This window comes from Bos grunniens, chromosome 20, assembly GCF_055505025.1.
Source record: "Bos grunniens cultivar Pamir isolate PY7600 chromosome 20, Bosgru_T2T1.0, whole genome shotgun sequence".
In the NCBI taxonomy this organism is placed as follows: Eukaryota; Metazoa; Chordata; class Mammalia; order Artiodactyla; family Bovidae; genus Bos; species Bos grunniens.
In genome coordinates, this window is record NC_141184.1 from 43,349,154 (window position 1) to 43,637,511 (window position 288,358).

Genomic DNA, 288,358 nt, shown 5'->3' on the forward strand with positions numbered 1-288,358 from the left:
AGAGAAAAGATGATAATACAAATTTGCTAAAAAATATTAACATTAGAGTAAAGTGCATGTGGGTATTATGGGTGCTGCTGTGTTTTTAGTTTATTTAATTTCAAACTTGTTTGAAATTGTTTTCAAACAAAAGATCTTTAAGTTAAAATCAGAGAGATACTTTAGGGTAACATTTTCACACCTAGGCTTTTCAGATACAGGTAGTACTCAAGCTCTGAGCAAACGTCTTAAAAATAAATGCATAGCTACATATACCACTGCAAGGAGATCCAACCAGTCCATGCTAAAGGAAATCAGTCCTGAAAATTCATTGGAAGGACTGATGCTGAAGCTGAAACTCCAATACTTTGGCCACCTGATGCAAAGAACCAACTCATTAGAAAAGACCCTGATGCTGGGAAAGATTGAAGCCGGGAGGAGAAGGGGACGACAGAGGATGAGATGGTTGGATGCATCAGTGACGTGATGGACATGAGTTTGAGTAGGCTCTGGGAGTTGGTGATGGACAGGGAAGCCTGGTGTGCTGCAGTCCACAGGGTTGCAAAGAGTTGGACATGACTGAGCGACTGAACATATACCACAGTGAAATTGCAAGGGATTGGTGGCAAGAGGAGAAGAGGATGACAGAGGATGAGATGGCTGGATGGCATCACTGACTTGATGGACGTGAGTCTGAGTGAACTCCGGGAGTTGGTGATGGACAGAGAGGCCTGGCGTGCTGCGATTCATGGGGTCGCAAAGAGTCAGACACGACTGAGTGACTGAACTGATCTGAACTGAACTGAAAGATTCTCTGGAATGTAACAGGGGTGAAAGCAGATAACCTGCAATGAGAGACAGGTAGGTTATTGCAGACTTTTCTTCATCTGCAATGAGAACAGGCAATAGAGAAATAATATATTCCAATTTGAGTCATCAAACTAGAATTCTATAACCAAATAATCCATCATTCCATGGACTGGGATTACAGATGTTACCAGATGTATATAAGAGAGATTTACCTCACAGATGTCACTGTAAGTTTGCTTGCTAAGATAGTGGTAAATGGATATCTGATAAGCTTACTGGGAATTAATGAAGAGTTCAAAGCTTCCATCATGTGTCCCCACTGAACACACGGAGTTTTGCACTTGCTGTGGAAGGTGCTTCCACTACAAAGAAACTGCTGCAACTTCACCACCTCAAGTGTAAGAATCTCTCTTTCACTTTGATTCTTGGTCTCTAGTCCCTGCTCATGTGTACACATGTTTGTGTGACACAAGTCCTTCTCTTTTGGTTGTTTAATTCTAGACACTGTCTCTTTCAAAATTCTTTCTATTCACCTCAACCATAAACAGAAGAGCTGTACTAAGTGATCCTGGTTAACTGCATTGACTGCATGGCTTGTATTTGGTTAGCACATTTCTTTATAAAATATTTTATGCTTAGATGGAGAACTCCATATAAACTCAACTAGGAGAATATTTTCTGTTGTAGTTATTGGACTCTTGGAGATGTACTGTTAATTTCTCTTCAGCAAACAAACAAGCCCAAATAAAAGTATTCAAAATATAGATGTTTTGATCATGCTTTGAAATGGTATATGAAGTAGCAAAAGGCAAATAATATTCAGGGGGAAAATGATTACTTCTTAAAAATTGGTGCTGAAGAAAGGGAAATGTATGAAGTGTGAGGAAGTATGTAAGAAAAGGTATGTAAGTATGTAAGAAAAGTTTGAACATAGTTGCATCTTATATTAAAACCTATCTGCTAAGAATTTCTGATTGGATAATGGCTAGGATGTCATAAGAATATGTCATATTCTTTCTTGCAGAGTGTCTGACACAGTTGCAATAATTTATTATGTGTGAGTTTGAGGTATGAAGCAGGGCACCCAAAGCTGATGTTCTGGGAAAACCTGGGTGGGGAGGGAGATGGAAGGAGGGATTTAGGATGGAGGGAACACATGTATACCTATGGCTGATTCATATTGATGTATGGCAAAACCCATCACAATATTATAATTATCCTCCAATTAAAATAGTTAAAAAGCCAAAAAAAAATCAATTTAGATTTTTCTAGAAGAAGAAAGCAATATGCTGTCTTTTAAAAACTAATACAGAAAAATAATAATTATGAGAGGATCAGATCAGATCAGATCAGTTGCTCAGTTGTGTCCAACTCTTTGCGACCCCATGAATCGCAGCACGCCAGGCCTCCCTGTTCATCACCAACTCCCGGAGTTCACTGAGACTCACGTCCATTGAGTCAGTGATGCCATCCAGCCATCTCACCCTCTGTCGCCCCTTCTCCTCCTGCCCCCAATCCCTCCCAGCATCAGAGTCTTTTCCAATGAGTCAACTCTTCACATGAAGTGGCCAAAGTACTGGAGTTTCAGCTTTAGCATCATTCCTTCCAAAGAAATCCCAGGGCTGATCTCCTTCAGAATGGACTGGTTGAATCTCCTTGCAGTCCAAGGGACTCTCAAGCATCTTCTCCAACACCACAGTTCAAAAGCATCAATTCTTCGGTGCTCAGCCTTCTTCACAGTCCAACTCTCACATCCATACATGATCACAGGAAAAACCATAGCCTTGACTAGACGGACCTTTGTTGGCAAAGTAATGTCTCTGCTTTTGAATATGCTCTCTAGGTTGGTCATAACTTTCCTTCCAAGGAGTAAGCGTCTTTTAATTTCATGGCTGCAGTCACCATCTGCAGTGATTTTGGAGCCCAGAAAAATAAAGTCTGACACTGTTTCCACTGTTTCCCCATCTGTTTCCCATGAAGTGATGGGACCAGATGCCATGATCTTCGTTTTCTGAATGTTGAGCTTTAAGCCAACTTTTTCACTCTCCTCTTTCACTTTCATCAAGAGGCTTTTTAGTTCCTCTTCACTTTCTGCCATAAGGGTGGTGTCACAGGCCCATTAATTTATTAAGTACAGAGCGATAGCTCTATCTCCCTCTCTCTTGCCCTATTACTTTTACTTCTTTTCTCTCTATTTCACTTACTTTTCAGACCTCTGTGTGCCCACTGACTCTAGAGAGGGATGTGAAAAGGCAAAGCAAAGGAAAATGTTTTTCAGGCTTTGGTTTCTAAGGTTCTAAGCCTTAAGGAAATACAGAGGGTTCTAGACTTACCAAGGTATTTAGAGGCAGAGAAGAATTTTTTCCCACCTTCTCCTTAAACCAAAATGAAAAAAAATTAAAAATACTTCAGGTTCAAATTAGAAGAGAGAGAAGGGAGGATAATGAACTTGGGAAGAAGTAAGACCTGGAGAGAGGGCACCCTTAGGGTCACCCTAACAGGAAGGAGGAAAGTCGAAACAAGCAACGAGGACCTGCAGCCACAGGTGTCGTTGAGGGTCCAAGGAGCTGGACCTGAGTGAGCTGAGCAGCCTGCACTTGTGTAAGCAGAATGTGCTGCCTCACCACAGGGGTAATGCTAGCTGAACTTCCCCTCTCTGACCTTTTGCAGATTCTTTCTCTGGAACATCGTGCTGGAGGATCACAAGTGACCCCTATTAGTGTCCACGGGGGTGAAAATGACATCCCTAAAATGCCATTGGATGAAAGGGGATGGATGCATTTTATATGGATGAGAAAATCCTTGTTCCTGAGACCTGGTAATATTACCAAGCCAAATACAGATCTCATCACCTGACTCACAGCAAAGCCAATTTATTGATGCTAGGTTATGGTGAAGGAAAGTACAGTGTTTATTGTAGGGCCAAGCAGGGAGAACGGGCAACTCTTGCTCAAAAGACCAGAACTCCCTGATGAATTTCAGAGAAGGGTTTCAGGAAAGGAAAAAAGAGGAAGAGGGTGGCCTGGTACCTGATCAACCTGTAGACATTCTTCTGATTGGTTGGTGGTGAGGTAGCCAGGTGGTATTTTGGGAATCAACATCAACTTTCCGGTTCCAACCAGTCTGGAGTCTACATACTGGAGGTCAGCAGTTGACTTCTTCCACCTAATGCGGGCTTTTGTATCTGCAAAACAATGTAAAGATATGGTTCAGGATTTTATTTATTGCCCCTGAGGAGGAACTAAAGATTCTTGACTTTAGTTTATGACTGAACTATTATTATTTTGTCTTGTTTGACTGCTTTCCTTTATTTTGGCATTTTCTCACTTTTCTAATTAAGCCTGCTCTATAGAACTCAGGGAAGGCTTAGGAGGCTAAAACATTTCTATAAATGATAGGTGGGGGATATGGGGGGAGTTGGTCCCTGTTAAGGCCCCAAAGGGTCCTGCTCAGTTCAGTAAGACATATCCCTACTACAGAGCCTACCACCAATGTCAGATAAGCAATATCTAAATGGCGCCTAGAAGTAAGATTTTACTGAAGACATTCATTTAAAAAAGAAGTCCTCTCTTTTATTTAGAGTTGAGAAAAATAGAGTAAAAGTAAAATAAACACCTCAGTTATGGAAGAGCCACAGTGTTCATTTTCTATCTTTTTGTTATTGTTAGTTCTGAATTAACTAAATCTATAATTTGAAAATCAAGGTAAATTTGTTTAAAATAAGTGAAAACATTTGAAAATCATGCCAATAATCTGAATAACCATTAAAAATTTTTAAATAAGGATAAAAATTAAAGCATTCATAATACCAATATTCAGAGACAAATACTTTTAACATTTTAATGTGATTTTCAAGCACATTGTGAGAGATGACCATTCAGATGTAAAGACGTTTACTTTGTAAAAGTTTAATTCCATACTGTCTTTTCGTCCTAGAAGGCACGTGTTGAACATGACAATACGGAGCCACCTGCTGTACAGCAGAAACCAACACAACTTTGTTAACCAATTATCCTTCCATTATTTTTTTTTTAAGTGGAAAAAAATGGGAACCACCATGAGGGCACGAAGGTGTCTTTGTAGGTAAAAAGTTGGTTACTTCTATATTAAATTTTCTTTGCAAGAAACTCATAGTTTTCTAGTGCATACCAGCAATGGTCTGGTAGACTGTTTACATTGTTTTTATTGATTTATTTTGTTTTTACTCTTTATGTCAGTCAACAATTACTACAACAATGCTGAGTAATAAATCCACTCCAAACTTCGTGGCTTAAAATAGCAATCGTTCATTCTTATTTATGTGTCTGTTCGTCATTTAGGTTGGAGTAGACAGGACTTGGCTCCAAGTTGCAAGTTGAATCCAGATCTGCCCTACATGTTTGTCTGGGAACCAACAGATTCTTTGAGTTATGTTCTCCCTCTGGTGATGACACAGGTGCAAGAGAGCAAGTCCAACCACACTTGCACATTTCAAGCTTCTGTTTGCTTCACACCTGTGAACAGCCTATTAGCCATGACAAGTTGATGGACCAGTTCAAAGCCGAAGGCAGCAATGTGCACTATACCTCACAGGAGACCAAGAAGAATCACATTTCCAGCAACAGTTAGAAGTAGACTTTGCTCGTGCAGATTGGAGGGCAGGAGAATTACTGAGTAGTAATAGAATCTATTGCATTAAATTTCAGTACAAACATTGGATATCGTAAATTTGCTTTGTCAATTCTTGAAGTGATTCTGTTCTGTTACGGTCAATGGTACTTACATTTTTGATTTATAAGGATTTTCCCTATGACAACTTTTCATGGATGACCCACTTTCATAAGATAGAAGAAGTACACATTTTTACTGAATTGGTCCTCACTAGGGTCTTCTGTAACCACTTTTCTATGACAGTAACTAGTGACAGCAATATTAATTCTAACTCCTGATTCTATTTTAAATTTCTCTTGTAAACTATAAGAAGTTTACACAGGTAGAACAATCATTTTACACACAAAATATTCCCTAAACAGGGCAGTAGAAAGGCCAGAGACCCCAAGAAAAGAAAAAGCCAGATTCAGGAACTAAGACCCTGAAACTGCTTTTAGGGATCAGAAACTAAGGGAAAGGGAAGAAGGCTCTTGGACTGCTATGAAGTCAAGTAAGAAATTTTCAAGAACTGGTCCACTGAGTTTTCAAGAACCTGTCCTCTTGCCTTCATAAAAGCAAAACACTAAATAAAAACCAACAAAGTGACTCTGAAAAGAGTGCTCCAAGGTAGCTGCTTGTTTCAAATCACATTGCTTTCACTATGTGTTTTCATCTCAACAGTCCTGGAAAGAATCTATTACTCTTTCTTCCTTTCTTCCTGCCATCTTTCCTCCCTCCCTCCCTCCCCTCCTTTCTTCCCTTCCTCTCTCTCTCAATCTCTTCCTCTCTTAAATAAGCTTTTTTTCTATATATATTCATAAATTTGAAACAATGTGAAAGCCCATTTAAGGTTATACCTCTGCTATTAGACTGAACCACACCTAAAATAACCTAGACAGAAAAGAAAAAAAAAATATGGCAAGAGTTGGCAAAACTTCAGTTGGAAGTTTGCTAATGTCAACATTTCGGGAGGCTGGTATGCCAGGTGGCAGGAGGAAATAGACTTGCATTATATGGGATGCATGAGCTCCTGGCACTGACTTGAAGCAGTGCTGCTATTGTGGCTATGCTTGGTCTTGATGAAATCAAGCTTAGGTTGAGCCTGGCATAGCTCTATGCTAAGCTGTTGGTTAAGATTGATTTGCCGGGACAGGCAATAACTTCCCTAGAACTGCAAGCATTTAATATAGTGTGACTATTTACGTCACCTCCTGCCAAGTTTGCCATACAAAGCTGTTGTTGAAGAGCTCCAGCCAGCAGATATTGAGCAAGTCATGTCATGTGTTCCCCCTTTCCAAATCTTTCAGTGGCTAAGAAATTCAGATGCCTGTGCTTCGCACATAAGTTCCTTCATAATTTGACTTGTGAGTAGCTTGCTAGCTTCGTCTGTAGTAATATTCTGTCCTCCTCATGCTTCATGCAGTGGCATAGTAAATGTTTCACTGTCAGCTCTCTGGAGAAGAACGTTGAGTGCCTGCTTTGCAGTGACTCTGAGTTCTGTGGTAAATATCCCTGTTCCAGCTGATTTTAAGCTACCAGTGTGAAATCACTGAACGTAAAGTGAGGAGGAGGTGCATACAATTGATCTTGCAAGCTTACAGGAGCCAGCTCAGGCACACCACTGACTCCAGACCTTCCCACAGCCTAGAATGTTCTTCACTTTCTTTACTTCTACTCTGCCTTCCACACTCAGCATCACTGATACCTGTCCCCCAACCCCCAGCTCATCTGAGTTATACGCCTGATGTCTGTGTTTCTATTTCGCACTGTGCAAGGGTTCTCTTTTTTCTTCTTTTAATGGGTATTTATTGAGTGTTTTCTTTGTTTCACACATTAGCTTAGGCATAAGAGAAATTCTGTTGAACAGAGCAGATTACTCAGAATCAGGGCACATTTGCTTAGCCTTGTAAGAAAGAAAGACAAACAATATGTGTGGTAAGTGCAATGGAGCAGCACCAGCGTGGAGCACAGTCTGCAAGCATTTTCAGTATTTCACGGTAAGAATAAGATGAGAAGAAACCCAAACTGGGAGGAATAAAATACTACATTTTTGAGATATTTCACCTCCCAAAATATTATTGAACATCTCAGACCTAGTCTAGAGAAATGCAGTAAACTGGTATAGTAAATGAGACCAGTAAGAGATACTGTCTTCGTTCTTTCCCACATCTGCCCCTAAATGTGGAATAAGTAACAGACCTGGGTTTAACAAATCAGAATACTTCATCTACTTGACAGCAGCGATTATCTAAAAGATAGACCTTTGACCCAAAGCGGTTAACTATATTATCTTTAACCTGGGATTCATGTAGAGTTTTGGGGAAAAGAAGCCATCTTTCACCTCTACCCAGGCTTAATAAGCTGGAATGTTATAGGACTGAGATTACCAGAGGGCCATTTTCCCTATTTGGAAACATGAAAATGCCAAGCAGAAATGGAAATGAGAAGGGAGAGAAAATGGGTTGAATGAAGCTCCAGTTCAATTCCCTGAGCTGCCAGGTCTGCCAGCCCTTGCTCTGGTCCACTATACTACCCAAATGTATTTCTCCGTTGTCTGAGCCAGCATATCAAGTCTTGCTTTTGCTGGTGTGAGTGAGAGTTCTGTGATATAACCAAACGTTTCCCAACAAATATAGTAACCATGGATGTGAGCTGGAGGAGGTTAAGACTGGCTTATAAAAGCTGCACCTTCATTGAGGCGCTTGTTTCATGTTCCTCCAGTTCCTTCCACTACCTAGAGTCTATGTGGGCTTCCAGATGGCATGGAGCACACAGACAAGGTACAAACATGAAGAAGAGGAAGTCCCTATGCAGGGACTTACCACTTACAACAAATACATCCAGACAATATGACAGACGACTACCAGGTAAATTGGGGAAGCCAACAAGAAACTAGTCAACTGTAGATAGGGGTGAGGAATAGAAGTTTTAAAAGCAGCTCTTTAATAATAGTTAATTTTTACTAAGCTACTCCTATATTTCTCTCTGTGTTTCCCAGGTGGTGCAATGGTAAAAAAATCCACCTGCTAATGCAAGAGATGCTGATTTGATCCCTGGGTCAGGAAGATTCCCTGGAGAAGGGAATGGAAACCCACTCCAGTATTATTGCCTGGAGAATTCCATGGACAGAGGAGACTGGCGGGTTACGGTCCATGGGGTCGCAGAAAGTAGGACATAACTGAGCACAGCACAATATTTCTCTTTACATGGGCTTATCTCATTTAAACGCCTTCAACTGTTAATGGCTATGGGCCATTGTTGTCCCCATCTTTCAGATAAGAAAACTAATTGAGATTGCATATATTGCCCAAGTTTCCAATTCTAGTAAGTTAGAGAGCCAGGATTTGATCCTGTTTTACTCTAAAGTCCAGTGGGATGAGTGTTAAAGTTGTTCCACAGTTGATATCACAAAGAAGAGAAAGAACGTATAAGGGAAGTTTTTAGTTGAATTAAGAAAATATTGTAATTACACAGAACCCAGTTCACTGCCAACAAACAAACACAAACCCCAAATGTTCAGTCATCTAAAACTACTTGGAAATGCCATGTATTCCTCTTAGTTAGGTGTATTACAGACTCAACATTAATTAGAGAAAAACCTAATTAACTTTATGTAATCCACTTTCCCTCAAATTTACTGGAATCTGGAGCCATCTTGGGGGGAAATCTCATTATATAATATAAAGTTAATATCCCATGGGATGCTTTTGAGGAAATGCTTCTCTTTTTCAGAAGAAAGCATGAAATGTTGAAGGTCATAACAAAGTGAAATCAGTTAATCAATACATCTGTACTGAGCAGCTTCAATACATTCAGCACTGTGCCAGGAGCTATTTATGAGCAACAGAAACAGCGTAAGTAACAGGGGCAATCTAAATTTCAAAGAGCTTAAAGCAAAGCAATAAAAGACAATAATTAAAGCTTCAAGTCAATCCAATAATTATCCATTGAGTTACTGTGCATTAAATTTAAACAGTCTCTTTTGTAAGCTCTGCAGTGGTTACTGAATTGAGTAAAACTAGTTTCTGCCTTCAAGGAACTTACAATCTAGAAATGCGGAGTTAGAGCAGAGGAAATATTAGTGAGTTGGAGAAATCAGAACAGACGTTTTTGAAGAAAAGAGTATGTGGTCTGAAGGAGTTAGCTTAAATCTGTATTATTTTTAATAAATAAAGACCTAAAATTACTAACTAAACAGTGCCTATAAAAGAAAAGGTGTTGCTGTCCACAAGACATAAAAACTCTTAGGAAAAAAGGAATAAAAATCCAGAAAAACCAATAGGAAAATAGAGAAAGACTACAACAGGCAGTCATACTCAATTATACTTATATACTCAAAAGACTATAAATTGCCAATAAGCATTTGAAAAAATGCCCAACCTCACTAATAATCAAGGAAATACAAATAAAAACAAGGTGAATATTTTTCATCCAACCAATTAGAAGAAGATTTAAAGATTGATAGTGCCTATTGTTGGAAACGTTGCAGAGAATTAGGTATTTGCAAAAAGAGTTGGCAGAGTATAAAACAAGATAGTTTAAGAGCAATTTGCTTGTACCTACCAAATAAAACACCAGTTCCCTATGATTCAATCAATCCACTTCTAACAATCTATCCCAAAGAGATCGTGGAAAATTTGCATAAAGATGTGCATTTATTGCAAATTATTTTAATCACAGAACATTTTGAAAAGACCATCATGACTGCAGAGGCATGGTTAAAATATAAGACAGTGCATCCATTCGATAAAATTCTCTGCAGTAGCTAAAAAAAATGCGCTAGATCTCTTTGCACTGACTAAGTTCTCCAAGCCAGCGGAAGAATCAAGCTGCAAAACAATGTGGATTGTGTGGTTCCTTTTAAATTAGAATATACATGTATAAATCGATGAATAGATGTACATTTGTGTGTGGCTAGATGAATACAAGAATGGGAGGATTATTTTACAACTATTAATGCCAGTTACCTTTGGAATGAGGAGTAGACTTACAGGTTATGATAGATAGGAATTTTCAGACTTAATATGTCTTAAATGGTTTGCACTGAGAATATGTTCATGCAGTATTTATGCAGTCTAAAAAATAAACAAAGAAGAGGCATTTAAAGAAAGTAGAATTAAGACGGGGCGTACCTGGTGGCTCGGCTGTAAAAAATCTGCCTGCCAATGCAGGAGACACAGGTTTGATCCCTGGGCCAGGAAGATACCCCTGGAGAAGGAAATGGCAACCCACTCCAGTATTCTTGCCTAGGAAATCCCATGGACAGAGGAGTTGGTGGAATATAGTCTATGGGGTCACGAAAAAGTAGGACATAACTTAGCTACCAAACAACATCAAAGAATTAAGATAAAGATTGAGTGGAAGCTGAGAAGGATGAGTTTGCATGGGATGGTGATGAATCTAATCTAACTAGGGCTGTGGATGCATCTATAGTAGAAACAGGAATTAAAGTTTAATGAAAGACAATTGGGACTAAGTTAAAGAGACCCTTGGAACTAGAAAGAGCAGTGCAGGTTTCATGCTATAGTCTCAGTATTTGTTAAATTCACTAGGATTTTGAGGAAGGACCATAAAACCTCCACATGACCACTGTGCTGCTCTATTTGACCTTAGGTTAGAGAGTGTGGTGGCTCAGAGGTTAAAGCGTCTGCCTGCAATGTGGGAGACCCAGCTTCAATCCCTGGGTCGGGAAGAACCCCTGGAGAAGGAAATGGCAACCCACTCCAGTATTCTTGCCTGGAGAATCCCATGGACGGAGGACCCTGGTAGGCTACAGTCCACGGGGTCGCAAAGAGTCAGACATGACTGAGCAACTTCACTTCACTTAGGGAATGTGGTAAGGATCAAATTCAGGTGAATTTCATATCATACCACCTAAAATTCTCCATTTTCAAGGTCAAATTTGGTTTGCCCCTACTTTGGTTGTTAGATCAATAAGATGAAGTTAAGATAGCATGATTAGTTTCTCTCAAAGCAAAACTACCAGCTGCTTTATAAAGAAGTGTCCAAATCCCCTCATTTTAGAAGAGGCCAGTTGGGGCTAGCTAGCAGGAATTTGAATTGTATGGATTTGTTTCCATTATAGAACTATTGCAAGAAGAACCTATATAAACCTAAAAATTGGCAAGAGCTTTGAGGTTGCCTTCCTTCCAGTAGCTTCCCATTTCTCTCAGATAAAATCTCACCTCCTCACTCTAGCTTAAGGTTCTTGGTGACCCCTTCCCATAGCAACCCCTCAGACTCAACCTCTGCCTTTTTGACTCTGATTCTACCACAAAGGCAAGTTATCACACTGCTGTTTCCATGGTTGACCAAGTCTGCTGGGCATTCCCATGGGCATTTGCTACTGATAACACCATTTGGGAAAGGGGACTGTTGTCTTTGACAATCCTGCCCTCAACCTCTTTTCTTAATCCCCATGGAATAGCAGAGCTCACGCTTTTACTTTAGACTTTACTGAGGGCTGGGATTCATTTGAGAAAGGAAGTTCACTGCAGGAAAGAGAAATATAACTGCCACTAGAAGAGGCTATTTTGAGAAGCCATAGGCTCCAGGCGGCCCTCAGAATCCATTATAGGACTTCTTGTTGGCCTAACTCCTGGCCTGATGCCATTAGTGGGGCCAGTTTACTCAGCAGTGAGACTTCTGAACGTTTATTTTCCTTAAAGTTCAGTTCAACTGCTGAAAGATTTGGATAGAGGAAAAGGTTCATTGCCCATCAGGTCCCACCTTAGCTAATGAACCCTTTTGTGCCTCAGTCTCCTCTTTTCTCAAATATGAAGAATAACAGTATAGCGTCCCTAGAGGGTTATTGTGAATTAAATGTTAACATAAGTAAAACTTTTAGAGCAGTATCAGGCTGGGCTACTAAGTTCTGAATAAGTGCGAGTTATAAATAGCTACATCACACCGTTGAACTTGCTGCCACATTTCCATTATGTTACACTTCTGCAGTTGAATATTTTAGCATAGGTGAGGAATTTACATTTTTTTTTCTAGTAAATTCTATCGGTTGGCTTGGGATCATTTTTATAAACCAGTGGAACATTTTTGGCTAGACTCTATCATCTAACACATAGATTATTACGTCCAATTACTATAGCATGTCACAGAAATTGTCTCTCATTGTGAAAAAATGATTCCTTTTTAAAGCATAGTGATTGAGGGTCTGCTATTTACTATGTTCCTGAAGGCATGTGTGTGTGTGTGTGTGTGTGTGTGCGCGCGCGCGCGCGCGCACAGTGTTTAAGGTAGAGATATAACCTCCTCATCTCAAAGGTGAATATAGTTTTTAATAAGACCACAAATAATCTAAATGTTTAAATAAGAGTCTGAGATGAGGTGGGGTAAGCAGGACACTGGCTTGTGAGCTGAGTTTGAAAGCACCATGTCATAAAGATCTAGCTTAGCAACATTGATGGCTTGGAAGTTTTTATTAGAGAAACTTATCTTGTAGAAATGCAGATAGAAAAGTTTTTTTTCCCTTATCCCTTAAAATTTAAAAATATTTAAATATACTGCACCTTCAGGGCATGAACAGAGTGAGGTTAGCTTTGTTTAACCAAAACACGGCAGCCTGTAAAGCCTGAAAAAAAAAAAAAATGCAGGGCAAATCACAAGAAGGCCTATTTTATGGAGTGAGTAGTAAACCAGGAGGTGATCCAGGGCAAAACATTCCATGCCTTTAAAACGATTTCAAATTTATTTGTGGAAAGAGTACTACTTTGGGAACACAAGCTTGATGGATAGACAACTATAAAATTATCTCTTGTGAGCTCATAGATTTTAAGTTTTTCGGGAATTTAGAGCACAGGACGGCAGGAGGAAGTGTTCATGATACCCAGTGTTAGGAGAAAGAGAAGAAAGTGCTTTGGGCAGCCAAGGGGCCTGTACAAAGCAACATGACCAGGAAAGACTTGAACCTGTCCTGCCCTAGTCAAGAAGCATTTCAGGAAGGGTGAGCAGCAGATGAGCCTCTACTCGAAGACTGCAGTGGTCCAAGTAATGCAGATGAACGTTTCCTCTTATAATTCACAATGAATGTGATGTATTCCAGGCTGTACAACAAATCATTTTGTGTTTTCTTTCTGCAAGACAGAGGAGTTGGGGCATATGATCTCTGGATGCTTTTCTCTCTAGAATCTAAAGACTCCATAAGGGATCACAGCCATTCCTAATTCTCCTAAAGAGCACATAGTCACTGTCAGCATCAGAACTGAACTGATTAAGGGTCTGAGCCAGTTTGACAACTCTTGGGTACTCATAGTGATAAGGAAGCACATTGAAGCTGGACTATCTATAAAGAGGCTGAACTCATTCATGCATTCAGACAGCAAGCATTTTCCCCTCCCCGTTATATTCCAGGCACTGCACCAGGCACTGGGGATGCAGAACCAGGCGAGACATGCACTGCTCAGGGAAGCCGTCCCAGCGGAGAAAAGATTAACAAGCCCGTCCTAGGGCACATGGCAGTACAGAGGCAGGGCAGCTACCTCGGCCCAAGTTGTCCTCAGGCAGAACAGAAAGTGAGGCTCAGAGCACTATCTCAGTTCTAGGCAAGACAACAGGATTGTAGCAGCTTTCTCTTGACTGACTGGCAAAAGGGTGGCATTAAACAACAAGCCAAACAGATATCCATCCTTGACGGAGACCCTGGCACGTGCCAGTTGATTCTGCCAATTTTTCATGGACGGAAAGACCGAGCAGAGCAGAACGGGTGAGTCTCTGCAAGTGGAAGAAGTCTCTCAAAAGGGGTTGTGTTTCCTAAAGGGCGCTCCAGAAGGGCTGTACTACTTTTATCCGGGAGAAAACACTCTGGCAGTGTAGGCACGGGAGGGTGTACGTCTGGAGTCATTTCAAGGCTTTTTCCATCTTGCCTGATGTGACAACAAGGAAGGGTTTGTTCGTTTTATTTATTTATTTCCCATTTTGAACGATTTCGCTTTGCCCCTCTTCCCCCCTTCCAGCCACTCGGGTTTGGGTTTTCCATATGACTCATAATTCCTTCCGAAAGTGGAGTCGAATTCATAAAAGTGGTGGAAGCGCGAAGAGGGGGGCGGGGGACGGGCTAGGAGCCCCAGGGAGTCTTCACTACCGACATTCCCACTCAGCCCCCGGCGCGAGCGGCGGCTGGCCTGGGGAATCCAGCCTGCGCTCTGCCGGCGGGGATACTAGCGAAGCCCGGGCGGCCGGGACCGGGTGACTGGGCGGCGGGCGCGGGAGGGTCGGCGGCCGGCGGCGCTGCAGCAGCTTCGGCACGGCCGCCGCCGCCCGCGGGCGCGAGTGTGCGCGGGTGTGGAAGGCCGGCGTGCGGGCCGCGAGGGGTGTGCGCGCGTGAGGCGGAGCGGGGCTCGCCCCTCGCCGGCGCCCGCCGCCCGGCCGGTGATCGCTCTCCGGCCGTCTCCAGCACCCTCGGCCCCCCCACGGCCGTTGGTCTTGGCGGGGGGAGGGAGAAAGTGAGAGTCGGTGTCATCACCATCCATTGTCAGGAGGGGAAGAAATTGGAATCCAGCAGCGGCGAGCAGCAGCTGGGCGGTCACATCTGGGAATGCAAAGCCGACCTCCCCCGCCTCCTCCTCCGCCACCACCGCCTCCTCTCTCACCCGGGATCACTTCCGAAACCACTTCGCCTTCAGCCCCTGCCTCGGCCAGAGGTTTCATTTTTAACTGAATATTTACGAAAGCTGGAAGCGTGCGAGGGGGTGGGGTGGGGTGGAAAATAGCGGCTGCTTCTTTTCCAGGGATTTATTTAATGGGGATGTGTTCAAGGCAAGAGCGAATTCAGAAGGATATCGACGTCGTGATCCAGAAGTCCAGAGCCGAGAAGGACTGCCTGTTTGCAGGTGAGTTCTCGCCTTTCCAGAGCCTCGGACCCAGCGCCAGCTTCCTCTGTCCGCCCGTCACCCCCTTGCCCAGTTTTCTGGCCGCGAGGTGTGTGGCTGGGGATGGGGGGTGGGTTGCACATCCCCATTCTGGGGTTCATTTGGCAACAGCTGCTGCAGCGGGAGCGGGAGCCAAAAGGGGGAGGGGGCAACAGCCTCTCTCCTTCTCCCCTCCCCCCGGTCTGGGGCGGTCACCAGCTTTGGGGACAGAACCCTGGTGGCCCCGAGCAGGGGTCTAGGCAAGGAGCCGTGCATGGTATTTTTAGTCCCCTGTGGACGCCTGGAGCGTCCGATCCCGCCTCCGGGGTTTCAGCAGCAGCGACCCAGGCGGCTGATAGGACCCGCCGGGTTTGCGCAATGGGCTGAGCGGCGGCAGCCAGGAATGGAGCCCGCTGCGCTGCGCGGCGCTGGCTGGCTGCGCCGGGCGCCGAGGCCCCCCCACGGTGGGCAGCGTTGGGCCGATCTCCGGTCGCTTCGGCTCCCTCTAGTACCTTCGACTGGCAATGTCATGCCCCGGAAAAAGGAGAGATGCCCTAGGTCCCTAAGGCGCCCCGAGCCTCTGCTTGGGGGTCGTCTTTCGTCCATTTTGCTCCCCCTGGAGGGGGACAGGATTTTGCTCCCCGAGCCGACAGCTCAGCGGGGGCCGCTTCCGGCAGCCCGGACCGGGAAATTCCCGCCGTTGCCATGGCACCCGGCACTTGTTGCGGGGGGCGGCCACGCGCGGCACCCGGCTCGGGGTGCGCAGCATCCCCTCCGGCACCGCTCGGAGAGGGGAACTCGGGGTTCTCCAGCTCTCGCCTCCCGCCCAGCCAGGCCTCCCCTTGGCTCTATCAAATAAATAAGGGGTCCGAGTCAGGACTAGGGTTAAAAATCCATTCCAGGAGGTAGCTTTTAACAAGACTTTTCGTTTCAGATTTCAGATACTCAGACTCCACCTTTACTTTCACCTACGTTGGCGGCCCCAAAAGGTATTTATGTGTATAGAGTTGCTTCATTTCCTGTTCACAAGCTGGTGTTTCCTTTGTTCTTAGCGTGTTCCGTGTTCGGGTGTTTTTTTCTTCTTCTCTTTTTGTTGTCGTTTAGCCACGTCCCAAGCCTGAGGTCTCTCGATTTTAAATAGCAGAGGGGAAATAAATAGGTTTGATTCATGTGTTTCTAAGATCACGCCACGGGCCAACAACAGAGCTCTCACACTCTTCGTGCTAAAGATGTTCTACAGTAGTACCTAGCTCTTGAGCCTTTAGGGTTTGACATAGGCGAATGCAAAACCAGAATATTGGGCATAAAAGACATAAGATGTCACAGAATAGTTTGGTCACATGTGATTTTTCTGGTGAGCTAGGGCTGCACATTTCTATGTTTTTTTGTAGGTTACCATAAACATGTAGTCTGCCAATTCTCCATCTTTTTTTATTTTTTTTTTAAAGGAGTCCTATTTTGGTTTTCATAGAAAGAATTTGGAAGTTATATGTAGCTGGAATGTGTAAACTTCTTTCTTGAGGAGGAAGAATGAGAGATGCATATGTTAATACTAAGTTGTTAGCAGTGTGAAGTAAGCCCAAATCCAATTTTGTGTTTACCACTTAGAGATGAAATTAAACCATTAAATATGCCATGCTGTCTTCACTTGTTAAGGTAGAATTTTTACCCTGTTAGACCTTTGGGGACACAGTGGTTTAAAGCAGTGGCCACATCTGAGAACTGTCAGAGATTTAGCTTTGCTGTTAGAACCTGATATTCAATACTGTTTGATCATATTCCAAAATATCTTTTAGCTAATGGAAACATTTAGGAACATATAAATTGCAAAAGAAGCTTTCTTCTGTAAATACATTTTTAAAAAGCTTGGAATTAATGTGAATCTTAAAAATGCTTAGGATTTGTGTTGCAGTGTACATTTCAAAAAAGCTTGCATTGAAATAGTTATCACATTTCCCATAGGCACAATGTACCTAAGTGTCAGGATTGGTATATTGATTTGATTTACTAGTTGAAAATATAGCATATGTAGTATGGACTTTATTAAAATGACAATATTTCTAAATTTTCCATTGTACTGTTGCTTTTGAATAAAAAGAATATATTAGAAGAGATTCAGGCAAATTAGCACTGTTCCTACACTTACTATCTGAAGGATGCTGGTGTATAACTAATAATCGCTTGAATTGTTTTAATAGTTAAAATTATGCTATGCGGCCCACTGAAAACATTTCCTATGCTTCTGGGTTGATACCTGCTTGAGTTGTCTGTTTCACAATTGTGGTTCTCATGAGAGGTGTGGACTGGGAAAGCCCTGGGTAGGCTTTTCGATTAATTAGCTTTATTATTAACAGTAAGATACTTGTTTTGGCCTCAGTTTACTTATCTGTACAAGAAGGGGATGAACCTTACAGTTAATCAGTAAGATCTGTTTGCACTAAGATTCTTTATCAGGAAACTACTGAACTAGTGTTAACACAGTAAGAGGTGGAGAAGTTATAACTGCCTCCAGGAGCAAGGCCTGGAGATTGGGATGGATAATTGCGATAACATCAGTTTTCAGTGTAGGAACAAACACCATGGCTGCTCGTAAAGTAAGAAAACACCATGGCTGCTCGTAAAGTAAGAGATGTTTCCTCATCTATGTTATCCTCCTAAAGGATAGTTTTTTCCTTGCTTCCTGATTTAAATAACAGTTCACTTGCATTTGTAATGTGGAATAGTCTGCTTTTTAAAGACTGTTGTGAATTGTTGCTGTGATTGCTTTGTCCTTCCAAAAGCTTGCTCTATAAACCAACGTATAAAAGATTGTTTTAGTACTGTAATAATAATACCTTTAATATTACCCCTTTATGGGTTTGTAGCTAATGGCAGAAAATAAATTTTCTGAAAGAAAAAAAATTGTTTGCATGAACTACATTGTCTATATTAGAATTTGATACTTGTTAGTATTTCTCATTGCTGTGTGTCATCAGGTATTTAAAAATGAAATAATCCTTTGCTTTGATTTAAAATGCTTATCGACTTACTATATTCAGTTGATAGTGTCATTTTGGATTGTTGTTGTTCAGTTCCCAAGTCGTGTCCAATTCTTTGCGACCCCATGGATTGCAGCTTGCCAGGCTTCCCTGTCCTTCACTATCAAACTCATGTTGGTTAAGTTGGTGATGCCATCCAGCCATCTCATCCTCTGTCACCCCTGTCTCCTGCCTTCACTATTTCCCAGCATCAAGGTTTTTTTCCAATGAGTTGGCTCTTCACATTAGGTGGCCAGAGTATTAGAGCTCCAACTTCAGCATAAATCCTTCCAATGAGTATTCAGAGTTGATTCCCTTTGGACTGACTGGGTTTGATCTCCTTGCTGTCCAAGAGACTCTCAAGAGTCTTTTCCAGCACCACAATGTGAAAGCATCAGTTCCTTGGTGCTCAGTCATTTCCTGTAAACTAGACTTATTTTCCTGATTAAAGGAAGGTGGAGATCTTCTGGAGAGATAGTCCATGTTTATCTTGAATTATACTGTGCTATCATTTCATCTAAACCATTGAAAACATTTATGTTCAAGAAATGATTTCAAAAATAATTTTCAGTTTCAGGTTATATATAAAACTTAATCTGCTGTTTCCTCTCTGACACTGTCCAAGAATAGTTACACTTTGTTCTGAGGCAGAAGTTGATTTTATATGTTACTCTTCAAAAAAGAAATAATACTGAAAATTTTTTTCATATAATTTTGTGTGTGTGTGTGTTTCTGTGGATAAGAGGACATGCCAAGAGGCCAGCGTGTCAGGGCTGGCCATCGGCCTAGTAGGTTGGCCTTTCATTTAGAGGTTGTGAGAGGGGCAGAGTGCCTTTTACATTTGCCCTTCTATCTGCGTGGACTTCAGGTGAGGTTTGAAGGGGAGCAGATAGTCAGCTAGAAGACTTTGTTCACTTGCTTTTCCCTCGTGGGAAGATTCATGGAATTATTATCCCCAGCTTTGTATTTGGAAACTTGAGGCTCAGAGAGTTTAGAGAACCGGTTCAGATTTGCTCAGTTAATGACGGAGCTTCCACGTAAAGCCAGTTCTGTCACACTTCTGAGACCTGGCCTCTTTTCTATACACTAGTGTTCCCAGCCTCTTTGAACAATCTCTTGAGACTCTTGAACATCAAAAAAATGATGCAGCCGTTTACCTGAGAGTTGTAGTTTTTGCATCATTTGATTGAGAAACAATGAGAAAAGAAGTGTTAAATGTTAAGAATTGATTATTAATGCAATCTACATATGCTTGAAAACTTGGGGTATACATATATCGGGCAAGGTTAATTCATTGTAGCACTGATCCTTACAATGCTTCTGATTCCTGGCCTCCTGGGAAGAACTCCACAGTCGTCGGTAGTCCTGGGCCTGCTGTGGGCTCCTCCCGAATGCTGCCTCGCTATTTCACGGGTGTGCTAAAAACTATAAACCAGGAGCCTCTATTGTATACAGTTTGTAAGCTGATGCAAATTCACTCCTTCCCTATACTTTGTCATGCTGTTTGTTTACTTTTTTCTTTCTCCCTTATGGTTGGTAGTAAACTTAAGACCAGAGATTTGGGGCTCCTGTCCTTCACCTCACTTGCAGTTAGTTGTACAGTCAGTGGTAGAAGAAACAGAAGGGGCCAAATGAGTGGGGACAGCTGCTGAGAGGCTGGGGAAGCAGGCTGAGTACTTGGGGCCAGAGGTTAAAGATAGAGAGTAGGGGGAGCCCTGAAGGAGCCTGGTCATGGACCCTGGTAGGATTCCCTGACTGAGCTTTTAGCAAGGAAGGTATTGTGAAGATATACCTGAGGTTTTAAATGTTGATTGTTTAAGAAAAGAAAATGGAAAAAGAGATGTCAAAAATAAAATTAAATTAAAAACCACATGATTTCTCCGTCTTCTATTAACATTAGCATTTATTCTCTCAGAATTTTTCTGTGTCTGTCTGCATATAAAATGTACACATCCAAAGACTGTTGTTATCCTCTCGAGACCTCACTGTTTTTCACCCAAGAATATAACATTAATGTCTTTCTTTTAGAAAGGATATGAGAGTAAAGAAATACTTAATTAGGAATTTTCCAGTCAAGGAGTGTGCATGATAAGAAATCTAATATTTATTTTACAAATTATTAATAAATTAGAAATTTAATGTTCGGTGGAATGTTCAGAGTTGCCTGTGAGTTTACACCCTTTATTGTGTGTCCGCAGCTTTACTTTTTTGAAGTAAGTAATTTTATTTTTGGCTGTGCCGGGTGTACATTCCTTTGCCTAGACTTTGTCTAGTTGCAGTGAGCGTGGGGCCACGCGTCCTTGAGGTGCACAGGTTTCTCACTGCGTGGCTTGTCTTGTCCTGAACAGGCTCTAGGTGCACAGACTTCAGTAGTTGCAGCGTGCAGCCTCAGGAGTTGGGGCTCCTGGGCTCTAGAGTGCACTGGGCTTAGTTGCTCTGCAGCATGTGGGAACTTCCTGGGCCAGGGATCACACGGGTGACCCCTTCATTGGCAGGTGGATTCTTATCCACTGCCCCATCAGGGAAGTAAGTCCCAGATTGACAGGTCTTCTGGCTGGTGGAAAGCAATTTCCTAACCCAAGTGACCAGGTATAGGGATACTCAGATAGTTCAAAAAGCCCCCAATCTGGTGATATCACTCAGGAATGGAATTTCTTATGAATCCAGAAGTTGCTTACTCAAGTTATAAGCCCTATTCTCTGACCTGTTCAAATATTTCCAGAAGACAGATAATGCAGTTTATTAGGATAATAGAGAGTTATGGGGGCTGTGGTACACTGGAGAGTTTGTTTTTTTCAGAGTATTTATTTCAGTTACAAAAATCAACACCACTCTGGTGGTCGACCACATCTTCTGGGGATCCTAGTCTGCTGGGGCTCCCATTGCCCAGTCCTTTACTGATGGGATGCTATGGAAAGAGGCAATCCAGTTGACTGCTAAAGTGCATTTGTTTTCTTTTGAGTTTCCTAGAAAGGAGGTGTGTACATGTGTGCAGGAGTTGGGGAACTGGGAGGGTGGAGAAGTAATTCCAGCATCTCAAAAAAGACTCATCAATTTTCACTATGCAAAAAGTACACTAAAATTTTGGAATATGTAATTATTTTGAAACCTTCAAGAGCTCCTGAAGGTGTCAGAATGAAAAGAATGATCATTTTTTTAAAAAATTAAAAAAATTAGAATGCTTTCCTTACCAATGGGGACCTGTTTTCCATAATTTTTGATTATATCAATTATTACCCAAAATGATATTTTTTTTAAAAGTGTGTTTGCTGGAGCCCTGGGAACCTGCCTTGGAGGTTTGGGGTGACTGGTGGAAGGGAGTGTGAAGGAAGCTGAATGAGTGAGAGCCAGGCTTTCACATCCCTTTGTAAATTACAGCTGCTCTATCTAGCTTTTTCTGTTCCGGTATAACATTTTCTTTGAAAAATGTTTCATTGGTAAATGAGTTTTAAAACCATTGACCTAAAGTAACCACCAATTTAACACAAGTTTATTGTACCTTATATATTAAAAAAAATTAAACTCCATTTATTTCATGGATTAAAATAATACTGCTAATGATATTTATTGGGCATGGTCTCACCTACCTTACATCCTGTATTTGCAACAAAGAAGACCAATAGGTATTTTGTCAGCTGTTGTACATTTTATAGCTAAAGAAACTGTTGGGTAGTTTAAATAGTTTATGGTTAGTAAGAAGCTGAGTAGGGATATACTGCAGTATAAGTCAGTGTTTTTGTGAGGTTTTAAGGGGCATGGGTTGAACTGGCCTGACTAGAATAGCTGGGAATGTTTGGGCCTGGGCAGGGATTGCTTTTGCTGGTAGAATGTCTGCCAGGGGCAGTACTGAAAATCTATTGCTTGACAGGGCAAGTGCCCGAGCCCAACGCTAAGCAGTAATGGTAGGAAACTTATCTACATAGACTGTGGAATTCTTGTGCAAATATTGGGCCCATCCAATTTAAATTCCCCATCATCTCTTTCTGCAGCATTGGGGAAAAAAGAAAAAAAAAAGGCATAAAAGTGAAATTTCATCAGTCTGAAAAATATTTTGTAATTCTCTGCACACATTTGCTTTTGGATGGGTTGTGCTGTAATAGATAAGTATTGCTCTAGGACAGCTGTCACTGACTTAGTAGGGAATTTTAATCAAGTTATTGATACGTAACCTTTCTTTTTTTCATTCTCTAAATTTCTGCAATCCTGTCTCCCATGTGCCCCCAGGAAAGACTAATCAAAATATGTTTTTATTAATAAGACTTGTCATTCTTGTCTTATTGTGATCATACTTCAGGTTTTCTGTTCAGTTATCTCACTTCATTGCTGGGCAGTTCAACCCAACACATGGAAACATTTCCTCCTTTGAAGAAGCTTCTCTTCCCAGCCTTTCCCCTAGTCAGCTTGACATCATTTGAGCCTGGTGTGGGGAACCTCAGTCTCAGGTTTCATGTATCCCACCTTCTTCACCTTCTAAGCTCCACCAGCTCTTACTTTGAAATCATTGTTGGCACCTTCATCGCTCCCCATGTCTACACTTGGTCTGGGTCCTGATAACCCTGACTTAGGTCAGTCACTTTGAACCAAGTGACTTAAAATACTCGATTAACAGCTACTCACCCATCCAGTTCATTTATACCTGAACTCTTTAACTATGTATTTAATCAAAGCACTTACCTGCTCAGAAGCTTTCAAATGCAACCAAGATTTTCTCCAGATTAAATTTAATTCCCATTCTTGACTCTCAAAAGTGACCTTTCCCATCCATTCATATATGTTTCTCAGCCTTCCAAATGCTAACTCACTGCTGTTTATTTATTGACCTCATCTCTCTAATTAGCAACAGTTTGTATGAACTCAGTGCATTAAGCATATACGGCTCTTCAAGGTTTATTGATAGATAACATCTGTGTTGCATAATATTCTTGGTTTGGCTATCAAGATCATGGTTTTTATTATCACAAAGACTGATTGATTTCATCTTTCCTTTGACCACAAGTGGCATGTCTGTGAAAATATGTAATGTGTTCACACAGAAGAGGATAGAGGGAGACCCCGAGTGGAACAAGTTGAGATTGAGAAGACAAAAATGAAACCTGAGGAGGGTGGGTGGGATGAGAAAATAAACAGGTCAGTCCCTATACTGAATAACAACAGCTGGTCTCATTTGTAGTTTATTTGCATCTTGGTGACATCCGGTTTGTGGCTGACACCTTCTTGGTATTAAATGGAGGATGCAAATGATTCAGTGTTAAATTTAAAAGGAAGACATTCACATAAGCCTTTGAGCAGTCAGATCATTTTTCCTTATACTGAAATTAGCAACCAAGATAGCTTCTTTCTGAACATTTTGAAATGTAGGTTGGAAAGACCTTCCCAATGGCCTGAAAGTATTCTTAGGATTTGTTAACCAACTCTGAAGTGCTGTAGTTATTTGCATTTTCATCACTGTTTTGTTTAAAAAACAAATACAGGTTGTTATTAGCCAAGATTTAGTTGTAAAATATTTCCTGTGTTTGAAGTAGAGAATTGAGCCAGAGACTAATATAACTAGTTTACATTTGCTAGACTTTCATATCTATGCAGAAAAAAAAATCAGGCAAAATTGGAAAACAACAGACCAAAATACTATTAAGGATAGAGCTGTATAAAAGAAATAATAATAAGTTGAATAAAATAAGTCACACAAATAAAATCAGTACTTTGTTTAAGAACTAGAACTCGTTTTAGCATAGTGTCCAGAGTATAGTATTTCCTAATATTTCTTAAATGATAATAATATTTTTCCTATGTGGTAGCATTTCCCAAACTGTTTAATTAGCTGTTAGATATGTAGCCAAATATGTCTGGGAAATGCTTAGTTAAACAATATTAAAAAATTTTAATGGTTGTCTTCTTAGAGGCTTTTATATATTAGTGTGCATTATGCATACCCAAGAGGTGAATTAACTATTCAGGGTTTTTCAGACTTATTTGATTACAGATCTGGAACATCTCAAGAGAGCTGTTTTGTGGAAAACACTTTGGCAAACTCTGAGTCCTATTCATTAAAAAGTTTTTGAGTAAACAACAGTATAATATAAATGGAAATTGCCGATTCACACTGAGCCCCAAAGAATTTATTTGCAGTCATTTTTACAGAATTTGCTTTATGACAGGGAAAGTCTTAGTTAAAGGCACTTGGCATTTCATGCCACCAACATTTCTACATGAGGACTTCTTTTTCTGGGCTGCTCACTCTCTCCTTGGTTGTATTGAAGTCATTTATAATGAGAGCTCTCATCTATTCTTCTTTATGAAAGCACTGAAGTTAGCAGGGCCCTCTCTGGCACATGATTAGAAGTCAGCCTTTTAAGGACACGTTAGAGGTAGATAATGATCCTGTGCAGCAGAAGGACTCGTTATGTCCTCTTAGATTCTGCCACTCTGACTGCAGTAGAGCTTCTTAGTGAGCCATCTTTGATGGAATATATATTTTGGGAGAAGTTGGTGGTGAGAGAAGACTAGAATTTATCTAAATGTTTCATTTCTTTGACAAATTACATTTAATAAATCAATGAAGGTATCTATTTTGTAAAATCATTTTCCTCCCAGTGACTATATGAGAAAATTACTTGAAGGAGTTTTCAAACATTTCTCAGAATTTTTTCAACACTAGCCTGGAAATAAACTCTCTCTTCTTTAAAGAGCATTAGTCGTTAAACTTCAGGCAGCCACACATTACTTTGGGCTTCCCAGGTGGTGCTTGTGGTAAAGAATCCACCTGCCAATTTAGGAGATGCCTGAGACAAGGATTCAATCCCTGGGTCAGGACAATCTCCTGGAGGAGGGCATGGCAGCCCACTCCAGTATTCTTGCTTATAGAATCCCATGGATACAGGAGCCTGGCAAGCTACAGTCCATAGGGTCGTGAAGACTTGGACACAATTGAAATGACTTAGCATGCACACATGTTACTTGTGCTAACATATGTGTGGAGAATGAATTGTCTGCTTTAAAGTGCACTCCTGGGGACAGAGGGTCAGAGTATTCAGAGTGTTCTGTATTCAGAGTGATTCATGTTAACATTTGATGTTTTTTTCTGTACTAACTACTGTTGTGATTCAGTGGAACCTCACACATACTGAGAATCTAGTTCTAGGTTTCTCACTTGGAAGTTAGTGTGTAAAATGTTAACATTGAATTTGTAACTGTGACAATACATTTATTCACCTACATGTATTTGTATCAGTGATCTTCTTCAGAACAAAGTCATCCATATTAGCATGTGGGAGACCTAAGCAGAAGGCTAAAATCTGCTTCCTGGATAAAAGCTGGTGCAGTCATCCTTTCTCATTAAAATGCACCACAGCTAGATATGCAGCAGGAAAAATACAGGCCCTCCAGCTGAAAAGCAGTCATCGCTTTATTATTACTACAGAATTTGATATGATGTCTATAGTGATTGGTGGTGGTGGTTTAGTTGCTTTGTCCTGTCTGACGCTTGCTACCCCATGGACTATAGCCCGCCAGGCTCCTCTATCCGTGGGATTTCCTAGGCAGGAATACTGGAGTGGGTTGCCATTTCATTTTTAGCTAACGAAGAAAGATGTTTGAATAGTTCACTGCGAGCCACATTCTTTCTTGATTCTTCTTGGATCAGCCGATCCTTCTGGGAAAACTAGCCTAGAACAGTAAATTCAGTGAGTTTCAATTAAATGATTTCAATCAGAATTGCATATTCTTCACTGAGTTTATCCCCCCACTGATGAAACTTTGGCCAAGAAAGCTTTTAAACTTAATTTTTTGAAATCATACTAGTTTGATTTCATTTGTGCTTTCTATGTTGACTTCCTATGTCATTAATTTAAAATTTCCAGTATCAATTCTCGATGTCCAATATATACAAAATTCTTTCTAGCTGTAAGTAATTGATAGGGAAAAATCTACTTAGGGCAATAGTTTCATAAAAAAGTTTTTTAAAAGAAATGTTGACATTTTTCAGTCTTTGGATTATTCTGGGAAATGTTACATTTCAAATGTACTTTGAAATCAGAATTCAGGTGCTTAATACTTCACAGCTATTAGAACGGCCAAAATCCAGATCACTGAAAGCACCAAATGCTGTTGGAGATGTGGAGCGATAGGAACTGCTGGTGGGAAAGCCAAGTGTATGTTAACCACTTTGGAAGACTGCTTACATAGATAGTTTCTTGTAAAACTAAACCTACTCTGACCTGTGATTCAGCAGTCACACTCGTTGGTAGTTACCCAAAAGATTTGAAAAATGAATGTCCACATGAAAATCTGCACATGATGTTTGCAGCAATTTTACTCAAAATGGTCAAATCCTGGATATAACCAACATGTCCTTCAGATGGTGGATGGATAAGTAAACAGTGGTATATCCAGACATGGATTGTTTTTTAGTGCTAAAAAGAAATGAGCTATCAGGCCATAAAAAGACATGAAGTGAAGTTGCTCAGTCATGTCCTACTCTTTGTGACCCCATAGACTGTAGCCTACCAGGCTCCTCCGTCTATGGGATTTTCCAGGCGAGAATACTGGAGTGGTTTGCCATTTCCTTCTCCAGGAGATCTTTCCGACCTGGGGACTGAACCCAGGTCTCCTGCATTATAGGCAGATGCTTTACCGTCTGAACCACCAGAGAGGTCCAAAACAAAAAGACGTGGAGGAAACTTAAGTGCATTCTGCTAAGTAAAAAAGCCGATCTGAAGGGCTGTGTACTATGTGGTTCCAACTACATGACGTTCTGGAAGAGACAAAACTATGGAGATAGTAAAAGGATCAGTGGTTGCCGGGAGTTAAAGGAGAAGGAATGGCGAAATACGTAGAACAGAGAATTTTTAGGATATTGAAACTGTTCCATGTGATACTGTATGAGTGCATATATGTCACTGTGCATTTTTGTAAATCCATAAAATGTACAACATGCAGAGTGAACTCTAAAAATAAACTGTAGATTCTGGATAATATTGATGTGTAGTATACGTTCCTCGTTAGTGATAAATATACTGCTCTGGTGGGGAATGTTGGTGATGGGAGAGGCAGTGCTTGTGTTGAGTGTCAAGGGTCTTTGGACTTCCCTGGTGGCTCGCATGGTAAAGAATCCATCTGCGACGCAGGAGACTCAGGTTTGATTCCCCGGTCAGAAAGATCCTCTGGAGAAGGGGATGGCTACCCACTCCAGTATTCTTGCCTGGAGAATCCCATAGACAGAGGAGCCTGGTGGGCTACAGTCCATGGGGTTGCAAAGAGTCAGGTAGTGACTGAGTGACTAACACTTTCACACACTTTTCATGAGGAATCTCTATATTCTGCTCAGTTTTGCTGTGAATCTAAAACAGCTCTAAAACAAAAAGTCTGTTTAAAAAAATTGCCAGAGGTGAAAAAAGTAGGTACTTGCCAAAACTTTTCCAACTTATGATTCAGATCTATAGAAAGTTTAAGGATTTCTTTCTGTATTATACAGATATATAAATTTAAATCAGGAAAGTATAAAATTAGCTATTTAGTTTTACTAAATAAAAGTGTCTTGGCACAAAACTGAAATGGGTAACCTGTGTTATGGTTTTAGCATTTAGCTAATTTTGTAAAAGGAAATCAGTTTTAAATTAGAGATCAGTTTTATTCAAATAGAAATTATAAAACTATACTAAATAATAAGTATTTTGTATTCCAGGAGATATCAGTAACTATTACAGATTTTCTTTGCCTCCAGAATTTTAGTCACCATGTGCTGTATTGTGTTTAGTCGCTCAGTCGTGTTCGACTCTTTGCGACACTATGGACTGTAGCCCGCCAGGCTCCTCTGGGGATTCTCCGGGCAAGAATTATCGGAGTGGGTTGCCATGCCCTCTTTCAGGGGATCTTCCACCCTAGGGATTGAACCTAGGTCTCCCTCATTGGAGGCGGATTCTTTACCATCAGAGCCTCCAGAAAAGCCCTTAGTCACCATAGAAATCCAATATTGATAATGCCAGCGTATTTCTCAAAACCAAGTAGAACTTGGTGCTATCAGGTATTTCTGTGGCTGAATACTGAACTTAAACATAACATATGTTTGAAACATTTCTCTCTTGCACACACATGCACATATGCACAAACCTGCAAAACCCTGAAATGACAGTGCATTTTAAGCTTTCCCCCTCAACATATAAAGATAACATTCTGAAGTACATTTGCAGACATTAAGAAAATAAGCTGCCTATTTCATTCTCTCACATACACACGTCCGCATATGGTTCTCAAAGATTGGAGGCACAGAGAATTGAATTACTTTGAAAAATTTTTTTTAGTGGGGAGGGATAGGTAAGCAAGGAGTCTCATAAAATCTTTAAAAGTTTTGGTACCACATTATAGCTTTTAGAACCACCACAAACATACATAAAGTTCTTAATGATTATAAGTTTTACTGTGTTTACAAATTAATTTTAGTCTAAATATTCAGAGAGTATGAAATTGTATTTTATATTTTTTGAAGAAAATACTGCAAATGTAGGTTAACTGATAGTTATTTCACAATTCTTTATAACCTGTAACATTACAGCATGGTATAGCACAATTAATTTGGATTATTTTAATCAACCAGTTAAATGAATTAACTTCTCAAAGTCTGGATTTTATCATCTATGAAATGGCAGTAGTTATACTGCAGGGTTTGGAGGACTGAACTACATAATAGGTTTGGAAAAGTGTGTTGTTAGTTGTTCAGTCGTGTCTGATTTTTTGCGACCCCGACCCCTTGGACTGTAGCTTGCCAGGCTCCTCTGTCCATGGGATATCGCGGGCGAGAATACTGGAGTGGGTTACCATTTCCTTTTCCAGGGGGTTTTCATGACCTGGGGCTCCAAACTTGGGTCTGCGGCATTGGCAGGCAGATTCTTTACCATCTGAACCAGCAGGGAAGCCCAGTAAGTTTGATAGGGAGACCTGAAGACTGTTCTTCGGCTTTGTGGTTTCCTAGAAGGAATAATAGGACTCAAAAGCTGTTAAACTCACTGTTATATTTTATTCTAACAAAAGGATACAGATTAAAATCAACAAAGGGCCCAGGCTCTCTGGGCAAAGTCTAAGAGAAACCAGCACAAGTTCCCAAGTGTCTGGTCAGTAGCGTCACATGGACACGTTTGCTCTTCCCCACCATGATGTGTGATAACACATGCAGGGTATCGCCAACCAGTGAAATTCCCCTGAGTCTTGGTGTCCAGAGCTTTTATTAGGGGTCAGTCACAGGCATGATGGGGAAGTCATGGCAACCCACTCCAGTATTTTTGCCACAGACAGAGGAGCCTGGGGTCTCAAAAGAGTTGGACACGACTAAGCAACTAAGCACACAGGCATGATGCCCCTTTGTGACTGACCTCAGCTATTTAAATTCCAGCCACAAAGCAAAAAAACATTTGTTGGCATAACTGTCTGAGCAAATCCAAGACCACAGGCCTACAGGAACATCTTTGTCAGGTAGAAGATTCATTCCAAGGGCTCCAAGCTCATTTCCTAGGAACTGGCCAAGGGCCAGTCCTAAAGACAGACTTTTCCTGGGAATGTGCAGGGTTTGAACGGCCAGGGCCCGAGTTAACCCTTTCCTGCTGTGTCCAACACAAGACTTGAAAGAGAAGGCAATACTTGTAATTATTCATAGCACTAGCCCTGATTCTGCTTCCCTAGTGGCTCAGTGGTACAGAATTCTTTGCCTGACAGTGCAGGAGACAATCGTTCGATCCCTGGGTCAGAAAGATCTCCTGGAGAAGGAAATGGCAACCCACTCCCACTCCAGTATTCTTGCCTGAAGAATTCCATGGACCGAGGAACCTGGCAGGCTATATAGTCCGTGGGGTTGTAAAGAGTCAGACATGACTTAGTGACTGAAACAACAACAGCAACAAACCCGATGCTAATTCCTAGAGTCTAGACCCCAGGAGCAGGCAGAATAAGGGGAGAAATGCCCTATTTGGGGTAGGACAGTTGCCCTGATTGATTTGGAAATACAAAATTTTCTCAGTTTAGAAAGGCATTAATTTGCAAGGTGTACTATCATTGAATAACAACTTCTAATGAAAACTGTATTAAGTATACACCAAAGTTAAAAAGATAGCCACAGCATACGTTCACTTATATAACTGCATGCTATTCTTTTTTTTTTTCCAGTGTCTCAAAATTAAAGTGTAGACCTTTGTCATTTTTAGAGTCTGAAGATTCTCTGGAATCACTGGCTGTTGTCATGTCACTGCAGTATTCCAGTGATATTGACTTGCTTTCCCCAAGTTCTGGGTTCCTCATCTTCACCTATAACTTTAGAATAGTTAGGCCTCCTTTTCTTTTAATTTGAAAAATGACAGGTTTTTGTCTACGTTTCTTATTTGCTTTACCTTGTATTTTTTCCCTTTCTCTCATCGAGTCGTGTAATTGTGAAAATTACACAACTCTGGAAAATTAGTTAAAGTATGTTTTAGAGTCACTACCAGAGCCCTCCTCTTGGCAGGTCCCTCCTACTGTCCTAGCCTCCCCCATCCGTAGAATGTCTTCATATATTCTGATACATTTGGCACTTTCCCCTGACTTTTCTGGCAGTGTCTGACCTGTAGTGTGACTGTCTCCATAGGGGGAAAAAATTATTTTAAGGCTGTGTCATAGCTTTATGCAACAGGCACATGGTGATTCTAACACAAGTGACCCAGGGGTGACAATCAAATGAGGTGAAATGTTCTGTTGAGGTCTGAGTTCTCTCTTGCTAACATTGGCAGGTAAATGTCGCAACTACTTCCTGCATAGTAGTTAAGAAGTTTATCCTTTGATATATTAGTGATAATAAGTTAGAAACATGAATCTTATAATCAGGGAAATCCAATAAAAAAAACAAAGACTTACTGAGCCAGTAATTTGAGATAGGCAAATAATTCCTAATTTCTGCTTCTGAATTGCCTCTTACATTTTGGTCCCAAGCAGATTTCTCATTCATATCATGTCCTTTACATGCTGGAGAAGCTGTTTGAAGAAACAGGTGACTGGAATAACTTTATGCATTCTGATAGCCTAGACATTAACATGCTTAATTGAAGTATCTGTTTGATAATTTAAATTAATTTGAAGCAATGTAATGAAGGGATTTTTCAGATTTTGTAGAGAGGCTAATTTAGGGACCAAATATTCATCACTAGGCTGACTGCCTCTGTCTCCTCCATTACCCTGCATCATTGCCCCTTGTTCTTATTTTTCACAGCACCCTCCCGCCTGCTTCCCACACGCTATGCGCTGTTTTTTAATTTTATTTTTGGACAATGACTCTCTAGGCTGTTAGGGCTTCCTGGATGGCTCAGCCATAAAGAATCCACCAGCAGTGCAGGAGACGCAGGTGTGATCCCTGGGCCGGGAAGATCCCCCGCAGGAGGAAATGGCAACCCACACCTGAATTCTTGCCTGGAAAATCCCATGGACAGAGGAGCTTGGCGGGCTCCAGTCCAAAATGTTGCAAAACATTGAACACAACTGAATGACTGAGTATACATGTATGCACTCGAGACTCTGGGAGCTGATACGCCAGGCAAAGTGGGAAATGGGAAGGGTGAATAATCATAGAGGTCATTAGTAAACCATCTGTATTCTTGCTGCTCCTCCATTCACTCTGTCCGCTTCTCTCTGTGTGCATGTCTATTTCAATATACATTTTACATGCAGAAATCTACAGTTTTTTAAGAGCAACTGTTATCACAGTTAAAACCTGGGGAAATTGATTTTCTTAAGGGAAATACCAATTGGCAAATAAAATTAGTTGATTTTTTTCCCCTCTTGAAACTTACTTAAGTGTATTGATCAAATACACTCTGAAGAAAAACATCGCTGTCTCATAAAATATGTTTCACTTTCATATGCGTTCCATATTCCCCTAACTCAAGCTTCCTCTTTCTAAGGGTTATTTCCTAAGTGATGTTGAAAGCCATGTATGTGGTAAGAGGGCAGAATTGCAAAATCAGATATAAATAAAAATAAAATCTTGATATATTTGGTACAAATCCATCTGTCCCATGTCCTTTGTTAGGACCTGAGGGCATGCCTGATTTTCATAAAAGCCATGCGTCGCCATTTAAAGAAGCAAGCAAAAATTATTTTTGGTACCCTACTGAAAAACACATGGATTACTTAATTGTATTAGAAATTTTGCAGATGGTTGAAATTTTATGAAATGCTGAGTTTTATCTTTTTTGTGAATTCAAAAGATAGACCCTAGTTTTCTTTTTTAAATTATTTATTTTTGGCTGTGCTTGGTGTTTACTGCTGCACAGGCTGTTCTCTAGTTGTGCTGCGCATGCTTCTCATTGCAGGGGCTTCTTTTGTTTCAGAGCACAGGGTCTCAGGTGCATGGACTTCAGTAGCTGTGGCACACGGTCTCCGTAGTTGAGGCTCCTGGGCTTTAGAGCACAGACTCCACACTTGTGGTACGTGGGATCGTCCTGAATCAGGAATCAAGGATCAATATCTCGGATCCTCAGTGATCCAGGATCGTCCTGGATCAGTGTCTCTTACATTGGTAGGCGTATTCTTTACCACTGAGACACCGGGGAAGCCCAATCCTAGTTTTTCTTAAAAATTAATTTACATAGGTAGTTTCCCTAATAATAGGGTATGAGTGAGTTTTTGTTCCAACTTCAAAGAATGTATATTACCAGAGACAATAAGAATCAAATGTGTCCTGTCCTGTTAGAAAATGCTACTTTCTCTTGACATTTTAAATGACAAGAATTTAATGACATAGCTAAGTGTTCTTTTGGTTCATTTAAAAAAATAGCTTCAGTAAAATACAATTAAGCATTGAGATTTGTTCTTTCAATATCTTAATTTTTTTTTCAGCTAAAAATTAAGTGAGTTTAGCTTTGAATCCAGTTATTCATTCTTGAAGAGCTGTTGGGTTGCTGATCCATGAGGCAAAAGTCATGTTACCATCCTGGATGTGGGCAGTCACTTATAAGCATCTGCTAGATCCTGTTTACTTAAAATCAGAGGGATTAGCATTGGGTGGCTGAAAAGGAGGTTGAATATTCCTTTTTGATATCTAGAGCAGCAAATTTACAGATTCATTATTCTTACAGCTCAAATTGTCTAAGAGCCTCATATTATGAAATTTAATTTCAGTTTCAGTTACTTGTGAAGCAGTTTATTGAAAATAGAATTAAAGTCCTCATTTTGAAGTTATGGAGGAGACTCAAGAATCACAAGAGAGTTTCTTTCAACCTGAAGTTGAAAGTCTGTGAGTTCAAGGACTAATAAGTAAAAAAGTAAATGATACAGTGTGATTATTAAGGGGGAGCTATTCCTGTAGATACTGTGACCTGGTTGAGGAACATTCAAATCCTGAATCTCCCACTTTCTGTGTTCTGTCTTCCCACACCCCATTCTTCTTTTTCAGTTTCTTTTTGAATATGATGTGATTGGAAACCAAATAACCACGCTTGTTAGAATCCCGTCTAAAATGGCACAGACTTCGTTCAGGGACCAGAGGGAACATAAGGACAAATTTTATGACATATTTTTTGATAGTTTAAAATGGTTTTGTATGTTTTGTTTTCTTCTGTGTTGAATTTCATGGTTACCACTGTTTCGTTGCTCACACTTACAGCTTTTGCTACAAAGCAGAGGATGAGTTGGTTAGATAGCATCACCGACTCAATGGACATGAATTTGAGCAAACTCCGGGTGGTAGTGGAGGACAGAGAAGCCTGGCGTGCTGCAGTCCATGGGGTCTCAAAGAGTTGGACACGACTTAGTGACTGCGCAACAACAATACAAAGCAGTGTAAATGTTGCACCTATTATCGTTGTCATGTTGACAGATGGCAGTGTAGGGATAGATGGTTGGAATTTTGTTGTTTGAGTTAGACTGTGCCATTAGAAATTTGTTTTCCCAAGTAACAGTATATTCTGTACTTCTCCTGAATGGAGAAATCCACGTCTGAACTAAGCATAATTGAATGCATAACAAGGGGAGGTGGTATAGGGAATAACATTTGATGGCTACTTCCTTTCCTTATAATTTGTTCATTGTATTTTAATGTGAATAAGAAGTTTTTCTACCAAGAATTTGAAAGTAACATTTTGCGAAGGTAAATTTTGATAAAATCATTTGGGCTTATTTGTAGTCACTTAACATTTTCAGTCCATGTGTTAAAAATGGTATTCAGTGTGATAATCACCTTATTACTGCAGACACGTAGAAGTTTGGCATTTTTAATATCAGATGTTTTAAGTTAAGAGAACTTGCCAGTGTCCCACAGCAGACAATCTCTGCTTGCTTGTGTGTCTTTAATCTTTCTGTGATAAAATTAAGCCTAAAGGCCTTATGCTATTTTAAATTTTCAAAATGAGGTCACGTAAATGTTGTGTCAGACTTTTAATTCATGAGTAGTATCCTCATGAATAGTGAAGATAAGTTATATTTATATCCTACTACTTGCTTAGCTGTGGATCAGCAGAGGTGAACAGAGAGCAGTAATATTACTTTCAAATGTTGGTAAACTATTTTTCTTGATCTCATATGAGTATGATGACTTTTTTTTCTTTCTGAATGTCGAAACGTAAGTGAGAGTACATTTGGTGACGGCAGGATGAAATGCTTCAAATTAGGGTTGACCTGGAAATTTTATGGATTTGGAGGGGGAGGGAGTGAAAAGGAACTTTAAAGGCAAGAGAATGAATAGTAGAGAGGATGGATTAGCAGCAGAGCTCAGGGATCCCAGGGGTTTATCTTGAAGAGATTGAGGAGAATTCCTGTGGTTTATGCTGCAGGGAATCAAATTGAAAGCCTTCTACCTAGGAAATGATTTAAATACCCTGGTGCTATACAGAGTGTGAATGCTTTATTTACTTTGAGGAAGAGGTTTAACCCTCCTCATAGATTCCATCAATTTCAGATGTAATGCAAGTACACTTCCCCTTTGGCTATTTTACAAGGACATTGAGGATTAATTAAATTTAAAAGAAAGTAGTGTATTGAACCCCAGGAGGCAGAGGAGCTATGTATTATTTTTCTCATCATTCATTCCTTATTCATTCATTTTGCAAATATTTGTTGAATATCAATTACAATGAAGACACTATAGCAAGGTGCTCTAACTAGGAATATAAAGATGAATGATGAGGGTGGCTTCTGCCCTCATTACGTACGTATTGTGTTCATAGTTTATTTTAAACATTTCCATTCTAATATGAGTAATTGTGCAGGGACATAACATTGCCAGTCTCAGCAATAATTAATCTTTGACTAACTTCACTGATACATATTTTTACTTTGTAAATTCACTTTTCTGAATTTAGAACTGCTCTACCTTCTACTGTAAGAGAGGCACAACATACACATTTTTGTATATTATAATCACTGCTCTATGGTTGCCTTTTTCTTACAGAAAAACACAAATTATAATAGTAAATCAAAATAGACCCCTCATATAATACCTTTTCCGTTAAAATATATAGGTCATATTTAGATGGCACATGGAGAAGAATTTTAACCACATACTCATATTTGTGAAAATATTGCTAAGTAGAATTTAAAAAAAGAAAGTCTCTAATATTCATGTTCTTTAATTAGCATTAAAGAAGCATAAATTAATCTACAGTTTGAATTAAAATTATATGCTAATTATTGAAGACAAAAATTTAGACATTTCCAATAAACATTTGTAATTTATTTTAGTAGAAGAATGCACACTATTTTCCAAAACGGCTGGTGAAGGTTTCCTAGCTTAGATGACTTTTATAGCTAATTGGTTCTTGAAGTTCACTGAATAATGAGTGAACAATTTTGACTACCAGCCTGAAAGTGTTAGTTGTTCATTTCAGTCTGAGCAAGAGAAAGTAGATAAATTTGTAATATGTGCCTGGTTCTCTCCTTTGGGTTTGAAAAGAAATAAAGACTCTTCTTCCTGAATGAGTAGAGAAGAGAAGGGAATTTCTCTCCTTGATTATTTCTCAATTTAGGTTTGTGTTTTTGGAGAAGGAAAATAGTGCTGGAATCAGTAGCCTTTGTCACTGCCAAATAACGGAGCTGTGACGATGTCCTGGGCTGGGATGAAAAAATACTGGATGAAGAATAACGATAAGTGACAACTAAAGTTTTATATATATTCATATATTCTATTTCTCTTCATCTTACGTAATGTTATAAAAATGATAAAATGCCTAAATGTAGTCTTGACAGAGCACCAGCATCCAACTTCTGCTTCAATTACATGAGCCTATCAGAAACCTTATAAGGATATTTTGGGGCTAACCTAATGTTATTTGGAGCCAGTGTCAGGAGTGATTTCCAGGACTCACTTGACTTCCATATTTATAGCTTGGGTTTTTAAAAATGGTTTTTTCACTTTGGCTACTTTGAAAGCAAGGAGTTTAGTAAATGTAACAAATGACATATTTTTCTATTTCTGCCTCCTGTTCCTTTCCCAGAAGCAGGAGGTGGGTGAAGTCTCTCTGTGGGTGGTGTGCTTGCAGGGCACTCAGGGGTCCTGTGGTTCTGCTGCAGCTCCATTCCCATGAAGATCAAATCATTCAACATCTCTGTGGCTTCTGCTGTCCCGCTTATAACCTATAAGATAAACCTAGACTATAGGCTCCTTTACAGAAAATTCAGATTTTATGACATTTCTTTTTTTTGCACATAAAGTGTTATTTGATTAGAGAATAGGGATAAGCACGCCAGGATTTCTGGAATGTGCAGATCATTCTCAGAGCATGGAACACACACAAGCTGTGTGTCTTGACATTTGTATCTGTCAAGATGCCTTCATTTGCTAATAATGGAATATTCAACTCAGTTGGCTGAAATAAAAGATTTTTCTTCGTTATTTCACTCTGGAATCAGTGAAAAATTGAGTTTATGGGTTGATTTATCAGAGTTTATCAATGTCTTCAACTACTTGGGTTTTTTCCCAAAATTGACTCTTGTCTTCCATGTCAGCTGGTATGTGTCTCTTTCTTCAGGGATTGCAAGACAGCTGCAGACCACTCCAGTGGTTTTTCCTTTCCTGTATCAAACAGGGGAGATGCTTTCAGACGCTGATTATTTGGGGCCTGCATTCCATGTCTCAGTGCTAGAGTTGGGTATCAAATTAGCTGTCCTCAAATTAGCTACCCTGAGAAAGATACAATACAGTCATGGACAGTAGGAACATTTCTGGAAAAAAAAGAAAACAAATAGATGTTGTTGGTGTGACAACCACAAAGTTCACCAGAGAGAGTTTTTTCATTTTGTGATGTATTTTCCTGTTTGGCCTTGGAAAAGCTACAGAACAATTGGATTTATCTTCCACAAATAGATGTACTATGCTATGTGAGAGTAGTTCATTCTCACACACAACTCTTACAAACAAAAGACTCCGCTTGGTTTGAGTGTGCTTGGGGCAGGCTTCTGGAGTCACTAACTGTAGTTTTGCAACAAACCTCAGAGATCCCTGGTGAGCAGGCATTGCAGAAGAAGAGACTTCACAGGAAATACTCATTGGGAAACAGGTCAGAGTATGTCATAATGAACCAGGGCTTTCCAGTGCAGAGGGTGGCAATGATGATTGGTAAATATTTTATTCTTTTAGATAATATTCTACAGTTCAGTTGATTTTATATTATTGATGTGATTTCAAACTCACATGTATGGCTTAAATATTTATTAATACTTTAAAACTAATAATGATGGAAATTAAAACTCAATTCTCATCTCTTATTAAATTGTAATTATGAAAGTCCTGAATTAATATTTATATAATGCCTAGAAGTTAATTCTAGCTTGACTCTTCAAGTAGCATTTAAATTCTTTACTGAAAGAAAACCACTTATGTATGATGAGTTGTTAGGTTATTTTATTCCTTTTATTATATAGCTTTGTCAGTTCAGAAAATTAAGAATGTCTTGATATATTATTGGTTGAGCTGTGGCTCAAGGCACTCAAACAAGAAAATGATTGCTTTGGTGATCTTGGACAAATTTCATCATTCAGAATGACTTCCTTGTTTGTGCCGAAGGAATGGGGTGCGATGTGGCAAGATGTTTACATATGAAGACTATTTCCTGCTGAGTTTTTCAGGGGGTGCTCCATTTTTTCCTGGGGATTGTTAAGCTGTTGTTTGACCCTCTGGCCTTCTGAGGAAGAGACTAGTCCACCAGTTAGCAGAGTTGTGATTTTTCTAGGAAGCTGGGGGGCCTGAACCTTTAAATTGGCTAGTCTGTCCTTTTTTCCACCCCATTCACTCTTACCATCTATCACAGCTTTTGGTTTTCTTGGCCAGCATGAGCACGGTCAGTAAGTTTAGGTTAGCTATGCTGCTGTTTGAACCACTTCATTCTGCTAAGGTTTATTCTGGTCTTACTGTCTACGTCCACCTTTAGAGGGTAGGAGCTCCATACAGTCACTCAAGGAATAGGATTGAAGAGCCTCTATCTTGCCTGTGTATTATCTGGAAACACACCTTGCTCAGTTTCTATTTCAGGGAAAGAAAGAAGCTAGAGAATTCTACATGGACCTCTCGTTACCCTAGACCAGGCGTGACACGCAGCACTTCGTCTGCTGTATCACAGGCTCACATCAGTCATGTAGACCTGCCCAGCTATAAGGGTTATAGTGAGAGGGGGCAAGAAGAATGTCAGCAGTATTAAGCCTGCTGTATTTCTCTGTCCTGGGAAAGTTTACAATTTCTGAACATTTGGTGAGGTTCCTAGAGATTAAGTCATTCCCCTACCTACCTTACTTGGTACAGTGGTCTCTTGAAATTCATAGATCTTGATAATTCCTAAATGAGGCATATGTCTCACCATGTACCTGGATTATTGCAGGTATTTTCTCTTGGAAACTCGTTTTGGATCTCTTGGAAACTCGTTTTGGAAACACTGTCTACCATTCTGGCTGCTAACACAGTGAGGCTTGTCAGTTTCTGTCCTTAGCTGGAGGTTGAGCCTTCCCTGAGGTCATCTCCCTGCAACCCTCTCAAGAAAGCTGCTCTTAGGCTTAGACCGTTTTGCTTTACAATTAGGAGATAGGACCTGTGAGTTATGTGAGATGGCAGTAAGATAACAAAGATTCCCACTTGATGATTTCCATTTCTTTTTTAAGGAAGGTAGAGGAATGGAGGGATTAAGGAAGTTGGAATGGTCACTGTGAAGAGATGTGAAGTGGGGAGGAGAGATCCTCAGTGCATTCTTTGCCATACTCTGCAAAACCCTCTGCTGTTGTAAAGCCCATGTTTTTACTGTACCTCCTTCCCTTCCGTCTTGCTGCTGCTGCTGTTGTTTGGTTGCTCAGTCATGTGGCAGTCTTTTTCAACCCCATGGACTGTAGCCCTCCAGGCTCCTGTATCCCTCCAGGCTCCATGGATACACCATGGGATTTGCCAAGCAAGAATACTGGAGTGGGTTGCAATATCCTTCTCCGGGGGATCTTTCTAACTCAGTGATTAAACCTGTATTTCCTGCCTTGACACGTGGATTCCTTACTATTGAGCCACCAGGGAAGCCTATATACAAATATACAGACACGCAAATACAGCTACTGTTTTTCAAATAAAATTGGTTTTTTATTGTATGTGTCAGCGTATGATGAATATTTTCTTATATCAATAAATATCTTTAAAACGTGATTTTTAGTGTCTATAAATTTCATATTAGGATAGATTATCATTAATTTGAACATTTATTTTTGTTCTTTTATTACTTTTAATCTTTTGTCTGCACCATTCTCCCTCACGATTGAGGACTTTGACACCCGATTTGCAGTTTTCCAGTCAATTTTCCAATCAACCCTAAATCCAGGCAACACACCAGTGACTTCAGGATCCACACTGATGCTCTGCTTAATATACAAAGGCCTTTCATTCTTTGGATATCGCAACACAAGTATTTTCCCATTGTAGCCATTTTAGCCACCCATGTCATAGCCACTCTCTGGAACTTAGCATCTCCTGGAACTGCTTAACTTCTGGTGTATTTAGCCCACACATCTTACTCTCTGATATCGTCAGCTTGCCGTCTTTCCAGCTCTCACGTTGTTGCTACATTTCAATGAGACCTTTGATCTTCTTGCCCATTTACTTTCTTTATTAACTTCTAATTTTATTCCTTCCCCTTGTAGCCCGTTCCACCATTTGAAAGACCCGTTTGGAAATGTCCTCTCAACTTCTTTGTCCTTTTAGCTATCTGTTGCGTCCATCTAGTTAAACTGCATCTAAAATTTGTCTACCTAGTGACTGTCCTAGACTGACTCACATTTCTGCAGGCAGAAACTCGGGAGTGACCATTAATGTTCTTAAATGTGTGATCTCCAACCTCGACTGGTCCCTCACGTATCAGTTACTGCAGCAGTTGTTGAAAGGACACTGAAGAGTGAGACACACCAACGCTGTCTGCTTCCCTGTTCAGCTCGCTCTCTGTTTTCTGTAGTAATTTCTCTGTCTACCTCCTAAGACCTCGTATTCCTCCACCTTCTTCTGAATGACATTCCATCAAAATTGTTGTTAAAATCAGTAACCAAAAGGTAGCAACTCTTTCCCCTCTTTGCCAGGTACCTACAGCCTTGTTTTCCTCCATCATCTTTGCTTCCATCATTCAGTCGCATTGGAAAGGAGCCCATGGCTAATGTTAACACATCTATTCCCCAATTTATTCCCCTTTCACATACCTCCTTCTTGCTAGTTTCTTTGTCTCAAAAAAAGCAAACAAGCTTACAAATAAAAACTCCCTGTTTCCTCATTCTTCTCTTGTTCCTGCTTTCCTTCCCTCCAAAGCCAGATTCTCTGACAGAAGTGTTTGTGTTGTTTTCTTTACATCCTCAGCCTTTCTTTCAGCTGAACAGCAATGCTAATAGTTGGCTCTCGCGCTCAATTGACACAGCTCTTACTTTGCTTGACTTGCTTGAATGTAGCCTTTGACAGGGTTAATCAGTCCTCCCTTTGGAAATGCTCTTCTCCCTTGGCCTCCATGATGGGCTCCTGGTTCTGCCCCACGTCTTAGACTCCCACATCCTTTTATGGCCTCCATTCCCTATTCCAATCTAGCAAATGTCAGGGTAACTTAACATTCCCTTCTCTTCCCTGATCTTTACCTACACCAAAGTGAGAGTGAAAGTGTTAATCACTCAGTCGTGTTTGACTCTTTGCAACCCCATCGACTGTAGCCTGCCAGACTCCTTTGTCCATGGAATTCTCCAAATATCCGGGGAAATCTCCATCAACTCCCATCTTCAGTTCAGTTCAGTCGCTTAGTTGTGTCCGACTCTTTGCGACCTCATGAATCACAGCACGCCAGGCCTCCCTGTCCATCACCAACTTCCGGAGTCTGCTCAAACTCATGTCCATTGAGTCGGTGATGCCATCCAGCCATCGCATCCTCCGTTGTCCCCTTCTCCTCCTGCCCCCAGTCCCTCCCAGCATCAGATCATACCTTAGGTCTCCCCAATTCCTGATGCTTTGTGTTTTTAGCCCATATCAATGTTCTTTATATCTCCTGGTCTACTAGGCATGACCACTTGGACGTTTTAAGAATATTCAAACTAAATATGTCAAAAATGAAACTTATCTTCTGCCCCCTTCCAAGTTCCTGTGCCATTGAATGATTCCACTGTTCACACACATTTATACATGTGACAGACTTGGCTGATATCCAGGATGACTTAGTTTCCTACACTCCCTACTTAAAATTGATCATCACATTGCTGTTTATATTTTAACTCCTTCAGTTCAGTTCAGTCGCTCAGTTGTGTCCGACTCTTTGCGACCCATGAATCACAGCACACCAGGCCTCCCTGTCCATCACCAACTCCCGGAGTTCACTCAGACTCACATCCATCGAGTCAGTGATGCCATCCAGCCATCTCATCCTCTGTCGTCCCCTTCTCCTCCTGCCCCCAATCCCTCCCAGCATCAGAGTCTTTTCCAGTGAGTCAACTCTTCGCATGAGGTGGCCAAAGTACTGGAGTTTCAGCTTTAGCATCATTCCTTCTAAAGAACTCCCAGGGCTGATCTCCTTCAGAATGGACTGGTTGGATCTCCTTTCAGTCCAAGGGACTCTCAAGAGTCTTCTCCAACACCACAGTTCAAAAGCATCAATTCTTCGGTGCTCAGCCTTCTTCACAGTCCAACTCTCACATCCATACATGATCACAGGAAAAACCATAGCCTTGACTAGATGGACCTTTGTTGGCAAAGTAATGTCTCTGCTTTTGAACATGCTATCTAGGTTGGTCATAACTTTCCTTCCAAGGAGTAAGCGTCTTTTAATTTCATGGCTGCAGTCACCATCTGCAGTGATTTTGGAGCCCCCCAAAATAAAGTCTGACTCCTTGATATCAGTCAAATGACTGATACTGAATGGCGGCAGTTACTTTCCATCCCAACTTCCTCTGTCTGTCTTCTGACCACCACCACCACCATTTCTTTCTTTGATTGTTCTAATTTTCCAGATTAGTCTCTCTTCTTCCTGTCTTGCTTCATTCCATTCCATTCTACCCTAGCAAAATCGTCTTAAATCTGATCAGATTACTTCCTCCTCTTAAAACCCCATCTAGTTTATCCACTGACCACAGAATGAATCTAAAAATCTTCATGATGTCATTCAAAAGCTGCCTTGTGATCAGGCATCTCTTGATCTTCCTGCCTAATCATTGATCTTTGCCATTTTGTCTTCTTTTGATATTTTATTTTTATTTTGCATTTCACTTTACTCCTGTGTGTTATGCTTCCAGTTTAGATGTCATTTCTTCTAAGTTTTCCATGAAACTGTGGCCCCTAATACTTAGCTGTATGTATAGTGACTTCATGATTAAAACTCCCTGTTTATGACTCTGTGTTTTATATTCCCTCAAAGCAAAAATCCATTTCTTTTTCGATTAGCACAGTACCCAAGTTAAAGCAGAGAATCAGAACTTTTGAATGAAGGAGTGAATGCTGTCGGGACCTAATTAGGCAGGCCTATTAATGAGAAATTCTCTGTTCCCATGGTTGCTTTTTCTTACTTCCATAAGATGGTAAGAATTAAAACCCTTTACTTCTCTAATCCCTTTGACTAAATCTTACCATCAATATCTAAGATTCAATTTAAGTAGTCACACTTGGTCAGTCATTACCTTGTCTTAGAGGCACTTAATTTGCACCTCTATGGCACCTCATGCTTATTTGTTATAGTGCTTAAAACGATTTATAATCATTGGCTTTCCTGCCTGTATTTACTTCTTGACTTTAAATTACTCAAAGCAAGAATATATACTGTTCTTAACTGTGTCTCTAGATGATTGACCCAGGAAATGAGGAGCTCTTAAAATTTTCAATATAAGAATGTTGGGGACTGCCCTTAGCAATTCTTCATATAAGTAAAACAGGAGTTCTCCACAGGATTATCAAGCTCAAATGCCATTGGTAGATTTTAAGCAAAATTATCAGTTGACAGTAAATGAAAGGAATATTTTAAATACTGCTTTCCTTTACTGTTCAATAATTGTTACAACTGACCATAGCTTTTCCCCCACTGATTTTTAAATGGTTTGTCTCAAATAAAACTTGAATAAGCATGGGAAGTAGCTATTATGGCCTGGTGTTTTCTTACTCTTTATTCATTCATTCGAGACTAGGGTTGAAAGCATCCTTGGGCATAGGATGAATTACATTTAGCCAGCATTTTGAATCTGAGCCATGCTCTGCAGCCATTAGAAAATTAAGCCTGTCCAGGTGTTGCTGATTGTGTTGATTTTCTTAGGAGGTCAGAACCTACTTCAGGATAGAACTTAACTGCATTCATAGAAGAACATGTTCAGAGTCTAGGGTAATAGAATTCTAAGCTTTTTTGGTTATACTCACATTTACATTGCCTGTAACTTTAGAGTTGTGCATAATTGTTCTTATATTCCTGACAGTGCAGAGGAAAGAAAATTGCGTATAATTTCAGCACCCAAAATTAATGGATTAACAGTCTGATATCTTCAGTGTATTCTTCTGTCCAAATACACACACATATTTGCATGTTTTCTCTCTCCCTCATATTTTTATGTTATGTATAAAGAAAGAGTATGCTAAATTTCCAAATGGTGTTTTGTAAATAGCCTTTTCTTTCCACATAACAATAACGATAAATGTCTACAACCCCTTTCTGTATGACACTTTATGCTTGAAGCAACTACTTGTGAATATTTTTGTTGCTTTTAGTGTCCTGCAGTGAACAAGGATCCTTGTCCTTATGTTTTTTTGTACTTGTCTATTAACTCATAATATATTCCTAGAATGAAAATTCTGAGTCTTTTGACACATGTTGCGAAATTGCCCTTAGGAAAGTGACACCAATTTACACCCCTGCCAACACTCTTATGACTTAGCTCGAGCAGGGTGTTAAAATTCTTTAAAATTTTTGCCAAGTCCATGCACACAAAGTAGGATCTCATTATAGTTTTAATTTGCATTTATTTAATTGGTAGTCAGTTTGAATATGCTTCATGTTTAGTTTATTCTACTAGATTTGGTCAAAATCCCATTAGAGGATCTTGATACCTGCAGAGCAGGTTTCATCTCTGCTTACATAAATTTAGTGTCCTCAAGGCATTTTTTAGGGTGGCTTCAAGAACCTTGGTTTTAACTATGAGCCTGTCCGTACAGCTTCTCCATGGGGCTGTGTGTACCTGGCTGTGTGTTCTCTATGGAATAATCTGTTCTCAAGTATGGAAGTGGAGAGAGAATAATATGTGTGACAGGTGCCTTAGCAGTCACTCTGAATTGTTGGTGCTCAGGTAGCAGTGAGCTCTAGGTGGGATCCTGACTTCATGCAACACCCCAGGTTCAATGAATGATACTGGATGCTTGGGGCTAGTGCACTAGGAGGACCCGGAGGGATGGTATGGGGAGGGAGGAGGGAGGAGGGTTCAGGATGGGGAACACATGTATACCTGTGGCGGATTCATTTTGATATTTAGCAAAACTAATACAATTTTGTAACGTTTAAAAATAAAATAAAATTGTAGTTGGAAAAAAAAAAAAGAAAATGAAAAAAGTAACAACCTAATCCTGGTTCCTGCTTAGTCACCCAGCAGTGAACTAGGTTGCTAATGATTGTTGGAGTCTGACCAGTTTTGCCCACTGAATATTTATTAGACATACTTCATAAAAGCCAATGGCCAGGTTCTGTAATCTGTATTAATAATGTGTACTAATTAATGATCATTATTGTCAATAAAAGAGCAAAATATTTAATTAATCTTTCTTTAATGGCTTTAAAAAAATAAATGTGAATCACTTTTATGAGTTATTGTTCAGTTTGCTTCTTTTTAATTTAAATCTTTACTTCAGTATATAGTACAGTAGTGGATTATTTCTAAATTTTTCCCCCAACAGTACATTATTTTGATTTAAAAATAACTCAGTAGATAAGGAATTGCTACTTCCAGAAGCACTACAAGTTGATATACTTTTGAATGTGCAAAATTTAAGCTTTAGTGTACTTGAACAATATTTTTGTGATTTAGAGTTGCTCTGGGATTTATGTTTCAAAAATTTTCGCCTCGGTGAATTAAAAATTATCCCTCACTATGGCATCTTGATATGTTTCAGTTTAAATTACTGTTTATTTTTGGAAAAAAGCATGATTTAGATGAAAGAAACACTTGTCCTTTATTGTTATGAATTATGTAAATCTTATAAATTAAATCTGTACATCTGTACATAAATTAAATCTAAGTACATCTGTACTTAGAGGACATCATTTTTTTTCTTTATATATTTTGGCCACATGTGTGGGATCTTACTTCCCTGACCAGAGATGGAACCCAAGCCCCCCTGCATTGAAAGCCTGAAGTCTTAACCTCTGGATCATCAGGGAAGTTCCTAGAGGGCATAATTTAATGCTTCTACAGGAGAGATAAAAGATTTTGTTTTAAATGAGGAAAAGAAAAATAATTACTTCAGATTAATTTCAAATAGGTTGGTTGCTTGGTTGTTTAATTGCTAAGTTGTGTCCAGCTCTTTTGTGACCCCATGGAGTGTAGCTCAGCAGGGTTCTCTGTCCATGGAATTTCTGACCCAAAAATACTATTGTGGGTTGCCATTTGTTTCTCAGGGGATCTTCCTGACCTCGGGATTGAACCCTCATCTCCTGCATTGAGTGCGGATTTTTTACCAGTGAGCCACCAGGGAAGCCTGTAATTTTGAATAGACATTATAGCGAAGGATTGAGGAGAATCAGACTATACCTTGACTCCTCCTGTGGTTGAATTTGTTTCAACTAGTTTGGCTACCGAGGGGGCTTCCCTGGTGGCTCAGAAGGTAAAGCGTCTGCTTGCAATATGGGAGACCTGGGTTTGATTCCTGGATTGGATCCCCTGGAGAAGGAAATGGCAATCCACTCCAGCATTCTTGCCTGGAAAATCCTATGGATGGAGGAGCCTGATAGGCTAAAGTCCATGGGGTTGCAAAGAGTTGGACACGACTGAGTGACTTCACTTTCACTTTTCACTTTGAATTAGGCTACTGTACAGAAATAATGTTTTGTAATTAGAGGTTTTAAAAACTTTACCTGGATGAACGCTAAAAGTTTTAAAATTGTCCCAAATTTTAAATTAAATTTGGACATCCAAAGTACCATATTTGTATGTAGAAAATGTTCACTAAATTTTTTCCCTTTGGCAATGCCACACGACATGTGGAATCTTAACTCCCCGACCAGGGATCGAACCTGCATCCCCTTCAGTGGAAGTGTGAAATATTCACCACTGCTGCTGCTGCTGCTGCTGAGTCACATCAGTCATGTCCAACTCTGTGTGACCCCATAGACGGCAGCCCACCAGGCTCCCCGGTCTCTGGGATTCTCCAGGCAAGAACACTGGAGTGGGTTGCCATTTCCTTCTCCAATGCATGAAAGTGAAGAGTGAAAGTGAAGCCGCTCTGGACTGCCATTAAATTTCTGGTCCCTCTGTTAAATTTCTTGAATGATTAACCTATAATCTTCAATATGAAAGGATAAAAACTGTAAGGCAGACAGGATTTTATTACCTAAAAACAAAGTATCCTGTTTTCCCATCAGCTCTTTCTCTTTCTCTTTCCTGCTGCAGTAGTAGTCTGTACTCTTTATTTTCCATTTACTCATTACCCGGTGTCTGCCCTCTGACCTTGCCATTCTAATTGGTCACCTTCTACTTTGTGTCTTCTTTCTGCAAAGTCTTTTTCCTTTTGACTTTACTAACATCTCACCTAGTTTTGTTTGTTTGTTTCCCTTTCTCTGATCGCTTCTCAGGCTTTGACACTTTGACATTTCCACGTTTCTACTTTGTCTGCTTGCTTGCCCCCTTAATCTCCTTGCGCCTTTCTTAATTGATGCTGTAGCTTTTGGAATTTCTTATGCTTTTGCAAATTTGGTTGTGGCTGTCAGGCCCTGGGGACTCAACCTTCTTATCTCTCTCTGCACTCTTGGACTTACTGCTCTTGCCTTGGGTGTTCTTATTCTCACTTAGGGTAGTGAGGCCAGGCTTGCCGCCACATCTGTTACTCAGGACATTAAAAAGAATGGGTCTGAAAACATTCTCATATCCTGCTGAGTCCAAAACTAGGGTTTTGGAAAGTTATTAAACAGGCTGCCAGAATCTTTTCTGGAAATCCTGTTTCTTTTGTTTGAAATCCTGGCCAACAGTGTTTGAAAGAAGAAAATCAGTACTTCAATCAAGACATAAATTAAAAAGACATCAGTTCTAGAAAAAATAAAAAACAATTATCTGCATCATTTTTTTGATAAATGTATTGGTGGTGATAGATGTTGACAAAGCTGTATCTTTTAAGTAAATCATATTCTCATTTGTCTCCCATGATAAAATTTAACATGTGGCTTATAAACTCTTGTTTACTGTAACTAGTAATGAAAATAATCAGTGTGTTGGGTCAGTAACACCTCTTTCCTTTTTTACCTTCTTTGCAGCTTTCACTGATGAAGTGTCATAGGAAAGCCTCCCCTCTTTCACTGGGTTAAAATAAATAAATTAAAAAAAAAGGGGGGGAAGCAAAAAAAAAAAAGAATTGTCAAATTCACTGGAAATTTCTCCTAGCATTGCAACTGAACTTTTACACATTTGTAAATGATTACTCGATCAGAGTTTACTTTATTTCTCTGGACTGTGAACTTTGCAAGGGCTTTTGGTGTTATGTTGCCTTGGGCCCAGCACAATGCCTGGTACACAGTAGGTGCTCAATGACTGTTTCTCAGTTGAGTGCCTAATAAATGAATGAGTATAAAGTTAAAGATAAGAAAACCTCTGAAAACAGAATTTGTTTTGTGAGATGTTTACTAACTGGTCTACTCATCCATCATTCCAGCAGCCATAGGCTCTAGGGAGACAAAGATGAATTCAGTGTGACCCCTTGCACTGTAGGTGTTCATGTTAATCTAAAGCTTCCTCTATTTCCAGAGTTTCCTGAAATCCTAGAACATCAGTGAATGTTGTAACTGAAATACTCTCAAATGAATTACCTTCTTTTGAAGCATGTTCTTCTTATCCCCCTCTCATTCCTTAGCATCTTTTCACTTCTTATCACTTTGTCAAATGACCCTTTTCCTTATATGAAGCTTGAAATTATACCTAAGAGTTTAATGTGCAGCAGAATCTCAATGGAAATGAGATTCCCCCTGCCCTTCCCCTTCCACAGCACCCTGAAGAGCAAAAGGAAGGCCAGAGACCATTAGTCAGTCAAAGAATAATCAGTCCGTAAAGCGTCTGTCTGTAATGCTGGAGCCCTGGGTTCGATCCTGGGGTCGGGAAGATCCCCTGGAGAAGGAAATGGCAGCCCACTCCAGTACTCTTGCTTGGAAAATCCCATGGACAGAGGAGCGTGGTAGGCTACAGTTGACGGGGTCACGAAGAGTCAGACATGACTGAGCGACTTTACTTTTACTTTATCCTGATGAGATTTTTGCTTTACCCTCTCTCTGAATGGAAGGAGAAACCATTGGAAGAAATAAATGGAAAACAAACAAAAGTCTGAAAAGAAACTCTGGGGCCAGGGGTTCCTTGGAAAGGGTTCAGGGAAGGAAAAGGATTAGAAGACTGGGTGTTATGTAAGATGTGCTGGCCAAGATGATCTGTAGCTTCTAACTGGTAAGTTAAAAATGTACCAAGTGAATCTATTCAAGACATGTCATCCCCCGCTGGGAAGACTTAGAACAGGATTTTACTTAGTTTCACAGGAAAAAAAAATTCTTTGGAAAAATTTCCAACTTTGCTTCCTTGGAACTGTAGCGGAACAAGACTTTTCCACACATCTCTCTGCTCAGGAAATGAGTCCACTGTGGTGTCGTTGGATCTTGTGTGTCTGGCTGGAAGAGTGTGACAACCTGTCCTAGACCCATGATAGCATTGGTCCCATACAGATAGAGTCGTGTCTGTTTTACTCTCCCAGTGACTGTAATTCTTATCCTTCACGTTGTGGGACACAGGTAGTGTTGAGTAAGTGTGTGATAACTGACTGGCCAAGTGAATGAAAGATCGCGGAGGGCCTTCCATACTGGAACATGGGAAGAGTTGCTGGGTTTCTTGATTCTTTAAATTCCTCCCTTGCCAAGTTCACAACCCAAAGAACATGGATCTTTCACAGAATTGGGATCTTTAGGAAAAACTCACAGTACCAAGTTATTTAAGACCTCTCCATTTACAGAATGCTTGTGCATACATTTCCATGTGATCTCATTTTCAGAACGGCTTCAGTTTCCCAGTCATCTTGAGAGCATAGCACTGGGTAGAGGTAGTCAGATCAGCTAGGTTCAATAAGCCAGTATTACCTGCTTAGAATTCCTCTCAAAATGTTCCTGGAGAGACTGTTGTGAATCAGCCAAATTATTTATAGTACCATCTCTGTTATTCAATATGATGATAAAGCAAGTGTGCTGAATATCAGCCTTGAATGTCATAGGGATCACTCGAACATCTACTGAAACACAGGTTCAGATTCAGTAGGTCTGAGATGGGCCAAGTTGCGATGTTTCTAATAAGCTTCTACGTGAGTTGATGCTGCTGAACTGTGAGCCATACTGCAAGTAGTAGCAAGTTGCTAGGACATTAGAAAGTCTTTGGGTGCAGCTAAGCTCTCCCATTGTTTTTCTCTGGCTGATCCATATTTGATAGGATTATGTCACCCTTTGTCCCATTAAAACATAGAAGGACAGACAACATGACTCATGGAACCTGTCTTCACTGAAAATTAGTGAATTAAGCCAGATTAAATACATATCCATTTCTAAAAGTCCAACTGTAGGCATTCTGGTGAGAAAAAGGAGGCTTTCAGATAGTAATACTAGTTTAAGATCAAGAAAATATCAGACTTAAATCTTCAGTAATCAACATTTGTCCTCTTCCTGCTATCCCAAGGGCCAGATGTGCCAGAATCAACTTCTAAAAAAAAGAACTGCACTAGTTTAGGGGTGAAAAGAGCTGGTGTTTTTAATCTGTTGTCACTATGCTGAAAAAAAAACATGTCTTTTTATGATTTTTTCTCTTTAAAATTCTCTGACAGCATACAACTCTGCAGAGAAAACCAAATCGCAGCTCACTATTGATTATTCTGTAGATATCTTCATTCACAGTTGGGAGACAAGATAATAAGTTTGCTCATAAAAACTTCTTTCCTTAAGTAGCCTATGGTTTGCAAACATAAATTTTTGTTTTGCTTTTCTGTAATGCAGTGAAATTGAAACTTAATTTGATCAACTACGAAAAGCTAAACATAATGTGATCCAAATTTACTAAACAATGCTTTAAGGCAAATATTTAAATTAGTAAGAATTGGAATATATGTTTGATTTTAACTGCTTTCTTTTGGTCTCTTTAGAATTATTTTAGTCTCTTGACTATTGCTTATACTTAATAAGTGAATATTGTGTCAGGCATCATTTTTCAAAATTGTATTTTCCTCCCACAAATGCAGTATTATATTAATGTGGTAATGTGGTCATGCTAATTCAGCTACTATTCCATAAACTTCCATGTCTTTTTTTTTTAACCTGGCAAAAGCTTTCTCTCAAGATGATCATTGTACTTAGTAATATTCACTCTCATACTTGAAATAATTACTAGATAATCCTCCAAGTCTCTGAGACAGTGGAAATTCCCCAGGTTATACTATGGAGAATTTTTTGTATTAGAATTTATATTTAAATCTTACATTATTTGAATTCTGATTTTAGATGTGTTTATATTTAATGACTGACATGAATTCAATCAATTAAGTCAATGAATTAAATCAATACAGATTTTAATTTTGGGAGTTCAGTTAACCTAATACAGATTAAAAGACCACAGTCTAAGTCATTGTTCCCCTTCTCACTCATTTTTTCTTGCTGCTGCTGCTGCTAAGTCGCTTCAGTCGTGTCCGACTCTGTGCGACCCCATAGACGGCAGCCCACGAGGCTCCCCCGTCCCTGGGACTCTCCAGGCAAGAACACTGGAGTGGGCTGCCATTGCCTTCTCCAGTGCAGGAAAGTGAAAAGTGAAAGTGAAGTCGCTGAGTCTTGTCCGACTCTTAGCGACCCCATGGACTGAAGCCCACCAGGCTCCTCCATCCATGGGATTTTCCAGGCAAGAGTACTGGAGTGGTGCCATTGCCTTCTCCGAATAATTTTTCTTAGTAGAGTGATAAAACAAAAGGGTTTTATATAATCTTTAAAAGGAGGAGACTGTTGTAGTAGTGGCCATAAGGCTGAGCATAAGTGGATGAATTTATGTTAAGTGGCAGGATTTGGTGTTGATTTGGATGTGTAGGGTAAGCTGTATCGATTTCATATATGGGATGGGAATTTGGGGACTTCATTAAAACAAAGTCTCAGTTCAGTTCAGTCCCTCAGTCACGTCCGACTCTTTGCGACCCCATCGATTGCAGCATAGTGAATTTGGTTTACTGAGTATAAAGCCTTTATTTAATTCTTCTTTTACCTGAATCCTTTTTGTAAATATCAATTTGCTCTCTTTCCCGTAATTTTATAATACATATGACATTCAAATTAAGTAATTAGATTTCCAGTTTGAGTAATCATGTTTGAAGTAATTTTGGTTAACAAGATCAGGTCTTTTGAGATCTGGAAAATGTTTAAGTTGTTAAAGAGTTAAAGTTTGCTTGAGAAGACCGTTTAAAGTAGGTATTGATTCATGATTCCAAAATAAATCATTTACTCTTTTGCTTTGATACTAACCACATCCAGGGAAGAGCTTGTCTTGCTCAAGGGGCTACAGAGAGGGTAGGCTTTGAGAAATTTGTTTTGGTTTTTGTTCAGCAACACGGTGATACATAGCATTTAGAACTTCTTCCTTTATTATTTAGAGACTTGGAATCTTTTATGTCATAATTTTGTTTTAAAAAAATTCAAGAATTTGACCTTGTTCCTCCAGCTCTGACTCATGAAAATAATGGGTGTAATTGTGGTGTTGTGACTGTTGTATCTTGTAAATATAAATGAATACTTTTTTCTTGTTTTGACAACTGACCTTTTAAATAAAACAGCATCTGGTTTTCCTGCTTTTGCAGACTAATTTGCAGAGTATATGATTTGAAACCTGAAAAAAGATTCATTTTCAATTGTACAATTTACATAAGTGTTCCTAAGTCTGGTCCTTTTAGAAATAAAAGAAGGATCTTATTTAAACTTCTAATTAAATCTTACTTATTTTCCCTAAATAAGAATATTGTTTTTTTAAAGGTAGATATTAAACTATCCTTAATCATACAATTGCCATAATTAGACCTAGTCTTTCTGATCATAAATAACTTGACCTATGATCACTGATAAAGCATGAAAGTAAAATTTTATCTTTTAAGTAGATAAACCAATTTATACTTTATTGGTGGCCTCTAGAACAATACCAACTTAAAAATTCATACCTTCCTGTCAAAGTGAAAGCATTCTGAAATGATAATTTTCAAGGCTTGTCAATGTTATATGATTTCCTAACACATTTTTTATTTTCTGCAAAGTATTTTAAATTCATTCTAAGTTAAAAAAAAAAAAAGCCCTAGTTCATCCTGAACTAAGAATCTAGTAGATGACACCCTTGCTTTTGACTTCTCACTCTTATCTCTATTTTAAAAACATATAAAATTTCAAATCCTACTGCTACAGCCTTTTTCCTCCACCCAATTCCTCTCTCCACTCTATTCAATGAAAATAGTGGGTGTTGGTTGTTTTTATTAATGTATGTCTTTAATCCTCCTGTCGAAGTAATTGAGGATCCAGTAATGCTAAGTGCAAAATCAAGGATTAGGTGAATCCATCCATTACCCAGAAGAGGAAACAATAAGGAAAATATATGCCTTTTGTCCGTGTCATTGTTCACGTGCTTCCTTTCTCTGTGCTAGGCACAGTGGATATAGTAGTGATGACTTGACTGGGACCCTGACCTCGTAGGGCAGACAGACACATGGTCATATAAATAAACCCGATAATTGCAGATGGTAGGAAGTTTTTCGAAAGCAAATTGAGTGGATGATGAGATAATCCCTGAGAAATGCTATTTCTGATTAAGGAAATGGTTTCTTTTTTTTTCATTATTTACTCTATGTAGAGTGTAGGGTTATAGAGTGTAGAGTAGAGGGTCTTTCCTGTAGCTCAAACGCTAAAGAATCTTCCCGCATTGCAGGAGACCCAGGTTCAATCCCTGGGTCAGGAAGGTCCTCTGGAGAAGGGAATGGCAGTCCACTCCAGTATTCTTGCCTGGAGAATCCCATGGACAGAGGAGCCTGCCAGGCTACAGTCCATGGGATAGCAAAGAGTCGGACACGACTGAACGACTAACAATACTCCATATAGAGACAAGGTGTGATACTTGAACTGTCCAACCAGGTCAATTCATTTCTTAGGAGGTTTACTAGGGGTTTTGTTTTGGCCTTTGAAGGAGTCATGATATTATTACTGCCACTGTTTATTCATCAGGCCAGCAGTACTGATTGAGTGTCTGTTGTACTGAGTTGGTCAAAAAGTGTTTGCTCTGGTTTTTCATATAGAAAAACCTGAATGAACTTTTTGGGCAGCCCAGTGGCAATCTGCTCCAGTATTCTTGCCTGGAAAATCCCATGCACAGAGGGGGGCCTGGAGGGCTATAGTCCCTGGGGTTGCAAAGAGTCAGATACGACTGAGTGACTAACAAATACAGAAATAAAAATAAAGATATTTTAGGCCCTCTTCTGTTTGTGGAGAGCAAAATTTAAATCCCCTGATCTCAGAGAATGTGCCATTTGTTCTCTGAGACTTTAATAAAGCCCACCTTGAGAACAACTGTCTGGAGGTCTCTTTCTTCTCAGAAGAAAGCTTCAAGGGGAAGATGTACCAGAGAACTTGGTTTTTTGTTCGTACCCTCCATTAGGCTTGGGAAAGTGAAGCAGAGATAAAATCGGGGTTAGATTTTGCAATTAGTCATGCTTGTCTTACCTCTTTCCTTTTACTGATAGTTCTTTGCCTAGAACCTTGCGCACTGCTCTTCACAGGTGAGATGCTGGTGAATATTAATGACTGACAACCTGTGTGTTCAGACCACTGATCTAGCCGCATATGTATTACTGACTTTGAGGGCCTTTATCTGTGTGTCAGAAACTAGGGTTTGAACAATAGAGCCTTCTTCAGCTAGTGGAATACTGTCTCATTAAGGAGAGACTCATCTGGAGACCTTGTGAAGTGTTGTTTTGAAGATTTTATGTCAAATACAGGAGGCCAGTAATAAATTTCTTGTTTCTACATTTGCTTAATAATTTATATTTGCCTTGAGACTTTTTCATTGTTTTAAAATGTGCTGTTATTTATGTTTAATCTTAAGAACTTGAACTTTCAAAATATTCTTAAAATGTAGAGACTGAGGTTTATTTTAAATTTACTTTTTAGGTAAGAAAAATGTCATTTTGGGGAGCTTGCTAGAAAAGAATAATGTACTGCATGTATTATTGATTCTATAAGTTTTTATTAGTATCGACTATGTGACAGGCACTTTGCTGGCAGCTGGGAATATGACGACAAGCATGGTGAATGTGCTTGATTTCATTATGCAATCAGGCAAAAAGTACTTAATGAAATATTTCCAGTACTCTTGTAGAAAATGTGATGTGATAATTGTTCAGCAAGATCCCTGTTTTCAAGAAAACTGTAATGGGGCAGAGTTCATAAAATTTAATTTAGTGAAGAAATTTTATTAAAGATGAATGTCATATGATACTGACTACATATATGGTTATAATTCAAAAGAAAGGAGAAACTGCATTGCCTTGGGTGAGGCACTGGGTTCGTAAATGTAAATGTAATTCAGAAAAGTATCTAGAAAGCTTCTTTGTCTGAATCTTTGTGACCCGCCAGGCTGTACAGGACTGTACAAGCTGTACAGGCTCTACAGGACTGTAGCCCGCCAGGCTCCTCTGTCCATGGGGATTCTCCAGGCAAGAATACTGGAATGGATTGCCATGCCCTCGTCCAGGAGATCTTCCCAACCGAGGGATCAAACCCAGGTCTCCTGCATTGTAGGCGGATTCTTTACCATCTGAGTCACCAGGAAAGCCCGTGAATACTGGAGTGGGCAGCCTATCCCTTCTCCAGAGGAACTTCCCAACCCAGGAGTAGAACTGAGGTCTTCTGCCTTGCAGGTGGATTCTTTACCAGCTGAGCTACATGTGACACCCCAGGAAGATAACAGTGACATTAAAATTAGTTCACACTTATTGGGCACTTACATGCTCCAGTTTTACACACATACATGCACACAATCTGTCATTTACTTGGAGCTGACAGTTTCTGTTTTTGAACTTTAACTGCTTTAAATAAATTATTATTATTTAAGTACTAAAAACTTTGTCGGGGGTATTTTCTTCCTTTATCTTATCATCTGTTACATCAGAAATGTAATGAAAATGAGATCGTAGGAAAATACATGATGTAAATATAACAAAGCCCTGTTGTAGGATATACTTATGTAGTTAATGTAATGTAAGGGCATTCCAATTTAATAGCAGTAAATAGAAAATGACTTCAAAAGAATAAACTTAAAAAAAAAAAACTTTTGGTAGTTATTTTAAGATCATTGACTTTTCACAATTAGCCCCTCAATTGTTAATTGTTTCAAGTGCTGCTTCAACTTTTTTTGTTTCTCCTTGAAAGTTTGCAAGGCTAAGGAAGTGAGGCATTTGTTGAATTTACATTTCAATGTTTGTTCTTAAGGAGAACGCAGAAATCTCAACGATTCAGCGTTTAACTGGTGCAGTCTTCTGTGTCAGATGGTGAGGCACCTCACAGCCACAGCGGACCCAGAGAGGCCTGACAGCCACACCTCCTTTCTCACTTCAGAACTTCTTCCACAACACAGGACTGTTTTTGGTGGAGGAAACAAACCTAAGAAATGAATTATTCCCTCCCTTCTTTCAAGTTTAGAAACCAAATAGTTTGCTTATTGTAAAAAGCAGTTCTAAATACACAGATTTAGGTCTCACAATCTCTCGTTTTGGAAACCATTAAAAAATGGGAGTTAACTAAAATCATAGTCATATTGGTGGACTTAATGAAGACCAAACTATAAGTGTGGCAAGATAACACAGAGGGCTTGTGTGTGTGTGTGAGTGTGCTCAGTCTTGTCCAACTCTTTGCGACCCCAAAGACTGTAGCCCACCAGGCTCCTCTGTTCATGGGATTCTCCAGGCAAGAATACTGGAATGGTGTGCCATTTCCTTTGCCAGGGGATCTTCCCAACCCAGGGATTAAACCTAGGTCTCCTGTATCTCCTGCATTGGCAGGCAGGTTCTTTACCACTGAGCCACCTGGGAAGCCCCACAGAGGGCTTAGACTTTGCTTAATTACCATTAATTAATTACCAATAAGTGGCAATGGATGAATTATCAAGTAACATAAGGAAAAGGTTATTTGGCTTGCATTTCAGCACTGAAATTTTCTTCCCAGTTAATACTGTGCTTGGTTATAGCTTCCTCCGATCTTATCTTGAAGTTCAAAGCCTGTGAACTGCCCAAGCTTATATTTATAACTTCTTTTCCACGGCCTTCCCAGTCACACATGCTGTTACCTTTGACATAATCTTTGGAATTCTGTGTTTTTCAGCATCAGTTGTCTATTTAGATAATCTGACCTTGTCCATGGCATTGTCTTAATTCTGCCTGCATACATACTCCCCATTTTTTTTTTATTAGAAGTTTTACTACAGTTCTTACATTTCTCTCCATATCTTACTCAGACCTATTAAAATACTAACATTTGAGAAAAATCTAGGTCTACCCTATGAATTAGTTTAGTTTTGAGTAAAATGAGAGTACTGAAGTAATGGAAGGAAGTTATAATATCCACTGGTACTCAGATTAAAAGGGTCACAAGTGCAATGTTCTCCAGCAGTGGGTATGTTTACTTCTAGGTACTTGGCCTGTTGGTTGGATGGATATTTCCAGGTACATTTACAGTGCTTGCTATGATGATGTATACTTGGAAGTGGGCATGGTGAACACACTTTAAGTTTTCCAGTCCCTGACTCAATGAAAGGGATGTAGCTCTGTGAGAAATAAGAGTACATTAGCAATAAATAACAACTTTGCTGTGTGTTTGTTGATGTCCATGGGTTAACGCCTCAATATTTCACAACTTAAGCTTTTCTTACATAAAAGGTTTTATGAGTGTTACTTGCTCAATTATATCCGACTTGTTGCAACCCATGGACTCTAGCCTGGCAGGCTGCTCTGTTCATGGAATTCTCCAGGCAAGAATACTGGAATGGGTTGTCATTCCCATTAGATACTTAAGGGTCTTCCTAGGTACTTCCCTGGTGGTTCAGAGGGTAAAGAATCTGCCTGTGATGAGGGAGACCTGGCTTTGATCGGGAAGATCCCCTGGAGCAGGAAATGGTAACCCACTCCAGTATTCTTGGATGGTGGAGCTTGGCAGGCTACAGCCCACGGGGTCTCAAACAGTCAGACACAACTGAGCGACTTCACTTTGCAACAACTTTTTTTTGGGTCCTCCAGGCCTGTCAATTTTGTATGTCTGAACATTCATTCTTTGAACATTAATTTTCCATATTTAGATGTGAATTACAGGGGAAGGTACCTGCTGCATAAAGCAAAATTTAAGATCTAATTGGTAATATACTGAAATGATTGATTTTACTATTGTTTTTGAGCTGAATTTAACATTGTGTTTGTCTTGCCCTTGCTGAAATCTTTTCCTGTGTTAGAAGTCATCTTGTGTGCATTCAGTACAGAATCTGGTGCCATTCAACCTCAGCTGGAGAGTCTGGCTCACTTCTAACCTCTGAGACTTGAGGTGCCACAAGGTCCTTGTCATTTTGGATAGCCTGATAATTCTCCTTGATGTATTTAGATCCTGATCACCACGTACCCCTCAGAAAGGCCATGTAACTGTCTTCTTTCAAGTCATCATCAGAAAATATTGCTTACTTTTCTACCATCTTTGAAAAACTACCCCAACCAATGTGTAATTACCTGGGTAAGCACATGGTGATTTATCTTATGAGTCTTTACTCCCTTAGTGCTCACCTCTAAAGACTTGCAGTAGTAATATCAATATTTCTGAAAATTATTCCTTCAAATCTGTCCTTCCCCACGATGGTAGCCAAAAGTGGATGGTGAGTACTTGAAACGTAGCTGAATTGAGATGGACAGTGATGAGGTACAGTGGTACCTCATTGTAGTTTTGATTTGCCTCTTTCTAATAATTAATGAGTCAATGGCAAGCCACTCCAGTACTCTTGCCTAGAAAATCCCATGGATGGAGGAGCCTGGTGGGCTACAGTCCATGGGGTTGCCACGAGTCGGTCGCGACTGAGCGACTTCACTTTCACGCAATGGAGAAGGAAATGGCAACCCACTCCAGTGTTCTTGCCTGGAGAATCCCAGGGATGGCAGAGCCTGGTGGGCTGCTGTCTATGGGGTCGCACAGAGTCGGACATGACTGAAGCGACTTAGCAGCAGCAGCAGCAGCAGTAATTAATGATGTTGAGCATCTTTTCATGTGCTTGCTGGCCATGTATGGCAACCCACTCCAGTGTTCTTGCCTGCAGGATCCCAGGGATGGGGAAGCCTGGTGGGCTGCCGTCTCTGGGGTCACAAAGAGTCGGATACGACTGAAGTGACTTAGCAGTGGATAAATGTCTGTTAAGGTCTTTTGTCCATTTTTCAGGGGGTTGTTTGGTTTTGTTGTTGTTGTTGAGTTGTATGAGCTGTTTGTATATTTTGGAGATTAAGCCCTTGTTTGTCTCATCATCTTTTTACCTTTTCAATGTGACGATTTAAAACTGCACCCGTGGCTTTCAGTGTATTTCTTTTATTAGACAGTGTGCTTTAAAATAGGAATGCATAGAGAATGTTTCAAAACGGTTTTGGAAGGCTGGATTTGTTAATCTATTTGCAGAGATGCAAGATCACTCTACAGCAGTGTAATTTTTAAATTTAGAACTACTTCGTGATCAATAATAAAGCAAGTGAGGGTTTTAATGTTGTGTGTGGGATGGACATGACATTTACAGATGGCCAAACTGCAAGCTGCCAGAGCAGTGTCTTTGTTTCCATCTTGATTATCTTATCAATATAAATTGAGATTAATATACACAAGGAAAAATGTTTTGGTGGAATTTTTTTGTTTTAAATTTTTAAAATGTTTTATTTTAAAATTGAAATTATTGACCTGACTAGTTCTATAGTCAGTACTAGTCAGAGATTTACTTTGGGTTTGTGTTATGCTTTAATGTTTCCAGACACTAAAGTAAATCAAGGGGTTTTCTTCATGTGAGTATTATGCGTCTCACTTGATTATAGGAGAACAACCACAGTAGCTCATTAACTTGCTTCTTTTTTAATTGCCACTTCCTAATGTGTCACACAAGTTAGGAAAGAAAAATACTAATTTGATAAAGATGTCTGACTTGTTTTTAGTTAACTGGGCTCATTTTCTTTTTAAAATCAGAAGTCTGCAGTGTAGCATATACAAATTGGAAACATAATTACTTGTATGAAATAAATTATTGAAAGTGAAGTTTTTAAACCACATACTTTTATTACTTTCAAAAATAGCTGGATAACGCAATTCCAGCAATTGCATTATCTCAGACAGCATGGCTCAGGAGACTGTATGATTTTAGAAGTAAAAGATGAAAAGAACATTGATGATGCCTTTTGATCAGATATCTAGGGACTATTTTCTGTAGTATCTGCTTAATTATGAAGGGTAGAGGAGAGTCAGGTTGCTGACAAAAATTGATGAAATAAGAAATGATGACTTAGGTGTATTATTCCACATTACCAAGGTCCAGTTGAAAAGCTAAATATAATAACAGAGTCCTTATAGCTACAATGTGAATATTGTAAAGGAGGTAACATAAGATACAAATAATATGGAGATAATCTTATATCAAGTAGTTTAAAATTCATACATTAAAAAGGAGTTGGGGGGTTAGGACTAGGATTGATTTTCATAATAAGCTAGCTTCATGTACTATTTAATTTGTTGCCACTTGTATACATTTTCTTAACATATACTTTTAATTTAGTCTCAAGAGCTGTTTCTTAAAATGTGGTTCAGAAATTCTGCATTAGAATTACTGGAGTGCATGTAAAATTTAGATTCCTAAGTCTCAGAAAAATTCTGTTTTTCTAGGTGTGATGCCTGGAAATCTGTATTTTAACTTGAATCTCAGTGGAATATTTTAAATTTTTTAAAATTAAAGTATGTTTGGTTTGCAGACTTATGTTAGTTTCAGAAGTACAGCATTGTGATCCACTGTTTTTGCAGATTATACTCCATTAGAGGTTATTACAAGATGATGAGTATTTCCTGTGCTGGACTGTATACTCTTGTTGCTTGTTTTTTTGTATATAGTAGTTTGTATCTGTTAATCCCATACCCTTAATTTGTCCCACCCACCTATAGTACAGAAGTACTAAGCTGTACTTTGGAAACTCCTATTTGGTAAAGATAAATTTGTTTTCTATATTTGTGGGTATGTTTTGGTTTTGCATATAGATATACATTCATTTGTATTATTTTTTAGTTTCCACAAAGAGGTGATATCATACAGTATTTGTCTTTTCCTATGTTATTTCACTAAGTATAATATTATCCAGTTCAATCCAGATGAATGCAAATAGCAGTATTTTTTTCTTTATGGCTAAGTAATAGTCCATGTATGTATATATACCCCCAGTGGAATCTTAAGTATATTTAAGTGTGAGAACTCTTTAAGATGTTAGAGTATATTGGTGCAAATTTTCATGACATGTGAATTATCTCAGCAATAACTAAAATGAATGTGCACTGTAAATTCATTGGTATTGGTATAATATACAGTTCTAGCTAGTCCTGAACAGCATAGTATTGAGATTTTCAAAGTGCTTTCTGATAGTGGTGGGTGGGGACTAACAGTTTCTGTATCAGGAGTAGGATGTCCGTGGTCTTATTTCCCAGTTCTTGGGGGTAAGCAAGTCTTTTGTTGGTATTTTGCAGTTGCAACACTGTGAGCAGCACATCGGGAATTAACAGTCAGGGCATACATCAGGGACTGAGTGATGTCCTTACGGAACTGGCTATATAGGCTTCATCCCGAGGCTGGTTTTCCTCCTGTTTCCAAGATGGCTGCATTAGCAATCAGCACTTTTCTTGCTGCTTTGTTCATATTCAACAAAAAGAGCTAGGGTATTACCTTCTATCAGTTTCATTGTAATGGAATTATCATGTTCCACTATTTTGTGATTGTTTCAAGGTAGCATAGGTACTAATTTTGCTGAACATCACTGTATGTCTCTTTATTTACTTGAGCTAGGTTCTCTCTTGAGTATATTTTAAAAGTGGAATAGTTGGATTAAGATAGGCTCGTAGTCAAAAATTGCTTTCTAAATTCATTGTACCAATTTATACAGTCAGGCAGAAATGTTTGAAAGTCATCATTTCTCCTTATTCTTGCCAGTAATTGATGTTACATTTTACAATTTGTATCAATATTAGGGTGTTAAATCATGTCCCATCTTTAATTTGCATCTACTGATTATTAGTTGGGGTATTTTGAGTATTGAAAATTTGGAACTTTGTTTCTGTGAAGTTTCATATTCTTTTGCATCTATTTTATTGGGTCTTAAATACTTTTCTTAGTTACTTTTATGAATTCTTTGTTCTGAAGAGTTGGCTTATGGGATGCAGAACTTTTAATATCTGGTACCAATTTTCTTTTATCTGAAAAATCATATAATACTCTTCCTGTCCCATTTGACTATATCTGGAGCCTTTTGATTATAAATTTCCTATGATGGTTAATGTAAGAAACAAGCCTACTTAACAGTGATTTTAGTAGTTAAGATCAGGGTTTTGAATCCAGGACTTTCCGTTTGAATCCAGGCTCTTCATGATAATGGGTAGTTACTTCATAACTTACTACAATAAACACACATACACACACAAATACTTAACTCAGAGCTCGAAACCATACCCACAATAAATGGAAGTACTAAATCTTTATTATTAATAATAGGAAAAAGAATAGCCCCAACAATGTTCATTTCATCAAATAGCTTTTGCTTTCAGGGTGCCTTTACTTAAGTAATACATGGTTATCTGGGCATTTCCTAATTCCTATTTTAATAGTCCGTTGTGATGCTAGAAGCGTAGATTGATTCTGTAATTTTTATATACTGTAGACATATATCTTGTTTATGAAATCACTACTCAAGGGCTTCATAATTTACACAAAAATCTGTATAGCTACTTTTTTATTGGGTAGTCTTGTCTGAATCTTAGATTTGCATATATTTATGTAGTTCATTAAATCAATATGTTCTTTGTAAACTGATATAAAATCTTTTTATACACAGTCATAAGAACATTTATTGATTTAATAAATCAGACAGTTGTCAACCATGTATCAGTGTAAATTGTTTTTTATATATAGTGTGAGCATAGTTCTTTAGACAGAGTACATAATTCATCATTCAATTAACATAAATACATGATCAGTCAGTATTTACCTCCTCTTTGATACATAGAAGTTACAATTGTTTATAATTTGATAATTTTCCTGTGGTGTTTTTGTGTTTTGCAGATGTTTTAAATTTAGCTTTTTTAAAAAACTCATTTCATAGTAAAAATTAAGTAGAGTTGACAGGTATAGAATGAATAATCTTTTTTGTAAAAACAATACGGAAAATTCTAAAGATTTGATTAAAATCCAAGTCATTAAAACTAACCTTTTAATATTTGAATACAGTGTTTGGTTTTAAGGCTTAATCTTTGGAAAATACTACAAAGGGATACTCCAGATGGTGTGTGCTTAGTCGCTCAGTTGTGTCTGATTCTTTGTGACCCTATGGACTGTATCCCCCCAGGCTGCTCTGTCCATGGGATTCTCCAGGCAAGAATACTGGAGTGGGTTGCCATCCCTTTCTCCAGGGGATCTTCCCTACCCAGGAATCAAACCGTAGTCTCTTGCATCACAGGCAGATACTTAACTGCCCCAGCCACGAGGAAAGACCCTCCAGAGAGAGGGAGAGAGATTCATTCACTCATTCGCTCATTAGGGGACATGTTTTGCTACTTTTCAGAGAACAGTAGTCAAATGTAGAGACCATACTACTTGCCAAGATTGTAAAGCTGATTATATTGACTGCTTCTTTTGAATTTGAATGCATGCTGGTATTGTCCTGCTTCTACTTGCTGTGATCTCTTGTTGTTAATGGAAGGTTAAAAAAAAAGTGTATATTCATTGACATGTGAAAGTGAAAGTGAAAGTCGCTCATAAGTGTCCAACTCTTTGCCACCCCATAGACTATACAGCCCATGGAATTCTCCAGGCCTGAATACTGGAGTGATGGGTAACCTTTCCCTTCTCCAGGGGATCTTCCCAACACATACCTAAGTACAAAAATATATCAACTGTAGTACTCACTGTACTTTCGAATGCTTTAACTGCTCTTTACTAGTTTGCCAATTTTAGACAGTTTCTGTCCAATGCCTGTTATATTAGTATTTATCCTCTCTTGCATTGATGCATTTTTGGCTGCATCACTAAATCAGCATTACATTTACATTGACTATATCACTGTGTTATAACTATATTTTTTCTTATACAACTTTTTATTTTCCCTAGGGTTAAAAATTGCCTGTGAATTTTTTCATTAGCTTTTATTTGACTCTGTATCTATTTTTTCTCAATTATTTCAGAACATTTGTCATGGCCCTCAATAATTTTCTCAAATGGTCAAACACATCAAATAAATGATCAATGACTCATCTCTCTGCACTCCTGGCAACCTTCCCTGAGTTTTTGTTTTTGTTTTCTCGATTGTGCCCCATTTTGTCTGTAGGTCTAATGCACATGTATTATCCTTCAGCATAGCATTGTGTTGTATCCTTGTTTACTGGATGCCACGCTTTTCCTTTTTTGTTGGAAAACATACTCTTTTAGCTGCCAAAGAAAAGTTGTGTTGGAAGCCTTTTTTCAAAAATTCTAAGAACGTCTAAAATATTTTGATCTGATCCTTTTAACTGACAACTTGAGAAAGTTTGAAAATCTGGGTTAGAGCTCATTGTCCCGCATAATTTTGAAGACGTTGCCCTACTGTCTTCCAGTATGCAGTGCTATTGAGTAATCCAGCACCTTGCTGACTCATATCTACTTAACCTGTCTTTGTATCTCATTGGAAGCCTGATTTTAGAACTTTCAAGTTTTGAAATTTCACAATAATGTGGTTTAGAGTAGACTTTCTAAGAAAGTCTGTTAGACTTGGCATTCACAGGAAGGTCTTCTGGTATAGAAACTCCTGTCCTATGAAATTTTCTTGCACTATATATTTGATAATATTTCTTTACCTCTTTTTTTTTTTTTTGAGTCTATTGTTGAACTTCCTAAAATGATCCTCTGTTTCTTATCTTTATTTTCATATTTTCCATGTCTCTATCTCTTTATTCTGCTTTTTCAAGATTTATTCAATTTTATCTTTGAACCCTTTTTGTTGAATTTTTAGTTGACTATATATATATTTATTTTCAAGGCTCTTTTGTAATTCTTAATTTTTCCTAATTTTTTCCTTTTGAAAATACTTTCTTAAAACGTTTTGTTTTATTTTATGTACTTAATATCTTCTGGCTGTGTCTCTCTGTAGCAGTTTAGTTTTATTCTACTTCCTTCATCATTTCTCTTTTCTCCAAGGTTGCTTTTCTGTCTGTTTTGGTCTCCTACATTCATGTTGGAGGTTTTTCTCAAATGTCTAGTGATTGTTCACTGCAAAGGCACTGGGTGAAATGTAGTAATGACATATGTAAACATAAGGGACAGTAATCAATGGAACTCTGGAGTGCAGTAGCCACACTGTTCAGAGGACTGTTTGATTTTAAGTTTCATCCAGAATTTACTTCTCCCTCCCGCCAGAAATACCCCGTGTCATTAAAACCTGCTGCTGTTGCAAAACATAAAATGAAAGGAAAAATAAGACAGAGGGAAAGACCTAGAGCCAGAAAGAGAGAGAGAGAGAGTTCAGAGTCTTAAGAATCAAAGATGGGTTGATGGATTGGTAAGTATGAATGCAAGAGGAAGGAGAAAGGGAGAAAGAAGAGAGAATAAATGATAATAAGAATATATGTTCAGAGGTGTTTTTGAAGTAAATTTAATGACCCTTCAGGAGAGAGAAGCTTTGTGTTAACTTTGGCCAGGAAAAAAAAATGACAAGAGAAAATTCACGTTAATAGTTTTCTGGGGTTAACTACTATGTTTTAATTTTATTACACTATTACTCCTGAAGTAGTCCTTTCTTGATTATCTAAAGGTGATAAAGTGAATACCTTCCATCAGCTTATTATACTTATATGCACACTTCAGATTGATTTGCCTGTCTTATTCAACCTGAGATATAAATTGAGTTTTTCTGGTAATTTTGTGGATCTTTGCTTAGATTTTGTCTTCTACTGATTTTTATCTTTATCTTGGGCTCATTTATGTGGCAGTGGTTGGACTTGCCTTAAAACTTTATCAGCAATAGTAATAGAGAAGTACTCACTTCTTACCTATATCCTTTTATAGAGGAAATGCTTCTATTTGGAAGAATCATAGATTAGAGTGAATTTAACACTCAGTGGTACCTGTCTCACTGAGTCCTACTAACTCTCATTTCTATATCCTCTTTCTGATAGCAACCTTTTAGAGAAAGATGCAGGACAATGTGTGTGTGTTCATGTGTGTGTATGTGTGTTCATGTGTGTGTATGTGTGTCTGCTCCTTCATGGTATGGATTTTCTTGAATTCTATTTGCCCTTTTTAAAGTGTCAATATTTAAGTGGAACAGATTTAGCAATGTAACTCTGCTGTTGACTTTTGAAAAAGAACATGATTTTGTTTCCATGTCTGCAAGGTCCATATCTGATTAAAAATGATTGCATCTGAAAATTCTGGATCAATGAGGTTGAATGACTTAACCCAGCCTTTGTGTATTTATCTCTGTCTCTATCTCTGTTTCTGTCTGTATGTTGTGTATTCACACACAGAGAGATGGGCATGTCTAAAATATCTTGATCCTCATTTTAATTGATAGATTAAGAAAGTATGAAAAGTGTGTATGTATACATACATATGTGTGTGTATGTACGCAAGTATATTTGAATGCTCTCCTAGCCTCAGCATATAGTAGTATGTTTAACTACTTTTTAGAAAGTGAATGGTTTTAGAAATTGAATGATTTATTGTTACTGGTCATCTGTAAAATGGTATTTGATTCCTCTTCTGGTAAACAAAATCTTCCTCTTTCATCCTGCCTCCTCAGAGCTTGGTAATCTGGCCTATTGTAGAGTTAACTTTATGACACTGTTCATTTCCCAAGTTTCAAACTTTATTGTCTATTAGACATCAATTCCTACCTTTTTCTAGGCAAAGAAAAAACCAATTTATTCAAGAAATCACCCTTAGTGAAAATGAGCGATCTTCTCTCCAGGTCAGGTGTAAGAGGGAGTTAGTTTAATCCAGTCATGTGCCTTACCCCTCTTGCCCACATCCCCTCCCCTCTGCAATATGTTTTTTTTTTTTTTTTTTTTTACCAATTTAGAGTTTTATTAATCTTCGCTTTATTCAAGATGGTTTGAGATAGATTACAAAGTGGACTGGCTCTTATTATGTCCAAAATAATGAGAACAAACAGAATTTACTGACTTCTGGTCACTGGTTACCATTTTGTAGACTTACCACAGAGCTGTGTATTTATTTACTTATTATTATTTTTAAAATTTTCTAAATTTTAAAATTGTATTTTATATTGGAGTATAGTTGGTTAACAATGTTTTGCTAGTTTCAGGTGTAGAGCAGAGTGATTCAGTTATACATATATTGATACATGCATCTATTCTTTTTCAAATTCTTTTCTCATTTAGGTTATTATAGAATATTGAGGAGAGTTCCTGTGCTATAAGTGGGTCCTTGTCGGTTATCTGTTTTAAATGTAGAAGTGTGTACACACCAGTCCCAAACTCACAGAGCTGTATATTTCTAAATAGATACATGGCATTTTATTTAAGGAAAAAAAAAGCTTTTGGGAAAGGTTTCATATTTCTCCATAGTGAATATATACTGTTTTTTGTAAAGCACCTATAAAGCCACAGAATGACCATGTTTTTCATGCTTTAATTACTGTCTTGTTGATTGCAGCAACAAAAGAAACAGTAATATTTTATTAGTTTATTCAACTTCATATTGATTTTATGTTAATAGAAGTGATATTTTATTCTAAGAAATGTACAAAATAGTAGCAGTTGGTAACAATTCTTGGCAAAACAACTGATTCAGGTTTTTAAATTACTGCAGTTTATTCCTACTGCACTCGTTCATTCAGTAAGCACTGAAGATGGGGCTCTACAGGCCACCCTGAGTATAGAAAAATCCCTGTCCTCAAAGGTCGGGGGACAGATAAAGAGTCAGACATTACCATTCATTCTAATATCGTAAGTGACGGTACAGATGACTACAGGGAACTGTGGGAACAAATAAGATGAGAACCAAATACAGATCTATAGAGAGGAGAAGAAAGGTATTTTGGTATAAGGAATATTTAAAATAGGAAAGTGGGAGACACTTAAAGTGTCTTTAATTTTAAAAAGTTCTAAATGCTAATATTGAACTTGATCATGTTTTTACTTTCACAGCATGAGATTTATATAAGAAACTTGATGCAGAGATAGAATAATAATAACTAAAATTTACTCGATGCAGAGATAGAATAATAATAACTAAAATTTAATAACTAAAGTTTACTGGGTGGTGGTTAAAGAGTGAAGGTGGGATTTTTAATCCCCTTCTGTCAGATACTTGCTGTGTGAATTTAGGCATAGGAAGTGTGGTGTATTTTCCTTCTGTAAAGTGGGGATAATAGTGTGTATGTCATAGGGCTGCTATGAGGTTTCAGTGAGTTAAATCTTTAAGGGATTTAGAAGAGGGCTTGCCATGTACAGAGTGATCAATAAACTGCAGCTATTATTATTATTTACATAATACCACACCATCTTTTTGGAGAAGGCAATGGCACCCCACTCCAGTACTCTTGCCTGGAAAATCCCATGGATGGAGGAGCCTCGTAGGCTGCAGTCCATGGGGTCGCTAAGAGTCGGACACGACTGAGCGACTTCCTTTTCACTTTTCACTTTCATGCATTGGTGAAGGAAATGGCAACCCACTCCAGTGTTCTTGCCTGGAGAATCCCAGGGACGGGGGAGCCTGGTGGGCTGCCGTCTGTGGGGTTGCACAGAGTCGGACACAACTGTAGTGACTTAGCAGTAGCACACCATCTTTTTAATAGCATGACAAGCTGATGTGGGAGACAGAATAATGGCACCACAGTGTTCGCATTCTAATTCCAGAACCTGTGAACATGTTCTGTTGCCTGGCACGGAGGAATTTGCAGTGGGATTAAGTTAGGATTTCACTATGAGGAGATCATCCTGGATTATCATAGCGAGCCCAGTGTAATTACAGGGATCCTTAGAAGCGGGAGAGTCAGAGTGGGAAATGTAATGTGAACAGCAGAGGGTTGTAGTCATAGATTGAAGACTCTGTGCTGTTGGCTGAGAAGATGGAGGGAAGAAAGCAACAGGAGCTGATGAGTGTTGTAGGTAGGTGCTTGAAGCTGGAAATGCCTGAAATGGATTTTCCGCTCATTCCTTGCGGGTTGGACCATAAAGAAGGCTGAGCGCGAAAGAACTGATGCTTTTGAACTGTGATCCTGGAGAAGACACCTGAGAGTCCCTTGGACAGCATGGAGATCAAACCAGTCAATCCTAAAGGAAATCAACCCTGAATATTCATTGGAAGGACTGATGCTGAAGCTGAAGCTCCCAATATTTGGCCACCTGATACAAAGAGCCAAGTCACTGGAAAAGACCCTGATGCTGGGAAAGACTGAAGACAGGAGAAGAGGGTGACAGAGGATGAGATGGTTGGATGGCACCATTGACTCAATGGACATGAGATTGAGCAAACTCCAGGAGATGGTGAGGGACTGTGAAGCCTGTTGTGCTCCTATGAGGTTGCAAAGAGCTGGACACGAGTTAGCAACTGAACAATGACAACTTGGGGTGTGGGACATGGCCCTGCAACTTGATTTGGGCCTGGTCAAACCAATTTTGGAATTGTGACCTCCAAGCTGCAAGATAATTTGTATCAATTTAAGCCATGGAGTTTGTGGTAATTGGTTAGAGCTGCAATAGAAAACAAATAAACATTTCCTTTTCTGAAATGAGGAAATGCACTCTGGGAAGTTAAATCACTGGCAAGGTTACCGGAAGCTCTGAGGCATGAGTGAGCAGGGGTCGCAGGCAGCTAGGCCTTGTGAGTGAATAGTAACCAGGCGCCCGGGGCCTGCAGTCAGGCCCTCCTGAAGTCCTGAACTCCCTGGCTCTTAAGGTGACCAATCGCCTCTCTTCTCCCTGAGATACATTCTTGCAGGTAGCCCCACCACTGGCTTTTTTTTTTTTTTTTTTGGCTTTTTTATTCTGTTAAATCACTGAACACTTTTCTAGCCCCTTCTCTTTTTCCAAAAGTGTTAGACATCTCTTTTCCGCTGGTGGCTCTCTCATTGCTTCCTGTCCTGGCGAATGTATGCCATCTTTTCCCTGTCTTTATACTCATTTTAGTAAGAGCTCATGAAGGAACAAAAATCTGCAGTCAACCCAGCCGTGCTCACCCCAAGCAGCATATTAATTTTTGACCCATGGCAATGCCTCCTGTCACTTAAGTACCCTGGAAAGATTGCAAACAATTGCATAAATTCAGCCAGATGACCAGAAGGAAAATGTCTCATGTGGTCATCATGAAAGCACCCACGGGTTTTGTACTCTTTAATAATCTTTCCATACAATCTTAGTGGTAGGGCAGCAGGTAGGAGGCAGTGCTTTTTCACAGCCTGCCAAAATAGTCATAATGGATGCATTTCATATTTCGGGACAGATTTCTATGAATTCACTTATATTTTTTTACAAATTTTCTGGAAGTTTACTCATACTTTCATGAGCTCCTTCCCCGTATTGGGGGAGAAAAGGGAATTACAGTGCATACATTTTTGGGTGTGTGTGGGTCAGAGTGTCCTGGTATTCATAAAGACCTTTTATAAAAATAAAATACTGCCCAAGAGATGACCAGAATTGGTCATTTAGTACAGAAAAGATAACATGATTAATCAAAAATTTAAATGTTCATTTTTAAACAAATATTCAGACCACCGCTAGGCATGTCATCCAGCTACATGGAGCAGCTGAAGGGCATGTCCCTGCTAGTTAGGGCCTGACAAAACGTGGTCCACTACAGGAGGGAATGGCAAACCACTTCAGCATTCTTGCCTTGAGAACCCCATGAACAATATGAAAAGTAAAAAAGATAGGACACGGAAAGATGAACCTCCCAGGTTGGTAGGTGACCAATATTCTACTGGGATAAAGCAGAGAAATAGCTCCAGAAAGAATGAAGAAGCTGAGCCAAAGTGGAAATGATGCCTAGTTGTGGTTGTATCTGCTGGTGAAAGATAAGTCCGATGCTGTAAAGAACAGTGTTGCATAGGAACTTGGAATGTTAAGTCCATGAATCAAGGTCAATTGGATGTACTCAAACAGGAGATGGCAAGAGAGAAAATCCACATTTTAGGAAGCAGTGAACTGAGATGGATGGGAATGGGCAAATTTAATTCAGATGACCATTATGTCTACTACTGTGGGCAAGAATCCCTCAGAAGAAATGTAGCCCTCATAGTCAACAGGAGTCTGAAATGCAGTACTTGGTTGCAGTCTCAAAAGCGGCAGAATGATGTCTCTTCATTTCCAAGGCAAACCATTCAGTATCACAGTAATCCAAGTCTATGCCGCAACCTCTAATGCCAAAGAAGCTGAAGTTGAACGATTCTATGAAGACCTACAAGACCATCTAGAACTAACACACACAAAAAAAGATGTCCTTTTCATCACAGGGGACTAGAATGCAAAAGTAGGAAGTCAAGAGATACCTGGAATAACAGGCAAGTTTGACCTTGCTGTACAAAATGAAACAAGACATAAGCTAACAGAGTTTTGCCAAGAGAATACACTGGTCATAGCAAACACCGTCTTCCAACAACACAAGAGACGCCTCTACACATGGACATCACCAGATGAAAAGTGAAAGTCGCTCAGTTGTGTCCAACTCTTTGGGACCCCACAGAATAGTCAGTGGAATTCTCCAGGCCAGAATACTGGAGTGGTAGCCTTTCCCTTCTCCAGGGGATCTTCCCAACCCAGGGATCGAACCCAGGTCTCTTGCATTGCAGGCGGATTCTTTAGCAGCTAAGCCACCAGGGAAGCCCTAGAATCCTGGAGTGGGTAGCCTATCCCTTCTCCAGCAGATCTTCCCAACCCAGAAATTGAACCAGGGTCTCCTGCATTACAGGTGGATTCTTTACCAGCTGAGCTACCAGGGAACCTGAATCAGATTGATTATATTCTTTGTAGCTGTAGATGGAGAAGCTCTATACAGTCAGCAAAAACAAGACCTGGATTATACAGTGGAGATGACGAGTAGACTCAAGGGACTAGATCTGGTAGACAGAGTTCTGGAAGAACTATGGACATATCAGCTACTGTTCCTGCATTGTACAGGAGGTGGTGATCAAAACCACCCCCAAGAGAAAGAAATGCAAGAAGGCAAAGTGGTTGTTTGAGGGGGCCTTACAAATAGCTGAGAAAAGAAGAGAAACCAAAGGCAAAGGAGAAAGAGAACGATATGCCCAACTGAATGCAGAGTTCCAGAGAATAGCGAGGAGAGATAAGAAAGCCTTCTTAAGTGACCAATGCAAAGAAATAGAGGAAAACAATAGAATGGGAAAGACTAGAGATCTCTTGAAGAAAATTAGAGATACCAAAGGGGCATTTCATTCAATGATGGGCACAATAAAGAACAAAAATGGCAAGGACCTAGCAGAAGCAGAAGAGATTAAGAAGAGGTGGCAAGAATATAGAAAAATTGTATTAAAAAACCTCTTAATGACCCATTTAACCACAATGATGTGGTCACTCACCTAGAGCCAGACATCCTGGAGTGTGAAGTCAAATGGGCCTTAGGAAGCATCACTATGAACAAAGCTAGTAGAGGTGATAGAATTCCAGCTGAACTATTTCAAATCTTAAAGGATGATGCTGTTAAAGTCCTGCACTCACTATGCCAGCAAATTTGGAAAACTCAGCAGAGGCCATGGAGTGGAAAGGTCAGTTTTCATTCCAATCCGAAAGAAAGGCAATGCCAAAAACTGTTCAAATCACCGTGCAATTGCACTCATTTCACATGCCAGCAAGATAATGCTCAAAATCATGCAAGCTAGGCTTCAGCAGTGTGTTAACGGAGAACTTCCAGATGTTCCAGCTGGATTTAGAAAAGGCAGAGGAACCAGAGATCAAATTGCCAGCATTTGCTGAATCACAGAAAAAGCAAGGGAATTCCAAAGAGCTTTGGCCACCTTATGCGAAGAGCTGACTCATTGGAAAAGACCCTGATGCTGGAAAAATTGAGGGCAAGAGGAGAAGGGGGTGACAGAGGATGAGATGGTTGGATGGCTTCACTGACTCAAAGGACATGAGTTTGAGCAAACTCAGGGGCATAGTGATGGACAGAGAAGCCTGGTGTGCTGCATTTATAGGGTCGCAAAGAGTCAGACATGACTTAGTGACTGAATAACAACAGCGACAACCTTATCAAGGGTGATATTAATATGAGGAATAAGTAAATATTAATTAAAAGAATATAAAAACCCTAGTGTTTGCATTGTAATACATATGATGCTGGGAAAGATTGAGGGCAGGAGAAGAAGGGGGTGACAGAAGATGAGATGGTTGGATGGCGTCATCAACTCAATGTACTTAAGTTTGAGCAAACTCAGCAAGATAGTGAAGGACAGGGAAGCCTGGTGTGCTGGTTCACAAAGAGTGGACACAGCTTAGCAACTGAACAGCAACAACATGGTATGTTTACCTTATAACTTATATTTGCTAATATAAGTGTCTCATGTCTCTTTATAATTGAAAATTGTAACTACTAGGTCTTTACAGAATAGATATGTAGAGCTAATTTCTCATTCTCTGGAGGTGTGCAAGAATAATTGAGTTTTTCACTTGTTCTTTAAAGATGAACATTGTAATAGATCTCTTTTTTTTTTGAGTGTTGAGTTCCCAGGTTTCTAACTCTAATTCTGTTCTCCTTGAATTCTCGGGTGTGAATGGATGAAACTGACGATGTAACAAGAAATCTCATACTTATTACGCTTTGTCAAAATGAGTAATTCTTTTCAAAATTTTTCTGTGCTTCAAAATGATCATCTAAAATTCTTGTGCTTTCACGTGGAGGCTGAGAATTGCCAAGTTGGAGCCTTCTGTGAAGAAAGGAAGATTCTGTTACTCCACTAGAATTCTGTTAAATTACAAAGGAAGATGACTAGATGATATGGCACAGAATTTTACCAGTGAGAATAATTGTATAATGTAGGATAGTTCTGATTTAATAGTTATGTCAGTGTAGTGAATATCATTGTTTTTACTTGCTCATCAAATGGTTTGATGTTAAATGAGCGTAATGCCTGGATAACATTAAGATTCTCAGAGTAAAGAAATGTGGTAAAATTTTCTTGCTACTAGTGAATGTAAATTGTGTTTGAATAAACATACTGTATGTTTTGTTGTTGTTGTTTAGTCGCTGAGTTGTGTTGAACTCTTTTACACATGGACTGTAACTCCATGGACTGTACCCTGCCAGGCTCTGGCTCATCTGTGCATGGGATTTCCCAGGCAAGAATACTAGAGTGGCTTGCTATTTCCTTCTCCAAGGGGTCTTCCTGACCCAAGGATAGAACTTGCCTCTCCTGCATGGTCTTAATATTGATTCCATGCATTATTTCATTCAATAAATAGTGATGCTGATACTGTGTATCAGCTACTGTTCTTGGTGTTTTGTTAACAATAGTAAACAAAAGCAGAGTCAACATGAGAAGACCAGGTGGTGCATTTTTTAAAATTAATTAATTTATTTTAATTGGAGGCTAATTACTTTACAGTATTGCAGTAGCCTCTGCTATACATTGACATAAATCAGCCGCGGGTATACATGTATACCCCCCTTCTGAACCCTGATCCCCAGGTGGGGCATTTAAAAAAATTTGAATTTTATTTTAACTAACTGTTGAAGGATTTTAAGTGGGAAAATTACATAATTTGTAAATATGTAAGTTGCATGATTTATAAATACATCATTGTGGCTTCTCTGCACATCATGGATTATTTGGAGAAACAAAGAGGAAGCTGGAAGACTGGATGGAGGCATTAAAGTTATTCAGGGGGAGAATGATGGTGGCTTGCCTTGGAGTTAGAGAAGAGGAGATATAGAAAAGTGAACACTTCAGAAGGTGGTGTTGGCAAGACTTACGGTACAGTAGACAGATTTGAAAGGGTGGTTGAGGAAAGGAAAGGAATTAATCATGATGCCATAGTTTTGGGCCTGAGTAGGTATTTAGATGGTCAAGATACAGAAGTCTGGGGAAGAACAGATTTGGGGGTGAAGTAGGAAATAGTCAAATAGGAGGTTAGATTTCTAGTCTGGAGTTTTAAGCGGGGGATCAAGGCAGGAAGGATGGATTTGGGGCTCACTGAAATAAAGGTGACATTTAAAGCCCAGGCATAGATGATATGATGTATATGCAGATAGAGGAGAGAGAAAGAATTGTCGGACTGAGCCCTGGAACATTCCATGATTTAGTGGTCATGCAAGAACATGGGTTAAAAAAAAAAAAGAGCATGGGTTCAGCAGTTGAAACTAACGAGGGACATAGCTAAGAAACTCAGGGAGAGGATAGTGTCACGGAAGCTAAGAAAAGGAAGTGTTGCAAGAAAGAGAACATGGTTAATTGTCCAGAGCTAATGAGAGTTCAGCTATGATAGGGAGAAAGAACTGATCATCAGATATGGGGACAAGGAAGTTGTTGATTATATTAATAAGAAGCCCAATTTTAAAAGGTTAAAGGAAAAACACTAGCTAGGAAAATAGAAGAAATAGTGAGTATGGGCAGTTCTTTCAAGAAATGTTCATATGAAGTAGAACAGAGAAATAAGGTGGGATCCCAGAAAAATTATTCTAGGTATAGTAGAATATACCTATATGTTTGGATGCTGATGGAAAGAGATAAGGAGAATTTGATGATGACAAACAGGCTAATTTTACACTTGAAGTTGTTAAGAAGTTGAGAGTCTAAGCATCAAGGAATTATACAGTTACGACCAGTTGAAATTCATATTAAAATCTGGGAATTTGACCATAGGTAAGAAGTTTGATGAAACATAATGAATCTTTTTACACCAAATTTTGAAAATGATACATGGAAAAATTGATCTTAACAACTATTTTCTCTCTTGAAGAAATCTTGTGTCTTCCTGATAAAAATTGCAAACATATTATTGAGTAAATAGGAAATGCTTTCAAAACCATGGAGAAAGCATATGTATATCTTATCTCTGAAGGTGTGCCAACAGGAATTTGGCCAGAGAATACTGTCAGTATTTTGGTCCTTTGTTGTAGGTTTTAAGAAGAATCATATTAAAATTTGTGACCTTCTTCTTTCTCAGAAGTTAAGTAGTTTAAAAGATTAAGAGGGGAATTATTAAAAGAAGTATTTTCACAGAGTTCCCAGAGAAAGAGCGCCCCTTGGAAACAAAACATGCAGTACATTTTCAGAAATGATCATCGTGAAAAATCAAAGTCGACTCTAGTTCAGTTTCATGCCAGTAATTGAACTCTGAGAGACTTAACAGAATCTGCAGTGTCTTGTTAGGTATACCTGTTATAAGCCATATAATCCTTAAAGCAAATTATTGAGAATAATGGACTTACTTCTGTCTTGTTATGGATCCCATCAATAGTTGTATATAATCATTAATGGAGAACCTTTCAAAAGCAATGTTTTAGAAATCTTCCGATTATTGCTCCCAACGCGTACTTTGCAATGCTTATATTGTAAGAGATGTTTACTACTACTTCATTGTCAGGGTCTGCCTCAGGCAGCAGTTTGCATTCAGTGGGGATCTAGACAAGGGAAGAGGTGTGTATCTCGGGCCGTTCTCCCCTCTTGTGTATTCTGAGCTCCAGTGTCTTCTCATAATAATTTGGCTGCAATTAACAAAAAAACATAATAACTTGAGTTTTTTTTCCTATTTACATTGGTTTTTCAGGGAGGGTCTGGTCTCTTTCCAGCTCATCCCTTCTTGGTGGGCCAGAGTGATATGCATATTCCCAAAAAGAAGGAAGAATGGAGGAGGAAGAAGGCAAGCATTTACCAGCTGCCTCTTAGAGGAGGAACCCAGAAGCTGCTGCAGGATAGTTTTGTGTGAACCGTGTTACCAGAAGGAGACCATATTATAATTCCTGGGTATAAGGGAAGCCAGGGAATACAGTCTTGATTTGGGGCATCCATGCTCCAAGGTCAGCATTCAGTTTCCATAGAAAAAGGCATGAAATAAATATTGGGTTAAGGAGTTCTGCCATTACATCCAACTCCTGACATCACAGAGGTCTGCATTTCCTTGAAATATACATGCTCTTGATCATCTTTCTTCTTGCCTTTCACATCTGTTTTACATGGATCTTTGAGAGTAAGAAAATGGCATCTCTTCCTTCTAGCCAAACTGTGCTAGGGTTCAAGTATTCCCAAGCAAAGTGCAGGCTGGATAGCATTCTCTTGGGAGCTCTTGGCCCAGAGCCCTTGTGCAGTGCACACTTCGTGACACTGTACATGGCAGCCCTGTTTCCTTGCTCTGAGATCTCTTCTGTGTCCTCTGCTACCTGTGGGAAGGAGAGCAATCAAATTATCTAATTTAGGTGATATATATATATATTTTTACCTTCCACAGGGGTTATGTATGAAATATTTTTGAAATGGAATAAACCCCTTCCAGTTCTTTAGTATCTCTATATGCAAAACTTTCCAATAGCAGTCTGACCCTATTCTGAAGAGAAGTCTTTCCCAGTGTAGTTTTGTTTGGAGGTTACAGCTGTGGATGCCTGTCTCAGCATACCACTTAAAGCATACCACTTAAACTCCAGTGGGTACAGGAGACTAAATTTCTTGTTTGTTTTCTAGGGATAGCATTAACTTTTGTAATGGAGTCATACCCTGATATATGATTTATTGGAAAGATGAGAATTGGCCAGATGTTTAAGAAACATGAAGCTAATTTTGCTTCAGTTGTAGTCCACAAATTTGATAATTTATCTCAGGGTATCAAGCCAACCTTGAGAGAGAATGTTCAACTCATTGAATCTCTTCTCCCATTTTCTCTGAATTCCAAACCAAGTACTTGAGACTTCTTAAACAACCAGTTGTATTGTTCTATGCTTTCCATTGACTGTAGTTGATTAGTTCACGTGAGTGGAGTATAACTGAAATAGTACTAATTTGGAAATGAGTTTGAAACTATCTTCTGTAACTGTTTTACACAGTAGGCTTATTTAGCATGAAAGTGTGAGTGAATTCATAGAATTATTTCTCCTTAATGAAAAACAAAAGTTGTTGTTTGGTGAGAAATCATGCCTTTGTTTGCAACACGTGATTTAAAGAAACTACTAAAGCTGTATTCTGATTTTTTTTCAGATAGTTTCTGCGATGTAGACTTTTTTATGTGTTTTCTGTGAATTTATATCATGCTGTAAAAGTGTAGCTTTGTAATAGTGTTAAGAATGTGACTGAGTAGATGAATCAGATTTTATTTTTCATGCCCAAGCTGTTTCCCTTTTCAATGTGTCCAATTAAAATATGTTACAGTTTTCATAGTGAGTGTTTCAGTGTATTATGAGAAGGATGAGGGACAGCTGGACCAAAATAGTTGTTCTCTGTGAAAGTTTAGGGAATTACTGAAATATGCTTTAAAATTACCTATATTTGTTTTTCTCTCACCCTTAATTTCTAACTAAGGGCACTGGAAAACTGAAGTTCTGTGGTTAACTAAAGCTTTTCAAAGTCATGAAATTTGACCGTAAGCCAAATGTATTAATAATGGTAACACATGCTGTGGGAAACTTCCGTGTGTTAACAGCTCTCACAGCTGGACTACATCTTCCAACCTCCCTGCCCGTTTAGCATGATCATGCCTTTGAGTTCCAGAGAATGGAGTGTGGATGGAGATGGCATGTCATTCCAAGACTTTGCCTGTGAAACTCCTCTCCATGGCCTCCGTGTTGTTTCATGAGCGTGTGATTGATGCTGGGGAGGGTGAAGCCTTAGCTGACTGCTGGACACAACAGACCGGAAGCCTGGAGCCCTCAGTGACTCTGTGGAACAGAATTATTGTGATGTGGATGAGAAGTCAGTGCAGGCTTAAACTGCTGAAAACTCATGTAAGTATCATACCAACAAGTGTATGCTTCTCAGCTCTTGGGACCTTAGAATCAAGCTGTGTGCTCTGGAGGAAATAGGATTTAGTGAAGACAAGACACTGTCTCTGCCAGAGTTAACTTGCCCACGTTTTCAGGCATAGATATTTTGTGTGCTTAAAATGAAAATTCTGTTTATCTTACATTATCCCAGATGTCTTCTAACCCTGCAAAGTGATGTGAGTTGTATACTCACTAGGAATGTTTGGAAAGTCCGGCATAGATTCATTTCAGTTCCGGCATTTCAGTTCACTCTGAACCATGAATATTTCTGCAGCTGATCATTAACGTTGGTAATTGCACTGTTTCATAGCCAGCTTACTGGAATGATCTGTAATGCAGGCTGGCAACTGTCAACAGCTATCAGAAGCCATTTGAAATAATTTTCTGATTAGAGATAAGTTATTAATTTGTGCTCAGCTTTTCTACTCAGTGAATGTTAAAGTGGATTTTTGCCTCTTAAATATGGTAATAGCTTTTCCTTGGCATGCAAATAATTGTTATAAACTAAAAATTCCTTTCCCTCAAGAATCAACTTTCAAATGCCTTCGATGGATGATGCTTTTAAAAAATGTTATCATTCGGTTCTCAGAAGCTTGTTTTAGAGTTAGATTTGTTTTAAAAACTCATTTTGCCTGAAGTAAAGCTCTATCTTTGCTGTTTTAGGAAGCAATGGAAGGACATTAAATTTCTTGTTCTTACACTCTTGCCCAAGTGTTTAATTAGAACATTTTCTACCAGGAAGAGACTGTTCTTTCTCAGTTCCCAGATAAAACAGTTGCCTTCTTAAGACTTTGGTGATAATGTTAATGTGATTAAGTGTTTGGATATCAAAGGCCAGGGGCCTGTCTTTTCTAAAAGAACTGGTTGTTTGGCTTTTGGTTTATATGTAATTTGGTGGTTTGGGCTTGCTTGAATACTAGATTCTGGGCCTAATTCTATCACTTTCTTGCTAAGTAATATCAAATAAATCTCTTAACTGCCCTCCTTTCTCATTCATTCATACCTATAACAGGAAAAGTTAGGAAGCCCTTTATAAAAGCTCTGTGATCCATTGAATTTATAATTTTTGCATGGGAGGTAGTACCTTTATCCTTGGTGACTGTTATTCTAGAGGTGAGAATAAGTTCTCTTTTAAAATATAATTTTATTGTAATTGTTTATTTTTGGCTGTGATGGGTCTTCGTTGCCGTGCAGGCTTTTCTCTGGTTGCGGCGAATGGGGGCTGCTCTTTTGTTGCCTTGCACAGGCTTCTCATTGCAGTGGCTTCTGTTTCAGAGCACAGGCCCTAGGGCATGTGGGTTTCAACAGCTGTGGCTCTTGCCTGGGCTCTAGAGCACAGGCTCAATAGTTGTGGCACTCGGACTCAGTTGCTCCGTGGCATGGGGGATCTTCCCAGACCAAGGATCGAACCCGTATCTCCTGCATTAGCAGGTGGTTTCTTTACCACTGAGCCACCTGAGAAGCCCCTTCAGGAAATTGGGAGAGTTTAAAATAATTCTTGAAATATTAAGTTCTAGAAACATCAAAATTTTCTAAGATTTATTTATGAGAAATTTAGTTTCACTTAAAAGTTTCAGTAGAGTATTTGAAATCCTCCGGGAGAAATTACTCTCTTTGGGTCCACATACATCTGTGCAGTGATATTCTTATAATTATTCTTCAGGACCAACCGTAGAAATTCTTAAAAATATAGTTGTCTGTTTAGATTACATGCCTTTCCTTTCTGCTTTTGGATTGGACAGACAAATATATAGCTCAGTGAAATTATATTGTATGTGAGGAAATTGTTTACTCTTACCTACCTTATAAAGCATGCAAATTGCTTACTTTTCAGTAGATGCATTTAAAATAAATTATAGCTAAAAATAAAAAAAATTAAAAAATAAAAATAAAATAAATTATAACTAATCAAATGTGTCGCTTTGTTTCCTTTTAAATGACACAGTTGTGTGCCAGCACAGCAAAAGTAGAAATCAGTTTGGTTATCCTTTATTGCAGATGGAAGTTGATTGGTTCAAAAAATGAATTTGCAGCTACATGAATTGATATTTATGAATTGATGTGTAGATGAGTAGGAATCACAGTTGTGTCCAAAAGAGATGATTGCTCTTGAATATATGGTGAAATATTAGATAATTCTGTCCTCTTCTCCCCATCTGTCCACAATTTATTAGTGGAGAATAATGTAATTATGTTATTTGTTTTAATTTTTTGTGTGAAAGAAATACATACTGTAATTTTGGCTGTATGTGATATTCTTTTTTTTATTTTTATAATTGGAGTTAAAATGTTGAAACTTTTTTTGATTGGTTGTAGTTTAATACCAGTTAAATGAATTTAGTTGTTTTTCATAAAGCGTTTTACATAATGTCTGTGTATGTGTATTAACTGGAAGTGAATGTTGACTAATGTCTAAAGTAAAAAAAGCAATTAGTGAATTATTTAACTATTATACTTTTAATAAAATACTTATATCTAGGTTAAAATAAAAATCTTGTAATTGATTTTACTGCTTATCATCACTGTTAATCTGAGAAAGTATTGGCTTACTGTTGCTTCCTAACATAAGTACATGTTCAATCAGAGCATGTCTCAGAAATTCAAACATAATTTCATGAGTTTACTGCTAATAATGGCTCTTAACCAAAGCAAAATGAGTGGGCTAAACAATGTAAATTAAAGGGTAATGCATCAGTTTACTAATTGTTTTTCTCCATTGCACACATTTTAAATTGTTTATGCATTATGCCACACTGGTGCTAAAACAAGTATTTACACTTTAGTTATGTTGCCATAGCAGTAGAAGATCTGTTAGGTTCTCAGCCAGTCTTTCTAAAATATAATCAGTATGTTCTTTTCTGTCGGTGTTTGTATTTCAATATGGCAGTGCTAATGTTGGCCTTATCAGTTTGTAAGCAGTTCTGCTTAGTTTTTCTAATTCTGTGCATATAAGCAAGATTCCCCTTAAATCAGACTGTCGAAGCCTCCCTTAGAGACTGAACTGTTTCTAGCAATGCCACCTACTCCTCTGGTATTTGTTTCCATTCATCTTTTTTAGATAGGAGACAATTTTGATGCTTTATATGCGGTTATTCCACAATTGGGCTTCCCTGGTGGCTCAATGATAAAGAATCTGCCTCTCAATGCAAAAGATGCTGGTTCAGTCCCTGAGCTGGGAAGATTCCCTGGAGTGTGAAATGACAGCTGACTCCAGTGTTCTTGCCTGGGAAATCCCAAGGACAGAGGAGTCTGGTGGGATGCAATTCAGTTCAGAAACTTCAGTCATGTCCTGACTCTTTGCGACCCTGTGGACTGCAACACACAAGGCTTCCCTGTCCTTCATCATCTCCTGGAGCTTGCTCAAACTCATATCCATTGAGCCAGTGATACCATCCAACCATCTCATCCTCTGTCATCCCCTTTTCCTGCCTTCAATCTCTCCCAGCATCAGGGTCTTTTCTAATGAGTTGCTCTTCACATCAGGTGGCCAGAGTATTGCAGCTTCAGATTCAGCATCAGTCCTTTCAATGAATATTCAGGGCTGATTTCCCTCAGGATTGACTGGTTTGTTCTCCTTTGTGTCCAAGGGACTCTCAAGAGTCTTCTCCAACACCACAGTCCAGAAGCATCAATTCTTTGGTATTCAGTCTTCTTTATGGTCCAACTCTCACATACACATGTGACTACTGGAAAAACCATAGCTTTGACTAGACGGACCTTTGTTGGCAAAGTAGTGTCTGCTTTTTAATACGCTGTCTAGGTTTGTTATAGCTTTTCTTCAAAGGAGCAAGCATCTTTTAATTTCATGGCTGCAGTCGCCATCTGCAGTGATTTTGGAGCCCAAGAAATTAAAGTCTGTCACTGTTTGCATTGTTTCCCCATCTGTTTGCCATGAAGTGATGGTACCAGATGCCATGATCTCAGTTTTATGAATGTTGAGTTTTAAGCCAGCTTTTTCACTCTCCTCTTTCACCTTCATCAAGAGGCTCTTCGTCAAAAGTTCCTCTTTGCTTTCTGCCATAAGGCTGGTGTCGTCTGCATATCTGAGGTTATTCATATTTCTCCTGGCAGTCTTGATTCCAGCTTGTGTTTCATCCAGCCTGACATTTCGCATGATGTACTTTGCATATAAGTTAAATAAGCAGGGTGACAGTATACATACAACCTTGACGTACTCCTTTCCCAATTTGAAACCAGTCGGTTTTTCCATGTCCGGTTCTAACTGTTGTTTCTTAACCTGCATACAAGTTTCACAGGAGGCAGGTAAGGTGGTCTGATATTCTCATCTCTTTAAGAATTTTCCATAGTGTCTTGTGATCCACACAGTCAAAAGATTTAGCATAGTCAGTGAAGCAGATGTTTTTCTGGAATTCTCTTGGTTTTTCTTTGATTCAACAGATGTTGGTAATTTGATCTCTGGTTCCTCTGCCTTTTCTAAATCCAGCTCATATCTGGAAGTTCTCGGTTCACATACTGTTGAAGCTTGGCTTGGAGAATTTTGAGTATTACTTTGCTAGCATGTGAAATGAATACAATTGTGCGGTAGTTTGAACACTCTTTGGCATTGCTTTTCTTTGGGATTGGAATAAAAACTGGCCTTTTCCAGTCCTGTGGCCACTGCTGTGTTTTTCACATTTGCTGGCATATTGAGTGCAGCACTTTCACAGCATCATCATTTAGGATTTGAAATAGCTCATCTGGAATTCCATTACCTCCACTAGCTCTGTTGGTAGTGATGCATCCTAAGGCCCACTTGACTTTGCATTCTAGGATGTCTGGCTCTAGGTGAGTGATCACACCATCGTGATTATCTGAGTCATTAAAATCTTTTTTGTATAGTTCTCCTGTGTATTCTTGCCACCTCTTCCTAATATCTTCTACCTCTGTTAGGTCTATACCATTTCTGTCCTTTATTGTGCCCTTTATTTTGTGTCCTTTATTTTATTTTATTTTTGTGTCCTTTATTTTGCATGAAGTGTTTCCTTGGTATCTCTAATTTTCTTGAAGAAATCTCTGGTGCTACTGCTAAGTCACTTCAGTCATGTCAGACTCTGTGCGACCCCATAGATGGCAGCCCACCAGGCTCTGCCATCCCTGGGTTCACCAGGCAAGAACACTGGAGTGGGTTGCCATTTCCTTCTCCAATGGATCAAAGTGAAAAGTGAAAGTGAAGTCGCTCAGTCGTGTCCGACTCTTAGCGACCCCATGGACTGCAGCCTACCAGGCTCCTCTGTTCATGGGATTTTCCAGGCAAGAGTACTGGAGTGGGGTGCCATTGCCTTCTCCAGAAGAGAACTCTAGTCCTTCCCATTCTATTGTTCCCTGTATTTCTTTGCATGGATTACTGAGGAAAGCTTTCTTATCTCTCTTTGCTATTTTTTTCGAACTCTGCTTTCAGGTGGGTTTATCTTTCCTTTTCTCCTTTGCCTTTAACTTCTCTTCTTTTCTCAGTATTTGTAAGGCCTCCTCAGACAACCATTTTGCCTTTTTGCATTTATTTTTCTTGGGGATGGTCTTGATCACTGCCTCCTGTACAATGTCACGAACCTCCATCCGTAGTTCTTCAGGCACTCTATCAGATCTAATCCCTTGAATCTATTTGTTACTTCTACTGTATAATCGTAGGGGATTTGATTTAGGTCACACCTGAATGGATTAGTGGTTTTCTGTACTTTCCTCAATTTAAGTCTGAATTTTGCAATAAGGAGTTCATGATCTGAGCCACAGTCAGCTCCTGGTTTATTTTTGCTGACTGTATAGAGCTTCTCCATCTTCAGCTGCAAAGAATATAATCAGTTTGATTTCGGTATTAACCATTTGGTGATATCCATGTGTAGAGGTGTCTCTTGTGTTATTGGAAGAGGGTGTTTACAATAACCAGTGCGTTCTCTTGACAAACCTCTGTTAGCCTTTGTCGTGATTCATTCTGTGCTCCAAGGTCAAACTTGCCTGTTACTCCAGATATCTCTTGACTTCCTACTTTTGCATTCCAGTCCCCTATGATGAAAAGGAAACATTTTTTTGGTGTTAGTTCTTTTTTTGTTGAAGATACGTCTTCATAGAATCATTCAGTTTCAGCTTCTTCGGCTTTAGTGGTTGGGGCATAGACTTGGATTACTGTAATATTGAATGGTTTGCCTTGGAACCAAACAGAGATCATCCTGTTGTTTTGGGGATTGCCCCCAAGTACTGCATTTCGGTCTCTTTTGTTGACTATGAGGGCTGCTCCATTTCTTCTAAGGGATTCTTTCCACAGTAGTAGATACAATGGTCATCTGAATTAAATTTGCCCAAAAGAGTTGGATATGACTTAGCTGCTAAGCAACAGCAACAATTCCAGAGCTATGCCATTTTGTTTCCAGTTGTTTACCTCTTAGCTTAAAAAAAATTCTCTTGTTTAGCTGTGTGTCAAAAAGATCTGGGTTTGAAGGTTCACTTTTTCCCTTGTTAGGATGTGAGTTTGGCAGTGTTTTTAAACTTTGGAGTCTAAACTGTACAGTAATAGTGAATTCAGGGTATTTTATTAAATGACCTAGTGAAGTGCTTGGTACATAAAAGAAGTTCAGTGAAACATATTGAATGAAAGAAGTATGCATAAACTTTAATTAGTTGCCTTTATTTCTTTTCCCCTTTTATAAATAGGTGTTTCCTGATATGAGTACCTCAGATTTGATTTCAGTATCAGAGAGGGGAGTCTCACCCAAAGGGCAGAAGCCAGGACACTCTGAATGCAAAAGGCAAGACTCCTTTCTTTGGAGGCGAAGGGTTGAGGTGCCCCTTGAGGAAATTCACATCTTAGAATAATACTTCCCAGCTTCCTTTATTTCTTTCTGTGGAAACAACCACAGAAGAGTGTGCCATGGAAACTACTTTCCCTTCGGTAGTTTAAGGACGAGGTAATACCTAAAGGGGAAAAGTGGGGGTGTGGGGAAGATCAGTTAAGAGTTTAGGATTAAAATATATACACTACTGTGTGTAAAGTTGGTAATCAACAAGGACCCTTTTATAGCACAGGGAACTCTATTCAATATTCTGTAATAACCTATGTTTTGAAAAGAATCCGAAAAAAGAATGGACATATGTATATATAGGAAAAAAAAGTGTTCGTCACTCAGTCTTGTCCAACTCTTTGTGATCCCATGGACTGTAGGCCTGCCAGGTTCCTCTGGTTCCATGGGATTCTCCAGTCAAGAATACTGGAGTGGGTTGCCATGCATTCCTCCAGGATATCTTCCCGGGAGACCTGGGATCGAACCCAGGTCTCCTGCTTTGCAGGCGGATTCTTGACCATTTGAGGTACCAGGAAGCCACAAAAAATTATGAGGTAATCCCATGCTATGGTGACATTTATAACCATAAATAAAAACCATCTCAGGTTTCTCAGGGACTTTGAAGTTTGTAGGAGAAACAGGTACTTACTATGTAGGAGTAATTTTGTGAATGACAGAGCACTGCTCTGTTAATGGTTTATAGTAATCATTTTATCCTCAGCTCCCTATCAGCAGGGCTCTAGAATTACTGTGACCACTTACCCCTTTTGTAAAGAGCATTTGAGCTTCTTCCTTGTACAAAGAGCTGTAGACCCATTTGGAAGCGAGGTGAATCAGCCCTGGCTGTCATGTGCCACATACTCCCTTCTGTTTGCCCAGTCCCTGCACTCACTTCTACTTCCCTTTGGCCTTGGCTTCCTCTGCAAAAGATGGACACTGATTCTCTTGAGAAACCCATATGCAGGTCAGGAAGCAACAGTTAGAACTGGACATGGAACAACAGACTGGTTCCAAATAGGAAAAGAAGTACATCAAGCCTGTATATTGTCACCCTGCTTATTTAACTTCTATGCAGAGTATATCATGAGAAACGCTGGGCTGGAAGAAGCACAAGCTGGAATCAAGATTGCCAGGAGAAATATCAATAACCTCAGATATGCAGATGATACCACCCTTATGGCAGAAAGTGAAGAGGAACTAAAAAGCCTCTTGATGAAAGTGCAAGAGGAGAGTGAAAAAGTTGACTTAAAGCTCAACATTCACAAAACTAAGATCATGGCATCTGGTCCCATCACTTCATGGCAAATAGATGGGGAAACAGTGTCAGACTTTGTTTTTTTGGGCTCCAAAATCACTGCAGATGGTGATTGCAGCCATGAAATTAAAAGACGCTTACTCCTTGGAAGGATAGTTATAACCAACCTAGATAGCATATTAAAAAGCAGAGATATTACTTTGCCAACAAAGGACCGTTTAGTCAAGGCTATGGTTTCTCCAGTGGTCATGTATGGATGTGAACGTTGGACTGTGAAGAAAGTTGAGCGCTGAAGAATTGATGCTTTTGAACTGTGGTGTTGGAGAAGGCTCTTGAGAGTCCCTTGGACTGCAAGGAGACCCAACGAATCCATCCTAAAAGAGATCAGTCCTGGGTGTTCATTGGAAGGACTGATGCTAAAGCTGAAGCTCCAATACTTTGGCCACCTCATGCAAAGAGTTGACTCACTGGAAAAGACCCTGATGCTGGGAGGGATTCGGGGCAGGATGAGAAGGGGACGACAGAGGATGAGATGGCTGGATGGCATCACCAACTCGATGGACATGAGTTTGGGTAAACTCCAGGAGCTGGTGATGGACAGGGAGGCCTGGTGTGCTGTGATTCATGGGGTCTCAAAGAATCGGACATGACTGAGCAACTGAACTGAACTGAACTGATCCACTTAAGCTATATCCCTCTTTTCATGTGTGTGCATGTGTGTGTAGATACTATGTCAGGTGCTTTGGTCAAACTTATTGCAATGGCAGATGTGGACAATATTTCTAAAAAGTAAAACACGTGAGGTAATCTACATTACTTGTAGCTTATAGTCAGTTCTTTTCAATAAAATGTTTTTAGGTATATTATGATTTGCACCTTCTGCTGTGCCATGGGCTATAGGTAACTGCAGATATATCTATGAAGAAAATGCAGTTTCTGCCCAAGAAGAGGTCTGGGTTCTACACTTAGTTTGGAAGCTAAAGGCTAGAAAATGAAAATCTTGAAGAGAGTAGTGCATTGAAACTCCAATCCTTTACCTTAGTTCACCTACACATTTCTGCCCAATTCACTTTGTCTGGGAAACTTGCCTTCCCCCACACCATGGGGCAAGTCACATGCCCTTGTTTTATGCTCCAGTTTATGGTGAATCTTTCCTTCAGAGCATTTGTAATAATTTTTTTTTATTTGGGTGATATTTTCTTTGTGTTTTCCTTCAATGAGCTAGAAAGTTCCTGAATTCAGGGTTCCTATCTATTTAATTCAGCTGTGTTGGCACAGAGTAGGTGCTCAATAATCATTTAGTCCATATTTGGTTAAATGAATACTGAACTCTATGAATGAGTGGTGAGAACTAATTGTTGAATGCAGTTTCTTGTTCTTTCTTTTCACTCTGAATGTGAATGTCCTTTCTCTCAAGGGTTTATTAATATTTGCTGTGTTTACAAAGCCTCTCTTCCATGCTTTTAAAAGTTTTCTTTTATTTTGTAGTATTTTTTAGTTATCATGGGATAATCACTTAGAATTGCTTTCTCAGAGTCATGTTTGTGATTGGTAGAGTGGTTTAAAATATTTGAGTGCTTTGTTTAAGTGAGTGGGTATTTGAGAAATAACGCTTGGAGTAGACAGGACCAACTCCCGCATTCATTAGTTCTCTGCCATTTTTGTAGGTGGAAGTAAGTTAAGGCTTAACTATTTTCCTTTACATTTTAATGAATATTTCTATGCCAATATCTTGTTTCCTTTGTTAAATCACAATGTCCAGTGAAGACACTTCATTGATATTTGCAATTTTAGAAAACGGAGTGGGTGTGAGTGATGAATGGATACATTGAATTAGGCTGAGGCGTAAGAATGATGTGAATTTTAAAGTGTCTAGGAACCAAGTCATTTAAAATGGTAAAAGTGATTCTGCTGATCTTAACATTTTGAGTTCTGATCGACTTTTGTCCTTTTGATATTCTCTTACAGTCTTTTAAAATTGACCCCATTCTTCTACTCTTTTCTCTCTACCATTCTGAGTGCAGTTTAATTGGTGATTATCTCAGCTTCCCTCTTTTGCTGTTTGTCACACTGTCTTATTTCCTGTCAGGCCCTTGTTTTCTTAGGAATCACACTTTCAGAGTTAAGGTAATATGGTTTCCTCAGTTCTTAAAGAACTACACAGATTTGTTTTTTCTTGTTCTTTTTGACACCCATATGGGACTTTTGGTTACACCCTTCTGCTAATTAGTTGCCTTTTCTTTCCCGAGAGTGCCTGATAGAGAAATAGTTGTAAGAGAGAAGTAAAACTACCATTTTAATGTTTTTAATAATTTAATATCAAGGAATGCAATATTTTTGAATTGATAGCTTCTCCAGCAAAGTTTAAAACACTGTGGAAATTTATAGGATATGATTTTGATAGTACTCAAGATGAAATTTTATATGAAATATTTTAGAGTTTTTCCATATCCTTTTCATATCAGGGACACCTAGATGTTACTTTGAAAACTATTTACTGGGATGAGACAAAAGTTCTTCACTAATGTAGAGAAAAGTAACCAATAGCTCATTTTCTATTCAAAGTGACTGAAGATTTAAACTTTTTTCTCATATGCGTACTTAGTTATGTGATAGTAATAATTTTTTGCTTCTGTCTTGTGGTGTACATGTAAATGTGCAGTTGTTGAAAATTACCCCTCTTCTAAAGTGAAAATCTCATTCATTTAAAAAAATCCATAAATTTTTGCTTTTACTGCTTTCACAACTCTGAACCAAGTAAAAGTTTTCCATAGTCACCTCAACATTATAGGATCTTTGCTTTGATAACTAATATAGATTTGCAAAATTGATGCCAAATAGAATTGCACATTATCTCCATTCACAAAGGTTGCTTTGCTAAGGAAACAATGTACAAAGGAACAATAATGTTTTTTTTCACATTTGGCTATTAAATACATTTTATAATTTGTTTAAATTGAATGACGTCTGACTTGGAGCAAGAGCTGGTGTTGTGCTACATATAAATGTTAATAAATATGCTGTACAGATTCAATTTAATAATTGTGAAAAATGATAAAATGTAATGAAAGACATCAGGACCAAAGAAGAGCAAAGTTCTGGACCAAATGCTGTGTAACTAAGGGCTCATTGATAGACCTCTCTGGATCTTAATTCCCTCATTTATTAAATGAGAGGCCCGGAAAGATGGTCCATTTTTATGCCTATAATTCTGAGTGTTATGAGAGTAAATTTTATCTCTCTTTGCAGTTCAGAAAGTTAACTCTTTTTGAATTATTTCTTTTTGGTTAGGTATGAATATCTCCTGCAGGCATTTTCCATCCATATTTCCAGATTAGCTGTCTTGAATGTTTTTCCTTCCTTTTCTTACCGGTAAATTTGGACTCTGTCTTGACACTGATGACAACTTCAGTATCCTTCTTGTCACCTTGCAGACTTTAAACATAAAAATCCTCATTGTTTTTAAAAGGGAAAAAAAAAAGTATGCATTAGTACTATGAAGCTTAGCCTTGAAATATTTCTTTGCTTTTAAAAAATATTTGTTACTTGAACAGAATTTATTTCAGAATGTAAAATGGGAGAAGAAAGGAGCTAGATTCATTTGAGAATCCATTTATAGACAAATAAACATTTCCGATACTTTCTTAAAGTGAATACATGTGGAAATGTATTAACTGAGGTATGATGGAGTGTTTTAGCTTGTCTCTTATTGATTAGGGGAAGCACCTGGCTATATTTCCTCTTTTGAGATTGAAAAACAAAACTTCAAGTCATCAGCATGGATTGTAGATGGATTTTAACTGGATTTTGTCTTAGTTTTATCAATTTTTTTCTTTGTTAGTTTCTGTAATTCTATAAATCTCAAACCTACTTCTATGACAGAGCTGTTATGTTTGATTTATTAACCAGTACTTTAGCAGATGAAATATTTATTCATTGACAAAAATTGTTGAGATGTTTTTGTTATATTTTAAATAATTTCCTTTGAAAATAAGTTATACTTTTAGAATATGAAAATGTTCTTTTGTTATGAAGATCAAAGGTGAAATACAACAGTTGAAGAAGCAACTGCATAAACTTAGAAGCCAAGATGTAACCTGTGAGGGAAAGGATACCTCGGGAAGGGGGGCTAACTTTGGGACTGTGACTTTATTCTGTTGTCTTCTATGTTCAGGAGTACTTTAAGGAAAGAGTTTAGATCTTGTTTCAAAATAATTAGAAGTTTCTTGCCATAATGAAGCTCAGTGTGCAAAATCCTAAAATTCCAAAAGACTTAAAGGAGGATGTCAGAGATCCTAGCTATGCTTCTGGTTCCGCCTGGAATTGAACGAATCCCTGTATATTTGTGTTTCTTAGTCTGTAGAAGAAAATGGCAACCCACTCCAGTATTCTTGCCTGGAGAATCCCATGGACAGGGCCTGAACAATGCTCATAGAAACTCTTGTGAAGCCTGAGCTGGACACTGGGGATTGGCTCCACATAGAGGCCCAAGGCCAGTGGCTGAAACTCAAGGGACTGAGGCTTAGGGTGCTGGGTTGGCTGGGGCGGGTGGGGCAGGGTGGTGAGTGAGGCTGGGTTGAGTTGGTGGGTGTTCTCAGCCTGGAAGACTTGGCCCTAGTCCTTGTCTCTTTGACCTTGTGAAGATGAGACCAGCTGCTTTGGTCTAGAGGCATGATCACAACCCTTCCACACACACACACAGATAGTTTTTCTTGGATTTCTTCTCTTGCACCGCACCTAGCATCAGGCTGCACACAGAAGGTGTATGCTTGCTGCTCCCAATTCCTGTAGCTTGTTGCACAAACCCAAATTCAAAGCCTAGTCTGACCCTTCTTTGGTTGCCCATTTATCAATCCCATTGCAGCCACACCTCCCTATCCCTACCACCCTCTTCTCCGCCATGTCCCAGGTGGCCTGTGGTTAGTAGGAGATTCTGCAGCAAGGGGACTGCAGACAGACATGCCAAGATAGGCAGAGTTCGATCAGGAAGGCAGGGGAGGTTGGATAGATGCAGTCAGCCCGGCCCCACCCCTTCAGCATCCCGGGTAAGGGGCAACTGGGAGGGTAAAAGTCAGCTCCCAGAAGGTGCTCCATTAATGCCTGTTGTCAGCAGAAGTTAGGCATACCTGGGGTTGGTCCCTAGCAGTCTCCCATCCCAGGCAATGAGGCTGGTGGTGACAACTGCAGCCTAGCAGGCTGCAGTCTATGGGGTCGCAAAGAGTCAGTCAGACATGACTGAGCGACTTCACTTTTTTTTAATCTGTAAAATGAGGGTGTACATGAGGTGATTACTAATTTCTGTTCCACTTGAACACTCTGTGAAGTACAGATCATATTATGAATACCTTTTTTTTTTCATTTCCAAAGCTTTTTTTTTAAATCCTTTGGTTGGCCTTCAGAGAGTGAAATCAAAACAGACTCTCTCCATTTTGAATTTCTTTGTTTAATTATTTTTGCTCTTTGTCCAAAAGAATGAGCACCTTCGTCTCTTGGATTTGAGTCAAATGAACACGTAAAACAGAAAACTCATAGCATTGTGCATTTGTCTGTACAGGTCTGGCCCATGTAAATCTGGCAGACATCTCAGGTTTATCTGTATCTAAAGAAGAAAGATGTGCTTGTTGAACCTTGAATAAAGGACCACCAGACAGCTTTTTGTCCTTTCCATTGTGAAGACATATTCATCTTGATCTTATGATGGTGGGAAATGTCCATTATCTCCTTTAGATATTTTTCTCTTTTTTTGGATATAGTTATTGGGAAAGCATAAAGTATAGGACTCAATGCTTAGGTATTTGTGTGTAGATTTCTTATTATAATCAGTTATGTGACTGCTTAACTACAGAATGTGGCCTCATGAGTCATGCTTTTAAAATATTAAAAGTTGATACATTCCAGTTATACAAATTCAATACTCAGAATTGCTAAATCTAAAATACTCTGAAAATTGAAGCAGAATTACTTTGCAAATCTGGCCCATGTTTAGTGACAAACTAATCTGAACTGACATGAAGTTATTTATAGTGGGAACATTTATGCATCTTCCTCTGTATGTATTACTGGTTTTGATGGTAAGGTGTAAAATATGCACTCTCTTACTGTTCTATAATGTGAAAAACTCTGAATTTCAAGATACATCTGGCTACTGGGGATTCAGATAAGAGACAGAGATCTTTATTATTATTAATTTTCCCAAAGGATTAACATGTGAACAATGTTTGGTTTCTTACTCATTTTTGCTGGTAATGGAAATACAATGCAATAATTTAGACAATAATTTAGTGCTTGCCCCTAAGAAACATTGGAATTCAAATCTGGAAAAATAAAATACACACAATATGGGAGAGGATCTTAACAAACACAAAGCATATAAAGTACTTATTTATCGGAATGAGTGCATGGTACCCGTGAGTTTTAAAGCCAGTGTTGTTTGCTCTAAATGCCAGTAGTGTTTTGTTGTTGTTGTTCAATCACACAGTCGTGACCGACTCTGTGACCTCATGGACGGCAGCACACCAGGTCTCCCTGTCCCTCACCATTTCCCGAAGTTTGCCCAAGTTCATGTCCATTGCATTGATGATGCTGTCCAGCCATCTCATCCTCTGATGCCCTCTTCTCCTTCTGTCCTCAGTCCCTCCCACCATCAGGGACTTTTTCAATGAGTTGGCCGTTCTCATCAGGTGACCAAATACTGGAGCTTCAGCATTAGCATCAGTCCTTGCATTGAGTATTCAGGGTTGCTTTCCCTTAAGATTGACTGGTTTGATCTTGCTGTCCAAGGGACTCCCTCTGAGAGTGTTTTGTACAGACTTGCTAAACATGATTAAAAGAAATTCGGAATAGAAATAGTTGATAGGCAGACTGATATTTGCATAAATGCTAATTAATGGACTACTCTGGAAACATTCAATATTTTGTTGAGTAATTTGGCTTTGAAAACAAAGTGGTAAAAATTGTGTTTTAATGACAAATGCAAATGATATACAATAGTTTTGATTCAGCATATTATATATATATATTTTAGTAACTATATGAATGAACATGAGTTTGAGTAGGCTCCAGGAGTTGGTGATGGACAGGGAAGCCTGGTGTGCTGAAATCCATAGGCTTGCAAAGAGCCGGACACGACTGAGCGACCAAACTGATAGGAATGAAATTGTGACTAATTCTCAAATAAAAGTGCTTTTAAATTTCCGATCTGTGCTCATAGATGACATTCAAAGTTGATGAAAAGCTTGCTCCTGACATAACAGATGGTGTGTATTGGGCTGTCTGGTGGGCAACTTGACTTTTAAAATAAACTAAAAATTCAGTTGCTAGTACTGTCACTGTTTTTAAAATTATAGTTGATGTACAATATTATATAACTTGCAGGTATGCAGTACGGTGATTCACAATTTTAAAGGTTATATTCCAGTTATAGTTATTATAAAATATTGGCTATATTCCCCATGTTGTACAGTATATCCTTATCATTTATTTTATACCTGATAGTTTATACTTTTTAATCCGCTGCCTCTGTGTTGCCCCCGCTCCTCTCTCCCTACTGGTAGCCACTAGTTTGTTCTCTGTATTTACGTCTGCTTCTTTTTTGTTATGTTCACTAGTTTGTTGTGATACCAATACTTTTCGAAAATTTTACATGGCTTAGAAAGCTTTATATTTTAAAATTCTTTTTGAAATAGTTTTTCTAAAACTTTAAAATGTTTGCCTTATTGACTTTAACTTAATATTCTTGTAAGACATTTTTTGAATAATTATATTAAGCTGTAACAGCTGTTATGGGCTTCCCTGGTGGCTCAAATGGTAAAGAATCTGATTACAATGCAGGAGAGCTGGATTCGATCCCTGGGTCTGTAAGGAAACCTTGGAGAAGGAAATTGCAACCCACTCCAGTATTCTTTATGTTTGCGTGCGTGAAAGCTATGACCCTTCGGTCGTGTCCGCCTCTTTGCGACCCTAGGGACTGTAGCCTGCCAGGCTCCTCTGTCCATGGATTTCTCCAGTCAAGAACACTGGAGTGGGTTGCCATTTCCTCTTCCAGGGGATCTTCTGGACCCAGGCATTGAACCCATGTCTCTTGCATTGGCAGGTGGATTCTTTACCACTGAGCCACCTGGGAAGCCTGTATAAATGTTTGCTTAGATTTCAATTTAACGATACTCAGGGTCAGAAAAGGTAGTTGTTAAATAATTTAGGAAATGGCGTATCAATCATACGCCTCACAGTTTGTTGTACATAAAAAAGGGCTTTTGTCAGTGTTTATGGTAGAATCTGTGGCTTTGTTATCTGTTCCAATCTCTTACCTTGTGAGGTTTCATTTTCACATTCAGTGTGATTACTTATTTTCTTACCAAGTCAGATTCTCTACAATTCCCTACATATCTGGTCCTCACACTTGTTCATCTTTTCCTTAAATCTGTAGTACTCATCAGCTTCTGGTGTATTCTCAAGTGTGACCTCTACCTCCAAAAGCCTTCTTTAAGTCGCCTTGTACCATGGAGAGCACTTCCTCACTTCACGCACACTCTGGACAGTAACTGAGAACTTCACTGTTGAAAATGAACTTAAGTGACAAAATTTGCTATGGAAAATAATGTTGGAAAATCTTGTGGCAGCTTATGAACTAATGATGTTAAATGCAAAAATATAGAAAGAGTTGTACAAAAATTTTTACTTTTGAACTTTATCTGTCTTTTTTATGGATGTTTTATTTCAGATCCCATATGGACATTTACCTTCTTTTCAGTTAGTATATGTGAACATGGTAATAGTTTATGAAGGATCTCTTGACTAAAGTTGGGGGTTGGGAAATCTCATAAAGGAAATTTCATTTTCCTTTTCACTGGCCTTCTTAAGAAAAGGAAAGGGAAGAAAGAAAAGAAAAGACCTTCGTGATGGTGCAGAAGCAGAGAATCTAGTTCTTCATTTGCCTTAGGCTATCCCTGGATGAGTACATTAATCACAGTAATCATGATTATACATAGTCCTACATGATAACAGAAGGAGGCATATAAGTGAATTATGTGCAGAAATAATCACAGTCATTTCAAACAAGTCAATATGTCACTAACGTATTTACTGTTGTATAAAATTGATTCTCCTTTCCTATTTCTGTCCTTAGAACTGTGTAATTCTCAGCCAAATTGCAATGTTCCCAGGACAGTTAGTGTACATTTTCTATAACATCGCAGATTGACTGAACAAAGACAGCTAATTGTCTCTCCCTCTCTGCTTTGCTTTTCTCTGCATTCTTTGCCCTGAGAAACTTTTTCATTGACTTACCTGGGATGAAGAGTTTTCTCACTTTTTAGAAATAGAGAAGTGACTTTCCATTGGTGCTGGAGTTTTCCCATTTTCTTCAGTGAATTCACAGCACCCAAATCAAGGATACCCAAACACAGGTTCATTCTTTAGCCAGGCATTGCCTAGAAGGGGAAGCTAAGAGAGTGAGATCTTTCTGCCCATCCTAAATTGAAATCCTCAAAAGATTATCTATGCAGACCCATGTGTTAGACAAACTGTATTCTAGAGTCTCAATATCATTAGTATCACTGTAATGTATTAGTGCAATGGAAATTCATCATGAAGGATTTGTAGTGATTGGAAGAATATTTTTGTAAGTCAGATTGATGGTCGCTCCTCTCACTTGATAGTGTTGGAATAGGATTCCAGTGTACATTTGTGTGGCTCATGGGGAGCTAGCTAAGCAGAATAGTTTCTGTAATTTATTTAAACATGTTTGCATGGCTTGTAAATATTGAAATTTCAAGATCTTCAAGTGCCTTTTGTTGTTTGTTCAGATATTATAATCAACATTGCAAATATCAAGTGTAATATTTTCATAATTTTGAGCATGTTGAATTATAGATGAAGGTACTTGAACCCTTTGCATGTATATATAATAAACACAGGCAATGTGACTCCTGTGTTCTCTCATTTAGAACATCATATAGTACAATAAAATTCCACAACAATGATTAGTTTCATGCAGACACATTATAGGCCAAGTTATTTCTCTTAATCTATTTCATATATTTAAAAAAAAGTCTGTTCCATGAGTGAGAGACACTGTTATTCATGTCACCTAAAATCAGACTTATAAACAGACTTAAGTTAATTGGATTTAGATGGTTTATCTTTGATAAGACATAAAATACTTATTCTGTGATTTTAAGAGTGATTCAGTATGTATCCATGGCAGGGAAGCTGTACATAAATTTTGAACATATCTTAGGATGCATGCATGCATTCTATATTGCTTTGGTCGTGTCTGACTCTTTGCAACGGTATGGACCACACCCTGCCAGGCTCCTCTGTCCATGGGATTCACCAGGCAAGAATACTGGAGTGGATTGCCATTTCCTTCTCCAGGGGATCTTCCTGACCCAGGGCTCGAACCTGCATCTCTTACGTCTCCTGCATTGGCGGGTGGGTTCTTTACCACTAGAGCCATGTGAGAAGCCCACATCTTAAGATACTATGCGTAATTTGAGCTTCTGGGACCTTGACTTCCCAGGTGGCAACAGTGGTAAAGAACCCTCCTGCCAATGAAGGAGTCTTAACAGACAGGGATTTTATCCCTGGGCCAGGAAGATCCCCTGGAGGAGAAAATGGCAACCCACTCCCGTATTCTTGCCTGGAAAAGTCCATGGACAGAGAAGCCTGGTGGGCTATAGTCCTTGGGGTCACAAAGAGTTGGACATGACCGAAGCAACTTAGCATGCATACATGGGACACACCTGTGAGTGAGATACACCATTATTTGTTTAACCATTCCCTGTTCATGAACATTTTAGTTCCTTCTAACTTTTCAATGACCCAAAAGTACTTTAGATAAAGTGTACAGTATTTATGCTGCTAAGCTGCTAAGTCACTTCAGTCGTGTCCGACTCTGTGCGGCCCCATAGACGGCAGCCCACCAGGCTCCCCTGTCCCTGGGATTCTCCAGGCAAGAACACTGGAGTGGGTTGCCATGTCCTTCTCCAGTGCATGAAAGTGAAAAGTGAAAGTGAAGTTGCTCAGTCGTGTCTGACTCTTAGCGACCCCATGGACTGCAGCCTACCAGGCTCCTCTGTCCATGGGATTTTCCAGGCAAGAGTACTGGAGTGGGGTGCCATTGCCTTCTCCGCAGTATTTATGAAGTTGACTTTATTATTTTAACACCTAAATATGAAATAAAGAGACCTTCATTTATAAATGCCTAAGCTTCTTTGTTTATGTTCACATGATTCAAATGAGAATTGGAGGTACAGATATTTGATTTACTGATATACATGTTCTTTATCAGAAAAATCTCATTTGTAATGCTACAGACAAATTATTTGCATTATGATCAGGTTTTTTTTTTTTTTTACAGCTAAACTTTTATCCCTGTAGAGTAGAAAAATATCTGAGGTGATTAAAAATCCGTTAGGAATCAGATACTCATTTGCAGGGCCCACTGAACAATGCCCGTTGTTCCAGTGGAAAACACTCAGAATTCTTTTGGCCCATTTTCATGATTTTGACACCTTTTCCTCTAGTATTCCTCCTCTGATCATAAGTAATTCCCAAAGGTAATTCTTCATCACAAAAAGCATCAACAAGAGTATTAATTGGCCATAGAGGCCTCCTTGAGCTTGTAGATCTAGAATCATGTTTTATTAAGGTGATAGAATTTTTTTTTTTTTACTTTTTATTTTTTTATTTTATTTATTTTTATTTTATTTTATTTTTAAACTTTACATAATTGTATTAGTTTTGCCAAATACCAAAATGAATCCGCCACAGGTATACATGTGTAAGGTGATAGAATTTAACTTCCCTCCAGAATTTTTCATAAGAAATCTTAGATTAGAGTTGTAAAGCCTCTATTATTTGCTTCTCTGAGGCTGGAAAAACAAAACCAAGACACACGTTACAACAGATTTCATTTTCAGTACCTATGTAATTGGATGAGTAGCTGTTTAGTTGGGTCCTGCCAGAAAATGACCTTTCTCACCTGCTGTAACTCTGGGAATCTACCAGCCAAGCAATTTTCCTGGCAGAAATTTGTAAGCATTAGTTCCATATAAAAGTCAATTCTTGTCCCTCAGTAGTTGCTTGTCATTTCTGATTAAATGAAAATCATTTTGAAATATGATATTCTCAGGATAGCTTTGGTTACGCAATGGCTTTGTCCAGTAATATCCTGGTAAAAAAGAGAGGCAGATTCTTATTGAAGCTGTAAAAATAACTATGCTCATGAAACATAAGGGGACTCATTAGGAGTTTCTGAATTCTGGAAGGATCAGTGAGAGCTAGATGCTTTTTCTAAATGTTTCATTTTAGTTTCTAAAAACAGTGTCTACAAAACTGAAAGTTAGAGACAGCTCAAAAAGAAAGAAGAAAGATGAAACTCTTATCTATTTGATAGAAAATAGAATATTAAAACAGGAACAACAGTATCTCAACAGATAGCTATGATTAAATATTCCTGATCACTTGACTCAATTGGATGTCATTCTTGTTTCATTGGATCTGTGGTCAGTAGAATCTGCCTTGGCCTTCTGCTTCCAAGAAAAATCCACATGTTGTATTTAGACATATATTCAAAACAGGTATTCTGATTGTAACTGGTTTGTTAAACTCGCCACTTTTCCTTGGTTAAACCATCCACATGGTGCTCTTTGTGTTAAATATTTGTTACTTTGAGGCTGTCTTTTAGTTACATATTCACTGGCTTAAGAATGAATTGCATTTGCTAATTGAATATCTAGTAATCAATTAACTTGGTGGTCAAAATATGTCAGATTTAAGTACATTACCCTTGTTTTCAAATAATTATACTTTCCACATTAATCTTGTGAGAACAAATCATTTTTCAAAAGCTTAATGAAGAGTGAAAGGCTAATTGATTTTAGCAAGCATTAGGAAATACTGTTCTACAGTTTGAAAGTCTCCTGTTTCATTGCTGACTTCCCAAGAGCAATGGATAGGACTACAGCTTTCCAAATCCAATTTTACATACATGTAGATGTATTCAAATAAAATAAGAAATCAAATGCCCATGAAAGACTAAAAAAAAAATCATTTTACCACAAAGAAAAAAATGTTATACTTGAAAGAAATCTTTGACAAACAGAAAAAAATAAATTGCTTGCAGCTTTCAGTGTACAGTATCTAATGTATTACAGTTGCTTTCAGGTCATATGTTCTATTAAAATTATAGATATAACTTAAAACCCTAAATAAATCACTTGTATATTTGCTGTGTGTGTGTTAGTCACTCAGTCGTTTCTCTTTATGACTCCATGGACTGTAGCCCACCAGGCCCCTTTGTCCATGGAATTCTCCAGGCAAGAATACTGGAGTGGATTGCCATGCCCTTCTCCAGGGAATCTTCCCTACCCATGGATCGAGCCTAGGTCTCCTGCATTGCAGGTAGATTCTTTACCGTTTGAGCTACCTGGAAGAACCCAAATGTCTATTAGTTTTTAATTTAAATAGCTTGTACATGTTTACATTAAAGTAACTCAAGCAGTTTAATAGATCCATGTCCAAATTAAGATGATTTTGGTCAAAAGAAACAAAACTATTTTATGCTAACTTTAACTGTAAAAGTTTGTCCCTGCCATGAAGTTTATTGATAATGAGACTTAAGATTGTTTTGATCAGAGTCCTGCCTCTGTCTCTGTCTGTGAAATTTTCTAAGCTCTGCCTTTCTCTGTTCACCATGGGTTTTAGGAGTCTACCAACAGAAACTATGGCTATATGCTTCCTTATCCACAAACAGGAGGAGCAAGTGTCACTTCCCAAACCATTAAATAAAAGTTCCAGGCTTTACTCTGAACAAATCACTCTGAACCAACCACTGATGCCAAGGTATAGGCTAGTGACTTCTCTTTTCTACTTTCAAAGAGGGATCGGCAATTCTGATCAGCCTGAGAGAAGGGATTCTCCTTCTACAAGTTCAAGGATTTCTTCTTGCAATGAGCTAGGAGGCCTTGTGGATGTCCATTACAGACTTATTAAAAAACCTTTTCTCATGCTTGAATTTTGGGGAAGGGGAGGAAGTTGAAAAATCATTTTTTTTGGATCATCTCCTTCCATGCCACAAGCTTCTTTTTTCCACATCACATCTTCCATGTAACTGTCATTGACAAGACTGACTAGAAAATAGATATTACCTCGCCTAACAAAGAAGCAGGAGAAAGTTAGCCAGTTTCATCTTCTCAGGTTCATGTGGCTTGGTAAAGGCATATTCTAAAGTTCATGCTCTTTCTCCTGCGCTCTTCAGGTTGTAAACCAAGTCATATTTGCTAAGTAATGTGAAGAAGTTTATTCTGAGTTGGAAGATAAAAAGATGTATACATTTGAAGTAAACATTCATTCCACAAATAATGGCAGTGTTCCCACTAGGTGCTAGCTGTATGGTAGGTACTGAGAAATTATGATGAGGAAGGCAGATGCCTTCTAATCTCACAGATTTCATGGGGGAAGCAAATGTTCACATCACATAAATAAGGGCATAATTACAAACTGGGCAACTGCTGTGTTCTGAATGGTCTGCCCAGGTCTGGTGAGCTTGATCAGAACGCTTATTCCTAGGAGGTGACATTTGAGTTAAGATCTGAAGGGTGAGGATGAGTTGGGCAAAAAGGAACAGGAGGAGGAAGACAATTCCAGACAGAGGGAAGGGGGAAGAACTGAGAGAGGGGTTTTTTGTTTTTTTCTCTTTTTTTGTCAGGCACAGAGAGAGTGAAGAAACAAAAGGATGAGAGGAGATAGGCTGGATCCTGAAGGGTCTTCAGATGGTATTAAGAATTGTGCTTGATATCCCACAAGCAGGTGTCTTGGAGAGAACTGATTTTGTGTACCTCAACTACTGGAGAAAGTTGGTGAGGCAATATCTTAATATTTATTGCAGGTATTTCTCTGAGTATTTATAATGTTTTCTTAAAACATGTTTTCCTATCACTGCAAAGCCTTGCTTCAGTTACAGAATTATTTCATCATGCTCAACTTTTCAGCCTTGTCATGCTATGCAAATAATTTGTAGCACCTTTAAACTTTAAAACCATTTATAACTTGAGCTTAGATCTAAAATGGTGAAGATAAAGGTTTTTGTATGTATCCTCAGTCGTGTCTGACTCTGCGACCTCATGGACTGTAGCCCACCAGGCTCCTCTGTCCATGAGATTCCCCAGGCAAGAATACTGGAGTGGGTTGCCATTTCCTACTCCAGGGGATCTTCCTGACCCAAGGATTGAATCCTTGTGTCTTGTGTCTCCTGCATTGCTAGGTAGATTCTTTACCACTGGTGCCACCTTGGAAGCCCGTCTCCTTTTTAGTGAATATTTATCAAAACAGTATTGAATTAGTTATAGCTGGAAACTTTGCAGAAGAGAAAACTTTAAACATTAGACTTTGAGGGAAGAAATATGGAAATTATATATATAATCTAGTGAAGGTGTCAGGTAGTAGTTGTATATAATTAACTTAACATGATGCGAAGAGCCAACTCATTGGAGAAGATTGATCCTGGAAAAGATTGAAGGCAAAAGGAGAAGGGGGTGGCCGAGGATGAGATCGTTAGATAGCATCACTGACTCAATGGACGTGAATCTGAGGGCACTTTGGGAGATAGTGGAAGAAAGAGGAGCCTGGCTGCAATCCATGGAGTTGCAGAGTCGAACATGACTATAGAGACTGAACAACAAAAACTTAATAGTGATGACCTGGCATTCTCTGTCCAATATTCATGTCTTGTTGGAATTGTACTTGTAATCTCCTCTTATTTTTGGTTACGATTAAAGAGAAAAGTAGAACTTTATTTAAATAAGCTATTGACTTGTTTTTAACTAAGGCAGTATAAAAGAATGATTTTGCTCTTACTGTATAGTTTGTTAATGCTATAAATAAAGGATGCATCTAGGTTACTAATCAAAATTGGATTTAAGTCTCTCAAGTTCATCCTTGTTGAAAAGATGGTTTACTTACAAGTCTAAACATTCAACCTATCAGTTCAGTTCAGTCTCTCAGTCGTGTCCGACTCTTTGCGACCCGTGGAGCAAACAGGTTCCCTGTCCATCACCAACTCCTGGAGCTTGCTCAGACTCATGCCCATTTAGTCGATGATGCCTTCCAACCATCTCATCCTCTTTTGTCCCTTTCTCCTCCTGCCTTCAACCAATAGTGTAATATTTAAGCATAGAAAATTGCTGACTCAGCCACTTCCCTAAAGTCAAGCAAAAAGCATCATCACTTTTGATCTTGCTAAAAGTATAACTTTAAAGATTATCAAAATAAGCTTTGAAAATGGGAACATGCATATTATTGAGAAACTCAGTGTTTATTGGGCAAGCATCTTCACCCTTGAACCTTTGTAAAGGGGGCTTCCCAAGTGGCGCTAGTGGTAAAGAACCCGCCTGCCAATGCAGGAGATTTAAGAGATCGGGTTCCATCCCTGGGTCGAGAAGATCCTCTGGAGGAGAAAATGGCAACCCACTCCAGTATTCTGGAGAATCTCATGGACAGAGGAGCCTGGTGGGCTACAGTATATAGCGTCGTAAAGAGTCAGACATTACTGAATTCACTTCGCACAAACACACAAAGTGTGGTGTAAATTGCCTCGTATCAACAATGTATTTCCTTGGTGGGAAAGATGAGCCTTGTGTTCCGGAGTGAGAGCAACCTGTTTGTGTCTTCATGTTGAGTGGAATGGAAGAAGGGAGGTCATATACACTCACAGGGTTTCCACTGAAGGCCTTGGATAAAGCGTGCTTATTCCTTTCATGAAACATTTTCTATACCCCTGCCTCTTTTTTTCTAGGCGAACGGACATTCCTTCTTCCATACTTTCAAGATAGGAGTAAGTTAAATAAAGACTTTTCATGTGTAGCATTCTCATGGCAGGTAAAATAGTTAAACTACTGATCAGTTTGAAAAGCTAACATGCCTGCTCTTTTGTGAACCTAACTGTTGCTTCCATTTCTCAGAGCATCTCAGAGATCTCCTATACTGTGTTACTGAATTTCAGCTCATGCGATCAGGTCTGGTAATAATTTTAAGTATCACACTCTCACTGTGTAGATTCGAAAATGAAAAGAGAATACCCATGACCTGGGTGTTCAGAACCGGTTCTGCTTCTATACATCACAAAAAGCCTGTGAAAAGAATGTGATGAAAGGGACTGACGCATGTACAGTGGTATGTACCCACAGGGAGAACTACTGGTTACCACATTTGCTGATCTGATTTTTATCAAATATTTGAGTACTGCTTACTACATGGTAGGTATTCTGTCTAGGAATGGCATGGTCTATTTTTAAGTAATTTTGGAAAAAGATATGATCTGTTCATTTATTCAGAATTTATTTAATTGTTGAGTTACTGTGGCAGAGCCGTGGGGGTTTGGAGATGACAATGTTTGGTCTGTACATTTAGTCTAAGGACAGTTAAGGTCAAGGTAAAATGGGACACGGGGGAAAAAACACCCAAGTCTGCCCGAGTTTTTGAAGTTTCATGCTGCTAAGGCGCTTCAGTCGTGTCCGACTCTGTGCGACCCCATAGACGGCAGCCCACCAGGCTCCGCCGTCCCTGGGATTCTCCAGGCAAGAACACTGGAGTGGGTTGCCATTTCCTTCTCCAATGCATGAAAGTGAAAAAATAAAGTGAAGTCGCTCAGTCGTGTCTGACTCTGTGTGACCCCATGGACTGCAGCCTACCAGGCTCCTCTGTCCATGGGATTTTCCAGGCAAGAGTACTGGAGTGGGGTGCCATTGCCTTCTCCGTGAAGTTTCATAGGCAGTTGCTTCAGAGATTTGAATATTGAGGGGAGAGGGGGTGTTTTCTCAGAAAATAAGTCTATTTATAGAAGTAATAATCATTGAAATAATATTATTAATGAAGCAACTTATATTTATAGAATACTTTGGTGTCATTTTTTTTCTTCTCAGTGCTTTACATGTGTTAACTTGTTTACTCCTCACAACAGCCCTAAGAGATAGGTACTACAGACGAGGTAACTGAGGCAGAAAACAGTTAGTTATCTAGCTGTCTGTCACACAGTTAATAATGGTAGAGCCCAGCAGTCTGGAACCAGTTTCGTTTGTGTGAAAAAGATGACCTCTTTGGGGAATGGTAGAACCTGACGTGGTTGGATGTTAAGGTCTGTGGGTATTTGTGAGGGTTTTGGCTAGTTAGGAACTTATGGGTCAGTCAGATAATGACGAGCCTTGGAAGACATGCTAAGGAGTTAGAATTTTACTCTGTAGGACCTGTATTTGTATGTTTTTGAAAACAAGATCCAGAGCTTACTTTCATCGGAATCACTCTGGGTGCTTTGTATAGATGCACACTCCCAGGTTCCACTTCAGATCTACTGAATCAGAATTTTCCTGCTCCAGAAAGTGGCCAAGGGGCTTGTGCCCTGATATGGTCAAGTAGTAAATTGGTCCCTAGTTCCCTAACAGCAGCTGCTGCTCTTATTTGCACTGAATTTCTTGCTATTTAATCTGCTGAGTTGAAAATTCATGTGAAGAAGCCTCTGAGTTCTGTTTTTATGTGTTGGGTTTAATTTGCTAGCAGAGTATCCTATTGAAAATGTGAGAGGGGAAGAAAAAAGAAGCTGCCTGCTTGATTTAGAGATTGGGAATATTTGAATCTTCTGCTTCTGGCTGGTAGGAGATTCTCATGGATGTAGTTGAGATTACTCATTTGAAAAACTAGAGCAGAAAGCATTGAAATACAAAAACAATATGAAATGTGAAATATCGAAAGAGATTAAGGAGACAAAAGCAAGCCAGGGACCCAGGGAGAAGTGGAGTTCAAAACCCAAGGAAGGAGGGTTTCTTTGATATCTTTGTTTTTATTAACTGCATCTGAGAATTCATGTAGAAAATAACTAGAAATAAAAAAGGCCGACGGTGACCTGGAGAAATAGAATTTTGGTAGAGTAGTAGGCGTGTAAGCCAGATTTTAAGGTGCCTGTAGAGTTGATAGCTAGTGAAGACTGGTTAGATTATTCTTTATAAAAACTCAACTTTCAGAGAAAAAGTAGAGTGATGAAAAAAGGCTACAAGGTAAGAGGAGAGCTTAAACATTACTAGGTTTTTCCTTTTTACACATATACATTTATTGTAAGTATCAAAACAATATAAACAGTAGAGTTTCCTTTCATCCAATTACCAAGAGATAACAACTGTTCAAGTTTTTCATTATTTTTTAAGCCACGTTTCTATCTGTGTAGACATGCATGTATACATTTTTAACGAAAATATGTTTACAGCAGTCTGATTTTTTTGTATGTACCTTAATATATCAGAAGCACTTATCTCATTCATTACATATTATTTTACACCATTATTTTTTCATAGTTGCCAGGCATCACATTGTGTGTATGTAATAGTTGGTATAATCCTATTATTGGCACTTATGGTTTGGGGGGCACTTTTTCTTTTTAAATGGTACTACCATTAATATCTTTGTGGGCAGATCTCTTCACACTTGGATAATTACAAATTTTGATTAATTTAAAATGATGTCATTGTTAGATTAAATTAATCGAGAAAGGTACCAAATGGACTGTGAGCTTATGGGATCTATAAATCATGTAGATGTGTTAGTCTTAGATAAAAGGAAGGAGATTTCCTTTTTTCTGGATGCCAGAAGAGAAGTATGAGCCTGTAGGTGGTTGGTGGAGAATCAGTTGAGGGAATGCCTTGAGGGAGTAACCATATGATCGTCTATTGTATCTTAATGTGCATTGTGAAAGGGCAGGTATTAATAGTTATAAGGTGTTGGAAAGATGTTGGGGGTTGAAAAGACTACTGAGAAGCAGCAGCAAAGGAGCGTGTGAGAGGTGGGCTCTGGGGGCCACTGAGCTAGTTGTGCACAGCTGGCGTCACATACCACATGGCATGCCACTAGATTTAGCTCCTCTGTCCTTTCAGCAGCACTCAGAGCCCAAGGCTAGGAGTGGAGAATGGCCGGCATGCGTTAACCTGGCGATGGAGGCAGGCAGGTGACCTGCATGGGAAGCTGGGAGCGCACGGCAGAGGAGGGAAAGGTGGTGTGTAGAGAAAGCAGTTCAGTTCAGCTCAGTCGCTCAGTCGTGTCTGACTCTGCGACCCCATGGACTGCAGCACACCAGGCCCCCCTGTCCATCACCAAATCCTGAAATTTACCCAAACTCATGTCCATCGAGTCGGTGATGCCATCCAACCATCTCATCCTCTGTCGTCCCCTTCCCCTCCCACCTTCAATCTTTCCTAGCATCAGGGTCTTTTCCAATGAGTCAGCTCTTTGCATCAGGTGGCCAAAGTATTGGAGTTTCAGCTTCAACATCAGTCCTTCCAATGAACACCCAGGACTGATCTCCTTCAGAATGGACTGGTTGGATCTCCTTGCAGTCCAAGGGACTCTCGAGAGTCTTCTCCAACACCACAGTTCAAAGGCATCAATTCTTCAGCGCTCAGCTTTCTTTATAGTCCAGCTCTCACATCCATACATGACCACTGGAAAAACAATAGCCTTGACTAGACGGACCTTTGTTGACTAAGTGATATCTCTGCTTTTTAATATGCTGTCTAGGTTGGTCATAACTTTTCTTCCAAGGAGTAAGTGTCTTTTAATTTCATAGCTCCAATCACCATCTGCAGTGATTTTGGAGCCCCCAAAAATAAAGTCTGACACTGTTTCCACTGTTTCCCCATCTATTTCCCATGAAGTGATGGGATCAGATGCCATGATCTTCGTTTTCTGAATTTTGAGCTTTAAGCCAACCGTTTCACTCTCCTCTTTCACTTTCATCAAGAGGCCCTATAGTTTTTCTTCACTTTCTGCCATAAGCATGGTGTCATCTGCATATCTGAGGTTACTGATATTTCTCCCAGCAATCTTGATTCCAGCTTGTGCTTCCTCCAGTCCAGTGTTTCTCATGATGTACTCTGCATAGAAGTTAAATAAGCGGGGTGACAATGTACAGCCTTGACATATTCCTTTTCCTATTTGGAACCAGTCTGTTGTTTCATGTCCAGTTCTAACTGTTGCTTCCTGACCTGAATATAGATTTCTCAAGAGGCAGGTCAGGTGGTCTGGTATTCCCATCTCTTTCAGAATTTTCCACAGTTTATTGTGATCCCACAGTCAAAGGCTTTGGCATAGTCAATAAAACAGAAATAGATGTTTTTCTGGAACTCTATTGCTTTTTCAATGATCCAGCAGATGTTGGCAATTTAATTATAGGAGTAAACAAATACATAAACAAAGTACAAGATTAGGTAGATTAGGTAGATACTCAACATCCGAGAGGGCTCTTCCAGGAACTGCTCCAGAGGCTCTTGGCTATTGGAAGGTATCTTTGGGATAGATGCTGTCAGAGCAATAAGAGGCAGAAGCAACCATTTTATCAAAAAAAATTATTGAGATCATACAAATAACTTATAGATTGTAGTTTTAAACTTGTAATATTAAGAACCTAGTACGGTGCATTCAGTATATGCCAAATACCTATCGATGGACTTGAATTTCTCTGTCAAAGCACCTCAGTGTATTTGTAATTTAGCAAATTCCAAATATCTGAAGGCATTTTTAAAAATGAGATTTCAGAGCTTGCTCCAAGTTTTTCTTCCTTCTCATGCTCACCGTCTTTCACTTTCACTTCTCTCTCTCTCTTTTTTTTTTTTTTTTTGCGTGCTTTAACATTTATTATGTACTGCATGTGCTACACTTACTCTCATATCTATTTAAGCTTGGTTCTTTGTTCTTTTTTTAGCCCTACCTATTAGGTCCTTTAGCTTTAATCGTCCATGTCTGTTTCTATTAGTTTGTTTCCCTAAGGACTCTGTAAGTGAAACTGATTCAGATTTTACAGCCCTAGTGATTTTCCTTCTGGTGTACAACCCTGAAGATGCTATACATCACAGGAGTTGATGAATCATTTTGTAGGGCTCTTGTTTTCTATTTTGTATTTGAAAAATTAAGCATGCTCATGAACATGGGAATGTCTCCTAATATCATGAGGATAATACAACCATAAAATAAAATCACCCATATTAGCTTTGGTCTCTGAAAAAAAATGCATTATATTGTGATTTTGAACAAACTGAGTTCCCCAGAGAACATTCATTCATGTAAAATTTCACTTCTGTAAATTTTCACTGCTTGTACTGGAAGCTATAATTACTCTGCACCTGCTGCTAGTGTCTGGCATTGTCCTGGGGGCTTTACACCTGTTAAGCCATTAAATCATCACAGCGGGCTGGTAGGGTAGATCTGGATTCCTCCATTTTACTGAAAAGAGATGGGAGCTGAGTGTATAGAAATTACTTTTCTTCTGCCACCCACCTCAAAGTTGGAATTTGATCCAGTTTGCTTGGCCTAACCACAGCAGTCTCCCTAATTGAAGATAGACATGGGACTGTACTAAGGCTTCCTTTTGGTTCTAAACATTGATTCGGATGAAAAATGAATCCAAGTGCCGTAGGTTGAGATGGTAAGCTGTTGGGAATCAATTCAGCTCAGTACTGAGCATAATCTTTGGCAAATTCCCAGGCTTCTGTCACATAGTACTGCCAGATAAAGGCTTGCCCTGATCATCCATAATTTCCTTTCTACATATAGTATCATTCCATTGTAAGGAAACGAATTGTGGGAAGATGAATTCACATGGGGTCATAGTATATATTTCCTCCAGCTTGTTTGAGGCATGGTTATTTTATCTTCTAATTTTTGGCATTTGATTCAGGGCCCAAAGCTGGGCTCTTGGCAGGGGTCCAGCATCTGCCATTTGTTCCTGCTTCTCCTTCCCATTACATACCTCCCCACTGATGTTTGCTCATATTTTATTACTTAATTCGATCCCTCTCCTCTTCAGTCTATCCTAAATGTTTCCAATCATAGTAATTTTTTCGAAGTACTAATTTTACCTAAAATACTGCTACGCTTCATACTCTGATTTCACTTACATAATAATAATCTTGAACTGACAGAATTACAGAGAAGGAGAACTGATTAGTGGCTGCCTGAGTTTAGGGATATAGGTATAAAGGCAGATAAGTATGACTCTAAAGAGGGAGATGTTGAGTGATCAAATCGTTCTGTGTCCTGATTTGCAATAGTGGGTACATGATGCAAATGTGAACAAATGACATACACACTGGTGTCGGTTTCCTCCTTTTGATGTTGCACTATCAGTGCATAAGATGTAGTCAGTGGAGAAACATGAGACTTCTCTGCACTATCTGTGTAACTTCACGTGACTATAATTATTTAAAAATAAAAAGCAAAAAAAAAGCATCTGATGTGCTTTAAAATATTCCGATTTCTTGGTCTGTCATATTCATTATATTTCATATTCTTTATTTCCCTCTGAATTAATAGTTTAGTCATGTTTCAGTTTTTTTTCTACCTGAATCTTATTTGGGATTAACACAGTGTTTGACTTTTAGCAGTTACCAAGAAATGCTTCTTGAATTAATTGAACAATTAAATATGCTTTATGAAAGAACCAGCATATCAGTGCTTGGTCTCATATTAACCATCTTTCTTTCCTACTGTCCTCTTTATTTAGTCTTTCTTGTCCCTGACTGATTACTTTCCAAGGACTAGAAAAACATGCCAGGGATTTGACTGATGGAGTCCTGGAGACTTGGGCTTGACTGGGAGAGTTGCATTGCCTGTGGCGAAGGTAACAGAGTCCAGTCACGAATTCTAAAAGGCAGTGGCTTTTCGAGGACTTAAGATTTAGTGTTTTAAGGACAAGATGAGCCGGGGAGACCAGGATATAAACTAGTGAACCCTGAACAACTATGCGTTCACATTGATTAGGACTAGTTTTATAGCCCCGGAGAAGGCAATGGCACCCCACTCCAGTACTCTTGCCTGGAAAACCCCATGGACAGAGGAGCCTGGACGGCTGCAGTCCATGGGATCGCTGAGGGTCGGACACGACTAAGCGACTTCACTTTCACTTTTCACTTTCATGCATTGGAGAAGGAAATGGCAACCCACTCCAGTGTTCTTGCCTGGAGAATCCAGGGGACGGGGGAGCCTGGTGGGCTGCCGTCTATGGGGTCGCACAGAGTCGGACACGACTGAAGCGACTTAGCAGCAGCAGCAGCAGCAGTTTTATAGCCCAGTATGTGACTTTACCCATGTGTATCTAAAGAGAAAAAGATAGTCTTTTGAATATCTTTTGTGGTTGTAATTTTCTATGAAAATGTATTTCAAATCATCTGCGTCTTTAATGATCTCTTTCTTGGAGGGGAGTGGTTCTGTCAGTTTCTCATACTATGTTGAATTGTCTGTTTTTCCTTTTAATACTGTCAGGTTTGTCTCACGTGTTTTGAAGCTCTGTTATTAGGTACATACACATCTGTGATTATTGTGCCTGCATCCTGATGGATTAATCCTTTGGATTAATGAATGATATCATTATGAATGATATCTTCGTGTCTGTCTTGAGTTCTTTGTTATTAAACACTTCAGTCTCCTTATGCTTACCATTGCATGGTATATCTTCTCCATTTAAAAAATTTCAATCTACCTGTGTTTTTATTTAATGTGGATCTCTTAAAGACAGCATGGAAATGGATCTGGCTTTTTTAAATCTATCTATCCATCTTTGCCTTTTATTCAGTATGTTTACTCCATCGGCATTTAAGGCAATTCTTGCTATGGTAGGATTCATATTATTTAGTATTTGTTTGATTTCTATTTGTTCCTTGTGTTTTGTTCTTCTGTTCCTGCTTTCTTTGGGATTAAAGGTTCAAGAATGATTTTAGAATTCCATGCAATTTATTATTGTATTTAATCTTGTTTTGGGCTTGCTCTAGGAATTACAATGTATATTCTTACAGTTTCTTAGAGGTATTATTTAGGGTTAATATTATACCATTTCCCATAAGATTAAGGACCTTGAAGCTATATATGACCATTTAACCCTTCCCGCACATTATTCTGTACCTGCCTTGGGTACTACATTTACATGTTATAAATCACACAGTGCTGCATATTTACTTTAAATACCCATGTGTATTTTTAAAACATTATGATAAATACAGTCTTTTATATTTTGTCAAACAAAGCATGACAGTTTCTGGTGCTCTTCATTCCTTCTGGGTATTTGAAATTCTAATTATCAGTTAGCCTGGGAACTTTGTTTGGGATTTCTTATACTTTAAGTCTGCTGAGACATATTTCCACAATTTTCCTTTATCTGAAAGATTCTTTATTGGCCTTCACTTTGGACAGATTTATGGCCTGGATAAAGAATTCTTGGTTCATAGCTGTTACTTCCCCGTCCCCTCCTCCCACCGCCGCCCCTACTCTGCTTTTCTCCTGTCCTGTGTCCTCTGTAGTTCCTTACAAAAACTTAACACTGATTCTTATTTCCCTGTATATAATGTGTCTTTTGTTTCTCTTCTGTGAAATTTTTCTCTTTGTATTTGTTTCTCAGCAGTTTGATTATGTGTGCCTGGAAGTAGATGTCTTTGCCCTTATCCTGTTTGGAGTATTCTGAGCTTCTTCAATTAACACATCTATGTCTTTCACCCAAATTTGGAGATTTTCAGCTTTATTTTTCTGCATTATTCTCTCTTTTCATCTTCTAAAGCAAAATAGCAAATATTTTATATAAAGCTCCGATTATATAAAATATTTGCTATTTTGCTAGCGTCCCACAAGACCCTGATCGTCTCTTTGTATTTGTTTCTTCTTGAGATTAGATTTTCCTTCACATCCTTCAGTTCAGTTCAGTTCAGTCGCTCAGTCGTGTCCGACTCTTTGCGACCCCATGAATCGCAGCACGCCAGGCCTCCCTGTCCATCACCAACTCCCGGACCATACTTACTGTTTTAACATTATTGAGGGCTAATCTCATAGACGAGTCAAATTTTTTTCTTGAAGTAGGCTCAAGTTTTTTTTATTTGTTAATGTGTCGAGTAATTTGGACTGTATTGACTTGGTGAATGATACTTTATATAGGCTCTGTATTCTGTAAGTTTCTTCAAAGACAATTGATATTTTTGGTCTGAACAGGTAGTTATTTTGGCTGAACTTGAACTCAGTTTTGACTTTTCTGTGACAAGTGGCAGCCCCACTGATCCATCCAAAAAGCTAATATTGAATATGTGCTGAATATCATGCATGTGTGTCTAGCCTAGATAACTGTGCTGAAAATACAAGTATCAATGGACCTTAATTTCAAGTGACTTGCAATCTAGTTGATAAAGGAGAATAAACAAAGTATGACAAATCCCCATGTGTCATGAGATAAATACATAGAAACAGTGGGATTACCGAGAATGGAGTTGTTAAAAGTGATTTTTAAAACAACCCAATCCTTCTGAGTACAGGAGGTAGTTTATTTACTATATACGGTGATGATGAGAGATTGGTTTGTGAATACCTATTAGTTACACTGTCACCATTTTGTTAATTTTTTAAAGTAAAGGACCTGTTTCAAAAAGCACAACATATTATGAAAAGGCAATATTAAAAATAAATGTTTAGATCCTTAAGTGCCATACTACATGGGAGAATACTTCATTTTTTGGTAAGAAAAGATGATTTGATAAAACCTACACAAAATGCGGAGAAGGCAATGGCACCCCACTCCAGTACTCTTGCCTGGAAAATCCCATGGACAGAGGAGCCTGGTAGGCTGCAGTCCATGGGGTCGTGAAGAGTCGGACACGACTGAGCGACTTCACTTTCATGCATTGGAGAAGGACATGGCAACCCACTCCAGTGTTCTTGCCTGGAGAATCCCAGGGACGGCGGAGCCTGGTGGGCTGCCGTCTATGGGGTTGCAAAGAGTCGGCCACGACTGAAGCGACTTAGCAGCAGCAGCAGCAGCACACAAACAATGCACATGTTTATAAAGAACTGAATGTTAGACACTGCTGAGATAAAAAGACCTAGCTATACTAAAAAAAGTATCACAAAAGATTTATATTACTGTGTCATGTATTTAAAAAATCTGTAAGATTCCTGTGTCAACTATCAAAGATGTTTTCTAATCCATCTTGATTTCTGTTTATACTTGTATCTATATAAATTAGTGAGTAACCTGAGGTTGGTTTTTACTGTGTAAAAGCATGTCTACCTTAGTAGTAACTTGAGCCTGTCTTTTCTCTCCCGCCCTGCCTTGTTTTAACAGTGTATCCTATTCAGTACATGTATCTGAAGATTACCCAGGTATGTTTTTCTTCTTTTTATTACAAATATTTATGCCATGATTCCTTTGAATATTTTTTCTTCTGGAGATGTGAAATGTATTTAAATATATCCAGGGGTGAATCACTGGCAGGGGAAGACTTAAAGATATAATTCTGTTGATTGCCTGCTAGGTACATGTCTTACCCTGAGATGCAGTCCAGAATCAAAATAGTTTCCCTGTGAAAACTATTCTTTCTTTAAGCCCATATGATAGTGTCAGCCTATGTACTTACCTCATTATGGTTAAAATAAAGGTTCTCTAAACTGGTTTAGTTGTTGGTTTGGGGAAATCATTTGGTTTTTCATAACCTAAAAATAATAGGTAGGAGCAACAGCTAAAACAATAGCTAAAAGCAATAGTAATAATTGAAAATGACAGGCCGTTCTCAATTTCTCTAAGTGTATGTGTATGTGATAACACGCTCAGTTGTGTCCTAGTCTTTGCAACTCCACGGACTGTGGCCCTCCAGGCTCCTCTGTCCACGGAATTCTCCAGGCAAGAATACTGGAGAGGATAGTCATTCCCTTTTCTAGGGGATCTTCCTGACACAGGGATCAATCCTGGGTCTCCCACATTGCAGGCAGAGTCTTTACTATCTGAGCCACCAGGGAAGCCCTTCTCTAAGTGTATATATAATTAAACAATTCTTGCAGCCACCCTATAAGATAGTTACCGTAATGTCCCCATTTTACAGATGAATGATGACAGTGCCATTAAGGAGAAGAGCTGTAATTGGAACCCAATAGTCCAGAGCCCGGGGACGTACCGCTAGACTGCACTAGGCTTCTTACATATGCACAGCCGTTCTCCCTGTGTGTCCTGAAATCGATTACTAGGTCCACAAACACTTGTGCATAAAAAGCAGAATGTAAGATCACAGTAGATTCATTTTTTTATGCATCAAACCAGTGTCTGTCTTCAAGGCCATGTTCAGTCTTACTTTCTGGACTCACTGTAGTCTCACCAGAGCCCAGGATGTGTTTGCCAACATTTGTCATAATAATTTCAAGTATGAACAAGATTTGTTTATCTGTAGTTCTTTTCTCACAAATGATATGTATAACTTTATCTTGAGTAAGAGCATGAGACTGTAGACTTAGAGAAGATTGAAACCGTCTTGATTAGGGCTTCCCGGGTAGCTCGGCTAGTAGAGATTCCTCCTGCAATGCAGGAGACCCTGGTTTGATTCCTGGGTCAGGAAGGTTCCCTGAAGAAGGGATAGGCTACCCACTCCAGTATTCTTGGGCTTCCTTGGTGGCTCAGATGCTAAAGAATCCTTCAATCCGGAAAACATGGGTTCGGTCCCTGGGTTGGGAACGTCTCCTGTAGTGGGGCATGGCAACCCACTCCAGTATTCTTGTCTGGAGAATCCCCGTAGACAGAGGAGCCTGGTGGACCACAGTCCACGTGGTTGCAAAGAATCAGACACAACTAAGCACACAGTTTACCCCAAAATGTATAATGCAGGAATCTATTGTTTATCATACACTGTAGGAAAGATTAGCAAATTTTATCTGCTTATATTTCATATATATACTTTTTACTCCATATTCATTCCTAATAAAATCTGATGGTTTCCAAACTGACCTATGTGTGTTATAAGTTAAAGTCATAATTCTAATTCCTATTTAAATCTAACTATTTTGTTCATTTACTATGCATTATTGAGATCATAATTTCTATATAAAATGAGTAGATTGCTATAATTTTGATGATATGTATTTTGAATATTAAAAAATAATTAGTTAATAATGTGGTGTCAGAATATTGTAAAATTTATTTCTTTATCTTTTAACCTAAGTATTTCCTGTAGCAATTTACATTCTGCATTTAACCTTTTTGTAAAATCAAATTTAATATTTTAAAATAGTTTTCATAAATCACAAATTCCTTTACTGTTACTTTGCTATGATCTCCATATATTTCTCCATATATATAGAAAGTGTAGCATTCTATAAAACTATTATGCAATTTTTAAGGAGAGTTATTCATTATTAAATATATACCTATTTTTAATAGTAGTATCAAAAGTATTCTAGGCAGATACCACTGGAAGAACCAAGACATGAACTATATAAAGAAAAAAGTTTTTGTATGATTTTGCAATCAGCCCTCTCCCTTATGATACAGTATGCTTTTGATGCTGAATGTTTGCTTAAAGTTAGGAAAATAAAAGCCCTACTTTTTTACTGTTCAGTTCAGTTCAGTTGCTCAGTCGTGTCCGACTCTTTGCGACCCCATGGACTGTAGCACACCAGCCTTCCCTGTCCACGACCAACTCCCAGAGCTTGCTCAAACTCATGTCCATCGAGTTAGTGATGCCATCCAACCATCTCATCCTCTGTTGTCCCCTTCTCCTCCTGCCTTCAACTTTTTATTGTAAATATAATTATTATGTGTTTCATCTGAGGTAGCTTCTAGAGATGTCAGCCATGTGTGATGCAGGACTTTTAAGTCAAGGTGATAGAAATAATGCCACAAATCAAAGCCCAGTTGAAGACAGTAAGTGAATTATTTTGTAGGGTAGGAAATACGATGGTGCCTTTAATTAAGTGAACCAAATATTTAGCTCCCTCTTGTGGCCACGGGGTATTACTCTGGTTTTCCTCACCATACAAGAGCCCCACTTGGAACTACGGTATACAGAAATTAAAATTGAAAATAAAGTATTGGTTATCATTGGTGCTTTTTTAAAATTGAATTTTATTCATGAAGCAAGTTAGTAGTGAATTTCCAATATAATTTAGTTTATTAAAAAGGAATATAAATAAAAACGTGAAGATGGAGAGAGAGGATCAGCGAATTTGGGGATAGAACCAAGTATTTTTATATACATAATTGAATTTATTCTAAATATAGTCTATGTATAGACAGAACAAGTGTTATCATGCCATTTTATACGTGAAGAAGTGTGCTGAGAGAGGCTAAATATTCCCCAAGGCTGTGTAGTTTTGCTGGTAACCAAGACTCTAATTCAGTTCTGATTCCTGTCACTTCTGAAGATACTTCTGGAGAAGAAGTAGTAGCAGTATTTTTATGGAGCTTTCTTCAAAGTGAATATTACTATGATATTTCCCCCATTATTAAATTTAATTCTAGTTATTTGTACTAGGAGTTCAGTTACTACACTTGGTTTTTCATATAAATATATATATATAAAATATTATATAAAAATTATATGCTTACTTTTCCTTCCCAGTATTCATACCTGTATTTTTTCTCCTCTTGCACTAGCCAGAACTTCCAGTGATTTTTAATAATAGATATGAAAGTTGGCAGCTTCCCTCCTTTTCTCAAAATTAGTGAGCTTGCTTCTAGTCGCTTTCAGAAAAGCAGGTATCATTTCTTTTCTCATTTACCAAGCTTTTTTTTTTTTTAAAGAATGAATATTTACAATTTATCCAATTCTTGTTTGGCATCAAATGCGGTATCATATATGATTTCTCCTTTGAACAAAAGGTGACAAGTTGTATTAGCAGATATTTTAATGTTGCTCTATAAGAGTTATGTGTATTTTGTCATATATTCTGTTTTTAAAGACTTCAAATTGCTGAAGAGATTAAACTGTTCTTTGGCATTTGATAAAACTTGCTAGCAAATCTGTCTGAGCCTGGTATGTTTTTAGAGATTGTTCTAGGGCAGTTATATTTTTCTGCCATGATTAGTGATCTGTTCTTTTTTTTTCTATTTCTTTAGCCATTTTTTAACACGTGTTCTTCCTGAAAGTTCACTATGTTGGAGAAATGTCCAAATTTCTTTTAGCAAAAAGTTTTTTTAATAGTATTCAATCTTAAATCTAAAAATCTGCATCTCTGTGATTATTTCCCCTTCCTTATTTATGTTATTTTATATTTGTTTTTGTCTTTCCCCCCTTTGTTTTTCTTCTAAAATGTTTGTCTATTTTAAAAATTATTCCAAACAAATAGCTCTTTTATGTCGCTTCTAATTTCTAAATTCAATAATCTTGATAGTACTTTTCTTAATTCCTTCTGATAATGTTCCTCAGGCTTTCCCCCTGCCCCAACTTTTTCTGAATTTATGGCTTAATGATTATCTTATCATTTAAGTTTGAAAATACAGTACGGAATTTTTTTTTTTATCCTATGAACGTGTATCAACATAATCTTCCCAATTCAAGATTATGCCATCTTATTTATTTCCTTAGGAGCAGATTTGCTATTTTATAATTTAACCTATTAAGTTACCTGTGCCATCTATTGAAATTCATTTCATAGTTTGTTTTTGTGAAAATGAAAATTTAGAGGGTCTTTTAGATTTAGGTGTACAAAATGACCTGTATATAAATTAAATATATATATTGGCTTTTCAAAATAGTGAAGAAATAGAGCAGCCTTCTGGTTATCTGTACTTCTTCATGGAGTTTATACTGTAGACAATTTGCTGTTTTTTAAAGTTAATTTTATTACAAATCAGGCTTCCCAGGTGGCACTAGTGGTAAAGAAACCGCCTGTCAAGCAGGATGCTTGGGTTTGATCCCTGGGCCGGAAAGATCCCTTGGAGAGGGCATGGCAACCCACTCCGGTATTCTTGCCTGGAGAATTCTATGGACAGAGGAGCTTGGCGGGCTACAGACCACGGGTCACAAAGAGTCAGACACAACTGAAGCAACTTAGCACACATGCGTGTGTATTACAAATCATAGGTTGTGACTCTGTTGTGACAGACCAGCAGAATTCTTCCTCTTGGGTTACCACCTTTAATTAGGACGCTTGCCTACTGGAGGGTATGAATTCTCTCATTTCTCTATTTTTTTGATATTAAAAAAATAGCAAAGCATTGATGTTTGGATTCAGACAATTTCACCACTTACTACACTATGTGTAAACTTTAATTACTTAAATAATTTGGGTGAATTAATTTCTCTGATTCTTTGTTTCCTCATCTTTAAAATAAGGATGACATTGATAATTGACTGGGTTGGATGGTTTATATGAATATCATATATGGGGGGAACTATACAGATTATGTTATAAAATCAATACAGTTATTATCTGTAATTATTTCTATGAAGTTACATAGTAATGAATAATAGAATGATGGCTTAAATTAGAAATAGAATGAAATAGAATAAAAGCAGTGGTTTAAAACACATGTTTTCATAGCTCTCTACTCATCTGTCCTCAGTCCACAGAATTTCCAGTGATGCTTGCATAGTCTGGCAGGGAAGGGAAGAGGAAATATTCATATTGGTAACAGCCTTTAACAAGGATCTCCATAGGTTCTCTACAAAATGTACACGTTAAAGAACCTAATTGTCCCCAGAAGCTTTTAGAAAAGAAAGTGGAGTCACTTAGTCATGTCTGACTCTCCGACCTCATGGACTGTAGCCTACCAGGCTACTCCGTCCATCGGATTTTCCAGCCAAGACTACTGGAGTGGGCTGCCATTTCCTTCTCCAGGGGATCTTCCCAACCCAGGGATCAAACCCAGGTGTCCTGCATTGCAGACAGGCACTTTACCATCTGAGCCAGAAGCTTTTAGAAAGAAAAGAAATTGTCAGCCCTAAACTCAAGTAGGAGACTTGCAGAGAAGGAATTTGAGCTTGAAAGCATTCTGTCACTGACTCATTCTGTTACCTTAAATGCATTGTTTACCCTTTTTGTGTACTATTTTCCTATGTCTAAACAAAAATGAGTATTATTACAGGTGTCAAAATAGTTTGAGGAAGATTTAAAAATAGTTAAACAACAACAGCAAAAGAAAACACAGAATTCATTCAGACAGCTGGGATGCTCCTCAAAGCTCTCCCATCAGCAAACGTCTTCATTTTATAACTGAGCAGAACGTGGCTTAGATTTAAAGAGATCAACAGCTAATTGGTAGCAGAGTCTAGATTTGAAGTGCTTTGTCTGCTCCTGCATTTCTCTTCTTGACCTGGATATTCCTCTGTGATCTGGCCTGTTGTATTGTAATGGTGATTTAATGGATACTGTTATCCATTGAAACTGAAAACATTTTGGTTTGGGTAAATTAAGCCAAAAGCAGAAATGGGAAGTGTTCTGATGCTTAAATACTAATCAAAATACAAACCAATAGAAAATCTCTTTAAAAATGTTATGTTGAATGCATAATCCTGTCTTTTAGTATTATGCAACATTTATTTACCAAATTATATTCTCTTGACTCACACCTCACTTCCAGTAAGCCATTTGATCCTCTAAATTGAATTATTCACTTCCTTGTTTTCTTAAACAGAAAATTCTAATTCATTTGCCTCTTGATGCTTTAGCAGAAACCTCCTCATTCCATGACACCAAATATTCCATGATACTGTGTCCACTTTACAGATTTTTCTGTATCTTCCCTTCTGGTTGGTGGTTAGCTGTTGCTTCTGTTGTTTTAATCCTCTTTTTCTTCACAGGTTTGCTTCAAGGAATCCATTGTGCATGGGGAAAGCCCAACTAAATTGATTCCATATAAATAACTTTGAGTCCGTGAGGCTCTGAATGAGGGTTAAGAAATTTAAAAACTGGGTTTAAGAGCAGCTTTTGATCCTCAATTGAACGTGTGAGCTTACTAACAGAAGAGACTTCAGATAAGCAAAGTTTCACCTAATATAACAAGACAGTAATTAAAACTTATATAAAATCTGTTTCTTAATCTGGGGTCTCACTAGATAAACATAGAAATATCACACCCTCCTAGATGCTAGTTGAAAAAGAAATAAGAATTTGTAATTAGAACAATTAGAACAAAGTAATGAGGCAAACCAAGTCCAGCCTACCCCCATCACCTCTCACCTTCCTAAATAACTTACAGCTGTATAACTTTGAGAGTCTTTTGTGGCTACACTGTGAATACATATCACTTTTCACTTACTCCTCAAGGCCTAAAAACAGTACAGATGTATCTTTGGAAATAATGACTTAGCTTGATAGCTGTCACTGCACTGACACAATATTATGAAAACTTGGCTCAAGATCTTTTATCATGTATTCAATAAGTCATCTGAACACTCATTTCTCCTAGCAGAAATTGATGCAGCCTTCTATTATTTGTTGGATGTATTTTATGCTTTCATTTTATATATATGTTTACATTTTTATACATCATTGATGAGCATATTTTAGGACCATTATTTAATGGTCTATTTAACTCTTTGTTAAATAGTTGTGTCACAGATGCCCTGTAATCATCAGTGAGCAAAAAATATAGCAACTGTGTATTATGTTACAATATGTGTGTGCCATGTGCCATGCTCAGTCCTGTCTGACTCTTTGTGACCCCTTTTACTGTGGCCTGCCAGATTCCTCCTGGAATTTTCCAGGAAAGAATACTGGAGTGGTTTGCCATTTCTTCCTCTAGGGGATCTTCCTGACCCAGGTACTGAACCTGCAACTCTGATGTCTCCTACCTGGCAGGCAGATTCTTTACCATTGTGCCACCTGGGAAGCCCCAGATATTATCACGTGCTGTGCTGTGCTTAGTCGCTCAGTCATGTCCGACTCTTTGCGAACCCCTAGACTATAGCCTGCCAGGCTCCACTCTCCATGGGGATTCTCCAGGCAAGAATACAGGAGTGGGTTGCCATGCCCTCCTCCAGATCTTCCCAACCCCAGGATAGAACCCAGATCTTCCACATTCCAGGCATTTTCTTTACCATCTGAGCCACCAGGGAATTCCAAGAATACTGGAGTGGGTATCCTATCTCTTCTCCAGGGGATCTTCCTCACCCAGAAATGGAACCGGGGTGTCCTGCATTGCAGGCAGATTCTTTACCAGCTGAGCTACCAGGGAAGCCCAGATATTACCACAGACTTATACCAATATTTCAAAGGATGTTCTTCCATGAGTTGAGGCAACCAGTCACTTCCAAATGATCCATTACTGCATGAAATGTTAGAGATGTGTTTGAATAGTCTCTATCCAAAGTCTGTACTTCTCCAGGAGATACAAGCATTTTTAAAGAAAACATTTATAATTAATTTGCACATTATTAATGTGCAAGTAAACCTGTAATTTCCTTCATTTTTTTTCCAGATTAAATCAGAATAATAGTACCTCATGAGTGTTGGAAGTGATGTAGCGCTAGTCCTTAATTGTTTTTAATAAAGGTTGTACTTTTTCAAGTTACTATGCCGTTAGTTGTCTATATTTTTTTGCAGATAATACATATGTGTCAAGTTCAGAAAATGATGAAGATGTATTAGTCACTACAGAGCCAATTCCAGTAATTTTTCATCGACTAGCAACAGGTAATGGGAATACACTGTTTTCTTAAGTTCCTGGTTAATATTTTGTTGATTGTAGGTAGCTTTGTTTTTTGGTTTCTTTTAACCCATATAATAGATATTTATCTTTGGAATCTATAAGCCTGGTTCTCTATGCAAATTTTCTATTTAACATCACTAATTTGTCTCTCAACAGTTTTTTAAATGCATAAATTAGTACTTTAAAAAAGTCCCGTTTAAACACATTATGTTGATATTTGCTTGTGAAAATATTTTCATGCATAACAATACTGCTAGACAAACTAAAAGTTTAAAAAACATAACATAGATTCCATGAAATATATAGTGAGAGCTGACGGAATTTGTACTGTGGCCACTTTAGTTTGACCACATTTTATGGGCAATGAAAAATCAGAATAGTTTGTATATAATTCTCTACCATAAGATAATTTCAAAACATTTCTTAATTCTCTTGCAAAAAAAGAATCATCTTTGGATGTTTTTATACTGAAACTTATAAATGTTTGGTAAATAGTATACTGAAAACTAAAATGATCCTTTAATTATATATTTCAGAATTAAGAAAGACAAATGACATTAACTGTTGCTTATCCATAAAATCCAAATTACAGAAGGAAAATGGCGAGGTATGTAAATTACATTTTATGTTTTATTATATTTCTTCAAAACAGTATAGATGTATTTGAAATTTACCATGTATTTGTGGTTAATACCATCATTATTTAGATTAAGACTGCATGTAGTGAATGAAGTTCATGCTGCTGGCTTAGGGATTTATGTACGGGAAAGATAGCATCCTAAAATTAACTACCTTTAAAGTAGTAGAACATCTGATTTAAATCTAAATAAAGTGTGTACAAAACCTAACTTATTTTCTGTATTTTCATTTAATAACGTAGTTGACTGAAGAGCACTTACGTAGCATAGTTAGAACAACTGTATGTGGTATACAGAATTTTGATGAGATCTTTAAAATTTTATCTGTAAAAGATGGTCTTTCTAGTTAAAGGAGCACAGAGCTTGGGTATAATCTTACTATTTTTTTGCCAGTGTTAAAAGAACAATAGCACCTTTAGGAAATTTACTTCAATCTGTAAATAAATACTGGGACATTAAACAAACAAAATGATGGTGGGACCAACAGTTCTTTGATTTTAAAACTATACACTGGGGCTTCCCTGGTGGTCCGTTGGTTAAGACTTCGCCTCCCAATGTTGGGGACATGCCTTTTAGCCATTAAAAACAACAACATAAAACAGCAGAAGCAATATTGTAACAAATTTAATACGGATTTTTAAAATGGTTCACATCAAAAAAGAAAAAAAAAAGGATCAAGTAATCTTATAATAAAACAAAAACTATGCACTGAAAGCCACCCTGCTTTCTTTTTAGTGTTACACCATTCATTCTGCACTTCAGTAGCCAAAGTGAGCATCACTAATTTAGCATTATCATCGCTAAAACCAAAAACTATATTTTATAAAACCTACATTCCCTTTTCTAGGTTTTTTGTTTTGTTTTCTTTAATAATTTGAAATTTGGTCTAGAAATTTAGGGATGATCACAAAACATCAAGTTAATAGATTCCTGTGTCTGAATGCAGCTACCTTTCTCTTAATTATTTTAACAGGGCCCGGGGACAGGAATAGTTACTTTAGATGAATTTTTGTCATTTGTACTTTAGACACATGACAGATACAGTTCAGTTAATTAGAAACTCATCAAGTATATTTAAGTAAATATCCTTTTGAAAATTGAAATTTAAAGCAAATAATTTCTACACACTGAAAGTTATCTTTGTAATGTATTTGTATGTATATGCATAATTTGATTTTTATATTATTAGATTCAAAGTGCCCTTTCTTTCATACCATTATGTGGAGTTGGCAGTGAAAGTGAGAACAATCTGGGATAAATAATGCTGAGGAATTTTTTAACAAAAAGTTGAATCAGTATGGGCTTGTCAGATGTTTTATCAGAACAACACCAAAGTTGTAATTGATTAACATAGTTTTTTATATACATCAAATATTAAATTATAAAACTCAAGACCAGGGACATAGAGCTTCATGCACCCACCACAAAACTTATCTGTTACTATCTTTCATTTTTGGTTTGCATTGCACCAAGAATGCTTTTATTTAAAATTCACATGGTATACACAAGACCTACCTTTTAGGTCCATTCGTTACCTTTTTTTCCGAAGGAGGAAGAGCTAATTTGACCATTAAAATTGTCTTCTTACCTTATTATTTTAAGGAGTCAAGACAGAATAGCACAGTGGAGGAAGACTCTGAAGGAGACAATGATTCGGAAGAATTTTATTACGGAGGACAGGTGAGCACACGAGGCTCTCCTGACACCCGCTCCAAGGCAGAGACAACCGCACAAGCTCTAGCAGAAATCTGTGCTTGTCATCCGAAAGGCCTATGGTTCCACAGCGCTCTGCAACTAATAAGGAAATTCATATAATTTATCTGTCGCTCATTCTCTATATAGTTTCAGAAATTAAGGTTGCTTTTGCAGTTCTTTGACTGTAATCATTTATTTACATTGAAGTCATCTGCCTTCATTACAGATATTTTGCAGACAGCATCTTATTACGCTTTTAACTGTTACATCTATCAAGCATGTTGTGCTCACTCAGTGTTTTGAAATGGTGACACTAATAAAAGCATGGATTGTTTTCAATGGAAGGTGATTAACCTTTATAAAAATTGATGGGCCCTTATTATCGAGCATCTTCATTATTTGTATTTACTCTCTTCCTTTTCCTTCTATACGAATGTAAAGTGTTGATCAGTTGTTACGAAGAAACATCATAAATTATACACATGGAAATGGCACCGCTGCATATGCATGCAGTATATGAAATAATTCATTATATTTTTCTAGGATAATGTTGAAATTTTAAACTGAGCATTCGATTTTAGGATATGGCTGTATAAGGTATCTTGTTTTATTTTTGTAAACTTGATCAAATATGCTTTGTAATTTGGATAGAATAATGGAAAGGAAACTTGTTAAAGAGATGCTTTAAAGCCAAAGTTATTATTATGTAAAGAACGCAAATAGATTTATTCATTGGAATCAAAAACTAGTAATCTGGTCTATCAAGCATATGGAAAGCAGTAGAGGTATCGGTGGACATGAACAAAACTAGAATTCTTCTCTCCAGGAATGCCTGACTAGAAATGGGGTATTTTTCCTAAGATTCTTTAACCAGATAACACTTCAACAGTATTTAAAATAATTCTTCCAGTTTTGATTTTTGTTTACACCACTAATTCTTACAGAGGGGAAGTGAATGCTCTTTTCTCAGTCTAGAAGTTTTTCCAGATTATCTGCCATTTACTTCACTCATCTTAACAGTGGCATTGTCTTCGTATCAAAGTAGTCAGATAATAATTTTTTAAGCATAATGAATTATACCAGATGTATCTGAACCTAAGAACTTTAGTGAATATACTGCTGAATTATCTATATATATTTTTTATGAAGGCAACAGAGAAAATGGCCATGGCAGAACTACAGGGTAACCTGTCTAAGAGATTATTTGTATTTTGCTTTTTTTGTTTCTCTTCACTGTAAGTCACTCCTAAATGATTCCTTTTCATCAGGTTAACTATGACGGGGAGCTGCACAAACACCCCCAGCTTGAAGCTGACTTGTCGGCAGTGAGAGAGATATATGGGCCACATGCAGTTTCTCTGAGGTAAATAAACACCTTTGATGATTACAACTTAAAATTATTTGGAAAGTCATTGGAATTTTCTGTTGGAATTATTTAGGTGGAAATTTTCTCAGGCTCAATTATATTTGAAAGTATATGAGAGAGTCTGTTATGTTTCTGCTTAAACGAAATGGCATCATTATGGCTATGATTATTTTTATTGTACATGTAGTTTAAGATTACATTCATTTCATTAAAGAAATTAGTTATTTTGTAGAGTTAGTTTGATAAAATAGCAGTCTTAAGTGGCATCATTATCAATTCCTGTAATAGATTTGGTCAGCTGGGCCCACGCTGTTATTGTAAATCAAAGACATATCTGTGTGAACAACAGAAGTAAATAATGAATAACCGCTGGTTTCATCACGTTGTGAGAAGTAAAGTGTTGAAAGTGAAGGTGTTAGTGCTCAGTTGTGTCTGACTCTGCAATCCCGTGGACCGTAGCCCGCCAGGATCCTCTGCCCATAGAATTCTCCCGGCAAGAATACTGGAGTGGGTAACCATTCCCTTCTCCAGCAGGTCTTTCCGACTTGAAATGAACCTGGATCTCCTGCATTGCAGGCAGATTTTTACCATCTGAGCCACTAAGGAAGCCCTTGTGATAAGTAATCTGGTCCCTAAAAAAGGAAAGGAAAAAAAGACATAACTTTGTGCAGTGCGTATTTGAATGTTGCAGTTACTTAATTATTTGGTGATAAATTTCCAAACCAATTTGTATTACTTTAATCATTCAGAAGACCCAACTATCCCTATTTAGTCTTTCTTTTCTCTCTTTAAGAAAAACCATTTTGTTTTTTTTTTTGCCATCATGCTTGTATCCTCCCACTAGTCAGATCTTTTTATTTAGATTTTTGTTTTCCTAAAGGGTGGTCTCCAAGCCCTTCTTACAGCCTGACCTCAGTTCCAGCCTCATCCACCCAAACCAGGATTGTTCCCGTTCTCCAGATACGCTGTTTCCCCTTGACTTTGGCCATTTGCCCAATCAGTGCCTCCCTCTCAAACCCTGTTGCTGTCTTTATTCAAGCCCCAGTCCAAAGGTCAGCTTCTCTTTGAGCCTTCCTGGAAGCTCCGGTGCAGATTGGTTATTCTGCCCTATCACATTTGTCTCTTACCTCATTTATTATTCTCTTCATGTCTTGTCATTATTGGTTTACTTCTCCCCCTCTAGACTCTTAATTCTGTGCACGGTTTTGTTGCTTGTGTACTTTGTTTTGGTTTGGTTTTCGATCCTGGTTTATAGTACAAGGCATGTATGCAATACAAACTGAAGGCTTTTTGATTGTTTTCAGTGGAACACCCATTAAAAATGTTCATATTCTCTGGTTATATTCTTTTCAGTGGACACATCCAGATTTTGAGAAAGCAAACAAATACTTTTAGTGGTTGGGAAGTATAACACAGCTGTAAGTTATTATTGCTAAGTTTCATTTTATCTGCAGAAACAGAAACTCATAACCACCTGCAGCCTAAATAAGCTGGGATTGTATACCCCAGACGGGGCTTCCCAGGTGGCGCTAGTGGTACAGAATCCGTCTGCCAGTGCAGGAGATGTTAAATGATTTGGGTTTGATCCCTGGGTTGGGAAGATCCCCTGGAGGAGGGCATGGCAACCCACTTCAGTATACTTGCCTGGAGAACCCTATGGACAGAGGAGCCTGGCAGGCTATGGTCCATAGGGTTGCACAGAATCAGACACATGCTGTATATGTGACAGCGTGGCACATATACCCAGACCCCCTCTCCTACTCGTGGAGGAATATTAGACCGCAGTTGAGTGAGTGAGATAGGGATTATACTTGCAAAAAGCTAATCTTGGAATCTTCAAAGTTTTAGCAAATAAGCTGTGATTATTTCATAGTTGATCTATGCCTCAGCTAGAGGATAAGGAAGATGGAAATTCAGTAAGTATTATAGAGTGAATAAATTAAGAAAGCAATCAGTTCAGTTCAGTTCAGTCACTAAAGGACAGAAATGGTATGGACCTAACAGAACCAGAAGATATTAAGAAGAGGTGGCAAGAATACACAGAAGAACTATACAAAAAAAGATCTTTACGACCTAGATAATCACGATGGTGTGATCACTCACCTAGAGCCAGACGTCCTGGAATGTGAAGTCAAGTGGGCCTTAGGAAGTATCACTATGAACAAAGCTAGTGGAGGTGATGGAATTCCAGTTGAGCTATTTCAAATCCTGAAAGATGAAGATGATGCTGTGAAAATGCTGCACTTAATATTCCAGCAAATTTGGAAAACTCAGCAGTAGCCACAGGACTGGAAAAGGTCAGTGTTCATTCCAATGCCAAAGAAAGGCAATGCCAAAGAATGCTCAGACTACTTCACAGTTGCACTCATCTTACATGCTAGTAAAGTAATGCTTAAAATTCTCCAAGCCAGGCTTCAGCAATACGTGAACTGTGAACTTCCTGATGTTCAAGCTGGTTTTAGAAAAGGCAGAGGAACCAGAGATCAAGTTGGTAACATTCGCTGGATCATCAAAAAAGCATGAGAGTTCCAGAAAAACATCTATTTCTGCTTTATTGACTATGCCAAAGTCTTTGACTATGAAGAAAGCAATAGAGATTATCCATAAATTGTTCAGGGATTCCCTGGTGGTTAAGACTCCACGCTTTCGCTGCTGAGGGCCCGCGTTCAAAGCCTGGTCAGGGAACTAAGATCCCACAAGCTGCCTAAAAAAATAAATAGTCTGAAACAATGACTGATTTTTTCTTTTCTCTTTAGTTGAACTTTGCTTGAAATCTTAAAACTTTAATCATAGAAAGTTAACCCTCTCTCCCATATACAAAGAAGTCTGTATATAGTTAGCCACGGGTTCTTTACCACTAGCACCACCTGGGAAGTTGGTCACTCAGCACAGCATAGAATTTAATTACTTTTCATCTAAAGTATGTATCTTTGTTTAGAGAATCACTTTACCACACATTTTGATTGCTTTTAAAATTAGTTTTGTTTTTTTTTTAAACACATATTTCTGGGTATCTTTGGTAAAGGATCTGCCTGCAGTGTAGGAGATGCAGGTTTGATCCCTGGGTTGGGAAGATCCCCTGGAGGAGGAAAGGGCAACCCACTCCAGTATTCTTGTCTGGGAAATCCCATGGATGGATAGAAGAGTCTGGCTGGCTACAGTTCATGGGGTCACAAAGAGTTGGACTTAGCAACTGAGTATCACACACACACCATGCTATCTAGGCCTCAATCGTACCATTGTTTATGTGTGAATATTTTTTAGTTTCTTCAGCAAGCATTTACTAAGTACTTATTTCTATTAGTACTTTCCATTATTAATAAAATAGTGATAATTTATGGACTGTTTAAATTAGATTACTATACGGAATTTCATTCAAGTGAAGTGTCTAAAGTCATAAGTGGTTTTGATTGTTTTCCTCTTGCCTCTTTCACTTACAAGTTTGATCCAATTTAAATCTTAATGAATGCAAGTCATGTTCTTATCTGCTCTAGATTTTCTCCAACTACAGAGGATGTTTCCAGAATAAATAAGCTCCCAGAGGCCCCATGATATAAGTGAATCACAGCAGGACTAGTTTGATTTACTTAAAATAAATAAGAATGAATTTACTGTCTGGTCTAAAATACCGTGGCTTGGATACATGGGAGAAGGAGTAGTTAGGCCTAAGGTCTTGGAGTCATCTTCTTTGCAAAGTTCTAAGTCTATTGAAAACAGACTGTTCTAATTAGCTGTTCTTTTACTTAATTGAGGTTTATAAGAACTTAATGGAGTTTGAAGAGCAAAAGTACCTCAATATGCATAATAGGCTATTTGGTATCATTTTTTTTTATGTGACATCTAATGAGAAAGGCAGCTAACCACATCTAAGTTCTCTGTAAGAGATGAAAACAACAGAGATTACCTCAATTGAGGCAAAACCCTCTTAAAGTAGGTGAAGGAGGCTTTAGCAAAAATGACTGATGATAAATTTATTACTTAAGTAGGTAATTTTAGTTCTACTTGACCAAATCATTCTAAAACAGCATTCTGATTGGGTTGAACCATACTTGTAAACATTGATGACAATTTTAATTCATAAGCTGTTGTAAAGGAAATGAGTTAGGTCTCTGGAGGAACACGATCAACCCTCTAATCAGTGTGAATGTGTTTCATCATGAATCAATAAAAGAATGAGGTTCTTTTATGTTTTCATTATAAATTTACTCCTATAATCAGTATTCATAAAAAAATTGATCAGTGTCATTGAAAACAATTTGAGATTAATATTTTTAGAAAGTACGGAATTACAAGTCACAAAATTCTCATTTGCTCAGGACTGAAATGATGCTGATAATTTGCTTATGATTTTGAAAGTTTTACCCCAAATAAAATATCCTGTGCTTCATAGCCATCCATCATCCATTTAAAAAATTGAAGGCATCTGAGTAATATTCTAACCTTTTGATTGTGACTAATGCTTAAAGTAGGTTGGAAGATTACAAGATTGTGACTATTCTGCATTTTGATCATTTTTTTTGTGGTTGGATGATTGTGTGTTTGAAATGAATGAGTAATTTTGGTACTGCTGTTTTGGAGGACAGGGCATGCAGAAGATGTTTTTAAGGTTTGAGGAAGCTATACTACTATATGCAGGCCCACCACCCAAACATATATCTCCTGGAAGAGAGAGAAAGAAAATGAAAGGAAAAGCCACATAAATCAGAGTGGTCCACTGTAAATGTCTCTGGATTTCCATAAGTAGTGGGTTAGTAAAATAGCTTAACAAATCTGGCTCTCCTCAAATCTGGCTCTCCTCTTCTCGAAGATGGCAGGATTGCATTTCCCTAGCTATTATAACATCAGCAGTGGACATGCAACCTCGTGTTGGCCAATGATATATGAGCCAAAGTGCTAGTGTGCAAGTTCCCATATCTTCAGGACTCCACCACTCTCTGAGCCCCTTGGCGACTAGTGAATAGTGTTCTCTCTCCTCTTCTGATTCCACAGTACGCAGGTAGTGTGAGTGAGATATAAATCCTTTCTGTATGTTAAGCCAGTTGGTGCTTGAGGATGTTGGTTGCTACGGTACAACTTACTCTACACTGAAGCATGTCATTCATCAGCAGATCTTGGGTTGGATGTTTGTAATGTCCTCTGCAGCACATTGATTCTCCTGCTACTGTGAAAACAGTCTGACTCTGAACACCAGGGGAAAGTGATGGCAGGAGGCACACAGCAGAAACAAACAAAAGGGAGACTCTTTCAAAAGCACTGGCATAAAATCTAGGTACAAGCTTCAGAATGTCAGATCCCCGACAGTCACCTCTGCTTCCAGCATCTGTGCTTTCCTCAAGCAAAACCAAGGAGTTTTAAATGGGGGGCAGAGTTTTAGCAACTGTTTACACTGTACTTCTTCTACACTCTTAGTTTAGATGGGTTTCCTTTCTTACCCGGATCTAATTTTTAAATTCGTCTCAGTCCTATTGTCCTTTAGAGAAATATATAGCTACCGTGAATACAGTCTTGCAAAAATGCCAAGATTTCTTCCTGACTACTGAGTTTGAATAATCTTGGCCCATTCACAGGCATCTCTCCCACACTGAGCATGAAACACACACTGAGTAGGCATGCGGAGACAGACACGCAAGCTGTTGAGTTTCAGATGTCAGAAGGAGGTGTATATTTCTTCGCAGAATATATTTCTTCTCAAAATATAACTGTCCAATTATTGAAAGCAGTAACTAAATAGCAATAGAAGTTTATTTCTCAAAAACTTGTGGTTGAGTTTCATGTATGTGTATTATACATGTGATTTGCTCAACAGTGGATAAGAGAAAGCTATATTTTTTATAACCAGAACAGTCCCTGCTAATTTTGATCAGATAGTATTATAAAACATCATAACAGTATAATAAACAAGCTGTGGTTTTATAGAGAAGGAGGACCAACATAGACAGTCAAGTATTTAATATATTGTAAGTTTGTATGTGGTGTCATTAATGAGGATGTTATCTTAATAAGCTCCGTTAAAAAATGGGAGAATGAATTGCTAAGTGTTCTAACACATACATAGTGCCCTAAAAAATGCCTGTTTATAGAAAGCAAATATTTCATACATATGTTCTTTATACGTATGAACTAGATCACATGTAAATATTCAAAATCAATGGCTGGATTTCAAGATCTGTCTATTCTAAGACTTCACTCAGATGTCTGGAAAGAAATTTGTGGAGCAGTTCTCAAGACCTCAGTCCTTAAGTGAAGCAACTGCATCAGATAATTTGTGTCGCTTCCCTTCTCTTAAAAAAGTATTCAAGTTCAATTTGATGTGATCTTTTCACAATGAATAAATGCAGGCAGGGCACGGAATTATTTTGGATTATTATAAACCCAACACAGCATTCAGTATTCAATCAGATATCAGGCTTCACACTTCAGGTTGCATTCATATTTCAAGCATTTGCCTTGATTCTGCATTTGCTATTCATGAGATTGGGGCTACTGAAAGATATTCAGATACAGAAGCAATCCTGAGACTGGGTCATTGCATCTGGGCAGACTGTAATCACACTTTGTAATCTTGCAGTGGGAAGCGTGAAATGAATGGCATTATATAAAAAGGGCATCACAACAGAAATTGGTTTGCATACACACAGTGTTGTTGTGAGTTCTTTGAAGTGTGGCATAAAAACAAACAGTATAACTATTTACAGATCTACAGCTGCAGAATCCAGTTAATTGCAAACCTTTAATGTCTCTGCTTCCTTAAAATTCTATACTCCTGCTCTGCTGTGGTGAAAGAGCACTTGTAACCCTTTTGTTCCTGTGTTTTTTTTTTTTTTTTTTTGAAAGAAATTGATAGTATTAGAAATTAAAGATACTTTTAACTAAAAAAAGTGAAAGAAAGTGAAAGTGAGTCACTTAGTTGTGTCCGACTCTTTGTGACCCCATGGACTCTAGCCTGCCAGGTTCCTCTGTCCATGGGACTCTCCACTCAAGAATACTGGAGTGGGTTGCCATGCCCTTCTCCGGGGGATCTTCCCAGCACAGGGATCAAACCCAGGTCTCCCACATTGTAGGTAGATTCTTTACCATTTGAGCTACCGAGGAAGCTCTTTAAAAAGTGTTGAAAAATTATATAAAGAATAAAATTCACATATTAAAGGTTTTATAAAGAACATATGTCACATTCTAATCATAACTCTATGATTTGTTCTGTTGAAGTGGTATAGAAATCTATGTATGAAGAAAACAGCTGGGGTAAGGTTTGTACTGACTTTTGTTATCTCTGCTGCACTTTTCTCTGCTTTTAAATATACCAAAGTCTTGCCATCATAAGTAAATCCAGAGTTATTCTCCCCTCTGAAATTGGCAAAGATGGGAGAAAAAAATGCCTGGTGATGATGAGAATGTGGGAAATGGCTACTGTGAGAACCTGGCTGATGTGATTATAAGTTGTTTTAACTTTTTAAAAATAGTAACTAAACAGTATATATTAGGATTACCAAATATAGTTATGCTATTTATTTCAATTATTAATTCTGGAATTTATCTCTGAGAAGACAGCTGCATGTAGACTTCTATCCAGAGGGCCATTTATCAATATTAATAGTGTAAAAAAATTGAGAGCACCCTAATGTTGTATTATATAATTTTATTCATACAAATTTATGGATTTAAATTTATGGTTTTAAAGAATATTCCACAAGGTAAAAAAAGTACTCATTATAGAATAAGTGGAAGAGCAGGACAAAAATTTTTACATACCTATTATCCTTAATAATGTGTATTATAATGATATATTAATATATGAAAGAGACTGGAATGAATATAAAGGAAAACTATTGTAAACTAAAACTGAGTGGTATTAAATTTTATTACAAGTTATTTATTGTCTGTTTTTCTCTTTCTCACATTTTATATGAGTCTATATTGCCATTGTAATCAGAAAAAGATTTTTTTAGAAAATACTTTTGTTTTTTTTTTACAAAATAAATGTTACCCACAGCCTATATGTAATATACAAGTCCTCTTCCTACTTTTTTGGTGTTCTGATTTCTATTTTATTTAAAAAAAATTATTTCGCTCTCCATAATGTTTTGGTATTCTACTTGCTCAGTGAACAGTATATATTTGGAACATTTCCCTCATGATACTAAATATTTTTATATCAGCATTTGTAGTAATGGATAATTAAAAAAATTATACCATCATGCCACAGTTTAAGTATTTCCTTATTATTCAATATTCATTTTTTCCTAATTTCTACATTGTACATATTTGTTCTAATTTTATGGGAATGGTTATAGTCAAGGTTTCTTTCCCTCACCAAAATGTCATTTGAACATCATTAGTGGTCTATCCAGAGAAGGCAATGGCACCCCACTCCAGTACTCTTGCCTGGAAAATCCCATGGACAAAGGAGCCTGGTAGGCTGCGGTCCATGGGGTCGCCAAAAGTCGGACATGACTGAGCGACTTCACTTTCACTTTTCACTTTGATGCATTGGAGAAGGAAATGGCAACCCACTCCAGTGTTCTTGCCTGGAGAATCCCAGGGACAGGGGAGCCTGGTGGGCTGCCATCTATGGGGTCACACAGAGTTGGGCGCGACTGAAGTGACTTAGCAGTAGCAGTGGTCTATCCTCATCATTGTATTTAATGGTTCCCTTTTGACATGTCTGATTTTAGATATTTGACTTCTTGTACTTATGAATAGTATGCTGACGTCCAGGGTCAGCAAATTATGACCAGTGGGCCGTGGGATCTGTTTTGAACAGTTCATGGTGTTTGCTTTTCTTAGAGGGTTGTAAAAAAAAATGGCCCCAAAATAAAGAGAAATATGTGAAAGAGACTATGTGGCCTGTAAAAACTAAAAGGTTTACTATTTTGACCTTTACAGGAAAAGTTTTCTGAACCCTGAACTAGACTCATGAAAGCAATGGTTCTTGTTCTTGATCCTTATTCTTGTCGTAGTTTCTGTATAATTTTGTAACTAAATTGGCATATGTTTATATCTAAATTTGCATGTCGAAATTTGCACAAGATTATAAAAATTTTTATCCTTTGTGATTAAGACAGATGTTTTGAAGCATGCAATTAAAGAAGTAATTCTTTTTTTTCTGATTTTTTTTAATATAAATTTATTTTTAATTTTATTTTATTTTTAAACTTTACAATATTGTATTAGTTTTGCCAAATATCAAAATGAATCCGCCACATTAATTCTTATGTGAATAATTTTATCTATTTTCTATAACACCAATATTTTGAAGCATGCAATTAAAAAGTTAATTCCTATGTGAATAATTTTATCCATTTCTTATTTATGTAACCTTTAGAAAGGACCATGAAAAAATAGAAAGTGTAAACGCATAAATAATGAAAATGTACTCAGTGTTTTGATATATTTTTAAGGAGAGAATGGAGAAAACATAGAGGCTGAGTTGTTAGTTTCTAACATGCTGCATTTTTTGATCATTGATATAAAAAAGTAAAAGGACTCTCTACATTCCTTTATTCTTCAAATTACATAAAGCTGTTTAATCATTATAAAAGTGCATTCTCTGAACCCTATAAAAGTGCCATAGTTTTGTACTACATCAGCATTATTTGAATATCATACATGGAACTGTTCATTGAGTACTTACCGTGTGCCACATACTGCACTTGACAGTTTGAGATTGAATGTACATTCTGTGTCTGAATTTCCACCAACTTTTCTGCCCGCTGGCAACTTGTTCCACTTTCCTGAACCTCAGTTTCCTCATTTGCGAATGAGGACAATTATATTATTGCTGTCAGAAGTTTATGACGAGGACTTAGTGAGATCATCCATCATTGTTTGACCTGGTTTCCAACACAAAGTGATAGTTTATTGAATAAAGAGCTAGGCACCTACATAAATATTTAAATCAGATCAGATCAGTCGCTCAGTCGTGTCCGACTCTGCGACCCCATGAATCGCGCAGCACGCCAGGCCTCCCTGTCCATCACCAACTCCCGGAGTTCACTCAGACTCACGTTCATCGAGTCAGTGATGCCATCCAGCCATCTCATCCTCTGTCGTTCCCTTCTCCTCCGGCCCCCAATCCCTCCCAGCATCAGAGTCATTTTCAGTGAGTCAACTCTTTGCAAGAGGTGGCCAAAGTACTGGAGTTTCAGCTTTAGCATCATTCCTTCCAAAGAAATCCCAGGGCTGATCTCCTTCAGAATGGACTGGTTGGATCTCCTTGCAGTCCAAGGGACTGTCAAGAGTCTTCTCCAACACCACAGTTCAAAGGCATCAATTCTTCGGCGCTCAGCCTTCATTCAAATCCTGGCTCTGCTACAAAGCAATGATGGATCAGTTACTTTATGACTCTGAGCCTCAGTTAATGGGCGTGTAAATTGGAAATGGTAATAGTACCCTGGTGTCTCAGTGGTAAAGAACTCACCTGCCAATGCAGGAGACACGATTTTGATCCCTGGGTTGGGAAGACCCTCTGGAGGAGAAGATGGCAACCCACTCCAGTATTCTTGCCTGGAAAATCCCATGGACAGAGAAGCCTAGCGGGCTACAGTCCATGGGGTCGCAAAAGAGTTGGGCATGATTTAGTGACTAAACAACAAGTAGTACCTATTGTGCGTTATGATCACATGTATGCAAAATCCTTAGAATGCTTTCTGGCAGGTAAGTGCTCAATAAATATTGGCCATTAGTTTTTACAATTTCTGTTATCATCATAGTTTTTTCCTTCACTGTAATTAGCATTGGTAACTTCAGAATTTTTAAAAATATCAAAAATAGAGATGTGTGTGTGTGGAGAATACAAAAACTACTGTTTTTGCCCTTTAGTTAGTTAAAAAATATGCCTGTTTGTGTGGAATATACTGTTGGTACTTGTTTTAATTTGGATACATCAGACATGTAAAACTGCCTATTGAAACATCAGTGACATTTAAGTAGCAGAACACCTGGATAAGTTTCAGAACTACTGATGTTCTAATGTGGCAGGAAAATTTATGGCATATTATTGTGGCAATCAGTGATCCCTCCTCCCCTTCCTCGGGTCAGAGACTCCTTTCTTGCGCTTAGAGGCAGCTCTGAATCTTGAACACCAAGTGATCACATGAGAAGATCATTGAATTTGTTAAATAGAACCAGGGGTATTTGAAACTATGAACCAAATAACTCTTGAGTTCATGTACATAGTTGCCTGTACATAAGATGGAAAGGTATATATATGGTATACAGAGGTCACATGAGACCACAATCCAACTAAATTGAGTTAGTTAATTTATTAACTAACAGTCATTTCTGAACTATCTATGGGCATCAGGGATGAGAATTCATGACTAAATTTTAATTTAAAATAACCTCGGACACACTGTCTTTTAATGAAAATGAAACAATAATGTTAATCTTTGCTTTCAGGGAATATGGAGCCATTGATGATGTAGATATTGATCTGCATATTGATGTTAGCTTTCTTGATGTGAGTATCGACTTATACGATTGCTGCATTTAAAAAACACTTTTTTTCTTGGAAGAAATTTAATTTTAGTTTCTCTTATAATACGATTAGAAACATAATGACTTTGTTAAAGTGATTTATGAAGAAATGCTACGACTGGTTGAAAAAGCAGAGATGTTGCATATGTTTTCTTCCATCAGTTCTTTTAATATTTTCTGAAAATTATGAGTTTGTATCAGTAGTATAGTATGTCCTTATTTGTTAAGTTTTCGGTTGAATTTTCAAATGAAGGCAAAGATTAAAAGTACTTTGACTTCAATTTCACAGACCTGTAAGTTTTTGAGATAATTTGTAGGCCTTAATGATAAGTACTTCTTCAAAATAAGTTTTAGAAACATATATTTTTTATTTTGGAAAAAAATCAAGAACTCTAAAAGATTACTAATTCATCTTGCAAATATTTGCACAGGAGGAGATTGCAGTGGCATGGGAAGTGATTCGAACAGAACCTATAATTGTCCGATTACACTGTTCTCTTACACAGTATTTGAATGGCCCAGGTGAGTTTCGTTTTCCTGTTGTTTTGCATATTCATCAGTTGTGCATTGTGCATGAAGTACAATATGGTTCATTGGGTAATTCTGAACATAATTGAGACTATCTTGATAATGCTTTTTAAACATACTTGCATCCTAACAGAGGTGCCGTATCACCAACATAACTTATGTAAACAGAAGCATACATTTCGTGTTATCGTTTTCAGAAGCTGATGCGTTGCTGTGGAAGAAAAACAACGAAACCTAAAAGAGAATTGTGCATATAATAAAACACTCAGTAACTATACTGAGAGTTGCCCTTAGGTTTAATTTTTTGTGTTTCTGAACCTGATATTTAATTTTAATTTATCTTTGATTACTAATGAATTTAGCCTAAGTATAACATATTTCTTTTTTGAAAATGAAGTATTAATAATATTTTTGTGTTCCAATACCTGAAGGGATGATTTTGATGTATCTGAAGGAAGAGTTGTTTATAACAAAGGACCCTATTATCAACCTTGCCAAGACTTACTGGATTTAAATGTAATCTATATGTATTATGGGACTTCTCTGGTAGCTCAGCTGCTAAACAATCCGCCTGCAATGCAGGAGACCTTGGTTCAGTTCCTGGGTTGGGAAGATCCCCTGGAGAAGGGAATGGCTACCCACTCCAGTATTGTCTGGCATCTCTGGTGGCTCAGTCAGTAAAGAGTCTGCCTGCAGTATGAGAGACCCAGGTTTGATCCCTGGATCGGGAAGATCCCCTGGAGAAGGAAATGGCAACCAACTCTAAGTTTCTTGCCTGGAAAATCCCATGGATGGAGGAGCCTGGCAAGCTACAGTCCCTGGGCTCTCAGAGTCAGACACAACTGAGACACTTCACTTTATGTACTTCTCTCTCTCTTTCTCTCTCACATACACACACACCAGTATCCTCTCATATTGGTGCAATTATCTACTGCTGCAGAATAAACCACTCCAAAATGAATTGACTTAAAACAACTTCTCTCTCACCATTCTTTGGTGCTCCACTGGGCATCTCCTGCCTGGAGTCTCCCGTGCCTCTGTAGTCAGATGGTGGATGAAGTTTATGTTTTTAAAGGCCCCATTAGGTTGGAGGCTCAAAATGGTTGGACTTTAGATGACTAGCAATTGATGCAGGTATCATTTCAGGACCACGTAGGGCTCAGCTGGGACTATAAAGTGTCTCCTTGCATCTGGCTGCTTTGTGTGGTTTAGCTTCTTGTAGCATGGTGACTATAATCCAAAAGCAAGTGCTCTAAGAAAGGGGCTGTGGTAAAAGGCTCACGGAGTCTCCACTGTATTCTATTCATCAAAATAGTCAAAGAACCCACCCAGAATCAAGGGATACTGACATAGATGTTGTGTCTTGGAATTGTAGCCATTTTTAATCTTCTGGGCACACATTACCATTGTCTCTGCATGTTATGCTTTAGGTGTATCAAAGAGCTTACATCTGTTGTTAGTTTTCTTATAAGAAAACTATCTGCCCTTTCAGGTTTATTAAATATATAGGAAAGTCTCCATTTTGAAAATATTTCTGTTGTCATCACTTTTTAATTATTACCTAGTGTATTCTACCTAATTAACAACATGCAGTAACATATAGTAACTGATGTCACCTAATGCTAGGCAGAGACAAATAGAGGTGACATATTTTTATTTTGATTATATGTACAAAAATAAATTATATTTATAAATGCAAAAATACATATAGAGAGAAATGCAATAAAGAAGGAAAATAATTCCTTATAATCCCTCTATACTGAGGAACCAATAAATCAGTTGGTGTTTTTTATGTTTTCTGTGCACATGTGGTTTATTTTCATAAAGTTGACATTGAATTGTATTAATAGCTATGCACCTTAATGTTATGAGCCTTTGCTCCAGTCATTGAATATCCTAAAGCAGAATGATGTGTAATATCTGCATAATAATTTAGCCTGTAGATAGATGTGTTTTTGCTGTTTCCCCATTTATTGTGGGGAAATTTTTCTCTCTTTAGTAATTTGAAATATACTTATTCTGTTTGATTCTGATGGTGATTAAAAGCAAAAGAAACCCTCATGTCTGAACTATTTTTTTTTTTTTTTTAATTAACAGGGTTAGGAACAAATTTGGGTCATTTCATCTCTACTCACTCAGTTCCATCTGTGCGAGATGACAACGTGGCATACTTTTATGTAACCTTTACCACTGTTTCATGTGTTTATATAATCTTGAATTTTAGGCAGAGGTTTTCCTTTACAGTATCTTTTAAAGACTCATCATATTTGCATGGCTTTATAAATATTTCAACAATTATGTTTTAATTCATGTTGAGAGGATTTGTTGTTCAATACCACTTATTCAGTTTTGCAACTCATTCGTAATTTAACTCTTACTTTTTCATCTCCAGTAATTGATTTACATATTTAATAGTTTGAGAAGGAAATGGCAGTTCACTCCAGTATTATTGCCTGGAAAATCCCATGGACAGAGGAGCCTGGTAGGGTACAGTCCATGGGGTGGCAAAGAGTCGGACACGGCTGAGTGACTTAAAAAAAAAAGCTAAAGAAATATGAGGGTTATGCTTCATTTTTCATACTGGAGAATGATTCTTTTTTTTGTGAACAAGACAAATTTAACCAGGTATAAATTTATGAGCTCATAATAGTTCCCCCCAAAAGGCAAAAGTGCTTTAAAAACTTCTGCTAGTTTGTGTGTTCAGTTCAGTTCAGTCGCTCAGTTGTGTCCGACTCTTTGGGACCCCATGGGCTGCAGCACACCACGTCTCCCTGTCCATCACCAACTCCCGGAGGAGTTGTCCTGGAGGACTCATGTCCATCGAGTCAGTGATGCCATCCAACCATCTCATCCTCTGTTGTCCCCTCCTCCTCCCACCTTCAATCTTTACCAGCATCAGGGTCTTTTCAAATGAGTCAGTTCTTCGCATCAGATGGCCGAAGTATTGGAGTTTCAGCTTCACCATCAGTCCTTCTAGTGAATATTCAGGACTGATTTCCTTTAAGATTGACTGGTTTGATCTCCTTGCAGTCCAAAGGACTCTCAAGAGTCTTCTCCAACACCACAGTTCAAAAGCATCAAGTCTTTCGCACTCAGCTTTATTATAGTCCAACTCTCACATCCATACATGACTACTGAAAAAACCATAGCTTTGACCAGACCTTTGTTGGCAAAGCAATGTCTCTGCTTTTTAATATGCTGTCTAGGTTGGTCATAGCTTTTCTTCCAAGGAGTAAGTGTCTTTTAATTTCATGACTGCAGTCACCAAAGTTTGTATATGAAGTATTTTAATTCTGTTCATTTGGGAGAAATCTGTCTTGATTAAGTTTGTGTTTTGTTGTATGTACTTATTGAGCTTTCCCCCCTCGTTTTCCTTGATATTGTTGTTGTTATTTAGTCATCAAGTCATATCCAACTCTTTTGCAAAGCCATGGACTGTAGCCTCCCAGGCTCCTCTGTCCATGGGATTTCCCAGGCAAAAATACTGAAGTTGCCATTTCCTTCTCCAGGAGATCTTTCCAACCCTGGGGTCGAATCCTATTTTGGCAGGGAGATTCTTTACCACTGAGCCACCTGGGAAGCCCCTTCCTTGTTGTTACCATTTATATATTTATCTTTGATTGTTATGCTTAGATCTTATTCCACCTCAAGGAAGTTCTATGCAATCATTTTTTTTGTTCCTTCTTTATCTGTTCTCCACAGTATATGCAGATTGGATCTAATTCCTATATCCTTCATGCTTTTTATCATTTGTCTTAATCTTTTGCCCATCACCTCTGGTTTTATAAGTTATTTTTCCATTAATCTTCTACTACATTAAGCAGATGTTTTCATAATTTAGTCTTTGATTTAATGTTCCCCTTCTGTTTTTAATTTGACTGCAGTCTCTACTGATATCATATTTATATATCAATTACTTTCCTTTTATTTATGCATCATTTGGAATTTTGTTGTGAACAAAATCAACAGTTGTAACAGTCATCCAAGACACATAATCTTGTTCCTGTAGATGTGAATTTTGTTTCCCTCAGAATTCAGGCAGTGCTAAAATGCACTTCTTTCAAAAATTAGTGTGGTTTGTGTATAATTTCTTGCCTTAAGAAGAGTAAAGACTCTTGGTAATGAAAATAGAAAATACAGAAACATCATGGAGGGAAAAAACAGTAAAGAGGATTCCACATTTACTTGATTCTACAGTTAGAAGAACAAGAACCTCAGATACGCAGATGACACCACCCTTATGGCAGAAAGTGAAGCAGAACTAAAGAGAAGAACTTGATGAAAGTGAAAGAGGAGAGTGAAAAAGTCCTCTTAAAACTCAACATTCAGAAAACTGAGGTCATAGCATCTGGTCCCATCATTTCATGGCAAATAGATGGGGAAACAGTGGAAATAATCAGAGACTTTATTTTGGGGGACTCCAAAAACACTGCAAATGGTGACTGCAGCCATGAAATTAAAAGATGCTTGGTCCTTTGAAGAAAAGCTATGGCCAACCTAGACAACATATTAAAAAGCAGAGACATTATTTTCCCGCAAGGTCCATCTAGTCAAAGTTATGTTTTCTCCAGTAGTCATGTATGGACGTGAGAGTTGGACTATAAACATAAAGAAAGTTGAGCACTGAAGAATTGATACATTTGAACTGTGGCATTGGAGAAGACTCTTGAGAGTCCCTTGGACTGCAGGGAGATCAAACCAGTCCATCCTAAAGGAAATCAGTCCTGAATATTCTTTGGAAGGACTGATGCTGAAACTGATACTCTAATGCTTTGGCCACCTGATGTGAAGAAATGACTCATTGGCAAAGACTCTGATGCTGGGAAAGATTGAAGGCAAGAGGAGAAGGGGACAACAAAGGATGAGATGGTTGGATAGCATTACCAACTTGATGGACATGAGTTTGGGTAGACTCCAGCAATTGGTGATGGACAGGGAAGCCTAGTGTGCTGCAGTCAATGGGGTCGCAAAGAGTCGGACATGACTGAGCGACTGAACTGAACTGACAGTGAGCAAGAATCCCTTAGAAGAAATGGAATAGCCCTTAGAAGCAATGGAATAGCCCTCATAGTCAACAGAAGAGTCTGAAATGCAATACTTGTGTGTAACCTCAAAAATGACAGAATGATCTCTGTTCGTTTCTAAGCAAACCGTTCAACAGCACAGTAATCCAAGTCTGGGCCCCAACCACTGATGCCAAGAAGCTGCAGCTGACTGGTTCCAAGAAGACCTAAAAGACTTTCTAGAACTAACCTCAAAAAAGATGTCCTTTTCACTATAGGAGATTGGATTGCAAAATTGGAAGTCAGGAGATACTTGGAGTAACAGGCAAGATTGGCCTTGGAGTACAAAATGAAGCAGGACAAAGGCTAACAGAGTTTTGCCAAGAGAATGCACTGGCCATAGCAAGCACCCTCTTCCAACAACAAAAGAGATGGCTCTACACACAGATATCACCAAATGGTCAGTAACTGAAATCAGATTGATTATATTCTTTGCAGCCTAAGTTGGTGAAGCTCTATGCAGTCAGCAAAAACAAGACTGGGAGCTGACTGTGACTCAGATCATGAGCTCCTTATTGCAAAATTCAGACGGAAATTGAAGAAAGCAGGGAAAACCACTAGGCCATTCAGGTATAACCTAAGTCAAATCCCTTATGATTATACAGTGGAAGTGACAAATGGATTCAAGGGATTAGATCTGGCAAACAAAGTGCCTCAAGAACTATGGACAAAGGATTCACAACATTGTACAGGAGACAATGACCAAAACCATCCCAAAGATAAAGAAATGCAAAATGGTTGTCTGAGAAGGCCTTACTCATAGCTGAGGAAAGAATAGAAGCTGAAAACAAGGGAAGAGAAGGGTAAGATATACCCAACTGAATGCAGAGTTCCAGGGAATAACGGGGAGAGATAAGAAGGCCTTCTTAAATGAACAATGCAAAGAAGTAGAGGAAAACAATAAAATGGGAAAGACTAGAGGTCTCTTCAAGAAAATTGGAGATATCCAGGGAACATCTCATGCAAGGATGGGCATGATAAAGGACAGAAAAGGTATGGACCTGACAGAATCAGAAGAGATTCAGAAGGGTCACAAAAACTATACAAAAAAGATCTTAATGACTAGGATAACCATAATGGTGTGATCAGTCACTTAGAGCCAGACGTCCTGGAGTGTGAAGCCAAGTGGTCCTTAGGAAGCATTACTACCAACAAAGCTAGAGTAGGTGATAAAGTTCCAGTTAAGCTATTTCAAATCCTAAAAGATGATGCTGTTAAGGTGCTGCACTCAGTATGTCAACAAATTTGGAAAACTCAGCAGTGGCCACAAAACTGGAAAAGGTTTTCATTCCAATCCCAAAGAAAGATAATGCCAAACAATGTTCAAACTACCACACAGTTGTGCTCATTTCATGTGCTAGTAAGGTTATGCTCAAAATCCTTCAAGCTAGGCTTGAGCAGTACATGAATCAAGAACTTCCAGATGTTCAAGCTGTGTTTAGAAAAGGCAGAGGAGCCAGAGAGCCAATTGGCAACATTCGCTGGATCATGGAGAAAGCAAGGGAATTCCATAAAAGCATCTATTTCTGCTTCACTGACTAAGCACCTTGAGTGTATGGATCACAACAAACTGTGGGAAATTCTTAAAGAGATGAGAATACCAGACCACCTTACCTGTCTCCTGGGAAACCTGTATGCAGGTCAGGAAGCAACAGTTAGAACCAAACATGGAACAACGGACTGGTTCAGAATTGGGAAAGAAGGACAAAGTTGTATTTTGTCATCTTGGTTATTTAATTTATATCCAGAACACATCATGAAAAATGCTGGGCTAAATGAAGCACAGACTGGAATCAAGATTGCTGGGAGTAATAACAACCTCAGATATACAGATGATGCCACTCTAATGGCAGAAAGTGAAGAGGAACTAAAGAGCCTTTTGATGAGGGTAAAAGAGGAGAGTGAAAAAGCTGGCTTAAAACTCAACATTCAAAAACTAAAATTATGGCACTCAGTCCCAATACTGCATGGCAAATAGAAGTGGAAAAAGTGGAATCAGTGACAGATTTTCTTTCCTTGGGCTCTAAAATCTCTGCAGAGTGGTAGTACAGCCATGAAATTAAAAGATACTTACTCCTTGGAAGGAAAAATATGACAAACCTAGACAGTGTATTAAAAAGCAAGGACATCACTTGGATGGCAAATATCCATATCGTTAAAGCTGTGTTTTTTCCAGTACTCAGGTACAGATGTGAGAGTTGGATCATAAGGCTGAGGGCCGAAGAATTGATGCTTTTGAATTGTGTTGCTGGAGAAGCCTCTTGAGAGTTCCTTGGATTGTGAAAAGATCAAACCAGTCAATCCTAAAGGATATCAACCCTGAATATTCATTGAAAGGACTGATGCTGAAACTGAAGCTCCAATATTTTAGCCACCTGATGCAAAGAGCCCACTCATTGAAAAAGACCTTGATGCTGGAAAAGATTGAAGGTAAAAGGAGAAGAGGGTGGCAAAGGATGAGATTGTTCAATGTCATCACCAACTCAGCGGACGTGAATTTGAGCAAACTTCAGGAGGTACTGAAGAACAGGGAAGCCTAGTTTGCCGCAGTCTGTGGAGTCACAGAGAGTTGAATATGACTTAGTGACTGAACAACAAGATTAGTTCCATCTGTTCCATTTGTAGCAAAATTTGCTTAAAGGTTCTCTCACATGAGGATGGCATTATTCCATGTTTCTGGTCCTTTTGCTGGCTTTCTCCTGTTTCTAAAATGCAGCGATTATGATAAGCCTTGTTCAGGACGATTGACTCACTTTGTCAGCTTAACTAGTAAATTTACCCAAAGACTATGTTTTTTTCCTCAGAGAAATTTAAGGAAGAATATGATTTAAAATTAGGAATAATATGAAATAGATGGCCAACCTAGAGACAAGGATACTAAAAAGAAACATATAATTTATTATTCTATAAAAAATAGAGTTTATCCTAGTTTACTTGGATCATTGCAAGCAAATAAATAGATGAGAGTTTCTTGAAGATTGTTTTGCAATGTCTTTGACAATATCAACATTTATAGTAAAATGAACTTGCAAAAAATGTATGACTTGCAAAAATCCAAGGTTTAGGCTGACCTAGTTAACAGTTCTTTTTGAAGAGCATTTGTTCCTCAGTTTGGAGAATGTATGAGTAATACTTATCTGAACTATAACATTTGGCCAGGGCTAATCTGACAGTGTATCTGTGAGTGAACAGAAATGATAAGAAGAGAAGAAATAACCTCCTTATCCACTTTGAAGTTAAAGATTATTTTCATTGTACATGGGGAAATAGACTTTAAATAAAAAGACAAGATTGTTATGATTTTTATGGTACCATGTATTCTTCTGAAAATTACTGGTGTATAAGTCTAGTTTATGGTCTCAAGGACACAGCTGCTTTTTGTTTAAAGTGACACACAACTAACATTATTAAAAATGTTTTCTTGTGCAAATCATCTCATTATTGATACCACTACATTTATATGATCAGAGTTGGAATAATTTCCACCTACCTTGAATGACCCTCACTTATTGCTTTCCCAACCTAAATTATGAGAAACAAGGAAAAGCTGAATAACCTTCCCTTTTAAAACAACAAATATTTTAGTAGTTTATCTTTCTCATTCTTTTGTCCCCAGAAATGTACCTTGTGGGGAATTTAGTTGAGGTAAACTTTTAATTTAGGGAGAATAAGTATTTCTATGATATTTATTACTTTTCCTGTAAAGGGTCATTTTCTTGTAGATTCTACTTTTATATTTATTTATTTGTAGATTCTACTCTTAATAGTCTACTTAAAAGACTACTTTTAGCTAAATTTATACCTGAATATTTGTTTACTCCTGGAGAAGGAAATGACACCCACTCCAATATTCTTGCCTGGAAAATTCCATGAGCAGAGGAGCCTGATGGGCTACAGTCCATGGGGTCGCAAAGAGTTGGACACGGCTGAGCGTACACACAGACATTTGTTTATTTGCTTAATGGGTCTTTTATATTCCACTTTATTTTCTAGCTGATTATTTTGGCTAGCAAATATCTGTTACTTTTAAATACATTAAAAAAAATTAAAGCATTTTCAGATTTACAGAAAAATGGCAGAGTTAGTATAGAGTCCCCATACATGTATATCCAATTTAACTGATTACTAACATCTTATTTGAATACATTAAATACATTTCAGTAGCTAATTGCATTAATTTTAATAGTATATGAATTTTGTCACTTGAATTTTGGAATATTTTTGGAAGTAACATCTTGTTAGCTCTTTCAGTATATTCCACAATTTGGGGTCATTCAGATTTTATACTACTAATTGAGTCAATATTTGTGACGTTTAGTTTCTGCTAATTCATAGTATGAATAAGTTTTGGTCTTTGTATTATTAATTTGTAGGAGTAATTTGTATATTTTGGATAAATAGTTGTGTGTATTATACCTCTTCTGTCTTTCTCCCTTTGTCTTATACAATTATCTTCAGTGAAGATTTCAGTTCTTCTAGTGCATTTTGAATTTTTTTCTGCATTTTTAAAAGCCAGGCCCCTTTCATTTTTCTGCCTCCATCTTCCCAGTTTCTTTTTTCATCTGCCTGAGAAGAGATTGTGTCTTCTTAAATCTTCTTAGAGAGAACACACTCTGTTCTAATTTTGTCATCTTTTTCTTTAAAGAATAATTCCCCTGAGTTTCCAAGTTAGGATTTTTAAAATTCATTTTTCTATGGCACTGGGTTTGGGATGCATGGAATTGAAGTTAAGTATTCTCTGTTAAGGATTAGAATGTTTGCTGGACAGAAACTGATGGGTGATTAGCACCAGTTTTCTTTGATCAGTGGAGTGTTTGTATCCCAGACTAATGGCCAAGACAGGGAGTGAGGCAGTTGGGGATACCAGCCTGCTTTGCTGTGTGGAGCATGTGTGGTCTGAGGATGTATAATAATTAGACAGTCTTCATTCTAATGATCTGTTATTGCCACAGTTTGTAAGAATGGTACTACCCTTGCTGTTGTACAAGGTCATCTTTTATTTGCATACTAGCTTCCATCCTCTTTCATCTAAATTAGCACACTCTTCTCTCTCCTTCTTATACTGTTCATGTATGTCTCTTTCTTCTAAAAGATTCCCATTAGTAAAAAAAAAAGTCCTCTCATTTTTAAAACAGACACCTTTAGACCTTAAATCACTCTTCATTTAGTCCCTAGCACTCTGCTTCCCATGACTGTTGAGTTTCCTCATTAGACTTGTCTCTGTTAACTTACTTCATTTTCCCCCTTCTTTTTCTCCTTGAATCTGCTGTAGATGTGTTTTGTATGCATCATTTCACAACCAGGGCTCTTGTCAGCGTCACCAGTGACTTGACTATTGCTTAATGACCCGATGACCAATTTGGAGTCTTCATCTTAATTAACTTAGCAGCATATTCTAACAATTGTTTATCCCTTCCTTGGAAAACTTTTGTGAACATATGTCCATATCAGCAGCATTCTGGATCTTCCATGCTCCTAGCTATTCCTCTTCAACCTTCTCTGTGGAGCCTCTAGATACTGGATGGCTCAGGCTGAATCCTTAACCACCGTCTTCCATCTACACTCACTCATAGTTTCTCATCCAGCCTCATGCCTTTAAATACATATATGTTCTGACTCGTCCAAATGTATGTCTTTAGCATGTTTCTCTCATCCAAGTGTGTAAATACTGGATTTCTGTAGTAGCCTACTTAAACTTTTGCACTTGAGTGACAAACAGGCATTTCAAATTTACAGTGAGGGTGGGTGCTGAGTTGTGTCTGACTCTTTGCGACTCTATGGACTATAGCCTGCCAACCTCCTCTGTCCATGGGATTCTCCAGGCAAGAATACTGGAGTTGGGTTGCCATTTCCTCTTCCAGGGGATCTTCCCCACCCAAATTTACAATATCCAGAGTGAAATTGCCGATCTTCCCCACTGCTCTGATCTGATTCTCCTGCAGTCTTTTACCCAGAAATTTGTAAGTTTTATACTTCTGGTTGCTCAAGCCAAAATCTTTTGATTCATCCTTGACTCCATTCTTTTTCTGATACTTTGAATTCAGTCCATCAGCAAAACCTGTCAGATCTCCCAGAGAGTGTGAATCCAGAATGCTCCCCACCTTCACTAATCCAAGCTACCATACTCTTCCCTTAAGTACTCTAAGTTCTGGGCTGAGTTTCCTGTTTCTACCTTTGGTCTTTACAGAAGATCCTGTAAGGAAGGAGCTGCCTGTGCTCCTTCTCTCATCTCCTCTACTAATGAGATACCTTGTTCACTCCTCTCCGACTCCCCTTGGTGGTCCTAGAATGGTGAAGCACATTTCTTCCTTACGGGCACTGCCCTGTGTTTCCTCTGGCCAGGACCGTTTACTTTCTGCCATATTATCTAATGCTGAAGTCTTTTTGTGCCCACCTAACCTTTAGCCCCCTCCCCCTTTTCCTACTTTATTTTCATCCAGAGCCTTTATTACTATGTGACGTTTGGTCTGTTTTCTTACCTGTTTTCTATCTGTCGCCCCCTGTTTCCTAAGGCTTAGAAGGGCAGGCTATTTGTATTTGTGTATTTTGCAGCTCTATCTATAGTGGCTGGCACAGAGGGAACATAATAAATACCCTTTAAACCAGTGAATAATGAATGGTGAGTGACTCTTTTGGTGGTTATCAATTTCGTAAGCAGCATAGTTATTAATTTACAGAAATGCATATATCTGATAAAAACATTAAGCACACGATGCTGTGCAGTGAAAAGTGAATCTCCCTATGCCTTACTGTCATTCTCCATTGTTTTATTCCTAGAAAAAGATCTATGTGTATACTTTCTTACACCTAAAGAATAGAGTGCAAACTGTAATATACATTGCTATTTACACTTAATATATATTTTTGAAAATCATCATTATTATACATATTGTACACTTACATATACATATATTTATACGTTAGTGTATAATATGGACAGAGAGCTGTGACAAACCTCACAGTGTATTAAAAAGCAAGATCATCATTTTGTCCACAAAGGTCCATGTAGTCAAAGCTATGGTTTTTCCAGTAGTCATGTACAGATGTGAGAATTGGTTCATAAAGAAGGTTGAGCACTGAAGAACTGATGCTTTCAAATTGTGGTGCTGGAATAGACCCTTGAGAGTCTCTTGGACAGCAAGGAGATCAAACCAGTCCATCCTAAAGGCAATCAAACCTGAATATTCATTGGAAGGACTGATGCTAAAGCAGAAGCTCCAATACTTTGGCCACCTGATGCAAAGAGCTGAGTCACTGGAAAAGACCCTGATGATGGAAAAGACTGAAAGCAACAGGAGACAGAAGACAAAAAAGTGGCAGAGGATGAGGTGGTTAGATAGCATTACTGACTCAATGGACGTGAATTGGAGAAAACTCTGAGAGCTAGTGACAGACAGGGAAGCCTGGAGTTCTGCATTCCATTGGGTCGCAAAGAGTCAGACACAGCTTAGTGACTCAACAACAGCAATAGCAACCTAGAATGATCTCCAAAATCTCTGAATAAAACGTAAGCAACGATGTATAGGATTGTGTGCAGACTATTTTAAAATGTGTATGTATGTGTATATACATATTACACACACATAGTAATATATATATTACTTTTCAGTCGTTTTCCTGGCTGATAGTTGAGTTTCAGCTCAATATTTAGACTGGTTTTTTGTTTTTCCTTTGCAGTGCCCACTGTTGATGTCTTTCAGATTTCCACAAAAGAGAGATTTGGTCTGGGACATCAGCTGAAAAAGTAAGTTTTCCAATGAGTGAAAGCAAATTTCTGTTAAAGAGAACTGAGTTCTCATTTTGATTGCCACCCCCGCCCCATTTTTATTCAGCACAGCTCTTTGAAGTAAATGCCTCAGGAGAGGAATTCATCCTGATGCTGAGAGGCGCATCAATAATTTAGCTGGCAGAGCTCACTTTTAGAACTGGGCCAGATTCCACCTGCCCCGCCCCCTACCCCCCACCCCCGCCCCCCAGCCAGGATCCTTTCTCATTTCTGCAACACCCTGCCTTCCACCTGAGAAGGTGGGCATGTGAAAATCAGAAAGTAAACTCTTAATGTTTAGAATTCTACATCTTTGAAATGAAATTCAATTTACAACATATGTTTAGCACTTTATATTATGTGGTGTTTTCTTTTTAAGGACTCTGAAGAGAAATTTTCTCAGTTTTCTGTATTGAATTACGTATGCTTTTCCAACTTAATTGGCTTTGTTTTTTTGACTGGACTTTGTTTTTCAAGCCAGTATGTTACAGGTCTTGGAGCAAAGCATGGAGCCTGCCTTCTATGTTAAGCCATTCAAGTTAGGTACCACCTCACCTTGCCACATCTTCCCACCCCTCTATGATTTTTTTTTTTCCTTCACCAGTTTTCTCCTTAGTTTTAAAACTTATTTTTAATTTAATGACTTTACTTGTTTAGATCGGTTTTAGGTTCACAGCAAAATTGAGAGGAAGGTACTGAGCTTGCCTCCTGCCCCTACACATACATAGGTTCCCTATTAGCAACGTCTCCTACCAAGTGGCACATTTGTTACAACTTGTGAACCTATATTGACTATGATTATCACCCAAAGTCCAGAGTTCTACTTTATGTACATGTGTAAGCCACTTAAGAGATATTTGGGGAGAGTGAAATGACATTGGTCCAAACAAGACAAGAAACATAAAATTTCAGAAGTGTAGAAATAGCTTCCTACCCGTACTGGCATTTGAGTACATCATTTGGGCTCAGAAGAAGTAATGATGTGTATAATCCCCAACCCTGAGAAATTAAGGAAATGTGTATTCTATCTTCACTGTTTAATCACATTATAGAATATGTTTAGTCACTGAGTCATGTCCAGCTCTTGTGACTCCATAGACTAGAGCCTGCCAGGCTCCTCTGTCCATGGGGTTTCTGGAGTGGGTTACCATTTCCTGCTCCAGGGGATCTTCCTGACCAGGGATCAAACACAGGTCTCCTATATTCCAGGTGGTCTCCTTCTTGGCAGGCAGATTCTTTACCAACTGATCCACCAGGAAACAGCATTTCAGAAAAGTTATTTACTTTTATATATAGATTTTAGTTAATGTGGACAGTTTGGTATATGAACTGGAACTTTTTTTTTCATGACTCTTGATCAGTTTTAGTCTAATTTAGTTTCTTTCCTTAATTTTAAATAACTGGGTTTTCCTGTGATCTTCTAGTCTAATATAATATATAATAAAATTCAAAACCTGATCTCATTCTCAGAATAAGTCATAAGAGGAAATTGAAATATAAAGAGGCTATTTTCCAGAAACATACAGCAAGTTAGGAAAGCAGATTTAGAATCTAGGCCTTTTGTTATTGCTCAGGAAATAAGAAATACTCATTAAACTTTTTCTGTGATTCTTTATCTTTTGTGTTTCTGGCAGTAAGACAGAATCTCAACAACAGCAGGAGCTGCAGCCTTTGCTTATGCAGTGTTGCTTTTTTTAGTCAAGTACTTAGCATTGTGATATATATTACCACCCTTGACCTTCATAACAACCCTATCAGGCAGGTACTATTACTCTCCATGTTTCCTAGATGATGAAGCCCAGGCCCCAACAGTTTAAGCAACTTGCTTAAGCTCACACACTGAGAAAGTGGTGGAGATTTCTCCACAAAGGATTTGATTTCACATCAGTATTTTTGATTCACCCACTAATCTGTCTCTCATACAATCCCAGATACTCCTTGCCTTCATAAAGCTTGGAATATATTTTCAGCATTGAATACATATTGGGGAAAACGTGAAGTCATTAAAAGAGCCTGAAGGAAAAAATACTAACTCCAAACAGATGTAATATAGTGATCAGTCTTGAATAGGGTATCTATTAGTCAAAGGCTAAGCATATCACAGACTATGGAAATATTCTTAAACTCTGTATGACTTTATGTTCAATTGGCATTAATCAAGCTTAAGCTGTTTTTAAAAGGAAAAGTACATTGTGAATCTCCAGCATTGCCTTAAGTACATAACAAATAAAGCATGGTATAAATTATTCATATGTTGCGTTCAAATTTATAAACCAAAATTCAATTTATAACTGATGTGTAAATTGCAATAAAAACTCACATTTCAAATTAATACAGGAATTTAACTTGATGGATGATGTCATTTCGCTCCAGCTGTTTTACCACCACAGTTTGAACGCAGTACTGGTTACAGTGGTGCACATTTCTTTTGAAATCAGCATGTAGAAAATCATCACATTGCCCATGTATACTCCCATTTCTCTATCTGAACTACCCTGGAATCTTTGTTCGAATAGCTGACTGTGACATCATCTGGTCTTCACTTGATGTGAATGTATAATTTACCCTGAAGTCTCTTCCCTTCTTTTTATCATCAGCCAATGGCAGTTGTAATAGTTCTTCTTAGTGCCAGTAAACTCAAACACCAGTATGAGCACTGAAATATCTATTTTAAGGGAGTGTCCATTATACTAAATGTACTCACATTGTATATTTCAAATTACCATTGAAATGAAACACCATATTGAATTACTTACAGAGATAGTTAACTCCTCCCTTTCAAATCCAAGAATAGGTAGGGATTTGGGTGTCCAAGTTTAAGAATTACTAGTTTAAGATGTTGAAGTCACACTTTAGAATGCTAATGTTATATGAAAGTGAGAACAATTTTAGCTCTTTGACTTGTGTTTTGTTCCGGTTAGTCTGTTGAGAATCAGAGAAGCATGTGTTAGATTTCTTGGGGAATGGTACACAGGAATGGCAATTTTTCATAGGAGGAAAAGAATTCAATTCTGCCTGGTACCAAGGGTGGTGTCACTGGGGACTTCAGGTTAAGAAAAGGGGAAAACGATGACCCTGCTGTTCTATTGCATTTAAATTTTGCTAAAATCTTAGGAGAAAAATATCTTCAAAAATTAAGTGGGAAATAAAACCTTGGTTTTCTGTTCTGATCTCTGGGAGGGATATACTGCAAATTTGAAGTCATGCATCATTGATTGTGACTGCAGTTTTACCCCCTTCTTCCTCACTACCTCTATAGCTATAAACACCCCCCCATAATTCCATATTTCCTCTGAATTTACAAAGTTGGGGTAGTAAGTCTGAGTGATGTAGTTTCTGGCAATCTGTGTTAATTTGGTAAATGAATAATCAGCCTAGTATTAAGAGGCACAGCTGCCCCTTTTGAATAACATGTTAACATAGATTCATCTGTATCGGATTACATAGGTATTACAGCTCTGCCACTTACCATCCAGCTAAACCTGGACAAATTTCACGTCCTTACCTTACTTATGAAATGTGTAGAAGGAGGAAAAAAGATTTGTAAATAAAGTTCCTCCTTTACACCCTGGCCTATTGTCAGTGGTAGATACTGGTACCATTTCCTGGTCCAAAAGCAATCTGTGTTAGAAATAACTGAAAACAGCAGGAAAAGCAGGCAGTGCTGAACTGACTTTGAAAAGAAAATGAAAATGTCTAATCTCTTGCACACAATGTTTATTGTAAAATTTCTTCTCTACTTCAATATCAGCTAAGGAACCCTCCTCCAGGGCCACTGGAGAGGTGGGATCCAGAGAAACTGTCACAGCCTGGGACCCATCTCAGAAAATAAGGCCACGTCTTAAATCCGCAGTTGACATTCTAGAATTTTTTACTGCAAAACAGCGATGACATGGTCTTGATTTAGAAAATATTGAGGTCAGAAGTTACCAAATTCCTGCCTTATGATAGGAACTGAAAATTCTTAGAGGCTCATCATTAAAAGAAAAAAAAAATACAGCATATCTTCAAGTGAATGGGGCTGTGCTGAACATAAAATTTGCTGATCTGCTTATTCTCCATAAAGTTAGTTTTGCACAGCTTATTTTTGCTTAGAATTTTGTAGTTTCATTTTGGTTTCCTTTTCAGGAAGAAAACTACATAAACAAATCAAGTAAAAAGAAAAAGTTTATTTGTATCTTCATCATAATTACTAACAAAAATCATTTTTAAACCTATGTGGCTGGCACCAACAAAATATTTCAGACTTTTCTTTTGCCACCAAAGCTAAAGGTGTTGATCCTAGAGAGTGTCCTTATAAATCTCTTTATATCCTTATTCTTTTACCTTTTAACAATTAATTGTATTTTTAATTATGTCACAGTAATTAATTATTAATTGCAACACAGTAAAATCACTAGAAATTTTCTATAGGATGTTTTCCTACACATGAAATCATCTTGTATGGTTCAAAATTAAATTCTCTCTAATCACCATGCATTTATTTTCCTTTGATAAATGCATTCTCTCCATAATCTATACAGAAATCTGATAGTAAATTACCTGGGAACTGTGACAACACACTTATCTTTGGTTTGACAGAATCATGCAGACATTTGTTACACAACAGTGGAAGCAGAGCAAAGAAAAATCCAATTGCCTGCACAATAAGAAGCTGTCAGAGAAGAAAGTCAAGTCTCCCCTGCATTTATTTTCAACCTTGCGCAGGTGGGTAATAGACGTCTTCCCCTCGTCTTACTGAAATGCAGCACCGTCCATGGTTATTTGGTTCAGCGCGTTCCTTCTACACTCTCGGCATCTGTTTATTTTCTTTATGACTTTAAAGAACAAATCAAAAAGCATAGCTACTCATTTCTGTGTTTTGAGTTTGTGTTTTTTACATTGGTTAAATTTACTAAAATTACATTTCTTTTGGTTTCTAATTCCATAGAGTTTCCCTACCAAAATTAGTCCTTTGTATAGCAGGGGTCCTCAGATGGTCCCTGATCTGCAGGCTAGTAAGTGAAGCTTCATATGTATTTACAGTCATTCCCCGTCACTAGCATAACCACCTGAGCTCCTGTCAGATCATTGGTGACATTAAGATTCTCAGAGGGTTTTCAATCCTTAACCTTAAAGTCAAGGTGGAACATCCTGAGATTGCCACAAAATAGAAATTGCACAAAAAATGTAACTCACTTGAACCATCCTGAAACCCCCACACTCCCAGGTCCATGAAAAAAGTTTCTTCCACGAAACTGTTCCTGATACGAAAAGGTTAGGGACCACAGCTTTATAGGCCTCTAGAATAGGTAGGAGGGGAAAAAAAAAAAAAACAAAAAAAAACTGGACAATCAATCCTTTTTTTTGCTTTCCAGGTAACATAGAATTCAGTCCCTGTGATCTTTCGGTACATACTTCTGGTTTCAGTTTTCACTGGCTAGGCTGGGTTTAAAAGAGATGGTATTTGTAGCAGAGTTGAGTTGATGGAGCCCAACAGGTGTTCTCCACGGTCTGCTACACTCACGATTTGCCCTGTTAACTGTTTAACTGTTCGATTTCGAAGGTCGCCAAGTTATCCTCCCCCTGGTTGTGGAAAAAGCAAATCTAAACTGAAATCGGAGCAGGACGGGATCTCCAAGACGCACAAGCTACTGCGGAGGACTTGTTCCAGCACCGTCAAGACGGAGGACGTGTGCGCCCCGAAGCCACACAGGACCTTCGGTCGCTCGCTGTCCAGCGACCCCCGGGCTGAGCAGGCGGTGACAACCATTAAGTCGCACAAACTCTTGAACCGTCCCTGCTCTGCAGCCGTCAAGCAGGAGGACTGCCTCGCTCTCAAGTCGCACAAACTCTTGACCCGCTCTTGTTCCGGAGACCCGCGCTGTGAGCACAATGCCAGCCTGAAGCCTCACAAACTGTTAAGCAGGTCTTACTCCAGTAACCTCAGAATGGAAGAATTATACGGACTCAAGAATCACAAGTTGCTCAGCAAGTCTTACTCCAGTGCCCCCAAGTCATCCAAAACGGAGCTTTTCAAGGAACCCAACGCAGAGGGCAGGAGGCTCTCTCTTACCTCAGGGCTCATTGGTATCTTAACACCATCGTCATCTTCATCTTCCCAGCCTGCTGTGCGTACATATTTTCATCTTGAGTTCTTAGATGTTAGCCAAGGGGCAGGAGAGGGTTTTGTGAGTGTGTTTGTGTTGCAAAGGTCTGGTCAAAGACGCACGGTTTTGTTTTGGGTTTTGAAGATTTTCTATTTTTTTTTCTTCTTTTGAATATTCCTTTGCATACCAGACATTTGTAGCTAGTACTGGAATGTTCATTTTGATTCTGGAAAAATAAACGTTCCTGTGGATGTGAGGTCTAGTCCAGATTCCTGTCATGGGAATGAATGCTCCTAAAAATAGAAGTCCATTGAATTCACAAAGCAAGCATAGCATTTTTAATGTTTAATTAAGCAGGTTTATCTAATCTCTAGTTTACTCACATAAGTCGTGGAAGTCGGAGTTTGTCTAAAGATTCAGAGTGGTGTCCTTGCTGTTGTGCATAAGTAGAGCGCTTTGCCTGTGAACTTGTAGAGTGAAGTAACAGTTAACCCCTGTATCCCAGAGCGTTACTTCAAGCTGCTCTCAGTGTCTGCTTTATAAAACTGAAATTGCTTTATCCTGAAGCTGTTTTGTGGTGAAGATGGGGCTGGCGGGAGATTGTTTTAGAACTTAAGTACTTTGGGTGGTATTTACTGGGAATCAGATTTACACAAAGTTTGCCTCTAGAGTGATTAGCATTATAGCCAGCTTCAGATAAAGAAGCAGACCTATCTTATTTATAATTACATAAAATAACTGACCAAAAGTTTTCTTTGCTTTTAGTAAATTGGTGTGTGTGTGTGTGTGTGTTTGTGGTGCTCTTGTATAGATATATTTCTGAAATTACGTTGTAAACTATACCGTGAAATTTTGTGTGAAGAAAATATATTTGGCTATGTTGGTAGTTTTAGGTGGACATCCCTAAAAGCCCATATCTTCTCAAAACTATCAAAGACATACAGAAAATTAATTTTGTCAGAGTTACATAGTAGAAAGAACCCCATAGTTAGTTTCATTCAAGAAAGATAATTTCAGATATTCTGTGAAAGAAAATGTCTTCGTGTCCTCCCATAATACGTCCTACCGTATTATGTTGAGCATAATATGGTAGTTTAATATTCTACCCCTTTCAGTAGCTTGGAGGAATTGTACCTCTTTCACACATCCTTGGAGGAATAATTCTATCTAGTTGTAAAATGAGATTGAATAGTCTAAATGAGGAAGTGGGAACGTTCAGTGATCAGGGACAGAGACAGCAAGTTTTTGTGATCATTTAGAGATGCCAGTCATTTTTACTAGAAGATCAGAAATTAAGAATGCAATTCATTTAAACAAAGATTGCAATAATAATGGTGGAAAGAGCATTATAATAAATTCTAAAATCTTAGTGTCATAATCAGTGATTTGATTCACTTACAGGTAACCTTAGAAAATCACATCTGCATTCATTCTTGCAAAAGTAAAACACTATAATTTATATATTTTTCCTAATTAAAAAACATTTTCTTTTTACTTTGCTTCTTATAGCCAAATGGTGCCAAATGCATTCCAATACGAGACCGTGGCTTCCTAGTGCAGGTATGAGCCAAGCCCCTGAAATAGTTTAGCCTTTAGTGGGTTTTCAAATCCTTCTTGAACTTGACTTAATTCTTTCTCTTTATTGTCTTATTCAGACAATTGAGTTTGCTGAACAGCGGATCCCTGTGTTGAATGAGTACTGTGTGGTTTGTGATGAACCACATGTGTTTCAGAATGGCCCCATGCTTAGGGTAAGTTCTCACTGGTGGAATGTTGGTTTAGAACAGAAATGAAGAAGGTTAAGATATAAACAAGTAAATAATTGCATTTACAGTAAATGCTCTCTATGGAGTCAGTTATTTAATACACAAAGTTGTATAGTTTTGACAAATGTATCACTATTTCTGAAGGACTCTGTGAAAGATAACAAGCAATTTCAATTTAGGAAAATATTTCTTAACTGTATTTCTTACATGCGCCTATCATCTTGCTGTTGGTCTGTCTTTATATATCTCTGTGTCCATCCATATTGATATGTATATATATGTAAACTTGTAAACACCGTTTTTTTTTCAAAACCAGTCAATCTACAATACTTAATGTAGGAGGTATTCCCTCGCAGTTCAGTGGTTAGGACTCCATGCTTTTACTGCAACGGGCCTGGGTTCAATCCCTGGTCGAGGAACTAAGGCCCCACCAGCCATGCAGTTTGGAAAAAAAAAAAAAAAAACAGAAGAAAAAGAGTAAGATATTTAACATAGAGGGAAATGGGTAGTCCTTATTCCAATTAGAAGAGGTATATATAGTAGAATCAGAAATAAAGATTTTTTTTTTAAATGTCTACTCACACATTTGTGGCATTATTAAGGAAGTATGGAAATAAGAATCAATGTGTAAATGGTATTTTGGGGGATAATTATCCAATTAAAAATTTTTTGCAGTTTTTTTATTGAGATAAAATTTGTATAAATAAACAGTTCATTGTTTTAATGTGTACAATTCAATGTTTTTTTTTTTACTTATATTCTCAATTTTGTGCAATTATGACTACTTTCTATAATTCCAGAATACTACTTTCTATAATTCTATTACCCCCAAACCGAACCCCCATAAATGTTAGTAATAACTCCCAATCTTCCCTTCCCCTCATCCTCTGGCAACTACTAACATATTTTCTGTCTCTATGAATTTGCCTATTTTAGAAATTTCATACGAATGGACATTAAATTATATGTTATGTGGCCATTTTTTTCACTTTGTAGTAAAATGTTTTTGAGGTTCTATATAGTATGTCTCATAATTTATTCCTTTAATGGTGGAATAATACTCCATTATACAGCTATGTGACTTTTGTTTATCCATTCATCAGTTAATGGAATTGCTGGAGACTTGTGTTGACTCTGTCTAACTGTTTCCGGAACTAGCAAACTATTTCTGACAGTGGCTGTGCCACTTTAGATTTCTAACAGCAGCGTATGATGGGGTTCAAGTTTCTCCACATCTTCACCAATACTTGCTATTCACCTCTTTTTTCCTCCAACTATAACCATCCTATGAATTGTGAAGTTGTAGCTCATAGTGGTTTGCTTTGTCCTTTGCTAATGACTAATGCTTTGAGCTTCTCTTTATGTGCTTATTGGCCATTTGTATGTCCTCTTTGGAGAAATCTCTTTAAATCCATTGCCCATTTTTTAACTGGATTGTTTGCTTTCTGTAGTGAGTTCTAAGAGTTCCTTGTGGCTCAGCTGGTAAAGAACCCACTGCAGTGTGGGAGACCTGGGTTCAATCCCTGGGTCTGGAACATCCCCTGGAGAAGGGAACTGCTACCCACTCCAGTATTTTGGCCTGGAGAATTCCATGGACTGTATAGTCCATGAATCAGAGTCAGATACTACTGAACAACTTTCACTTCACTTCAAGAGTTCTTTATATATTCTGAATTCTAGATCATTATCAGAGATATGATTTGCAGGTATTTTCTCCTGTTTTGTGGGTTTTCTTTTTCTTGACGGTGTCCTGTGACAAACAAAACTTTTAATGTTAGTAGAATCCAAATTTATCAATTGAGGTATTGCCTAATCCAAGGTAACAAAGATGTATGCCTATATTTCCTTCTAAGAGTTTTATAGTTTGTATCTTACATGTAAGACATTGAGTTAATTGTTGTTTATGGTATGAAGTGAGGTTCAGATTCCTTCTCTTGCATGTGGATATCTAGTTGTCTGTGCACCATTTGTTGAAAAGACTATTCTGGCCTCATTAAATGATATTGTCTCCCATGTGGAAAATGATTTAACCATAGATGTGTGAGTTTGGACTCTTGATTTTGTTCACTGATTGTATGTCAGTTCTTATACTTGTACTATACTATCTGAATTACTGTAGCTTTGTAGGAAGTTTGGAATCAAGAAGTGTGAGTTTTCTAATGTGAAGTGTGAATTTTGTGCCTCTTCTAATCAACATTTTACTAGAGGTTCTAGCCAGGCAATTAAGAAGAAAGAAATAATAGAAGGTATCCAGATTAGACAGGAAATACTAAAATGATATCTATTTGCAGATGATTTATGCACCATGTGCCAGATACTCTGGGTAGATATTTTGCATGCTTGAGTGCATGCTCAGTCGCTTAGTCACGTCCAACTCTTTCCGACCCCATGGACTGTAGCCTGCTGCTGCTGCTAAGTCGCTTCAGTCGTGTCTGACTCTGTGCGACCCCAGAGATGGCAGCCCACGAGGCCCTCCCCGTCCCTGGGATTCTCCAGGCAAGAACACTGGAGTGGGTTGTCATTTCCCTCTCCAATGCATGAAAGTGAAAAGTGAAAGTGAAGTCGCTCAGTCGTGTCCGACTCTTCGCGACCCCGTGGACTGCAGCCTACCAGGCTCCTCCGTCCATGGGATTTTCCAGGCAAGAGTACTGGAGTGGAATGCCATCACCTTCTCCAGGACTGTAGCCTACCAGACTCCTTTATCCATGGGATTGACCAGGCAAGAATCCTGGAGTGGGTTGCCATTCCCTTTTCCAGGGGATCTTCTTGACCCAGGGGTTGAACCTGCGTCTCCTGCGTTGGCAGGCAGATTGTTTACCACTGAGCCACCTGGGAAGCCCGAGGTATTTTGCATATTACTTCCTTGTTTGATTTTCACAGAACTCTGTGGTTTAGGTATTTTTATGCCCATGGTGCAACCAAGCAGATTAAGATTCAAAGAGGGTAGGCAGTTTCTTTAGTATCCTCCCCAGCTGTGTGACTGGAAGCTGAACTTTGAACCTGATTGTGTCCAATTTCAAAACTGCACCACCAACATTTATTAAACGCTTTATGAGTATAAGGCACTATGCTAGAGTCTGTTGCACTTTTTAAGAGAAATTTATCCTATGTGTTTGAAAAGATAAATTATAAAGCCTGGAAACAGGTAGTTTTATTAGAACACTTTTGCCTTTCAAGATTTATGTAATAAAAACGTATATACAGCCATTAATGAGCACAGTTGTCTGTCAGGTTTTATGATATATTTGTTTCATTTTATTGTTTTTGGAAAACATATAAAAAAAGTTTTTCTTGCCCCTCATATGCTATTTTTAACAGTTATTCCTCTCAAAGAGATATATTGCTATTCTGAAACCAAATTAACTGACTCAGCATTTATTTTAGTAAAGATTTGTACAAGATTGTTATTTTTATTCGATACACAGAAATGTATAGTTATGCTGAAAGGAGAAAGAATCATTTTATCATGTTCATTTATCCCACTAAGAAGGCTCATCTTTCTTTTGTTTGTCATTGTGCATCTGTGGACCTTGATTTATTTCTTAATCCATGGCAATAATATTTTCATTGCAGAATATAATAGTCATGTTATTAATAGCATAAGCTTTTTGGTGTTTTTTTTTTTTTAATTTTATTTTATTTTTAAACTTTACATAATTGTATTAGTTTTGCCAAATATCAAAATGAATCCGCCACAGGTATACATGTGTTCCCCATCCTGAACCCTCCTCCCTCCTCCCTCCCCATACCATCCCTCTGGGTCGTCCCAGTGCACTAGCCCCAAGCATCCAGTATCGTGCATTGAACCTGGACTGGCATCTCGTTTCATACATGATATTTTACATGTTTCAATGCCATTCTCCCAAATCTTCCCACCCTCTCCCTCTCCCACAGAGTCCATAAGACTGTTCTATACATCAGTGTCTCTTTTGCTGTCTCGTATACAGGGTTATCGTTACCATCTTTCTAAATTCCATATATATGCGTTAGTATACTGTATTGGTGTTTTTCCTTCTGGCTTACTTCACTCTGTATAATAGGCTCCAGTTTCATCCACCTCATTAGAACTGATTCAAATGAATTCTTTTTAATGGCTGAGTAATACTCCATTGTGTATATGTACCACAGCTTTCTTATCCATTCATCTGCTGATGGACATCTAGGTTGCTTCCATGTCCTGGCTATTATAAACAGTGCTGCGATGAACATTGGGGTACACGTGTCTCTTTCCCTTCTGGTTTCCTCAGTGTGTATGCCCAGCAGTGGGATTGCTGGATCATAAGGCAGTTCTATTTCCAGTTTTTTAAGGAATCTCCACACTGTTCTCCATAGTGGCTGTACTAGTTTGCATTCCCACCAACAGTGTAAGAGGGTTCCCTTTTCTCCACACCCTCTCCAGCATTTATTATTTGTAGACTTTTGGATTGCAGCCATTCTGACTGGTGTGAAATGGTACCTTATAGTGGTTTTGATGATGTTTTTTTTTGTAATCGTATTTTTGAAGTGCCTTACATGGATCTTCCCTGGAAGCTGGGCTTCCCTTGTGGCTCAGCTGGTAAAGAAACTGCTTGCAATGCAGGAGACCTGGGTTCCATCCCTGGGTTGGGAAGATCCCCTGGAGAAGGGAAAGGCTACCCACTGCAGTGTTCTGGCCTGGAGAATTCCATGTACTGTACAGACCATGGGGTTGCAAAGAGTCGGACATGACTGAGCAACTTTCACTGCATGGCTTATCTTATTTAATCCTTATAATAACCTTCTGAGGATGGGTATTACTACGCCTGCTTTATAGATGAGGAAAACAGTAATTTTTTTTAATGTCACAATGCTAGTAATTGATAGGGACAGGATTTGAATCCTGGCAGAATGGCACCAAGGCCATGGTTCTCAATCATAATGCTACTCTTGACTTACATACTTGAACTGACTACTTTCACGTCCTGGAAATTGACTACACTTGGTGTTGGGAGTTTGCTCTTCTCAGTTTACTTACTGGCAGTTCATTCCAATAATAGGTGATAGAAAGATCGTAGTTGATATTAGTATTCTCTGTGCCTTCCTCCAAGTTCTCTTTTACTTTATCTCTGTCTTTCTGCACCAGTTAAGTATGCTGTCTATTTCTAGAAATGGAAATGTTTTCATAAAAGTGAAGACAACATTTTTAAATAAATATAGTTTATCAAGAGGTTTTATGTTGCTGTAATTCAGGCTGATATCTAAGGAAATCAGAAACCTTACTTTCTTAAATAGTAAGATAAGTAACACATGAAATCAGATCAGGAAATGAAAATAGAGAAACATCTCATATTCAAAGGAAGAAAAGTAAACAGAATACCTCCTTGTTGTATTAAACAGATATTTCACTTAAATCAGGCATATTCATTTTTTATTTCTTATATTTCCATTGCAATGTATTTTGCTATAATTTCAATAATGTATAGTGATTCATTTCAATAATATATAACAATTTTTATAAATGTAATTTCCTATGGATAGTAATCAATAAATGGACTCATTGGTCACTTATTCTCAGCCCATGTAACACATTAAAAACTGCAGTAAATCCCCAAGCTATAAAAAAGAGACGTTATAGCCCCATGGGTGATTAAATGGTTAGATAGAATTGTTTCCATAGATTTTCTGCCTCACGTTTGTTACATTTGTTAGATTTCTCTGTCAAAATTCAAACTGTTTCTCACTTTTTTCTCTTTTCTTCAAGCCTGATTGTTTTTTAAATGACATAAGTCTCCATTTACTCCTATTTCCCAAATGTCCTAAAATTTTAGTCACTAATTTCCTGTTCTGTCACTTTCCTCAGAGGTCTAGGCAAGCTTGTCACACTTTTGCAACATGAGGAACTAAACTACTTATTTAGAAATACCACAAGGCTCTGATTTTCTCTTTTGTTTACAAAGGTTATAAATATCACTCTCAGGTGGGTTCTGACATGTGATACTTTAGATTTGCATAAAACTCACATTATCAGGTGGGTTGTTCAGAGTCCCAGAATTTCAGTTTGGCAGTACGGTCTGCAATCCCATCAGAAAACCAAACCAAAACCAAATTACTAGTTCATTTTGGAATCAACTAGAGTGTTAATACAGTAGACTGTTTTGGTGATGCTTTAGAATGTTGATTTTGGACTTCATCAAGTGTGTTTGCAAAAGAGGAAAAGGAGGATTTACTGCCAGAATCACCACTGTTTTTATCAGCCTGTAAATTCCCAGTGCCCTTGTCTTTTTGTTATACTCACCTTAAGCCCCATTCTTGGATCAATGCAGGTGTTTGTCTTCTCTGAGCCCTGTATGTGAGCTGCTGAATCCTATTGGAGAAAACCACTCACGTGGTTGCGTGGCTTAGTGTCCCGACGAAGTTGGAACTTTGTCAGTGACACTGGGTGTGTGTTCCCTGTGTCCTGGGTTAACAGACTTTCTTGTTTCCCACATTAGCATGTGATAAAAGAATTATGATCTTGTTTTCTTCTCCTGCCCTGTGGAAATGTGCCACATTACTTGCTTTGTGTTATCAGGCCTGAGATTCTCCTGTCACCTCTTGAGAATAATGCTCCATCCCACTAAAGTCAAGTCAAAGAAACCCATGAATCTAATCATTTTTGTACCCAGTTTTGCTGTGGACCTTAGACAAATGTTTGTAACTAAGATTCTTGTTACAAAGAACCTTAAGAGTTAGTAAAGTTAACAATACTCATAGTTTGGTCATAGCTTAAGGCACTCCCAAGACCAGTCTTGAGAAACTGAGTATGTGGGTAAACCTAGATATGTCCCATTTTACCTAAGAGGAAAACAGGTAGGTCTTCTTATGTTTATGTCTGACCTTCATACCTTAATATTTAGGGAATGAATGAAAAAGCATAGCCAATTTTCTCCCCCCAAATCCATTTTGCAGAAATTAATGTTGCAAGTTTTGACATAACAGGTCAAACTAAATAATTTCGCCAAAAAACTTTTAGTTAAAACATAAATATTTTTACATCCAAATTGAGCAGAAATTGGTTTTAATAATCAAACAACAGCTTTAGTTTTATGAGACAGTAGGGATCAGCATGTATATTGAGGCCTAACCAGGCCTGATCCTGTTTCATTATGGATCTATCTTGATCTCTGTGGGATTCCTGTCTTTCCTAATTGACAGTAAATCTTGCCTTGCTCCAAATGTGTCTTTCTTCCAAACCATTGACAAGAACCCAAAATACTGACTATAAAACTGGAAATACAAAAAATTAAGGGCTTGTAGGTTTTGTGTCGGAGAAGGCAATGGCACCCCACTCCAGTACTCTTGCCTGGAAAATCCCATGGATGGAGGAGCCTGGTAGGCTGCAGTCCATGGGGTCATTAAGAGTCGGGCATGACTGAGCGACTTCACTTTCACTTTTCACTTTCATGCATTGGAGAAGGAAATGGCAACCCACTCCAGTGTTCTTGCCTGGAGAATCCCAGGGACAGAGGAGCCTAGTAGGCTGAGGCCTATGGGGTCGCACAGAGTCAGACACAACTGAAGCGACTTAGCAGCAGCATTTTGTGTTTCTAGTTGATATTCTTAATTATTCTCATGTGTTTTCAACACTAGTTTTTTTTTTTTTAATTATGAAGTTGTATTTACATTGCTCATTTCTATTTTAGCAAGAAATGCTTTAGAAACAAATTAAGAATTTTGATAAACCATGGGTATGAAAATAAAGGTACCATGTCATGATACGCTTCAATGAAAATTCTTATTAAACACATATTTGTCTATATAGATTGAGTTAACATAAGTAGAAGAGACAGGGTTTCCCAGCTGGCTCTAGTGGCAAAGAACTGCCTGCCAAGCAGGAGATGTGAGGGACATGAGTTCAATCTCTGAGTCAGGAAGATCCCTGGAGGAGGGCATGGCAACTCACTCCAGTCCTCCAGTATTCTTGCTTGGAGAATGCCCATGGACAGAGGAGCCTAGAAGGCTACAGTCTATAGGGTCACAAAGAGTTGGACACAACTGAGCAACTTTCGCACATTATCGAGCTTACCTAATAGTGTTAATATTTCAACAGCTCTCTATACCTCAAGGAGATTTTATAATCTTTATCTCACTCGATTCTTCTCTCTTGGTCCTTTATCAACCTGGTGAACTGGATCTGATTTTATGTCTGTTTTATAGCTAGCAAAACTGAACTGTGCACATAAGCTCCAGCTAGAACAACATCCATGTTCATCTGTTTTATATATTGGGCTTACATGAAATATTTTGTTTGAAAAAAATGATCACAGCAAAAAGGGTTTGAAAACCACTCACCTACACTGTGCTATATATAAATACATAGCTGGATTCTGAGTTGTGTTATTTCTGTTTTCAGTAGGAAGTAATCTAAATTCATTGAAAACACAAGACTTTTAAAATGCAGTTAGGTTCTAAAATATTCTTTAGGGCTTAAAATCATTTTTTGAGTCATGTTTTTACTGCTCACATTTAAATTGTTTTGATTGAAGTAAAATTAAAAATGTATTCATTTTAGCTTAAAAATTTCTAAAATAAATCTTAATTTAGGGACATATAAAGTTCCCCATGTTTTTAATGGTGCAGAGTGAATGTTATATTGCAGATATAGTATGTATATTATGTGTAATGGCAAGAGGGACTTGCCGTGGTTTTACAGTTTAAGTTATAGGGACTAATTGTTTGAAGGCAATATAATAGTATAATATTAAGAATAAGTAGTATTTTATAAATTGAAGCTAATAGATTTCTTGTAAACTTGAATTAGTAAATAATGTACATTTCGGGTGATATCTAGGCATGTATACTTTATTAAGTCATGTTTAATAAAACATACAGTTTTGCTTATCCAGCAGTAGCTATTCCATGGGTATGTTTTATTTTGAATTGAGACTGGAGTTTTCTATGCAAATAATATAGTGATAGCAGATTTTCTTGGGAGCAGGGCACTGGCTGGCAGTATGCTCAAGGTGGGAGAATGCTAATTGCAATATAACTGTATATTTTATTAAGGAGGAATGAATCACTTGCTTTCCTGGAATAGGACGTCCTTTCTGTGAGCCATCTAGTCTTGATTACTTGTGATTTGAGAACTTTCTTTTAGTACGCCATCTTGTGTTGACATTTTGAACTCCTCTCATATAAAATGTGGATAAAGTTATCTACAAAAACTAGATTGGCAAATAATTATCTGAAAATTAAGCTTATTTATATCTTGAATACTCTATTGACTGTTCTAGTAAAATGATTGATAGATGTAACATTGTTATTTTAAAATTCACTGGCGTTTATTTAGTGTGCTGGTGGTGGTGGTTAGTCTCTAAGTCGTGTTTAACTCTTTTTGTGACCCCATGGACTGTAGCCCACTAGGCTCCTCTATCCATGGGATTTGCCATTTCTTTCTCCAGGGGATCTTCCTGACCCAGTAATTGAATGTGTCTCCTGCATTGGCAGGTGGGTTCTTTACCACTGAGCCACCTGGGAGCCCCTACTATGGTACATAAATTAATAGCAATATTATTACCTCTATCATTACTATTTTAAAAACAAAGATAAAATTATCTTTATAAGAATATAATGTTTAGTTCTACTTCAGATTTTTCAGAATGGTAATACCATTTCTTGCCCCCCTCCACAAAGTTTTCTATTGTACCTGATTTCCTTCTTCAAACAGTTGCAGTAATAGGATATTCTTAGAAATCAGCCTTGCAGATTTGAGTATGGGAAGAAAGGCCATTTTTCAATGAAAAAAATGCAGGACAAGAAAAGGAATATTTATAAAAATATGAAGCCATCAGTTCAGTTCAGTTCAGTTGCTCAGTTGCGTCTGACTCTTTGCGACCCCATGAATTACAGCACGCCAGGCCTCCCTGTCCATCACCAACTCCCGGAGTTCACTCAGACTCACGTCCATCGAGTCAGTGATGCCATCCAGCCATCTCATCCTCTGTCGTCCCCTTCTCCTCCTGCCCCCAATCCCTCCCAGCATCAGAGTCTTTTCCAATGTGTCAACTTTTTGCATGAGGTGGCCAAAGTACTGGAGTTTCAGCTTTAGCATCATTCCTTCCAAAGAACACCCAGGACTGATCTCCTTTAGAATGGATTGCTTGGATCTCCTTGGAGTCCAAGGGACTCTCAAGAGTCTTCTCCAACACCACAGTTCAAAAGCATCAATTCTTCGGCGCTCAGCCTTCTTCACAGTCCAACTCTCACATCCATACATGACCACTGGAAAAACCATAGCCTTGACTAGATGGACCCAGCTTTATCATTAAGATTGTACGTTTATAATTTAAAATAATGGGTCAATTGATAAATCCATGTGATATGGAGATTTAGAGGTTGGAATGGAAATAGGTCTGGGAGGAGGATGAATCAGCAATGCAGGAAAAACCATTCAGAAAAGACTGAACTGTTGCTCGTTTGTTAGTCAAGATAAAGACTAGGAGGTCTGGGCAAAATTGGTAAAAAATCATTTGAGATGAAGTCAGGGTGGCCCATGAATTCCTAGGACTGGGGACAAAGTATGTGGATAGAATATTCAAATTTCAAATAATTATGTTCCAGTCTAGTTTAGCAGAGTATTTGTTTCATTTTCCTCTATACTGTTTAATAAGGCAACAATTTAATGCCAAAAATTAGTTTCTACTTTATTCCCTGAATATGTGTGTGAATATACATACATACATATATATATTAGGATGATCACAAAATAAATATAATTAACTATCCAAGGTTCAAAAAGTCAGACATAGGAAGACAAATATCATATGATATCGCTTATATGTGGAATCTTTTTAAAAAGGTTATAAATGCACTTATTTATAAAACAAAAGTAGAGTTGTGCATGTAGAAGACAAAGTTACTTAGGGCAAATAGGGGGAGGGATAAATTGAGAAATTGGGATTAACACAAGAGTATATATAAAATAGAAAACTAATAAGAACCTGCTGTATGGCACAGGGAGCTCTACTCAGTACTCTTAATGGCCTATATGGAAAAATAATCTAAAATATATGTAAATGTATAACTGATTCATTTATTGTATACCTGAAACTTACATTATAAATCAGTTATACTCCAATAAATTCTTTTTAATTTAAAAGAAACTAAAAAAAATTTTCCAGGGTTCAAATAAAGCATTTTAAAAATGATCATTGCTCGTATATATTAAATGAGCCTTATCTTGATATTCAGCTTTAGGATTGATGGATTTTTGGTCATAAAAAACTGTATGGTTATTTGGCAACAGTATTATTAAAAACAAAGCACCTTCTGTGTCTCTGTTTACTTCCTCAGTGAACTTTGGGTATCTGGAATATGAATTAATTCCTGTGGCCCCTTAATGATTTCCAATGCTTACCTTCCCCTGGATTCTTTTTTGTTTACAGTTTCATTATACTCAAACACCAATATAGTGTTTGACGCTATAGTAAGTGTGCAATAAAATGGTTGCTCTTATTATTTCAGAACATACCATGCTCCCAGAAAGTAAACAAAAGAAACAACCCAATGTCAGTGGGAGAAATTGAGGGGCAGCCGTACATACACATAGATACACACGAAAAAATAGGACAAGATTAAGTTAAATGCTAAAGTAAAAGTAGTAGAAATTGAACAGTCTGCTCTAAGTTTATCCAAGTGCATACAGCAGTGTATGCTTGAGTCTGGATGAAGAACTTTGTCCAATTAATTCCCTGCCATAGGTAGTTTTTCCTGATGTTTCTGAAATAGAAACTGTCTTTTTAAGACTGACAAAGAAAATACATCAATTTATTTGGGGGAAAATTTTCTTTCAGTTCAGTTCAGTTCAGTCGCTCAGTCATGTCCAACTCTTTGCGACCCCATGAATCGCAGCACACCAGGCCTCCTTGTCTATCACCAACTCCCGGAGTTCACTCAGACTCACATCCATCGAGTCAGTGATGCCATCCAGCCATCTCATTCTCTGTCGTCCCCTTTCCTCCTGCCCCCAATTCCTCCCAGCATCAGTCTTTTCCAATGAGTCAGCTCTTCGCATGAGGTGGCCAAAGTACTAGAGTTTCAGCTTTAGCATCATTCCTTCCAAAGAACACCAGAAATCTTTGTGTGATTGGCTTTTTGTCTACAAAGCCACCACGTGGGTCCATTCTCAGCATAAAGGGTGCTTAGTATGGGGCTGTCCTTCCCCACTAGTTAAGCAGTGGACGAAGTTATCCTCTGAAGTCAGTGAGCATGGGAGCAGTGGCACTAACAAATACGTCTCTCTGCTGTGCCGGGCACCACAGGCTGCATCGTGTTAGGCTTCATCAGCTACCTAATGCGATGTAACTCGGGAGATGAGATAAATCAAACAGATGACACTGTATTAGATTTGAAAGATGAGAGCTCTTCCAAAGCAATTGCAGAGTGTATATTTCAGTGCTGTTGACTTCAGGAGGTTATTGAAGTCAAAATCTTTGCAACAAAACAAACCAGTCTTTCAAGAGTTAGGTAGCAAGTAAGCAGAGTCATGCTTATTTCTTCTGGAGAAAATTACCTAGGAAGAAATGGAATTCTCCTTTGTAGATTTGTTTTACACAGCTTTGGGATTGAATCTCATTTTTTAGTATATCACCAGCTTAGGTATCTGCTTTCAAATGCATCTTCTGTGCAAATGTGTATTAATTTAAATGCATCTTCCGTGCAAATGTGTATTATGCAAGCAAGATGGACTTTCCACTTACAGAATATATTTTGTGTATGCATGCTCAGTCATGTGTGACTCTGCGACTGCATGGACTGCAGCCTCCCAGACTCCTCTGTCCATAGGATTCTCCAGGCAAAAATACTGGAGTGGGTTGCCATGCCCTCCTTCAGGGGATCTTCCTGATCCAGGGCTTGAACCTGCATCTTCTGTTTGGCAGGTGAATTCTTTACCACTGAGCCACCTGGGATAGATCCAAAGGATATTTTCACATATTGCTAAATCATTCCGAGTGCAAGTACCTAAAACTAACTGAATTGAATTTTTAATCATATTTTTGACTATATCAGTAAAATGGCTATTTACTAATTGTTACTTATATTTAGAAATTCAATTTTTTAAAATAAAGTGATAGTTCTTTACATCCCCTCTCCAGTTTTATTGAGATATAAGTGACATACAGCACTGTATAACTTTAAGGTATACAGCATAATGATTTGTCTTACGTGCCTCATGAAATGATTATCACACTAAATTTAGAATATCCATCATCTCATATTAATACAAAATAAAAAAGAGAAAAGCAATTTTTCCTTGTGATGAGAACTCTTAGGATTTTAGTCTCTTTTATATGTAACATAAAAGCTGGATTTAGAAAAGGCAAAGGAACCAGAGATCAATCAATTTGCCAACATCCATTGGATCATCAAAAAAGCAAGAGAGTTCCAGAAAAAGATCTACTTCTGCTTTATTGATTACATCGAAGTCTTTGACTGTGTGGTTCACAACAAACTGGAAAATTCTTAAAGAGCTGGGAATACCAGATCCCCTTACCTGCCTTCTGAGAAATCTGTATGCAGGTCAAGAAGCAACACTTAGAACTGAACATGGAACAAAACTGGTTCTAAATTGGGAAAGGAGTATGTCAAGGCTGTATATTGTCACCCTGCTTGTTTAATTTATATGCAGAGTACATCATGTGAATTGTCGGGCTGGATGAAGCACAAGCTAGAATCAAGATTGCCAGGAGAAATATCAATAACCTCAGATATGCAGATGACACCACCCTTATGGCAGAAAGCAAAGAACTAAAGAGCCTCTTGATGAAAGTGAAAGAGGAGAGTGAAAACGTTCGCTTAAAACTCAACCTTCAGAAAACTAAGATCATGGCATCCATTCCCATCACTTCATGGCAAATAGATGGGGAAACAATGGAAACAGTGAAACTTTATTTTGGGGGGCTCCAAAATCACTTCATATAGTGACTGCAGCCATGAAATTAAAAGACACTTGGTCCTTGGAAGAAAAGCTATGATGAACCTAGACAGCATATTAAAAAACAGAGACATTACTTTGTCAACAAAGGTCCATCTACTCAAAGCTATGGTTTTTCCAGTGGTCAGTATGGATGTGAGAGTTGGACTCTAAAGAAAGCTGAGCGCCAGAGAATTGATGCTTTTGAACTGTGGTGTTGGAGAAGACTCTTGAGAGTCCCTTGGACTGCAAGGACATCCAACCAGTCCATCCTAAAGGAAATCAGTCCTGAATATTCATTGGAAGGACTGATGCTGAAGTTGGAACTCCAATACTTTGGCCACCTGATGCGAAGAACTTACTCATTTGTAAAGACCCTGATCCTGGCAGGAGGAGAAGGGAATGACAAAGGATAAGATGGTTGGATGGCATCACCAACTGCATGGACGTAAGTTTGAGGAAGCTCTGGGAGTTAGTGATGCACAGGGAAGCCTGGTGTGCTGCAGTGCATGGGGTGGCAAAGAATCGGACACAACTGAGTGACTGAACTGAACTGAACTGATATGTAACATGCACCAGTGTTAATTATATTAATTATGTTGTACATTATGTCCCTAGTAGTTATTTATCTTGTACTTGGAAGTTTCTACCTTTAGACCACCTCCATCCAATTTCCTCTCCCTCTACCCTTCCACTTCTGGTAACCACAAATCTGTTCTCTTTTTCTATGAATTTATTTGTTTTTGAAGTATACTTGACCTACATAGAACACTTTGATAGTTCCTGGTGCACAATGTAGTGATTTTATATTTCTGTATATTACAAAATGATCACCACAGTAACTCTAGTTACTATCTGACACCATAAAAAGATGCTACATTATTATTGACTGTCTTCTCCGCACTGTGCATTTCATCCCTGTGACTCATGCATTTGATAAATGGAAGTTTGTACCTCTAAATCTCCCTCATCTGTTTTCTCTCATCCTACCACCTCCTCCCCTCCTGGCAACCACCTGTTTGTTCTCTGTGTCTATGACTCTGCTTATATTTTTGTTATTCTTCCTCATTTGTTTGTTTTTTTAGATACATATAAGTGAAGTCATACAGTATTTGTCTTTCTCTGATTTATTTCAGTGAGTGTAATGTTCCTGCAAATGGCCATATTTTATTCTTTTTTGATGACTAAGTGGTATTCCATTTTATTTATATATACCACGTCTCCTTTATCCATTCATCTATAAATGGGCACTTAGGTTGCTTCCATACCAAGACTAGTGTAAATAATATTTATATAGTATTTCTTCCTTTTTAAAAATGTTTGTTTATTCGTTTATTTTGGGGTGTGCTAGGTCTTTGTTGCTGCACAGACTTCTCTCTAGTTGTGGCGAGTGGAGGCTGTACTCTAGTTGTCTTGTGTGGGCTTCCCATTGCGGTGGCTTCTCTTGTGGAGCATGGGCTCTGGGTGGGTGGGCTTCAGTAGATGCGGCTCCCCGGCTCTGGAGCACAGGCTCAGTAGTTGTGGCTCCTCGGGCTTAGTTGCGCTGCAGCATGTGGGGTCCTCGTGGATCACAAATAGAACCCGTGTCTCCTGCATTGGCAGACCAATTCTTTACAACTGAGCCACCAGGAAGCCCCTCTTCCTTTTTATTAATAATATTCTAAAACTTTGCATTTTCTATTTATTATAAAGAATGTCATACATTTAATTTAGGAATTGAAAGACGGTAAAAAATTGTTGAATTGATTCCCCTTTCTTTTGTAGCCTACGGTGTGTGAACGAGAGCTGTGTGTATTTGCTTTTCAAACCCTGGGAGTAATGAATGAAGCTGCTGATGAAATCGCAACTGGAGCTCAGGTACTAACACATGATACTAATTATTTTATATTTTGATTTGAAAACATTATTTATTCTGCCCTTCTTTTGGGCAAATTTTTGGTAGTTTCTTGATACATTGAAAAAGCAAACCGGCATTTGATATTTTTAGATAGACACTGCAGTTTGCCAACTTTATCTAATGTGTTTTGTCATTTTGCAGTTGGCAAGAGAAGTTAAACCAACTTTAATTGTTTGAAAAATAATTGCATTTCTTTTTTATATGGTGAAACTGAGCTACCAAAGCCCTTGCACTTGCATTATGTAAAATTTATTTGTAAAGTTACAGTGCCATAAAATGGAAGCCAATTTATTTTTAAAACTTAGGTGAAAAGGTAATGGGCAGAGCATGTAATAAAAAGAGAGCATTCAGTTTTACAATAGCAGTGTTTATAACATAGGAAGAAAAATATAAAAACAAAGAAAAAACTTGGAAGTAGAGCAGCATCCCATGTTTCTGGAAAGGAAAAAAAAAACAATTGTAAAGATGCCAAAATGTATTACATCATGTAATTCATTAAAATTTCAATTAGTATTTGTTCATTTATTGAACATGACTGAAATACTAATAGATGAGAAAAATTCCAAAAATCAAAAAATAGTGAATGTTAATTAAGGGAGGCTAGACCAACCAAACACAAAGCCATATTATGTAATCCTGTAGTATTCTAACAAAATACAGTACTGGCAAGGAAAGTACTGACTAGAAAGTCTGGTAATCCCCATAATTGTTCAAGTTTTAAATACATTTTTTATATATTAAAGGAGGTATCACATCATGTCATAAAATAAAAATGGTTTAGTGTGATGGAAACAACTGACTTGCAGCAATGGGGGGAAGAAACACTTTTAGGTCTTTACACTTGTGTGTAAAATCAAATTCCAAAAGACTTAGACTTTAAAAGTTTAAGTATTACTTTACAAGTGTTTAAAAGTATTATATCTCAACTGGAGAAGAGTCAAATTAAGCATGTACCACTTATGTAGGGCATCCGGTTCATGCATTTATGCACATATAAGAAATCATAAAGAAAAAACAAGAGATCTGAGTCCATACATATTTTACATCTTTTACTTGAAAAATATAGTGAGCACTAAGAGCTAACTATGAAAAAGTGTATTTTGCTACTAACTTAATTACATGGAAGCTCATAAAAATAGAGAGGAAAAACATGAATATCATTACAAATTAATACAGGAAATGAATGCACAATTCACAAATATGAACCTGTAGTTAGTAAAGAAACATGAGAAAATATTTACCTTCACTAAAAATCAAAGGAAACTAAATGTAAGAGAATTTTTAAAAATTCACAAAGCTGGGTGGGAAGAATGATCATACAAGAGACATATGGTCATCATTGCAGTAAATATCAAATGCCTGCTGTGTAACAGGTGGTACGCTAGACTAAGATAAAGCAGTTAACACAGACAGCCCAGGCCTCATGGACTTACACTCCCTTAACCTAATTATTTCACTGATGAGCTAAAATGAGATGCAAACACTTGATGAAATTTTAAGGGTAGTATTTGTGATGTAATGAGTTACAAATGAAAATGATGCAAACAGTAGAACATTGACCAGTTGTGATATGGAAAAAATGATTCCATGACTAAAATAAACTTTAAAAATCCAGCTTAATATTACCTTTGCATCCAGTGTGTGCAAATTTGCATACTGAAAGTTCTAAGAATCTCTAAAACTGAAGAAAATGACTAGCCTTTACTTAGAGGATTTCTCAAATGTATCTGACTGTGGTGAGTCTTTTCTTTTTTTAATGTAAAAGGTTTTCTCATCCCTTGGAAACTAATATTGCGCAAAAAAGAAAAGATACTTTAATTTATGCTATGTATAGCTATGTAAAAATAAACTTTACACAGGTGTATATGAATATGTGTACACAAATACATGTATTTTCTCATGGGTATATATGTATGTGTGTATGTATATGTATATATGTATAATTATTTGAGTAGTATGGTTAACATTTAAGCATTTTACTGGATGTAAATTGTCTTTCATACAGTTTAAGCAGAGAAGAAAGTAAAGTAGAAATAAGGCACAATTGATTAGAAGGAAAATTAACCTCTTAACAGTAGGCTAAGTTGATAGAATAATAGGTGCTTTTTCCCCCTCTAATTATAGATACATGTCTAAAAATAATGGATCTTAAAGTGAAATTATGTTTGGATTATGTAACAATAGTAACAAACACAAGTTTTCACTTAGATCAATTTAATGATTTAGCTCTAAAAATCAATATCCAAAAAAAAAAAAAAGAGAGAGAATTTAGTGATTCTACTTGAATGCTAATGCAGAATATTCTTTTAACCTCTTTAAAGATATACCCCTGGAGAAGGAAATGGCAACCCACTCCAGTGTTCTTGCCTGGAGAATCCCAGGGACAGGGGAGCCTGATGGGCTGCTGTCTATGGGGTTGCACAGAGTCAGACACGACTGAAGCGACTTAGCAGCAGCAAAGATATACCCCAGTATTCTGGCTGTAATCTTAAAGATTACGTGTAAATGGATTCTTTTTCTAAATAGCACTGTATCTCTGTGGTCTTGTTTCATCAGCTGACTCTTGAATTTTTCATGGGGCTCTGAGGAGCTCTGGAGGTTACATGAACATTCTTTAGAGGGATCTGCAGGAGACTGGTCTGGGAAGAGAGTGTGTCAACAGCTGGGATTCCAGGCCTCCAAATACTGCTTTAACTAGAAGGCAGCTCCATTTTATTTTATTTCTTTTATGTACTGGGGCTCTTACATACATTTTTCTTTAAAAACAAAAAAAAGAATTACTATTGAAATGCTTGAAAGCCAGTGGTCTACAATTTTAAATTCACCTCTTCTCCAAAAAAACACATCATTTTATTCCATGGAAAAGTTATCATCTGCAAATAGAATACAAATTCAAAAACTATAGTATAAACCTTTCTTTGTGCCAACGTTCCAAATCTGACTACTGTAATAGATAGACTATTAATATGGTATACTTTTAGTTCTAACTCACACAACTGTCTGGTTAGAATGTTTGTTGGGTAGCTCTGATCGTTGAAGGAAATGGATTCTGTCCACCATGTGGGTCTGCTGTTTTCAACATGTGGTGTATAGTAGAGGGGAAGAGAGGAAAGGAGCACTGTCTGTCCATCAGCTCAGCCCCTTTCTGCTTACTGTCCATGGGTTAAGATCAGTCATATGGTCTGATGTAGACAAAAAGGGTAGAAATATTGCTTGCAGAGCAGTTGCTTCCAAGCAGCAGCCCTATTATACCTTGGAAGCAATGTATGAAACTTTGGTGGACAGCACAGGATTTTGCCAGAGTAGTTGCACTGTTACTTTGAAGTTAGTTTAGGATGTATATTAACAAAAATATTCTATTATTTAAATTCTCTACCCCTATATCTCTTATTTTCATTATAATTTACTTTGAAATTATTGGCAAAACAATGCAGTGATTTGGGTAGTTTTGATTTGAAGCTTTTGGCTCAAGGTATTTAATTAAAATATTTGATTGAAAGGGGAACATTTATCAGGTTATTATTGTATCCATTTTTTGCCTTTTTTATTGTTGTAAAAAAGACATAACATAAATTTACCACATTAATCAGTTTTAAATGCACAGTTTAGTAGTGTTATATTTAACACTACTGAATATTCACATTGTTATGAAACAGATTTCTGTAACATTTTCATCTTGCAGAACTGAAACTCTATACCTGTTCAGACACTCCCATTTTTCCCCTACCCACATCCCTGGTAACCACTCTTTTTTCTGTTTCTGTGAATCTGATTACTTTAGATGCTTCATGATTATAGTCAGTAGTATCTGACTTTCTGTGACTGGCTTATTCGCTTAGCATAGTATCCTCAAGGTTCATCCATTTTGTAAGAGGTGACTGACTTTTCCTTCTTTAGGCTAATAATATTCCATTATATGTGTCTGTAGCATTTTGTTTATCCATTCATCCATCAATGGATATTTTGGTTGCTTTCATCTCTTGTCTATTGTGTATAATGCTGCTGTACAGGGGTGTACAAACATATCTTAAAGATGTTTTCATTTTAATTCTTTTGAATATGTACCCAGAAGTGGGATAGTCACTTCCAGCAGGACCCTTATGGATTTTCTATTTTTAACTTTTTAGAGGAACCTCCAGACTGTTTTCTGTAGTGGTTGCACCATTTTACAATCCCATCAACGCTGCACAAAGGGACCGATTTCTCCATATGCTCACCAACACTTTGTATTTTCTGGTTTTTGATAATAGTCATCCTGATGGTTGTGAGGTGGTATCTCATTGTGGTTTTGATTTACATTCCTCTGATGACTCAATGGACGTGAGTCTGAGTGAGCTCCGGGAGTTGGTGATGGACAGGGAGGCCTGGTGTGCTGCGATTCATGGGGTCGCAAAGAGTCGGACACAACTGAGCGACTGAACTGACTGACTGACTGATGACTAATGATGTTGAGTATGTTTCATACACTTTTTGGCCATGTGTATATCTTCTTAAAAGAAATGTCTGTTTAGTTCTTTTGCCCATTTTAAAATCAAGGTATATAATCCTTTGTTGGTGAGTTATAGGAGTCCTTTATGTACTTTGGATATTAACCACTTATCAGATAAATTATTTGCAAATATTTTCTCCCATCCCATCTTGCTTTTTTCACTCTCTCGATTTTATCCTTTGATGATAAAAGTTAAGTTTGGTATAGTTGTACTGTCAATTTTTGTTTTTGTTGCCCATGTCTTTGGTTTTATATCTACAAAATTATTGTCAGATCCAATGTCATGAAGCTTTTCCCCTGTCATAGAGTTTTCTTATAGAAATTTTAGTTTAAGGTTTTATGTTTAGATTTTTATTCTACTTTAGTTAATTTTTGCATGTGGTGTAAAATAAAGGCCCAACTTCATTCTCCTGCATGTGTATATGCAGCTTTTTCATTATCATTTGTAGAAAAGACTTTCTTCTCCCCATTGAGTGGTCTTGCTTGGCACCCTTGTCAAAGATTATTTGACCACATACATAAAGGGCATGTATTTTTACAAAGCTTCAAATGCATGCTATGCCATATAATTTTTTAAGACATTTATAAAATTGTACCAATTCTTGACTCCAAAAATTTCAAAAAGGCTCTTTTATCTTACTGATGAGTCTTTCTTAGGAATTCTTGCTTGGGTTTTACTTTACTAACAGGCCAGATCATGCTGAATACAGTTTGTATCTGGGTTAAGGTGTGTCTTTCTGGGGTAGAAGGGGTGTGGGTATGGGAGAGGAAAACAAAAAGGAGGGTTTTATTATATCTTTATTGTTTTTTAAAATGGATTAATTTATTAATTTTAATTGGAGGCTAATTACTTTACAGCATTGTAGTGGTTTTTGCCATACATTGACATGACTCAGCCATGGGTGTACATGTGTCCCCCATCCTAAACCCTCCTCTCAACTCCCTCCCCATCCCATCCCTCAGCGTTGTCCCAGTGCACCGGCTTTGAGTGTCCTGTTTCATGCATCAAACTTGGACTTGTGTATTATATCTTTATGATTATACCTGTTGCTTAGAATCCAGTTTGTGTGCTCATACACAGATAAATGGAATAATGTGGTAGAGACATATTAGCTGTTTTAGTTGTGCCATTTTCTGAATAAGTCCTAGGGGTATCTATGTCTGTGTACTTTGGGGGCTGTTATTTATAGATCCTATACTCTGTGCTTGAGTGTTGCTGATTGTTTTCAGTCACTGGAAATTGTGGATGGATGCTGTAATTGGGTGGATGTGTTCTGTGAGTATACACACATCAGAGTGAGCCCTACTGTCATTAGGTCACAATGCCTCCTCATGAACCACATTTTAAGAATCAAAAATTGTCCTGCTCTTACTGTGCATTGTTTAAATGCCTGTTTCAAAACTTTCTGGTGCTATCTTTCCTTATATAGATTAAGTCAGCTGCTTCCTTATGAGGTCTCTTGTCATCACACTGTAGATACATGTGTTCTGATGAGCTCTCTCTATTTAGTATTGGTTTTCTTGATTGGGTTGCTAGAGCATATTGTTTGGGGAACCAGGGAAGGGAGCCATGCTCTTAACTGCTACATAGTACTGCCTCTTAGAAAATTGTGCAGAAGAATCATAGAAGAACATAGGAATAAAATCATCTTATTTAACAAGCCAACGGTCTTTAATGGCCTTTGTCAGAGTAGAATAGGAAGAAGTGAGATGATGTCAGGATATTTATTTTTCTTGAGTAGGTCAGACTCGTTCTCTGTAGTTTCCTTCACCCAGAATGGTTTCTTCCTAGACAGTCATACGTCTTCCTCTCCCACTTCGTTCATGTCTCTGTAGAAACATCACCACATTTCCTAGCCACTCTGAAACAGTCCCCTCTACTGCCTTGGTCTCGAAAGCCTGCTTTATTTTTTATAGCGTCTAACACTGCCAGGAACTGTCTGTAAGCATATATCTGTTTAACTGTTTTATTCAACACACTTCCTCCTTGAAATGTGAATTCCACACGAGCACGGGCCTGTCTCGTGCACTGACTTGCCGTGGAGCCTGCAGCACTGTAGCACGTTGTATGTAGTCATGACAAAGACATACTAGAGACAGAGATAGTAAAATGTGATAGTTGGAAGCAACGCGTATTAATTACTTTAATAGTCAAGCTTGGTCAAACTTAGTCTAAGGCCACAAATTAAAGACTTCAGAGATTAATAGCTATCTTGAGTCTTTCCAATTAATTACCATGAGAGGGAGAAACAATGGCAAAACTCTTGATAAAACCTGAAGGGTAGTAACTATCTTATGTATGTATTTCAAGGTGGTAGATCTACTAGTATCCATGTGTAGGTCTGCATTGGAATCTCCTAGAAAAGTTGTCATTTTCGAGCCATATCCTTCTGTGGTAGATCCTAACGATCCTCAGATGCTGGCCTTCAACCCCAGGGTAAGTAATCCTGCACAGCACCCGTTTCCTGTAACAATAACGGAGACTTCAGTCTCACTAGCTTTCTTCTTTCTTAGCTAAATTACCATCTCATCAAATCTACAACCTGTCGTGAACTCTATATCTGTTTAGCAAATATGATTCTTTTCTACAAATTTGATTTACTTCCACCTTGTTTTTCATGTACCCTGTTACTTCTCTCCTTTTCTCCTTTAAAATCACTTTCCTAACTTTACTGTCACGAAACTAGACCCATTTAAGATCAGACTCACATGCTGATCTTTACTCATTCCAACTGCACAGAAGGTAGGTAAATAGCTATAATCAATTGGTTTATAATGGTCAATATGACTTTTAATTTCATCACATATTTTTTTTGAGATTATAACATATGTAGTCTCATTTTAAGAATCATGGGTAAGGGGACAAATTTTCCCTTTTCTTCCGTATTTTTATTTCACCCTCTCTTGCCTTCCCCCTCTGCCTCCCCAGTTATCTGAAGGTTACTAAAAGTTTAATTACTATTGTTGATCAGCTGTCATTTCTTGAGACACCAATTTCGTAAATATTCATGGAGGTTAGGCAGAATTCTTCTGAAATACAATTTTCAAGTTGCGTGAGAGACAAAATTGCTTCAGTTTCTATTATTACTCATCTTGAAATCATTTTATGGAAACAATGACTGTATAAAGTTTCCTAGGAAAAACTTTCCTTCTTTCATATTTACAATATTCTTACAAATGAATTATCTATTGAGCATATGGTGTCATTTACACATTTACTAGTAATACTCTTTTGGTAACAACCTTCTAATCAAAAGAAAATAAAAGCAAGATGAAATTATAAGATTTAAAGTGGATTTTCGTGTTTCAGAAGGATTCTGTGCTTACTTTAGTCATCATGGCTTAACTTTTTAGTAGTGAAAACAAAAATCAGGAGCCTAATAGCTTTTTTGTACTTAGAGTTTTTCCCCTGTAAGCTGAACATGGTTTTATGTACTGATACTTATACTAAAACTGGCATTGTTTTCTTTTTCCTTCCCTCTGACTCAATTATACATGCTATATCCTTGAGCCATCTTATTAAAGTCTTCCCTTTTATGTACACCACACACTCATTGCTTTCAAATTGACCCTGATGGAAAATTCAGGTACAGAAATAATATGTTTGTCTAGTGATGTGCAGACTTGCAAAGGCTTGTAGTGAATACTGTTTTTCCCCCTTCAAACAGAAGAAGAACTATGATCGAGTAATGAAAGCATTGGATAGCATAACTTCTATTAGAGAAATGACACAAGTAAGTATATCATCTTGTGGTCTTATATACAGTTCAGTTTTGCTTGAGTGAAATGATATTTTTAAAATATCTGAGAGTACTGACCATGCAGTAAAATGAAGACTTTTTTTGTGTGTGTGAGTATAATTAAAATCATAAAAAATTTAAAATTGTTTTGTACTAGGATGTTTTAATGAAATCACATCAGTGTTTTGGCATGCTACCACTGTGACTTTGGAGGGTAATTGCATAAATATAATCCTAACTCTCTGCTCTCAAACTCAGATGAGAATTTGTTGGAATATCTTCAGGCAAAAGTTAAATCTGGTACTATCTTCCTAGACTGTCAGTGTTAATTAATGGTAGTAATTTCAAAGCATCATTTTAATGTTAAAATAAAAACAAATATTCCGTCAAATATAAATTGCACATAAATATTTTAGAATATTTATACAAAATCTCAAAACAACTCTGAAAGACACCAGACTCCTTGAGAGCTTATATTTTTGACCATTAGGGAGGCTTTGGTGGAAGAGTTTGATGAGCAAGGATCTGGGTTTATTATGAAAGTCTAATATGTCACTGGGCTATAGTCCAACACTTGGAAAAGCACATCTTATTGAATTATTGAGGCCTTTCTGCTGCCAAAGACTTGGAGAAAGGTTTAGGGCTCATCATTATAAGTAGAAATTAATAACCTATAATTGACAGCAACACGCACAGTGGGTTCAGTTTGCATATGGTGCTTTCAAGGCTTGCATTGCCCTAGAGGCCCTTGCAGGTTTATAATAAGTGTTACTCTCAGTCATTGCCTTTCTCTGGGGAGGGAATAGTGATTTCTCCAGTCTTGGGGTCCACAGAGCTTCTGTGCCACGCCCCCCTCCCCCCACCGTAACATCTACTCCATTTGCAGATGTGCTGACAAAGTACATTTTTGTATTCCCAAATTTGATTCTTAATTCTTGTGATACTTATTTATGAAGTCAAATATTCATTCATTCAACAAATAGTAGGTGTCAGACAATGGTAAATAAGAGATATTTTAATTCACAAGTTATATTATTTGCTTAAAAGCCATCATTCTTTCTAGCTATTTTTCTATGCCCTTTCTACATTATCTGAATTCCTTTTCAAACAAATATGTATTATTTGTATAAGGTAAAGAAAACAATCAAAGCATTTCCACTGAGGGGGAAGAAAGAACCTACTGCTGTACCTTACCCATGATTATACACTTTTAGTCACCAAAGACTTTGGTATAGAGTATTTGTACTGTACCATAGATCCAAATCATTCTTGGTTTTAAGAATAGCTGCAAACTCTGTCTCTGGGATCAGCTCTGTGCCAAGAATTGCCTCCTTTATTCTGGGTCATGTGTAAGCTATTTTAATAGGAGGCAATGGAGATGACTGAGTGTCAGCTTGGGAGGTTGGCGGCCCACCTGGTATAATTTCCTCATCAGTGACGTGGCTTGTGACCTTGGGCAAGTTGCTTGATTGCTTGATGCCTCAGTATCTTCTCTGCTGAGATGGTAAAGAGTAATGCTGCATCCTCCTTCAGCATACATGTCATAAGGACGCTGTTAGGGTTTATTGCATCAGATGCTTTAAACCTCTCCAAATAAACATAACATTATACTGTCCTATTTTCTTGAATGTACTGCCCTATAGATGAGACCTAAATTGCCACAAACAGACTGCCTTTCATTCTATGAAAAGGTTAATTGTCTGGGTGAATTCCATCAATACTTTTAAAAGAAGGAGTTGTCTTCTTATGTAAATCTTGTCCAGATTTTTCATGGAATGATCTACCCAGTGTCAGTACCTTCAGATATGAGCACGATTATAGCTATTACAAGTTTTGCTTTAATGTCAGTTAAAAGTTAAAAATGTCAAAGAGAGACCATACACTTCTAAAGGTGGCAAGACAGATTTCATCAAGTACTGCAGTAGAGGAGAGAGATTAGCAGTGTGAGCTGAGGTTACCTCTGAGGAAAACAAGGTGACCAAGGTTTCTAAGGTGAAAACAAAGAGGGAACAAAAAGGGGCTACAGAGAAGTGAAAATAAGGGACTTTGGGGAACTGGAAAATTTCACAGGAGGTAAGTAGAGAATTACTGAATGATTAGCAGTGTGGGTTGGTACCTTTTGTGTTTTGGCAGCATTGGGTTTTCTTGAGCAAAGATTCAGCAGGAGTCCAGGGAGTTGGCCCAGTGCATGGAAGCCAGGTTAAAATTTGATTTAAGACTCTTATCCAAATGTTCTGGCAAGTCCTTTGTGCAGTGTGGAAAGTCAGAGTTCATGTCATCTTGGGGAGAAGCAACTAGGGTAATGGTCGTTGTTATCATGTCACAACCACAAGTCTTCACATTTAACTGGATTAGACATACCTGTTAACGGTGATTTAGAAAAATCAAGGAGCATAATGACTTTTTTTTCCAGGCACCATATCTGGAAATCAAGAAGCAGATGGATAAACAAGACCCCCTTGCTCATCCCTTACTGCAATGGTATAAAATTTAGTTTTCCTCTTAATGAAAACAGCAGCATTTTCTGTTGCCTGCTTGAATGCAGGGGGGTGGAGCCCTGCAATGGTACAGTTCCTCAATCCTATGAGGACTGGTGATTTTACAGTCCACGAGTCCTTAATGACTTCCACTTTAATTAAAACTTGTACATCACAAGGGGAAGAAAATGCTGTCATATGCAATACACGAATATACTGTGTGGTTGACTCTATAGATTTAAAAAAATTGACTATATTACATGGTGAAGCCATTTTGGCTCATTTAATTTTCTAGTTAACTAAGTGATCAAACTGTTTCAAACACTTACTGAAAATCTTTCTTAAATGTATGTTTTGTATAATTTGCTCCCATAACAAAGAGAGTATAAATTTGATAAACTCTTCTTTTGATGACTACAGAGGACGTTCTCTTTCAGAGAAAGTCTGTTGAGGGCCACAGCATTAGCTCAGCATGGATACTAGAAGAAGAGTTAGACTAAGAATAGTTAAGAAGTGGGTTGAGCACTCATCTTGCTCTACAACACTTACTTCAAGCAATTTGCCCTCTGATTTCTCATCTGCAAAAGGAAAACAGTAGTATCTACTCACCGTATCTTTGAGGGTTTTAGGTACGTCTCTCTGAAGTCACTGACAAGTAAAGGCTGTGGGATTCATCATGATTATCATGCAATAAAACAAATGTGAAGACTATACGAGATTGATCAGAATGAGTACTTATTCTATGCTAACACCAGGAAGTTTTTTAAAAAATATGTAAAGATCAGGAAAGGAGAAAGACTCTGGCTACTCATGATCATAATTAACTTTCACTTACACAGAACCTTACAAAACATATTAAATTTATTCTAGTAAAATCATGACAAAAAGTAGGTTTTACAAGTCTTTCATCTTTGTACCTTTCACAATCTGTTATTAAAAATCTGATGAGTAAAACAATGCATAGTTGTTTCTTTTTTAATCTTTCAAATTCTCAAAGTCATTTTCAGAATGAAGACAAACATCTCAAACATCCAGTCTTTCTTTTTAACCCTAAAGTCAGCTTGATTTTTCACTTTTAATTATTTGTGATCATTTCCTTGAACTTGTTAGTCACTCGTCTTTGAAGCAGAGGGAAATTTACCAACATGTTTTACAATTTGTTTAGTTATGATTTTCTGTGCTGACAAGTATAAAGCAATTAGTTCTTTCAAATACCTAAAGTTTTGATTTTTTCCAACTTCATTGTCTTACATATAGTTAATAACATTTTGTATGTAAACCACTGTATGTGTCAGTGCAAAGATGCTCAAATATTTATAGAAAGGAAAAAAATCTCCATGAAAACTCATGCTTAGTTAGATATTGTAGAAAAGAGCAGAGAAAGCAGATTGTGATTCAAGTTCTAATCTTAGATTGTGGTTATTAAAAGTTATATATCTTAAGTTTTAAAGAGCTACTTCTTTGTTTTCTCAGATTAAAATATTATCTTTTTTTTATTACATCAGCTCTTTAAATTGTTTGAGGAAGTGAAGCAGAATGATGTAATTAGATAAAATGATTACTCAATTCATGTCACAGCAAAAATAAGTTTTAATCACTTACCAACTGAGGAAAAAAACTTTAAATATATGTGGTGTATATTTGTGACTGATGGATTATTTCAATTAATTTCAGGGTTATTTCAAGTAATAGGTCACATATTGTGAAACTGCCAGTTAACAGGGTAAGTTATTTCTTCACATATACATACAGAAATGGGAGGGCTACTTATTGGTTGTGATTTTTTTAGGCAGCCTCTCCAGGAAATTGAAGGAAACTCAGGCTAAGCCTAATTCTTTGAAATGACATATGTGCTCCAGTTCCAGGTTTTTCCAAGAAACCAAATTCAATTTCAGGCTGCTGCCCTGAGCTTTTAAGTAACCGAGTCAATATGAAATCATTTAGTTATTCCACATGTGATAGAAAGAACATTATCTAGAGATTGCGTACTTTTTATCATTGTCAGTTTAATGTTGGCACAGCTTTACTTTTCTATATCAGAGGAGATACTGACTCCAGATATCTTACTTATGGGCCTAATGTGCTTACAAAATTAAAAAAGAAAAAAAAAGCTCATGCAGTCTGATTTTTTAGTTCTGGTCGTTACCCAGGAGCAGTATCTAAAATCTCAGGTCTGTCATCTCTGAATCTCTCAACTGTGAGATTCCTGTATGTTAGATTCCTATATAAGTACATATAATCTTAGGTGGAACAGCAGCAGTTAGAAATTTGTGTCAAGCAGTGTATCAAGAAGCTAATTCAAGAGAGTCTGTTTTACTTTTTTTTTTAAGAACAAAGGGGAAAACTATAATTTGAGTGTTGGCAATTTCTGATTTTACAAATATATGCAAATAAAGCATAATGATGATAATTTTTGCAATTCTAAAATCTTGAACTAACTTTTCTGCTTAGCAAACTCAGATATTTCCCCAGTCAAATAGTTTGTGGATACTTAGGGAATTCAATAATAAAAGTCTCAAAAAGAAATGTAATTAGGAAGGCAGATCTGCTTGAATGTGATTACATAGCATATTCCAAAGCTAAATATAAATGACTTTGGATCGTCTGTCTCCTATTCCTTTTCCATTAGCCTAAAGAATTATCCTTCATATCAGCAATTCCATGTGATTTATCACTTATGCAGGGGTTTTGTTAAATGAATGATCCTGTTAATATAAATTATTATAGTTTGAAAATATATAATATGTTAAATTTGATATGTTTTACTGTGCCCTTATTTTCAATGGCAGCAACTGAAGTTCATGCACACACCCCATCAGTTCCTTCTTCTCAGCAGTCCACCAGCCAAAGAATCCAATTTTAGAGCTGCTAAAAAACTCTTCGGAAGCACCTTTGCATTTCAGTGAGTATGGCTTACTGTTGAGGGGTGTGAGTTCCCTACCCAGTCTTCCATAAATGCGGGGGGAGGAAAGCACCTCTTTTAGTAGTTGGTTGGTAGCATAGGACAGTCACTACATGATGCTTGACTAGGAAACTCAGGGCTATGAGAAGGCACCATGGCTTGTTATATTGCGACCCCATTAAAACGTCGTTGACTTCTGATTTTGCTTTTCCTTCTCTTTCCCTGTGTTTTAGTGGCTCACACATTGAAAACTGGCATTCCATCCTGAGGAATGGTCTGGTTGTTGCTTCTAATACACGACTGCAGGTACATTTTCTGAATGGCTTGATGCGATCTCATAGTTCTTTAGTATGGGAGTTCAGTAAGCAGTCCTGGTGTTATGTTTTTACTTGCAAAAGGATGAAGCACATGTGCTTTAAACAAATCACATTGACTTTCTAATGGACATTCATAATTTTCACAAAGTCAAGCAGAATTGATCTATATACAACATAGGGATGAAAAGAAAAAGAAAATTGAGTTTCCCTATGAGAAATAGTAAAATCACTTTAAACTTAATTAGAGAAAACAAAACCTGATACTGGGAAAGATTGAGGGCAGGAGGAAAAGGGGGAAACAGCGGATGAGATGGTTGGATAGCATCACCAACTCAATGGACATGAGCGTGAGCAAACTTTGGGAGGTAGTGAAGCACACGGAAGCCTAGCACACTGCAGGCCATTGGGTCGCAAAGAGTCAGACACAACTTAGCGACTAAACAACAATGACAAGAAAAAGATGATCCCCAAAAAGGTAAAACCTTACAAGAATTCTCTCTACTAATCCAATACACATTTCTTGAGCCCTATCTCACTGTGAATACTTCAACAGAAGAAAAGGTGGGGCTAAGAATAAACAAAGTGGAGAAGTGGAGATTGGACACCAAAAAGCCATAGGCTATCTGCCTTTCAAGCCCCAGGGCAGCACATGAGCAGGATATAGTGGGTGTGGTCCTCATCTTTATGCCCTTCATCTCCAGCATTCCACCCCACTCATTTTTATCTGATGATGTAAGGAGGTCAGGAAATGAGATCCTCAACCCAGTTACCAGTATAAAATTACAAACTCTGATGACAGTTGGGATGATACAATTAAATATGAGTGAGTGAGTAAGTGAGTGAAGTTGCTCATTTGTGACCCCATGGACTGTAGCCCACCAGGCTTCTGAGTCCATGGGATTCTCCAGGCAAGAATCCTGGAGTGGGTTGCCGTTTCCTTCTCCAGGGGATCTTCCCAACCCAGGATCCAACCCGGGTCTCCCGTATTGCTGGCAGACACTTTAACCTCTGAGCCACCAGGGAAGCCCTACAATTAAATATAAATGTCCATAAATACAAATTGATTGAATTAATATTTGGTGCACAGTAAAAGGGTATGAGGGCCTTAAACACGGAAGTAATATTAGAGAATTTTAATTGTTCTGAGTAGTACACTAGTCAGAGTTTCAGTTAATAAAGCACTCTGTAACTTGAAAAATTTGAAGGAGGAGAATGGGGTGACAGTGTTGTATAATGAAAATCTGAATAGGATATTTTATTGATACACAAATAGATGAGTCCTAATCAACCTTCTGTCATATATGTTTCAGCCTGTTTTCAGTGTTTTAGGGCCATTAACATACTATTCCAGTACATTATACTAAGTGACTCTCTGTCATCGATAGGATGGAAAATCTTTTCTAAGGATGTTTTTTCCTTGGCTGTCATTTTCCATATATCAATGCATTCTTAACTTTAAGGACAAAGATATTAGTACTCTTCTTAAATTCCAAATAGACCTTAGAATAAAGGCTTTAACATTTTATAAGAGCTAAGTGTTCCAGCATGAGACGATGGTCCTCTCTTGTGAAATATTAACATTTAAAACCATGAACTGACAACTTCCTCTCCTGCCTCTTTCCATTTTAGCTCCACGGTGCAATGTATGGAAGTGGAATCTATCTTAGTCCAATGTCAAGCATATCATTTGGTTACTCAGGTAAGCTTGTATTCCATTTCTAATCTCAAATTTATTAGGGTTTTACTGTTGTATATTCCAGGTGGTGGTGGTGGTTTCGTCACTAAGTTGTCTCTGACTCTTGCAACCCCAGGGACTGTAGCCTGCCAGGTTCCTTGTCCATGGGATTCTCCAGGCAAGAATACTAGAGTGGCTTGCCATTTCCTTCTCCATTTCCTTCTCTTTAACCCAGGAATCAAACCCAGATCTCTTGCATTGCAGGCAGACTCTACCAACTGAGCTATACAACCTTTTTATCAAGTGAACAAAGCTTATTTGATGTATTTGTATTAAATTTGGTAAGTGTCATTTGATAAGTGTCAGAAATAAAAACAAAGCTCACATGCCAAGATTTATAATATTTCCCCTAGTGTATAACATGGAATATATGTTTTGTTAATTTCAAAAATTGACAAATTTTAATGTTACTTTTAATTTTCAATCATTTCTATTTTTATTCCATCTACATGAAACATTGATAATATAGTATGTACAAAGTATTATGGAGAGAACTGCAAAGTTTATATACAGATTAATCCACTATCATTGAATGTAATTCTGTAGCATGCCAACTTCTTACCTTTGGATCATTATGTTGCTGTTCAGTCACTCAGTCATGTCCAGTTCTTTGCGACCCCATGGACTGCAGCACGCCAGGCTTCCCTGTCTTTCACTCTCTCCTGGAGTTTGTTCAAATTCATGTCCATTGAATTGGGTTGTATTATTATATATCCCATAAAAAAGTTTTAAATGATATGGAAAACTTAGGTTTAGAAAGACACCCTCAAAACCATACTACTTGTTGACAATTTGTTGTTAATATTTTGGTGAGATTGTTTTAATTTTGGAATAAATTGAAAGCATGTGCTAAGGAGGAGCCTCATGAATTCAAAACATGGCAAGAATGATTACCAAATTGTTAGCATCTATAATCTTTAGGTAGTGAAAATTTGGGGTGTTTTTTTCTTTGCAATATTTCTTTGGAATATTTCACTTTGATCAGATTTTTTTTAAGAACAAAAATGTATTGTTTAAATATAAAGTAGTTATGTTCTTTGTTTGAAAAGATGGTAACAATAACCCTGTATGTGAGACAGCAAAAGAGACACAGATGTACAGAACAGTCTTTTGGACTCTGTGGGAGAGGGCGAGGGTGGGATGATTTGGGAGAATAGCATTAAACATGTATAATATCATATGTGAAACGAATTTCCAGACCAGGGTCGATGCATGACACAGGGTGCTCGGGGCTGGTACACTGGGACGACCCAGAGGGATGGTATGGGGAGGGAGCTGGATGGGGGGTTCAGGATGGGGAACACATGTACACACGTGGTGAATTCATGTTGATGTATGGCAAAAACCAATACAATATTGTAAAGTAATTAGCCTCCAAAAAAAAAGAAATTGAAACTACACAGAATGGTATAAAATAACAGATGAAAAATTTTCCTCCTTTCCTACAGTCTCAGTGTTGAGTGCATTTCCCTTTAGACTTTTAAATGCTTTATGTTTGGCCTTCTGTATGCCTGCATATATGTAGTTGGTTTTGCTTAAGTGCTTGTGTGTGTGTGTGTGTGTGGTTACATGATTCCATTAAACAACTTCAGGAGATGTTGCTCATGTGGTGCCTGTATGGTAAGTTTCAAGATCGTCATGTTATAGGAAAGGTGACTTAGAGAGGTCTAATAACTAGGGGAGCATTAACGAGGCTCACCTCTCTGATTGTTTTGTCCAAGTTCATACTCTTTCAGCCACAGCATCTGATTTCTCAGAGTTCTATCCTGACCTTTTCCAGAGTACATGTCTTAAGAGGACATGTATGCCTGTTATGACTCAGCATCAAAAGTCATATGGTGCCACTCTCCATATACAGATACTGGTCAGAGCAGTCACAAGGCCCTCCAGATTCAAGGGCTGGGGAATTAGACTCCATTTCCTGATGAAAGAGCAGCGAAGTCACATAGTTGAAAAGCATATTGTTGAGAAATATTGTTGCAGTGATCTTTGAAAATACAATATGCCCAAATAACACTAGGAAAATAAATACCAGAAGAATAAGATAATATAGGAAAGAAAATAACATAGTTCAGTGGAGAAGATGATTCAAATCAGCTTAAGTCAGACTCTAAATCTTCCTAAACCAAACACAATAAAAAAGTAATATAAAACCAGGTTTAATAACTAAATGCAACCTCAGCATAGATAAGAAAAACACAAGTGCTGTGATTTTCTGCTTCATATCCTGGTGTACAGACTCTTTAGATGGGTTCATGGAAAGGGGGGATACAAATGAATGTGAAATTTGTCTGTGTGAATGTGCATCTATCTGGAAAGAGGATCCATAGATTTCATCCAATTCTTTAAGTGTCCTTGATCTGAAAATAAAAAGTAAGAACCTCTACCATAAGTTCAAGTACCTCCATACTTGATTTTGAAGGCTGTAGCTATAGGAGGTGCATATAATAGCCTCTGCCTTTCCCTCAAATAGGGCTTCCCTGGTGACTCAGACGGTAAAGAATCTGCCTGCATTGCAGGAGACCTGGGTTCGATCCCTAGGTTGGGAAGATCCCCTGGAGAAGGGAATGGCTACCCACTCCAGTATTCTTGCCTGGAGATTCCCATGGACAGAGGAGCCTGGAGGGCTACAGTCCATGGGGTTGCAAAGAATCAAACATGACTGAGCGACTACTACACTTTCACTTCCTTCAGAACTGTCTCTAAAACCTTAGGCCTGTTTCTCAACTTGACTCCACCTACTTGTGTATCTTTGGGGGAATGTCTACTTTGGAAAATGCTAATGTCACACCATTTGCAATTTGGCCCATAGACTTTACCCATTTTCATTAAGCCTTTTATTGAAACAGCAATAAACAGGAGTCTCAACTTCAGGATAGTAGATGAGCATTTTTTTTTTAAGTATAGCTACAAATCTACCTATTCTAAACAGATAGGAATTTTATTTCTATTTTGTCTGAAATATTTCACAGTAAAAAAAGCCATGGAGTTAACAGAGTCTGGTAAGATTTGTGAGTATCTTAGACAAAAGGACTTGGTTTTCCTTTATTAGGAGGAATAGTAAACTCTATAGGTATTGAGCATATATCAGCCACTCATGAAGAGGCAGTATTAATATCTTTTTTAAATCATTCCTATTTCCCACCCCTTATCTATTTTCTTATCACCAGATGATAAGAATGAAAGTTTGGTCCTAAAAGCCTTTTAAAATCAAGTTTTAAAATTTTTCTGATTATATCAACTTTATGCAAGAGGTGAGCCTATCCTTCTTTTCAACACAAAGAAAAACAAACTGTACTTTCCACTTTGTAACTTGACCAGAACTTCCAAACCCACTGACTTTCCACCCTCCTTGCTCAGGGCATAGTGGCTGATCCTTCAGGAGCCCTTTGTCTTCAGGAGCCTTTGTGGCTTGATGCTGTCAAGCCTTTGCCTAAAGTGGAACTTGGCAGTGTAGATGGATTGTATTTTGAGCTGCATCATACAGCTTTGTCCCTAAATTATTACTTTGCTAATGTTTTTAGGGATGAACAAGAAGCAGAAGGTGTCAGCCAAGGATGAGCCGGCTTCAAGCAGTAAAAACAGCAACGCATCACAGGTATTGTAGCAACTTGGGTGACTGTCTCTGATGGGTGAACTCTAGCGTTCTTAGCCAGCAAGATTTTGATAAATACTCAGGCTTTTTAAATCTGCAAAATTATTTTAGGCATTACTCATACAGAAACAAAACTCACCCTAAAATATAATCATCCAGATGCCTTTATTCAATCAGTATGCAGCAAATATTTATTGAGCTTCTACTAAAATGCTGGACATCTCCTAGTCATTGAGCTATAGTGATAATCTACAATAGACAAATCCTCTTGAAACCTGCATTCTACTAAGTGATATAAATAAATTAAATATGGGACTTCCTGATGGTCCAGTGGTTAGGAATTTACCTTCCAGTGCAGGGGTTGAGGGTTCAGTCCCTAGTCAGGGAACTAAGATCCCACGTACCTACAGACCAAAAAACCAAAACATAAAGCAGAAGTAATATTGTAACAAATTCAAAAAATACTTTTAAAATGGTCCACATCCAGGAAAACTTTAATAAATTAATTAAATATTTATTTTAGTAAAATATCAGATGGTGGTAAATCTGGATAAAAATCAGGGAAAGAGGATGCTGAATGCTATCGATTGAAGATGGAACTTGAATGAATGTTAAATGGGATGATGGGGAAAGAATACTCGGAGAAGGTTCTAGTTGAGTAAAGAACCTTGACTCAACTTATTGGGTTGAGTAAATAAGTGATGAGTGCATGAGCCATGGTGCTCTCTGGAAGAAAGAACATTCCAGGCATAGAGAAGAGCAAGCACAAATCCCTTGTTATTTCAGAGAAAACAGGCATTCTGGACAAATTAAAATCCATCTGATGAATAATGTGACTTTAGATTTTTTTTAAAAAAACGTGTAGCTAAGCTAATATCTGAAAACAAAAACAAACCCCCAGATTTTCTACATGAGATGTTTCTGAAACCTCTGTGGCTTAATGTGTTATAAAAATGGGTTGATTTTGAATAGTTAGGTGATCTAGAAAAATTGATTGTAATGTTTGAAAAGATAATGCAGCTTTGTTTCCCTCTAAACAGAGATGCTAGACTTCCAGTAAAACTAAAATTTGAGTTCTGATTCTGTGTTGTGGCTACTTTTAAGTATTTTCAGGTCACTTATTTTGAAAGTGATTTAATTATGATTATGTACAGAAATTAAGTGATGTAACAAATATAGATTGACATTAAGAGATAACTCAAGGATATTACTGCTAGTTGAGAAAGGCCATTTTTTAAAACTCTGGTGCTATCTTAGTGATGATTACTTTTTAATGATGATTCTTTTCACTTGAGTGACTGTTCCATTTTTACTCTAATTTTTAAATTCTTTTGGAATTTAGTCACAGAAGAAAGGACAGCAATCCCAGTTCCTGCAAAGCCGTAACTTAAAATGCATAGCCTTATGTGAAGGTAAGTTGAAAGTTTTATAGTCCTCATAGCATTTATTCTCAATTTTACCAGTATTTAAGAATTTAAGTGTGTTTACAAAATGCTCATAATAGACTAGTGAAAGCTTTCTTCCTTAGGACCATCTCAAAGAGCATAGATGGAAAATACAACAGAGATCATAAAGGTTAAAACAAAGAGCACAACTGGCAAGGTTTCAAACAGTGCTATATTTTATTCTTGGCAGCTATCTCAGAAGAGTAATTATCTCTTTCTGATCAAGTATTGTTCATCTCTATTGTTCATCTATACCCCTTCCTCTTTATGTTGGTGTCTGAATGTATAATACCATGAAAAATCTGAAAGATGAACTGAGCACTGAGTAGATAACCCAGGAAGTCTTTCTTGTTCCTACACTGAAATTATTCTTCTTTTCTGAACTTGGGATAGAAAATTGATAGGTGATTTACAATATCATATACTTTCCTTTGTTCTTGCTTTAAAATCTGACTTTGGCTAAAAGTTCATTTTTTCTTCTTCTTTTGGGAGTTTTGGTAACCACTGTTAACTGTCTTCTGGGTTTTTCAACATTTGATAGTTGTAGAGGATGCTAGCTTACCTTCTACCTAGTTCCCAAGTCAGGACCTGTTTGCCATTATAAATACAAAGTGATTTCCTTCCTATTGTTATGCTAAGTGTGTTCCAAACATAAAATTGCTACTTGGCATTTCACTGTTTTTATTTACATTTTTTGATAGTTTAATAAGATGAAACATTTTTCATATGTTAATTTGTACATGCAGTTTTGCTTTTGGATTTCTAAGAAAAGGGATATAGTATTTAGAATAAAATAGTTCTTTAATTTTTTTCTTCCCTTTACAGTGATCACCTCACCTGACCTGCACAAACATGGAGAGATATGGGTCGTCCCAAATACTGATCATGTCTGCACAAGATTCTTTTTTGTGTAAGTGTAAAGGCTTAAAATCCTACGTTACTGTCTTCTCCATAAATGAGGTAATAGTGACTATATTATTGTTTGGTCACTTAAGCTGCCAAAATATAACAGATATTTTCTCATGGACTTCCCGGGTAGCTCAGACAGTAAAACGTCTGCCTGCAATGCAGAAGACCCGGGTTTAATCCCTGGGTCGGGAAGATCCTCTGGAGAAGGAAAGGGCAACCCATTCCAGTACTCTTGCCTGGAAAATCCCATGGACCGAGGAGCGTGGTAGGCTACAGTCCATGGGGTAGCAAAGAGTTGGACATGACTGAGCGACGTCACTTTCTTTAACTTTCTCATCATGGCTTCCCTAGTGGCTCAGACAGTAAGGAATCCGCCTGCAATGCAGGAGACCTGGGTTAGATCTCTGGGTTGAGAAGATCCCCTGGAGGTGGGCATGGCACCCCAGTATTCTTGCCTGGAGAATCCCCATAGACAGAGGAGCCGGGAAGGCTTAAAGTAGATGGTGTTGCAGAGAGCCAGACACGACTGAGCAACTAAGCACAGCACAGCACAGCATTTTCTCATCAAATTAATGTTTTTGTTTTATTTTAATAAGCTGTGAAAAACATGGATGTTTAAAAGCCATAGCTTAGAAGATTTGAAGAAAAACACGGTCTCTTTAACCACTGTGTATGTATGTACTGTGTTGTTGTTTAGTCCCTAAGTCACGTCTGATTCTTTTGGGACCCCATGGACTGTCATCCACCAGGCTCCTCTGTCCATGGAATTTTCCAGACAAGAATACTGGAGTGGGTTGCCATTTCCTACTCCAGGGGATCTTCCTGACCCAAGGATCAAACCCACATCTCCTGCATTGGCAGGGGGGTTCTTTAGCATTAAGCCACCAGGGAAGGCCCCATATGTATGTATACATGTGTATATAAGTGTACATATACATACATACAGATCTTATATGTATCTAGGTAGATATACACATTAGATTACTTACAAAAGTGTGGTTATTGGGAAATCATAGGTCTAGGACAATAACCTGGATCTTGTAGCACCAGAGCTGTTATACATCCTCCAGTCCCTAAAGGCAAGAAGAGAAAGCAGTTATGAAAACCTGTTAGGAGAGACATTTCTAGTTCATCGTGGCTCCATGAAAGGAGTCATGGCTGTCAATTCAGAGACGTAGGCAGTCCAGGGGGCTCTTGTGGGGTGGAACCAAGCAAAACCTTGATGTTGCCCTTCTGCCAGCGCCCTGCTGGGACACTCCATTGGCCAAACTCTACGGGAAACTAGAGGGCAAGGGAAATTATTGATCAAGTCCATACAGTCAGCCTCCTGGGCTAAAAGGCAAAGTAGAGAAGGGCGTTCCATGGCTCTGGAGGCTCCCAGGAAAGCATCTGCTTTTTAAGTTTATAATTCAGATGAAGTTATAGCACAGCACAGGTCTCTCATGAAAGGCAGTCATTGAATATTTTTTTCCTTTCATCTTTCTTGCTCATATTGCTTCTTATTCATTGTTAGAAGATTGAATTTCTATAAGACACCTCCAATCACAAAGTTGTTCAGTGAGTGTGAGCTGGAAACTTTGATGGAATAGTAACTTCAGAGTCCTTTTCTTAGCCTGTCCCTAATTAGTTAATCTATTCCTTTTAGTGTTATGTGTGCTAAGTTGCTTCATTCGTGTCCAACTCTGCGATCCCATTGACTGTAGCCCGCCAGGCTCCTCTGTCCTTGATTCTCCAGGCAAGAATACTGGAGTGGGTTGCCATTCCCTTCTCCAGGAGATCTTCTCTACCCAGAGATTGAACGCTGTCTCCTGTATTATCAGACAGGTTCTTTACCACTAGCGCCACCTGGGAAGCCCCATTTAGTGTTAATGCTAAAATTCAAATTTGTTGAGCTAAATAAACAACTTTAGATATGGAAGTGCTCAGAAGTAGTAGTATTTCTTTGCAGTTTTACACAAATTATATCTAAACTAAATCAGTAGGGCACATATGTGGATATTGACTGGAGACAAGGATTTCTGTATTTCATAAGAAAAAAATGAGGAAAGACCATCTGAAGACAAGAGAAGAAAATACTTTCTGTATCCTCAGATATTTTCCAAATAATACAAATGGGGAAAATTCTATTAAGGTAATGATTTTCATTTCGTTATAAACACAAATGAGATTTCATCCTTCATCCCTCAGGAGAGAAGAGACTAATTAAGGAAAATTGATAAGATTCAAAACACATCAAAAGGAAAATCAATTCACTAATGAATGTACATTCTAATTACAACCATCAGTTTCTTTCTTTATAAAAGATATAATCACAGACTTCTACTAGTGTTGTGACTCCCCAGTGAGCAGTAGCATCTAGGAAAAAAATAAATTGAGAAAAAATGAGTTTTCACAAATATTCTGTAATCAGACAGAAACTAAATTTCTGTTCTTATTTTATTTATTTATTTTACACATTGTGTGATTTCTAGTTAGGAACTGTTCCTGATGACTAGGATATAAAGTAGTGAATTATAATAAATTCCATGCTAATCTGATTTCCAGAATGAAGGAGAGAATAAAACAGCTATGTGATATTCTAATCACATTCTTCCCAAAAAGTAAACAATACCAGAGAATGAGGGGAAAACAGGGGAAATTTTAGGGATTAGGGCATCAGAAAAAATTTAAAGTAAAATTTAAAGGACAATATCAGATAGGGAAAACAGAAGAATAAGAAGTTTGAAAAAAATTTTGTTGGAAAATTCCAAAAATGAATAAACTTAACCAAATATATATGCTTCAGGCAAAATGTAGTAATTCAGATTTTAAGAACAGATTCCAGCCAGTTTTGAGTATCCAGGAACTGATCAAACTAAAGCTTGATTTTGTAACTAATCTTGAGACTCATGTGCACAAAGACATTAATGTCAATATATAGAAAGCAGGCAGCTGTTTTTAAAGGGCCAGAATTTGGGCTTAAACAGGGGATGTAAAAACCACTTTGTGCTCTGGTCATATACAACAAAAATGTTTATTTCACACTAAATGGGGATTTTAAAGCTGGAGAGGAAAACTTGATATTTTGGTCTTTTGGAATATATTTGATCAAATATCAAATATATTTTATATTTACAGAAAATATTGATATTTTCCGTAAATGGGAATGAATAATAAAATCCAAGAGAAGGCAATCGATTGGGTGCATCTAGAGCCATGGGCACCCCGTGCTATCCTACCCCCGTCACTGCCATCGTGAAAACTTGCAGAGGTGGGAGTGTATCTTCTCCCTCAGCTACTCGGGACCAAGGACACTTTAAGAACTGCCAGTTTTTGTATCTTTCTATCTGATATTTCCACCTAAGCGTTTAATGCTCCCATGGTTCTTTGGTTTAGAGCAGGAAGGTTTGCAGATGAACTGTTACTGTATTTTCTTTGTCATATCAATATAAGGTATATATTTTCAAAACATTTCAAGATGTTCAGAAATTTAAGAGCAGAAAGGACAAAATAAAACAGACCATCTGCAGAAAAGAGATGTGGGGTATTTTCAGGTTCTGGAGTGAAGCAGATATCTGTGCTAAATTTCAGAAATTCCTATCTAAATCTACTTTTTAAGGTCTAGCTCAAATACCACCTCTTCCATGAAGCTCCTAATAAAAATTAACCTCTCTTCCTGGTATTCCTACAGCTCAGTGCAGAACTTCCATTTAAATCCAGTTTATTCGTTGTGTCTGACTCTTTCATGAGGCTATATGTTAACTCTTAAAGGGCAGAACTCCTATTGTTGTTGTTGTTGTTGTTTTTTACTGCCCTGCATGCCCTGAATCAGCTTGTATGATATATGATACACAGCTGCTTTTCAGTTAATTTTTAATGAACAAAAAGGCGAGGGGGCACAAAAAGGAAAATGTTTTAGAATATGTATGGTTTTTATTTTAGGTCAAAGTTTGAAATATATCTTAAAAAGGTAGCTATAAGAGAAGTTTATGAAATAAGAACTGTAGAATGGCTATTTTGAGAAATAAGAGATACATTGCACCATGATTTTGCAAAAAAAATACAGTGTTTGAATGGGAGCATAGCAAGGAGACAGCTTATTTATGAAGTTAGACAACAGGACATTCAGTCATGGCTCAGTGACATAAGCTGTGTGACATCAAACTGATACGATCTGAGAGCTTTGCTTCATCCCCAGTCTGTAATAAATCCAATTTCTCTGTCTCTAACCCAGATCTCTTTCCAAGATTGAAACTGCCACATCACTCCCCTACTTAAAAGTCTTTGATAGCTGCTTACTGCTTATAAGATGAAGTCCAGTCTCCTTTACAAAGGGAACCAACTGACTCCTTGATGCTTTGTTCTTTTTTTCAACACCACTGTGTTGAAGGAGGAAGAGATGCCCAGCTGCATGGCCCATCATTTTCCACTGGCCGCTCTCTCATACCTGGAATGTTACGCTGTGCAATCTGACCTGTATGCTGGAATTTCTGCACTCCATGCTGTTCTTCTTTCCTTTCTTCATTAAGCTTGGATCCTTTCTTTCATTCTTTTCTCTATTGCCTATCTCTTCAACATTACCTGTCTAATTCCCACTGCTCGTTTAAATCTTAGTGTATATCTTCCCTCCTCCCAGAAACTTCTCTTGATGCCTTTGTGCTGCTCCTTTTTGTTACTGTATAACACCTTGGATGTGTTTCTATGATTGGATTGTTCTTTTTATGTATTGTCTCCTCCACTACTACTCTGTATGCCTCTTGAGACTGGGCACTACATAGCTCACCAGCATAGTGCTTGGCAGATAAGTAGGAATGAATGAAATGCCAATTTTATAACTGCTTGCTGGATATTTCCCTCCCCTCCAAAGTCGACTAATTTTCAGATCATTACGTACAAAGTGGAGCCTGTTATTGCTAAATCCCCTATCTGCTTTCACAACTTCCTCCATCTCTGCTCACGTCATACATCAAGGAGACTTGGAACCTGAGCTGTAGCTTTCAGTTTCTTTTTCCTTGCTTGCTAGTCATCGGTTCCCAAGTACATCTTTTCACGATTTTCTTCTGTAAACACATTTGTTTCCGTGTGTATCGTAAACTCCCTGCAGTACACCAGAAGATTGCTAGTTATTTTCCATGCTTCTGCTTTCTTCATTGCTCCTAACCTATTTTTTTATACTGCCAGATTATAAAAAACATTATTACGTTAGTGGTACCTGTTCAATGTACAGACACTGAAATCAAAAGCAAGTTGAAAGAGAGACAGTTACCCATCATAGTCCCACCTTAGAGTTAACAACAGTTAATAAGATCATACAATTTATACCACATTATTTTTCCAAAAGGAGAGTTTGATTATTCCTTGTTCATGAAGGCTAATAGTTATTAACAAAACAAAACAAAAAAATTGGCATTCTGCAACATGGTGCCCATCTGACTTGACTTCAATTATCCATATAAACCACTCATTGAATAAAATTATTTTCCAAGCCATTTCTTGAAAAAACTTGGAACTGTTGTTCCCATTCACCGTGCCTTTGCTCAGTCAGTACCAGTGCTTGGCCTTCTCACCAGTTCAGCCTTTAATCAACCTTTCCAGGCGTAACTATGTGGTCTTTTCCATGGGGCCTTTCCCGGCGTCCCAGTCAGACAAGATATCTGTCTTTACTGTGACTTCTGCTTGCCCTTTCTTTGTTCACCCAGGCTGCCTTGTCCTCCAGTTAACTGCATAACTCTATTATCTCCCCTAGTAAAATGCAAATTCTGTCTGTGTTTGGGAATCTCATGTCTTGTGCAGAAAGACTTAATACATATTGAATGAAAGCAGTGACAAAAGACTGAATGTTCTAACTTAATCAAGAGATTTCTACATGGGCTGTGAAGTAGACAATGCACTTACAGCATCAGATTTCTTACAGGAACTTTGGAGACGTGCTGAATGTCATTCAGTTCACAGTGAATTTCTCCTCCCTGCAGCTAATGAAAAGCAGTACTACCATTTCTGGATTCCAGATTTAGGAAATCAGAAAACACATGTATGTGTACCAGTCTTAAAACTGTCCCAAAGCTGCTATGAGCTTCCCAAGTGGCGCCAGTGGTAAAGAATCCTGCCAATGCAGTGAGAGACCCAGATTTGATCTCTGGGTCAGGAAGATCATCTGGAGAAGGAAATGGCAACCCATCCCGGTATCCTTGCATGGAGAATCCCACACACAGAGGAGCCTGGCTGGGTATAGTCCATGGCGTCACCAAGAGTTGCCCACACTTGAGCAACCAACACTTCCACACTTTTTATATCACTAATAACATAAGTAATTTTTGTCTTCTTGCAGATAATTTCATATTTCCTTCTTCAGAAACCCCCACTCAAGTGTATCACTTCCCTGTTGATATCATTCTTGCTCTATTTCTTTTTAAAATTTTGTTGCTTTCTAGATGTAGGTAAACTGCAACATGTTTAACGTAAAACAACAGTTTTACATTAACAACTTAGTAATAATAATAACTGCAAAATAGTCTATATGCTATATTATAGTAAACGCTGTAATGCCACTAGTAATTCAAGTATCTAAGCCCTGCTGGTTGACTAACTCAAATGGTAGTTGGGTTTTCCTTTATTATTATATATGCTTCATAGTTTCAGACACCCAAATGCCTTTGATCAATTTTATCCTTCAGCCCTCAACTGTTGTATTTCCTATGGGCTTCACAGACAATGGAAAAATAAGCATTTTTCCTGATACTTTCAGCTCAATTTCTCATTCTTGCTCTCTGTTCTTTTCTCCCTTATGTTCTTTCTCTAAATTATTATAGTTTATTTAAAGAATGTGAGTCTCACCTCCTCTCTGTAACGTCAAAGGCTTTTTGAGTGTCAGTGAATGTGTATTTGGGTACAGAGAACCCTTCCATCTGAATGGAAAATAGAGTGAGGGGAGAGAGATGGGGCATGACTGGAGAGGAAATTTATGTTTGGATTAGGAAGGACTCTAGAGTGAATGGCAGTGACGTTGGATCTTGTTTTACAAGTAAAGCAATGGCCATTTGCATCACTTTAGCAGGGCAGAGAATAGTCTTGTAGGAGGGATGGTGCGGATAAGTGTAGAGCTAGAAAGACTAGTTACCATGTTTAGTAGAATCGTCTAGATCAGCGTTTCTCACTACAAAAAGAAATGTATTTGACATTGGGACCAGGGAAAGAACAATCTTGGTTGGTACTTACTGCCCTTCTCTATTCTAATTTCATTGAAAAATGCTAGCCTGCACAGTCTAAATTAATTTCAGAGCCTGCTAACTGTATACAACGTGCAATTTGAAAATCACTCATTAGACGAATAGTGTGTGTGTGTGTGTGTGTGTGTGTGTGTGTGTGCACTCAGTCGTGTCCTACTGTGTGACCTCATGGACCGTAGCCCACTGGGCTCCTCTGTCCATGGAACTTACCAGGCCCAGAATACTGGAGTGGGTTGCCATTTCCTACCCCAGGGGATCTTCCCAACCCAGGGATCAAACCCAAGTCTCTTGCATCTCCTGCACTGGCAATCGAATTCTTTACCATTAGATTTGTTTACCAGTGAAAGCCTAAATGAAGTTGATGGTGTCAGATTGAGAGAAGTTGCAAGTGAGAATAAGTAGGAAACTGGAAGTGAGATAACCAGATGATTTATTAGATTTGGGCACATGGCATAACCAAGAATAACTGGTTTTCCTGTTATTCCTGATAGATGGTAGTACTTCAAGTTTAAAGACTGACAGAATAGAAAAGAGCAGTCAGTTTTGAATTAGTAAATTAAATTTCAGTTTTAAATACACCACCTCTGTGATTTCTGTAGGAAGTGTATAGTTAGGGCAAGATGTAAGGATTGGAGATACAGTTTTAGGAATCGGCAAGTGGTTGATAGTAACAACAGTGGGAGAGACTAAAGACTATGTTCTTTCTTTGCATATCATGAAAAGAAAGAACACAGAGGAGTGAATTGTGAATAAAACCAGCATTGAAATGGGAGGTTAGGGAAGAAAATGCAATGAAGGAGACTGAGAATTAATTATCAAAGGGCCAACTAAGGAGGGAAGAGATGATACAGCTTCACGAAAAAGAGCCATCAACTGTATCCCATGCTGCGGACATAGTGGATATAGTCTTCTGGTTGCCATGGGCAACCGTTGTCAGTATTTTTCGGGATAGTAGTAGGACCTGAGGGAGAAGGCAGTGGCACCCCACTCCAGTACTTTTGCCTGGAAAATCCCATGGACGGAGGAGCCTGGTAGGCTGCAGTCCATGGGGTCGCGAAGAGTCGGACAGGACTGAGCGACTTCCCTTTCACTTTTCACTTTCATGCATTGGAGAAGGAAATGGCAACCCACTCCAGTGTTCTTGCCTGGAGAATCCCAGGGACGGGGGAGCCTGGTGGGCTGCCATCTATGGGGTCGCATAGAGTCGGACACGACTGAAGCAACTTAGCAGTAGGACCTGAAGAATAATTGCAGTGGGTTAAGGAGAAAATGGAAATTATGACGTATTACAGACAAATTTTAATCAACATCCACTTTAAATTAAAAAGAAGAGAGATGTAGGCTGCTGCTGGGATATCTATAAAGATGAGAATATTTTACTCAACATTGTGTCCAAAGCACAGGGGACACAGTAGGTGTGTTGACTATACCCAAAGTATCATAGACATAATCTCCTATGAGGAAATTTAGGCTGGAGTTACACGGTGGACTGGGACCTAAAATTGGAAAGTCATCAAGAACAAAACAATTCTAGGACCTGCCATTCTTCCCACTTCTCTCAAAGCAATATGGTTTTCTTTGTGTCTGCTTTATACTCTTTTTGTCAATCTCTTTAAAAAGTTTTCCATAATCTGTATCCTAGAGGAGCTAGCTCAGTTGGTTTGGTAAAGCACCATTATCTTCTTTGGGCTGAGCCTGCAAGCCAGGTTGCTTCCCCAGCCTTGCTCAGAATTATGGATGGCTCAACCTACTCTTGATCCAGTGAGTAGCCAGAATTTATACAGAAACAAGGCTAACATATTTTACTTGTCCAATAAGATATATTTCTATACAGTTTGCTTCAAAACACCTGATTAGATCTGGATAATTCTAAAGTGTTTTGCTTTACACATTCTCTAGTTTGTAACAGAGGCTTCTCAGGTGGCACTACTGGTAAAGAACCCACCTACCAATGCAGGAGACATAAAGAGTTGCAGGTTCAACCACTGGGTCAGGAAGATCCCCTGGGGGAGGGCATGGCAACCCACTCCGGTATTCTTGCCTGGAGAATCCCATGGACAGAGGAACCTAGTGGGCTATGGTCCATAGGGTCGTAAAAAGTCGGACATGATAGAATATTGTTTGATCTCCTGAGAAAATATTTACAACTGGGCTTTGTACCATATATCCTATTCTTTTTTCACAATAATGTTTCACCACTGAATGCCTTATGTATACATATGTGTATGTGTGTATTTGCACAGTAAGAATTAACCAAGTAGGCAACCTTGGGCCATTTCTTAGGAGTTTTTTTAAAGAAGTGCTAATCTCTCAGTTGTGTCTGACTCTTTGCAACCCCATGGACTGTAGCCTGCCAGGCTCCTCTGTCCACGGGGTTCTCCAGGCAAGAATACTGGAGTGAGTAGCCATTTCCTTCAGGGGATCTTCCCAACCCAGGGCTCAAACCTGGGTCTCCTGCATTAAAGGCAGATTCTTTACCATCTAAGCTACCAAGGAAGCCCCCTTAGGAGTTTAAACTTGATACAAATGCAGTTATCACTGGGTTTTTAAGCAGTTGATTATATAAAGACCTAACTTCTCATTGTTATATGTCATTTATTTTGTTTTTCTGTATTGTACCATTTCAGGAGAATTTTAGGTTTGGTGGGAAAAAGACAGTGGCACACATTAATCTCTGAGACTCTGTGCTTACACCCCTGGTTATCTATTTTGAAGTAATTACCACTTCTCTAAAGCTTCTGTCTTGAAGTCATTTTTATGAAGTAAAATTAATTCATTACTTATTCTACTCTGAATATTATCATGGAAGTTTAAAAATTCATTCTTGGGAAATTCTTATTGCCCAAGTAAGTTTATTTGAGGAAATGAATTATCATCTAAAATGTAATTATTTCTTTCTAAAGGACTTAGTAATCGCAGTCTTTTAATGTTGTATTTTCACTTCTACTACTTAGCTAAACTTGGCAGACTTGCTTCTTATGTGTAGTACCAGCATAAATAAGAATAGGGTTTTAATTTAGTTGGACTAAATACAGCAACCAGTGATAAGGGAAAAAAAAAAATACAGCACTGATTACAACCGAATAGTAATTAAAAGGCAAGAATCCTGCAGGAGCAATGGTGGAAGGTAAGGTGATTTTTCTGAGAGTGTTACTGATCAGAAAATAAAGAAATAATTGAAGTAGTAATGGAGCAAAGAAGTCAAGAAACCAAGGAACATAAAACTGAAGTCAGTATGTTCTTTCTCAGCAGGCTTCAAATAACAACTGCTGAGGGAAGTGTTCACAGGGCCAGAGACACTGGCATGCTTCCTCCATTCAAGCAATGCTTTATGGGGGGTTAAAATTTAAAATGAAGGGGCAAATCAGGGCATGATGTGGAATAATCATGTGTTTAGTGATGTGACCTTTTCTGCATTTAGTAATGTGATCATGTTATTAAATATAACGGAGAATTGTCCTTCTGTTGATTCCTTTGGACAGTACTTTAGGTATCAGAGATCATTTCTAAGCTGTCTTAAGTGCTCTCAAAATGTTCTTGAATGTTTCATCTTTTTGAATGTTTGATGTTTTTGTGTTTTAGCTATGAAGATGGCCAAGTGGGAGACGCAAATATTAACACGCAAGAAGGAGGCATTCACAAAGAGATCCTTCGAGTAATTGGTAATCAAACTGCTACTGGTTAGAGGACCACCATTTAATTCACATGATTTGAAAGCCTTCCTCGGGTTCAAAGCTGGATTTTGAACTGAAGAAGATGATAAAATAATTTATTGTTATTATAAACAAAATTAATCCTTTGAATACTGATTTTTTTCTTAGTATTTCTAAGTATATCATTAAATACCTAAAATGGTATATAATTTATCAATTGTAGGGTTATGGAATCTAGTAATAAAATTACACAGCACTTAAACTGAAGTTTGGGTTCCTCACACAATAAACAGATTGAAAAAACAGTTTTGTGCTGATATTTTTATATTAAACTCTCTAATTGGAAATTTAATATTATATACCGACATCTTAGGGTACCAAAAGAGAATTGAAAGCATTTTATAATGGCGTCTAAATCTGTAAGAGACTTTGCAAAAAGTATAATGTTTGCCCATTCTGATGTGCTATATAATTAGCAGTATGAAAGTTCGAATGTTTTGGGGAAGGATGTTTCCTAATCTGTTATTTTTCCTTATATGAAAACAATTAGGTCTTTAGATGCAGTGCTTTGCCTAAAAGTATGTAATATACGTATCTATAGATTCATGCATCAAATGTCTGATTGTGCATATATGTGTGCATCTACACATATATGTATTTTAACAACAAAGATGGCATAGCTCCACAGTTCTGTTCTCATTCAATGGAAAGAAAATAATATTCAGTAAGAAAATGATATTCTCTCTGGACATAAAGCAAGATATGAGCCAAATTCATCACCATTCATTCACTGAAAATATTTGCAAACAAATTTTCTATTTGTTTAAAGAATTTTCCCTTCAGTTAAACTCTTTATAATGTTATAATGTTGTAATCTGGGGTATGTAGACACCCCTGGTGGACTAAATCTGTATTTGAATGATCATATGTTTAAAAGAAAGACCTTGAATTTAACCAAACAGTATATATATTTTTATTTCCTACAATGGAATGTTTTTTACATTTATTTATACCACACCAGCCTTTTTATATTTTTTCATTTAAGATCTGTGCTTAGTTTGTTTTTCATATTGAGAAAGAAGACAAACTTTGAAATTTCTTTTATATTAAAAGAATATGAATACGTTTACAGAGAACAGTAACACCAGCTCTCAGCATTCTCTTTTCGAGTCATGTGCTCATCAAAATTGTTTCTGTTTCTTTGGATCCTGAGTTCTTATTCATTACAAGTTTTAATTGACAGTGTTTATTTTCCTGCATGATGTTTTTGGAATAAGGCCATTCATGAGAGCAGTTTAATTAGCGAGTCTGCCACTCCATTCAAACCCTGAATCAAGGCTCATATCTGACTGTATTTAAAAAGAAAAAATTTTAAATGTACACTCATTTGCAAGTGTAATATTATAAATTCTGTGCTTATTTTCCTTTGGTATAAAAGGTGAGAACAAAGGTAATCCTCATTGTTAAAGGTTGCCATCTAGGAAGCATTTCTTAATCATTTGTTTTCTTATATTGTAAATAATTGATATGCCACTTATTTCTGCAAAAATAGACTTGAAGTGGTTGGGATATTCATCATTGTGATAGGATCCACTTAAAATATTGATCTGTTTTGACTTGTGCCTCTGAACTCAAGGCCAGACTGAAGGATAATATTGGTATGGCAGGGCCAAGGTACAGTATCTTATTCAGTCTTCTGTGACCAGATATTTGAAGACTTTACGTGGGACAAGAGGACTGCTTGCTGCTTTCTGCCATGACTCCCATAGTCTCCCAAGTCCCTTTACTGTGTTTTAAAAAGTAACAAAAGTAAAAAAATTACTTCTTCAAAATAATTTTGTGGAACATTCATATATATGACATAAATATAAAGCTGTAATAGCAGGATTTGGAAATTGAAATCCTGAAACCGCATATGTTTGGCCACTAGGACCACTGAGGCACCTCCAAAAACTCTCTGTAGTACCTCCAAGCATAATTTAAAAACCACCAATCCAGTAAGGGTTTATTTAACAGTTGAGTGATCAGTAAGGAGTGTTGTGTTAGAAGCTGAACTGGAAAGGGAGATTGGAGGACTCAAGGGAGACTATTTAGGGGAGATAAAACTTCATAATACAAACTTCTACTATCAACTTAAGCATGAAAGTAGATTCAGCTAACAGAGCAAGGGAAGTAATTGATAGCTTTAATGCCTACTAAATTATTACAGATAATAGACATCTTTTATGATAATGTCTTCTAATGATAATCAATTGAATGATTTTGCAAGGCAGACTGACAGATTTTAATTTTTTTTGAAAAACTGTCAGAGCCTTTTTAAGCCAATATTCTAAAAGTAAATATTTAAATCAGTATTCTAAAATCCAGTCTTTTAATTGGACTTTTGATGTTGGGAATACTATAGTATACTGATGCTTATCTTTATTTCTACAGAATCTAATTTCAATACCTGTTAGTAGATGAATATCGTGCTTTCAAAATCCAAACAGGTCCTTTAAATTTAGAAGTTTAAACATTATTATCACGCCTTGATTCAGTCACTTCTTTTAAGAAGTTATCTTTTGACTTATTTGATGATTCCAAATATGTGATATTGTGTTGTTCTTCTATAATCACTTGAAGTCTGTTCACTGATGCTTTGTAATAGTTACATTATTGATGTAGCCATTACTGCTTAATATTAACTCACTGAGCAAAAGCAATCATTTATTTTCATTCTTAAAGTAGGGGAAGAAGAGCCTTAATTTATTAGTTCTACTTTTTTTCCTGCGTTACTGATTTTGTAAACATTTCACTATGAATAATTCATCCTCTGTCATTGTCCAGTGTATTTAAGAAGAGAAGAAAATGATCAAACATTCAAGAAGAGAAAAACAGTAATAATATACTTATAGCCGAGTGCTATAAAATACATTATGGTGAGGTCTTTGATGCCTTAAATTGTATTCTGTTACAATTATTTTTATTTTGTTGCTCAACAAATCTCAGTCAAATATTGGATTTGAAGGTGGTAAGAGTATCACCTCCTTAAATTCATTCTCAAATACTATGTGATACAAGAAACTTAGGCAAGCTATTTTAATGCTGTGATATTTCTCATTGAAAAATTTAAGAGTTTAGAAAAGAAATCTCTCAATTATTCTCCCCTCAGCTAAAAGAAAGGAAACTTTTAGTATGTAAGTCTATGAGTCTTTATTATCACTGAAAGAATTTTAACAGTACTTTATACTGTAATACCGTAATTTGCCTTAGGGCATGGTGTTTTAGAAAATTCTAAGGAAGACTTCATCATCCTTGTTAAAGTTTGAATGACTTCATCAGATAGCGATTTAGTATGTCATGAGGGGACATTCAACTTTGGACTGTCTGCCATCTAAATATATGGATTTCATGGTGGCACTTGAAGCACATTTTAAAAATATGTTATTCTATTGTCCTGCTGAATTCTTCATTATAATACTACCTCAGGACGAATGATAGAATGTCTGTTAAGATCAATTGGGTTTCCAGTATAAGGATCAAATAAAATTTTACAAACAGAAGTGATCAAATAATTAAACAGTCAAGACCATGCTGGATCTTTGTTATCAAGTACCTCTTGACAGTACGGTAATATGGATATTTCAGTCACCTATGATGAATAACATAGTTATCACCCAGTGAGTTATGTGAAGGGGTTTCAATCTGCAAAATTTAAAGATAATTAGTTCCCTTTAATACTGGTTTTCTACATGGGTCAATTTTATGTCCATTTACCTGAAGCTGCAAAAAATTGCCCACTCTTAACAATTAAAGAATTAAAATACCCAACTGCTATACCAGAATGGCAGACTGAATATTCAAGTATTCTAGCATTGAATGCCTGCTAAATTTTTGTCAGATTATAAATTTGATGTATATTATTACCCAGTAAATTTTTCTTGGGAATTTTGTATACACTCTGATGTATTAGGATAAGTTTTTGTAGTTCAAAGGAATTTCAAATAGTTTTTAGACAAAACATATCCATGAGTGTGAAAAAGCTGTGTTGAAGAATAGATTACATTATACATTTACCAGCAAGTCAGTAAAAAATAGTGCTTATTTACATAGTCAACATAATTTAATGTCCTGAAAATAATTTCTTCAATTGCCCAATATTTAATGTATCATTTGAGATTTTAAAAAATACAGCCACTCCTTTATGTAAACATTAAGACATGCCTATGTTTCTTTAACTCTACAGCCTTCTTTACAATAAATTTATTGACTTTTGTGCACAAAATAGTATTGCAACCTGCTATTTAGCCTTTGGTGCCTTAGAGTTACTATAAATATTTAACAATATGTACATAATGTAAATACTGCCAAAAGATCACTAAGGCCAAATATTTTCTCTATTCACTTTTTACTGCACTTGCTTTCTATTGCTACTTAAGCCTCTTTTATTCAGCTTTGTAATAGTTCTAACATTGTAGCCAATGTAAATGTTTACTTTCAATAAATCTGAATTTGTTCAACAAGTATGGTATATGTGGGCACTATTTTGAAAACTCGGTTAGGCCATAGATATTCCTCATGATGAATCTTGCTTCTGGGGACTAGATATTTGAAGTTTTCAACAAACTCTAAAAATGATGTTGCCCTTTTTACTTAAAAATACTTTTAAAATAAGAGCGAATTAAAAAAACACTCTTCTTGCCAATATTCCCCCAACTATTAATAGTTGCGGTAGATTTAATTTGGTCATGTGAATACCATTTTAATTTCAAGTTCCATCAAGAAATACAGAATTCAAACAAAACATTTTTGTACATTATATATGTATATATATATATATGCTCTATTTATAAACCCACTGGCATGGTATCAACTGGAGCATCTCAAATGAACTGTCCCAACTTCTCTAAGCATTCTGACTTGATTAGTAATTGGAAATTGATTGTTAAAGCACCACTTTTTATAAAATGCACTTCATTAACTGAATAAGATATTAGTCCATAAATAAATACTGTTCTCTAAACACTTTAGTAGTAAATATTTGTGAAGAGCTAAGTTTATATTTTCATAATAAATATTTTACTTATGTTACCTTTATAGCTGTGAAACCATAGACAACAGATTTCTGTTTTTTAGGTTTGATTTCAATCACTCTAGAAATATTTGTTAAGAGTTTGTATCTTGATGGTCAGTATAAGGAACAGAGAGGATTAGATTTTGTGTTGACCTCATGGAGCTTTCAATCTATTTGGAAAATGAAAACACACTTTTAGAAATAATTCATTTATAGCCCAAAGTCAGTGATGCTGAATGGGAACCACCAACAATACAGGCAACAATGGAGGAGATGGCTTGGGAGATCTGTGGGCATGAGGACAATTAATAGTCTGTCTCCTATCTGAGGACAAAATCTTTAAAACAAAGATAGAAGGAAAGCGGGTATAAGACATAAAGTAGGCTTACAGATGAAAGACTTGAGTGAAGCTACACAAGCTCCTAAATACTTTTGTTTGTTGAAATAAAAACTGCAATCCAAATGGCATTTTGATCCTTTAATCCTTTGTTAATAGGACACTTAATCCTTAAATTAGTGTTGATGAGTAGTGTACTACTAATTTCCATTTACTTATTCACCACTTTTTCATAATCTTTCTGTAACAAAGTTACAATGATTTGCTTTTATATCTGCTTTTGCTTTGTTGTAGATAATATGTATATCAAAAAGCACTTAACTGCTTTTGAGTGTTTAGTTTCGGATTGCTCAACCAAATTTTTAATGATTATCTTTTTGACTTCATGGCTCAGTCTTACTGACTGCTGAAGCTGTCATTCTCTCTGACAGGGAATGACATTTCTCCTCATAGGAATGTTGCTGGCAAGAGTGTTGTTCTGCGTTCCGGGTTAACTAAGTAAAAGTTATACAGGCCACTTTTTTTGAAAGCCAGTGTTGAGAATTCGCTGAATAGTTGGCCTCTATCTCCGTTCCCAACTTCCAGGTCCCTTTTTAAAAATATTTCAAATAGTAGTCATTTGTAACTTGTATCTAAAAAGGCTGAAAATTTCAAAGATACCAAATATGTATTCATAGTTTTAAAATCATGTATTCTGGAGTTTCAGATAAGAGTAATTTTTAGTTAGATAAGATTTGCTTTATGTAGCTGTTGATAGTTTAGAAAGCACTTATCTCATTTTTTCATCAACATAACTGTAAAATGTGTTAGCAGATATGTTTATCTTGTGTAGATGAGAACTTAAACACCTTGCCAAAGGGATCCCTAGGCTCCAAACCTAGGATAAGCGTTTCTTAATTTCATCTTTGTGCTCTTTCTAATAAATCATGTTTATTACGGTTGAGGTCCTCACTTGGCAAAATGGATAGCAAATGTAAGAATCATAGCAGATTCCCAGGAAGAGTTAGTAAAGAGTTAAGTCTGGTTGCTTTGAAGAGTTCTGTCAAGGAATTGTTCAGTACAATAACACAGGCTGGGTGGTGTGGTTTTATTCTGGAGAATCTGGAAGGAAAGAAACCTGCACTTGACTGCCATGGAAAAATCATTGTCAACCCTTGTGACCTCATGAAAGTGGAGATTTGGAAGCATGCTGGCAGCTGTATTCAGAAGGATTTCAGAGGAGGCAGAAAGCAAGAAACATTGAAAGTCGGTTTTAGTAATACTGACAGGTACAAAAGCTTGTAGATAAGGAACAGAGAAAAAGAATGGGTAGAAGAAATGGAGAGGATTTAGGGAAAAGCAATAAATTAGGAAATAAGCAACTAAATGTGTATGTTAGAGATAACTTGATATAAACTGAGGACAATTTTCCCCTCAACTTTGTATTGGAGATCATTTAAAATTCTCCAAGTCTTTTTAGTATTCAGGAAAGAGAGGACTACCTGAAGACAATGGCCTCTCAATGTGCTCTACACAAAGCCTAAAAACACACATTTAGCCAAGTGAAGGGGAACTGTAGGGGAGGGACCATAAAGGGACATGTTTACAAACACACTTCACCTCCTCCTGTCAAAGCAGGCTTGCTAAACACTAAGATCTGTAAGAGACTGGTGGCAGGAGTTTGGTTAAGTTTTGTCTGTTATGATGTGACTTATCATTTCCCAGGAAATGGCAACCCACTCAGTATTCTTGCCTCATGGACGGAGGAGCCTGGCAGGCTACAGTTCACGGGGTCGCAAAGACTGAGTGACTGAGCTCAAGTCCATCAAATTGTTAAGTTGTGTGTGTGTGTGTTCAATGCATTGTAACATAGGCAACACTGAAGACTCGTCACTCAGGATGGTGGCCTCTTACTCTTCACACTCTGCTTGGGGGACGCTGTCTGCCATGAATGACTCACCTCCCACTTGTTGTCTGATGACTTCTAAACAGCTCTTGTTCCTGCCTCTCCCCTGAATTCAAATTCATATAATCAAATACTGCCAGACAAACACTTCTTCCTCGGTGCTCCTAGGATACCTCAGATAAACTCTAACCAGTATCCCCACCCCGCACCCCCACCATTCTCTCCTCTTGTACTCCTCTCCAAAAATCAATCAACACCATCCACCTGTTGACTCAAACCAGGAGGCAGGGTGTCCACTATTCCCTCCTGTCACTCAGTCCCCACCAATCAATATCCAGATCATTTTAATTCCCCTTTATGATTGTCTTGAGTGCATTCAATTTTCTTGGTCTCCTCTGTGGCTTCTTTTGTTAACTTTTATGTGAGTTATGTCAATATCTTCCTGTGATTCTCCTTGACTGAATCTGAGACCCTCTCCCTGGAACAGACATTGAATTTGCAAATATGAGCACAGCCTATGACTGTTAATATTCTGAATGTTAGACATGTATGTTAGTAAAGAGACACTGCCTCAAATCTCACGTGCCCAGATGCAGGAATTAACTAAGGGTTAACTCAGTGCACAACAGACTCTCCTACATTTGGTCCCTACTAAATAGGCTACTAGATACATATGTTTAAATTTATTGAAGTATAGTTGACTTATAATGTGTTAATTTCTGCTATACATCAAAGTCATCCAATTACACATATATATATTCTTTTTCATATTTTTTCCATTACAGTTTATTACAGGATATTGAGTATAGTAGGCTTCCCAGGTGGCACAGTGGTAAAGAACCCACCTGCCAGTGCAGGAGAAACAGGATATGTGGGTTTGATCTTCGGGTAGAGAAGATCCTCTGGAGAAGGGAATGGCTACCACGCCAGTTTTCTTGCCTGGAGAATTCTATGGACAGAGGAGCCTGGCGGGCTACAGTCCATGAGACTGCAAAGAGTCAGACACGACTGAGCACACAGACACACTTGTGTCTTCCCACATACCACACCATTGATACAGTTCTCTGTGCTATGCAGTAGAACCTTATATATTAATATCACAACTGTCTTGACACCCTTACATAATGCTAAAGTGAATGTGATCTTCCTAAAATGCAAATCTGAATTTAAAAACCCTTATCATTTAAAGAAATAAAAACTTCTGGCTCCCTGTTTCCCTCTTCCTTCTCCAGCCTCATTGTTCACCACCATCCCTGGGATACTTACACTCGGCCACCCTGAGTGATTTGCAGTCCAGAGGATAGCCCAAAGCTACTCACCTCCTGTTACAGGCTTTTTCTCTCTGCCTAAGACAGCCTGACTCCCTGTCTCCAATTCTTACTCCTTGGCCCTCAATCTGTTTTCACTTCTTTCAAAACCTCCTCTTGTACTCCCAGTCTGGACCAGATGTTTCTTCTAAATATCCCCAGAGTGTCTGACCATCACTCAGTTGTCTCACTCAACATACAGTGAAAAGGTATATTGATTTGTTTGCTTCTTTCTCCTGGTCACCCTTCCTCTATGCTACCAGGCACAGATTATTTCCACTACCTAGTAAGTGTTTGGCACTTAGTAGGCACACAAAAAAGTAAATCATAAATGTCTATCTGATGAAAATGGCCTTCAAACAACATGATGTTAAAGTCAAAAAAATAGGTACACAAACTGTTTCCAGTACTGGGTTAAGTGTCACTTAATAGGCACACAAAAAAAGTAAATTATAAATGTCTATCTGATGAAGGCGGGGCTTCCCAGGTGGTGCTAGCAGTAAAGAGCCTGCCTGCCAATGCAGGAGACATGAGATGCGGGTTCAATCACTAGGTCAGAAAGATGCCCTGGAGAAGGGCATGGCAACCCACTCCAGTATTCTTGCCTGGAGAATCCCATGGACAGAGGAGCCTGCCGGGCTACAGTCCACAGAGTTGCACAGAGTCAGACACAACTGAAGCAACTTGGCGCGCACACACACACACACACGTCTGATGAGGGTGGTCTTCCAATAAAGTGACACTAAAACCAAAAATGTCTTATAATTGGCACATGATACTCATAAATGTATACAACTACCCAACAGAGAGACTATAACAAACCAAAGCTAGCATCATCATCATCACCCTGGGCTCCAGCTCCATCACCTGCAGAAAATGGAGGAATCCCTAGATGTGGGCTTCCCTGCTGGCTCAGATGGTTAAGAATCTGCCTGCAATGCAGAAGACCCAAGTTTGATTCCTGGGTTGGGAAGATCCACTGGAGAAGGGAATGGCTACCCACTCTAGCATCCCTGCCTGGAGAATTCCATGCACAGAGGAGCCTAGTGAGCTACAGTCCATGGGGTCACAAAGAGTTGGACACAACTGAACGATTAACACATTTGAGATGTCGGTAACATATTCTCTGTCACTCGAGTTATGAATTTTCATCTTCCCATTATTCATCTTAACTTTGGAGCAAGCAATACTTGGATTGAAAGGTCATTTTGAGGGCCAGAATGAAACATATAACTGGATACCTACAAAGTTATAATTTGAATGTCAGTAATTTGCATAACCAAAGGATCATTGCTTTGGTAAATAATTACCTTAAATAATGAGCTTCCTTAGCATATTTAAGAGTTCATTTACAGGTCATTAACTACTTGGCATACAAGGAATAGAAATGCTTTAGGCTAAAGTACTAATATTCATTACCAATAAAAATAAATTATTGATAGAATTAAGTATATCTATAATTATAAGTCAATGAGGAAGTAAAGTTCTTTCCAGAGGAATTGCATTTTTCCTACATGGTATAAATTGCAACAAACTTGAATTTTATTACACATTCTTAATACCCTGTGACATCTAACTTAATTTTTGCAGCTGTGTAATTGGGAACATTTCTATTCTTTATGTGTTTCCTGGCTAACTTCTGGGATACATATTCTTAATAGTTGTAGGCTTACAGCCTAGTCAATATTCTAGTTCTAATATGCAGCAGCCATATTAATATAGCTTTCTGCTATTTATTATTTGGAATCTTTTTTCTTGCATTTCTGCCTATTGCAAATCTACCCATAATTCAAGGCTAAGCTCATATACCTTGAAATACATGAATACTTTCTGGATCATCCAGCCATAAGCCATGTCTCCCTGCTCCAAAGACCTGCAGTACTTTATAATTTTGGAGAACTGACATAGTGACCACTGCTTCTGGGTCTTTTTGTATAAAAATTGCATTCCTAAACATGATACTCTACCTACTATCATCAATAATCTTTCTTTGCTAATGTGCTTAATTTCGTAAACTTTACCTATTAAACTTTCAGTGTTTAATTTTTTTTAAAACCTTGTAATTAAATACTATTTACATTTTCATTAATATTATTGAAAAAAAGTGAAAAAGAGTGAATTCAACCAGTTTGGACTGAAGGTGATCACAGTCCATTTCTTTCATACCTTATCCACTTCTGCTACCCAACAGGCTGTTTGGAGGGAAGTAACAGGGCAGACTCATCATTTATTACCATAAATAGTGTAATAATTATTGTTATATGTAGTATAATAATTTAATGAATAAGAGATCCACAACTTTCTTTCCATCCTTTTTATGGGAGTTTCCTTAATTTATTGAAAGTGAAAAGGATTGTTCATGCATTAAACATAAGGCAAAATATTAAGCTGCATAGAGACATTCGAAAAGCATCACACAAGTGCGTGATTCACTTTTTAGTATACAAAAATTCTAAAAAGTATGTGTAATCAAACATGAATTTTCTTAAACATACTGATTTGTTTCATAATGCTGTCTGATTGACATCTGTTTACAGGGATTGGGAATGCTATTTCAGCTTGGATAATTCTACCGATGAAGTTTTGGAAGCATGCACCCTCATATTTCCCATCAGAATAGCAGTGCTGAGGGCTCACTGACCACCTTGTTTCTGTTCAAGACTACCTTCAGTCTCACTCACTCAGTTGAAAACCATCTTTCTTCTGCATTACATTAAATCAGTCTCCAAAAACTGACAAATTTCCTTCCAAAATACTCCTCTGTACTGCTAACAGTCAGAGAAGGCAATGGCACCCCACTCCAGTACTCTTGCCTGGAAAATCCCATGGACGGAGGAGCCTGGTGGGCTGCAGTCCATGAGCGACTTCACTTTCACTTTTCACTTTCATGCATTGGAGAAGGAAATGCAACCCACTCCAGTGTTCTTGCCTGGAGAGTCCCAGGGACGGGGGAGCCTGGTGGGCTGCCGTCTATGGGGTCGCGCAGAGTCGGACACGACTGAAGCGACTTAGCAGCAGCAGCAGCACTGTTACAGTACTTGTCAACCCTATTACCTTCATTTATCTCTTCAAAACACTTTTTTTTTTAAGTCCATGGTATGTACCAGACTCTGTGACAGGTCTCTAGACGCTCATCTTTCATCTTCAAGAAGTGGTTGCTGTCTACAATCTACAGTCTTTAAGAGAGTGCGTGTAGAAGTAGTTACAACCCGGGATGTTGCATGATGTAGTGACGTGGAAAGAAACCTCTCACTGGGCCTTGAAAACATCTTTGTCAGGGTACTCCCCTGCTCAGAGATCCTGTGGTTTCTCAATACTTTGCAGGTCACACATCCTCACACAGCATCAGCCCTCCATGAAGAAACCAAACAGTTCCCATCTTCATTTATATATCACAAAATTTACATCTTTGATTACACTGTTTCTCTTTGATCCAAATCACTCTACCCATCCCTACTGTCAGATCAATTGGCCTTAATTCTCCTTTCTTAAAATTCTCAGAGGAAATCCTCTCTCTTTAGATACAGTCTCTTTCTTGTGTACAATTTCATAGCCACTAACTTGAACATTTCTTGTGGTTTCCATCACATCCTGCTCCAAGTAACAGCACCAAACTTACCTCATTTCTTCCACTAGAATGGAACCACCTCCAAATAAAAAAATGTTTATATTTATTTTTGGTATCCTCCACCACCCTGAGCAAGTGAGCAGCAAATATTTTTGAATAAACAAGAAATATAATGCACAAATATTGCAGGCAAAGCAGACACTTCCTTCAGTGATTTCTGCCATTCTACTCATGGGGCTTCCCAGGTAGCTCAGTGGTAAAGAATCTACCTGCCAACACAGGACACTGAGACACAGGTTTGATCCCTGGGTCAGGAAGATCCCCTGCAGGAAGAAATGACAACCCACTACAGTACTCCTGATTGGAAAATCCCATGCGCAGAGAAGAGCCTGGTGGGCTGCAGCCCACAGAGTCACAAAGAGTTGAACACAACTGAGCAACTCAGAACCCACTCCATGGGTACCAAACTATAAACTAAGGGAAAATAATATATCTAAACCTCGTTTTGCAAATTCACTATAAGAAGATGGTGACGGTTGTCAAATAGAAACTGGAAATTCCTTCTGGGAAAAAGGAAAATAATTGAACCTCATCTTGGGATCCTAATTATTTGCTGTTTCCTAATTTGTTTTGAAAATGCAGTTGCCATGATACGTTTTTATTAAAATCTGGTTCTCACATCTAATAGAGGGGCTTCCCTGGTGGCTCAGATGGTAAAGAATCTGCCTACAATGCAGGAGACCTGGTTTCGATTCCGGAGTTGGGAAGATCCCTTGGAGGAGGGCATGGCAACCCACTCCAGTATTCTTGCCTGGAGAATCCCCATGGACAGAGGCGCCTGGAGGGCTACAGTCCTTGGGGTCACAAAGAGTCGGACACGACTGAGCGACTAAGCACACACACAATAGTAGAGTGAGAATTTCAGCAGCACCATCCAGAGGATAGGAGGGGACTTGAGGGACTGGCAGCCAGTGGGGTGGCCAGGGAAAGAGTGAGGGTGGGAGAAGGCACCAGCAGGGGAGGTCCCAAAAGCACCAAAGGCATTTCCTGGGCTCACATCACAGCCTGGCCAGGCTTGGCAGGATGAGTGTGGCTGCTGGCTACAGAAATGCAGAGTATGAAAATGAAAAGCAGAGTAAACCATGAAGACTCTTTCCCTTAGAGCTGTGTAGACTCCAGTTTCCATGTTGGCGCCCCTCCTCCTTAGCCATAAACTTCCTGTTTTAACCTCGGGATGAAATTCCCAGGATACTCCTGAGCACACAAGATGTCTCCTTTGACACATTAGATGAAGTTACTTCACTCTATTCATGGAACTACTTATTTTTCTGTAGGGGAAAAAAAGGGGGTGGTTGCTGAGAAGGGGTTCTTAATAAGCTAAAGTCCTTTTACACAATTGGGAAAACCCTCAGAAAGCCTGGGAAGATTAGCCTTGTGTTGTGTTTTGTTTTGTTTTCAATTGACATGTGGTGCGGAGGTGAGCATAACACCTTGCATTCATTGCACAGCCAACAGGGGAAAGGAGCCCAGGTCAAAAATGACAGGGAAAGTAAGAAAGCTAGGAAGTCTTGGGCATAATCTTGGTTCTGAAACCAAGAAGAATCAGTTCAGTTCAGTCGCGTAGCCTTGTCTGACTCTTTGCAACCCCATAGACCCCATGGACCAAGAAGAATAAGAAGAGAAAATTGTTTCTCAGCCCTCTAGCTAAAGGACTCATATCAATCCTGACTCTGTCCCACACATTTCTTATGCTATGATTTATAAACAAGATTCAACTTTGGTTTAAATGTTTGGTAACTTACCTGTTTTTTATTTTTTTTTTGTTTTTTCCTGTAGCTCTGCTGCTATTATTTCTTTCAGGTCGTCTAGCTCTTCAAGCCAAACAATATATGTTTCCATTCATCTGCTGTTTTTCATATTATTTATCCAATGAAATAAACATTTTCCTCAGTGTGACTGAAACTGCGCTTTTACCCACATTTCATCTCCACAACAACATTTCAAATCATACCTGTTGATGTATTTTCAAAAACCTCAGTCTGGAAGGTGAGAGGTGAAAGGTTGGCCCATGGGGTTGTGATATGGTTGACAAGCTGTCATCCTCTTAGGACCTGCAGACAAAAGGGAGCAACGTGAGCACAGTGTAGGAATCCGGGTAACCGTGATGTTCTGTGTAACCACCAACAGACCTCACAACAGACATCAAAGTGAAAAGGTTTAAAGGCAGTGGCAGGCACTGACATTTGACAAAGATGGCCAAGGCAAGAAGTTAAATATTAAGTCCAATCTATAAGATATCAACTTCTCTTCACAACAGAACTATCTCGTGTGTTCAATTTACCAAAGAAAACCTGTAATTCATTTATTAGCACTCTGTTTTCTCAGAAAGTGCAAAATGGGGTCCTGGGCAAAGTATACACTGGATACTCTGAATGAATTAAACTGTTTCTTTCCTGGAATTTCTATATAATTTCTATATAAGGTCCTGCATAATTTGACTTCTATCAATTCAGCCTTATGTCCCCTATTCCTACTTTCCAGTGCCCCAAATTTAGCCATTATTTTTTTTCTCATGTCCCTCCAGCCCACCACAAGCCTGTCTACTCACCTGAGGACCACAGATTTCTCCCTTTGCTTAGAAGTTTCTCTTCCTCTGACTCTTAGGTACCAGTCAACTCTAACCCACTCTCTGCAGGCCCAAGCTAAGCTCCACCTTCTCTATGAACTCTTTCCAGAGTGTGTTAAGAGGTGCTTCTTAAGTTATTTTTTGTCTCCCTAATACTTTGTAAAGATCCAGGGAGGAAAAAAAATATTATTTATTCTTCAAATTTCTAAAATGTTTAGCATATCAGTTCAGTTCAGTCACTCAGTTGTGTCCGACTCTTTGCGACCCCATGAATTGCAGCACACCAGGCCTCCCTGTCCACCACCAACTCCCGAAGTTCACCCAAACTCTTGTCCATCGAGTCGGTGATGCCATCCAACCATCTCATCCTCTGTCATCCCCTTCTCCTCCTGCCCCCAATCCCTCTCAGCATCAGAGTCTTTTCCAATGAGTCAACTCTTCGCATGAGGTGGCCAAAGTACTGGAGTTTCAGCTTTAGCATCAGTCCTTCCAAAGAACACCCAGGACTGATCTCCTTTAGAATGGACTGGTTGGATCTCCTTGCAGTCCAAGGGACTCTCAAGAGTCTTCTCCAACACCACAGTTCAAAAGCATATAGCAAGTGCTAAATTAAAAAAATTATTGAATAGGCAAACTGAATTGCCCAGTTAACTGAACATGAAGAGAAGAGAATGAAAAGGTTAGGGTTTGAGGAAGGCATCCATATATACTTTTGTTTAGAGTTATCTCATTAATGTAGTTATTAATTTACACTGATGTCTCTGTATCTTCTGAGGCAAAGGCCCTAGAATTATTCATCTGTCTTGTGTATCTGAGTCCATGGTCTGCTACAGAGTAGATGCTCAATATACCTTTGTTAATGAGCAAGTTACTTGGTGCAGAGTGAATTAATGAGTGAAAACAGCAAGAGCCTCTAAGCAGTACCTACTCGAGCTTCTCAGGGAATTATGTTTTTGTGTTAAAAATTATCCTGTGGGCCTTAGGAGGAACACATCCTTGGACCAGCAAGGATAGTTAGATTTGAGTGCCTGGAGGAAGGAGGAGACAGAGTTCTACTAACCAAGGGGACTCACATGAGGTCTCCCATGAGAGTAGAAACAGTGTGTAAGCAAGAGAAGAGTATAGTTTCCTGTTAATTTTGTTCTCTTTAGAGGTCTTCATTTGTGTCTTGCTTTGGCAACTCTCCATCCACTTTAAATTTCTCCTTCTCATCTCTGTATTCTCTTATCTTCTCCACTCTCCCTTTTGAACTCCCAGTATTCCTAAAATGAAAACTGAGGATGGACAGGCAGTGAGAGAGACAAGAGACATCCTAGAGGCTGAGATACAGTACACATTTTCCCTAATTGAATGAATCTGGGCTGAAATTAGGGCATTTACTGAGGGAATAGTGTAAGCAACTTGAGACATTCCACTGTATTTTAATATCTCTAAAAAACTTAAGTAGTTACTGTGCTCAGGTTCTTCACTGGGCACTTGGTGGATAAAAAGGGGAAGATGCCTCAATCCTTGCCCTGCAGGTTGTATTAATGAGTGATGATGATGCTTACCTATACTACATACAGGGCATTGTTCTCACTTCATTTAGTTCTCACCATAACATTTGAGGTTGATCCCATTATTATGCCCATTTTACGATTGGAACACTGAAGCAGAAAGACACAGGAATTTAGCCAAGGTCACATTTCAGTGAATTGACAGAACCAAGGCCATCCAACTCTAGCTCAGATGCTTAACTGCTCTGTGATTTTGTCTCTCTTACCCGCTGATCAGCACAATTCCAAGCACAGGATCAATATGCCAAAATGTTTGCTAAACTAAATCACTTCCCAAACAGTGTTTACGAAATCTATGCACTTTGAACTAATGTTGTTGGCATTTATAATGGCCCAGGAAAAGACCTTCACCATTGAGAGGATCCTTATAGAAGTGAGAAGAACAGCTGCTGATATAAATGCTTTGCACAACACTTTGAGAATTTTGCCAACAAGTTCAGCAGAATCCTGGCAAAGTCTGCTCCAGAAGAGCTTGAGGTCAGTTCCAGTGCCCTCTCCCTTGCCCAAGCTGCCAACAGTAAATCTAACTGCTCTGCTTACAGAACGTTGAGTGTGGCATCTGCCAGAAGAGCTCCCGGGACAGGCTGTGTCCTGCAGATACAATAGAACAAGGTGTAGCCTCGGGAACTCTGCTCAATATTCTGTAATCATCTAAATGGGGAAAGAATTTGAAAAAGAATAGATACATGTATATGTATAACTGAATCACTTTGCTATATACCTGAAACTAACACAACATTGCTAATCAACTCTACTGCAAGAAAGATTTTTTAAAAATGGAACAAAACCCAGAAATGTTCACAATTCATATCTCCTGGAATAGAGTGATCTTGATAATCCTCAGGACTCTAAAGCCTTCAAATGGTATCAGATTTATGAGGTCCACAGCAAATACCAGAGAAAACACAGTCTATAATAGGAATCATAGATTCCCACGTGGGAAGTAAATCTGGTATTAAGAGATAAAGCTGCCACCCAAAGTATTTTCTCATGAAGTTGTTGGTCGGTTATGGAGGAAACCATGGGATCATAAAGATGATTTATTCCAAATTATTTTTTCATTCATCAATTAAGGCATTCAAAATGTAAACTGGCCACCTAATATGTGCAGTTACTACGTGAGGAGTTACAAATACAGTGGTGTAGCATTGGGTTGGCCAAAAAGTTCATTTGGGTTTTTCCATAACATCTATGGAAAAACCCAAATTTTTTGAAAAACTCAATACAATGAATGTCTCATATATTCACGAGGACAGTGAAATGCAGTTTTTTGTTTTTGTTTTCGTTTTTGTTTTTTGCCTCTGGGCCAGTCCTGGGCATCTTGGCCTTGAGATCCACTCTGCTCTCTTCCACTGCTCTGCATTGCAAGAGGAGCTGAACCGACTGCATTTCTCACGCTCCTGCATGGCCACCTTCCAGACGGACTTGGATAAAGAAAATCAAAACGCGAGACTGGGGAATAGAAGAAGGGAGAAGACTCACGCTCCTGCATGGCCACCTTCCAGACGGACTTGGATAAAGAAAATCAAAACACGAGACTGGGGAATAGAAGAAGGGAGAAGACAGGGTCTGTCTCCCTCCATTTGTTCTCTGGTGGCCTCTCCAGCAGAATTTTCTCCTTCAGGGCTCCAACTGGCTCCTGCAGTGCAGGCTAACTGTTATTATTCATCTCTGGACTGCTTCCTCAGGCCTTGTTTGGATTCTAATCTCCTTCATCACTGGAGTAACTAGTACCCTGCATTAAATACTCCCTGTTGTAAATACTCAAAGCGTTTTCTATCCCAGACCCTGACTAATACAAATGCTGTATTCGCTGTGAATAGAATGAGCCTCACACATATTTATTGCTCAATATTTGTTAAAAGAATAAATGAATTAATGAGGGAAGATAAATACATTATGGATTATTATAATATATACATTAAAATGTATATATTATACATTATATTACTTACAGATTTATTATATTATATATTATATTATATAAAAGTTATGACCAACCTAGATAGCATATTGAAAAGCGGAGACATTACCTTGCCAACAAAGGTCCGTTTAGTCAAGGCTATGGTTTTTCCAATGGTCATGTATGGATGTGAGAGTTGGACTGTGAAGAAATCTGAGTGCCAAAGAATTGATGCTTTTGAACTGTGGTGTTAGAGAAGCCCTTGGACTGCAAGGAGATCCAACCAGTCCATTCTAAAGGAGATCAGCCCTGGGTGTTCTTTGGAAGGACTGAAGCTAAAGCTGAAACTCCAGTACTTTGGCCACCTCATGCGAAGAGTTGACTCATTGGAAAAGACTCTGATGCTGGGAGGGATTGGGGGCAGGAGGATAAGGGGACGACAGAGGATGAGATGGCTGGATGGCATTACAGGCTCGATGTACATGAGTCTGAGTGAACTCCGGGAGACGGTGATGAACAGGGAGGCCTGGCGTGCTGTGATTCATGGGGTCACAAAGAGTCGGACACAACTTAGTGACTGAACTGAACTGATATTATATGTATATTATGTATGGGCTTCTCAGGTGGTGCTACTGGTAAAGAACCTGCCTGCCAATGCAGGAGACATTAAGAGACACAAAGTCTATCTCTGGTTGGGAAGATGCCCTGGAGGAGGGCATGGCAACCCACTCCAATATTCTTGCCTGGAGAATACTATAGACAGAGGAGACTGGCGGGCTATAGTCCATAGGGAATACACATTATATTATATATAATATACTTTATATTATATATTATAGTGTATACATTAAAGATGATAAAATGGATATGCACTACAGGAATACAAAAGAAAAAATTTCTTGGTGTGTTTGAGAGTTTAGGGAAATTGAATTTTGAAGGAGAAATTCTCAGCTCAATAGTAAGGAATGTGCTTTCCAAGAATCAGAAACCATGTGAATAAAGACAAGAAGATAAGAAAGAAAGATATGAGTATTTAGGGACCTATTTTGTATGTTTTTCAAGGGTTGGACATAAAATTGCTGTCTGAGAATTGTGGAAGTTTAATTAAAAGATGATCAGATCTAAATTACAAAGAGCCTCACATGCAGACTAAGGAATTTATTTGCCTTTATCATGAAAAATCATTGAAAAATTGAAAAAACGAAAATGATATAAACAGACACATAAATTTGTTACCCATGATATACCCTTTCTAAAACCAAAGGGAGCATTTAATGATTGCTTAGTTTCTACCTTCTTTGTCTGTTGTTTGTTTTTGTTGCAAAAAGCAACTGTTGCTAAAATATTTTATCTAGTTTAAAAATGATTTTCAGTGGCAGTAAATGCTCCAGTCTAAAAACACCTTTGTGAATACTGATCGGTTGAGCCCCTCAGGGTCTGTGCAGCTCCATCACAATAAACATCACCACCTTTTGTTTTGTTTTTAACCACTGATGCATCATCTTATAATGTCAGAGGTGTGCTTCTCCACCGCCTGCCAGATGGCTGCAATGTGCCAATTGCCTAAAACTCCACGCACACAAAATGTCATGTACAGACTAGAATTATGTAGAGGTTGGAAAAGAAACCTCAAACTATCAGGAAGCAGTGGTTTTGCCATTATGTTAATCTGGAACCTTTGCTTAACTATACTGATCCTTGTAGCCCCAACTGCTGGAATAAACATCTGTGCCTTTTCACTTGTGCATCTCAAAGAATAAAAACAAATTATGATGATTGTGTTGCAGGAAGAGGGATCCCTTCCAGGGCTTGAAACTGGGCTTTTGTCTAACACTCAGAAATGAATTGTCCAAGGAGACACAAGTGCTGACAAAGCAAGAGATTTTACTGGGAAAGGGCACCCGGGTGGAGAGCAGTAGGGTAAGGGAACCCAGGAGAACTGCTCTGCCACATGGCTCACAGTCTCAGGTTTTAGTTTCCAGATGGAATTAGTTTCCAGATTGTCTTTAGCCAATCATCCTTCCTGGTGGTGCATGCCTTGTTCAGCCAAGATGGATGCCAGCGAGGATTCTGGAAGGTGGTCGGACATGTGGTGTCTCCTTTTGACCCTTCCCGAACCCTTCTGGTTGGTGGTGGCTTATTAGTTCCGTGTTCTTTACCAGGACCTCCTGTCTGTAAAACAACTCATGCAAATGGATACTATGGTGCCTGGCCAGGGTGGGTGGTTTCATTCAGTGTGCTTCCCCTAACAATTGGATCTGTGAAGTACAAAGATTCTATGGCCCCACCCTCGTTCTTTGACCTTTAGATATGATTGGCTTAAATGCCTAGGCAAACACCCTGTGGAAATCTAAAGCTGGACTCAAGATTCTTGCGGACTGCTCAGGCAAACAAGTCACCTTCACCTCCTGGATCCCAACATGCACTGTTTCTGTGTCCTACATGGTTATACTCAGACGTGAAACTCAGCCGCTTTCTCACTTTCCCCACTTGCATTGAGGCAGGTACCACATTGCAACGCAAATGATCCCCATGTCAACATTAGCGAGTTCTTCCATCCTTCCAGCCTCTCTGTCATTGGGTTTTCTCACGGGCTCCTCACTAGTTACCCGGCCACCATACATCAGTTCCCTCACCAGGATACCCAACAGGGAATTTAAATAATAAAATACACATCTTTTGAAATGATTACTTCTTTATTTTAGCTTATCCAACAAGTCTCATCTTAACTCCAACAAGGAAGAAACTTCATAAAGAGGTTAAGCCAGAAAAAGGGGTTATAAGCAATTTTATCACTCAGGATATTGCTATGGCTTAAACATCCTCAGGTCCTAGGTTCTTGAGAATGGAATGAAAATGTTGGAGTGTCATTTCATTACAGCCAGGTGGGGGTAGGAAGTCCAGGTTCCCTACTCAGCTTCATAGACACCTGAGTAAGTGGACCTCTTCTTGCAGATTGAGCATTCTGGCTCCACACTGGGTCTCTGTGTATGCTTCCCTGGCTGACAAAAGTAAGAGTACCTTGTAACTGCACCTTACAAGGCTGCTACTAAAACAACATAGAGAGGTTGTCCTCACTCCTCTGGCAATGATGAAAGTCCTCACGACTAGGTGTCTCTGACATCACGCTATACCTGGGGAATGGAAGGGACACTTCATGACTGCCAGGTGGGAATGGAAGTCTGGACTAGGCCTTTGCTGGTGTGGGCAGGGGTGAGCCAGATTTTTTTTTTTTGGTTTTGTGTGTGTGTGTGTTTTCTGTGATGCTTAGAATAGAATGATTATTGTCTTATTGTTGTTTAGTTGCTAAGCTGTGTCTGACTCTTTGCAGTCCCATGGACTGCAGCACACCAGGCTTTCCTGTCTTTCACCATCTCCCAGAGACTGCTCAAACTCATGTCCATTGAGTCAGTGATGCCATCCAGCCATCTCATCCTCTATAGTCCCCTTCTCCTCCTGCCTTCACTCTTTCCCAGCATCAGGGTATTTTCCAATGAGTTGGCTCTTTGTATCAGGTGGCCAAAGTATTAGAGCTTCAGCCTCAGCAGCAGTCCTTCCAATAAATATTCAGCGTTGATTTCCTTTAGGATTGACTGGTTTGATATCCTTGCTGTCCAAGGGACTCTCAATAGTCTTCAGCACCACAATTCAAAGGAATAAATTCTTTGGCACTCAGCCTTATTTATGGTCCAACTCTCACAACTGCATATGATGACTGGAAAAACCAGAGCTTTGACTATACAGACCTCTGTTGGTGAGATGTCTCTGCTTTTTATTACACTGTCTAGGTTTGTCATAGCTTTATTGTCTAATACTTCTCTTTTTTGCTAGGCTGCCTCTTTTTTGATCCTTTGGCTAGAGAGAGAAAGCTTTTGTTGGGGCCCCATTTGTCTGTATCTGTTGACATTTTTGAGTTGCTAGCTTCTTCAGCTCTAAATCTGGAATATACAAGGGAAAAAAACCCAAAACACCCCCAGAGAACCGCAGATAACTCACCGCTGTCTTGTCCCTTTTATCCCTCAGGTCTTTGTTGAGTCTGCTTTCTTCTGTTCACCTTCCATAGATGTCTTATATTTGCTTTATATAAAATGTTTAGGGTTTTCAGTTGCTCTTGGTTGAGGAATGGGGAAAATATATTGACTCCATCTTCTGGAAAATAAAAGTTGACTTGATCCTCATTTTTTGTTAAGATTTTTTCATAAATTTTCTGTTTATGGTTTTTACATATTCAATTATTGAATTATCCTTGCTATCTTTATTTAATTACCTACTTATAGTTTAAGATTATTAACAGTGTTATTTGGTTACAAATATTTTACCAGCTTTTTGACAGGCTTTTAATGTTGTCTATAATCTTGAGATATAAAAGTTTAATATTTATAGAATTAAACACATTGATTGTTTTCCATATGATTTTTCCCTCACATAGAACATAAACAATCTATCTGTATCAAAATATCAAGTAAACATTTGTACATAATTCCTTTTAGATTTTTTAAATGACTGTAATTTTACTTTTGACTCTTTTATCCATCCCAATTAATATTTAACTGACATATAGTTGATTTACAATGTTGTGTTAATTCCTGCTATACAGCCAAGTTGATTCAGTTATACATATATTCTTTTTGATATTCTTTTCCATACTATTTTATCAAGGACATTGAATCTAGTTACCCGTGCTAGACAGTGAAAATGAAAGCAAACTCACTCAGTTATGTTGGATTCTTTGTGACCCTATGAACTGTAGCCCACCAGGCTCCTCTGTCCATGGGATTTTCCAGGCAAGAATACTGGAGTGGGTTGCCATTTCCTTCTCCAGGGGATCTTCCCGACCCAGGGATCGAACCCAGGCCTCTCACATTGCAGGCAGACGCTTTACCCTCTGAGCCACCAGGGAAGCTAAACAGTAGGACCTTGTTTATTCATTCTATATGTACTAGTTTGTGTCTGCGAGCCTCAAACTCCCATTCACGCCATCCTTAATCCTCACCCCTCCCCAGTGGCAATCACAAGTCTGTTCTGTATGTTTGTGAGTCTGCTTCTATTTCATTGATTAGTTTGTTGGTGTCATATTTTAGATATTAATCTTTAAATTTAATATTTTTCTATAGATTTAGAGAAGAAATTCTTTGAACTGTTTTTTTTTTTAATTTTATTTTTAAACTTTACATAATTGTATTAGTTTTGCCAAATATCAAAATGAATCCATCACAGGTATACATGTGCTCCCCATCCTGAACTGTGTTTTTAGAAAAGGAATTCTTGATTGTGTTGAAAACTTGAAAATGCTTCCAGATATTCTCAATTCTAGTACAAAATCTTGCTTCAAAAATGGCTGTATCATTTACTTACTCCATGGATTACTGGTATCAGGCCTTCCTGACAAGTTGTCTGCCTTTACTTTAGTTCATTTTGAGGATGGTGGGAAGGGAACTTCACCTGTACTGCCATGCCCAGGAAAATGGCCATGCTGTAAACCCTATGTGGGGCATGAAGAATTCCTTGACTGGGCTGTCAGAGGATATTGGTTGAACCATCTTACCAGGTTTGCTATCATTTAATACAACAGGGCAAGCTTAGCAACAGAAATTAACTTTACCAAATTATTATTGAAGTTAATACTTCAAGCAACTTGATTCAATTTTAGGTGAAGTTTTAAACAACAAGCAAGTGTACACTGTGACTCCTCGTTTCCCTCACAAGTGTTAGTCTTTGTTAGGCACTCTAGAGCTCTACTGGGGTCATTTTTTTTGCTACTGTTTTGGAGGCCAGGGGACTCTGCAATCATCTCTCAAATGATGATGTTGCCATCTTTGAACACCAGGAAGGGATTCTGTGGTGATGGGCATACTGCTAAGATAAATCCTTTAGAGCTCTCTGCATTGTTCCATAGTTACTTGTTTGTTTTTTTGGTCTGTGCTTCTAAGTCATCAGCAATGCCACAGATTGAATAAAAGAATAATTCTTCTCTGCTTAATACATCAGAGAGAACGCATAATTCTATATTAACTGGGGTAACTCAGAATCACAAAGCAGAAGTGAGAAAAAACAGTTGTGTTACTATTAAAAATGGTAATTATAAAGACTTCATAGAAACATGGGGATAAATTAAGTGAAAAGAAAAGTAAGATGAGAAATAGTACACTATTTCTCCAGGTTCAATCCCTGGGTCAAGAAGACCCCCTGGAGAAGGGAATGGCTACCCACTCCAGTATTCTTGCCTGGAGAATCCCATGGACAGGGGAGCCTGGTACACTACAATCCATGGGGTCACAAAGGTTTCGACACGACTGAGTGACTTTCACTTTTCACAAATTATGGTAGTAGTAGCTTCCAAGAGTTCTTTCCCCCACCTTCTCAATCTTAGGTAATTTGTATATTTATGAGCTAGCTTAAAAAATGTAATTTTAATTAAGGAAGATAAATTATGTAAAAAGAGGAGTTTCCTTGCTGTAATTTGTTGTTGGTTTCCTCGAGTTACAGACTTTCCTAGAGTAAGGCTCCAATAAGCTAGTTCTATAGCAATAAAATGTTGTTTTATTGAACGTTGCTCCATGACGGCCTGTATTTTTATTGTTACACAACCCAGTGGTAGATTAAAAAGAACTCAAATCTTACAGCATTTTATAAATGTCAGTGTTATTTTATAAATGATGTCCAGATAAATGAGAGTATGTGATAAAAAGAGCTGCTGCTCCTTCCCAAAGTAGCCCTGTTGCTCCTGTCTCTGAGCTGTGAGAGGCAAGTTTGAAACCCATGAAACCAGAAAGTTCCAGCAGAGCAGGTCTGTTTCCTGAAGGTTGTGATTTCATGGAGGCCCTTTTTCAGGAAGCCCAGACAACAAAATCTCTTTAGGGGCTACTAGAGTTTTCAGCCCTGCCAAGAATTACCTGGAAAGAAAACCCCAGAAGCATTCCACTTTCCAGAGGGTGGGTTTTGGTGCAGATTGAGGCAGATCTATGACTGTGTATGCAACTCCAGGGCAAGTGAGTTTCATGCCTCACATTAGGAAAGGCAAACCAAATCCAGGAATTATTTGCAAGCTGAGAACAGAAATTCACAAACAGAGTTACAAAATAATAAATGGAAATTTCACAAGCAATACTGCAAAAAATAAAAAAATAAAAAAAATAGAGAAGCTGGGCCAAACACACACAAACATAGCCCTCAAGGGCTGGATGCTGTTAAAAGTATTTGGTAAAGAAAAGAAAAGTCCTCTGGAGCCAAAAAGGGGAAAGCTATCTAAAAAGAAAACAGAATGGGAAATAAAGAGAAATTGGGTCCATGGTAGGTCCCAGTCATGTCACTATGACTGTGCATGGAGATTGATCAATCTTCTCTGAAAACAACTAGACTACTTAAACTTTTCTAGTAGCCGTTGAAAATGTGGGAGAGAATCTTAAATATGAGGGCTCTATATTAGTGTTATATTTATCAAGCAGATCTTTTTATTTGTTATAAGTTATGATTGTTGTTGTTGTTCAGTTGTGTCTGACTCTTTGTGACCCCATGAACTGCAGCATGCCAGCCTTCCTTATCCTCTACTATCTTTGCTCAAACTCATATCCACTGAGTCAGTGATGCCATCCATCTATTTCATCTGTCTTCTCTTCTCCTCTTGCCAATCTTTCTCAACATCAACGTTTTTTCCAATGAGTCAGCTCTTTGCATCAGGTGGGAAAATATTGGAGCTTCAGCTTCAACAATGAGTGAATATACAGGATTGTTCCTTTGGGATTGATTGGTTTGATCTTCTTGCAGACCAAGGGACTCTCAAGTCTTCTTCAGCACCACAGTTCTAAAGCATCACTTCTTTGGTGCTCAGCCTTCTTTAATGTCCAAATCTCTCATCTGTACATGGCTACTGAAAAACCATAGCTTTGACTATGCAGACCTTGGTCAGCAAAGTGATGTCTCTGCTTTTTAATACACTGTGTAGGTTTGTCACAGTTTTTCTTCCAAGTATCCTTAAGTTTTGGTTAAGGATCCTAATAAAATTCTACAGAACTGTGTGAATACTGGTGTACAAACAAACATGAAACTGGATTAATGCCTTGAGAACACTAGATAGCCCTTAGAGAAGAAAAGGAAGTTAGAAGACTGGCATCTCAGAAAGAAAGACCTTACCTCCTGTGCCTTATCTCAGAGTTCCTGGGTATATAACTATAATCTCAGATAAAATGAGGAGGTTTACAAACTTGCCCAAGGCCACAGGGCTAAAAAAAACAACTCAGCCTGCAATTAACACACAAATTCTTTGCCCTCCAGTCAGGTTTAAGTGTATTTATACTTATGTTTTCTCAGTTGCTTAAATACCTCCCCAGGAAGACCATTCAGGGCCCATTGCTGCAGGCATGAACCAGGAAGGGGCGCGGGCTCTGATAGAGCTCAGTGGCACCAACGCCAGAACACAGCGCATTCTCACCTCTTTGTTGTGTCAGCCTCCACTGAGGTCATTTTAATGCCATAGCTTGTCTTTTCTTCCATGTTCCCCGATGGGTCATTTACAGAGCCTCCTATTAAAAATACGCACATTTTTCCGGTCAAACCCCACCATGTATTTTTAGTTGAGAAAAATGAAAAGGAGAATGTAAATTTTCCAGACTAGCATTTCTCTAGGACACATTTACTTATTTTTTTTTCCCTGTTTGCCTCACTATTTTTCCATATTACACTAAGCCCTAAATGCCAGCAGTATTCTGGTATATGTCACTATTCACCTGACGCTTTCCTCTGGTGGGGATATTCTATTTGCATGTACTTGTGTTATTTCCCTGTTGGTATCTCGATCAGATTCCGCAAATGTTAATGTTGTCTCTTTCACAGTAACATTCAAATCGCAGAAGTAAGTATTGGTGGTTGGAAACTTCAAAAGTATTATAATCATAGAGATAATGTTGCAGGAAGGCGGACCCCTTCCAGGACCCGAAACTGGGCTCTTGTCTAACACTCAGAAATGAATTGTCGGAGGAGACACATGTGTTGACAAAACAAGAGATTTTATTGGGAAAGGGGCCCCGAGTGGAGAGCAGTAGGGTAAGGGAACACAGGAGAACCGCTCTGCTGCATGGCTCGCAGTCTCGGGTTTTATGGTGATGGGATTAGTTTCCGGGTGGTCTTTGGCCAATCATTCTGATTCAGAGTCTTTCCTGGTGGCGCACGCATGGCTCAGCCAAGATGCATGCTGGCGAGAGGGATTCTGGGACGTGGACGGACACACGGTATCTCCTTTCGACCTTTCCCGAACTCTTCCGGTTGGTGGTGGGTTATTAGTTCCGTATTCCTTATCAGGGTCTCCTGCCATAAAACAACTCATGCAAATGGTTACTATGGTGCCTGGCCGGGGTGGGCAGTTTCAATCAGTGTGTTTCTCCTAACAATACTTCTCTTATAACCTTCTATCAACCTTAAAAGCATTCACTTTTTTATTGGCTGATTGAGTTTTACAGAGAGGGTAGACGCAAGAGAAATGATTGTATTTTTTTTTAAGTTTTTATCTATACAGCTTCTCCCACTCCTACTTTTATTTCTTTCTTCTCGCTCTCTCTTTTTTTATTTCCTCTAACAAGGTATTATTTGTAATATATTGAAAATGTGTTCTTTGCAGTGCATTGAAAAGGAAAAGTTGAAAAATGTGTATGGTTTCAGGAGATTGATTTTTTCCTTACTTACGGTTGCATGAGTTGAATTTCTAATACAGTGTCATTCCTTATATTTATCATTTTCTTAGCCATTAGTTCAGAAAAAAAATATGGCTACATTTCATATTTTAAAATGCATTACAATTATTCTCCTGAACAGAGACTTTGCAAAGCATCTTTTTCATGAACAAAAATGTCGTGAGGCTAAGATGTGTGTGAGTATGTGTGTGGGGAGGAAGTTTGGAGGTAGGAGGGTGTGTAGGGATGGGTCCAGGATTCCTGGGCCGAGTCGTTCATCCCTGTGCCCCAGTAGAGACCTCCCTGAGTTGTTGTGTAGGCATGTCTTTGTACAGCTTTGAGAGTAGGCTGTGGAGACCACGCAAAGGAAGCATTAGGAGAATGGTGACAAGTGAATCAGCTCAGCATGCAACTTATTTTTGAAAGGAAAGAGTGGTAGAAGTGTTGGCATTGAGAGACTACACTGGATAGATTTTTAAGTCACTCTGAAGATGACTATGGAATTTAACATGCCTAGAATGGAAGTACTGTGTCAATGGAGAAAGGAAACCAAACTATCAAAGAGTTATTTTATCTTTTACAGTAAAATTACCTTATGGCGAGTAGTTATGCAGTGAAAATGATCCCAGCAAAGACATCTATAGCAAAGATGTTTAAGGTGAAACTACCTCAAACCCCCAAATAATAGCAGTCTACAACAAATTGCAAAAGCCTTTAAAGAGCTTAGTTTCTCCCTAAGTAAAATAAATTTCTTACTATGTTGTATTTATTCACAGCAATTATACATTGGAATCATGGAGACTTCACTTGTTCTGGGGAAATAAGCTGTGCAAAGACTGTGAAATCTTTCTGCTGGTTTTCTTTCATGTAATAATGACCTTCTTTTGTATTTTGCAGGTAGAGTGGTGGCAGTAAGTCCTATCTCTTTGTCTAGTTTGTGTTTATTTACTTGAAATGATATTTATCTAATTTCCCAGATTTATTATAAACATCTTTTTGATGTTTAATCGCATGAACTAAAGGTTTTTGAAGTCCTTAATGACTTTCAACTCATTGAAGTGAAACCAAAAGTTTGAGAATTGCTGTTCTGAGTTTCTTTTGCCCTAATTTAGTCTCCTCTGTCTATAATTTACCTTTGGGTGGCTAAAGCATATATATGAGCTACACTTTACGTTTCTCTCTACTACTTTGTCCGTAAACCGTAGCCCTTCCCCTTGCCCAGGTTCTCCAGGCATAGGGACCTCTGTGGTCCCCAGACCCACAGAGGCAACCAACTCAATTACACTGTTGGAAATAAGAAACCAGAATAAAATGGGGAGAAAATTATAAGGGATCGTGTAATAAAAACAGCACAGGTGTTTAATAGATGTGTTCAATAGATGTGGGTTCTTTCTCACCAGGGTAGCAAATTAATGTTCCTTGTCTGTAAAATAAAACAGGAGATCAGTTGTTTTCAAAATACATTCTACACAGCTTTATGGTTCTGAAGATGGGATGATGGTTCCAGGTGGGAATGAGAGACAGGGTGGAGAAACTTTCTAGGTCCCTCTCTCAACAAAGACAGAGTCACTTCCAAACCATCTTAGAGATCAGAGCTTGGGATAAGACTTCATTTGATTTTTTTTTTTTCATTTGATAAAAGAGCTTTTGCATGAAGAAATCTGGAAACCACTGGACTAGATAATTTGTAAAGCCCTTTCCAGCCCTAACTTGACAGATGAAAGGGGATCCAGATGGGAAAATATGTCTACTTTGACTAAAAAAAATGTAATTTTGATTTTTATTCTAAACTTTATGAGTTGAGGAGATTATCTCAAGTGAATTTGAGATGGAAACTGTGCACAGATCCCAAGTGAAGAGGTTGTGGAGAGAATTTTCTGTGTTCTCCTGGTGATCCTTGTGGCTTTGACTTATGAACACAACCTTTCAACCAGCACTTGGTTATACAGTCTTTCATGAGACTGCTAGCTTCACAGAAGCTATTTTACTTTGATCTGATATAACATGATTGAGTAGAAAAATCCAGGAACCTGTCAGAGAAGTTTCTTTACTCCATTGGAGTTTATGGAACATTTGCCTTGTTATTGAGATTAGAGGGGGGAAAAAAAGAAGAAGAAGATCTGAGAGATCCAAATCAAATTATCAAAGTGGAGGACATTTTATAGCTGAAGCAGAGCAATAAACTATTTCAACGAAGTAGCAGTTTTTGTTTTTTTTTTTACTTTAAGAGATCTGTCTTATATGTCCTATTCTCTTTTCCTCAGCTTAATAAATATTTAGGCAAGAGACTTTCTACATTGACAAGGGAAATATTGAAGCATAGATGTGTGAAACAACCTGTGTGAGTTTACTAACAAAAAAGTACAAAAGAAGAGACTAAGCTTCAAGGCAAGGATTTTGATTCATCACCTGAATTCTTGGTTTCACATTTCAGAAAATGGGCTTCTTTTTCATAACTAACTATAACGATACTAGGAAGTGCCTTAGGAATATTTACAACACAAAATCTTCCCCGAAAGAACAATTGTCTTGGAAGGAGAGAGTACTTCTGTTTTCATTTCTAGTCTACTTTCCACTCAAAGAATCTAGCCCACCCCACCCTTTTGTTTAGTTCTGAGGGAAAGAGTTTCGAGTAAAATATAATTATCATTTTCACATGAGGGAGGCTGTGATTTTTAACTTCTGTCTTACAGTTTGCCCTATACTTTGTAAAGCTCTAGTATTTTAAAATATTTATAGCTTAAAACATACAGAAATGCATGTCCCTACTGTCTTAGGTTTTCCTTGGAAGGAGACAAAATACGCTCATTTCAATTCCAAATAAATTAATGCTTGAATTCAGTTTCTCTGGAATTTGGAAATTGTTGTTCAAACTTCTCTAACAATTTTTAAAAAACAGTAGCACTTTTGTTTAAACAAAATCATAAGGTTTAAAATCTTCAATGAAAATCGTAAGAGATTTTTCTCATCAATCATAGTTACGTCACTTTCAAGATGTGTTTTCCAATATAGCTCTCTATAAATTTATGGCATTCTCTAACTTGTTTTTCCTCTCATGTAATGAGTACTCAACTTTTCACTTGGATCATGAAAAAAAAAATTTGAAAGATAAACGACATGCTGCAATTTATATACTACAATGTTTCATGTTTCACAAAAAGTATGAATGGGTTAGTCATTTCCTGCAATTATTAATGACCTTAATGTGATCAAGTAACCAAAGTCCTGCTATCCTACTCAGGTATTTGGGGGGTCTTTGGGGAGTTTTTTTGGTTTCTTTGGACCAGTTCTATAGGGAGCTGAATTAGTAAATTTATGCCTGCTATTTCAGCTCTAAGTTACGTATGACCCATTTTTGTGTGCTTATCTGGGGACAACCCATTATTGAATTAGTTTGGAGTAGACATAATGTACTAATCTTAGTCATCAGAAATATGCCCTACTTAGAGAAATTTTCCATTCACTTTATTTCTCAAATGCACAGATGCCTTTGAACAGCCCTTATCTACACACAGAGAGGAGTAGTTTCACACTCTAAGAATTTATCATAAGTCACTGGAGAATTTGACATATTCCTTGTGCTTCTAACTTTTCTGCTTGAAGTCAATTTCAGCCCAAATTCTTACATGATTAAGTGAAATTCACCCAACCATTTACTCTCATGGTTTGAAGATCATAACAAAACTGATGGTTATATTTTGGGAAGAAAAAAATATAGCCTCAACTGATAGTCTGACACAAAACTAAACAAAATTACTTCAAGGTTTTCAAATGCTAGACATCTAGATTTAGAATAGTGATGAGTTTTTGCTTCTCTGTTCCATGCTTATCTTAATTTCTTACTTTTATTTTCTCTATTCACTCACATAATCCTCATCTCTCTTTGGTCAATCTGCTGCTACATGTCATGTACTAAATTCCTGTGGTGACCTCAAAACTTTTTGGAACTGGACATTATTGCCTTCTTTTCATATTGCTCTTCAGATTACAGTCTGAAGAAATGTAATCAAAGAATGAAAAGGCCAGGCTTACCTGACTCCGTAGCCTACCATCTGGAAAGACTGTCAGGACTGTCAGAAAAGCATCATAACTCTGTGGAAAAATAAAAAAGCAAGATAAAAAGTTCTTGCTCAATAGAAGTAGAGTTTTGAATGGGACTTCTGGTTTTCTGTTGTATTAGTTTGCTTGGGCTGTATAACAAAACACCGCAGACCAGGTAGCCTAAAAATAGAAATTTGTTTTCTTATTGTTCTAGAGATTAGAAGTCTGAGCTCAAGGTGTTGGGAGTTTTTTGGTTTTGAAGCCTCTCTCCTTGGTTTGCAGATGGCTCCTTATCATGGTGTTCATGCATAGGCTCACCTCTGGGTGTGTGCACCCTTAATGTTTCTCTGTGTGTCCAAATTTCCTCTTCTTATAAGGATACCAGTCATTTGGGATTAGGGACCATTCTAATGTCCTTCTTTTAAATTAATAATTTCTTTAAAGGCCCTATCTCCAAGTACAGTCACACCCATAAATAATGGGGGTTATGACTTCAATACATAAATTTTCAGGGAACACAGTTCTGTCCCCAACACCTGTTTTTCTACCTCCTCAGGTAGCCACAGAACATACCTGTCCTCACATAGTCTAGTTTCCTGTTCATATAAACATGAAAATGTCCTTTAGCCTTCTCATATCTGAGATGTGATGAGAGGCATTATTATTGGAAATTGGAAAAGTTTTTCTTTTTGTCTTAGGATGGATTAATATCTTTATGTATCCTGTTTGCATGCTAAATTGCTTCAGTCATGTCCAACTTATTGCAACCCCATGGACTATAGCCCACCAGGCTTCTCTGTCCATGGGATTCTCCAGGCAAGAAAACTGGAGTGAGTTGCCATTTCCCCTCCCAGGGATCAAACCCACGTTGCTACGTCTTCTGCTTTGGCAGGTGAATTCTTTACCATGAGCACCTCTGGCTACTGCAGGTGCAGTGTTACTGTTCTGATTTTTTTTCTTTGTTTGTTTAAATAAATTCTGTTGTTTTGGAAGGGCATTAACCCAGAAGGGAGGACTGTGAAAGGTCCCATTTTAAAGACTTGTTGTCTAGCTATATAGGAAAACTAGTGGTTGCTCTATATTTGAAAAGGGAGATCCACACTTAACCAGAGGATCTCTAGATTAGAAGTAGCTATCAGTAGGTGGGTGGTATATTGGTTAGGGCCCTCCAGAGAAATAGAACCAAGAGGAAATGTACTTCTATCTCTATCTATCTATCTGCCAGCCATGTATCTATTATCTATCCATTTTAAAGTATTAGCTTGTATGATTGGGGTGTGAGAAGTTAGCAAGTCCAAAGTCTTCATGGTAGGCTGGCAGCTGGTGACCCAGAAAAGAGATGATGTTGCAATATTACATTCCAAGGCAGTCTGAGACAGAATTACTTTCTTTTCCAAAGACTTCAGTGTTTGCACTTAAGACCTTCAACTCATTGGATGAGGCCTATCCATGTTACAGTTAGAACCAGACATGAAATAATGGACTAGTTCAAAATTGGGAAAGGAGTACATCAAGTCTGTATATTGTCAGCCTGCTTATTTAAATTCTATATGAGTACATCATGCAAAATACCAGGCTGGCTGAATCACAAGCTGGAATCAAGATTCTGGGAGAAATACCAACACCTCAGATATGCAGATGATACCACTCTAATGGCAGAAAGCAAAGAGGAACTAAAGAGCCCCTTAAGGAGGGTGAAAGAGGAGAGTGAAAAAGCTGGCTTAAAACTCAACATTCAAAAAATGAAGGTCATGGCATCCAGTCCCATCACTTCATGGGAAATGGATGGGGAAACAATGGAAAGAGTGACAAACTTTATTTTCTTGGGCTCCAAAATCACTGCAGCCATGAAATTAAAAGATGCTTGCTCCTTGGAAGAAAAGCTGTGGAAAATCTAGATAGCTTATTAAAGAGCAGAGACATCACTTTGCTGACAAGTGTCCATCTAGTCAAAGCTATGGTTTTTCCAGTAGTCATATATGGATGTTAGACCATAAGGAAAGCTGAGTGCCAAAGAATTGATGCTTTCAAATTGTGGTGCTGAAGACCCTTGAGAGTCCCTTGGACAGCAAGGATATCAAGTCTTAAAGGAAATCAATCAACCCTAAATATTCATCAGAAGGACTGATGCTAAAGCTGAAGCTCCAATATTTTGGCCACCTGATGCAAAGAGCTGACTCTTTGGAAAAGACCTTGATGCTGGGAAAGGTTGAGGGCAGGAGGAGAAGGGGATGACAGGGGATGAGACGGTTGGGTGGCTCACTCGGTGGGCATGAATCTGAGCAAACTCTAGGAGACAGTGAAGGACAAGGAATCCTGGCATGCTGCAGTCCATGGGGTTTCAAAGAGTTGGACAAGATTGAACAACAGTGTCCATGTTACAGGAATCTCTGGTGGTTCAGTGGTAAAAAATCTGCCTGCAAAGTAGGAGACTCAGATTTGACTCCTGGGTGGGGAAGATCCCCTGGAGAAGGAAATGACAACCGACTCCAGTATTCTTACCTGGGAAAGGCCATGGACAGAGAAGCCTGGAAGACTATATAGTCCATGGGTCACAAGAGTCAGTCATGACTTAAGAGACTAAACCACCACCACCATCCACGTTATGGAGGGTAATCTGCCTTACTCAAAGCCTACTGATTTAAATGTTAATCTCATCAAAAATACCTTTGCAGCCACACCTAAACTGGTATTTGACCAAATAGCTGTGTATCATAAGCTAACCAAGTTGACCCATAAAATTAACCATCACAGGTGAATCTTACAACACAATGTTGACAACTCATTGTGACAGTATGTCCAAGAATACGGCTTATGTTCTTGCTGTAAGTTAACCACTCTTAGGCATCCAATGAAGGTATGATGTCAGCTAACCTGCCGGACGGCCCTGTTAATGTGGGAATGGTCAGCATTATAATGACCTCTTCCATGCGCACCAGCTACATAACACATGAAAGAAGGAGACCCAGAGATGGGCTATGTATTGTGAGTAGCTGCCTTCTTGCAGGCACAGAGCCATACCACATGGCCTCTTGACACTAGTTTGGCTTTTTGAATCCATTATATATCACTGAAGACAAGATTCCATCCCAATGTCATTTTATGGAAGTGATTCACATTTTGGAGGTAGGAGCTTCTTGAACCCCTTTCTTCAAATGAAATTTGGGAGCATAAACTAATAAACAATGAAATGGAGCAACAACAGTGTGTGGGTGCAAGTGGGTTCTTCACAACTGGCCCCCACCTGTGCTGATTTAACATGCTGTTGTAAATGTAAGGAAAAACCTTGTTTCTCCATAGTTCATAAGTGGATCATCTATCTTCAGAATACACTTCTAAGTGTGAGAAAAGCTAAGATTCTCTCTGATAACTTGAGACAGCTATTCCAAATCAAATCCCTGGACCTATAGCTAGTGCTTTATTATTTCAGCCATTGTATGTGGCGGCCTTTGTGCTAACTTATTATTCTGCTCTTCATTAAGCCCATCTACGTGCCTTCTCAGGCCATCATATATGTTTGTAGATAGACTCATTGCAAGGAGAAGTCATATACCAGGCAGTTTATAAGCATTATCCCTGTGACTTAAGGGAAGAGAGTTCAAGGCAGAAACCATGACAGACAAGACAGAGGTGGAAAGGGTGTCTGTTGCTAACACTGAGTTAAACTAATTTCATTCATATTTGTTAGCCTCTCTTTAAGAGAGCAGAGGAGTGTTTTAGAGAAGTATTTAGAAAGTATTTTAGAAACACTTTAGAGGAATATTTTAGAAAGCGTCCAAATAGACTGGTTTACTTTCTTTTATTTAATAAGTTTCAGTGTACACATGGTAAGTCAGTCTTGAAAACCTTCATTTACAGAATTTGAGAATACTGATTATGTAAATAATCAAATTGATTAGTAAATAAATAATGCATTTATTTACATGACTTTTATCTGTGGAAAGATCTGGACTGTGCTAATGCCTGCCCTGATCTGAGAACATGGGTTAAGGTTTACATAAAATTTCTTGCAACCCATGAAAGCCACATTTTCCACACTCTTTGCTAGAGAGCCCTGGGGTACCTCAGGGAATTCACAGGGTCACAGCAGGATATTTTAAATTTTCAAGGAAAACACAGCAATGTTTAATATCTGTCAGACACAGGCAAATTATTAACGTAGGGGCATTCACAGTTTCCACATTAAATCATACTACATTCCTTTTAATGATGTCATATCCGAGAAGCTGAGTTTTCTGAAGCTGCTGTGATAAAAAGCAAGTAGCGTGCAGAAATCAATATAAAAGAGAAAATAAAGGTGCCAGTATCCAATCTGATTCTAAGGTTTGAGAAGCAGTACAGTGTCCCACAGGCACATACATCCAACACATTAGTATATAATTGTGATCATATAAGGGTGAAATACAATCTTTCTTCCAGTTTATGTGTATATGTTTGTATGTATATATGTGTGTGTGTATTTAAACGCCTACTAAGTTGCTGGAACAAAAATACTTACTAATTAATTTGTTTGAACTAAACTACTTTAAAAACTATTAAGGGATTCTTTAGGTCTTGCAGCTGCCATGAAAAAAAATTACACCAAGAGCACCAGGAACTGAGAAAGTTTACAAGTCTTTGTGCTGGGAATTATGGCTGCATTTGGTACTGCTACCAACTGAAGCATGGATTTCAAAATATTTTAAATCTATAGTTTTTCACAGGTGATTGTGTGTGAAAGAAAGAAAGTGAGTGGGAGAGAGAGGCTTTTACTTGAATTTTGGTTGTATTAGGCTTTTCTGTTTTTAAAAAGACTATTATAAAATAGATAATCAACAAAGACCTACTGTATAGCACAGGGCACTCTACTCAATATTCTCCAAGAACCTACATGGGAAAAGAATCTGAAGAAGAATGACTATGTGTACATGTATAACCGAATCATGTTGCTATCCACCTAAAACTAACACAGCAAGGTCAATCAAGTATTCTTCAATATAAAATAAATTTTTAAAAAAAGCATTAGTGATGTTTAATCTCATCTCAAAAAAAAAAAAGCTCCAGCTCATTCCTCACCTAGTTCTCCCCACCTTGGCAAAAATGGGGTCACCATCAAATCGGAAACCTAAGCAGCGTCCTTTATTCTTTCCTCTCTTTTATCCTCTCCAGTGGCTCTGTCACTGTGAGTCTCGTCTCTACCTTAGATACACAGCTCCTGTGCATGCATTTCTCTCTGGCCTCACTGCCACTCCTTTGTCAGACCTCCCCACTTTCCCCGATACACCTTGATTATGGCAACAGCTCTCAATGTCTTCCTGTACCCACTCTTCTCTCAGTTCTCAGCAAAACAGCCTCAATATTCTTTTGAAAATAAAAGTGGGATCATGATTCTCCTTTACTTAAAACCTTTAGTAACTTCTCATTTCACTTTGTGAAAAGAATATATCAAAGCTCCTTACATGTCTTAAATAAGCCCTGCATCATTTATCTCTCCTCTGCCTCTCTGCCCTCATCCCTGCATCAGGGCCTCAGACCTCATGCCCTAGAACATTGACTTATTTCAGTTTCCTGGACGCTAACCTCTTCTCCAAGGCTTTCATGCCTCTCTTTGCCTGGAACACTCCTAACCATCACCATCAATACGACTAACTCCTTTTGTTTTCAGTAATAACTGTGACTTTCTCAACAAAATGTTCTCTGACCACACTATCCTAAGTTAAACCTCTCTCCATAATCTTATAAGTGGAATCCTTCTCATGGCCTGAACTGATTATGGTTATTATGTACAGCTGTCCATTGATTTTTTTTTTTTTTTCGCCTGACTGGCCTCACTAAACTAGAAGCTCTACTAGGGTAGCAGGTGGTGTTTGTAGGTACAGTGTAGACCTAGTACCCAGCAGTGTCTCTGGTTGGGTCCTCAGTGATAATTGGGAATCAAAGAATGAGTGACTGCATGAAGGAATGGCAGGGTGCCTGTCTTCCACTCTACCAGAGGTGTGGGTTGGATATGAAAGTGGTCTGCTTGATCTGTCCTACTATGCTGGCCATTTCATCAAGGCTGGTTTCCTTGCCCTTGGCCCTTGCCTCATCTGTAGATGGAATTTACAGTGACTCAACAGTATGCAAGCTGAAGACAAATTTACAGATACAAACAAGGAAGCAGAGTCCCCCCCTTTCCCATGAATGATTCTAAATTCCCTGACTTAGCAAGTACAAATAAAGATTCCAGATTGTTTTTCCTGAATCACTCTTTTTCCTGCTAAGAACATGGCTATTTTAATACTTCTGAAAATATTTGAGTAATTACCATATGTAAGAGATTTCTTGAGCAACTATTTTTTTGTGCTAAAAGTTCTATACTGGCTTTTCTTTTTATAGAAGACACAGTAATGTTGCTCATATGAACAACACAGGAGCAAGATTTCTTGGGATGTCTGCTTGTTGCAAAGCAATATTTCTGCTTTTTGAAAATAAATCTTATCTCTGACTTTCTACTTTACTTAAAATGTTCTGACACTCTAGGGGAAAAAAATTGTATTTGTTTCCTGAAAATGATGGAAATACGTGCAAAGATGCAATGTTTTCATAAAAAAGGGATTTTGAGAGAACATGTATTTGCATTTTATGCATTAATGTGTTTTATTAATTTCATTTTTTTAGTCTTAGTAAAGCCCATGTGTGTGTATCTTCATTAATTCAAAATTTTATGAGTATGTAAATATTTATTCCCTAATTATAGGGAAATTCTCTAGTTAATTAGTTAGCATTAGTTGCTCAGTTGCATCCAACTCTTTGCGACCCCATGGACTGTAGCCCACCAGGCCTCTCTGACTATGGGACTCTCCAGACAAGAATACTGGACTGGATTGCCATTTCCTTCTCCAGAGGATCTTCCTGACCTAGGGATCAAACCCTGGTATCCTGCATTATGGGTGGATTCTTTACTGTTTGAACTACCAAGAAAGCTCTAGAGTAAACCCTAATTGACAAATAAAACGTGTATATTTAAGGTGTACAAAATGATGCTTTGATAGGAATATACATTGTAAAGTGATTAACAAAATCAAGCTAACTAACACACTCACCCCCTCACATAGTTACCTTTGTGTGTGTGTGTGAGATGAGAACACCTAAGATCTACTCTCTTAGCAAATTGCAAGGATTACTAACTATAGTCACCTACTGTACACTAGATCCCTGAAACTTATTCACATTACATCTGAAAGTTTGCACCATTTGACCTACATCTTCCCATTTCCTTCACTCCCACCCTCACCAACCCCCGGAAACCACCATTCTACTCTCTGTTTCCTTGAGTTCATTTTTTTTAGATTCTATATGTAAGTGAGATCATACAGCCTTCGTCTTTCTGTGTCTGGCTTATTTCATGTGGCATAATTGTCAGGAAGCAACAGTTAGAACTGGACATGGAACAACAGACTGGTTCTAAGTAGGAAAAGGAGTACGTCAAGGCTGCATATTGTCACCCTGCTTATTTAATTTATATGCAGAGTACATCATGAGAAACTCTGGGCTGGAGGAAGCACAGGCTGGATATCAATAACCTCAGATATGCAGATGATACCACCCTTATGGCAGAAAGTGAAGAAGAACTAAAGAGCCTCTTGATGAAAGTGAAAGAGGAGAGTGAAAAAGTTGGCTTAAAGCTCAACATTCAGAAAACAAAGATCATGGCATCTGGTCCCATCACTTCATGGCAAATAGATGGGAAAGAGCGGAAACAGTGTCAGACTTTATTTTTCTGGGCTCCAAAATCACTGCAGATGGTGACTGCAGCCATGAAATTAAAAGACACTTACTCCTTGGAAGGAAAGTTATGACCAACCTAGATAGCATATTCAAAAGCAGAGACATTACTTTGCCAACAAAGGTCCATCTAGTCAAGGCTATGGTTTTTCCAGTGGTCATATATGGATGTGAGAGTTGGACTATAAAGAAAGCTGAGTGCCGAAGAATTGATGCTTTTGAACTGTGGTATTGGAGAAGACTCTTGAGAGTCCCTTGGACTGCAAGGAGATCCCACCAGTCCATCTTAAAGGAGATCAGTCCTGAGTGTTCACTGGAAGGACTGATGTTGTAGCTGAAACTCCAATACTTTGGCCTTCTGATGCAAAGAGCTGACTCATTTGAAAAGCCTGATGCTGGGAAAGATTGAGGGCAGGAGGAGAAGGGGATGACAGAGGATGAGATGGCTGGATGGCATCACAGACTTGATGGACATGGGTTTGGGTAGACTCTGGGAGTTGGTGATGGACAGGAAGGCCTGGCGTGCTGCCGTTCATGGGGTCGCAAAGAGTCAGACACGACTGAGCAACTGAACTGAACTAAATTTCCTCCAGATTCATTCAGGTGGTTCTTTTTTACTAAATAATATTCCATTGTACACAAATATCATGTTTAAGAAAATCCATTTATCTACCTGTCAATTGACATTTAGTTTATTTCCATATTTCTTTCAAATCTTATAGCTAACAAAAATGCCGTGGAAAAGATGAATGCTTACTGGTGCATGAAGGGGAGATTTCTTTATGAGCATATTTTCAAAAATATTCCATAAAGAAGGAATGGACAAAGAAATAGCTGTCATGGGAAAAAAATTAGTAATAGATAAAGAGAAGCAGCAAATTTCAGAGGTCTCTGTCAAGTGACCTAGGCTGGAGGATGACCTAATAATGAGCAGTTACTTGTGCTGACATTCAGTCAAGAATCAGGGGTGAATTCAGTGCAAACTATACCGTGTAGCCATGGCCTTCTCATCTTTTCCACCTCTGCTTAGCAAAAGAACACTGGGCTCTCTAACTCTCATTCTACTGCTCAGGAAAAAATGGGAAGAAGTTGAGTAGATAGGTGCATGCTTAATATTTTCCAAGAATGTGAACGATGCTGTAGAGGAAAGACTCATTCTTCCCTTCCCTCATTCTGCTGACTCTTACCTTGGACTGTGGCCTGGTCTAGTTTGCTCTGTGATGATTAAAGACCCAAGACGAGAATGTCCCTGAGCAGATAATGAGAGTTTCAGTGACACAGTCTCTACCAAGTGCTTACCTTAATAACATTTACCAGAAGAATCCTGATCAGTATCTCTCAGCAGGAGATTCCACTTATCCTCTTAGAAGATTGTTCCGATTAGGAAAAATGGTTTCAGAGGAGAGGATAAGTTCAGATGAAGCTGGCAACAGAACCTGAGATTGCTGACTGCAACTTTTACTTGGAGGCATGGCATAATTTTGTCTTCCTTTTTACTTAAAATATTTTAAATGTAGTAGGAAGCTGGAAGTTTAGTGTTTTATAAAGATCATTCAAAATAGACTGTTGCAAAATAAAGAATGATAAATAGCATTGTGTTTATGTCTTCAGTGTTCGGTTGGAAGATTCAATTTAATCTAAAAAATGCAATTAAAATGTAAGTGCTTTGTGCCCAGTTTAAGTCAATAGGCAATAGCCGTTACTCTGCATAAGGTACCACAGAAATAGCTGTGGAAGATTTGAAAAGTTTAATGTGGGGTTTCTGCCATCTCTGGGAAGAGGAGACATAATCACAGGAAATACAAAATATATAAGGCAATATGTAAGCACCAAGCTAAGTGATTCAGCAATTTAAATTTAAAGACTGAAAGCCTCATTTTAATTGCAAATTACATAATTGCATTTTCATGTTTTACAATAAATGAGATGAATTTCTCTCCAAATTGTTCTTCTCTTGGAGAGGCAGCTTGGCCTGCATAGTCCACACTGAAAGCCAGAATCCAGAAATGTAGCAAAAACATTGTTGTTGCAGAGTTACAGAGCCCCATACACATTCTCTAGGTTGGGTAGACTGGAAAAGGTCTGCCTCAAATAAAAAAAAAGTGAAATATGCTGTAATTATGGACGTCTCAATTTTGAGATAAAAGATTTCCTCTCCTCTCGCACTATGAAAACAAGTTATTATGTTCTCCCAATAAACAAACAGGATAATTAATTTGGAGATAATCACACTCTGGTGTTTAAAATTATACTTGAATTTTTGAAGTATTTGGATATGAGGAGAGGCTGTGACTCAAATGAATGGTTCAAAGACTAAGGGTAGATTTTGTAGAGTGTGGAAGCTATGGCTAGATGATAATTTTTATTACCTAACATACAATCTGTAGTGGCTTTAGATATTTTCTGACAAGCAAGAAAGTTAAACAGTTCAAGTTAGTCCTATACCTAAGTTACTATACTGGATGAGAATTCCTGGGTGAATTATTCAGCTACTATTTTAAATATTAGGATGCTAATCTATGTAATCTTGAGCCCAGGTTCATCTCACTCCTGGGATTCAGAAATGTTGATGAATGTCAGCTAACTTGGCATAATAGGCAGCACACATACATTCACTCACATTCTTTGACTCAGATGGGGGAAATTATTCGTGTAGAAAAAGAGGAGAGGAATAAGGATGGCCATCATGGTATATGACTCAGATAGGGGGTCCCATAATGGACCCACTGGCTATCTGTTCACTCCACTTGCATTTCCCCTTCTTTCAGATTTACTCCCTTTCCCTAGAGACTGATGCCCTGCAGCTGTACTTGTACTGTATAATCCCAGCCATGGCTGATTGGACCTGGAGTGGACATTCTACTCAAGATTGTTCATTCTGATTTCCTTTTTTGAAAATCTGGAATTGAAATTCCAGGATGACCAGGAAGTCTGTCCACAGGACTGTATCATATAAATCACTGCAGTCACAGGATCATCTACCTTGTGAAAAGAAAGCAGAAAAACTGAAGACTGAAGTAGATATACCAGAAACTGGGTGTAACAAGTTGTGTTCCAGTGGTTCTCAATGACAAAGAGCAACTCAGAGAGGAGAAAGTCATTTGCATACTTAAAGTGGAACCATCCTTATCACAGACAGCAATGGAGGCAACAGTGAGCAACTTGGAATTGACTTTGAAGGTCAGATCAGTAGTTACCAAAAGGGAAATGGTACAGGCATAGATGAACTTAAAGGCAACACCTGGAGATCTCAAACTATAATAGTGTAATATTTACATCCATGAGATGAATAGTGACTCAATGAACTTTGGGTAAATAGCATTAAAATGACCACTTTAGCACCCAGCATTGGTTAGTGTAAGGGAATTTGCAACAGTATGAGGCAGGGCTGTATTTCCAGAGCAATCATTTTGAAAATAGTAGCCAAAGAATAAAGTGCAGTGGTTCTTTTTCATCCCAGGGTGGGCTTGTCCACTTGAATAAGAAGTGTCACTCAGTGGCTTGGTGGTTTTGGTCATATCTGTTACCTTCTCAGGACCTCATTTGCTCACTTGTAAAATGAGGCATCTTGATGAGATGCAGTGTTTCCAAGTCGGAAACTTATATTTCTGTGAAGCTGTAAATATCTTACTGTTTGTACTCTTCTGTCTTGAAAAATCTTCACAAAAATTATTTTGTGGTAGCTAATTCATTTATTTTGTTTTTCTCCTGTGCATAAAATTTATTGCCAGTATGTATTTTATTATAAGTCAACATTTATTAATGATCTCTTTCATAAGCTGAAGTACAAATGGGCAGTTTTCTTAAGACAGGATTTCAAAACAGTAGGTTTTTTACTATGGATTAAAAAAAAAAAAGACATAGTGTGCTGAAATGAATCTTTCCTCTATGAGGTATGGGACCAAAAAGCTATTATAAACTTGCCTCTGGTATATGTCAGTGACTGAACATCGGAAAGACGTAATTTAGCTGTTGTTGAAAATCTGATTTGTGTCTGCTGAAGTGTTCCAGGAGCCCCTTCAATGGGGACCTTCCTGAAGTTCTTACCCGTGGTGGAAGTCCCCCCACTGAGGCCTGAGAAATAAAAGGTGGGCAGAAGCATTAGAAGAGAGAGGATGATAAATACACAAATACACCTACATCTTTGATAGGCTATGCAAGTTTATGCTGCTCATAAATCCTAGCTTGCTAGAGGAAGTTAAAAATAAAGGTAGAGACACAGGCTGCAGAACAAAAGATTTCCACTGGAGAAACAAAGTGAATTAGAAATAGTATAAAAAGTTATCTTACATGGAATTAATAGGATGGCTTAGGACTAGCCGTAGGAGAATCTTGAAGGAGACAGAGAGTTTAGGAAATATCTTCATTGTTCTAAAAACTAGAAAACTTCTTTTCCAAGATACAATTGTGTGTGTGTGTGTGTGTGTGTGTGTGCATGTGTGAGTTAAAGCACCAACCTGGACGTGTGGATGGGACTTGAATTGCAAAGTCACCACCTCTACCGTGGGATAAGAATGCTTCCATATTTTTTAACTACTCTCTTTGCTGGAGCCATGATGTCCCTGTGTTCTGTGGAAATATATTGACACAGTTTAAGAGCCAGGTGCATTAAAGTAGTAGATGAGAAAAGAAAGGGAGACAGAGAAGAACAGAGAAGGGGTAGGAAGGAAAATTTTGAATTCCAAAATGTATCAAAATTCATAAATGTGATTTACTTTTTACCATGAAAGAGACTATGTTGAATGCTGAGAATCATGAGGACTAAATGTCCTTCCTTTGGGAGAAGAATGGAGATTATTAAACAATATAGCAGGTGTCAAGGAGGCAATAATATATATTAGCTAAAGACATAGACGCAGAAGTCTGAAAGACGTGTGTTTGAATCTGAGATACTGCATTTGCTAGTTGTTCTGAGCATTAGTTTTCTAATCTCCAAGGGGAGCCCACCCTCAAAGTGTTACAGTGACAACTAGTGATAATAAATGTTTAAGTTTTCCTATTCTGTTCCCTGAGCAAGCATTCTTATTATCTCAGTAATCCTTACAACTAGCATCTGAGATGGATATTATACCCCTTTTACCAATGAAGCACCCAATGGGCAGAAAAGTTAAGTCCTTTCCTAAAAGTCAAAGCTGGGCCAGTGGCTTCAAACCCAGGTTTTATGACTCTAAGTCTAAAGCACTTTGACTTACCTAGGATTTGACTAATGAAGCCAGAGCACAAGGAGACAATGAAAATGGCACACCGCTACTCTACTCCTCCTCTCTTCACCGTCCCTTCTAAGGTCTGACTATTCTCATGGGGCGGGAAGTATATCAGAACTGTCCTCTTGGAAGTGGCCCTTGAGTGACCCTTCCTCTTCTTCCAGCTCCATTCAAACTTGCCTGTGCATGAATGCTGTCTCTCAAGCAAACTTGGAGAATTTGCTCCCACTGTTGTCAGCTTGCAGCCGTTAGTCGTGGGAAGCTGGCTTTTGGAGCAGGCTGGATTCCTCTATTTAAATGTTTTCCAGCACTGGGTTATTCAGAGTGATTTTCTCCTCCTCCATCAATCAGCGTGTGTTTATTGAGTATCTCCGATAAAGTATCTCAGCATTAAGGTCATACTGAAACATAAAATGACATGATTTGACCTCACAGACTTTTGAGAGTACCCTCAGAAAGGTCAGGTCAGGTCAGAGGCAAGTTGATTGTTTCCAACCATCTATTACTGTTTGCTGCTCTATTCAACTAACTCCTCTTCTACAGGACTGATTCAAACCAATCAGTCTGAAAATGACAATGTTTTTTGTTTGTATTAGATCTTACAGCCACATGCAATGAAATTAGAATGAGGGATATTAAAGATATCAATAAAGAACGATTCTGTACCATTTTTTCTAGATTCCATTTAGAAGAATGGTGTTGATGAACCTATTTGCAGGGCAGGAATAGAAATGAAGACATAGAGAACAGACTGGACACAGTGGGAGAAGGAGCTGCTGCTAAGGCACTTCAGTCGTGTCCAACTCTGTGCAACCCCATAGATGGCAGCCCACCAGAAGGAGAGGGTGGGATAAACTGAAAGAGTAGCATAAAAACATATACATTACCATATGTAAAACAGATCACTAAAGGGAAGTTGCTGTATAAACCAGGGAGCTTAACCCAGTTCTCTGTGACAACGTAGAGAGGTGGGATGGGGGGAATGGGAGGGAGGTTCAAGACGGAGGGGACATATGTATACTTATGGCTGATTTATGTTGTGGTATAGCAGAAGCCAATACAATACTGTAAAGCAATTATCCTCCAATAAAAAATACATTTTAAAAAAGAATGATTCTGGATTAATTTCTGGCTTTTCAAACCTTCTCACAGAAAAAACTGAATTTTTCAAGACCCATTATTCAAAACCATAACTAAAAACAGAAGCCCTAGATTCTAGTCTTGGATTCACCAGTGAGTAGCTGGGTACTCTTAGACAAGTCACTTGACCTCTCTGGATCTAAGAATTCTTTTTTATAAAATGAAGAAGTGACCATATGTGAAAAAGTATGAGCCTATAAGATCTTTTTTTCAGCTACAATTATGAGCTGTTAGGGCCACTCTCCACAAAAGATTTTTCAAAATAAAACTTTTAATTATCATTATGGCAGATGTGTGGACTTGGCTGCCGTTGTGACCTCTGGTCTTTACTTGAAGTTTCACGTCCCCATAAGTAAAGGGGTAACTGTGGGGTCCATAGCATGGACGGCCTGAAAGGTAGGTCCCTCTGACCAAGGGTGATCTGGCTCCACCAGTAGCCTGTGAGATGCCCCTTAAACTGACAGGCCCTAGACTACACTTAATCATAATCACAGCTTAATGAAAAGAAATTGAGAACTAAAGAGTTTTACTCCCTGCTCTGACACTAATTTGAATTATTATTCTAGACAGGCTACTTACACTGTCAATTTCACATTTTCCCTCCTGGCCAAAAGGGAAGGAATAATATTGATTCTAACCATTTCATCAGATTGTTGTGAAGACACCCCCACGCCTCCTGCATCATACCCAGACAGAAAAGTGTAATACTTTCAACATCTTTGGTGGGTGGTGGTCACAGTGGAGTTTGTGATGACAGAATTCATTGGTGCAGATATGTATATCACTCACCGGCTTACTCACAGGAAGAATCTTTAAGGACCATGCTTCACCTGCCATGTCCTTGCTCAAAAACCTTCTGTAGCTCACACTACTTGACAAAGGTAATCTGAAGGTCACAGTCATAAGTAATGTTTAGACTCAACATCTGCCATCTCAGTGGTCCTCAACTGTGTTCACAAAAGTCTTTTGCATTCTTTGTCCCTCCACTCTGTCTTTAGGCACTTCCCTGGGGCTCTCTGATGATCTAACAAATCAGCCTAGACTTCTAACCCCTTCCTATTGCTTGTCTACTTCCATCTTCCACTGAGAGCACATCACCTCACACTGGTGCAATCTCTGCCTTCAACAGTCATTAGGTCTCTTCTCCAGCCTCCACTGCCATTGCTTCTGCTTTTGCTGCTCATCTGACTATCAGGCACTCACTTCTTCTTCCTGTTGGAGCCACAGTCACAATGCTGAAGTCCTAGGCTGCCATCCATGGTCAAGAGTCTGACCCCAATCTATTCCAGGCTTGTTTGCCTATCTCTCCTGATGGGAAATTTTGCTCAGGCTAAAATTTAATTTTTAACCCAAGACAACCTCCATGCTTAGAATAACCTCTGCCCTCCCTACATTTTCACCAGTCTCAATCTTTGTCGTCTTGACAGTTTTAATCAAAACCTCACCTGTTCTGAGAAGCCTCCCTTATGACCTCATGAAGGGATGAGTCTTGTTTTCTCTCAACAGCAATAATTTTTATCCCTTGCACTCTGCTTCTGACATTACAATGCTGTCATATCTGATTTTAAAGGCAAGACTTCAGTCCTGCTACAAGCTTCATAAATCCTGCGATTAAAATAAGTATTTTGGACTGTTTTTCTGAAAACTCAACTGAAATACATATTACTTGGGACAAAAGGCTGGGCAGAGTGAACATACAGAATAATTGTATCTTAATTTATAATTTTAAAAATCAGACAGAAGTGATGAAGTGATGCACTCAATTTATTTCCAACTTTTTGAAATTACTCTTTTTCCAGCTACTTCACAAGATTCTTCAAAATCCTAAGCAGAAAGAGTGGGGAATAAGGCAAAAGCAATAATAGCAGTGAGCAATGGATGGGCTTCTGATTCTTCTGTAAATGCCTAGGAGACCAACACAAATATAGATAACTGAACTACCTCCTTTTGAGGACAAGGCCAAGAATGTATCAAATTATTCAATACATCCCTCCCCTTGTATCTAGGTGATGTTCTAATCACCTTGATGTCTTAGTTCATTTGGGTTGTTATAACAAATGTATTATAGGCTGGGATCTTAAACAACAGAGATTTATTTCCCACAGTTCTGGAGGCTGCGGAGTCCAAGACCAAGGTGACAGCAGATTGGGTGCTTGGCAAAGGCCACGTCATATTCATAGACTGCCATCTTTTCTCTGTGTTCCCACATGGTGGGAAGGGAGGGAAGTCTCTTTTACCAAGGAATTCATCTCACTTATGAGGTGCCCTTATGACCTAATCTACCCAATGAGCCCCACCTTCAAATACCATAGCACTGTGGATCAGTGTGACGAGTTTTCAGAGACACATTCAGTCCTAAGAACTGACCGGTAGAATTCAGCAGAAGTAACACAGCGCCACTTTCCGTGCTGATGCTGAAGGACACTGGCAGTTTCCACTGCTTCCTACATTCACATCTGAGATGGAGACACCTTACGTGAAGAAGTCCAAGCAGCCCCATGAGAGAGCCACAGGAGAGGAATGAAGACCTCTGGCTTGGAGCCCTAGCAGAGTTCTCCACTGACCACCCGCATAACTGACTCCATGGAATGAGCCATCACAGAGATCCTCCAGCCCTGGTCAGGCTGCTCCCGCTCATGCTGCAAGTATCAGGGATGAGTGGTCTACAGACTTTTTTTTTTTCTTACCAAAATGAATTCTTATTTTAAGCCACTAAGTTTTGGGTGGTTTGTTAGGTGGTTATAAACAACCAGAATATAGTTAGAATTAGTTCTTGTCATTCTGGTTGAAAACAAGTTGAGTTGACCTGACAAACTTCCTAATTATACATTGGACAGAAAACTCTACTAACACTGTGGATGTTCTCACATTCAAATATGTTTGGCCAAAAGAACAATTAAGCACCACAAAAAGCATCAGTTGAACTTCTCAATGAAATTATTACAAAATAATATTGCTTTAATTTCTCACATATATTCTGCAAGCTGGAAGAAGAACACAAATGTCAGTCTAAATTTCCCATTCTGTAGTGAAAGAAAATAACAGCCACTAGAAATTAGGTTTAAGGAGCTCAGTTCACATATTGGAGATGATGTGTGGGTATTAACAGCATTTCTATCTGGGGGGACCTGCTAGGCAAGGTAAGGATTTGGTGCCATCCTACATTCACCAAATCCTTAGTGAGCTTTGGTTATGTATGAAGCACCATGCTGAATTTAGGGGCTACAGTGTGACAGAGAAGCTATTGTTCCTGCTCTTATGGGGCTCACACTAGGAAGGAGAGAGAAACAGTAAACAAAGAATTATATACCAAATTACTGTATCTCGATTTTGCTAAATGCTGTGGAGGAAAAATACAGAGTGTATCAGAGGGCATATTAGCAGAATTGAATCAACCTTGGCAGTGAAAATTTCTTTCCTGGGAATTGGCGTAGACTGACATATAAAGGTGAGTCAGGATTGTTGTTGTTCAGTCTCTCAGTCATGAGAGTCTCTCAGTCCAACTCTTTGTGACCCATGGAAGCCTGCCCTCCACTGTCTCCCAGAGTTTGTTCAAACTCATGTCCATTGACTCAGGGATGCCATCCAACCATCTCATTCTCTGTGCCCTCCTTCTCCTCCTTCCCTCAATATTTCCCAGTATCAGGGTCTTTTCCAATGAGTCGGCTCTTCATATCAGGTGCCCAAAGTACTGGAGCTTCAGCTCCAGCATCAGTCTTTCCAATGAATACTCAGGGTTGATTTCCTTTAGGTTGACTGGTTTGATCTTGCTGTCCAAGAGTCAGGATTAGCCAGGTTGAAACTGGGTGGGAAGAAGCACAGGGCCTGGAGTAATGAGAGAAGCTATCTGACCAAAGCAGATTGACCAACTTGGGGAGTGACGGGGGGTGAGGCTGCCCAGGGGGTTAGTGGCTGGATTGTGTGGGCCATTTAGCCCATAATAATCATCGTGGACTGTGAAGAATGCTGAGCACCGAAGAATTGATGCTTTTGAACTGTGGTGTTGGAGAAGACTCTTGAGAGTCCCTTGGACTGCAAGGAGATCCAATCAGTCCATTCTGAAGATCAGTCCTGGGATTTCTTTGGAAGGAATGATGCTAAAGCTGAAACTCCAGTACTTTGGCCACCTCATGCGAAGAGTTGACTCATTGGAAAAGACTCTGATGCTGGGAGGGATTGGGGGCAAGAGGAGAAGGGGACGACAGAGGATGAGATGGCTGGATGGCATCACTGACTCAATGGACATGAGTCTGAGTGAACTCTGGGAGTTGGTGATGGACAGAGAAGCCTGGTGTGCTGGGATTCATGGGGTCGCTTAGAGTCAGACATGACTGGGCGACTGAACTGAACTGAACTGAACTGAATCATCGTGAAGTTTAATCTAAAAAGTGACATCCATGTCAAACTTTTAGAAGTGAAATGATCATACTGATTTTTTAAAAAGATAAATCACAGGAAGAAAGGTTTTGAGAGTGATAAGAAGTGAATTGGATACATCTTTAATTTAACAAGGGAGGATTTGGTGATAGAGGGGGTTGGAGTAATCTTGGTACCTGACTCCTCTACCCAACACGTCTGCTCAGAACTGGCCTTCACAGTAACTGACTTTCAGGCTCCTCCCATCTATAAAACTCTGAGTTCCTCTGCTGCTGAGGTCAGTGAAGACTCTCCTGGAGGCAGCAGATGCTGCAGTCCACTGGTTTTTTTCTGGGGGTGGGGAAAAGAGCTTGATGGGTCTGCAAAAATAGTTCCTGAGATGGCTTTCTTCTCCACATGAAGCCGGGCAAGGAGTAAATACCCTCTTGCCACCAATAAAGAAACAGAACTGATTATTCCGTAGGTGGCATTTTCTTTTTCAGTATCAAACTAATCAAGGTCCTGCTGTGTGGCAAGAGACACCGAATTGCTGAGGCGGCTGCCTTTGGATGAGAAAAAAATTGAGCACCTGCACTAAGATCCATAAATAACTGACGGTTATTTGCCCTGGGGCTGGGGTTGTTGGTCAGAATGTTCCCACTGCATGCTAACTTAGTCATTACACTGTGTCTGTCTAAATGGCCATCGTAATGTCAGAAGAAAAGCTTCTGTTTGGCCAGAGTAAAGATGTATTTTAAGAAGCACACGTTTATACCTGAACGAGGACTTTGGGCTGAATGTCTCCAAAGGCACAAAACCCAAGACAAAATCTTCTCTATAATTGCTTAGTTTTCATACTTGAACATGCCTAACCTCAAGTCTGTTTTGTTGTTGTCAAATAAATGTAGATCTATAGTTATCATCAATTTTATTTTATTCATAATCAAATAGATATTATTGAATAATAACTACATGTCTAAAACTCTACTAGCAATCAGTCCTCTTATACCTGGCTGCATTTTAAGAATTAACTTTGCCATCTGAAGTCAGGAAAAAGACCTGATGCTGGGAAATTTGAAGGCAAGAGGAGAAGAGGACGACAGAGGATGAGATGGTTGGACTGGATCACTGACTCATTGGATGTGAGTTTGAGCAAGCTCCAGGAGCTGGTCATGGTCAGGGAAGCCTGGCGTGCTGCAGTCCATAGTGTTGCAAAGAGTCAGAGTGACTGAACTGAACTGAACTTGCCATCCAAACCTACTTTTATAATAAAAGTATTTCAGCATTACTTATATGCCTGCACGGGGGATGCACTCAGGAACTATTTTTGCATATGGAAAGAAGACCTCTAGGTTATAAAAGCTTCTCTTATAGAATTATGAAATACTCTCTCTTCTACTGGCTTTTCACTTAAGTATTCATAATATGCTATTAGCATAAGTGTGTAATTTTTTGTTCATCTTTCAAATCTTCTCTAGATGCTTGTTCACTTATAGATTTGAATAACACTAATTTTCATGCAGACATTCCAGAATCATAAAGACAAATCTTGGATCCTGCAATATTCAGTTCAGTTCAGTTCAGTTTAGTCACTCAGTCGTATCTGACTCTTTGTAACTCCATGAAGCGCAGCACGCCAGGCCTCCCTGTCCATCACCAACTCCCAGAATTTACCCAAACTCATGTACATCGAGTCAGTGATGCCATCCAGCCATCTCATCCTCTGTCATCCCCTTCTCCTCCTGCCCACAATCCCTCCCAGAATCAGGGTCTTTTCCAATGAGTCAACTCTTCGCGTGAGGTGGCCAAAGTATTGGAGTTTCAGCTTTAGCATTGTTCCTTCCAAAGAAATCCCAGGGCTGATCTCCTTCACAATGGACTGGTTGGATCTCCTTGCAGTCCAAGGGACTCTAAGGGTCTTCTCCAGCACCACAGTTCAAAAGCATTAATTCATCAGCGCTCAGCTTTCTTCACAGTCCAACTCTCACATCCATATATGACCACTGGAAAAACCATAGCCTTGACTAGACAGATCTTTGTTTGCAAAGTAATGTCTCTGTTGTCTGCTGTCTAGGTTGGTCATAACTTTCCTTCCAAGGAGTAAGCATCTTTTAATTTCATGGCTGCAATCACCATCTGCAGTGATTTTGGAGCCCCCCAAAATAAAGTCTGACACTGTTTCCACTGTTTCCCCATCTATTTGCCATGAAGTGATGGGACCAGATGCCATGATCCTAGTTTTATGAACGTTGAGCTTTAAGCCAACTTTTTCACTCTCCTCTTTCACTTTCATCAAGAGGTTTTTTAGTTCCTCGTCACTTTCTGCCATAAGAGTGGTGCCAACTGCATATCTGAGGTTATTGATATTTCTCCCGGCAATCTTGATTCCAGCTTGTGTTTCTTCCAGCCCAGCATTTCTCATGATGTACTCTGCATAGAAGTTAAATAAGGAGGGTACAATATACAGCCTTGCCGTACTCCTTTTCCTATTTGGAACCAGTCTGTTGTTCCATGTCCAGTTCTAACTGTTGCTTCCTGACCTGCATACAGGTTTCTCAAGGGGCAGGTCAGGTGGTCTGGTATTCCCATCTCTTTCAGAATTTTCCACAGTTTATTGTGATCCACACAGTCAAAGGCTTTGGCATAGTCAATAAAGCAGAAATAGATGTTTTTCTGGAACTCTCTTGCTTTTTCAATGATCCAGGGGATGTTGGCAATTTGATCTCTGGTTCCTCTGCCTTTCCTAAAGCCAGCTTGAACATCTGGAATAAACATCTTGAGTAACAGGCAAATTTGGCCTTGGAGTACAGATTGAAGCAGGCAAAGACTAATAAAGTTTTGCCAAGAGAACGCACTGGTCATAGCAAACACCCTCTTCCAACAACACAAGAGAAAACTCTATACATGGACATCACCAGGTGGTCAACACCGAAATCAGATTGATTATATTCTTTGCAACCAAAGATGGAGAAGATCTAAACAGCCAGCAAAAACAAGACTGGGAGCTGACTGTGGCTCAGATCATGAACTCATTGTCAAATTCAGACTTAAATTGAAGAAAGTAGAGAAAACCACTAGACCATTCAGGTATGACCTAAATCAAATCCCTTATGATTATACAGTGGAAGTGAGAAACAGATTTAAGGGACTAGATCTGATAGACAGAGTGCCTTCAATATTACCCTGTATTTTAAAGGGACCTTACTATAACAGGGTGATGCCTAGACTACAGCAATTAGAATCTGGGGTTCCTGAAAGCATCCCTCAATAGCATTCAATGGAAACAGTGACAGACTTTATTTTCTTGGGCTTCAAAATCACTGCAGATGGTGACTGCAGCCAAGAAATTAAAAGACACTTGCTCCTTGGGAGAAAAACTATGACCTAGACAGCAAGTTAAAAAGTAGAGACATTATTTGCTGACAAAGGTCCGTCTAGTCAAAGCTATGGTTTTTCCAGTAGTCATGTATGGATGTGAGAGTTGGGTTGTAAAGAAAGCTGAGAGCTGAAGAATTGATGTTTTTGAACTGTGATGTTGGAGAAGACTCTTGAGAGTTCCTTGGACTGCAAGGAGATCAAATCAATCCTGAATATTCATTGGAAGGACTGATGCTGAAGCTGAAACTCCAATACTTTGACCACCTGATGCAAAGAACTGACTCATTGAAAAAGACCCTGATACTGGGAAAGACTGAAGGCAAGAGAAGGGGATGACAGGATGAGATAGCTGGATGGCATCTTCGACTCTATGGACATGAGTCTATGCAAGCTTAACAGTGGATGAGATGGTTGGACGGCATCTTCAACTCGATGGAGGTGAGTTTGACCAAGCTCCAGGAGTTGGTGATGGCCAGGGAAGCCTGGTGTGCTGCAGTCCATGGGGTTGCAAAGAGTTGGACATGACTGAGCAACTGCACTGAACTGAACCTTTCATATCCAGTTCCTTGAGGATTTCCCAGTTGTATTATGGCTCTCACAACCCCTCAAATGGTTTATGGGAAAGACCATTTCATCCTGCCTCCCTATCCAGTCACATAAAATGTTCACTCCAAATCAGTTATTAATGGCTCCCTCCTGCCTTTATAATGATTTCAAATACTGTAGCTCAGTTTTCAAGGCCCTCATTAACTGGCTCCCATTGAATCCTTATTCTTCAAAGGAACTCTTGCTTTTTCATCATGTTTGTTTTCTCACTGCACCTGCCCCCTCCACTCCCAGTGCACACATATATCTCCTGTTCATTTCAGCTGCACGGCTCTAGTTATATTTTCCTTCAAGCAATGCTCTCTTTCTCTTCATTTCATCATTTCAAATCTCGAACTTAAGCTCCTGTCTTGCTAAAAGCTCACATCCTATTACATAAAACCGTATCAAGGAAAACATACTGTGCAAGGAGATAAAAGAGAGAAGCCAACCAGTCCCCATCACCCCATCACAGAATCAGGAAAAGGCTCAGGATGTGTGGCTACACTTGGCTACCAGTAGAGGCAGGCAGGTTGTTTAACATGGAGACCTTGTAGGGCAGTTTGCTTGGAGCTCCATGGGGTCCCATGGAACCAGGTGATTCGTCCCCCATCCCAGAAGGGTACTTGGGATTCAGGACCAGAGGACACATGGGACATTGAAGGGAAGGAAGTCACACTATCCAGGAAAGAGGAGAATTAATTAAAAAATTCTTCAAACTGAAATGAAACTCTTCAGCAACCTTGTACTCCTCCATCTCAAGAATCCTGTGAACCAGGCATGTAATCCAGCCAGAAGACTGGGAGATTTTTCTTTGAGAAAACAGATATTTTCAAAGGAAAAATAAATCGAATGCTACTAGTATTTGGAAAAATTCCCTGATGAAATGGCCTGATCTCTACCTGGTCCCTCTATGCTGAAGTCTACCAGTTGCAAAGTTTTGCCAAAGCACAAGAGATTCTGCATTATTAATTTTAAAGACAGGCCCTCCTTGAAAGACAGAGATGAAAACAAGCACAGAGAGGAAAAGAAACTTGAAGAAAGCAGATAATGCTGAGAATATAAGGAAACATCAGAACTCTGATCAGTTTCCTTGGAGAAAAAAGAAAGTATTATATCTATTGGGTGATAGAGAACTATTAAAAATTAGCAAAAACAAAAAGAACTTTTGAAAAATAAAAATGTGATTCTTCATATAAACAAACTGAATATAATTTTGGAATATAATTTATAATATTTCAAAAAGTAAAAGTAAAACTAGTAAATTGTTGGTGTTCAGTAGCTAAGTCATGTCCAACTATTTGCAACTCCATGGACTATAGACTGCCAGGCTTCTCTGTTCTGTGCTTGTTTTCATCTCTGTCTTTCAAGGAGGGGCTGTCTTTAAAATTAATAATGCAGAATCTCTTGTGCTTTGGCAAAACTTTGCAACTGGTAGACTTCAGCATAGAGGGACCCGGTAGAGATCAGGCCATTTCATCAGGGAATTTTTCCAAATACTAGTAGCATTCGATTTATTTTTCCTTTGAAAATATTTGTTTTCTCAAAGAAAAACCTCCCAGTCTTCTCCAGAAGGAAACTAAAACTTAAACCAGATTGTAAATAGAAGAGTTCAAATAAATGAAAATTTGATCCATACAAGCTGGATCAAAATGAGATATTCAACACTCAAATAATAGAAGTTCCAAAAATAATAGAGAAAAAGGAAAATTTAATAATGGTGATTATGTTGTTGTTGTCGTTCAGTTGCTAAATCATGGTCAACTCTTTGCAATTCCATGAACTGCAGGACGCCAGGGTTCTCTGTGCTTCACTCTCTCCCTGAGTTTACTCAAACTCATGTCCATTGTGCAGTAATGCCATCCAACAATCTCATCCTCTGTTGCCCTCTTCTCCTCCTGCCAGCAATCTTCCCCAGCATCAGGGTCTTTTCCAATGAGTCACTTCTTTGCATCAGATGGCCAAAGTATTGAAGCTTCAGCTTCAGCATCAGTCCTTCCAATGAAAATTTTAGTTTGATTTCCTGTAGGATTGACTGGTCTGATCTTCTCTCTGTCTGAGTGACTCGCAAGAGTCTTCTCCAGAACCACAATTCAAAAGCATCAGTTTTTTGGCACTCAACCTTCTTTGTGGTGCAACGTTCATATCCATATATGACTCCTGGAAAAACCATGTCTTTGACTATACAGACTGTTGTTGGCAAAGTGATATCTCTGGTTTTTAATACACTGTCTAGTTTTGTCATAGCTTTCCTTCCAAGGAGCAAGTGTCTTAATTTCATGGCTGTGTATCCCGTCCACAATTGTAGGCCCATAGCTAATGCTGTGACATGATCCCAGTGGGTCTTTGGCATGTACTTAGATGGTCTCCCCATCAAAATTCTGTCTATGACTCTCTCTTGCTCCTACTATTAGGGTTTCCACTGACTTCTCCCTCTGTTAATATCTGCCCTCTGCAATTCCTCTAGCCTTGGGAAAGGTAACTGGAATGCCAACAATTTACCCATTATTTGGATTATGTCTTTGACAAGAACCAGACTATTTTCCCTTGCTCCCTTCTCCCTAAAGAAGACAGAAAAATTCTTCCCCAAACTAGCACTACTACTTAAATTTTCATCTACTTTTCCTGACTATTATTCTCAAAACTCTTGGGAAAGCAGAGTTACGAGAGTGATTAGAAATCTTCTCAGTAGAAATTACATCAGTTCCTTTAATCTCTTGATCAGTGAAGAAACAAACAAAAGATGCAAAGCACTGTGGGTTTTCTGTCTCTAATAGGAGTTAATGTGGACACAGTTGATCATCCTAAAAACCAGTCTTGTCTCCTACCTTTTAGTGAATTTGTCATGTTGATCGATCAGGTAAATTTAGCCAACAGCTGCACCATCAAAATTAATATGGTTTAATTTTAGATTTCGATTAGATAAGATTTTTAATAACTGTTTATGTACCCAAACGATAGAGATTTATAAACTCTTGCTATATGGGCACCCATTAAATGATATCAGGTGATAGTGCTGTATTTAGCTTTCAATTGGCAATTTCAGGAAATAGTCTTTCTTGGTGTGTGCATGTGTGCGTGCGTGTGTGCGAGCGTGCTTAGTCACTTCAGCCATGTCTGACTCTTTGTGACCCTATGGACTGTAGCCTGCCAGGCTCCTCTGTCCATGGGATTCTCCAGGCAAGAATACTGGAGTGAATTGCCGTGCTGTCCTCCAGGGGACCTTCCTCACCCAGGAATCAAACGCGTATCTCCTGCATTTTGGGTGGAAAACATTCAGAAGTTCAACACTCCATGGTTCAGTATAATGCATATTAGTATTAATTTGAAGAATTACAACCTTCAATGACTGTTGGACTGGAAATCAAAAAGACTTCGTTGATTAGGAACTGAATAGGTAACATTAAGAAAATCATTCAACCTTTTGAGTATCAATGTCCTCATCAACAAATTAAAAAGATTGGACAAAATCATCTCTGAGATTAATTTCTAGCAATATATGATTTTATAATTACTATACTGTGGTAGAAAATTATCAATAAAAATAGGAGAATGCAAGTTAAGAAATTTTATTTCAAAACTGAATAGACGTGACTGGTTTCAAATTGATACTATAGGTAAAAAGGATATATGTGTTGCTTAAGCACATTATTGAAACCCAGAAAGAAAAGTGAAAAGAAAGCTCCAAACTGTTGTTTCCTTTCTGAGTGTCATCACAATTTTTAAATCTTATAGTTCTTTATTAATATCATAATATTAGGCTCATATTTGCATAGTAATTTAATTTTCCAACTCTCATCCTTTATTTAATAAGAACTATCATATATAGAGAGCTTATTATAAGTTAGGTTTTTTATTATGAGCGTGTTATATACATTTTCTAATTTAATTCTCACAGTATGCACTTAAGGTTAGTATTATTATAATAATACATAACAACACAAATTTATTGAGCAGTAAACTGAGGCCTAATGAAGTAGGATAATTGTTCAAGGTCATATAATTAGCAAAGGACAGATTTTTTAACCAGGATCCATCAGATTCCAAAGGCATCTCTTAGCCACTGCAATACTTTGTTTATAATTTTCATAAATATCTTAGCAAATAAACATGCTACATTTTTTAACCTTCTCCAATTTCTAGTCATTCTTTAAAATCTTGGAAATCATTTTTCCTTTTTGCTAAGGAAGATTCTCACCATTACAAAACACGTGTCAATTACACAAAAGTGAAAATATTAACCTTCTTAGCCTTTATGTAAATCCAAGATCTTGTGAAACAAGCAGAAAATTAAAAATACTTTCTTGCCATTGTCTATGGCAGACACAAAGTCAATGGGAAGTTACAGATAAGCAAGGTTTTAGAAGGCACAACCTCTGTCCTTAAACCGTTAACTTAGTGTAATACCTAGTTCCACAAGTAAAGATGTTCTCTTATAGCCACCTGACTATTCATTGTACCTTTCCAGTGAAAAAAGTAAAAGTTAAGTATAACTTTCTACATAATCCATGTACTATGGATTGAATCACATGCCCCAAAGTAATATGCTGGTATCCAAACCCCCAGTAACCTCAGATTTGACCTTATTTTGAGATAGGGTCTTTACAGATGTAATCAAATTGAAACGGGTTCATTAGTATGGCCTCTAAAACAAATGAGTGGTATTCTTAAATAAAAAGAGGAAATTTGGTCACAGAGTCAGATACATGTAGAAGAAAAATGATGTGAAAAGACAAAAGGAGAAAATGGCCAGTTAAAGCTTACCCTCACAAACCTCAGAAGAAACTAACACCCTGAGTTTAGACTTCCAGCCTCCCAAACTGTGAGACAATAAATTTCTGTTGTTCAAGTCACACAGTTAATGGTACTTTGCTACAGTAATCCTAGCAAACTAACATAACGTGTTCTAGGCCATATGAACAGTGTGTTAAAAACTTTTAGAGATAGCAACAACATTTTTCTGGCTCTAGCCCTTTTTAGAAAAACCAGACTTAGAAATTTACTCACAAACAGTTATCAGTCCTATGCGCCCCCAAGGTTTTCCACTTTTTTCTCCTTGTATTTTCACTGTCTGGCTGACACACTCTCCTTGTAGTCCCTGTTTTATGAATCCTGCTCTTGGCTTCTCACATTTCACTGGTGCAAAGCAAGATGAAGATCAAGAATAGAGGCCACAGGACAGGCCGCAAAAGGCAGAGGGATGCTGAGGACTTGTGCATGGTCCAGCACACTTCAGAAGGAGACCACAGTGTAGTCTGAATCCAACAGACGTCTTATCCTCGGGGTGCATAACCCTTGGTGATCTTAGAGCTAGTATGTTGCTGCTCTCAAACTCAGAGACCCCAATCTTGGCCATAATGGTTACAAATACCAACTTACGAAGTTAATAATTAAATAGTACTATGAATTGCAAAAATCTTAATATGCAGACTGCCATTACTTGCCAACTATCTGGCTATACATAATCAAATGTTTAATAGAAGGCTAAAACACTTATGTATACATTCATTCAGCAAATATTTATTAATCATTGTGGAAAGCCATGATTATAGAGAGTTTTGGCTATGTGCTTTTGAGCATGGCATGTAACCTCTTGAGCCATGTTTTCTCTATTTGTGTGAAAAAGGAGTTGTATCATATTGAATCATATTCCCTGTAAAGATCTCAGTTCTAAACTTTTATGACTTTTATGATTCCATTCATTTCATATTTTACTAATTCCACCTTTTAATATTTTTAACTTGTGTAGAATCTATGATCCTGATTATAAAGTCCAAATGTGTAGTTGATTTTTCAATCTGCTTAAGATTTCTAATAGTCTTCGAGCAGTTAAAGTTTTCTAGGTCACAGACTAAATTTGGAAAATGGCAAGATTTTAAGCAGCTACTCCTTTAAGATTTAGTACCATACTTTCTATTATCCCCAAATAGCCCTTCTAACATTTACCTTCGACTTCTGAATATGCTATAAACAGTTCACTTACCTTTTCAAAATTAACAGCTATCATGAGCATATTAAAAGGGCACCATTGTGAAGTTTGTTTTATGTTTCTTTCCATTAAAACATATTATTTTCAACATCTTGCTGTTTTGCTTCTTTTCCCTGGTGTTGAGCACAATTACCACAATATTCTTATGACTCTGCTTTAAAGCTCTCCTCCTAGCTGAAAACCACACTACATCGTTAACTCCACAAGGTCCAATAACATTTTCCCAAACATGTTGTGACTGTCACCACTGGAGAGCAATGATTTTAAGGGAAAACGTAGGGTTGGTATGCAGCACTTTGCTTTCTTTAATGCTTTTCTAATTTCAGATAATTATTGAGTTGAAGTTTATTAGCTAATTATGTACATGCTGTGGTATTCAAGTATTACTTTATATAGCTGACAGTAACTAGAGTTTCCTTCAATACAGGTATTTTTCTTCAGATTTGGGAGGTGAAATTGCACTCTACTAGTTGTAGCTATAGGAAGCCCAGTATGTCTCTAAATAAAATTTAATCAGTTGTAGTTATCAGAGAATTATTCCATGCACCTTGGGGAATTATATTTTTTCTACCAAGATATCATCTAGTGAGAGCTCCACTGAGATGTTCAAAACCTGTAGGCATTGTCTTACCTGTAATAAGGGAAGCAAGGTCAGGGGCAGGAACTTGAACTGCCTGAGCCAAATAAACTTAAGTTCAACTTCAGTACTGTGGTAACATTTTAACATTTCTACTTGTGCTTTTCTGAGTGGTTTCAGAAAACATATAACTTTGTTATCAATTAAAATTAATTTCTTGGGCCTATACTTAGCCCTTAGTTTAGTTTGAATTGATTTATTGACAACTATGAAATAAATTTTAGAAATTGAGTTTGATTTCACAACTACCTTCAGCAAAGCTTTGTAGCATACCGCATTTTTATTCAAGGTGCCATTTGACTTACAGGTCAATTAAAAGCCTCTTTGGTAAGGATGAAAGTTTGCCAGATGTATTCAAAACATGTTTATCCATTCTTCAAATTATCCTGAGGCTCCAACTGGGAGTTCATAGAAAGGTTGGTCATCTGGTAGACTTGAGTACCCCTAAGACCATGTCTCAAAAGATACTTAAAGAAGACCTAAGTTCCTGACTAAGAAATGAGAGAAAGCAAAGTAATTTAAGGCACAAAAGACATTTGATGATGGTGGTAATGATGATGATGATGAGTCCTTTTTATAGCCTTATTTTTGTTTTTATTATTTATTTGGCTGCACTGGGTCTTAGTTGCAAGACATGGAATCTTTGATCTTCCTTGTGACATGCAGGATCCTTTTCTTCTTTTTTTAAAGTTGTGGCATGAGAACCCTTTTGTTGTGACATGTGGGATCTAGTTTCCCAATCAGAGATCCAACCTGTTCCCATGCATTGGGAGCACAGAGTCTTAACCACTGGACCAGCAGGAAGTCCCTTTATAGCATTATTCAGGAATAATCAGCATATAATAAACAGCACGTTTAAAGCTTACAATTTCATCATGAACTCATCATTACTCCCAAATGCTTCCTCTTGTCCATCTGTAGCTCTCCTTCCCATTTCTACCTACTCTGTCCCTAAACAACCACCAATCTGCTTTCTGCCATGATAGACTACATTTTCTAGATGTTTGTAGAAGTAAAATCATATAATATATAAGCTTTGTCTGGCTTTTTTCTCTCAAAAGAGTTTTACTCATAGTACTGTCTGTACCATTAATAATAGCTCACTGCTTTTATTACTGAACTGTATTCAGCTGTATACTGTAGATAAGCCATGATGTGTTTATCCATTCACTTACTGAGGATAGCCAAAAAGAAAATGAACATGTCAGCCTTATAATGACAAAGAAATTTGTTCTGCCAATAACACAGTCATGGCATCCGGTCCCATCACTTTATGGCAAATAGATGGGGAAACAATGGAAACAGTGACAGACTTTAATTTGGGGGCTCCAAAACCATTGCAGACAGTGACTGCAGCCATGAAATTAAAAGACACTTGCTTCTTGGCAGAAAAACTATGACCAACCTAGACAGCACATTAAAAAGCAGAGACATTATTTTGCCAACAAAGGTCCACCTAGTCAAAGCTATGGTTTTTCCAGTGGCCATGTATGGATGTGAGAGTTGGACTATAAAGAAAGCTGAGCATCGAAGAATTGATGCTTTGGAACTATGGTGTTGGAGAAGATTCTTGAGAGTCCTTTGGAATGCAAGGAGATCAAACCAGTCAATCCTAAAGAAAATCAGTCCTGAATATTCATTGGAAGGACTGATGCTGAAGCTGAAGCTCCAATACTTTGGCCACCTGATGTGAAGGTGTCACTCATTGGAAAATACCCTGATGCTAGTAATGACTGAAGGCAGAAGAAGAAGGGGACAACAGAGGATGAGATGGTTGGATGGCATGACCAACTTGATGGACATGAGTTTGAGCAAGCTCCAGGAGTTGGTGATGGATAGGGAAATCTGGCATGCTGCAGTTCATGGGGTTACATGAGTCAGATACTCCTGAGCAACTGAACTGAATACCAGGAAGGCCTATTGTGTTACATAATGACATTAGTATTGTCACCCTGCTTATTTAACTTCTATGCAAAGCACATCATGAGAAACACTGGGCTGAATGAAGCACAAGCTGGAATCAAGATTGCCGGGAGAAATATCAATAACCTCAGATATGCAGATGACACCACCTTTACGGCAGAATGAAAAAGTTGGCTTAAAACTCAACATTCAGAAAACTAAGATCATGGCATCCAGTCCCATGACTTCATGGGAAATAGATGGGGAAACAGTGGAAACAGTGACAGACTTTATGTTTTTGGGCTCCAAAATCACTGCAGACAGAGACTGCAGCCATGAAATTAAAAGATGCTTACTCTTTGGAAGAAAAGCTATGACCGACTTAGACAGCATATTAAAAAGTAGAGACATTGCTTTGCCAACAAAGGTCCATCCAGTCAAGGCTATGGTTTTTTCAGTAGTCATGTATGGCTGTGAGAGTTGGACTATAAAGAAAGCTGAGCACCGAAGAACTGATGCTTTTGAACTGTGGCGTTGGAGAAGACTCTTGAGAGTCCCTTGAACAACAAGGAGATCCAACCAGTCAACCCTAAAGGAAATCAGTCCTGAATATTCATTGGAAGGACTGATGTTGAAGCTGAAACTTCAATACTTTGGCCACATGATGTGAAGAACTGACTCATTGGAAAAGACTCTGATGCTAGGAAAGATTGAAGGCGGGAGGAAAAGGGGATGACAGAGGATGATGTGGTTGGATGGCATCACCGACTCAGTGGATATGAGTTTGAGTGAACTCCAGGAGTTGGTGATGGACAGGGAAGACTGGCGTGCTGCAGCCCATGGGGTCACAAGGAGTTGGACACAACTGAAAGACTGAACTGAATAACATGAATTATCTTGAAATAGGATCTTGAGCCTTAGAAGAGGCTATACATACCAATACTTTGATTTCAGTCTAGAAAACCTTAGGCAAAAGACTTAGCTAACCTGAACCCAGACTCCTGACCCTTGGGAACTGTGAGATAATGGTTTGGTGGTTTAGACACTGTCATGTCCAACTCTTGTGACCCCATGGACTGTAGACCACCAGGCTCCTCTGCCCATGGGATTCTCCAGGCAAGAACACTGGAGTGGGTTGCCATTTCCTTCTCCAGAGGATCTTCTGGACCCAGGGATCAAACCCAGGTGTTCTGCTTTGCAAGCAGATTCTTTACCAACTTAGCTATGAGGGAAGCCCAGTTTGGGTTATTTACACCTGTGTGTTTATCATCATCTGTTACACAGCAGAAGTCAAGAAGTGTTTCTATGAAGCAGTAGCACACAAAGACATCAGAGTCTGCCAAGGGGGTGACAAGAAAAGAGAAGACTGCTGGCAGAAGTTGCAGCCTGCTTAAGTGCCTGATAGTGGGCAGAATGAGGGAACATCAAAGTGCTGAAAGAATGCCATTGGATGGAGTGTAGCTATCCAGAAAGGGAATGTATTGAGTTGAGCCTGGAGAGGTAACCAGGACCTGTAAATGTTTGTTCTTCTGGTTAAGAGCACTGAGACCTCAGGAAAGGTTTTTAAAGAATGTTATAGGGTGGAACTTCCCTGGTGGCTCAGATGGCAAAGAAACTACCCACAATCAAGGAGTCCCAGGTTTGATCCCTGTGTCAGGAAGATGCCCTGGAGACGGGAATGGCAACCCACTCCAGTATTCTTGTCTGAGAGTCCCATGGACAGAGGAGCCTGGCAGGCTACAGTCCATGGGGTCACAAAGAGTCGGACACACTGAGTGACTAACACATAGGGTGGAGAAGAAGGTGGGATGACTGATGTTATCACATTTGTTTCTCTGGAAAGATTGTTCAGTCTGCAATTTGGAGGCTGGAATTGGAGAGGGTAACAGTAAATATGGATACTAGTTAGGGAGGCAATGTTGTAGCCTTGGAGAGAGAAAGGGCAGTACACAATTGAGTATTAGCCGTGGAGGCCAAAGGTGAACAAATCTGAGAAATATTTAAGAAAAGCCTAGTCAACCACATAGAGATATGGGGTAAAAAGTTGTGTGTACTGATCCAAAGCTAAAAATGTTAGTTCACACTGAGACAAACTCATTGACCTATAGAAGGTAATTGAAGCCATGGGTGTGTATGAAATAGTCTAAGCTATCAGATTTTTGGCACTTAGTTTCTGCAGGATAATATTGCAAGGAAGACTTTTAGTAACCAGAGACTCAGGAAGAAAAAAGTGGCAAGGAGGCCAAGAAAAGAGAATTTTGAAAAGGAGGGAATTATTCACAGTTTAAATACTAAGAAGCCAAATAATATGAGCTCTGAAGATGTCAGCTGCGTTCAGAAGCTCTTACAAAGGACTGTTTGGGTGAGATAATGAGAGTGCTGAGGAAACAGAAATATTGTAATACAGACAGCATTTTGGAAAGTTTGTGAAAAACAGGATGGAGAGAGGACTAGCTAGAGGAGAAAGGAGGTCAATGAGATTTTAAAATTTTCTTTTGCTTCTTTATTTAGAAGTAGGAAAGATTTAAATACCAAGGGAAAGATCCAGTGAAGGAGTGAAATCTTGTTTTTTATTAACACTGTGCTTTTATCACTTAGTGTGATTATCTGTCTTATGGAAAACAAGAAAGTTTTTTATTTAACAGTATATAGTCTTCTAAGATTTCAGAGCTGTACTCTTTTCTTTAGGATCCTGGTTTCAATTTGAATTACCAAAAACTCCAAAGGAAGTTTGCGCAATAAATAAGTAAATACAGGAGCTCTTTCCCAGCTTAGTGTTTGTCGTTACCGTTGTTCTATGACTTGGGTTAATCAATTAACGAGGCAGTAACTTTATAGCCACCCCTGTCTTCTGAATACTGTCTAAGCATCTGTGACAATTATTCAGGCTCTAAAAGAGGATTGCTACTCACCAGGAGCTCAAAATTTAATGGATGAACAAACGAATAAGAGCACTAGAAGGTTTGTGGAATACTAATGGGAGGCAAAACTGGAGGAGAATTTCTATTGCCGGTAGTGTTATTAAATCTTTCTTTTAAAATTAAATTCTTGTCCTAAGAAGTCTGTATAATGTTTTTTTCTTCTTTTGTTTTTATCTGATACATATCAGAGTGAGCCAAAATCCCATCATCACTATCCTTAAAATAAGGCTGTTATCTATGCCACCCACATTATGGATTAGCAAATTTTATGAAGTCAGCCTTAGCCAGCTTACATTTTTTAGTTTCAGTCTTCACTTTCCCAAGCTTCTGTTTTCCTCCTGAACTTCCTATGACCATTCAGGAAATGGCCAAGACTTTTCTATATGCCCTGCCCTCAAGGCATGGTTGACATTGCAAAACTGCTGAATAATTGCTCACTGTGAGTCTCAGAATAAACTTGTGACAAGGACAACAGAACCTATAGCTTTGAAATAAATGAACCTGGATATTTTGAATGCCAAAAGTCTGAACTTTACATCATAGAGGAAAAATAGATGAAGAGTCCAAATGTTCCCAGTCAGCTCTGGGAGAACGCCTAATTGCTACCATGTCAAGCACCATCTTTGCCAATGCTAGGAAGCCTGGTGGGAGTCACGTTGGCTTGTAGATGGTTCAGTGACCATTCAAGGCTGCACCAAATATTAATTATGCTAGAAAAACTTTCTCATGGCTACCCTGAAAAGTAGTCTCCAAAAAAGTTGATCGAGACATTGTCCAAAGAAAGTAGAATTCATTTGTACATGGTTTCTAATATTAGAACATAATTAGTGCATGTGACTTTGAAATGGGAGGACTCACCTGTCCCAGAGTGTACCATTTTTTAAAGCTAAAAAGAACATCATGCATAGGCAGACAGCATATTAGGGAAGATAGAGGAATGGGGCTAAACTTGCTGGATAAAATTAACAATTGTGGATGTTCACCTATATTCTTTTACTTATTAAGTCAAATTACCAAACTGTAAGGCTTCCCCAATGGCTCAGTGGATAAGGAATCTGCCTGAAATGCAGGAGACACAGGAGATGCAGATTTGATCCCTGGGTGGGGAAGATTCCCTGGAAGCAACTCACTCCAGTATTCTTGCCTGGAAAATCCCATGAATAGAGGAGCCAGGGAGGTTATTGTCTGTAGGGTCGCAAACAGTCAGACGTGACTAAGCCCAAGGCACATTGAGGCATAATTGACATCAACCTATAAAACCAATCCAATTTTGAAAGTCTGTATCAATTACTTTAAAATTCTTTTGTTTATTGGATTGTACATGTATCTAAGAACATTATGTGGATATTTCACTTGACAAGTGACAAAACCAGGTCTTTTTTAACTCATGATGTCTCCAAACTGTCAGGGCAATGGGAGTTCCTGATGTGTTCTAAGGTGCATTGCCAAGCTGTATCTTCTCTGGTTGTTGAAGTAATGAGCACTTAAAATGAAACTTGTGGCATTAATTTATTCTATGTAATTCTTCAGCATGTAAATTTTGATAAATTTTATTCAACAGGAAGAAAAAAGTTATTCTTGATAATTTAATCTTTTCAGGTAACATTGTTCATAATTTAAGGTTGCCTTCTTTTGAAAAGTCATGGATATAATATACAAGTTGCTTATTATTTGACTGACTTGGTTTTTAAGGTCTGCCAAAACATTTTCTTTATTTGGCTTAAGCATTGGTAGTAACCTTCATGTAAAATAGCATAAGATCATCTATTAAAAATATAGATTTTATAAATATATATAAAAGTTCTAGAAGGGTTCTAAGATAGTATATATAAACATATATAGAAACAGAAAAGTTCTAAAAGGGTGTACAGAATTTGTGTGCAGCAGTTAGCTCTGGAGAAAGACACTGAGTGGCAGAGATGGGGGTGGCTAAGAAGACAAATTTTGATTTTTTTTTCTATATGTAATTCTGTATTATTCTTTTTTGTTTTTAAACAATGACCTGGTATTAACTTTGTAACTGAAACGATGTCTGTGCCTTGAGAAACTCATCTGATTTCTTTTGCACATTCTTCATTTGGGGTTTTAGAATGAATTTTCCCTTTTTCTAGGTCATCCCTGTTTGCAGTTTTGCATATAAAACGTGCTAAAAGAGATACCTCTCTGACTAGACTAGACTTTTGTTTTTTTCCTTCTTTCCTATGGAAAAGATTTGTAAGAAAGAAATCAATAGGACACTGGGATTAAATAAAAATCAGTCAGGGCACTAAATTCTCAAGGTGAACATTCAGTAATATCTATTAATCAAAGATTATGTGTATCTTATCTATATATCATCTACGTATAAACTTATTGTAGTATGAATAGATTTGTTTTGGTAATTGTTTAGAGCGATGTGCTCCCAGAATAGGCATTTCAGCAATGGGATAAACTGTGCATTCATGTTTCATATATGGTATGATAAACCCAATCAGTGCTTATTTCACTTTTTATCATGCCTATGATAAGAATTACAATAAAATGGAACATGAAAGCCTTGAAACACCCACTTCTCTGTGTAAATAGAATTTTTCATTTAAGGAAAAAGCCACATGACTGCTTATCTTATTAATGTAGTCTTAGCTTTTGTCATTTTATGTCTTTAAATCAGCTCCTATAAATTTGTATCTGAAATACCATCACACTGAATAAAAGTCTAGAAATGTGGAAGTGAATGTTGCTGAAGAAACTGAGGTATTATTTATTGCAGGACATTCTTCTGGTAGAAATCTCATTTATTTTATTTTAGATGATGGCCCTAGAACTACTGATTTTTTTTTCCAGCTAAAGTAGCCTTGTTTTCTTTTCATATCATACAATGGCATTGCTATCTGTAAGTGACTTTAATACAGCTTCCAGTTTTTATAGTAATTTTCTTGATAGTTAAATTCTGAAGATAGTGACTGACAAGAAAAAAGAAATACCATCATTCTAATTTTGGAGACAAAATTAATAGAGAGGAAAACCACCTAGAATAATTTTTCTTTAAATATTCAGGCAATTTTTAAGGAAATAATTGTCATTTAATTAAATGAAATCAAAATTATTTTTGAAAACCTTAATAATTCAAAAAATAGTTATCATATTATTACCAAGTATAAGGCAAGAAATATCTTGAGATATTCATTTATGCATTCAAACTGGGCATCTACTATGTGTCAGGCTGTATTCTAAATTCTGATGATATGTTGGTGAATAAAGCAGACCATACAAAGCAAATTTTTACACTATTATCTCTAGACATTATTTTTGGAGCTGGGTGGTAGTAGTGAACTAAAAATAAAATGTTCCTTGCCCTCAAGGTGCTTATATTTTAGCTGATAAAGACAGAAATATGTAAGATAAATAAATAAAATATAGTTTGTCACCCAATGAAAATTAAATGAAAGTATAAATAAAGCAGAATTGGGGATATGAAATGTTGGGGAGTATATTAGATAGGTATCAGAGTAAAATTAACTGAGATCATGACATTTTAGTAAGCCCCTGAAGACTTCGTTGGTGTTTCAGACAGTAAAGAATCTGCCTGCAGTGCAGGAAACCCAGGTTTGATCCCTGGAAGAAGGCAATGGCTGCCCTTCAGTATTCTTGCCTAGAGTATTCCGTGGAGAGAGGAGACTGGCGGGCTACAGTCTATTGGTTCCAAAGAGTCAGAAGTGACTAACACTTTCACTTTTCACACTGAAGAAAGCAGACAGAGCTATACCTGGGTACTAGCTGATATCTTGACAAGTAGATATCAGCAGTCCATGGGGTCACAAAGTGTCCGACATGACTGAGCAACTGAACTGAACTGAGAAGTAGAATCCAAAACGAAAGCAATAGAAAATGCAATGGCCCTGAGGTAGGACTGTGTCTGAAATGTTCCAGGAAGAGCAAGGAGGTCAGTATGATGTTGTGGAGAGAACAGGATGGGATGAATAAAAGATTAGAGGAGCAATGAGGAAGCAATTACCTTTGCAATTGATTTTATATGGCCTTATAGGTCAGTGTAAGTATTGGGGCTTTCACACTAAAATAAATGGAAAGTCATTGGAATTTTTTGAGCAGCAGATGACACATCTTGACTTATGTCTCAACAGGATCACTTTGCTGTCTCTAAAACATACTGCAATGTGGCAAGGGAGAACATAGGGAGACTAGTTGAGAGGCTGTCCCAGTGACTGAATTCAGATATGATGCTGGTGAAGTGGTAAACATGCAAGTATGCTTTGCAGTTGAAGTCAACATTAATAGTGTGACCATCTTTAGATGGAATGTGTAAGAAATATAGACATCAAGGATGACCCCAAGGTTTGGGGCTAATTGTGTTACAGTAAGAGTTTTCATTTAACTAACATAGGGAAAACTATACCAGGGAAATTTCCCCCAGCACAGTCCTATGCCTGGGAGTGGTGGTAAATTAAATAATTCATTTTTTAACGTGTTAAATTTGAGATGCCTTTGGACATTTGGGTGAGGATGTTAGACTGTATGGTGAAAGATTCAGGCTCATGACATAGTTAGGCATCACTAGCATATCAGTTCAGTTCAGTCGCTCAGTTGTGTCCAACTCTTTGTGACCCCATGAATCTTAGCATGCCAGGCCTCCCTGTCCATCACCAACTCCCAGAGCTCACTCAGACTCACGTCCATTGAGTCAGTGATGCCATCCAGCCATCTCATCCTCTGTCATCCCCTTCTCCTCCTGCCCCCAATCCCTCCCAGCATCAGAGTCTTTTCCAATGAGTCAACTCTTCGCATATAGATGATATTTAAAGTCATTTGATGGGAATAAACCTTGAGTGGGTTCAAAAGAATGGAGGGTGTGAAAAGATATTGAGTATAAATAACTCCCCAAGGAGTTTTGTTGTAAATGGAAGGAGAACAAGGATGGTAGCTGGAGATAGAAAAAAAGATATAAAACATAGCTATAAAAATGGCCATAAATAATATTTGAAAAGTATGTTTTTGAACTTATTATATCATTTTGATTACAGCATCTGATACAATTCATAGTATAACTGTCGCTTAAAAAAGTAGCACCTCAAAGAGGTCACAGTTTGATTAGGATATACAAAAGGAAGACAATTACAGAAGACACTTCATACATAAGAGGCTCATCAGGCCAGTGAGCATGATTTTACAGTTGTGTTATGAGCTCAGAGAAACAGCACTGATTGTGAGGAATTGATAGTGCTCACAGAGTCAAGTGATTCTATACAATTTATAAGAAAATCAAGTAGCAAGAGGCTTTTGTATTAGAAAAGAAGTGGAAACAGAGTGCAAAGTCATAATGTTATTTTGATTTAAACTGAAATTAGAACTTTAAGGGAAAAAATGCCCCTTATGGGAGGAAATTTTTTTCCAGAAGGAATTGGACAGGGAGGCCTGGCATGCTGCGATTCATGGGGTCGCAAAGAGTCGGACACGACTGAGCGACTGAACTGAACTGTATATTATTCTTAAAGTAAGAGATGGGTATCATAAACCTTAAATATTTTATATAAAGTTTATTACCATCTATTAAGTGTTGTAGTTTTCTCCCCCCTAGTTAGTTAGTTCAGTCGCTCAGTCATGTCCGACTCTTTGCAACCCCGTGAATCGCAGCACATCAGGCCTCCCTGTCCATCACCAACTCCCAGAGTTTACACAAACTCTTGTCCATTGAGTCGGTGATGCCATCCAGCCATCTCATCCTTTGTCGTCCCCTTCTCCTCCTGCCCCCAATCCCTCCCAGCATCAGGGTCTTTTCCAATGAGTCAACTCTTCGCATGAGGTGGCCAAAGTACTGGAGTTTCAGCCTCAGCATCAGTCCTTTCAATGAACACCTAAGACTGATCTCCTTTAGGATGGACTGGCTTGATCTCCTTGCAGTCCAAGGGACTCTCAGAAAGAGTCTTCTCCAACACCACAGTTCAAAAGCATCAATTCTTCGGCGCTCAGCTTTCTTCACAGTCCAGCTCTCACATCTATACATGACCACAGGAAAAACCATAGCCTTGACTAGACGGACCTTTAGCTTCCAGTATCTCAAAATATGACCTTATTTGGAAATAAGGTTATCACATGTGCAATTATTTAAGTTCCAAATAAGTTCGTTGCATATGTAATTGTTTAAGATGAGGTTGTAGTGGAGTAGCGCTCAGTCGCTCAGTCATGTTTGGCTCTTTGCGAACCTATGGACTGTTTGTAGCCCTCCAGGTTCCTCTGTCCAGGGGATTCTCCAAGCAATAGTACTGGAGTGGGTTGCCATTTCTACTCCAATAGTGGGGTAGAATGGGCCCTCAACCCAGTATAATTGGTGTCCTTATGAGAGGAGTAGAGACAAAGAGATGCAGACACCTAGAGAAGAAAGTCATGTGACACCAGAGGCAGAGACTGAAGCATTGCAGTTACAAGCCGAGGGGCACCAAGGATTGGTGACACCCACTAGAGGTGGGAAGAGGCAAGGAAGAATTCTCTCCTACAGGTTTCAGAGGAGTCATGGCTCTGCTGACACCTTGATTTCAGACTTCTGGCGTCCAGAATTGTGAGGCAATAGGCTTCTGTTGTTTTAAGCCACTCAATTTGTGGTTTTGCTAAGGTGAGCTTAGGAAATGAATACACTGTCTGTTACCCTCCCTTCACCATGGTTTTTCTTTTTATGGGTTCAGTTGCCCATGGTCAACCATGGTCTAAAAATATTAAGTGGAAAATCCAAGAAATAAACAGTTCATAACTTTTACATTGCATGTTATTCTCAATAGAGTGATGAAATCTCAAGCCATCCTGCTCTGTCCTGCCTGGGATGTGAGAACCATCTCTGTCCAGCATAGTCCCCAGCTAGTGATGTTAGTCACTTAGCAGGCATCTCAGTTAACAGACCGACTATAGCAGTATTATAGTGTTTGTTTTCAAGTAACCCGTATTTTACTTAATAATGACCCCAAAGCATAAAAGTAGTGATGTTGGCAATTCAGATATGCTGTGACTGTGCCTAATTTATAAATTGAACTTTATCATGTTGTTGCTGCTTAGCCTTTAAGTCATGTCCAATTCTTTGCAACCCCATGGACTGTAACCCACCAGGCTCCTCTGTCCATGGGATTTCCTGGGCAAGAATACTGGAGTGTGTTGCCATTTCATCCTCTAGGGGGTCTTCCCTACCCACTGATCAAACCCACATCTGCATTGCAGGCAGATACTTTACTGCTGAGCTACATCATAGATATGCATATATAGGAGAAAACATAGTATACATAGGATTCAATACTATCTGTGGTTTCAGGCATTCACTGAGGGTATTGGAAAGTACCTCTACAAGATAAGGGGAAATGACTATAAGAAAATATAACTTTAAAATTCTTTCTTAGAATTTAGGTTCCATGATGAAAAAAAATTAAACAAAAATACAGCAACAGGGCAGCCAGAGATGTGTATAAAAAGTGAAGAATCTATAGTATCACTACATTATCAAGTATACAGCTATTAAGCATTGACTTAATATGCTTGATATTAAGATTCTTTACCTACCTTATCTCAAATCTCTAAAGTAGGCTTTCTGCGAAAAAAAATTACAAACAATAAATGCTGCAGCAGTTGTAGAGAAAAGGGAACCCTCTTGCACTGCTCTTGGGAATGTATATTGATATAACTGCTATGGAGAACAGTATGGGGTTTCCTTGAAAAACTAAAAATAAAACTACCATATGACCTAATTCCACTCCTGGGTATGTACCCTGAGAAAACCATAATTTAAAACCACACATGTACCCCAATGTTCACTGCAGCACTATTTACAATAGCCAGGACATGGAAACAAACTAGGTGTCCATCAACAGACAAAGGGATAAAGAAAATGTGGTACCTCTATTTGTTGTTCAGTCTCTCAGTTGTGTCTGACTCTGCAAACCCATGGACTGTAGTACTCCAGACTTCCCAGTCCTTCATCATCTCCAGGAGTTTGCTCAAACACATGTCGGTTGAGTCAATGATGCCATCCAACCATCTCATCCTCTGTTGTCCCCTTCTCTTCCTGCCTTCAATCTTTTCTTTCCCAGCATCAGGGTCTTTTCCAATGAGTCCATTCTTTGCATTAGGTGGCCAAAGTATTGGAGCTTCAGCTTCAGCATCAGTCCTTCCAATGAATATTCAGGTTGATTTCCTTTAAGATCTCCTTGCAATCCAAGGGACTCTCAAGAGTCTTTTACAACACCACAGTTCAAAAGCATCAATTCTCCAGTTCCCAGCCTTCCTTATGGTCCAACTCTCATATCCATACATGATTACTGGAAAAAACATACTTTTGAGTAGACAGACCTTTGTTGGCAAAGTAATGTCTCTGCTTTTTAGGTTGGCTCAGATGGTAAAGCATCTGCCTACAATGTGGGAGACCCAGGTTCAATCCCTGGGTTGGGAAGATCTCCTGGAGAAGGAAATGGCAACCCACTCCAGTATTCTTGCCTGGAAAATTCCGTGGATGGAGGAGCCTGGTAGGCTACAGTCTATTGGGTCACAAAGAGTCGGACACGACTGAGCGACTTCACTTCACTCACTTAGGTTGGTCATAGCTTTTCTGCCAAAGAGCAAGTGTCTTTTAATTTTATGGTTGCAGTCACTGTCGGCAATGATTTTGGAGCCCAAGAAAATAAGTCTCTCACTGTTTCCATTGTTTCCCCATCTATTTGCCATGAGGTGATGGGACCGGATGCCATGGTCTTAGTTTTTTGAATCCTGAGTTTTAAGCCAACTTTTTCACTTTCCTATTTCACCTTCATCAAGAGGTTCTTTAGTTCCTCTTCTCTTTCTGTCATAAGGGTGGTGTCATCTGCATATCTGAAGCTATTGATAAATCTCCCAGAATCTTGATTCCAATTTGTGCTTCATGCAGCCTGAACGTTTTATATGATGTACTCTGCATATAAATTAAATAAGCAGGGTGATAATACATAGCCATGACATACTCCTTTCCTAATTTGGGACCAGTCTGTTGTTCCATGTCCAGGTCTAAATGTTGCTTCTTGACATGCATACATGTTTCTCAGGAAGCAGGTAAGGTGGTCTGGTATTCCCATCTCTTTCAGAATTTTCCACAGTTTGTTGTGATCCATGCAGTCAAAGGCTTTAGTGTAGTCAATGAAGCAGAAATATATATTTCTCTGGAATTCTCTTGCTTTTTCTGTGATCCAGCAGCTGTTGGCAAATTGATCTCTGGTTCATCTGCCTTTTCTAAATCCAGCTTGTACATCTGGAAGTTTTCAGTTCACATACTATTGAAGCCCAGCTTCAAGGATTTTAGCATTACCTTGCTAGCATGTGAAATGAGTGTAATTGTTCAGTAGTTTGAATTCTGAACTCAGATCATGAACTCCTTATTGCAAAGTTCAGACTTAAATGGAAGAAAGTAGGGAAAACCACTAGGCCATTCAGGTATGACCTGAATCAAATCCCTTATGATTATACAGTGGAAATGGTACATACATGTATACAATGGAATATTAGTCAGCCATAAAAAAGGATCAAAATGGGGTCATTTGCAATGTATGAATCTAGAGTCTATCATACAAAGTAACTCAGAAAGAGGAAAACAAATATCATAAATTAACACATATATGTGGAATCTAGAAAAAAATGCTACTGATGAACTTATTTAAAGGGTAGGAATAGAGATGCAGCCATAGAGATGGATTTATGGACACAGAGGGGATGAGGAGGAGGGAAATTGAGAGAGTAACATTGACATATATTCACTGCTATGTGTAAAATAGCTAGCTAGCTGCTGTATAGCACAGGGAGCTCAGCTCAGTGCTCTGTGGTGATCTAGAAGGATGAGACTGGGGGAGAGTAGGAAGGAGGCTCGAGGGAGGGGATATATGCATACATATAGCCGACTGACATTGTTGTACAGCAGAAAGTGACACAACATTGGAAAGCAATCATCCTCCAATTGTAAAATAAATAAATTTAAAAAATAGTGAGTGAGGCAAAAGTCTGTTAGATCTGAGCCCTTCTTCCCTGTTATATGCCTCCCTTCCATTAAGATACAATGAAAATAACACGTGGGAAAATTATGAAGATGAAAAAAAATATATGTAGCTTCTGTGTTTATAATTTCCTAACACTTCATTTTTTGATACATGAAAACTTTTGCTTCATGGTTTATGTATTTCAAGATAAAGAGATTCAACCAATAGAGGCATCATATGAACACTCCATGGTGCATGGCTTGTGTGAACAGATGCCAACATAAAAAGAAAGCACTATGTAACTCTCAAAATTAGAATTAAAAAAAGAGATGCCATAATTTCTGAAAAGGTTGCTCAAGGGAATAAAAGTAATTTGCTCCTATCTCAAATAAGCAAAGAAAGAAAACAAAGACTTGACAGAGTTCTTTACTGTAATGTATCACCTCAGATAGGAAAATGCAAAATGTGTCAAACTCAGAATAAATGAACATAAAGAATGAAAAATGAGTAAGCTATGAATGATTTTTAAATAGGTTTATTAAGTAGAATATCTGGAAATAATGGTACCCAAAACATGGAGGAAAGATAATATACACTGTGACTTTTGTTACAAAGTCAGAGGCTTGTGTTTTGAAGAAAATGGAGAAAAAATAAATACAAGAGAAAATGTTCTATTAAATGATAAGTGGAAAAATCAGAGAAAGTATTTATGACTTCTACCAGTCCCATATACGTGTATATATGTTTCAGTGTTTAGCTTTCTGACTTTTTGCCTTCTCTTATGCATCTTACATGTATCGATGCTTAGTGAAAGAAAAGTATTTTTGAAAAATAACACTGGATCAGATAACAGGCTCCAGGTTTGATGGATAAATTTCCCTACTGTCCAATTCTTCAAGATAGTCTGTTTACATTGGTCTCATGTGGCTAAGTTATTGACCATAACCTTAGCTGAATTTCATTCTCTCTTGTCCAAAAGCATCTTTGTCTTTTTGTAAAGCTGAAAAAAGTTCAAAGGTCAGGCAGCTGGAGAGAACTGCGGCCATGGAGGCGCCATTTTCCTGCACTCCAGTCCCCATCATCTCTAACTCTTCCTTCTTTGTACTATTGCTCTTATCCCAAAGCAAACTGCTCACTGGGGCAACTGACATTTTCGAGAACATATTGCAGTGGAACCCATAAAGCTTATTTGTGTTGAAAAATGGAAAGGCTATGCTTCATACATCAGCCACATAACATATTCCTCAGTGAGCTCAAGACAAAACTTCCATTTCCTGTTACTATATCAGCAAAATCATCTGCAATAATTTTGTATGTTATTGTGAAACGGCATAGTAATTAGGAAGATAAACTTAGGTACCAAACAGAGTTGGTGTCTTCTTTCAGTCTTTTCTGCTTACAAGGTGATGCTGCACAAATGATTTAATTTCTCTAAGCCTCCAGTGCTTTCTGATAGGGTTTGTGAGAACAAAAGACATGATGCTTAGAAAGCATTAATATTAGTGTCTGTAGACAGTGGACAAGAAGAGCTAAATATTTTCATCATTATTTGTGCAAGTTTAGACAGCTTACTTAACTACTCTGCTTTAGTTTCTTTGTTTGTAAAAAGGGGGATAATTATATTATCTGATTCAAAGAGCTATTCTGGAGATACAAAGGAGAATATTCCAAGAGCACTCAGAATAGCGTTTGACACAACTGCTGCTGCTGCTAAGTCGCTTCAGTCATGTCTGACTCTGTGTGACCCCAGAGATGGCAGCCCACCAGGCTCCCCCATCCCTGAGATTCTCCAGGCAAGAACACTGGAGTGGTTGCCATTTCCTTCTCCAATGCATGAAAGTGAAAAGTGAAAGTGAAGTCGCTCAGTCGTGTCCGACTCTTAGCGACCCCATGGATTGCACCCTACCAGGCTCCTCCATCCATGGGATTTTCCAGGCAAGAGTACTGGAGTGGGGTGCCACTGCCTTCTCCGTTTGACACAAAGTAAGCGGTTTGTTTGACACAAAGTAAGTGGTTAATAAATATAAGCTTCTATCATCATCATCATCAACAGTATTAGCATGATCAGCAGCATTATTCATTAATGGGATAGTAGTGAAGTAAGATTCCCCCTAGGTTCATTTACAATTACTTTACATTAAGTGTGACCAGCTTTGTGTAGGTGGAGTAGTCTGTGTGATTTTAGGTTTACTTGAAACAAAACAAAACACTCCACGTCATCCATACATATCTTTCCCACAGAGTTCTCCACCACTAAAAACTCACCATGACACTCTGAGTTTAGAAGTCTCCTCTCCAATGGATCACCTTTAAATTGGGAAGGAGTTTAAAATATGTAAACATCTTTATTTGAAGAGCAATAATACCCCAAACCAATTATAATATATTACAGAACAATTTATCAGGTCACTTTCCTTCTTAGTGGAAAGAACATGGTAAAATTCAGAGCTGTTGGATTCCCAAAATGTTGTAGAGTAGATCTGTAGGAATAATAAAAATCAAAATATAAGGCAAAGAAAGAACAAGTGAGAACTGCCAAAAAGCAACACAGTTACTTTAAAGTGGGGTTTTATCCAAATAACTGAAGATGTTGAAGTTGCTTCTCTTGACCCTGGATGCAAACACAGTTCCAGAAAGGTGTGGACCAGGAATTATTGGCAGAATTTGATTTATAAAATATGTCCTTGGAATGCTGCAGGAAGCAAAGCCCAAGGGAGCGTGTATTCTCTCAGAAAGCGTGAAATGAATTAATGTAGTCATTCAAATCTTTCATAGTGGGAAAAGAGGCTGTTGATAAGAAATGGCTGCCTGATTAGTCTTTTGAGTAATAAAAGTTCAGTAGAAAATGTGTGTGAAAGAAAAACTTTGAAAAGCTTAGGTTTATGAAGAAACTGTTTTCAGCAAAAATGTCAGTAAATTATAAAATCTTTTGTGAATGAAAATGAAAGATGAAATTGAAAATTTAGCAAAGGGTGTATTAAGTATTAAAATACCAACATTTGTGTAAAATTGTTGATTTTAGTGACTTTTAGCAGTACCAAATTTATGTAAGGTCATGAATAATATGGTGAATCAACATTATACAGACAGTGAATGTGAACATTTTAGAGAAATTACTCCCATCACACAGACTTTTTGAAGTTCACTGACCTTGGAAATTCCTTTTTTGGCACAGGTACAAAATGATCCAGATTGACTTTCTATGTATTCACATTTGTCACATAATAAGCAATCAAGAGATAATTAACAGTCCTTGAACTCACTTTTAACTTTAAAAACTCAGCCAAAGTAACAGCTATTTCATATTGCAAGGCTGTGGCCTTTCAAAAAATGACTGTGAATGATGCAATATGTAATCAAACTAGTATCAGTCTGACCAAATCAAGAATTAGTACCCTTTGTGGTGAATGTACAGATGAAAGGAGAGGTCATTCTGTATTAGAACATCAGGATCAGGCTGAGGCAAAATCAAATAATGGGTATCCCCCAGAAAGAGAGGTTTTAAGATTATCACAGAGTTGACTGACCCCTAATTTATCTTCCCATCAACTTACACAGTGTCTGAAAATTCTACCATTAAATCCCCATTTTGAGTTGATATCATGTCCAGAAGATATGGTTTGTTTAGGTAGAAATGAGTTAGCTCAATGGGGTAAAAAACATCAACACATTTGTTTCTATTATTTATCAGATCAGTTTGCTGTCTTCTAATATAGAGAAGAGCCAGGAGAGAAGGGGACATACTGTAAGAAATGTCTAGAATAAGGACTTGCTTATAGAGACCTAATCCACACAGATGACACACAGGGCAAGAGTTTGGGAGGAAGACTGTAAAGGTTGAAGATAGGAAACCAAATTGGGGGATAAAGGCAATGGCACCCCGCTCCAGTACTCTTGCCTGGAAAATCGCATGGATGGAGGAGCCTGGTGGGCTGCAGTCCATGGGGTCGCTAAGAGTTGGACACGACTGAGCAATTTCACTTTCGCTTTTCACTTTCATGCATTGGAGAAGGAAATGGCAACCCACTCCAGTGTTCTTGCCTGGAGAATCCCAGAGACGGGGGAGCCTGGTGGGCTGCCGTCTATGCAGTCACACAGAGTCGGACACAACTGAAGTGACTTAGCAGCAGCAATGCAAATTCTATGGAAATTATCACTAACTTGACAATTTATTTAAATATGGTTATTTTATAACATTTCTGACAGATTTTACTAATACAGTTAAACTTATTTAAAAAAATATTGAAATCTTTTAACATTACCTAAGGGATCCTGAAGACAAAGTAATATGCTTTGCTGTATCTAGGATTGAAACTCAAAAATAAATAAATAAATAAATCTGAAAAAAAAAAATCTGAACTTGTAAAGCCAACATTAAATGGTTATCATCCTTATTTGCATGGAAAAAATAAAACTTGATCTCCTACTCCATACCTAAAAGTTAATTGAAGATAGATCACAAACTTAAATGTAAATCCCAGAACCTTAATACATAGAGGAAAAACTGGGGTAGGTAGAGATTTCTTCGGAGAAGGCAATGGCAACCCACTCCAGTACTCTTGCCTGGAAAATCCCAGGGACGGGGGAGCCTGGTGGGCTGCCGTCTATGGGGTCACACAGAGTCAGAGACGACTGAATCGACTTTGCAACAGCAGAGATTTCTTAAGCAGAACACTGAAATCAATAACTACAAAAAAAAAAGATAAGTTGGATTTCATCAAAACTAAATGTGCTCATCAAAAGTCACTGTGAAGAAAACATAAAAACCACAGATTGGGAAAAATATTTGAAGTATATTCACACGACAAAGGACTTGTGTCTGGATTTTAAAATAAAAGTATGAAAAACTGGGTAAAAAGATAGTGACTTAGATACTTCACAAAGTAAAATAAACAAAAGGCTAATAAATACATGAGTAGGTGTTTACCATTATCAGTTATCAAACAAATGCAAAATAAAACTACAAGGTACCATTTCACATCCTTTGGAATGGCTACAATCAAAAAGATTTATAACACTAAATACTAATATTGGCAAGGCTTTAAGGTAACTCCTACACTGGTGCTGGTGCTGCTGCTGCTGCTGCTAAGTCGCTTCAGTCGTGTCCGACTCTGTGTGACCCCAGAGACGGCAGCCCACCAGGCTCCCCCATCCCTGAGATTCTCCAGGCAAGAACACTGGAGTGGGTTGCCATTTCCTTCTCCAATGCATGAAAGTGAAAAGTGAAATTGAAGTCGCTCAGTCGTGTCTGACTCTTCGCAACCCCATGGACTACAGCCCACCAGGCTCCTCCATCCATGGGATTTTCCAGG

General features: G+C 38.3%; 1 protein-coding gene across 7 annotated transcripts; it reads left to right on the forward strand.

The window, feature by feature from the left end:
- Positions 1-13,690: 13,690 nt before the first annotated feature.
- Positions 13,691-211,787, forward strand: PARP8 (poly(ADP-ribose) polymerase family member 8). 7 transcript variants are annotated; one of them, XM_086362572.1, is made up of 28 exons: positions 14,935-15,071; positions 15,159-15,260; positions 16,213-16,267; positions 110,745-110,861; positions 114,336-114,373; positions 122,522-122,611; positions 123,164-123,234; positions 124,868-124,945; positions 126,229-126,323; positions 137,724-137,784; positions 138,233-138,323; positions 151,070-151,136; positions 155,739-155,864; positions 156,703-157,267; positions 158,756-158,806; positions 158,902-158,997; positions 174,686-174,778; positions 181,619-181,744; positions 182,976-183,041; positions 185,461-185,528; positions 187,199-187,247; positions 188,314-188,426; positions 188,660-188,732; positions 190,373-190,442; positions 194,003-194,076; positions 195,416-195,485; positions 196,344-196,428; positions 207,215-211,787. In XM_086362572.1, exons 13-28 carry the CDS (start codon positions 155,743-155,745, stop codon positions 207,315-207,317), a joined length of 1,824 nt encoding a protein of 607 aa, XP_086218698.1. In that variant the 5' UTR covers positions 14,935-15,071; positions 15,159-15,260; positions 16,213-16,267; positions 110,745-110,861; positions 114,336-114,373; positions 122,522-122,611; positions 123,164-123,234; positions 124,868-124,945; positions 126,229-126,323; positions 137,724-137,784; positions 138,233-138,323; positions 151,070-151,136; positions 155,739-155,742; the 3' UTR covers positions 207,318-211,787. The 7 variants fall into 7 exon arrangements, 5 of the variants coding, with proteins under 5 accessions (XP_086218696.1, XP_086218697.1, XP_086218693.1 ...); XM_086362573.1 differs by lacking the exon at positions 110,745-110,861 and adding an exon at positions 78,844-79,144 and having other exon boundaries at positions 14,998-15,071; XM_086362570.1 differs by lacking the exons at positions 14,935-15,071; positions 110,745-110,861 and adding an exon at positions 13,691-14,134.
- Positions 211,788-288,358: the final 76,571 nt, after the last annotated feature.

Coding starts and splice junctions, on each gene's coding strand:
- PARP8 (XM_086362567.1), top strand. CDS start 14,966: ATGCAAAGCCGACCTCCCCCGCCTCCTCCTCCGCCACCACCGCCTCCT. Junction 123,235..124,867: donor TACAGAAGGAAAATGGCGAG/GTATGTAAATTA, acceptor TATTATTTTAAG/GAGTCAAGACAGAATAGCAC. Junction 183,042..185,460: donor CTATTAGAGAAATGACACAA/GTAAGTATATCA, acceptor TTTTTTTTCCAG/GCACCATATCTGGAAATCAA.